This window comes from Aphelocoma coerulescens, chromosome 3, assembly GCF_041296385.1.
Source record: "Aphelocoma coerulescens isolate FSJ_1873_10779 chromosome 3, UR_Acoe_1.0, whole genome shotgun sequence".
NCBI lineage: Eukaryota > Metazoa > Chordata > Aves > Passeriformes > Corvidae > Aphelocoma > Aphelocoma coerulescens.
In genome coordinates this window covers 116,260,028-116,548,385 of record NC_091016.1, presented here as the reverse complement: position 1 = coordinate 116,548,385, position 288,358 = coordinate 116,260,028, and the positions used below count along the sequence as shown (strand labels likewise).

General features: G+C 41.3%; 3 protein-coding genes, 1 long non-coding RNA gene and 1 other non-coding gene across 7 annotated transcripts; 3 read left to right on the top strand and 2 right to left on the bottom strand.

Annotated features, from left to right (window-relative positions):
• Positions 1-89,682: 89,682 nt before the first annotated feature.
• On the top strand, positions 89,683-203,249 carry LDAH (lipid droplet associated hydrolase). Of its 2 annotated transcripts, XM_069011672.1 has the most exons (7): positions 89,686-89,793; positions 103,740-103,898; positions 122,094-122,228; positions 137,972-138,141; positions 162,979-163,219; positions 187,414-187,496; positions 200,103-203,249. In XM_069011672.1, the coding sequence occupies exons 2-7, from the start codon at positions 103,745-103,747 to the stop codon at positions 200,292-200,294; spliced, it is 975 nt and encodes a 324-aa protein (XP_068867773.1). In that variant the 5' UTR covers positions 89,686-89,793; positions 103,740-103,744; the 3' UTR covers positions 200,295-203,249. The 2 variants fall into 2 exon arrangements, with proteins under 2 accessions (XP_068867774.1, XP_068867773.1); XM_069011673.1 differs by lacking the exon at positions 122,094-122,228 and having other exon boundaries at positions 89,683-89,793.
• Positions 203,250-206,717: 3,468 nt separating this feature from the next.
• On the bottom strand, positions 206,718-218,822 carry GDF7 (growth differentiation factor 7). The gene is made up of 2 exons (XM_069011671.1): positions 218,495-218,822; positions 206,718-216,020 (listed from the first exon to the last, which is right to left on the bottom strand). The coding sequence occupies exons 1-2, from the start codon at positions 218,820-218,822 to the stop codon at positions 215,098-215,100; spliced, it is 1,251 nt and encodes a 416-aa protein (XP_068867772.1). The 3' UTR covers positions 206,718-215,097.
• Positions 218,823-237,057: 18,235 nt separating this feature from the next.
• Positions 237,058-237,139, top strand: TRNAS-AGA (transfer RNA serine (anticodon AGA)). Its single transcript has one exon. It is a non-coding gene; the product is annotated as a tRNA-Ser (tRNA).
• Positions 237,140-237,249: 110 nt separating this feature from the next.
• Positions 237,250-287,695, top strand: HS1BP3 (HCLS1 binding protein 3). Of its 2 annotated transcripts, none has more exons than XM_069011669.1 (7): positions 237,250-237,328; positions 243,194-243,359; positions 252,446-252,653; positions 254,606-254,825; positions 276,062-276,213; positions 276,715-276,850; positions 285,960-287,695. In XM_069011669.1, the coding sequence occupies exons 1-7, from the start codon at positions 237,285-237,287 to the stop codon at positions 286,186-286,188; spliced, it is 1,155 nt and encodes a 384-aa protein (XP_068867770.1). In that variant the 5' UTR covers positions 237,250-237,284; the 3' UTR covers positions 286,189-287,695. The 2 variants fall into 2 exon arrangements, with proteins under 2 accessions (XP_068867770.1, XP_068867771.1); XM_069011670.1 differs by lacking the exon at positions 237,250-237,328 and adding an exon at positions 242,444-242,891.
• Positions 238,890-240,773, bottom strand: LOC138108689 (uncharacterized). The gene is made up of 3 exons (XR_011150054.1): positions 240,524-240,773; positions 239,886-240,026; positions 238,890-239,330 (listed from the first exon to the last, which is right to left on the bottom strand). It is a non-coding gene; the product is annotated as an uncharacterized lncRNA (long non-coding RNA).
• Positions 287,696-288,358: the final 663 nt, after the last annotated feature.

The window sequence follows — 288,358 nt, the reverse complement described above, 5'->3', positions numbered from 1 at the left end:
ATGAACAGTGAGACTAAAGTGATAAAAATGCCTTACATGTGGCATGAGGAGATGAAATCTCAAATATTAAGCCTCAGGAAATTTTATATACCAAATGGTTCAGTTTGGTACATGCTGAAACTTTCTGTTAAGGTTAAGAAAAGGGTAAGAAAATCACAAATGCATTATCCAACTAATTCAGATTCTAACACAGAATTCTAGAGTTGAATTTGTTTTTATGTATAGAAGAATCTTTAGTTTTTAAAATCTTAAATAATGCTGTGAGATTTTAAAAAAATTATCCAAAGCAGTCACACACATGCTTGATTCAATGCCCGTTTCCAGCACACTTGTTGGCACAGAGGTGTGTGGGTGAAAGCAAAGAGGAGCTTGAAAGAGCACCTGTATGTATACACTTTTATCTAAGCAGGGACACAAATTTCAGCCACAAGAATGCGTTCATGCCTGGTTCAAGTTGAACAACAGAAAACAAAATGGGCCTCTTGAGACTTTATTACCATCTTAACTTTTAAAAAAAGAATATCTTTTAAATTGTAATCTACAAAGTAAATGGACTATATATATCTAGAACTGCATCTGTTTCAGAAACATGAAACAGCCCTACAGTTCAGGTTGGGAGGTAGAGAATGGGTGGCTTCCAACCAAATGAGTTACTAACTACACTTTGTTTCCTGAACGTGCACTGGCTGCTCTGCTCTGTGGATTGTTACCAGCTTCAGCATTTTTTAAATATTTCCCATTACCCTTTATTTGATATTTTATGCTTCCCCTCATAAACCCTTGAAACAGATTAATTGTGCCTGTGATGTTTGTTTGTAAGTACAGCTGCTCTTCCTTCCAGTTTGTTTTATAATTGTGATGTCTCAAAGATATCCTCATAAAACTGACGGGTGGATCTGCAAACAAGCAGAGTTTTATCAGAAAGGAAATCCAGATTAAAGTTACTGGAGAAAACATTTGAGTAATGCTCAATGTTACCAAATAAAATCACAAAAGGAAACTTAAAAAAAAAATCCATCACTTCTTCTACATGTTTATTATATGTATATAAATACTGCTAACCGTGTAGTTTATGTTGTTCGGTATGTACAAATACACAGGTACAGTAGGATGCCTTAGAACAAACAATAAATCCAAACTCAATAGTCTAAGATGTTAGACTAATTGGTTCAGGGGCTGTCATGCTGTACCTCCAACAAGTGCTATATTTCAGGATTCTTTTGTTTATTAGTTGGAAAGGATGGGTGAAGTTTCAGACCAAAGCCATTGCTAACTATAAAACCAGATCAAATAAAGGCTTCAGTTTGAAAGAGCACCTTTAAAGTCCATTTGTGAGATACACTGTTCAGCTGTTAAATGTTTTGTAAGTTTTCCAAGAACTTTGTTGAGCTTTCTTCATAAAATCTATATTATTTTCATTGAAGATTAATGATAGGCTTATTAAAAAATAAAAAACTTGGAGAGGCTTTCTGTGATTATGAGCAAAGGTCATCACACTACATTACTTTGGAATGTTTTTATAAGCTTTGTCAGTAGAAGTACACTTTAAAAAAATCTATATACCAACTTTTTCGAGTCTGTTTTTCATTTTTAAAGGATTTTTTTTTCTCTTTCAATTATGAGTACTTAAACAATACCAAACAAATACCAAAATACCACTCTCAGTTCCATCCATGCAGTGTCATTGAATCTCATTTCATTACCACTTGTAACTGAGCAACCATGGTCAAACCAACAGGGCGAGGCATGCACAAGATGGGAGGATTGTGACTGTGGACTGGCCCAGGTCTGCACACTGCAAACGAAGACAGAACAGGTACAGAGGGAAAACAGCCTCTGGCCCTCCATTTTGTGTTACCCAAAGCAGGATAAAGGGTGCAGAGTTCCATATGGCTGCCAAACAGGATTTGTGTTTCAGAATGGAAAACCTGCATAAAACAAAAAAGGAACACTCTGGGGCTACTGCAGCCTTTAAAGTTTTTCCCAGGAAGCAACTGATGTGAACCAGGGAATTGCACAGATCTGCCTGCCCCTCACCAGACCATCCAGGTGCAGGACTTTCTGCTTTCTTGTCCTGCAGAATAAGAAGCGGTACCCACTACTGTCATGTGGCAGAGCCAAAACAAACAAAGAGAAGTGTCCAGGATGAGTGGCTGGCTGGTCTGACTTCCCCTTGTCCTTGCCTCTCTGAAGGAGAGCATTGCTCTGTCTTTTACTGTTGCATCTGTCAGTTTATATGGACTCAGATATCTGAAAGTGACTTAGGTAAAAGTATAAGCCAAGTTTTTCACAATGCCCAATTTGAGATACTCCAAAAGCAGTTGAAAGCCAAGAAAGTCAGCTCCTCTAAGATGCAGTGACCTGGGCTCATCCCATACTAGGCAGCACCATCATGGACGTGATTGGTTTTGCCTTTGCCTATCCATCAGTACAGACAGGGATCTGCAGAATGTGGTTCAGGTCCTACATAGTAATTATATGGTGGAGGATATTGAATTACTCCTGGTAGTGCCTATTTCTCTGATACTTAGAGAGAACAAACTGTGGCTTTGACCCTAATTCAGGCATCTTAGTTGAATTACCCGAATCCAAGCCTCTGTGTTTAAACATTTTTCTTCGAACTTATGTAACTTAAGTAACCACCTGTATTGGTATGCACATTTTTAAACAACTTTCTAAAGTGCAGAGTCATCAGTCATTGCTAGACAGTACATTTGACAGAGAGAAAGAATATAATTTAAAATAAAGACTTCTATCACTTTTACCTGATGGTAAATTAGGACTGAAATGGTAGAAGTACACTGGATCATTTTGGGAATGATCCTATAACCAGTGGTGTCAGGATACCACCTTCTGTTGCTGAGTATCTGAACTTGAAATCAAAGAATAAGTTTAAACAACCTAAAACCTTTTTCAAAAAAAAGAAAAAAAAAATGCAGCAGTGTTGGAATTTGTTCCCTTCCTGAGAAAACTCTGTAATCATCAAGATGTCACTGCAGTCTTTCTCAGTTTGCCAGTATGAAGGAGAGAAAAGTTGTTAAATATAGAATAATAGAATATCCTGAGTTGGAAGAGACCCACAAGCATCATTAAAGTCCAGCTCCTAGCCATTCCCAGGATAATCCCAAGAATCACACCATGTGTGTATATATTCAAAAGAGGAAAACTGCAGATGTAAACTGTGGTTCTTACAAAATCTGTATTGTTTTAGAGAATGTAAAACTTTTTTTAGCTTAATAACTAACAAATAATGTATCTATTAAATTAAAATTCCTAAATATACTACCCCAGTGTTATGCCCAGCCTTATTCACAGATCTCTCTCCTCCAGTGTGACAAATTGTCTGTGCTTCTCATCCTTTACCTTTCCCTACCCATCTTGCCTTTCTTCCTCCCCACATTCCACTCTCTTCCCCAAGCCAGGCCATTTAGATGAGTGCTCCTCATTCTTCCTCTCCTCCAAACCAACCACTCTGTGATGCTCAGCTCCATCTGACCCAGGAGCCTGCATGCCCCTTCACTTGCCCCTGGAAAATTCACAGTGGAAGGTGGAAATAGAATCGTCTCCATTTTACAACTGCTTCTTCAGTCTCTTCCTACTGTTTCATAACTGTTAAGTACTTCAGAGTAAAGACAAAATTTTTAAATGCCTAGTACCTGCCTGGTTTTTACATGAAATCAGTAACATTCTGTTTATTCACACCAAGAAAATTCCTTGGAATTTTTGAATTCATTAGGTACAGCATTTACACATCAGCATATGAGCACTGGATGCATAAAAATTATATCTGCTAGAGCAGAAACACCTTGTGAATCTTGAACTTAAATTCACATACAATAATTTTCATACCAGGACTAGAGATAAGGATCAAATTTGTTGCCTTTTATGAAGCATGGCTCAAACAATTGACAAATCTTATTCAAAAAAATCTAAATGCACAAGAATCAAAAATGCCACAATTTTCACTTCAAAGAGGAAGAAAAAACCTCTCAGATAGGGTCACACAGCTTTCCTTACAATACTGAATTGAAGACTGCCTGACCATATGCCTACAACCAGAGCAGGACTGTTTGAACCGTTAGATTGTAAGGTGGTCCCTAGTATAGTTTTGGCCTGGGCCAGCTAATATTCTCCAAAATTGTTCCTAAGCACACTTTGGGCATTAACATGTGTCTGTCAGTAACTTTACTGTCTGTCAGTAACTTTACTATGATATCCTGTACTGGACAGCAAGGCTGTTGAAGAGTGTGGGTCTGAGCTCGGTCATGCAGCTGGTCATGGCGATAGGAAATGGCCACCAGCAGCCTTTGGTTTCCCAGTTAAAGGCTGGGTCACCAGGGATAGACACAGGACATGATCAAATGCAGCCCTCCATCCATCTGAAATATGCCACTACGTTCGCTTTCAAGCATTAAATCTACACTGCTACCAAAACCTCAGTGTTCTGTTGCTTCCCAAACTCAAAACACTAAACAAAAACTGAGATAAACCTCACCTTCAGCAAGTCTTCTGATTACCCACCAGTAATTATGCCACAGAGTCCTCCATCAGCATGGCTGTTGCTATGACAGTTCAGTGACATACATGTCTCCTAACACTTACATGCCAACATCCCATGATGTTCAATCTGCAGGAGTTTTTACTGTCTCCATCACTACTGGGTTAAGACAAAACTTCTGACAGGTTCCTGGAGTAGGTAATTGTACAGTTCTCTGCAAGAGGTGCTGGGGTCCTACACCTCTGCAGCCACCTTCATGGTCTTCCCTAATTCCTGCAAAAGTGCCACTAGCCTGTGGTCTTCATGCCAATTTAGTCATTATGGTGGTGGACTCTGAAGCTGGAAGGCACCAACCTGTGATTAACCCTAGACACAGTGCAGCAATCATTTTGAGTTACTACCAACCTAAGCCAGATTTGAACTGCTGACCAAGAAGTGAAAGGCTTTGTATCCTATTACCAATATCCTAAATCAACCAGCCTCCCCTGCAACTATATTTTTTGGATTATTATGTAGGAACAATAATAGAATACCCCATAAACAGGTTCCTTAGATATTCAAACATGTCAGGTTGTACTTTCTACATTTTCAGATAATTGTGGAGTAAATATTTGTTAAATGAAGTATTTTACATCTGTCTTGGACCAAAGCGATCTTTCTGTCAGTAATACCACAGAACACTTGTAAAAGTATGCCGGCCATTACAGAGTTATGCACTCTTGGCAAATACAGTCTTTGAACTCATGTTACTGTGCTGCCAATAAAAAACATGTTTTTTTTTATCAACTGGATGTCTTTCAATTATACAATCATTGTCTGACAGTAAAGCAGTTGAAATAGATTTTTAAAAATCTTTTTTTTTTTTAATTTCACACCAGTTGGCAAAAGGTTAATGTTTGTTTGCCTAACTCTCAAAGAGACATTTGGTGTAGTTCAACAGTACAGAGAAAATACTGTGTAAAGATCAAAAGGAAAAAAGCATGCACATTTTCCTGTGAAAGACAACACATGGTCCTTGCAGAAGGAAATGCTGCATTTCTTTCCCACACATCAGAGCTAGTCCTTCACCTCATCATGGTGTCCATCTGCAGTCAAAGCAAACTGTGCTGGAGCTGGAGGCCTGGGCTAACCAACATTTTCATAACCCTTTTTAATCCTATAGGACACTGAAAGCAACCAGTTACTAAAAGTAACCCTGGTGTGTTAAAATAAAATATCTGGTTCAATCTAGACAGCCATTACACAGATATTCATATATGCAGCCTAATTCAGACTACACCTAAAATTGCTAAATTATCTTTCCTATCACTGCCACCACTGAAAGGCGGTGAAATTACTTTTCAAGTGTATAACAGCACTCAAAACACCCACCACCACATAGTCAGAATTGCACATGACAGCATGGATGCACTTTGTGATCTAACAGGCTGCCACACTTTATCCATTCCAGCCCAACCTCCCACATACCCAATGTGTGCACAAATTTTGCTTCATCCATAGGTTTACAACTAACAAAATATATTTTCAATACTAAAGATGTGCCAAGGTGTCCCCATCTCTGAAACTAATACAAATCCATCTTTTTCCACAAGCAATGCTACTCCTTTTGTACTTTGAAAGTTAGTTTAACTTTCTTCCTATGAAGAAAGGATGCACTTTTAATTTTCACCTGTGTAATCACCCTCTCTTTCTACTCTTCTTTCCATGGACAATTACACTAGTGTTTGTGTAACTGATGTGTGATTGCACTGATGTGGGATGCATTTGATCACCCTTTATTTGAAGTTGTTTGTTTTTAATGAGGGAATTTCTGAGTCATTCCTCTTTGCACTGCCCAGGAGTACCAAGAAACTTTTTTCTTCTGCATATTGTCCTATTTACCTTCTGCACTGTATCAGTTGAAAATTTTCCCTTTTCACATGCAAGGTCCTACTTCATTTCTTCCTCCCAACTCTTACTACTTAGCCAATACTTTTTCATCAGCCACCTCCTGCTTCAGTGTTGTGCAGGCTCCTCTTTTCCCCTTTGCACTCTCCTCTGTACAGCTCCTGCAATTATCTTTTTAAATGATCCGATTAGTGGAAGGTGTGAAGACTCCTCAGGTCCTGCCACAAAACTGAATCCACTTGAGCTAGATGAATTTGTTAGTTAAATCAGATACCTTGCCCTTTCCAGCTTTGTTGTTGGATAGGACGTGCACTGGTAACTTTCCTGTGTGTGGTCTATTTTAACCTTATCTTTGAGCTTCTATGAGTTGTTTGTCAGCATATACAGACAGTTAAGCAGGCTGCAATGGGCTACCAGTACAGCAAATACTCATTCCAAAATACCAACCAGCTCTCTCATGTTCCTGGTGAAGAAGGAGGAAGGGAAACCTTTGTTGATTGCTAGACTGCTCTATCCTCTTGTTGACCTCCCCCAGGAAGAATTATTTAGGGATGCTGCAGTCTCCTGTGTACTGGGAAGATGATGCTGAGGTAGTGAATGTAGAAAGAAAAGTGAAAGAAAGTCTCCAGAAACCCAAACCACTTCTCTTCCTGCCTTTCCTGGGACAACTACGTGGAGATCGGTTTACCCATTGCTTTTCCTATCCCATATTGTTCCTCCCCATGTTCCCCTGGCCCTGGCCACTCCCTCGGTTCCTCCCTGTTGGTTCCTGTACCCCAACTCCGCCCATGTACCGCCCCTGAGCCCCTGAGAAAACCCCCCTGTGCCCAGACCACGAGGTCTCGCTGCCTGTGAGGGTCACGGGGATGAGATATGACTATTAAAAAGTCATCTTAAACCCTCATGGGAGACCCTTCTCACCTCCTTTGCCATCACTGGTTGTAGGGCTGATAGCTACCAGAGCAAAACCGCAGAGCCGTCCGGAATGGACTACGGGATAGCGATATGGTCACACTGCCCTAAGCAGCCCTGCTGAGCTCTCAGGAAAGCTGCTGCCTGCTAAACTAAACCTAGCACTACAACACAACTATACTTCTTTTATCACACTGTCTTTTGCTTATGTAATCATTCTCTAGAAAAAGGAATGGTTATTTGGTGCACTAAAAGTGTGGGAGAGGAACATGCTATAGCTGAAGCAAAGGTAAGTCTGAAGGTAGGATGGCTAAATGGAATAGGTGGAATATAATTGGGATTTCTAAGAGACATCAAAGCTAGGGGACTGTATGATCAAAATTATTCCACACAAAGATTTGGATTCACTGGAGCTGAAGCATATATCCTTTTTGTCTTCAGACAACTCTGGTATCAAATTTTCTAATCATGATTGAATAATTTTGTGGGTTTGACTCAACATTTGTAGACCTCTGGACCCAGGTAGCTCTGTATGAGAGAGGGATTTGAAGGTGTCACAAGCATTTTGTAACACATGTGGCACATGGCCCCTCACACAAAATCAGCATTTACAGAGAGCTATTCCAACCACCTAAGCCCCAGGTCGTCCTTTGAATATGCCTTCTGTTTCCATTGCATATAACAGAAACTGTAGGACAACTGGAAACTATAGGGCAGCTTTTGGTGACTGGGTTTCTAAATTAAACACAACAGTAAAATGCTTGTAATTAAAAAAGGTGAAGCTGGATCCTACTTAACATTGACCCAGGAAGAGCCATTAATGCCCCTTACATAAGATATCCACATTATCTCTGACTATTTCACTGTCTTGCAGAGACAAAGAGTATAGATTATTATATTTATATTGAAATACTGATTTTAAATTGTCCTGTTGACAAGAGAAATAAACTCTTTCAGAGAATGATTCACTTAACAGAGATGTCTTTTTTGGTGACTACATCCTAAAAGTTTCTGTTTCTCTCCCCTGACTGTATGAGGAGTTTTGATAATTTGCTCAGACTTGTCTGCTTTATAGCTACCTACATTTATTAATGTATTAATGCTCTTCAAGCTATCTACATCCCTTGACAGGAGGCTTGCACAATTTAAAAAGTTGGAATCACATCATTTAATTCTCCTTAAATAACAAACCAGAGCTCTACCAATAAATCCACAGCCATGAAGGGTGCCCAGCTCCAAACTCGTCCTCATTGTTACAATCTCTCTGTAACTAAAAAACTCTAATACCCTTGTCATGAATCACCAGAGATCCTACCTTTCTAGTTTCTTGTATGGCATTTGCTGTGAGGCAGCTCCTTGATAACACACCCTCCCATCTGCACAGCACAGTGATCCAAGCAGGTGCCATGGCCACCGCAGTGATCAGACCGAGCAATTCATTAAGGATTAGGCATGTTCCTTCTACAGTAACTCTTCCAAAAGATCAAGCACACTGTGAAAACCAGGAAAAGTATCAAATGTCTTCCATGGGCACTTTCCACGCTTTGCTGATTAGATGTGAAATGCCCTGATGATGGAAAGAGGAAAGATACAAATGCAAAGCATAATCCTGCCAGGTGCTGAAAGATGTTGGGCATCCAGTGAGGTTTTATAGCTAATGATAATCCCAGACATTCTGCATCTATCAAAACAGATTAACTTCCTGTGAAATGTGCTTAATCTGTGTCTGTTCAATGTGTGAACAAGTGGTTATTGGTTTCCAGAGGAATAAAATATTCTCAAGAAATTGTCTTTTCAAGAAACACAAAATAGAAATGCAACTTCAAGTCTTTAATTTCCAGCATTTTGAATTGTGAATGGACCTGAATAAATTTAATGTTAATGAGATACACAACCTGTGGAATGGGATTTTTTCTCCCTTTGTCATTGAAAAAGTTTATTATAAACTGGTTTGCAAAGTCAAGCCTCAAATAAAGGCAAAATATGCTATTTTTTGAATGAAAGTATTAATTATGTGTAGCAATTCAGGTGAATTTATTCACATATTTACCAATAAAAACAAAGGAGAGCAAAAGTCAAGTAAATGGACATTTTTAAGATTTATATACTTCTGGCTGTTCACCAACTTTAATAATCTAACCCCTATTTAAATTAAAAATATCATATCAGCTTTTAATACAAACCTTACGTGAGTTGCAAATTCACAATAGGCGTTAAGTCTAAAAAAGTCATCATCTATCATTGCACTATTTCAGCAGTGGCAGATGGGTGTTTTTAAAAGGTTCCTAGGAACAGAGTTCTCAGTTTAAATGTAATATTATGTTATATTACTCACACTTGAACTGACCTTCATAAATATCAAATCCTTAAAATTATAAGTCCTGACATTTAATACTTTCCTGCAGACAAAGCAGGACCATGTTACATTATAAGGTCACTTGTCATTGTAGCTCTTAGAGAAACATCATTTTAATGAAGACACTAACTGTAATGAAATTGTGGACAAACATTCATCTGACTGACTCAAGTGAACATATTCTCACTGCACCATGCAGTACTGAAGGACTTTAAAAATGCCTTGCTAGCTCACTGCCCATTGGTATTAAAGCAGCATATGCTTTACATTGTTACCACAGGAAATGACTTCTTGAGTGGTCCTGTGACCACTGAAGGGTTAACCCTTCCTGCTCTCCTTGGATGCAACCAACAGGCTTCCCCAAAGGGCTGGTCTTCTCTTGCTCTCATAACCATTCAGCCGAGAAACCGAGCAAAATATCAGATTGACCCCCAGCATGTTGTACCCAGAAGCCTAAATTATGCAATTTTAGGTGCTTTCCTGAGCCACTTACATCCTAGGCTCCCTCTAGAGTGAATGGCAAGTCAGAGGCATCTCTGGGCAGCAATTCAACTAGGTAAGAGTGGAACACCTTGAGTAAAGGGCTGAAAATTCTAGCAAAAGCAAAGGCAAAACATGGTTAATTTAAACTCATTGTTCCATCTTACTTTGACCCCAGCCCTGTTGCAGTGCCTATAATATTCAGGTCCAGGTGACAACAGAACAGCAGTGAAAGAAAGAGGGAATGTTTTCTTTCTTGTATGATCTGGGATTGAGTTCCTGCAGATCTTTCTCATATGAGCTCCTGTCCGGGTTTCTGATCCGGTATTTGTATTTGCTTTTGCATTTTTGGGAGAAAATAGTGCAATAGCCAGAAAAATTAAGTTTGTTAATTTATAGGCAGAAAAGAATATGGTAGAACCACAAATAGAAATAACCAACATACTAAAATTAAAAATGTTATGCCAGATTGCCTCTGGTGTTAAGGTGCCCTTTCACAGCGGATATTATAACCTTTGTGAAACTTTCTACTATTAATCTGGTTTTTATAGATCAACTTCCAAAAAAAATTAACTTCCACTCAGGAAAATTGTCTCAAAAAACCAAAATACTGACAATAAATAAATGTATGGAATGAGAAGAGAAAGAGAAATTACCTAATGAGAATAATAAAAAATCACTCTTTTTTAAACAATTTTCTTCACTTTCCAGATCTCATCTATCACCAGTAACAGAACATAAAGATGTCAGAAAATAAATTCTTCTGCATGAAAGTGATATCAGTCTTTTCACAATGACATGGCCAGTATACTAACAGAACTCCTAGGTGTGCTTAAATTGGTGACAGAAAATTTTAGATCAGTCCAGACATGGAGTCACCTCAGTGGCCAGACATGATAATTCTTTCATGTGGTGTTCAAAGTGGTAATCATTATCATTTGAATAATGTGGAGCAGCTAGTCCAGCAGATACTTTTAGGAACAGCTGGACCCATATATATCCCACTGACCTTGTGCACCTGCATGACCTCCTAAATGAGGATGCCTGTCACCCTGAGACCACTCTGAAATCAGTGGGGAGAAATTTCCTCTATGCTGCTTCTGTGCATGGAGCCAGGGCATGAACACCTGCCCTGCAGTGTGACCATGCAAGTTATTGTTCTAGTCCATGGCTGACCCAGAGCAACTGGTACTCCCCGAGACAATCTGAGAATTACCACAGGCCAATGAATTTTGCCTGGGGCAATCTCAGCACAACCATCTTCCTTTGGAAAGTAAGCGAGTGTAATAATATAGATAGTATCAAAGAGGACCAGCTGGCCTAGAGGCCAAAGAGGGAAGCTCAGCATTATTGAATTTACTGGTTAGTATACATAGCCCTGAGAAGGCAGTTCAGAAGGGATGCTTGCCGAATTTTTGCTGGAATTGTCTAACCCCTCATCAGAGAAGCCTACACTGTTCTCTATCCCAATTTAAGGGCTTTAGATAAGTAACATAAGAATGTCACTGAAAAACAATGAAAATATAATCTATAATTAGGTCTAATGCATCTGGAAGTTGTCATCTTCCAGAACTGGGACTGAAAACCCGGAGGGGTTTTGGACATGGAATCCATTTCACAGCATCATCTAACTGCAATCCTGAAACTGCCAAGAGAAATTTCTCTTTTCAAGTTTTTTTTAATTTCCTTCTTTAAAGAGATACCTTTTGTGAATCTCACTCCGAGCTGACTACTATTCATCTTTACATATTTCAGCAACTTTGGCACACACCCCAGTATTTTGAATACCAATCCTGTGTATAATTTTTAAATATCACAACACTGGACACTATAATGACTCCCTTCTATTTCTGAATCTGGTCCTGAGTATCCAACAGCAAGAAATCAAGTGACGACATTTTATTACCAAATGACATGGCTTGACCAGGAGCCCAATCAGAACAACTGACTCCTTTCTCATGACCTTCCTTTCCGAGGAATAGGAGCTAACTGAGTTGATCAGGGAGAGAGTTAGGCCCATGTTCCTACACTCATCTAAGCCTCCAAGGGGAACTACTCAGGAAAGGAAAAGGTGTCCATTGCCTTTTCTTCAGTGTGACATATGCCTGAAGACAGGGTGCACCGATTGGGAAAGCCCTGGGAGCTCATGGTTGCAGTGTTATCTCTCAACACTTCATTCTTGATGGTGTGCAAGGTATAATGCAGCCCTCAGAGTGCTGTACTGTGCTGTGTTCCAGTAATGAGGAGAGACTGCATGTTTCAAGTCCTGAAGATGATTGATACCTCTGTAAGTTTATCATGCTGCCAATAAAGCAAGCAAGTCCTGTGTATGAAACAGTTTTCATATTAATGTGTACATGGCTACTGAGTCAGGAAACCGTATTCAGAAAGGCTGGATAAGTATTAAATTCTGAATGTTTCATATTGTACATTTTAAAAAATTGTCATTCCAGGTAAAAAATGGTCTGATCTTCAAGATCTGTTTACTGCAGTAGTTGTTACAACAGCCCTAAGGTTCTCATTTTCCTCTAGGAATCAGAGTTCCCATAAATTTGAAAAGATCCACCAATGCCCCAACTCAGAATTAAAACAATCAAAATAGTTAAAAGAACTGAAGCAAGACAACTTAGGTTGGAAAAATTTACACAGTATAGGTTCTGTTGTAGATTGCTACTTTAGTTAATTCCATTTCTCACAGTCTTCCACTACTATTTATATCTGGATGTGGGAGCCTTGTGCAAAAAAAAAAAAAAAAATAAGCATTTCAAATGTTTATTGAATTAAAATCAGCTGTAATTTACCATCAGTATTTATGAGTCTCTGTGCCTTGGTCAGGCATGAAATCTGAATTGCACCCACAGGCAGGTTGAAGAAGAAGTGATAAATTCCTGGGGAAAAAAATGAACTGAGAAACCAAAGACTAGAGAAGAGGAAGCAGGATGGTTGTGATTAAAAATATAATGGTTATACAATGGATATGACCCTCATCAGGAATACTGGTCTTCCTTTTATTTTCTAACCATCAGACAAGGAAGAGCAACAATGAGCACGTAACTAAAACTTCAAATTCCTTCAGCTTTTGCATGAAAAACCCTTTAAGTCTGCTATTGCTAATAATCATTACATGAGTCATCAGACTTTGAAGATAAACAGTTTCTTCTTTTGATTCAATTCAAAAATAAATATGGGTATACCCTAATAATAGCTTCATAATAGTCCTACTTGCAATGAGATTGATTGATCAAAAAAGGTTATCCAATGTCTTACACCTTTAGGATGTCTCAAAACCATATCCATTAACAAGATTGTTTGCCTGGAAGTCATAACCCTGAGTTACTTGAAACGTCGTCGGCAGGATAACAGAATGATATTTGTTCTTAAACATAACAGTTTTTCTGGGTCATCGTGTGAAAACGTATGGAATGGACTCTGAGCATGCTTAACCCTGTGTATCCTACCCTCTTTTGTTCTATTTTTCACCTTAAGCAGTGATGTGAGATTTTGCCTTTCCGTTCACAGCGGAGGACTCCATGGAGTGCTCTGATTTGTGACCCTTATCATTGCTACACATCTTTGCTTAGGAGCATGATCGCTTTAGACAGCCTGCTGTGCCCCACACTGGGATTTACAGTAGCACAGACTAAATATTATCCATTTAAACTTATACCTAGAGATCCCAAGCAAGCAAGGCCGGAGACATTTCCTTCTCAGCTCCTAACACCAGAATAAACTAACATGAACTTAACAAGAAAAAAAAATTAAAAAGAATATATACACACTGTATTGTTGATCCCTTCTTTATGGGCTACACTGGTGGCAGTGTTTTCTGTTTCTAATCGCCATGGCCTTTATGATACTGTACTTAATGAATTATGCTCCTCAGGAGGAGGTCAGTGAAAGAATTGAGCTAAAAACCCCTAACAGTGTTGTTGGCCAAGAGCCAGCTCTTTCGGGGCTGTGTTTCTGCATGAGGTCTACCACAGCTGGAGTGAAACGACTTGCAGGTGGCTCAGTGGGCAACAGATCACACAGTACTGCTCTGTCCGCCCCTCGACAGCAAGGAGGGAGTCACCTATGCCTGCCGTTGGTGGCTGAAAATGAGCAGGAAACGTCTGACAATCTTGATTAAGAACTCCCAAGCATTGAACTTTCCATAAGGAAAAGGCACACTCAGATCTCTGGGCTTTGACATTCCAACTTCCAATTTAAATACTGTTTGAGGTCCAGGAGAAAACACTAATGCTTATCCTTATGATGTTAGGCAGTGGATGCCTTAATAAAGATGATGTGCACTCAGTTAGCACACCAAAGCCTGGGCAATGAAGTAGGTATGCTCCGTTTCTTCCCCCCCCAGTTTCATTCAGAGAGAATTTATAGGTTTTATTTTAAAAGTAGCTGAAACATACCAAGTAATTTTCTGGAGTGTTTTTAAACTATTAATTTCTAAATTACATGAACAGATGCATATGCACAGTGGAAAATAGCATCGAATATCTTGGGGAAACAGAGGAGCTCAAAGACCTGGCCAAATAAAGTTAGGTTCCACTAACAGCCCACTTGGACAACTCCTTTAACGTCCCTGGGAACCCCACCACTCGGCTGTTCAGCTTTACTTTCTTGCAGATTAATCATTTGTGGTTTTGAAAATATATAAATCTTAAAAATCTGCAGAAACAGAGCAACAGAAGGCTTTTCCACACCTCAGCTGACAAAAACTACTGTCCATTTGCTGCAGGACTCATTTGAGGCTCCTTAGCAAGAGAGACACAACCCTTATGTGGCTGCCGAGGATGCAGGGCTGGAGTGATCCTCCTTAATGCAGGCTGGGAGCCAGCGTGGCCGTCAGGAAAAGATCAGGGAGCTTGGGGATGGTGCTCAAAACAAACACAAACATCTTTCCATGAGTAGCCACTGTGAGTGTCACCACAGCAGTGACAGCTCTGCCTCTCCTAGGCCCATTGTAAGGCTCCTCATAAGCAAAAGCCAAACTGAAACACAGCACACATCAGAACTGACTGCATGGCTGCAGGGTAGGACCTCAGATATATGTGTACTCCTCAGCTCTGCTGCTGCTGCTGCTTTCAGCAACTTAGCTCCTCAGTTTTCTCAGCTACCACCAGTGAGAATTATTTGCTGTTGTAGAAATAGTGTGGCTTGGAAGCCAGACCATGAGTGACCAGCACAGCTGGTGCTTTCCTCCAGAAAATACTAAGTCAATCCTATTCTAGAAATTTCTGTGAAGGACAAGCATACTGAGTCCTTGGTGCTGGGAGTCCATAGGGGGTGGGACTACAAGGCAGACCTCTAAATTTTGGATCAGCAAAATGTTTTGCTGAGCCTCCATGACCATATTCAGTGTTGTGCTCTAGTTACAGTGACGTAGGTTGTCACTGAGGTTGTGATGCACAAAAAGGAAAGACCTTAATGGTTTCTGCCATACTTTTCTAATTCTTAAAATGGCTTCTATTCCTCCTTTATAAGTAAAAAGTGAATGGTTCAAACTGTGGCCTCCTGTTCTTTACCAGCCCTCCATACTAATTACATTTATCAAACCAGAAATGAGAAACATGTAAGTAAGGTGACCATAAAGTGATTTAAAGAAAAATTTGAAATACACGCAAGAAATGCAGAGATTACAAGTAAGTGTAAGGGTTGTTAATTAGTCACTGGATATAACTACCAAGCTAGTTAACTAAGAAATAAGTCAGTGTGCAAAGAACTGGCTAAAAGTTATAGAAAGTAACATACTTAGCCAAACTTTAATGAGCACACTCTTTTGGCTCTTGATTTACCCACTAAGTCTCACAACATTTACAACACAGTATTTTTTCTCTTTCTTTGTGGAAAGACATGCAAATTTACAGGGACCCAAACCAAAGTCCCACACCTCTTGGAATTTTATTTTTTAGACAGGCTCCCACAATCTGGGAAGAGTCACACAGAGCCAGAAGAAGCTAATGCTGTAGTTATCTTTACACTCATCTCATACTGCAGTACTTGTAGTAGGACAAGCCAGGCCATGGGATTAATGACTAGAAAGAGTCAGTGGCACAGCATGTTCAGCAAAGCACCCCCAGCTCTTCCCATCTGGTCTCTAATCCTCATTCCTGCACCCTTGATCATTAAGTCTTAATTTACTGGAGTTTAAACAAAAAAAAAAAAAAAAAGTATAATGAGTAACATACAAGCTCATGTTCCTGGTAGCGCTCATTCCCTATAAATTCCCACTACACCTAGGAAACTGTGGTTTGATTTTCTGTATTGCTAATTGGTGAGCACAGCCAAAGAAATTCCTAGCAGGTTTTCATCTCTTGAATTTATTTACCTCCATGGAAGGGGAAAGGGGCTGTTCCTCTGGGAAGGAGGGAGAAATTGGAAGGATTACATTATTTTGACCTTACATTTGAGCTGACATCTAGCACAGTACTAAATCAGTGACTTGGCACAGGAGAGGGGATTAACACGGGTGGGTTACAAGCAGTTTGCAGGAGTGCAGCTGTCCTGTGGCTACCAGTGGATGTCAGTAGAGGTTCCACTTGCAAAGGAGCCAAATGGAAAGAGACAAAGGAAAGAAAACCCTCCAGGTTCTCTTAGTATAAAGTGCACAATGCACAAGTTCTCCAAAACGGCTTGTCTCTCCCAGCTAATGATTTAGGACTACCAGCAAGCAGCAGTACATTGAAGGATGTAGCAAAGCTCACTGGGCTGCTTGCAATTCTTTATGCTTTCACCTTTCAAAAGCAACATTTTTCCAGTTAATTTTAAAACAATGAACAAAGGCAAGAGGCCCACTGTTGGAATAGTAGAGATGCTGGATGACAGATTAAAAAGAAAAAAAATGCATATCAACTGCTCCCTCTCATCCAGCCAACCAACCACTGCTTCAGGAACATTTAAATACAACAATGAAAAGTAAACCTCTCTAATTATTGCTTTGCAGGGGTTGGGCTGCTACCTGTTAGTAAAGTAAACCATGGACAAGTGAAGCACAGGGTTTTAGATAAGGTCTAGAAAATTTTATCTAGAACAAACAAACAAACAAACAATCAGCACACAAATGGAAAGGATTTCCTTTGTTAAATTATAGCCCTCTTACAAGCAAAAGCTGACCTCACTTCCCCAGTGAACATTCCTAGCCATGGAGTCACTGATAAGAGTGACTGAACTCCAAAATCAGGGACAGATTTGATGCCATGGCTTATGCTCAAAAACACAGATCTTATGGGCAATGAGGTACTACCACAGAAGAGAAGAGATATCACAGTTCAAAGAGCTTTTATCCAAAAAAGGTGGTGAAAAAAATCCCACAAGACTTTTCCTCAAAATAAATGTGGACTTTTCAGGTCTTTTTATCCTGAAGTAGTGCAAAATAAGTTTATTGATTGGATAGGAATCTGAAACTATAATGTTCTGTTAGAGGATGAAAGCTTTTATACTCCCAGCTGATTAGCAGTATCCTGTAACAAAGGATTGAGAATCTCTCTTAGTTATTCTAGCTTGGGTGGATGCTGTTTGGTTTAACATTTTCTGCTCTTCCATTCTGCCCAGTCTGTATATACAAATTATTATAGCTCATGTGGTCACTAGAGTTGGTCAAGTGTTTCAAGAAAATATTTTTTCTTCGGAAAAATGACAGTTCTAGAAACTGACATGTTTCATGGGAACATGCAAGTTTTAAAAACTTTTGTTGGGAAAATTTCTTCAGGTCCAGAATGGAATTTCTGATCAAAACCACAGAGAGAGAGGGAGACAGCTCTATCTCATAATAACAAATAACACAGTGATCATCTTTCCTCGTAAATCAGTCCTTTGAGGCTTCTAACTATTTTTCAGCCTGATTTCCTACACAAGTGAAGAAAGTTGCATGATCATAGGATCTGTCTATTTCTCAGTCCTCCATTAAAAACACTGGGAGCCATTGGCCAAATTCAGTATTTACAGAGGTTACTCTGCACTATTTGGGAGTTTTGGATGAACCAAGGGCAGAGTAGAGGAGAGAGATGTAGCTACTCTGCCCACTGTGGGAAAGTCTTCAGCATGAGAACAGACATGAATCTTGATTTCCAGCTTGTGAAAGAGTCCGGCAGATGTGAGGCGGGGAATTGGAGATGCTCCAAAGACACGGAGGCAATCACAGACACAGAGAAGGAAGAGTCTGAGATAATTGCAGTGGATGGGTGATGAGAAGAGGCACATGACTCATCCACAGGAAACTTGAATTCTCTATTAGTTTTTCCCAGAACCACCTGCACTATTTCTCTGTAGGTTGTCAGTGTTTTCTTGACAATCTTCTTTGCAGACCTGAGTAGCACAGACAAGAAAGCACAGAACTGTAAAAAGATCTGCTACTTACTTCCTTTTTGAGTGCAAAACTATTTGCTGCATCTTTCAGCACTGCTTCTTCACAGGCATCCCTGTCTGCCTGAGGCACTTTCCATTTTCCCATGTCTTTTTGCTTGATTTTATATCACTGGTATTCAAGACTCTATCTCAGATGCCCTGAAAATATTAGTTTCTGTTTTTCTTGTTCCTTCCATATGAGAAGACTCTCCAGTCTGAATTGTGTTGCTTGTCAATTATTTCCCTTTTCCCCCTCCATAGCTGCAGAAGTAGACTCACCATGGATATGAAGATACTCTGGTCATGGGTATGGCAGACTTTTAGACAGGAGAATTAGGACATGAGAGATCAGATAAGTCTCACTGGAGGGAAAAAAGGTAACAAAGTTCTGATTTACTGAAAATGAGGAAGCTTCTGTGGAAAAATACTGGAGAAGGCTATTACAAGTGAGCAGGTGTATTCCTGTGACTAAAACCCTTTTGACACTAATTTAGCCACAGTTGAGGAAGATTTGATTCATCCTCTGAGTATTTACAGGTTATGAACAGATTTTTCTATAGGAGCTGAACTTCACACACCACCAGGTACATTTCTTCATGGTCTGAACGAGCTTATTTTAAAGGGTGATTGACATGTATTGGCATCTTCACAGAAACCTAAATAAATATAAAATAGCTCTAGAGCCTACACCCAACTGGTTCATCTGAAAATATTTTATGATTGGAACAGGCTTTTTTCTTGTTGTCCCTCAGCAATAGAGTGGGTGCAATATCCCTCCTAACAAAATTTATCAAAGGGATGTGCAAACCCAAAATAACAAGAAGATAAAACCAGCATTGTTCATAATGAGTTATTTTATAGGGTGTTCCCCATCTTTAGCTTCAGTGTTCTGGTAATTTAACACATGGAATAATACCAGCTTTGTAATTTTGGCTTTGAATGATGTTATTTTATGTCTTATGAGAAGTTAATTGCATCTTAGACACAGTCAAAAAGGAAAAAAATAACCTGAGATATGGGACAGGTTTCTTTATATTGCTGCTTTCTATTCATGCATCACCAGTCTGTGCTAGACCAAGCAGAACTGAAAATGAGGAGGAAAAAAGTGGACACAGCAGGTGTAACAGAGAGCTCAGACCACAAAAGGGTGCTATCATTTTATAACATGAGCAAGCCTTCCATAGCGACCTGCAAAGAATGTGGCCTTTGAAATAGCTTCACTAGAATTAGTAGCCTTTCAGGAAATATTACTATTGTTCTGAATTCCACTTGAAAATTTAATTTGCCCCCTGTTATTTTCAGGCAAATTCCAGCAGAGCTTTATTCTATGAAATCTGTGTAGGTGCATAAGAAACATCATCTTGATTAAGGAAATTCGTCTGCCTTTGTACACAGAGTGATCTATTTATCATGTGTGTGCTTATCTGCTCAAGAGAGAGCTTGAGAGAGAGCTTGTGCAGATATAATTCACATGTAGGGGTGTGTGTTCTATACTGGAATCACATGCATTTGATAACTATATTGCATATCATGCAATGTCTAATTAACTAGGAAGTATTGAATTATTAACTAGCAAGTATTGAAACATTAACTAGTAAGTACTGAGATGTGAAAATTCACAGTCTGGGCTTAAAAACACTCATAATACTGCAGTATAGGAAAAAAACCCATGATGTGATGCAGCTTTCATACAAACAATATGCCAGAAAAGCAATGGCCTACTGTATAGAAGTCAGACTTCAATTCTGAATGCTCTTAATTTGAGGAGTGAAAATCTGGTAGCTCTGAGCTGAATCCCTGTAGGGGTACCAAAGACAAATGCAGCCAAGTGACTCACCTGTCTTCCCATCATTGTGCCAGGGAGGAGGCATGTCTAGTTGGTTCAGTCAGTGTGACAATCAGGTGTGGTTGGCCTCCAGACACCTTCTCAAGTTTATTTTAGCACATCTAGCAAGGTATCTGTGCTGATGTGACTGCAGTAGCACCAGTGGAGTGCAGGAAGCTGGGGTAGCCAGCGCCTCTGTGGGTGCTCAGTGTCCCTCCTCTGACAGTCAGGCATGTCCCTGTGAGCTGGATCTCAAAGCCAGATTGCTGTAATGGATCTAAATGCCTGGATTGCACAAGGTTTGTTAATTTTCAGTAGTTCCTTTTCCAAATGACATGGCCTTTTACAGATATTACCCAAGCTTAGAGGGAAAAAGTCCTAGCTAGATTTGTAACCCATTAGCAACCATCTCTTAAAAGTATTTATTTAACTTATGAACTTGGCCTCTTTAAATAATATGAAAAATATGAGGTGTATGATACAATTTGGGAAAGAAATTAATAAATTGTCGTATTTCTGTATTGAAGGATGTCAATGTTAGTTAAATATGTCAGTGAAACTGACAGTAATTGTCCAGCTCATCTGTGCAATTCTGAAACTTACTACTTTATAATCATTAAATTGATTTTGGATTGGATTCTGCTGAGGTCAGCTAAACAGTCAAATTTGTCATTGCAGCTAAACATGAAGGTGATCATAACTCTCATTTTTTCTGCTTTGATACAGTATATACTGCACATTTCTTTAGAGACATGTTCAGCAACACCACTTTGGCCAAAGTCATGTGTAATAAGATTACTGAATTTGTATTTTTGTGTCATGCTAACCTTACTTTTTGCTATGAAACAAACTTCAAAAAGGAAATGTGGAAGTCTCTTCCTCACAGCTGTACAATGTTTCAAGCTCTGACTGGCTCCTGGCTGTCACACTGTGTTATTTCACACTGCCATGTCTGAAAAGATGTAACAGAATATGGCAGAACACAAGACACATCAGAAATTCAGGAGCTGAAATACAATTTAAAGAAAAAAAAAAATACCCGTTCTCTGCAAAATCCAACCAAGTACAACCAAGTAGCAAATATGTGACCAAGTACCTGACAGCCAATTTGGAAAGGAACTTACACCACTTCCTCCCCTCTCTCTACAATTAGTGGGTGAGAGGGGTCTGTCAGCAGGGGAAGAAAAATGTGAAACTAAGGGCAAGAAAGACCACGAGAGCTGCCTACATGGCCTCCACTTTGGTTTGGGTTTTGGTTTTCTTTATTTTCTTTTTTCTTCTCTGGGTAGATAAATTAATAGCTCATGGCATTTTCCATTTTTTTCCTGTGGAAAATGTGGGTTCAGAGAGACCAGTCATTTTATGACTTCTAATCAATTCCAAAAAATTGTTCATTAACAGAAAAGAACTGGAAAACACCCTAGAAGTTGAAAGATTTCTGATTTCCCATTTGAAGTGACTTTAAGCTGTGAAATGGATTTCAAATGTATTTTTTTATATGTCAAAAAGTCAAATGCCTTAGGAATCAAAATAATTCAAGTGAAACAAAGCACTTTTTTACTCAAAATATTTTCAACTTTTTCTCTCTGAATAAAAATCAAAATAATTTAAATTGCCTTGACTGACAATTATTTCCCTTCCTTGTTTTCTAAACTGCCAAGCTAAAACAAAATTTAGTACTTTCACCACAATGTACTAAAATAAGCATAAATCTATCTAACTTTATGTTGGATGTCAGTCAGGAAAAGCAGGTGGAAATTCAAACTCAATCTGTACATGGGAAAAAAATGTGGTAGAGGTTAACCAATAATCTTTTATAGATAGTGTACATTAATTTTAGAAAGCATAACTTGGAAAACAGCTTTTTCTCAACAGAGCTTTCTTGAATTTTTTGCAGTGATGCTAAAAAAGAGAGCACTTGGGAGATTCCTATGATTTGATCAGAACTTAAATTAAATCACAGTAAGATAAAAAGCATCAGATATATGTATATTGTTTTAATTACACTCTAGTTTCAACTTTTACTATAAAGTTTTGCTGCATCACAAGCAAAGGGCACATTTCCAGACACCTGGGGAGCCATGCTGAGCCCTGCTCCCTCTGCCCTGTAACGAGGTCATTACTCACTCATCACTCCAATAATACTGCTATAACTGCAATAAGCTTGGAATAATCAAGGTAGATAAAGGCAAAAAGTAATTTTTAATATCTTAAATTCTATTTTCTCCCTCTTCACTGGATATAGAAGATATTTACATGTTTAGAAATGGGTTAATCTGCAACCTAAAGTGGCCTGCTTTAACCTGGCAAAACTTTGAAGAACTTTTAATAGTGGAACTGCCTGTTTCCAGTTTCTGACACTTGTGTGTCTGGTCAATTTTCATTCTGATGTATGTGGGTATGTATGGTGGGCACACATACAGCCCAATTAATAACTTTGAGGGTAAGCATTTCATTTAACAGCTCAGCTTTTAAGATCTGCTTACCACTGACTTTGGGATCCATGCTAGCCTTAGAACACATTTTCCTTGTGCAAGGCAGCACAAGGCAGAAATGTCCTGCTAGACCCAGAATCAGGACAGGGTGATAGACAAGAAGATAAGTCCTGCTTCTTCAGGGCAAAGACACACACAGCTCTAACAGGACTGACCCCGCTTCCAACGGGGCCAGGCTCTACAATGCTTTTGTGCCTGGTGGTTGGGGCTGATTCAGGGGTCTCTGGATATCACCCCAGTGCCACTGCACTTGCCCAGTGTAAGACACAACTTCTGCTCTCATGTCCAAGCTGCATCTTCCTGTAGGCTCTGTTCCTGAACCTAAAGGAGCCCCTTTTCACTCAGCTGCAGAGACAAGCAGTTAATGCCAGCCCAAAATGCTTCAGGGAGGACACACGAGCCCATTGTCAGAGGCAGCAGGGCTGTACCAGCACTGCTCCCTGTTTGAGCTACTAAAGTCTCCCTCTCCATAACATGATTTAACTCAGCTGTAGCACCAGAGTGTTGTGACAAGACTGCTTCAAATCTAACAGAAAACCATGGCAGAGGCCTTCAAACACTTTGCTGGAACAGAACCAGGGTCCAGCCCCCAGAAACATCCATTGGCACTGACCAACTTACTAGCATGGGCATAGCCATGGAATTCAACTTGCTGCAGCCTTGCCACACCGATACAGCAGATCCGACATATCTAATCCTTTAGACAAATGTGAAATCAATTTGTACATCTGCAGTGGCCATTTGCCCAGGATCTCTGAGCATAGGGCAGCTTCACTGGAGCTATTGAGCTTCTCCAACAAGCCTGCCAATTGACTGGAATTCCTAGACTAATGGCCAAAAAAGCAGCAGGACAGTAGATGATGCATAAAGGTTTGCAGCCAAATATGGTGGAGCTGGCACCTGTGACTGGCTCAGCACTGTAGTTCCCACTGTGAAGATCAGTGATTATTGCTTTAATAAGCAGTTCTTAAGTGAGGTACCTGATATCTGTTGTTGCAAGAGAAGGAGTGCCAAAGGCACAAAAGATGGGGAAGTTTTAAAAAAACATAATCCTTGAGGCTCACCATTCAATTTACCTTGATTTCATTATTCTTGAAAAAAAATTATTTATTTCACATACAAAAAAAGGTACACACAAAGAGATTTCTCAGTGTGTTACTTATTAGCTGAGATTTTGCAACCTGCTGGGAGGGCCCAGATTTCTGAGTCCCATTTTACAAGAATCTAAACTACAGTAAGTCTCAAAAAATTGATACAATAGCACAACACTTCCAAAGGAAGACATCACCATGATGTTAGTTCATAACTCACTGATGCCAGGACTCTGTAAAGTTTCTAGTTCAAAAACTTCAATTAAGGCTTGTGTTTCTTTGAACATCTGAAGTGGACACATGTTTATGTAAACATATTATAGGTAGGTCGATTCTGTTGAGCATATTTGTAGTTTCTCTAAGTTACGTTAACATTAAAATAAAAAGTGGAGGCAAGGTGATGTTCAGCAACAGGTTAATCTGTTTAATCTTTAGAATGGAAACATTAACTGTTCAGTCTGAGACTGAGAAGTAATTAATCCAGATGTAAAGAAAGAACCTTTGTCTTTGAATCTGTGTGCTGTACTTTTGAATAAGTGTACATTAGTGAGCTATTTTATGTATTACTCATAGTGTGGTAATTGGCCACATATTCTTCAGTTATTATAGATACAATTAGAACATCAAGCTTGGAGAAAAAGATAAAAGGTCAGTGTTGCAGAAATCTCTGTCCTCAAAGCCAGAGGTTAGGTCTCTGAAGATTACCCCAAATGATGCCTCTTTCTGAAGCACAGAGGATCACATTCTGTAGCCAAGTAAAATCTCAGAGCAATGTGACTTGTAGCATACATAACTATTAATCCCGGGACCTATGCACAGTTTCAGAAGGATGTTTCCACTACTGAATGGGGAGCAGCAGCTTACAAAGGTGGATCTGTCTCAGGCTTACCAGCAGATGGAGTTGGAACCAGGGTCTTGATATGCATCATCATTAACATGAATATGGTTCTTTTCTGGAATAGCAGCACATAGCTGGTGTACTAGTGACACCTCCATTTGTAATATAACAAGTGTGCAAGATGTAACTGGAGAGAGATTTTTATTCAAATCCAAGTGAAAAAGCACTGTAATCTTTGCTGCAATGTCTAATGCAATTTGGTAAAGGTAAGAAAAAGGACAAACATGGGTTTTTCCATTCACAAGCAACTGACTGGGTTATGGAAGTGACTTGTAAGGCTTTAAACTACTTCCAGAAAAAGTAAGGTTATGAATGACAAAAAAAGAACTGTGCCAAAGAATACATTGTTACAGATCCTCTTTGCATACAGCTAATTATTATAGCAAATTTCTCTATGACTTATCTGAAATAATAAATCCAATGACAGAAATGTTACTTGGACAGTCTAAGACTGAAAACTTTTAGAAGCTATTTAATGAAATCAAGAAGTTAAGAAGAGATGAAAAAAACATTACCTTTCCCCTTCTTCCTGCTCAGTTGATGTAGCAATAGATGCTTCTCACCTAAAATAATAATGGAACAAAGATGCTAATTGCTTCCACTTCCATGAAACATATGAAAAAAGGCTCACCCTCTGACTATTGTATTTTGGTATGAGGACATTCCACGAGTCTTTACATTGGAAGAAGCTGTTCTGATTGCAGACCACAAACCTCTCGTTAAAATTCTTGGAGCAGAAACTGATTATCTGGCTGATACATTACAAAAGTGGACATTAAGGCAAAGTTCTTATCATTATGATATCATAGCTAAGCTATCTGAAAAACAAAGCAAAGCTGTACTTTTCCTGTTGACTATTAGAGATGAAAAGGTTGCTGTAAAGAATCTTTCCATGTACTCCTCCTGCCTTTCTCCCGCTTTGGGAAAGTGGGACCATGTACCTTGTAATGAGTCCCTCAGCAGAAGTTCTGGTTGCCTTGCAGCTTGTGCAGGCTTTTAAACCTGGATAAAGTAGGTGAGAAGTGTTGCTGTCTGGACTGGCAGTTTTTTACATTCACTTTGTATGGGTGCAAATGGCTAGAAGGTGCTGGACAGACAGAAGGAGCAAGAACATGGAGTTCAGAAAGATTTGGGAATTTGAGTCCAAATCAGGCAGCCACCCTGCTCACCAGCAGCCCCCAGATGAACTCTGTCAGTCACTCTGTCAGGCTCCCTCCAGATGTTCTGGTAAATTGGGAGGAACAGAGTCCAGGACAAGCACAAGACAGTTAATTCTCAGTGGCCCACCTGGCTACCAGTTTTGATGTCATGGTGACTGGAACTGCTGCTATGAAAGCAAGAATTCTTTAATTTGAGCACGGGGAGGCTTAACCACACCAGAAAGGAAACTTGTGAGATCACCTAAAACTTGTCCTTAGTGTCCTCTTCCCAGATGCTTTACCTGACCATAGAGAATGCACCCAGGAACAGGTGGTCACTACGTGGAACAATGACCTCTAAGAATTAAAAAACTATAGGTCTCTTCATTGTCACTTTCTACCTCTAATCTGGTATTCCCCTTTATGGATAAAGCCTGGACTGAAAGGTCAGTTTGTCCTTTGGGACCAAACATCACCAATGCTCATGCACTCCCACAACACCTGCCCTGACCACTGAAGCCTTCTTAGCTGCTCTTTGACCCTGGCAATGCTCAGCAGGGCTCCTTCCAGTTTGCCAAGCACCCAGCTTCTTGCTCTGAGGGACAAGAATAGAGCTGACTCTGATCAAAGGTGTTTCACAAACTAGATACCACCCAGACAGATTTACCTGCAATGTTTAATCTAGGAGGAACCATGTAGCTATATGTATGGTGCTGTATATATAGCATGTTTATATATAAATATCCACATATGAAAAACACACGTGTATAGCATATATACTGTTGTGCATACATACCAGTACTGTAAGCAGCACCAGCACACTGGCATATGCAATGGCATTCAAAAAGCTGCTCTGTGAATTTATTAGGGTACATCCTGGCATATCTATAGCCCAGGTCAACTATCACTCTCATAAATTTCTGGGCAGAGTCAGGAAGTTAGCAAAAGCCAGGAAACATTCTTAAAAGGCTGTTTGTATCTGAACCCCCTGTTCAATAGGAAGACAGAGCCAGGCTGCCAGCCCCTGCACTGTTACTTTTATAGTCTGAGATGTAAACTCAGAACTCACCTACAAGACAAGAACCCAGAACAAAAGCTACAGACCAAAACCTTTCTTGAAACAGACAGAGAAGAATAACTTTTGTTCTGCTCAGTTGTTTAATGGCAGAACTAAATCTAAAGCAGGGTATGGGAAATAATCCTTGGAGGATGGGTGTCCTCACTCACCTACACTCAACTGTAGGGAATCCCTGCTCACCCAATCAAAACTCATCAAATGGTCCCTCTTAGCAACAGAAAGTGTGAGATCCTATATGCAAAGGGGCTTAAATTCAATCATGCCCACTGTAGATTTGCACAGCACCTGATTTTTTTTACATCACTTCTCAGTGGAGGAGAAAGGATTTGAATCTGTCACACCACAGCGTCCTGATCTGCTGTAGGAAGGAGGGCACCCCACACACATCCCACTTCAAGAGCAAAAAATCCTTCTAACTTATCACTAAAGCCAGACAGAGCACTATTTCACCAAAGACAACCAAATTACAGATCCTGAAGAAAGAGATTTATATTACTAATTTTAGAAACATGCAGGTGTTCAGCATTTGGCAAGCAAAGGCAGCTCAGAGTGTCACATATCCAGGTCCTCAGCCCTGAGCATCACTCTGCAGGGTGCCCAGGCACCTTTGCCAGACTCTGGAGTCCATTCAGGATCCCAGTCTCCTTCAGGTGCCTGAAGAGCAGCAGGATAGTGACAATAGTGACAATCTTCTGCGGTTCTTTGACCAAGAAGTCCAATCTTTTCTGCAAATACCTCCTAAGCTATCTTGGACACCCTGCAGCTCCACATATTTCCATAACACATGTTTTAAAAAGTGAAGGTCCTATTTCTTTTCTCATTTATGTGCATGTAAATTCAGTGCAACTTCACTGAAACCAGTGACTGAAACCGGGAAAGCAAAACAAACTGTAGGAAAAATCAGGCTCTGCATTTCTTAGTTTCAGTTCTCGTACGTGACAAATGATTCTGGGGCCCTATTTTGGAAGTATCTAACTTGAAACAGCTTTGCAAACCAGAGTACTTAATGCTGTCTAACAATCAGTCTTCTGCAGGGCACCCAAAGTGAAGTCTCAGTATTGGAAGTCACTCTTAAAAATCTTGGCCATTTTTTCAAAGGATGTGTCAGGGTCTCAAACAGATGCAAAAGCAATGACCATTCAAATAGTTTGGTGTTTACAGGTTCATCAATCAAAAAGAAACACTTTGATCACCTGACATGATTCAAACAACATACTTGATATCTGATACCGGACCGAGATCATACAGATCTAATAAACTTTTGGCTCCTGCAAATTTCTTTTAAAAAATATAAAAGAGGATCAGTTATAGAGAAGTTGATTAATATGCACTCTGTTCAAACAGTCTTGAACATCTGTGTATTAAATTCATTTATTAAATTATACCAATCTGTATTTTAATGAGTAAAAGATACTTATTCTGCCATCCATCAAAATAAACTCAGGAAATACTTAACATTATAATCATTTTTCTTGTTTGAACATGAGTTATGAAATATGAATCCCACACTAAGAATGCTGTACTTGCCATTATGATCAAATATGTTTTTACAGGTGCACCAAATATTCTGTTTTCATTTCATTCTCAAACTGTTGAAAATATAAACCATGTTTTATATTTCTTTGGTAGGTAATATTGCCTTTTTCCCCCCACATGGCACCCATTATTAGTGAGTTATTACCATGCCTTTTTTCAAACACACACTACATATCCTAAAGTTGCTTAGTAATGAAAATACAAATTTATGTAACATCTAGTATCAAATAACATTTAGGGCACACTTTGGCACTGAAAGGTTTGGGGCACTAATAACTTTCAAGTGCATGTCAATATTGCCAGATAAGGTGTATACAATCTGTTGGGTCAAGTTCAGCCTTTTGCCACTTTGCTTTTTTGGCCCAAGGAAAGTTAACTTTCAGGTACAGTAGGGTTTAATATATGCATACATAGAATTTTTGTTTCTTATTGTTCCCATAATTGTGATTTTTATTTCCATTTTCTTGTTCTTCTTTTATTAAAAAAAGAAGAGGAAAAACTCCTGGCAGACAGACAGCAAGCACAGCTGGGACAGCAGGTGAGCTAAATTGTAGATTTCTTCCCAGCATCAATTTGACACTATATCAAACACTAAGTACAGTCATTAAAAAAATTCCTTCCTTCTATTTGTACAGAGTGGATATCCTCAAAGAAAACAGTATTTGGGAGAGCACAGGGAGGAAAAGCAAGATATAACTGCAAGGCACAAAGCTGCTTAGCTGGAATTGAATCCACACACCCCTGGGCACTTCCGTGGAGCTACAATCCAATACAGAGGTTTGGCACTGGGGCTGTAATAAACAGGTAAAACTCACCAAATTAGTAATCAAGTCTACAATGCTACTTTCAGTAGAGAAGTGGAAACTTCTCCATTGATTTCAGTGGGAGTAGGTTCAAACCATGAAAGAACACATCAGCAACAGAGCCAGCACATTAGAAAAAAAGCAGTCACACTCTGGAAAGCCCCTGTAACCACACATTAATCTGGTTTTTTTTGTAAAACAAATCAAGAGAGTAGGAAATAATTTGGCATTTTATTGGCAAAGGGGGGAAACCCCTTCAAAGAAACCATCACTTCATACAGGTGCTACCACAGCAGAAGTTACCACCATGCCAAAATTACAGCTGGGGAAATGTCAACCCTTTTCACAGGTACATGGAAACCAGCTGGTACAAGGAAGTTCTATGGTGTGTGACAGGGAGTCTTAACTCTGTCATAGCTGATTATGTCCAAACATGGCACTAGGAATGGAAAAATTTACCACTTCTAACTTTAATGCAGTATTCAAAAAACTAATTTTCTTAAAAGACATTTCATCATTGTCACTGCATTTATAGTTTTTACTCCCTGTCTAATTAGTTCATCTCATAGACAACATTCTAAGTAATTTCTTGTTGAAGAACCCACCATTTTTGTCTTGTACCAACAGTTCATGTAGATTCAGAAAGTAAAGAAAAGCCACTGGTCTGAACTCTCAAAATATACAGGCCAAAATACTAATACATTGTATTCTTAACTACTGTTTGCCTTGACCTTCTCCTCCTTGAAAAGGCATTCAGCCTTGACTTAAAGACTTACAAGACTTACAAGACTTACTCACATCCTGATCTGTGTTGTTACAAATATTACTTATGGGCATTGAAGAATTTTCCACTTTATTTTTAAGCACAATTAATCTAGAATTGTATTCTGAATACTGGATTCCACTGTGAACGCTTATGCACCAGACTTCAAAGATAAGAAAAAAAGTACAATACATCTGACAGAAGAACAAAACCACCACTTGGTCTACCAGGAGCATGTGGAAATCAAGCAAGTTCCTATCTATTCCACGTATATTAAAAAAAGGGAGTAGACAATCTATCCAACTGGAAAAGCCTAAACCTTTTTTTGACTACTCTGTACTATACAAAATAAAATATGGACACATCTACATGTGTAAAAAAAACCACAAACAGCAGATTTTTAACCAGAGAAGCATTTTTCCTAACTTCTTTCGAAAAGCACCTTTCTGGATTGCATTCTATGGACAGGTTGGAAATTTTCAAAATGTCATATTTATTGTCTAGTTGGGATGATCAACACAGATTCATCATTAAATAATTTATTAATGGAATTTTCTGTCCATTTTACCATTTCTAGTCAATGCATCAAGAGGAAAAACTTTGAGTTGGTGGAATGATTTCTGCCTCCCTTCGGTCCCACATTATTCTAGGAGGAATCCCTATCAATATAGAAATTACCTTTGTCAGTGACAAACAGGACTTCAACAGTCATGATTCTTATAAATTCCTCAATAATAAACATACAAAAAACCAAATCTGCATTAAGTGACAACCCAAAACCAGTATAGACTGGGCACATATCAAAACTATGCTTATTTAAATGCTGAACAAAGTTGTTTCAGGGATATTGAGGATGCTTAAAGTTAATTACTCAAGTCATTGAATTCTTTCAGGGAATGTCTTTCACTTGCAGAACTCTCAGCATTCAGCTTCAGTTTTGACCATCTTTTTCAGGCCTGTCACACATCTGAAAATTTAGCAATTATTTTATGACAAAGCAGGAACTCACACTCTTCTATAAACTTGAAAAAGATGGAATAGTTTGGTAATTTCTCTTCCTTGGCCTCCACCCTGTTTTGTAAACCAAGCAGCATAAACAAATGTAACATTTCAGGCTAAACCAGTAAAAGAGTCGGTGAACTACTCCTGGACTATTTCTTACCTAACCCAAATCTGGAAGTTAAATTCTCTACCCTTACTAAAGAGGTTGCTCAACCTTCTGCCATCATAAGGAAACTCAAATAGTTTCCACGTGTGTGTGACTATCCTGCTCATATGAAAATTTGGCAGAAAGGGTTTTCTTTCTTTTACTCATTAGAAGGCCAAATGGCTGCAAAAGATTTGTTAATTTAACTAATTTTTAAGGGAAATAAGAGAAGGAAATAGCAGTATGTTTATCAGTGTTCCACAGAAATAGCATCTTTAATATCTGCAGGCAGAGGAATACCACCAGGGTCTAAATCCTAGTCCCAAACATTCTGACCCACTCAAGGATGCTGGTAACAGTATTCAGAACCAAAATGTGTTTTTCTACTTGTAAGCCTTTTCCTTTGCCCCTTCTAGGCCATGAAGAGTATCTATGAGACATTTTTGTATCTACTGGTCAGGAAGAAAATGTAAGTTTTGAGTAGAGAGAAAACACAAGCTAAGACCCTTAAGTGAATATTCTACCACCAAACTGTTATTGGGGGTTGAATCTTCTGATGCTCCTGATTCTTTTTTTGTCAAATAGAATTTAATTCCCCTGTACCCTAACAAATCCTTCACCAGATTTCCATTCTTAACATACCTGTTTTCTATTGTCATCTGAGGTCTTTGGAAAGCAATATATTACCCAAGCTTTCTAATCATTATATTAAACAATAGGTTTTTCAAGGCTCTCTGAATGCACATATTTAACTCAAGGATGTAGAAAATAAAATGCTAACAGATAAAAGAATATTATTTGACATGTAAAAAACCCAAACCTCTTAGAACAAATAACAGACCAGAGCAGACACACAGGTCAAATTGAAGAAGATACCTAGCAAGCAGTAATGCTGGAAAAACATTCGTGTAAGAAGCAAATGCAAATTCAGTGCACATTTACAAAATTATATGGCTTTTATAGAGGCAAATATATCTCTGAACTACATATACAGGAAAAGAAATGCTTTTCTATCTCCTGGACTTTGCCTTGGTCCTTTCTACCTCAGTGCTTGGAAGTTATTGATAAATTGGAGGGAATACAGAGAAATGTACATAAATTGTCCAAAGTTTTATAGCAGTTGATTTAAATGAATACGTGAACTTCAGAAGGATAAATATTAAGCAGAGAATATAACAACAACATATATATATTTTAAAGTTCTAAATGCTGACCTGTTTAACCATTCTGGCTGGGTAAGTTGCAACTTCTTTTGTCCACATTGGGAGATATTTATGCCTTACCATAAAAAACTTGGTTCACATGTTCAATTTCTAGATGTGTGTAAGTGTAGAGCTCCCAGACAGCAGCAAAGGTACTGCACATCTGTGAATCAGCTGAGCTGCACGTGCATTGCTTCCACATACCTGAACCGAGGATTCCTGCTGCGTTTGGAACCAGTACACTTACTGTACGTACATTACCCAGCGTAAGTTCACCCAGAAGTCTCTGGGATCTCTTAGTTGGCTGTCAAAGGTGGTGTCTGAGATGTCTTCTGCTATTAATAGTTGGACAGATGACTCCTGGTTGCCTTTCTCTTCCGAAGGCAACTTTGGGGGATACATGCTTTCAGGTACCCTCAACTACTTCGTAACCACCATCTTTCTTCAAGAAAGACTTCCAAGCTCTGATGGCAAGGAACATTCTTATTGCTGCAGTAGATCAGTGGAAATATTTATATTTGTTTGTAATGTCTATCAGATTTACATCACTCTCAGAAGCTATATCTTGTTAAATCTGTCTGCTAACGAGACTATTGTTTATTTCCTGTATGCTGTCTGGTTTTTATACCACACTGAGAAAAGCAATTGGCCAAGAGCAGATGCAGCAAAGATAATGCAACTGCTGAGAAGATAGCCATAATTAAAAGCTATTATTTACCAATTTACCATAAAAAAATATTCTAAGTGAAATATAAACTGAAATTTTCTCTTGGAGATAGCTGAAAATAGTCCCTTAAGACAAAGGAGTAAGAGATTGTTTATAAGAGCTGGTTCTCAGCAGAGGTTTTGGGAAGGAAATAAGCATTCTTCACCAGTTGCACAGTATATTGCCTTGGGCAGAGTACATTGATACTAAAACAGTTTGTCTTATTATTCATCTCTGTTCATTTCTGCAGTTGGTTTTGGTGTTGACATGAAAATAAATGAATAACAGAGTATCTAAACAAATGTTTCGTCTAATGGAGATCTTTTAAATGACATGCCAGTTACATAAAATGTCAGATTCTCTTCTGTCGCTGTGTTTTGCATCAAAACAAAGTATGTGATTTATGAGAAAAACAATTAAATACAACCAGAAGTGCATGGAAAGACTCTCTCTAAATTCCACAGAGCTTCAAAATGGGTTTTTTAAAAGAAGAAATAAAAGTTACTGACAAAAAAAAATTTAACCTCGGAAGGCTCATGGGGATATTAAGAAACACACTCTGAAAAGAAAGACCAAGTGGAAGCTCCACAAAGCACTTATAGAAGGGGATGGCAAAGCAACACATTCTAAAAAAAGACATGTAGAGTAGATTTAGATTAGATTACACTAATGCAATCCATTAATATTTTGTACACAAGACTACAGTTCCCACAAACATACAATTATAGATACAAAAAGTTTTGAAATGGCCAGTGTTTCTATCTCCTAACTTGTGTATTTCTTATGGTGTCAACAGAAGGAGAGACTACCCCAAGGAATGAGTAAAGGTACCTACCTGAGTGAAGGTTCTGCCCTGAATTCTTTAGTGGAGCCTAGAAAAGTACTGGCAGGAGCATGGATTTGTAATGCCTAGTCCCATGTATCTCTGCTCTTGGTACAGCTATGAGAGTAAGCACCTCTGACTTTTCATATAGTGGCCTAAACCTTTTGTGGAACGCTTTTCCCTTCAAATTTTCATCAGACCTGAGATGGAATGGTACAACTCCCTGCACCCTTTCTTGTTGGCTGCTCTTCCCAGGCCTTAATTTCTGACTGGTCACCAACTGCTCTTACCCACCTCTGAGTATGAGTTTTGCTGATACTCCCAGAATCTTACTCCACTGTGACTCCCATGGTGCAAGGTATCCACTGATTAATCACTGCTTCAGAGGGCATTTCTAATTCTTCCTCTCTTTTGGGGACTAACACTTGCCCAGACACTTGAATACACTGCACATGGCATGTCTCACGGAAATGTCACTAAACTTGGTACCTATAGTTAGCTGGCCTGAATTCTGACTGTGAGAACATAAAGGAAATAATTGTGTTGGACAAAACTGTGATGGTACCTCCAGATGCATTTGGTTTGTGCCACTCAAGGCAAAGCATACATTTCATTCTGATAAGCTCCTCTCAGCTTTTTTAAAGAAAGAGGACAAAGAGACCACTGGGCCAAGCCAGGGAAACATTCTAGACCAAGTCAATAAATGAGATTAATTAGCAGGATGATGATAATTCTTTTGGGGATGAATTAAAGACTGCTGATCAATACTTTTGTGGGGGCACATATCCTAAGTTCAATTGTGACTCCATTTCACATATCTGGAGTCATGGCCCTGACTGGCCTCACTTGGGGCTGCCACCTTTGCCTCCTGCCCATGCGCCGGCTCAAGTTGGATCCTCCAGCTCCTCCATGAGCCAAATCATAGGTACCTGTCTCCACCTCTGGCCCCAGATCCTGTTGTTTCAGACTCAGACCTGTGGTCTCAGTTGCTGGCTTAATCTTGGACCAGCCTGGGGATCACTGCACTGTCTCCAATTCTAGTTACCATTACCAAAGCTGACCCCAACCCTGACTCATGCTGTCTTTATCCTGGCCTCCCCTGTCACAATAGACTAGCACGATGGTCTGCACTCCTGGCCAATCCCAGCTGCCATCCCTAGGCCTGCCTTACTCCCTTGCTTGGAGGCAGTGGGATGGGGCTGGCAAGGCCCCTGCCCTGCTGGCCATGGCTCCCAGCTACTCAGCCCTTAGGGAGCAGCTGATCCTCACTTGCATCCTGATACCTGGCCTTGAAAGAGTGATCTCATCTTCCCAGCATAAGAGCTCCTCTTGGTTCAAGCTCCACTCACAGTGTTAAAAGCGAGGTGCCCTAGGTACAATTGGTCAATGGAGCTGTATCATTCTGCCCCATGGTCTACTTCCTGCTTGCCATACACAGAATTGCCTTCTGCAGGAAAAATCTATCCCCATGTTAAACTAAAGGGGGCTTGATGCCTCATCTTCTGTGTTTCAAGCTAACTCTTCTCAAGCAGATTGTTCAAAATTTCCCAAGTCAGCCTTGGAACTAAGTCATTGTACAAGAAGGGATGCAGAAGTCCCAAGACCAGAAGGTCAAAGGGGGTGAGAAGTAATCCCCTTGGAAGGGGCACATGTGGGGTACCAGACCCAGTCCCCCAGAACAAGCATTGCATAAATTGATAAAATAAATGGGAGTGGTCCAGAGGTCAGACATCATCTGTGCTCCCTCTTTGACTATTATTGTAATAACTAAATGAAGACTGCTTTTGCCTTTTTCCTTTCTTTTCCAAGACATCTGCCCTCATAATCATACAGCCCATCAGTTTCAAATTACTTCAACCCTAAGAGGTGAATTGCCTAAGAAGCATAAAACTCTGAAGGAGACTCCAGAGACTCAGGTAGAGTTTGAGTACCTCTGTTCTGGGAAGGGTTCACATGCTTGTTTTAGGAGAGATGCTCTTTAGAAACTTCAGACATGAACTGTTTAATTTATAGGTAACACGTTAATGTAATAAACTGAACAACTGGAAAAATGAGTGCAGGAAATGTCTTCCACATTCTAAATAACACTTTAAACTGTGTTTGCATTCAAAGATACATGACAAAAATTATATCACACAAATAGAAGATAATGGATCTCCACACACTGGTAGAGTCCCCTGAAACTAACTGTTCCTCAAAGGAAATGAAATCTTGAAAGTTGTGTAAGAAGGATATGTATTATAAACTAATGCATTGCCAGCTGTTTTAAAATTTTGTCAAATAAAATAAGAATTATATCAAACTGAATTTGGGTAAATTGCTGGCAGTTATACCTTCCAATGAGTTAAACTGAAGGAAAAAAATTTAAAAAGCCAAATTTAGAATATTTTTTCATCACAAAGTCAAAATATGGATTTGCTTAGCTGGGGAAATTAAGTCATATTGTACTATAATCACTCAACAATAATGATACCTATGCAGTTTTTTGAAACACAGTGGTTTTATTCTTTAGTAATTTCCAAGAACATTCATTTATTCTAGAATCATATTGACCAGAGGGCTTTAACTAAACTTTTAGTGAGCAGCTACAAAATACTGAATACCAAATAACCACACTGTATATACCAATAACTAGACCTTAGAATAACTGTGGGATTTTGTATCTAATGGGGAAAGAAATCATTCTTAGTGTGTAAGAATGTTAATTTAAACTGATTTAAGTAGTTTAAATTTCTAATGTTCCTTTGATTGAACTATTTATGGGATTATTGATAGTCCCATAAATTCTAAGCACAGTAAAGACCTGCTCACAAATGGAATAAAAATCTGGATGGAAAATGCCAGATTTCAAGTTTCTTTTTACTTCAGAATTCTATAGAATCAGTATAAATACACTGTTGAGCCCTATTATTTTATGTAATTTGATTTACTAAATGATGTGATATAAACCAAAAACAAATGATTTTTGCTTCATATTGCTTTTATGTAACTTTAAATTCTGCTTTGAATTCACAGAGTTTCAAGTTTCTTTAGTTTAGTTTCAAGTTGCAGAACAAGTAAAAATTCAATAAATTCATAAGAAACATGTTATGGATAATTACCTAATTAAAATTCCTGAAGCAGTATGGGTGTTTTTTACTGTACTTACTGTAATATTTGTCCACTGCACATGTGTACAATAATCATTTATTTGATTCTGTAGTTCCTCTCTTTTTGAGGGCTATATATTAAGGAAATAATTTTCTTAGGCTCATTTACACAATCAGAATATCCTATATTCCCATGATTTGTGCATTTCTCTTCTCTACCTTGATAAGGATTTTAAAATTATAGGCCTGCACATGGCATGGTGATTGGCGAAGAGTGTTGTATGAAAGACTGTGTGCTGGTTAGAATTGAGATTACCACTTGTTTCAAAATGTTCCAGGGAATATTGCCCACTGAGGCAACGTAAGTTAAGGAAACATCAAATGGAGTTTAACGATGAAGTTGTATCATGTATTTAAGGGAAATTCTATGTATTTAACACATTGCCCTGTGTTGCAGAGTGCAATACTAGACTCTTTAAAAAGCTTTCTTACCTATTTTTCTGACAGTACCATAAAAAAAATCAGTAACAATTCACCATTCCAAACAGTCAAGCTGAGGACTTTACAGAAGCACAAGTAATTATAAGCAAAGGATACGTTATAGAAATAATAAAATTCCAGTATAAAAGTCAAGCTATGTGAAGTATCAAGCTTTTATTAAAGAACCTCTAGTTCTGACCTAGAGATCGTCAAAATCATTATGATCATCCCTACCTCTGTTAAAATTAAACGGTTAGGTCAAGAAACGTATTTTAATATCTTCAGCATAATTTTACTGAGAATGCACTCTCAAAAGATCAGATTATAGCAGTATCATGGGGATGTTTGTTCAGAATATCAGTATTTATGAATAGCAACTGCACCCAGTCTATTATTAACTTTACTCTTCCTTGTGCTTCTGGTTCTTTACTTTCAAGAACAATTTGGGGCAATACTTAGCTTAGTCTAAAAATTAATGAAAAAATTCACTCTGGAAAAACATTTTATATACTCTTAGAGCAGATAGGAGTTCCAACTTTGTCAAATAGAATTATTACCAAACCTTGTAAAAATCACAATAACTATACTAAAGAGCACCCGTCTTAGACAGCAGGTGATAAGTTAATGAGTCCAAAAGGCATGAAATAATAATGAGAAAAGTATGGACAGCAATTGCTCAGTGACCATTCATTACTGATCTGCAAAACAGCATGTTACAAAAAATAAAAAGGGTTACAAATATGTATTTGAAAAGAACAGAAATGAAACAGTTCTCTGAGTACAAAGGACAACACACTGACAGCACACTGTGATATATTCTACATGATTTTACTGCCTTCCAAGTCAACTCCTGTGCAAAGTATTTTCAGACATTTTTCTTATTAGCTATTATTTTAACTTTGCTTGTTTCACAGTAGAAGACAAGGTGAAAATATTTGCAATATAAGCTGTAGAAAAATAAGACACTTGTCACAGGAAAGTGTCTTTCAAACATTATGGAAGATGCTGAATGAGATGGAAGCAAGAGGATAAGCGAAGAACTGTGAACTTGTACTCACATTTTTGTTAAGCTCCTGGAAAAACAATATTGTTTAGGAAGTCAGATGGATGCCAATGATGCATGCACTGATCTGTAATGGATGTGGAAAACTCAAAGGCTGGGAATTTTTGAACATTGACTAAAAGGTTCGACAGGTAATGGGAATCAATGGGAAATCCACGTCTCCTTTTCAGAACAGGATTTGAAGATCATTACTTTAAATGCACTTTTCAACTGGAAATATGAAGCATTTACATGATGGAGAATTAGTCTTTCCATGTTGTCCTGCAGACCTTTGAGGCAGAGATAAGAACATCTTTCTCTACTTTCCCCTTCTCTGAATCCATTCTTCTGTTCCATTCATAGATACTTTTTATTAGCCATAATCTCAAATTTTTTTCTATTCTTTATCCCTAGAGGAGACCCCGACACATTGCTTACTGTATTCGTTAGCAGGTGAGCATATAGAGCATATAGAGCATGCATGTGAAACAATAATATCAGAAATATTTTAAAAGTTATATGCAGAAGTGAGAGTGTGACAGAAATAAGCTTGCCCATGCAACCTCAACTGATTAATCTTGAGAATATGCATTTTGATACATGCTTTCATTACAGATCATTAACTTTTTTTCCATAGCACCCCAGCCATTTCAGTTCTCAGAGTGGATGGTGTTTACTTAATGAACAGCTGTTCAATATTTACTTCATTGTTCAGTACATGGCCCCATTGTTCAATGGATGGCCTCATGCCATCTTTGTTGCACACTATTCAATCCCTTCTCTAAGGGACATTAATTAACCTCCCCATGAGTTTTCTTTTATGATGCTAATCAGTGTAATTTTGAAAGCTTTACAAATATCAATTATATCCACAGTATCCATGTGAGTTTTATGCACATCCTACAAACAGGAGACTGAAGCAGGGAGATTACAGTTAATAATATCCATGGACTTTGTGTATCCCATCTGACACACCTGGGGTTTGATTTACAGCTCCCATTGCCCTAAGTTGCAGTTGGGAGTCTTCAGCATGTCTTCCAATATGTTTCCCCAGTCTGAATCTGGGTACCAGAAAAATGAAATACATTCTGTTAGCAGCAATCTATGCAAAATTTGTTTTAAGTTACTTCTTCAGTAACATATCCAGAGCTGAGATGGGAATTCGGTGTCTAGAATGGCATTCAGTCTCTCCCTTTCTCTAACTGAAAATCTTTTGCTCTGGCTTTACATTCCTTCCCAGTTCTACAACAAATGGGTGATGAAGACAACCTTATCTGTGGTACAAACTCCAGAAAGATAATCTCCACCCTCTCATGGGGGCAGAGATCCTAGAGATGAAAACATATGGACCTCTAACTAAAAGTTGCCATGATACATAGGCAAACCTTTAAAGCAGAATTCCCTGTTCTTTGATGTCTAGAATTTTTGATGTTCATAATGTCTCATTTCACACTACTGTTTTCCTTATTATTGATTACATGCCCAGGTAATTGACAGTGGAGAAGGACTTGGGAGTGCTGGTGGATGAGAGACTGGACAAGGCTCAGCAATGTGTGTTGGCAGCCCAGAAAGCTAAATGTGTCCTGGGCTGCGTTCCAAGAAGCACGGGCAGCAGGTGGGGGGGATTCTGCCCCTCTAATCTCTGGTGAGACTCCACCTGCAGTGCTGCACCCAGCCCTGGGGTCCCAACACAGGCAGGACATGGACATTTTGGAGCAAGTGCAGAGGAAGCCACCAAGGTGATCAGAGGGATAGAGCATCTCTCCCATGAGGAAAAGCTGAGAGAGTTGAGATTGTTCAGCCTGGAAAAGAGAAGGCTTCAGGGTGACCTAATTGTGACTTTACAGTACCTGAAGGGAACCTACAGGAAAGAAAAGACAAGGTAATGTAGTGACAGGACAAGGGGGAATGGGTTAAAATTAAAAGAGAGTAGCTTTAGATCAGATATTAGGAACAAATTCTTTTCTGTGAGGATGGTGAGGCCATAGCACAGGTTGCCCAGAGAAGCTGTGGATGCCCCATCCCTGGGAGTGTTCCAGACCAGGTTGGACAGGGCTCTGAGCAAACTGGTCTAGTTGAAAGTATCCCTGCCCCTGGCAGTGGCTTGGAACTAGATGGTCTTCAAGGCCCTATTCCAAGTCAAACCATTCCACATTTCTGTGATTCTCTGAATTTCCTCTTGTTTTCTGTTTTCCTTTAGTTTTCTTTTATATCCCTGAGTTCTTGTTTCTTTAGATATATTGTTTCAGTCCAGCCCTTTTCTTTGTCAATTTAGCTTTTGTTTCTATTGCATCTGAACACAATTCCTTCTTCATCTTTTTGTGACAGAACAAGGTTTATAGCTGAAAACAGATAATTGTCATAAGGAATATAATGTGAGATCAGTTCCCTGCTCTCATTTTAGTGACCATGTAAGTCAGAAAGTCCACCTTTGTTTCTACCACTGAGAGCTGGGGCACGATCAGTTCCTTGGTGAGGGATGGTGCCTACTGAGTAGAGAAAGGTCTATGGACAATCAGACACCTAAGGATGCTTTGGAGCTTTTAATCCATAAAACTTAAGATGTCTTACCTGCGTGTTCACTGAAGTAGGAAAATAACCACTGAAGGCAAACCTTTTTTTTACAAACTAACCCCCTGAAAATTTTAATTTTTCTTGCCCTAAGTGTAGAGGCGCTGGCCCATTTCAAAGCCCGGATTTCAAGAACTTCAGGGACACAGGCAGAAAATACATTTTTTTTCCTTGCATCATTCCTAGAAATGGCAGAACTGTTTTGGCAGGAGCTTTCCAGAAAAGTAAAGCCTGGGACAGCTACTTGGCATGGAAAACTTCAGTCAGAGCAGTTACAGTTTGGCACTATTATAAGTAGACAAAATCGAAGTTTCATAATAGGAAGTATTAGGTAATTTTAATAATAGGCAGTTCTATCACCTATAAAACCTTTAAACATAAAAAAATATTATTTGTGTAAACAAATATCAATAAAAGTCCTTTTAAAACGTGTCCTAGTGAAATGAAAAGGAGTAAAAACAAACATACAAAAATGTGAAATATCACATCCTGACTCTGAAAAATAAAGACACATATATTTCTCCACCTTAACACAGCATGTGTCTTGAGCTTTCTTCACCTCAGTCCAAAAACAGAAGAACAAAAAACATTGCTTTAATCTGGCAGAAAATAAAAAAAAAAGAAGTAAATACTAAGTTAGAATCCTTGAGCTTCCTTTCTTCCCTGTATTAAAGCATGTCTAGTCTAGGGCCTAACTTCTGACATTTTTCTGGCTCCTTTAATTTAGCATAATGAATCTCCAGATACTATATTTTCATTTTCTCTGTGTGTTGCCATCTGGGGAAGCCTCTTTTTTCATCTCTCTCTCATTTTACCATTCTGTCAGTACCCAAAATATTGAAAATAATCTATTGCCCTTGATTCCAGTCTCATGGGCCAGGACTTACTTCAAAACTTTAAAATGTCTTTCACTGACTTTTGAACAATTTTATCACAAAACACTGTCCTGTAATTAAATACACCAGTGATATTCAAGAAGTATCAATTCAGAGTGCTTAAGACAGTTGAAAATCACATTTATTCAATAGTTCCTACTTTTTAAAGTCAAAGAGGTTTTTATGACTGCCTAATCAGTCTTGCATAACATTCTATAAATCTTCCACAATAATTACCAGCTTATTCACATAATTTTTTTATTTGCTAGAGAACATGATTCAGAATCATATTCACTCTGGATGTAAAATCATAATATAACGGCAAATATACCTCATCTTTGGAACCATGGATTTAGTCATGAAAAACAGATAATCCAGCACTAGCCTTACATTGAAAGAAAATCCACAAAGTCTGTTCTGTTGTACTGAGGGCAGCAAAGGACTGACTTGACTAAAAGTGATCACAGGCTATGTGGATAGTTCAGAATTCATATCAACCAGCAGCAAATCCCCAGGATAAAAAAAAGTTATCTAAATTAAAGGGTTATATAGATATATATGACACAATATTACTAGTAAATATTGCTTCTATTGTTTACCATAATCCTAGGCAGTAAACTCACAGGACCTTGCTGGTTTAAATAAAATGCAAGAATGAACTGACTGAAGGATACATTTTAATAGCCCTCTGTCAGAGACAGTTTACACACTTGCACTTCTAACAACAGCATTTTTATTAAATCTTTATTATGTTGTATTAAAAAAATTCCCCTTAGCCCTCAGGTAGTTGGTCGATGCTGAGTTTTCAAATGAAATATTTATGAAGTTCTTTGTTTAGAAGTTTAATTGTATCTTTAAATGACTTTCATATGTTTATATGCTTTACCCTCCAATATAAATGCCATATGATGCTCTATCATACTGTCCGGAATAGTCATTATGCATTTCACCATCACAACTGTTACATAACAATAAGCAGAAAAAAAGGACAAAAGGATAACTAAGTTAAACCAGATCTTATACATACTTATTTTGTTGGTAACACAGATTGTATCTCCAGCAAAATGTGTTTCTAATCATGTAACATAGCATAGTGCTGTAATACATTCCATATTTAAACTTTTGGTCAATGTATAATATTATAAAAGATACTAAAATGGCCTCTGCACCAACCTTTCTATTTCTCTGCCATGGGCAGGGGGAAGGCAAAGACTCTTCTGAGAATGGGGGTAGAATGAGGAGACCTAAGGAGGATTCCTTAAATGAAATTCAGTTTTGCTTTTATAAGAGCTCTGAAGATCTATCACTCCTGTGGTACAATATTTAAAGGAAAAGCATAACTTAGAAGCTTTATTATCTGTCCAAGAAATTAACAACAATTTTAAAAACACTTTTTGAATTTATCAGCGAAAAGGACATTTTCTACAGTGAAAGCATGGTGGAGACCCGTGTCACTTCATATGAAAACAGTGCTGCATTAAATCTGACTCCGCTGTTTTCTACAATGCTCTTCAGGTGTCTTGTGTAGAGCAGATTTTGGACATCTGGTGCAGGCAGTCTCTATCATTAGTCTTCAAAAGATCTAGTCCAGCTAGATGACATGATGGGAGATCACAAATAAAGTTGTCCACAGCATTATCTGTAGAAAACATCCACCCATCCACTTGTGCAGCCCTTTTCTGACCCACAGCTAGGGAGCAAGATCATGAAACCAACTCAATTTATTGTGAAAAGTGACACCCTTCTCCATGCCTTGGGCAGGCTGGAGAGTCATCACAGGCTGAAAGCAAAGGAAAGAAAAAGATGTGAGACAAATTCGGAGGAATAAAAGGAAATTGTAGATTCATTACCTGGGATGCTTGCTTGTAGTTGTCAGAAAGGGTGGAGAAGGATATGATCTATCTGTGGTTTATATTAACCATACATTACTATTATGTAATCACAGGTTTTAATACAGTGTTAGCTCACAGTGCTACTTGAACACACTCTGCAGATTTCATATTTGTTGTTCAAATACTACATTAAAAGCCTTTGAGGAGAGTATCAGTTCACAGCTCATGAAAGCCAGTCATTTTGCAAAGCTGGCATAAAAACCCCCTGTTGATCGTGGGGGCTGTCAGTGGATGACTGAGTAACATGCCCTGTCTTCTAAAATAGCAAGTACTCTCTTGCTAAATTTGTCCTCTTGATGACAACATTCATTGTAACAAATGGCCCCTAAGCTCTGTCTTTTCCATATAAGGAACCTCGTCCAGTTATTATACTAACAGCCAACAAGTTCTGAGAAATAATCTCACTCATTATTTAAGGTAGAAACCAGTGTTTTCCTATATAATACATTGGAATGAACTCTATGTGAAACAGGAAAAGATCTGGAAAGTACCTATGGGGACCATTAGTTTTAGAAGCTTTTTTTAAATCTGCTGCTAGTCTACAGAAAAGACCACCTGCAAGAACTGACAATTGTGCAAGTTTTTGTATAACTGCTCCAGCAATCATGCACATAACTTTGAAGTCCTATGTGTTCACTGCACCAGCTGAAAGTTGATGGAACTTTTATCATCAAAATGCCTATCTTGAAAAGACAAAGTTATAGCAAGACATGATCAAACATGGTAACCTTTTAAGTCACATCAAAAAAACTAACTGCCAGGTTTTTCCAATATTTTATAGTGCAAACATAATTTTACGCTGTAATTTTACACCCAATTGACAATAGTATTTCACCAATTTCAGTAACTAGTTAGTTACACATATCACACATAAAAGAAATCCTTTTTTTCCTGTTTTGTTCTCCTACAAAGGCTGGATTTTATTCTAGTCTCATTGATATAATTCTATTTACTTCACAGTCATTACTTATTAACACCAATGGGAAGAGAAACAGAGCCATTAAATCAGTTTTCTCTTTTTTCCTTGATGCAACCTGATGCTTTTTGGTTTACCATGGAATGGTTGCATGGTGAGAGAGACAGATTTGCTTGTGTTTTTAATAATATGTTCTCTTCAGAGAGAGTCAATATTTGCCCTGCCCAGTTTGACTGGCTTCATTTTAAAAATTCTTATTTCTGCTTTAAAAAAAATTTAGATGGTAAAGAACACATCCATTAGGACTTGCTGTCGTGGGAATTGTGACTGAAAGGAATATCCATTTTTGTCAGATGGAATTATTCAATTTCTTTTGTGCAGTGAGCAAGTTCTGCCCTAAAGCTAAAAAAAGCCCTTTACATCCACTGGAATGTCATCCAAGAGCATGATGCTTAAAACCCTTCAACTCTGCATGTGGGACTTCAGGACCCTTTCACCTCAATTTTTTCTTGGGCCAGCACTGTCCAGTAGTTCCTTCTGTGTATTCACCCCTCTCTGATGGGTGTCACTTGACAGCAAGTGGTACCCCCTGCCTGTTTCTGCCCTGAGTAATCTTGGTACTTCCAGTACATCTCATAAGAACTTAATTCCACTTATTGTGCTGGACTTATTCTGCTTTCTGGAAAATGCTTACCAGAACAGTACATGCTATTCCAGATAAAGTCTTATCAAAGAGCTGAATCAGGACAAATAGCCTATCTTTATGGAAGAACTGTTTTGGAAGTATTTCAATTGAAATTTAATGGAAATACCATTAAGCTTTGTTTGGCTTTGTAAAAGGTGATACAAAATACTCTGAATCAGTGCAGCTGAAAAAATACAGTCCTCACTGATGCTCACTGAGAAAAAAAAAAGTCCCTTTTGAAAGGACTTGGTTAATTATTTTGCTTATTTGTGACCAAAATTGAAAAGAATAGCAAAAAGCTCTGTCATTACTCATTATGTATGTAATTTATCACAGAATACAGTTCTGTCCCTCTGCTTATTAAGCTCTTCCAGACATTCTTTTGTGTTCTGGGCTTCTGAAAAAGACTAAAGTAAAACTGATGCTACCTAACTGAATTGCTGCAGACTTCTGGAAACCTCACTGATGCTTTCCCACCAGTACATCGAGCTGATTTAGGATTTTAAATATTTCATGGCCTGTATGGAACAAAACAACTTAATCATTCATGCATCACATGAGTTACTCTCTTCTTTTTCATGAAAAAAAAAAAAAAACAGTTTGTACTTCTTGTATTTCATTATGCTCAGGCAGGAGTCTGCTGAGCCCTGCTGACCCCTCCAGTGCAACCTTCTGTTAGTGAAATGGCATGAAAGGATGAGCAAGGGTGCCACACAGAAACATGGAGGACCACTTTGACTTTGATTTCTTTCTCCTTCTCTGACTTATCTCTCCTTTGAGGAGCTCTTGTGGGCATTTGCCAGTGCAGTTGCAGTACTCTGCTGCCCCAACAGCGTGTAGGTCTGTCAAAAAGATCATGGTGGTTTGTGCTGATATCAGCTCAAGAGGTAAAGGCCAATTGTCTGGTGATCCTTGAAAAGCATTTGGAGGGAGTCAGCCTGCAAGTGTTTCTCAAAGGAGAGATCAGTCAGAGAAGGAGCCTGCAGCTATAGAGCAGGGGGGGTGCTCTGTTATTGCTCTTGCTATTTTTCTTTTTTCTTTCCTTTAAATAAAGTAGATTATTATTCCTTTAAGTAAATCAGTCTCACTCATGTTAGTCCTTGGTTGAGATCTGATTGTTAAGTTGGAGCACTGTGCTGAAAATAAGGCTGTGATTTTCAAAAAATCTTAGGACTTTGGGCAGACAGAACTCAATTAAAGCTGGGATATTTTATGTTGGCACCTTTTGAGTGACTTCCATAGTGGTGCAGATGAAACAATCCAAGTTTGCAGAGACCTACTCAATAGCTGAACCACATTCTCATTTCCCTGCACTGCTGCTTCTCCCATGAGTACAGCAGAGAACAAACAAAAGGGAGGGATCAGGCTGTGCTGTATCAGGTAATGTTCTTCACTCTCTTCCTTCTCCCTCAGTTTCTCCTGTGCCATTGCAAAAGTGAGAGGAAATGTATTCCCAACACTACATCCAGGCTGGAACAGTCACATCCCAGTTTTTGCTCATGGTATATAGGAAATGTTCAGTGATAAATCATGAGGTCACAGGCTGAGATCATGCCTGCAGACACATTCAAGCAGGTTTATGGGTTTTCCTCACCTGGACATTCCCTACCACCCCAGGGAAACTTTGCTAAACAGCTCAGCCCCACCAAGCTCCACTGCTCTGAGTAAATTCACAGACACCGAGTAGGAGTGTTGATCTGCTAGAGGGTAGGAAGACTCTGCAGTGGGATCTGAAAAGGCTGGATCTATGGGCCAAGACCAAAGGTATGAGGTTAAACAAGACCAAGTGCCAGTCCTGCACTTTGGCCACAACAACCCACAACCACCCCTGCAGCACTACAGGCTGGGGAAGGAGTGGCTGGAAGGCTGCCAGGTGGAAAAGGATCTGAGAGTGCTGATTGAAAACGGCTGTGCAGTGTGTGCCCAAGTGGCCGAGAAGGCCAATGGCATCCTGGTCTGTATCAGGAACAGAATGACCAGCAGGACCAGGGAAGTGATTGGCACTGGTGACGGGCATTTTGAGCACTGTGTCCAGTTCTGGGCCCCTGACTTCAGGAAGGATATTGAGGTGCTGGAGCGAGTCCAGAGAAGGGCAACGGAGCTGGTGAAGGGTCTGGAGCACAAATCTGATGAGGAGCAGCTGAGGGAGCTGGAGGTGTGTAGCCTGGAGAAAAGAAGGCTCAGAGGGAACTTTATTGCTCTACAACTTCCTGAAAGAAGTAGTCTGGTGGGAGTTGGACTCTTCTCCCAGGTAACCAGCAACAGGGTGAGACAACATGGTCTCAAGCTGTGCCAGGGGAGGTTTAGCTCGGACATTAGGAGGAATTTCTTCGCTGCAGTTAGACACTGGAACAGGCCGCCCAGGAAGGTGGTGGAGTCACCATCCCTGGAGGTGCTTAATGAAAGACTGGATGTGGCCCTTAGTGCCATCGTTCAGTTGTGTTGGGCCATAGGTTGGGCTTGATGATCTCAGAGGTCTTTTCCAAGCGAAGTGATTCTGTGACTCTGTGACACATCACACCCATTGGACTGTATTTCCTTAGGAAGAGTTTTGCATTAATGGATCTAGAACCAGACAGCAGTGGTATCAGATACTGGTGAACTGCTATTAGTAGAAATAAATAAAATGTAAACATAGGTAGCTTGACTTTACAGTACCTCTGCCTACTGTAAGAACTCTTCCTCAGTATAGGCACCACAGGCTCCCACATGGGAGGTAACAGCCAGCAACAGCTATTCAACTTTCAGTTTTTTAGCAAAATGGCAATGGACATTCCTAGCTAAACCTTTCCTGTCATTTTGGCAGGCCCCAAAGTCCTCTCCTGCCCCCAGAGCCTTAATCTTTTTATCTGAGGAGGAAAAAACCAAAGAAGTAGAAAGGAAAGTGTTTTTTTCTCATGGGCTTGTACAGTTAAAAATCATAAACAGTAAAGAAATCTACATGCTAAGGTTCCAACAGAAACAGAGACTTGGCTGACTTCTGTAATCTGAATTTTGCATTAATTAAGTGTTTTGAATTTGATTAGAATAAACTAGCCATCTCACTTGGTCCAGCATTTGCCCCTTTCCAGACTTTTTAAAAACCATATACAAGATGATCCAGGATTCTAACCAGAGGAATGAGAAGGGAAAGAGGAGGATGGGGAGTTGAAGGCAGAAAGATAAGCAGGAAGTAGACAGAAAAAAACCAGTTTTCATTTGCCTAGGATTTGAATTTGGATTGAATATCTGTTTTACCTTGTGAGACCCACACAGGTGACACTCCTATATTAATCCTGAATTCACATATTTTATATATGTATTTTTTTATTGGACTGTAATTATTTTCTGAAACTAAGAAACATGAAATAAACATGGTAACAATTACTGGTGCTTTGTTCCTGCTTTTGTTGGATCTTGGAGAGGCACTTGACAACCCAGACCAGGGCTACTTTGACAATGTTTGAAGAACCAGTTCAGCCATAGGTTGATGTCAGCTGCACTAATCAGAACTTTCTCAGTGGATAACTGTATTCATATGTTGCACTGCTCAGATGTGCGTGGCAAGCTCCACCCGTCACACAGGCTACTCAACATCAGCTTTCTTTTCAAGACAATTTATCTTGAAACTATTCATTCAGCTGTGGTGTCACTAATTTTTCCTTTAAATACGCCTTCACCAATTCCTGATAATATACATAGAAGCGTGATCCAGATGCCATCTGGATGCCATCCAGAGGGGCCTGACAGGCTTGAGAGGTGGCCCAGTGCAAACCTCACACTCATCAAGGCCAAGAACAAGGTCCTGCCCATGGGTAGGGGCAATCCCAAGTACAAATACAGCAGGGCTGAGAATGGATTGAAAGCAGCCCTGAGGAGAAGCTCTTTGGGGAGCTGGTGGACAACAGGCACAAATGACCCAGTGTGAGTCAGTGAGCTTGCAGCCCAGAAAGCCAAACGTGTCCTGCTGCTTTAAAAGAAGAATTCTGTGAAGTGATTCTGCCCCTCTATTCTTCATTCCCAAGACCCTACCTGCAATAATGAATCCAGTTCTGGGGCCTCCAACATAGGAAGGACATGGACCTGAGGTAGCAAATCCAGAGGAGGTGCTCAGAGGACTGGAGCATCTCTGCTGTAAAGACAGGATGAGACAGTCAGGGCTGTTCAGTCTGGGGAAGAGAAGGCTTTGGGGAAGAGAAGGACTCCTTATTGTGGCATTCCAGTACCCAAAGGGGCTACAAGAGATAGAGACGGACTTTTCACAAGCGCATGAAGCAATAGGACAAGGAGGAATGTGTTAAAATTGAAAAGAGGGTAGGTTTAGATTAGATGGTAGAAAGAAATTCATCACTAATAGGGTGGTGGACACTGGAATACATTGCCCAGAGAAGCTGTGGATTGCTCCATCCCTGGAAGTGTTCAAGGCCAGGTTGGATGAGGCTTTGAGCAACCTGGTCTAGTGGAAGGTGTCCCAGCCCATGGCCAGAGGCTGAAACTAAATGACCTTTACGGTCCATTTCAACACAAACCATTCTATGGTTCTATGCCGGCTTCACTCAGTGTGAAACTTGGAGAAGAGTTCATTGTTACACCACCACACCCTTGTAAGTAAAGCACAGGAGCAGAAGGAACAGACCTGGAGTTCAGCTCCCCATTCAGCTACAAGGAGCCTGAATCCTCAGCTCCCATTTCCCAGCACACTGAACTACAGGCGATGCACTACTCTTTGTTTGTGCAAACATGTGAGCATGTACACAGAGAGAGAAAGGGGAGAAGGTGTTGAAATCTGTTCTGTGACACAGCCAAGGATCCAAGACTCGTGGGGCCAGACAGACACTTAACCAAGTCTGATTGTGTAATCTGCTCAGCGACCCACAGTCCTGGGAAGTAGAAGCAGTAGCTGCTGCTTTGAATTCCCCATTTTGTCCCTTGACTTTGTATTTTAAGTGTAGCTGTGACTGTTATGCTCCATGTTGGATTTAACATCACCTATGCACCAGGCAGCTCAGGCGCTGTGTGTTATTTTCTTGTGTAAAACTATACAGCCTTCTGAGGACATGCTTTTAAAACATTCAGCTGCAGCAAAAGCTGCCTTAAAGCACATGCTGCAGCCAAACTGTAGACACTTTAAGCTTTTACCAGAATATTTCAGACCTTATAACAATCCTGGTTATTATTCTTGGATTTAGGTGTCTCACATCAGTTGTGTTCTGGGCAACTTTGTATTATTCTGGATCTCATCTTAGATATCCACAACATAACAGACCTTTAGCCCCTGCTGTTAACTCCTACAGCACCCCAGTGCTTTAGGTTTTTGTCTCAGTTTGGGAGAAATTGGGAAAAAACATCCTGAGATGAACATCCCTCTAATGAAAGGCAGGTTTCGGCAGCTCCTCCCCCATGGGTTCGGAAAGAACTTTCCTGGAGGAAAGTGAAAAAAAAGCTGTTTATTTAACAAGCAGGGTGCACACAGGCATGAGAGAATGAATAATATTAAATAATAAAACCTCTTGCTGTGGAGAAGACCTGGTAGATTCAGAGTCCTTTCTGTAGGTGTGGCTGTGCTCTCTCTGGAGCTGGGGTGCGGCGTGGGCCCCTCTGGGCCACGGTGTGGGGCCTCCCGGTGATGGTGTTCCAGACCAGAGCAAAGCTGAACAGTTCCAGGAAAACTTTCTTGCCTCAGCTAGCAGGCTAGCTAAAAAGCAAAGAATTTTAACTCTCTGTCTCTCTCCTGAGAGACAGCTGAAAGCTGGCTAAACAGCAGGAAGGTGCTTCCTTGGCACCTTCCTCGGCACCTTACGTCCTTGAACACAAACCGTGCTGAGGAATTCGCTCGGCTTCCCCCACCTTTCTCTCGGACCCAGCTTAAAGGACAGAAAGGCAAAGGATTCATGTCTGGAAAATAAGCAGGCCATAGGGGATCAGCGTCATAAAGTCACCCCAAGACAATTTTCTATTGAGTTGAGCAGAGACATGTCTGAACTGAGTCCAGCAGTTTCATTACTGTGTCACTTAGGATGTATGTGCTCCCGTTCAGAAATTTAAACATTGATAGAAATATTGGGTATGTTGAAATATTTTGCTGTTCTTTTGATCATCTAGAATATCTTTCCAAGTGCAATATGTTGTTTGAAGAGTACTTTTAGGCTAAAAATTGCTGCTTTTTGTTGTTTTTAATCCCAGCCTGGAACTAAGTGCCATGCAGCTGCTCTCTCACTGCCCCTGCTGTAGAGGTGAATAAGAAAAAGGTAAAACCTGTGGGTTGAGAGAAGTATAATAACTGAAATAAAATATGATTTAACAATAATAAAAACAACAAATAATAATTGTAATTAAAAGAGAGACAACAAAAAGAGGGAGAGAAATAAAACCCGCGTGATGCTCAGCGCAATTTCTCCCCACACACTGACCGATGCCCAGCCCATCCCCAAGAAGTGATCAGCAGCTCCCAACCAACTCCCCCCAATTTATGCACTAGGCATGACATTCCTTGGTATGGAATATCCCCTTGGCCAGTTCGGGACAGATGTCCTGGCCATGTTCCCTCTGACTTCTTGTGCACCTCCTCACTGGCAGAGCATGAGACGCTGAAAAGTTCTTGACTTCGGGTAAGCACTACTTAGCAACAACTACAACATCAGTGTGTTGTCAACATTATTCTCATACTAAATCCAAAAACACAGTTCTGAAAGAGCTAAGAGGAAGAAAATTAACTCTATCCCAGCCAAAAGCAGGACACCTTTTCAATGCAGAAGTGAAACAGAGAACCTGGAAACAGTTTCCATTTCAAATAAATGGTGAAAGGGTGTTGTCAAAAAATTGCCATTCAGTTGCATTAGGATCTTAGTCATGGAGTTTTATCACTTAAAGACTCATCTCACAGGAACCATAAGACCCATGTAAGCAGGAGAAATAGAGTAGGCTGAGCAGAACCTCATAATAAGATCTCTGTTGATTCACCCAGTTGCCACCTTGATCCCTTTATCCCCTACTGTGATAGTGGCAGCAGAAACAAGGTTTCTCCAAGGTTTCTGACTCAGCCGTGTCTCTTTCTCCTCTATGGAGCCTGGAACCAAAGTCCATGGTCCCAGGAATTTCAAAGAATACATGCAGGTTACCTTTTATAATTTCATTTAATAAAATACATATATTTTTATAACACTATGCCTATGACATGCCATGATCCTAACTACAGTTCTTGTCCTGGCCCAAAGCTCACATATCAGCAAAGCCATGTTTTTCTCAGTAAGCCTTATTCGGGTACATCTCACTTGGAACTTTTTGTTTGCAAGACAAAGCTCATGACCCCAGTTCTTTCCTTCTCTCTATTAAGTTACTTGTCTTGTTGCTACACAATGAGAAAAATTGGTATCAGTCAATTTTAAATGGATTGCTCTACAATTGTAACAGACCATAGAAATATTTCTGAACCCTCTATTTATAGCAACTAATAGGAGTTTTGTTTCCCCCCAGTATTTTCCATGACATCTACAAAACACTTACCGCTCGTGAGAAAGCTCAAGTTCTGAGATCACTGTTTGCCATGATGACCAAAATTACTTTACAGCTTGCCTGTGCTTCCCATTCCCCCATAACTATTTGTTTTCTCTTGGCTTATAACCAGACTGTAAATTCCTCCAGGATTCTTTTCCTTTGTTTTTTTACACTTAGCACAACAGGATCCCAAGGATCTGAAACATTTCAGTAATACTGCAACCAATAATGAAATTATTGGGATTTAGTTCAGTGTGGTTTAGTTGCAAATCTGTTAGGATAGGGATAGAAAAGAATTATTTTTGGGGTTCATCTTTTCCACTTCCTCTCAATATTGTTCACCCAGTTCCTATTACTGGTGTTGGGTTGACTGTGTGGTCAGCCCAGCAGTACAATTACTCCAGCAAAGTTCTTTGCCTGCTGTACAAAAAGCAGAGCTCAATGGGCATTGTTATCAGAAATGACATGGGATTTGGTTCTCTAGTTTTGTTTGTACATTTTTTTATTTATTTACTTAGTCAAGACTACTAACTCATAATAAATCAACTCCAAGGCACTCCCAAAGATCCTCTTCAATACCAAAAGTGTGAGATTACACCCACTGACTGAAAAGAAAGCATCCCCTAACTAGGAGCAGATTTCCACATGGAATACCAAAGAACAAGTTAAATAACTCCCTCTCTTTTACTATAATGGAAATGTATGGCTTCCAAGATTTAAAGTGGCCAATGCCTAGGAGGAGAGAATCTAGAAAAGTTCTAGTATGTAGGTTACATCTGAGAAGGAAGAAAAGGCAGGTACAGCATTTATGGAATATAACCATGCCCCTCCCACTCTCTCACTGCTCATATTAGACAGAAATATTACTGTGAAATGTGTTTGGAGGGGCTGCTGTGAAGGAAAAGGAGAAGAAAGAAGGGATTATGTAGTATTTTGGCTATTGGATAAAGAGACAGTAAGGTGTTTTGAAGTCACAATGAAGAAAGTAAAGACAATAGTCAGAAGAGAATTTTAAAAATAAGAAAAGTAACATCCATCATGTGAATATGGACACTGATGAGCAGGTGCCATTGCAGGTGCTGACAGGTGGGAAGGAAAGTGAATACTCAGGTTTTAGTTGATCCTGCTGGGATGATGAAATGTTTTGCTGAATGTGTACAAAATCAAAGTGGGTAAAAGAGAGGGAGAGGGACAGGGAAGAAGGCTCTGCAGTTCTACCTGGAGAGCCAGGAGGCAGAGCAAGGGAAAGACGTGAGGGAAGGGCAAGGGGAAGGGCAAGGGGGAGGGCAAGGAGAAAGAGGAAGAGAAGAAGAGAAGAGAAGAGAAGAGAAGAGAAGAGAAGAGAAGAGAAGAGAAGAGAAGAGAAGAGAAGAGAAGAGAAGAGAAGAGAAGAGCAAGCAGTGCACCAATCAGTAACACCAGCAGCCTAAGAAACTTGCTATTAAAAATCATTCCTGCAGATGGAAAGAACTGAAGAAAAAGCTCAAAAAGCATCTCATTTTAGGTTTGCTTCTTTCTATTTTAGATCATACTTTTTTCTTATATTTTTCCATATGCCCAAAGTGAGCTTCTTAAATTACTCTGTTTAGAAACAAACACATGGAAACAATAAACATTTAGAACATCAGCTTGCATATTTCTTTAATGCATGCATATTTCTCTCCAATTTTCCACATGAAATGAGACTAATTCACTTAAATTTCTTGGGATCCACCCTCTGTCAAAGTTTCCATGATTTCAGGGTTAGCTCAGTAGTTGGTTAATACCTTTGAGAGCATTGACTTAAAAATTTTAAGTCAGTCACTCAGCTTTTGCATAGCAGAATATTTACACCATATTCAAGTGACCTCTGTTAATTTACATAGATGAGAAATTACCTATTATTTCTTTTTCTCATTATACAAAATAAGGAGAATATTATGCATATAGAAGTCTCTTTTCTAAAGGAATACAATCAAGGTTTCTTCAAAGACTTTTCTACTTTGGGATATTTGGTGCCACATTTATTAATATATTCTTTGAAATTTAAATGTGCTGCTTTATATTCCACAGTTATTTGCAAATGTAAAATTAGTTCACAGTCTTCCCCTGGGTTAATACTGACAGAGGAACTTTTTTCAATGTGAGCATTTTTGTGGCAATCTTCAAGCAAAGAACTTGTCTTCATACCATTTAACCCTGTTGTCTCCAGCAGTGGCAAAAGGAGACAGATGTGACAGCCTTTGATCACAGTTACTTTTTGTAGCACATGCCCTTCAAAATCTCCCAAACCCCCAAGCCAACATGTGAGGGATGCCAGAGAACATACACCTGTCTGGTCCTTCACGTATCTGTTAACGGACTGCTGTCCATTAATTTGGCTAATACTGTCTTGAATATGCTGACACTGGCTCCACAACATCCCAGGGCACCACAGTGCAGATTTTCATTATTTCTTTTATAAAGAGTAATTTTTTTCCTGGTCTGTTTTCCCCTTTTTTCATTATTATATGCCTGTGACATTTCAGATTCTGTACAGGTGACTCATGCCAAAATCTCACTGACTACTGTTATGAATTATCTCCCCCAATTCATCCAAGAGATCTTAAGGACTGTTTTGCTCCTAATTTTGTAGTGGCAACATATTCCCTGGCTGGAGGGAGAGTGTCGCCCAATTTGTAGGAAGAGGTAAGAGGGAGAGTATGTAAGAACAGCAGCACACATTCAGGCACCGTGAACTAAGAGAGCAGGTCATGGGCAGCTGAGGAGATCTACTGATATATAAAAATATTCTCAAGGGCTAGTTTAATGTGCGGCTGGGGTCAGGAATAGGCAAAAAAAGCCACTCCTGAATTTGAGAGTCCTACTCCTACCACTTATACTTTCAAAGACCTCCTGATATTATCACTAAATATTTTATGCTGTTCTAACCCAGTGGTCCCCAACTTTTACCTGTTCATATGCTATAACATTGGTTAGAAACCACCTCTGTGTACAAACTCTTTTGGACTTTATGTCTGATTGATTTTAAAAGTCTTAATGTCATACAAATATGAAGAATACCAAAAGAATCCATCATCCTCCAATGCATGGTATTAAGATTTTTGTCTGGTTAATAGCACTGGCCAAATACCTTATACCAAGCATTATGGAGCACTGGAACTTGTTTACCAAGTCCCATGGTTTATTAACTGACAGCTAGAATCTATCAGTTAGAAAGATTTCCATTATGTATTTATTTTACATTATGTCAAACCCATTGCAGTCCTGACTGCACAACACTCACTGGGAGCTACATCACTGTGAAAACGAAGCTGCATACTTCTATTTTTCCCTGGTCTTCAAATTCTTTGCTATCGTATTCTTTCATTCCTTTTCTTTATTGCAATAAAGAATGCTGGAATATTAATTGTTTTGTTCTCTGTATATATGGATGTATTTTAATAAATCTGTTAATTTGTTTTATATATATCGCTGAAGTCCTTTATGCTTTATTTTTCAAGTTGTGAACCCTTCTTTTGCTTCTTAAGCTTTTTTGTTTTATAATATACAGACACAGGAAATTAACAGTATGCCAGAAGCTGCAGTATTAAATGAATAAGTTATTTGAGTGCTATAAAAGGCAGAATACTGTCCTCATTTCTGCTCACTATTTGCCAGTCTCCATGTCACTTAAGGGTGTGCAACACTGCACTTTAGTCACCCCTGGGATAGCTTAGTGCTTGTTGTTACAGATTCATCATTATGTATACATCTACTTTAGCAGTGGTTTTTATGTAGGAGATTCCCATTGATGTTTATTTTTAGGCATCCAGTTTATGTTTAAACCAGCATTTTCCTCATACAATACCTTCGTTTTCTGTGATCGACTGCCAGTGGTCCTCCCATAGAATTTTATCTCTCTACTCCAACATACCCTTAAAGGTTGTTTCATGTAAAGGCTATAAAAATGTCAACATGGATTAGCTACATTCATATTTTTAATTATCCAATCATTTGTGAAGGACCTGCTTTCAACTGAATGGCTCTGCAATTGCTTCATTCCCTTCACTCACTGCTTTTATTAAACCTGACACACTGTAGAGCCTCTTTGACAGCCACACAGGAATCACACAAACAGGAGACAAGGAGCTGACAGAGTTCCACCCAGGTGTTTTGACATCATCTCATCATATGCACCTCTCTGGAATATAGTTATGACTTTCAGGCCTACTGCAGGATAATCAAATCTGTCAGATGATGCTGTTTTTCCTACTGTTGCCTACACTCTCATAAATGAAAAAGGGGTTTGCTCTATTTGAGATTTACTAAGTGCATTTTAACTTGTGAAGATAATAGTTTTCTGTAACTGAGTTACAGCTGAACTTATGAGAATGATCCCACTATATTTTTATGAGCTTTATAACTTTTACAACTTTTATGCTATTAGATATAATTTTTAATGTCTCAAAATTCAACATTTCAAAAGTTGCCAAGTCCCAAAATCTAAAAGGAACACTTGAAACTTTTAACAAGCAAGCTCTTGTTTGACAACTTACACATAAGTATAAGCTTAAGGTAGAAAATTTAAAGTAGGAAAAAGTACATGTTTCCAAAAGTATTCAGTGGAACAAATTACACAGTGATATGATATCTGGTTTTCCTCTTAGTATCTTCACATCAAGACTCTCCTGCAACTACAGGTTAACCAACCACAAGGTATCAGAAGCAGTAATTATTTGATTTTTACCATAGATACTCTGCTTAATAAGATTATAGTGATTAATATAGCATTATTCTGGTCATGAACTCCATGAACTTTATAGGATGTACTTATTGCCATCTATGATGATAACAATTCTTTATTTTGAAATCCACATGTCATTCTGATGCAGTAAAATGTTTTAGAAAGTCAAGCCCAGGAAATCTTGATCTTCAAATTTTTGGGGAAAAATAATCCTACACAAAAAAGTTGAACTTCTTGACACAGTCCAACAATGTTCTGCCAAGACGTTAAGGTAAAAAAAAATAACCAGCTGGGCAGTGATGCATGAAATATTCACAGGAGAAAACTTGCTTTTACGACAGTAAAAGAATTAATCAGTTCCACATTTTGAACCTTCTATAAAACTAAAACTTTCCCATTTTTTTTTTTAAACTTTTGAAAACACATTCAATATAGGTTTGGTTTGCTTTGGTTTTTTCCCAATCAGATTTATTTATACGCCTATTTCCCATGCAGCATTTGTCTCTGCTCACATTGCTTGACTGCTCAAATGTTCCTCAGGGAAGCAGGAATGGGGGACCTCAGCCTTCCACATGGCCTCCAGCGAGGCAGTGGATTGATCCATGGGGTGCAGAAAGATGGTAAAGGTAGGTCTGTTTTACTGGATGGTCAGATGGAAAACAGGGCTTCTTTTACTCTCACAGCATCCATGTTTCTCCAGTTTTCAGGAATAGGTCGTGTTTCCATTCAACAGGTGTGGTAATTTGGAAATAGCAATCCCCTCCTGACTTATGAGGAAAGAAGCCTGCTCCCAACTCACATCACATTTTAAGCTCTGCAGACTGTGCAGTGTGGTTAAGAGACTCATTGCAATTGCTCCTCCTAAGAGCTTTGGTTTCTTTTACGAGATGCAGTATTTACTTTGTGGATGTCAAGAAGCTGGAGGGGATGGTTTGTTAGCAGACACACTGTAAGACACACAGCTGAGTCTCAGCTGAGGAGGAGCGAAGGCTGGAGGCAATAAGGGCTGCATTCTTACGTACATCTCAAGGGAACTGCAAACAATACTCACAAAGGTCTGATAAAAACTCAACGATCTGAGGCACAGACAATGAATGATTTTTTGCCACCTTCCTCCAAACGTAAATATGTCCCATTCCACAATCATCACCTTGAAATCAAGCCAAACCAGTGGCTGTGGAGGTACACACAAGAAGACATGGTCAGCTCCTGCTGTGTGAAAGGTGTTTGTGATGTGCCATTTCCTCCCCCTCTCAGTTCTAGCTGGATGTTTCCTTAATTGTTAGCACATCACTTCTAGTTTTGTTTCTCTTTTCACTATTTTTATTGGGAAAATATGCAGATATTTCCCCTGAAATGGAAGCTGGAAATAAACTTGAGATATGGTGAGGTGAGTCTCTTTCAGCAGTTGATTGCTCCCAGCCCTTTCACATACTCAAAGTAAATGCTGGAGTTGTAGTGGAATACTTCAGTCCCACCGGTTCAATGCAAAACAGATTTGAATCTACAGTTTGTTTTTTTGCTGGTAACACACATTAAGATACTTAATATCTTAATGAGTTACCATATTCAAAGCACTGAATCAGGAGAAATAGATTTCAGATGGAAGCTAAGCCCCCTGTAAGCATCCCAAAGCAGAATAGCTTTTCAAACTGTGTGTTTTCCCTTTCAGAGACGCACACATGCAAATGGATTGTTCAGGGCCTCCTCTGAGGCAGTACATACCTCAGGAACTTCAGCTGTACCTCTCTGCAACTTAATGGCCTCATTTACAGCAGCAATGAAAATGAGCCACAAATGATTCTCTGCCCAGCTGACGTAGCAGAGGTTTCCTCCATACAACTGAATTGTCTTGCTCCTCAAACCCGGCAGTACCTCTGAACTTTTTCTGGGAATGCACTCTGGTGTGTGCCACCCGTTGGTCTCTGTTCAGGCATCACCTGGGAGACAGGTTCTTGGCACAAGTGAAATGCACGCCCGAGACTGTGTGCTAGCAAACAATATGGACAACATGTGGCAGTGACTGGACCCGCACCAGCAGTGATTATAGTATTGGAAGAGATGGAATCAGAGTGTGTAGCTCTAATTATTTAATGTTAAAGTATTGAGAAGCCATGAGAGCCCAGCATGGGACACCCTCAGGACTGTTTTTGGGTGCCCTATACTCTATGCCTCCAAACAGAAATACGCCATGTCTAGGACGGCGCTTGTTCATCAGGATGAATGGCCAGGGAAGCTGTGCTTCCAGTAGTTTTTGTTGTTGTAAGTAAACCCAGTGGAGCTGTGTTGGTCAAACTAACAGACCATCCATCCAGTCTGCTGTAGAGAAAAGAGGCTGAGACATCTTTTGTCTCTGGCAGTAATTCTTCCATAGAAATACAATGCAGTTGAATGGGTGCTTTCCAAACACAGTCTACACTATTCTCACAAGCCTGGAGAGCTTTTATTTATCTCTGCACAATGTTTGTTTTTTAATTGGACATTATGGAAACTCTGACAGTAATGTAAAAGATGATTAGCAATAAAACAACATATAAATTAGTGGTTTCTAAATTTAATAATAGGCTAAATGTCTACATTCAGACATGGTTAATCAAAACCAGTTTGTAAACTTCATTTTATTCAGGTCAGCCAGTCAACAGTACATGCAATGCATACTATAAAACTGATTTAGGGCTTTTGGACACCCAAGCATCTACATAAACCAAGCAAGCATTAACCAGGTCTGTTTACTCATAAATTACAGCACATTGTTTTTAAGTGACCAGGATAAAAAGCAACATGCCATGAACCATCTACATCATGGTTTTTTCTCCTTTGACCAATTTCCCAGTTACTCTCTCAAATTATCACTCCAGTTTCTTCTTTGTTCATCCTTGTATTGTTTCCATATAACTGTCCAAACCCGCCTGCAAGGCAACTAATCAGAAAAGGCTGAATCACAAGAACATTGACCACTTGATAGTTTGCCCAGCTTATTAAAAATATGAGTTTGACATCCTGCAGCATGTTTAAACAATTGGTTTGCAAATTACAGAATGGCTAAATACAATTAAATTCATTCCATTGTTCACAATAACTATTTAACATATGCTGTGAATCTTGTACACAGATCAGGATGCTGCACTGTTTTCCTACAGCTGTTAGTCAAGTCTTTTTGCCTTGTACTACAGATGCACCAGTTCTTGTAACATTAACAGGCTTGGGCTGGGTCATAGCTTGGTTGCAATTTCAGCAAAACAAAACAAAACCTCAAACTCCCATTCAGATGATTTTTAGAAGCAGTGATGGCCTTCCATAAGTGAAATTATTCACTTATCTGTACTCACTGGAAATCAATATGGGTTTACTCACCTCTTTTAGAGGTGAACCTTTCCTAACTACTGGACTGGTGCCTTGCCTCTTTATCTCAAATACCAGAACACAGGCAGACCTGAAATTACTTACTGCTTATTCCAACAGTGGGTTTTGCATAAATTTATAACACTTTTCTTCCCCTTTCAGAGGTTGAACCTGCCGAGTACATATTTTATCCACTATCATACACTTGATAATATATTGGTTCACATGAGTTAACACAACATAGGATCTGTCCCACGGATATTCCATGCCACTCTGCGTGCACCAGATCTGAGAAGCACGTGATACACGACTCCCAGGGGATATGAAACACATGTGGGTCTGATTCTCTACTTTGTTATTCCAACTCTACACCCTTGCAACTCTAATGAAGTTACACCAGCGCAAAACTGTTGGACTGAAGTGGAGGATTAAACCCATATGTCTCTTTTTATGCGCCAAATTTACAGGACCAAGTTTTTCAAATACATTCAGAAACATTCAGACTTCTTCAGAGTTCTTTACCTGTTTGGTCCTTAGATGGTACTTTTCCTGCTTAAGGAAAAGCTTTACCTTAAGGACAGCAACTGTTACTTGTTAAAAGGCTGTCAGTAAGAATCTGAATTATATAAAAAAAAAAAACAAAGATTGAAAAGATTTGCAACATACAAAACATTTAAAACAAGACAGCATTTCCTCAAACTGTCAGCCATGATTAAAACCCCTTTTGCCTGCTTAGATGCATACCTCTTTGTAGAATTAAAAGCATGACCCATCATCGTTTGCAAATTCTTATGATTTCACTGTGCAACTTTTGAAGCATTTCTCCTGGCCTCTTTCCAGAGAGTACACCTGCAAATTAGTTTAGCAACGTTTTACTGTGATAGAAAATTAACTAATTCTGCATTTGATTTGTATTTTATACAATTCTACAAACTTATAAGCTATATGCTTATATACTAAGTCAGATACAGATACAGATTGGAGACATTTATTAAACAAATATTTAACTGATTCTCATAAAGTGTCATTTAGGAACAGGTGTCTGTGCTGGTGCTCTGAGGGTACATTACTAGTTTAGTTTAATGGATAAACCAAAAAATTCAGATTAGGTCTCTACATATTTCTTCAGAATATTCCACTGTATTCAAAAATTTGAAATTTCCTCCTGCTTGACAAAAAATTATTGAATCAGCCTAAAGAATTTTGAGAGTAGATTTTAATACTACACAAAAAATACTGAGGAAATCAAATAATGATGATGATAATAACAACTGAAATAATTAATAAAAATAATCTGATAAAAAAATCCTTATATATTTTAATTTCAAACAATTGTAGTTCAATTCTGACCATATGTTCTGAATTCTTTTCCTCCAGGAAGTGTCTTTGATCAAGGCAGTTATTTATTTGTTTTGCTAAGTGTTTAAAAATTATTGGATACCTCCCTACTTATACCTGTAATATGATTAGATATGGAAATCGATAAATAAATTCAATGACCAATTTATATTTAGTTATGATAGTATTACATACTAATATAGTTATTAAAATATTAACCAAGAAACAGTAGTGACTTCAGTTATTGAATACCATAAGTAATATCTCATACAAGTATTATTAATGGTGTTATGTTAAAATCAGAAGGGCATATCTAAATACTAAAAGTTCTGTGTTTAAATAATTGTGTATAGACACATTTAGGCTGTGATACCTCTCACCTAATTCTAATACTAATGAATGTTAGGAAGTTGTTTCAGTCATCTAAGTTTAGCTGTCATATACTCAGGTGAAGGGACTGAACACATAAGGGACAGTAAGGCACCCACAGAAGTGGCAGCTCTGATGGACCACCAACAGTTTTCTGGAGCAGCAGCTGGAGGTCAGTTGGGAAACAAAAGTATTCCCACTGTAATCTGAACTTCTAATTTAAGCACTACAGTCAGTGGCACTGAAATGGCAATTCAACTCACCTGGTGTACTTAGGGTAGGAGTTGGTTACTTAAACATAGGCATCTGCTACCTTTGGGAAGCATGAGAGTCCTCTGGGAGTAAAACCCATTCATCCCATCCTAACAGAGATATGTACAACAGGAAAGAGGAGGTAATCTTTCCTCTTCATTGAAAATAAAGACTGTCATAAAGCTGAATTACATGGTCAATTTTGGGATTTCCTTCATTTGCCCACATGTAGGTGTCTGGCGTCATGTTAGGTTTGTTGTGTCTGAGATGATCACACAGTGATGGATGTTCTCCAGCAGCAGCTCAGAAGAAAATGAACCAAGATCCTCTGGTGAGATCCAGGCATCAGAAGCCATCTTAGATGTCATTTTAAATATCTGAAGCTTCTGACAGGTGTTAAACAGAACCTACAGAAAAGCCACACCTTTCACCAACTGAAAGTCAGGTGAGATCTTACATATGGTGTCTCACGAATCCCATTTATGCAGTCTATCACTACTGTTCCCCCCCTTGTCTGGAATTTGATCCATAGATCACAGTTTCTACCAAAGTAGAAATTCTTGGTCTGTTGGTTGGAGTTCAGCTTTATGAGAATTTACTAAATTGACTAGTGAATCCTTTTCACTTCCTCCTTCGTCTCCTCTGTCCTCTCTCTGGGATCATTTCTCTTTCTAGCACAGTTTTCCTCCAACTTTATGGAGTATGACTGGTCACTTCATATGTACTGCTGCTTTCCTGAACATCAGTCTCATTAGATGACATTCTGCAGTATTGTCCTCTCATGGACAAGATCTTATAAGTAATGCTGCCGGAAATGCATTAATTTTGTGTAGTTTCACCTCTAAGTCCCATAAACACTGAGTCCAGGATTTGATTTTGTGGTTCTTTTCCCTACATTTCTGAGGCCTCAACATTTTTATATAAGACAATTAAGCACCATTAAAAGCCTAAAAATGTTACAGAAATGGGCAAAGATAGCAAACCTTTGGGCTTAGCCCAGAGAGGAAAAGAGAAGGAAATACTATGAGTATTTCTTCTACGTCTGAATATGTATCTAAAATCTGAATCAAAATAATTTCTACTTAAAGAAGAATTACATTACAGACACTTTTAATAATGCTGCATACAGCATCACAAAACACAAAAGCCTTCATGATGCTTTGGAAAACCAACAGGAATTTAAATGAGATACAAACCAGGCATCTTCTAATCCTTCTTCAAGTTTTGTTCCTTCTTTTCTTCTAGTTCACAACATGACTCAGAGGGGCAGATCCTACCTGATATAAAACAGTCCATCCAGCTTTATCAAAGTCAAAGAAGTTACAGTCACACCAAAGGAAAATCTGGCATGATGCATCTAAAGTCCAGATTTAACATTAACTGTGACTAATTGTGACTGTTGTAGATGTTCCTTCCTACGCAGAGTTATGTCTTTACCTGAACATCTTTCTGCTTTTTATTATTAGGCCTAAATAGGACATCAAAGGTTATTTTTTTAAAAATCTTTATGGAAAAATGTCTCTCATTTCCATGCAACTTCTCCTTCTTACTTTAATTTGCTTCTGAGGACTTCAAAACATCTTATTGTCCGCAGCAGAAGAAACATCTGTTGAAGTCATACATAGTTTATTGGCTGGAACCAGTGATAAAAGACAGCATAGAGACTCACCAAAACATTTCATTGCTATCAACGTAAAACAAAATACTACAAAAAACAAGGGGTTTTTCTTTTTTCTTTTTAATAAGAGAAACATGGGGAAAATTTTGCAAGCCAAATAGACAAGAAAACTGTGATTTTAATTCATCAAGCCTCACATGACTGGATTTTGTATCCCAGCCAGCTGAGGCCTAACCACTCTACAAAAACTGTTTTTTAATTAGCTAAGAAAGAGAAACAATTTATGAACAATGGTACTTCTCTCCACAGGTTTTCCTGTTTAGAGGAATTGCTTTCCACACTAGAATTGATTTTTGCTCTTTCTACCTACTGATCTGTTTTACCACTTGCCTAGTGCAGTCTGATATTAATTACTGCTCTTTTTTTTTTAGCATAAAACACCAACAAGGCCCCAACATCACATTTCAGATCTAAGCCAGCCTCCTAGGAGGTGAGGTGGGAAGTATATGCAATGAAATTAGAACTGCCATATTTTTTCCCTTCTTTATTAGTCTTCCCTAATTCAGCAACTCTCTGCCTTCGCCACAGAGAATTTGAGAAAGAAGACCACCTGGCAGGTTTACAGAAACCTGACTGTCCTATTGGCATGACAATACAAAGGCAGATGACTTGAATAAAGCTTCCGGGTATGAGGAGGAAGAATTGCAGGGTAGTACACTGGAAACCTCGTTCACAAAATACACTTCTTGTGTAGGAGCAAGGAAGACTTACATCATCAGAAGGAACTGATACTTAGCAAGTGTGGTCCCCTGAAGATATTTTGGCAATTTGATACACTTGCCTATTCAATTTTCAGCTACTTGCAGGTCTTCCAGCAGGTTCTAGTGCTTCTGCTCAATTATTCTTTACTCTTTTCTATTTTGCTATTCCATCTCCTTTTTAATGGTACCCTACCTACTTTTTCCTTTATGTTTTGGGTTGTTTTTTTTCTCCCTTGCACCCTAGAAAATTAAAATTTTCCCGTTTTATCAGTAAATAGTTTCATCTTTTCCTTTTACAGACTCTCTCTACTTTCCACCATCTTCCTTACCCTTGTGCATAATTCTGTGTGAATCATCTTTTCTCCCTCCTGATTCCTACTTGTCTTCCTTTCCTATTAGTGCTATCTATACCATTTCCTTTCACTTCTTTGTGTAATTTCTCTTATTTTCCATTTCCTTTTCTGTCCTTTTGTTCCCCAGGTTCTCCATTGTACCTCAGTTTCTGTTGCACACACACGCTGGCATTAGAGAGGATGAAAAAAGGCAACAAATGAAACAAAGTCAGCTGGGGAAAGCACCAGAGGTCTGGTTGTCTCTTACACATTTCTTTTCTGCGTTTCTTTTCTGCCTTTTCTGCATTTGCCTCAAGCGTGACGATCATTTTGTTCCTCAATATCCTTCACACTTTTCCAATAGCATCAGTTGTTTTTGCTTGAGGTAAGCATTGTTTATTCAACAAAATGTGTTTTTCTTCTGCATATACAATTGTGAAAAAGGCGTAACTGTTAACTATGGATGAACAGATAGGTTTTGACTTTTTGAGCCAGATTTCTTAATTCCAAGGTCCAGAGGTTTATGACTTGTTTTCTGTAGTTCCAGATCTGCGGTCAGGATGCCCTAGCACTCAGCTGGAAGCATCTATGGCTTCTTTGAATATTTTTTGTATTTCACAAAACCCTGTAACATTTATGTCAAGCATAAATATTTTTAAAAAACCCATAGTACCCATAAGGATCTTCTTTATAACCTTTTTTTCTAAAGCAAGTAAGCATTCTATCTCCTTCAAGGAAGGTGAAGACCATTAGAAGGATATTAAATATATTGGTATAAATTAATGATTCAGAGCAGAATCTTTACAAAATATATTTTACGAAGGCAAGAAGTAATATGTTATAGATACCTACAAAGTGAAAAGCAGAATGTGCAGTGAAGAGTCATTGCTACTTGTTCCTACTCAGGAAAGTTTGTTTCTGCACTTGGCTGCCTTTAGAGATGCTAGAGCTGCTTTGTTTCCATACCTGAGTTTTTAATCTCTTCCCATATTTGTGAAAAAGGAAAAAAAAGTCTTACAATATTACAGATTTAAACATAACAAGATTATATGCCTCCTCAGAGATGCACACTTTGATGGATCTTATGTTTTAAGAGGCTTATGGATATTTCTGTACTATGTAATGAGCAACACTATCAAGAGTCATGGAGTCAGATAATGTAGCTGTATTATAACCTTACAGTGATTTTTTGAAGTTACATTATTGTCTTTTCTTTTCTAAAAAAAAAAGTTTGCCAAGTAAAGGTTGGCATCCTAAGCAGTATGTCATGTTTTCCAGTTGAACTTGTTCGATTTCTGTAAATGAACTACCTACAGCTGTACTTGCTAAACTGGCTGCTACAAATTCTTCTTTCTATGACCTTAGTCTTGCATATCAGAAGTTCCTAAGAATACAGACCTACTATATTTGTGGCTTATGGTGATTATCAAGCACACAATGAGCAACAGCAAATAGATTGGGTCAGCAGTCAAAAGGTAAAATAATGCAACACACCCACTTGCTGCTGCAACACAGAGAAAGTTTTGTTGAAGAAATCAAATCCTGAGGGAACTGTATGATCATAATGTTAATGGGAGGAGTAATTATAAAAAGGAAATACATAATTAAATGTAACATTCTTTTGAAAAAGAAAAATCCCCACACGGGTTCATTTCACCAGAGCTAAGGACACCTGGGAATGTAAACTAAGTAATCTGTGGCTACTGGTTATTGCCATTGGACAGTTTCTCTATAGGCTGTGTAAAATGGAAAGGTAGTCTTAGCCACCTCCAGAGGACTGCAGGCCATAACAATTCTTTTTGTTCTAAATACTCTTTCCACAGCAAATGATTTGTCTCATCTAGCTCTATGGCAGGTGTCAATACAAAGGAGTCCCATGCCATTTCATATGTCTTATAGAACCTCCTCTGGCCTCCCAATGGGTCCATTGTACATTGTTTGCTCCAGGGAGACATCTCAGGTACCGTATGTCACAAGCATCAGGAATTTATACTTAGGCAACTGAACAGTTGCCTACATCTTCAGTAAGGGAATCTTAGACACCCAGCTCACATGCAGATGCACAAATATTGACAGTTATTTAGGCTTAGGGTCTGAATTTGAAATACATTCTGAATTTAAAGCTGAATTCTACTCCTCCAATTACAGAAGATTAATCCTACTCTTCATGTTATCCTCCAGTGTTTACACCACACAGCTGGCTGTCACAAACCAACTCCTTGATTTCCATTGCCTCAGTATAGCTCCACAACCTCGTCAGGCACAGCAGTGAGACCGACCAGCCTGTAATTCCCCGGTTTTCCTTTCTTCCCTTTTTAAAAATAGGGGTTATGTTTACCCTTTTCCTGTCAGTGGGAACTTCACCATAATGCCACAACTTCTCAAATATGATGGGTAGTGGCTTAGTGATTTCATCCACCCTCAGGACCTGTGGATGCATTTCACTGGTTCCGTGGACTTGTGCAACTTCAGGTTTCTTAGATGGTCTCAAACCTGCTTGTCTCTTACAGCAGGAGGTTCTTCATACTTTCAATCCCTGCCTTTGCTTTCTGCAACTCAGGCAGTGTGGTTGGAACACCTGTTGGTGAAGACCAAGGCAAAAAATTGTTGAGTATCTCAACCTTCTCCACATCCTGGGTGACCATCTCTCTCATTTCCTTCCAGAGAGGGTTCACATTTTTCCTAGTCTTCCTTTAATCATTGAGGTACCTACAGAAGGTTTGCTTGTTGCCCTCGATATCCCTGGGCAGGTTTAATTCTATTGGCTTTCCTAACCTGATCCCTGGTCCTCAGACAATTTCTCTGCATTCCTCACAGCCTACCTGTCCTTGCTTCCTCCCTCTTGTAGGCTTTCTTTCTTGTGTCTGAGTTTGTCCAGGAGCTCCTTGTTCATTCACACAGACCTTCTACGGCTTTTGCCTGACTTCCATTTGGTTGGAACGCATCCCTCCTGAGCTTGGGGGAGGCGAACCTTGAATACTGACCAGCTTTCTTGTGCCCTTCTTCCCTTCAGGGCTCTATCCCATGGTACACTACCAAGCAGATCCCTGATAAGGCCAAAGTCTGCTCCTTGGAAGTCCAGGGTAGTGAGTTTGCTGTGTGCCCTCCTTGCCGGCCTATAGATCTCAAAATCCTGCAGTGAGGAAGCTGAACCCCTGGCTGTGGCACCAGTCCTGTAACCATTTGTTGATCAACCAGATTTAACTGATACCTCTTCCTTGTTACTAGGAGGATTGATGAAAAAAATACTGGCTCTACAAAGTCCCTTACTGTCACTCCTAGGGCTCTGTAATCCTTCCTTATCCTCCTCAGCCTTCTCCTGGCTGTATCACTGGTGCCCACACAACACAACAGCAGCAGATAATGCTTTGTGGACTGTACAAGGCTTGGCAGTCTCTCAGTGACATCCCCGATACCAGCTCCCAGTAGGGAGTTACTGATTACTGTGACCTTTTCTTATTTGCACTGGTTTTTGTACTGGGAGCAAATTTATGTTTCATTGCATCACACAATGCTTGACCAAAGAATTAATAGTGCTGTGTTTGATCAAGAACTGGTAGCCAAAAGGAAGACTTGCTTATGTTATGCTCTTAAGCCACTCTCATGATATCTAAATTGTTTAAATTATTTAAATTGTTCAAATCATTTAAACTAAATTATTTAAATTATTCAACTATTTAAATTAATAAATCACTGACCTTGCTGGGATCAGAATTATTACCCTGTCCATGAATATTTGCTATCGGTATTTCCTTGATTACTGATGGGTGCCTGCAACAACCGAAACATCACAGGCACAGTAGTTATTTCTGCATTTAAAGAAGTTGACAATTCCAGTGCCTTATACAATACTGTGCAACTATGTTCTAATATTTGGCTTTTCAGGTAACCACTGAATTGAGGGAAGTCAGAAAATTATAGATATTCCTATTATTTTTGGCTTCTCAATGGACATGTACTTCAAGTTCCTAAAAGGGACACTAATTAAATGTTGGAGGCTTATCTGTCAAGTGTCTCAGTATTCATTAACCTCACAAATAACCACTGCAATATTCAGAGCTGAGTAAATGCAGGATACATACACAATTCACTGAGTTTACCTCTCTGCTTTTATCAGTATGGATCTGCTTTAAAGACTACCCTGAACTGATCAGCCATGTTATCAGGATTATTTGCTTTCTGGAAATGTGAAAGAGATGAGGACTGAAATCCCCTTACAGCAGGCACTGTGCCTCCTTTCCTTTAATAGCCAATCTCTGCAGCAGTGCTTCCAGACTTCAAAGGCAAGATCAGCTAACTCTTCTTGTAAAATAGGCCAAAGTCTACCCAGACAGTGCAAAAACGTGTAAAATTGGATACAAACTGACAAGGCCTTCAGATGTACTGTAGGTAGTGAAAGAACTGAAAACATGAAATACGTGACTGAGGTTGGAGCCTGTAAAATTGCTGCGGTTTTGCCAACATAACATTCTCCTACAGACTTGGAAACACATAAGAAATTTAAGCATTATAGAACAAAGATGGATTAAATGAACAAAAAACCCAGGATTTTACACACTTTATGGTGAATTATATTTTTAGGATCAAGCCAAATGATAAATTTCATAGATTGTTATTATACAATGAAAGGGTTCCTACTCAATTCAAGTACTCAATTAGCCAAGATGGTGGGTTGGCCCTGGCTGCTGCCAAACATTCACCCACTCACTCACTCAACTCCTCTCTCCCCTGGGACAGGGAGAAAGTAGAAGGAAGGTGAGAAGACTTACAGACAGAGTTGATAACAGTTTAACAGAGAAAACAAAGGTTGCATGTGCAAGAGAAACAAAGTAAGGAATGAGTTCATTAATTCCCATGGGCCAGCAGATATCCCGCCTCTTCCTGGGTCAGCAGGCTCTCTGCACACACAGTAATTACTTGGCAAGACAAATGCTGTAACTCCCCCTTCCCCTTCTTTCTGCCATTTTTTATTTCTAGGCACAATGACATACAGTATGGGATATCCCTCTGGTCAGTGGGGATCAGCTGTCCCAGATGTGCCTCCCTGTAACATTTTGCCCCACCCCAGCCTTCTCACTGGGGGTAAGCAAGGGGGGAGAAAGCCTTGATGTTGTGCAAGCACTGTTCAGCAAAAGCCAAAACACTGATGTGTTACCAACACTGTTTCAGCCACAAATCCAAAGCACAGCACCACACTGGCTGCTGTGATGAAACTTAACTCCATCCCAAGGAAATCAGAATTTGTCTGAGTGGCTGGATAGTAAATACAAAATAAAGGATAATTAAAGTGTAACTGCGTTGATGAATTGTTGGATGGAAGAAGCATGTAGAAGAGTCACAAACTACCAGCAAATAGGGACTTAAACAAGGATCCCATAGAACCATAGAAAGGCTTGTGTTCCCTAAAGATCACCCAGTTCCAGCCTCCCTGCCAGGGGCTGGGACACCTTCCACTAGACCAGGTTGCTCAGAGATCCATCCAACCTGGCCTTGAATGGAATGCAAGAGTTTCAGCAATCCCACAAGAAGGGCAGAGAGAAGAAAACAAAGTGCTTCATGAAGGTGGAGAATCCCATCCTTATGCAGTATTACAGAACCTGCAATTGCACCCTCCTGTGGGGAGCAAAGAAGGGGATGTAGTTCAAGAAGCATTAGTAGAAGTCTAAAACATTTTATTGAAAACATTGGAATGTGAACAGTACATGCAAATTCTCTCTTCTGATGAAAAGGGGTTATCAAGCCAGCAAGACAGGCAAGTTATTTCAAAGTTCTCCCAGCTTTGAGCAGTTTCCATACATCTAGACACACTCCCTGCTTTTTGCACTGTTTTATGGAAGAAAGTGGTGATTTTCTTTACATTAGCATTTCCCACAAACCCTACCACAAGTGAGCTCACTTGCCTGCTTGTGCAAATGGAAATGGGTTTTCAAACCTGGTGTTTTATACAAAAAAAAGTTTTGGAACTCTGCTTTGGTCTGGAATCCATTCAACTGTCACTGAGGACAAAAATTTTTCCAGTAAAAAGAACAGACCAAAAATCATTTTTTCTTTGACACTCTGTACCTCAGATCATTCTCTTCAAGAACTTGGCTTATCCTGTTGTCAATACACATTGTTTGGTCACTGTTTTGGATTTCTTGCTATGCACAAGAAGTTTTCTCACTATCTTTCATAAACTCTTCCAAGAATTAATCTGGCAGGGTGCTGACCATTCTGGCCTGATCCAGAAAAACACTTAAGGCTGTCTTTAAGCACCCGAATAGTTCTAACCAGACTGAGCTCATAATACTATTGTTTTACAAGATGGTGAAATATCTGTTTACTCATTAAAGTCTGAATATTAAGATTCAAGATTGCTTGTTCTATCCATTACAGATGTTTTCTCCTCATAAATGACAATCAAAATTTCATTTGTTTGATGTTTATATCTTTGTTCAGTTTTCTACTCTATTGAATAACTCTCAGTGAAAAATTCCAGGCTCTTCTCAACCAGTTTATTGTTCTTTTCTTTTTCTTCATTATTATTAATGGGAAATTCCAAACTTTGCAGATAAGATTTACATACACTTTCAAATAGGTCAGAAAAAGAGAGTATCAGAAAAGTTTAAAAAGCCTGTTTTGTAATTTATGGCTTTATTGAAAAAACCAAAACAAAAAACCAAAACAAATAAAACCCCCAAAAGCTTCAACTGATTTAAAAAGTATAAAATTGCCAAAAACCTCTGTGACTGATGCACCACAAAGGAATCTGTCTTGCAAACATTTATGTGCCTAATTAATTTTAAGCATGAGTAGCACACCACACTGTATACTTTCATTAATGACCTAAATAATAGGAGACAGAACATGACTTAAGCTTTCAGATGACACTGTGAGAGAAGAAATAACAATGTCCTGTTGCAAAAAGAGTCAGGCTTTATATTTGCTACATAATAATAGATTTACTTCAGTTTTCAAAGGGATTTTTCTTTAGTTTAACTAACTCTATTCCTTTTTTTGGTAATCACTCTTAATACAGCTAGAAAAAAACCAAAAATTCCCTTTTCCAAGCAACATATTTTGGATACTCCTGTAACTGATCACCTTCTCATCTTATTACCACGACTGTGTTCCATTTATTATTTTTCTCAAACGCATGTAACTGCATAGTGTTTCAAGCAAGTCAAGCATTTTCTTTCCTCTATGACATTTTGATTCTCCCTGCCCTGGGGATACTTACCATCTCTGTGTCAGTGGATTTTAGTGGAAATGTCCATATATTTCTTCTGCACTCATGAAGATGTTTTGCTTTGGAGAGTCCATTTACTCAAGGGGAAATTTGTTCTTTTTTTTCTTCCTGGATCTCCAGGTTTATTTTTGTCTCTGGAAAGAACTGGGGCTATTGGCTTCTGGATATAAAAGACGCAGTGACTTTGGTCATATAAACTGATAGATATCACTTCTCTTTATAGTGCATTAAAAATGCAGCTTACTTGCATGGCCTGACATTAGAGCATACAGATTAAAACACCAAGGTCTATTAATGGTGTGGTATTCTCAGTGGTACTTTTTGTTCTAGGATCCTTCATCCTTTTTTTTACTCACTTTTGAGAAAAGGTAGGACATTTTGTAAGACTGCTTAAGTTTTTTCTAAAGCTTTTGGCTGTGCCTTTTTGAAAAGATGACTGTATTTGAGCAGAACTACAATAATTTTTAATAAACTTAATATCTAAGTGTGCTGTATAGTCTACAGTACTAAAAGCTTCCTACATTTGCTGGTTCAAAGAATTCAAATGGGAAGGAATGAAAAAGATGGAGCCAGAGTCCTCACAGTGTCACCCAGTGACAGGATGAGATGCACTGAAACACAAGAAATTCCATTTCAGAAGTAGAAAAGCTTTTTTTTTTTACTGTGAACATAATTGAAATGGTCAAGAAAGCTTGTGGAGACTTCATCCTGGGAGATGTTCAAAATCCTGCTGGACACAAAACTCTGTGCAAGTGGCTATAACCGACCCTACTTTGAGCAGGTGGATTGGACTAAGGAACCTCCAGACATTTCTGACAACCTCAGCTGCACTGTGACTTGATGACTATGAAACCTGACTCTTCACTGCTGATGCCTACCCATCTAGGATGTGGAAGGCTGTCTTTCAAAAACTACAGCAGTAGAACATTTGGTCATCTTAAAAAAATGAAGCCACTCTAACAAGAAAGATTGATAAGGAAACTCAAAAGCAAAGAGAAAAGAGCACTCTGCTGGGATAAGAGATGCTGACACTGGGGTTGTTATCTTAGTCACTGGGTAATGTAAAACCAGTTTCCATATTGTTAGCAGTGAAATCTGAGTAAACTTCAAAATCAGGGTTCCTGGTGCTTCCTCTCCTTCCAGACACCATTACTTTCTCATTCGTAGATACACAATATCTTAACTTCAACAACAGAGGTAAGGTATTAACCATCTTACTGCTTTTTTTCTCTCTTCAGCTGACAGACTGTTTCATGGTTAGCAAACTTCCTTAGACTATGAGATAGCTTTTCAGTCCCAACCCCATTTTTTAGGTACATACCTTAACTGTGAATCTGTGAAACTTCTATACAAAAGACATTGCTGCTGCTCCATGGGTTGATGCATAGGGGCTTAAAATATTAAAATCTAAGTGTGTGCCAACTGAGGAAGTCTTTATTCAACCATAACTACATGTTTAATATCATAGCCAAGTGCTCTCAAGCTTTGTTCTGATAAGCAAAAAAGCTTATAAATCAGTTAAGGTTGGGGGGGGGGGGGGGGGTTAAACTATTCTTTACAAAGTGTATATAATCCAGCAAAGAAATTAAGAATTCAAACACCAGTCATAAGTAAATGAGATATAGGAGGCATGCCTATATATAATTATAGTTTGTGTCCTGTAAAGATAATCTTTCTTATGGAACAGTGAAAACAAACATAGAATCAAAACCACAAAAATTAGGAAAGAAAGGGTAGAGAGGAAAAGATAACAAGTAAGATTAATGTAATCTGCAGTATATAAGTCTGCTATCTGATACTCAACCTAAGAGTGTGCTCTGTAATGCTGAACTATGACTCAACAGATCTGATTGGAATAAAGGAGTCAGTCAGTTTGTGATGAAAAAGTGCAGGTCATATATTCAACTTATCTATACTAGGCAGGTCTTCTGTACAAAGCTTTTAAGTTCTGGTAGAAAATGTTAACATTGCATCATAAACCAGTTCTAGTAATATTAAAGGATATTATTTTGGTCATTATTTTGGTCAGCACTTAATATTATTTACAAAAAGGAAAGTAAAATAAAAAGAATATTCCATTTCCCAGTTTCTATTTTGCAGGCATCACTAGTATTCCTGTAGCATAATATTTTTCAGACAATATGTACCTTTTTTGGTTGTTAACTCTTCCTTTTTCAAGAATATTTGTCAAAACGTGTCCGGCTAAAGCCACAAGACCCTGGATATCAGTTTTCAAAAGAGCTGTGCTGTACAGGCCTGCCAGCTTGTTTGGAAACCACACAACAATCTCTAGTAGGGCACTGTATAACAATGACAAAACCCTCAACCTGAAAGTGTTCTGTCACCTTTGCAAATAGGACTAAACTCACTTGGCTGGTGCCACTAGAGCCTCTAGTGGATTTTTTTTTCCACTGCAAAACTGTAGTGCAAATAGAGAATTCTGTGGCTGATAGCCCTGTTATTCTCCTGGAGAAACAGTGGAATTTCATAGCTTCCAATATAACAGTCTAATGTCACAGTCTAAATGGTATCATCATGACATGCTCTCCTAAGGACCTCAAAAATATTTTCCTACATGCAGGACTCTTCACCACTGCCACGTGCCCAGCAGGGCAAGGAGCTCCCACAGATCCTCCATCACATCTGCATCAGAAGCAGCTGTCTGAACAGCCCAGGGCCATCTCAGGTGGCAGCGGACACTTAAGTGTGGACAACTGGATCAAGGCCATATAGTTTGTTCACTTATCTGGGTAATTCCTAGACTGTACTGTAGACAACTCAATTTTGATGCTTGCATCTGAATCTGAATCTAAATCCCAAATGGAGTTTTGACTTGGCATCTAATATTAAGTGTAAATTTCCATAACTGGAAAGAAACTATTTTCCAAACCATCATATTGACCAGAATTCTATTACAGAAAGTTTACAGGAAGTCAGGAGTAAAATCCCTAATTTTTAACTATATACATAGAACTAGACGTTTAGAAACTTTGCAAATTCCAGTGCTGCATATCTATGCACTTCACTATATTAAATAAGCATTAAATTACCTGATAGGTGAGCATTTTCAAGCACAAGACTTTAAAAAATCTTCTGCATTCTTCTGAATAAAATGAATTTTACAGTAAAGTAAACACATTGTCCACAGTTGATGGTTTTGGTGAAATACTTCAGAATTTATAAGCAAGAATACTGACATGATGATTGCACTGTACCATTACAATATTGCAATTACATGCAAAACAGGGTTTGTGGATCTCAGTCATTATATTAAATCATCACATTTATCCTTAGATTGATTTAACATGTTTTTAAAAATTTATTAACACTTTCTTATAGTACATCAAATTATCCCAGAAAAGACAAATGTTCACATTTTGAACCCTCAAATTTATTTTGAAAAATTTCTTGCATGTTTTAAGAAAAGATTTCTTTTTTTTTTTTTTTTTGTCACGTTTTAGAGAAATACACTGCAATAAGAACACTGACTTCACATTTCAATGGCTGGCCACACTTTTAGTTTTCAAAGCAGAAAAGCTCTAATTAAGAAACAACTGTGCACTTATAAATGACAGATAAAATCTTGCAGAAAAACTGAAAAGGCAGCCCACTGGGTTTCTTGGATTTTTCTTAACAGATTTCTTTGAGGATTTTTCATTCTGGAAGTTCATCACTTAATCTGTTTTTTCATCATACATACTTTAAAGAAAATCATCATGATTTTCAACAGCCTATTTATTGTGCTACACATCACAATTGGTAATTTAGAAAAATTAACAGTTTCTCTAAAACACATTATCAAAGAACATGTATAAATCTTATTTACCAGAAAGATTTTTTTTCTCCCACAAAATCCACTGATGCACATCCAAGAAACCCCTGGACAGAGCCTGCTGAAGATCTCTTGCACTTAATGTATAAGACTACTCAACTCAAATAATGTGTGCAACACTGAACCTAAGAGGCATTAATGCCAGAAACAACAACTGCACCATATCAAGCCCAGGAAAAAGTAATGGGACTAGAGAGGGAGATTTTCCAAAAATCAGAGTTTTTATTTCATCTGTTATATCGTTGATAAATGGAAACGCTACCATGCAAAATCTCAGCACTTTTTTGGCCGGAAAGGCACTCATATTAATATAATGAGTCTGGATTACAGAGGTTTGCCAAGCTTAGATCATGTATAGATTAGTAATGATGCCTTTTAATGTCTTAATGACCTCTTAATCAAATACATTTATAATGCTACAATTTGGTGAAGACTCACTAAACATTCTTCATATCAGAATATGTTCAAAGCTAAGTTCTTAATAATAATTAACACATGTATTGTGCTTTTGCTCTTCAAAGTGCTTTAAGAACATTAGTAATTAGTTAAAAAACTGTGTGCTGGATGTATGTTATCTGTTCAGGCTCGAAGAGGCCCACAACAATCAAACTGGAGCTAGCCAGTACCGTCCAAGCAGAAAATAGTCATTTCTCCTGTGTTCTGAAGAATTTTAGATCAAGGCAGGAAAGACCTGTCACAAGATAAATTAAATGCAGGTGGTGGCCACTTCATACAAATAGCATTAGACAAATAATATAAACATAGACTATACTTTAAAAAAATGTACCCAGAATACTAAAGTTTAATTAATTTTTTCTAAAAAGCAGAGAAAGAAAAGGCAACCTCTGAAACAGAAGACTCCCCCAAACCATCTGAAACCTTATTTTGCTAATTTATGTTCCCAGCATCCAAAGTGAGCAATTTTAGCATAAGCAACGGGAGGCTTATGGTGCTGATTCAAAACTTGCTCACTGTCTGTGAGCTACAACAAAACCCATGCAAATCACACCCATTTGCTCCTGCAACTGATACTTGGCAGCACAGGGGTTAACTGATCAAAGGAGGGACTGCAGATGGCTGATTTGCAGGGGCTCATCATCTGCCAGACAAGTACAGATAGGAAAAGAAATCAGAGACAGTTGTAGCCAAGCAAGACTCATCTTTAGTACCCAGAGAACATGGTCGCTTGGGAAGAGAGGCTTCCCTTCTCAGGCTCACAGGAATATGTCCCCCAAACCAGGAGAAACTTTATTCTGAGAACTTTCCTTCAGTGCTAGCAGAAAAGAATTGTTTCACACCATTGTACAGCTTTGGATGGAAAAATTAACTACTATATAACAATGTGAATTCAGAGACTTTGCTTTTTAATCTATGAATTTTATAGAATTTTGATTTTCACAAATAATTCAAATACATCTCTGAAAACTTATGCAAGAAGCCATCTATACATGAAAATCTCATTCTAGTCAGGCTAGATTTTTATAATTTTAATACCTAATGCAACTGATGCCTTTGTTTTCTGAGGACAGACAACAGCAATTCCTGCGTTCACAAGGATATTGTGAAGATAAACATATAAAAGATTCATCAGCAATGGTATTATGTGCTTAAAATAAATCTGTAACTAGATTTAGACAGTTGAAGTTGGGAAAGATTTGGCTGTCTGCTTATGATCTCAGTCTCAAGGAGAAAAAAAATGTTTATATTTAGTTGAATTTGAATTTCAGCAGTCAAAAGAAGTGTTCCTTTTTATCCTAACTTCCTTTGCCATTTTTAGCAATGTAAGATTTAAAATAAAGAGATACTCCAAGTTTATTTAATTTGAAGCACTGTGAAAAAAATTCTGATATTAAACCCAGTATGTTTTAGCAAAACATATTTTATTTGAGAAAGGAAGAAATTAGGGATAGAGTAGAATTTGGTAATTAAAAGAATGGCATGAGATATTCAAATAATAAAGAACTGATTGTAACAAAGCAAACACCTTAAGTAAAGGGCAGAAGCTGAAAGTCTGATTATTTACATATTGCACTCGGATTTCTTCCAGCCATATGCTGGAATTTCACTTTACCATATGTTAATTTTTTGGCAAATGGCAGTGTGATGCTTGTGAGGTCTTCAGAAATATGACCTAGAAAAAGCTGATAGCAAATTCTTGAACACACTTGTTCTACTTAAATTATACAGACAGCACAAGAGAAATAGAAAGGAAGGGGAGAAGGTTCAAAAATGCTATGGGATCTCAAGCTGCTGACTTCTGAGTCTGAAGAAAAAGTGACCAATTTCCATTCTTTTTCTTGGAAGGCATAGCGAGGCCAAGTTTTATGGAGCAAGCCTTGCCCTACTGTAGCCACCTCCCTCCTGCCTGCTGGAGAGTCAGTCTCCCCAGTAAAGCAATTCCAATAGACCTCTGAAATCTAAGGCAGGAAATTCCTTTCAGCACTGCTTTCAGCAATGAAAAGGACTGTCAAAACACCTTCCCAGAGGATTACAGGGCTCCTGCCCAGGAATTAGTGGAGAAAGTTCGGCACTTACATGACTACAATGCCCCCAGGTCCAGTTCGTGTGTAACAAGAGCAGCTTTAATGCACATTTATGCTGAGGCCAGTTAACACTTTAAAACTCAGGGCAAGAATGTCACCTTTGTAACATAGGCTGTTAAGAATTTCTAAAAATACATCAAATGTATTCTTCTGTAAGTGTGTGTGCTTCCTTGCTTGCAAATGGAATTGTTTTCTTAATTAAATACTCTGTCTTTTTTATTTTGTATCTGCATAATTTTATTTGTGATGCATAATTTTATTAAAGACCTTTTTATAGTCTTCCCGCTAACCCACTGCATGTGTAATCACATGCCACATGTAGAGGTATTGGTATACATACATGTTTCTTCTGCCCTCTTTCAGGCACAGTAACAATGAATGTATTGGTAAATTTGGAAATGTTGCTAATTTTAGAGGCTTTTAAAATACAATTGGTAAGGTGGTGCTGCTCACTGGAATTCACTCAGTGATGGCTGAGTGCCAGGATAGGATTCAGTTGCACAAACACCTGCAAGTCCCAGCCAAGATGTCCTAGGGGATGTCGCAGTGTCCGGAGATGTTCCGACACCAGCTGACAGACTAGAAAGTGCCTAATAGGTCCTGTCTCCCCTGTGCCAGACCCCTAGAACTGCCTTAGGTGCAGAACACATCAAATAGCACTGGATTGCTACGTGTAAGCACTGGAAACTGAATCCAGTTTCCAATGGCTTTCTGAATAGAGGGAACAGCAAAACTGGCCACAACAGCGAAACAGCCAAGCTCAGTAGCTGCAGAAATAGCCTAATCCCACCTTTGTGCTATTCAAAAATAATTGTACTGAAAATAACAACTACTTGAAATGTAAATCCTGCAAAGGAAAGCTCAAGAAACCCAAACAACCAAAACAATAGGTTCCCCTAGACTATAATGGAAAACAGCCATACAACATTACAGAGTATTTCTGAAACAGAATTGTTCGGGTTTATTATTTCAACATATCTCATAACTTAACAGGAGTTTGTTGTCAGTCATAAAATCACTGAATTCTAGAGTAGTGTGGGTTGAAAGGACCTTTAAAGGTCATCTAGTCCAGCCCCCCTGCAATGTGCAGGGACACTTTCAACTAGATCAGGTTGCTCAGAGCCCCGTCCAACCTGACCTAGAATGTTTCCAGGAATGAGGCATTCAGCACCTCTTTCAGCAACTTGTTCCAGTGTTTCACCAAGCTCATCAATAATTTTGTCCTTAAATGTAATCTACCCTCTTGGTTTTTTGTCATGTGCCAGCAAGCCACAGTCTAATATTTGTATGATTGATATATTCTTATAAACAGGTAAGTATTCCAGAGCAACAAAGACCCCAATCTCTGGCCGCCTCCTCACCCTTTCCTCAAATTATGTAGTAATTGCACCTGCCTTGGACCTGAATGATAAAACCAGTAGAAACTAGAGGGATGTGTCTGTCTATAATCCAGAAGAAAAGTCTGCCATCTTTTAGAAGCCTGCAGAGAAAAAAAGTGGAGTAATGTTAAAGAAGGAAAGATGGAGACTCTCTGCGCAGTCTGTACCCACCCAGCATTCTGGAGAGAGGCATACAGGAAAAGCTTCTCCACTACTGCCAACTGACTGAAAATATACTGAACCAGAATGAGGTTCCCTTCTTCTGTGCAGGGAAAAATGATGTCCTGTGAATTCAGAAACATAAGTAAAATGAAAAGGCAGAAGAATTTATCAAAGAATAACAGATGAGTCATTATAGGCTCTTTCACTGAAAATGTAAGAAAATCAGATGTGTTGCAAATTGGGAAACTGCCAGAAACCCTGGCAAAATATCAACAACTGCTGGGTTCAAAGGGCTGTAATCAGTGGCCCTAAGTTCAGTTGAAGGCCACTCACTAACAGCGCACCCAGGGGTCGATAGTGGGACCAGTACAATCTAATCTCTGCATTCAGGACCTGGACAACAGGGCAGACCCTCAACAAAACTGGGAGGAGTGGGGTGGAGGTGCTGCCATGTGGAGGAACCTCAGTGGTTTGCAGAGATGGGCATAGAGGAACATCACACAGTTCCACAAAGGAAAGTATGAAGCACTGTACCAGGAAAAGTAATAATCCCACACACCCAACCAGGCTGGGGACCAATTAGCTGGAAAACAGCTCTGGAGAGAAGGACCTGGGGGTCCTGGTGGACAACAGTTTTACTGTAAGCCAGCAATGAGTCCTTGCAACAAGGAAGGCCAACAGTATCCTGGGGCTGTAGCAGAAGCATTGCTAGGAGGCTGACAGCAGTGATTCTTTTCTTCCACTCAGCAGTGGTGAGGCCTCATCTGGAGTGCTGTATCCAGTCAGGGGATCCCAATGCAAGAGAGACATTGACTTACACGGGCAAGTCTAGCAAAGGGCCACAAAGATGACTGAGGGGTAGAAGCAAGAGAAGGGCTTGGAGAGCTGGGAGTGTTCAACCTGGAGAAATCTCAGGGAGCTCCCATCCATGTTTAGGGGACTAAAGATGCCTGATGTAGGGGAGTAAAGAACCTGGAGCCGGTCAGACGACAAGAGGAAGTGGGCACAAACAGAAATACAGGAAATAAAATTAAAAATTAAAATACCCCAAATCAACTTTCTTACAGTGAGACTGGTCAAACACTGAAAGAAGTTGCCCAGAAAACTTGTGGAGTCTCCATCCCTGGGGAAGATTCAAACTCAAATGGTTACAGAACTCTGAGCAACTTGCTGCAGCTGACTGTGCTTTGAGCAGGGGAATTGATCTGGAAAATCTCCAGAGTCCCTTCCTATGTTATCCTTCCTGTGAGTCTGTGAATCTGTAAGCACAGTTTAAAAGGGCAGATGAAAAAGCAGAAAAATAACATCTTGGTTTGTCTGTCCTATGTTTAACTTTAGAGTGAAATTATAACTATGTAGCTACACTTGTCCATGTACTCCATTCACCATTTGTGCTAGACTCAGAAGCAGATGGGTTGACCTCTCTTCCATTTTTTATGTCTAAACCTCGTGTTTGTTTTGGAACTACATCTCTTTCCAAAATTAAACAAGGGAATAGAAAATCAAAGTCACCTACTCCACCCTATAAAGTATGACACCAATATAATAGTGGCAGGGAAAGGAGAAAAAGAGTTCAAAAACATTAAAACTTTCTTTCATGTAACACTGACATAAATTAAATTAAAATTATCATACATCACTAAAATTCAGCCATAGATTTTACTTCACCAACAACACAGTTTTGGAGTATAAAGAATATTGCATTATTATCAAAGACACAGACAAAACACACATGACATTTTAGAGGATTTAATGTAGCTAAACTTATGCAAAAGCTGTTGTAAAAGAGAACAATTTGATGCATTTAAAATGGCTGAGCAGAAATAATTTTAATTTACTATCTGCATTGGGACTGAAACCAAAATATTACCACAGCAGGTTTTTGCTGCTTATTGACCTCAAGGGGAAAGTAGTTGGTCTCATCACTAACAAGAAGGAAAAAGTGTAGAAAGGTGTTTGGAAAGTCCAGCACTTTGTAGTGGTTTGTATTTCATTGTTTCCCTTTAACTCCACATATGGGTCTGTGTATGCTTCAAGGGAGACCATATACAAGTAATCAAAAATACCACTTCTGAATAAAATTTAATATTCTGCACAGGCTAAGCAAAAATGTGATCCATGTTGCTTAGGCAAAACTTAGGGCTAGAGCTGACTTTTTACAAGAGACTAAGTTCTGTACCTGAGATGAAGCCTGCACCCTCTGAAACACCAGAAAATCTCTGATGAAGACTCTTAGCCAAACAGTGCTGTGATTCACGACTAACAGTTTTGATGGTCAGTTTTAGATAGCAACAGGAGAAGGCAAGAGAAAAAAGAAACAACAAATTATTTGACTAGTTCTCAAATGTACTTGTAAGTGGAATTTATTTTCTTGAAATTCAATGTTTTATTTTGTATTACAGTTTGCAGCTATTAAATACGAGGCAGTTGCCGTGTGAGTTGTTCCAGTACATACAGCTGCATTAACAGCTAGCTACAAACACATTTTACACTAGCGGGTATTTTCAAGAACCAAATGTCTCTTCAGGAAGTTTTACCAGCAACTTTTTTCATGTACTTACGCAGTTTCAGCAAATTCTGTATGTTACTTTCCACATACATGCACTTTTTTTCGTTCTCTGCTGCCTTAAAACTAATTTCCACTCATCTGTGGGGCAACACTAACAAAGACACTTCCATCTGTTCCTCGACAGGATTTGCTATCCTGTAACTGTTGACATGTAAAGGGCATTTTCTATTTGGATTGGACTTTAATTGTGCTTTCTTTGGATTAAGCATTTTAAACCGAACCATGAAAATAGCCTTAAATATATAGGTCATAGCAATTATTGTGTTATTTACATTACTAAACAAGTCTGCAGCAGATGGCCTCCAGGGCTCTGGCCAGAAGAACCTATCTCCTGCAGATTTATTTGGTGCTTGGAGATACTACCAACTAATTTCTCAAACATGTTTGAATGCCATTGTGCCTCTCATTTGAGGCCAGCAAAAATATTCCAGGCTTATTTGTTTCAGCACCAATATTCCTCAAGCCCTGCCTGGTACCCAGCTATATAAAATGTTCCTACTTGGCCCTTTTCAGAAGCCCTGCCCCAGCAGTAAAATGAAGTAGCACCAGGAAGCCTTAGCCAGCCAAGGAGCATGGCCTGGCCACATCTACACTTTGTTAGTACTTGGCCCAGGTCTCCTTTTGGAGCTGGGTGGTACCACTGTGACCATTAGACAATACTGTTAAATTATGTAGGGATTTTTTCATTTGTAAGTGCCTGAAAAATACAAAGACTCTACTGCAGCCCTCCAGGGTGACTTCTCCATTTCCAAAATGTGGGCTGGATGCAGCGTGACAGTATGTGCTGGGTGAGAGGACAAAGGCTGCGAGGATGGCTCTGGAAGACCATGCAAGGTAGAGAACATCATGTTTGGTGCAAGGTTTTTCATCCTGACTACTGAGCATGGCTTCTGGTGCAAGTCCGTGCCCTGGCCTGCACCCAGAACTGTTCATCAGAGCGTTCACAGGCCCAGAACAGGGGAATGCTTGACCAATCTGAACAACCAGCGGTTCAGCACTGAAGGACACACACTGGTCCTGTTTTATAAAAACATAACCAGGGAAGTGATGCCAAATACTCATGAAAATCTGACTTATAAAGCATTACCCCAAGCTTTCATAACATAAATTTCATTTTTTCCCTATCCCTGAATTAAACGAGCCCTTAAATGTATTTATTGTACTCCATCCTGATCCAGCAAAATTTTTATGCATGTGAGCCACTTTAATATCACTGTTTTCCAGGATGTTGTTTGTTTAAGCAACCCTATGCATATCCAGAAACTCTGGGACCATTGCTCTGTTAGATAATTCACACGCTCAAAGTTTTGTGTTTGCTGTACTGTGGCTTTATATATTTTAAAATTGCATATGAGAGCAATACTATATATATGATACATAAAATATACAACCTCCAACCAACTTCCGATTCCAAAACCTTGCAGTTGGCTTTTTTAGTCTTGTAATACAGGAATACCAACTAATTGTTGCCATTTATGATAGGAACATAACTCAAAGGCACAAGGTCTGCATGTACTCACACAGCAGGGCACAATGAGACAATCAACACTATGTCAAGTTCAGTTTTTTCCAAGGAGATGTGGAATGACGATATTTTCCTATTTAAAGATTCCCTTTGCCCACAGACCAGGGCAAAGCGCCTCTTCTACAAAGTGAAAGAGTTTTTTGTGACTTCACTACAGTAACTTTACCAACTCCAGGTCATATCAAAATAAATACATGAGTTCATTATTTTAATATCACACACGAGCTAACCTGCTGCTGACAATCCAATTTTATAAGCAGTTTAATAAAATGTACTCTGATCGACAGTACATCAAGTACCTAGGTGGATCTCTTACATATTCAGTGCACATTAGACAAACTGAGTTCTGCAATAAGAAATGACCTGCAGGATTTGATGCGAATCTCAGAAAAAAGCAACGTTAGTTGCAAATAGGGACATGAAAACTGTATCAGATCAGGCCAAGAGTCCATTCTGCCTTTGACAGCATCCAACAGTTTTGCCAAGGAAAGGGCAAGCACATTGAGCTACTTCCCTGGTACACGCTCCAGCAGAGTGACAACTCTCAGAGCTTCCCAAGCCTTTAAGAAGTATTCTCATGTTTAACAGTCCCTGAGAGATTTTCTTTCCATAAATCTGCCTCATCTTTTTGCAAATTCCTGTTAAATTTTAGGAATCTGTGACATTTCCAATGAAATTTAAGACTACTTAAAATAGTTTTCATTTTGAAACTGCTGCCTATTAGCTTAATTTGTTTTCCAAAGGTTTGCATTAGAAATTACAATGAGAAATCACTGTCCATTCAACTTGATTTCACAAACCACTGTCCTCATTTTCCCAAGCTACTTTTTCATTAGCTTGTCTCCCAACTTCCATTTTATTTTCTATTAGCTATGTGGAGGAATTTCAAATCTGTGAAAAATTTTGTCACATTTTCTGTATCTTTTGTATATTTACTGTACCCTTTCTGAGAGGCAGGAACTGCTAGACCTGCAGACCCCACCTAAGCAGAGAACACATCCCCATCACACAGAGTAAGAATTATGCCATTCACTTCCCATGGCTACTAAATATTACTTGATTTTGGAAGTTCAAGCCTTTATAGTCCATCTAATACTCAGCTTTATCTCACACATCATTTTATTGCTCAATAGGAATCAAGACGTCCTTCAGCAACCTGACAATTATTCTTCTTAACCTAAATAACTCAATGTGAACAACAGATTTTACTGCTCCACTGTCCACCTCTTTTTCCAGAGTATTTATGCCCATGTTGAACAGTCCTAACCTTCATGCAAACTTCCATTCAGTCCTACCTGTTACACAATCCATTGAAAAAAATGGTAATCAATTCCTAACCTCTCTTTTCTACCCTATCTTTCCCACCAAGTATCCACCCATCTGAAGGTTGTAATCTTTATCTCATTGAGCTTGTTAACCAGTACACACCACCAACTCACACACCGAGGCAAAGTATTTCAATTTTTGTTCTGAGTTAGTGCAAGGTAGGGAGCTTGGTGCTAAGCCACAAAAGGCTGACTCCCCAAAAGTGGTATCAAAACTTTATACCATTTATATGTTTTAGCCAACAATGCCATCAGCATTACACAACTTTTTCATTAATTAGCACTCAAACCCCCTATTTTCTAGTTATAATTCTTGCTTCTCACAGTAATTAGTCCAAATGCACAGTTCTTTCCTCCACTGAAGCTGGGGGTAGGTGATCAATGAGTTGGTGGTCATGATTTCCCACTGCTGGAATTACCTTTCCCTCAGTTACTGCTCAGTTCTGCTGACTTCACTCCTGGTGGCTGTCATCCAGACAGCTCATTCATCATGGGATTGTCTTCCCTTTTCCTTAAAACAACAGATGAGCCAAGCATGCAATGTTCACAACGCAATTGCTTAATCAGAACTGCCTAGTTATAGCTACTGATTGACAACTAAAAAAAATTGCAGTTTGAGTCAAATCTTGAGGGGCTCAGCTCTTGAGTGGCTCAATAAATCATGACTGCTGAATCTTCTAAAAACCTTTACTGAGAATTCTTGCCCAAACAAGGAGGGCCAACCATGCCCTGTAGTGCACTGGGCACAGCATTTCCAGCCAGGCAAGGGAGGGGCTTGTCCAGCTCTGCTCTGAACTGCTGTAGCCTCACCTCGAGTGCTGGGGGCTGTTTTGGCTATCACATTATAAAAAGATCTACAGGTATTAGAAAGTATCCAAAGGAGAGCTACAAATACGGTGAAGCGTCTACAGGGAAAGCCATACAAGAGCGGCTGAGGTCACTTGGCTTGTTCAGCCTGGAGAAGAGACTGAGGGGAGACCTCATTGCAGTCTTCAGCATCATCACGAGGGGAAGCCAAGGGGCAGGCACCAATCTTTCTTTCTCTTGTGACCAGTGACAGAACCTGAGGGAATGGCAGGAAGCTGTGTCAGGAGAGGTTTAGGTTAGATGTTAGGAAAAGATTCTTCACACAGAGGACGGTAGGGCACTGGAACAGGCTCCCCAGGGCAGTGGTCACAGCACCAGCCTGACACATTTCAAGAAGCATTTGGACAATGCTCTCAGGCACATGCTGGGATTCTTGGGGTGTCCTGTGCAGGGCTAGGAATTGGACTTGATGACCCTGACGTGTCCCTTCCAACTCAGGATATTCTATGATTCTATGATTCTGTGTTCATTGACCTGGTTTGCCTTGGCAGATAAGGTCACTTGGCTCCTCCAAAGACTCCCACAGATTCCTGAGGCACCATGTCCCTCCACAGAAAATTATGCTCATGGTTCTCAAGTGCATCATATCTACTTCTCTTTCACTTCCTCTTGTGTTTGTTATTCTTCCCACTGATTTGATAACATGCACCCCAGCCTTAGGGACTCCTTTTGAAGCTGCTCAGGTTTTGGCTACAGGTGGCACTTGCCAGTCCTCCAAGGCCTCCTGTAGCACGTGGTTACACAGTCCAGCTGCTTCATGCCCAAATCCCTGTGTAACTCCTGAACAAACACTATGCAATCTTGCCTATTTCCTACTATTCAGTTTATTTCTTTTTACCTGCTACCATGGCTTCAGCTGGAAACAGCTCTTCCAACACTTTTACCCAAAAAGCAGCATCTTGGCATGAAAACCTCCCTCAGCTCCTCTTTGATAAGCATGGGGTTTCATTTTTTCATTACATATTCCCTGAGTCTCTTTCACACCTTACCTAGCAGGCATCCAGACCATGTGTCAGGATCCTGGTGCATAGGGAAAGGATTTACTGCTACTTTTTTTATCTTCACGGGATAACAAAATCAATTAGGTTGGACAAGACCTCTGAGATCAGAGAGTCCAACCTATGACCTAACAGCAGCATGTCAACTAGGCCATGGCACTGAGTGCCATGTCCAGTCTTTCCTTAAATGCCTCCAGGGATGGTGACTCCTGCACTGCCCTGGGCAGCCCATTCCAAAGTCTAATCACCCTTTCTGTGAAGAATTTCTTCCTAATGTCCAACCTAAACTTCCCATGCTGCAGCTTAAGAGTATGTCCTCCTGTCCTATTGCTACTTGGACAGCGTTCTTTTGCAAGTTGATCCTCAAAACCTTTTTTTTATTATTTTTTGGAGAGGGGAGGGATGTGTGTGCTTTAGTGTGTTGCTACAGTCTGAGTGCTCTGGTCCAGTTTCCTTATTTAGATACAGCTAATGGAAACATCCTTGCAGGTGCTGGTTGACAGCTGGCTCAATATGAGCCAGGAGTATGCCCAGGTGGCCAAGAAGGCCAATGGCATCTTGGGCCATATCAAGAACAGTGTTGCCAGCAGGACTAGGGAAGTGATCATTCCCCTGTACTTGGCCCTGGTGAGGCTGCACCTTAAGTATTGTGCTCAGTTTTGGGCCCCTCATTTTAAAAAGGATATTGACATGCTGGAGCGTGTTCATGAAAAGCAGCAAGGCTCATGAGAGGTCCAGAAAACATGCCCTGTGAGGAATGGCTAAGGGAGCTGGGCTTGTTTAGTCTCCAGAAGGCTCAGGGGAGACCTCATTGCTCTCTAAAACCACCTAACAGGAGGTGATAGTGAGGAGATGGGTGGTCTTTTCTACCATGCCTACAGTGAGGGGACCAGAGGAAATGGCCTTAAACAGACTGCGGAGATTCAGATTAGATACTAGGAAAAAAAAAATCACTGTGAGAGTGGTCACGCATTGGATTGGGCTGTCCAGGGAGGTGGTGGAGTCACCATCGTTGGAAGTGTTTAAGGGGCATCTGGATCTCTTGCCGGGTTGATGTGGTTTAGTGGTTTGCGGGTTGCAGCACCAGTGCTGGGCTGATGGTTGGACCAGATGATCCAACCTTGGTGATTCTACGGTTCTAGCCTTCAAACACGTTGAAGGATAAGCCTGCACTTCGCTACCCCTTTCTCTGCCATTTTTTAGGATCCCCAGCTCATCTTCCTCTTTCAAAACTACCTATTTTTTTTCTCCTTTGCCAGAATTCCCAAATAAACTGTCAGCTTTGAGAAAGCGTGAATGACAGACAGAAGGAAACCCCCAAGACGCGCGTCCCGGGGTGATCTCCGCTCTTGCTCCTGCCATTCGCAAGCGGGTGGCGGGCACCTGATACCAGGTGGGCAGCGCTGGGAAGGAAAGGCCGGGTAGGAAAGGCTGTCCCCTCCCTCCGGGGGGGGTCCCAGCCACCGCCCTCGCGGCGCCGGCGGCAGGGGGCGGGTCGGGCCCGCCCTCAGCGCGCTCCGCGGCCCCGGCGGAAGGAGCGGCCCGGCCGCTCCCGCCCCTCCTCGCCGGCTGCTTCCGCCCGGTGTCAGCAGAGACAGCGCCGGCCGCCGCCGTGCCGGGTGTCGGGGAGCCTGCGAACGGGGAAGGTACGTGCTGCAGCGGCCCGGCCCTGCCCTCCCCTGCCTCCCCTGTCCCTGTGCCGGGTCCGAGAGCCGCCCCGAGCCCGCCGGCGCTCACCCCCCGCCGCTGTGCGGGGCTGACCCGGAGCCTCGCCCAGCAGGGAGGTGCCGCCAGCCCGGCTGTGTCGGGTGTCAGGTCTATATAGAGACCTGTTCCGCCGAATGATGCTGGTGATCTGTAGGCGTGCGGTTGAGGATGGGCTAACACATCCCATGCAGAAAGAAGCTCTTCGTATGTGTTCTCATGACTTGTTTTGTCATGGAGGAGACTTCATGAAACGAGTCCTAAGTGGTGTCTCGTTTTCCAGGAAGTGACTGAAGTGATGCTATTTGTAGTGGCTTTTTCTCTGTGTTAGCGCTTGTTCCTTTGAAGCATCTCTCGGAGCTGAGTGATGCTTGTTATTTTGGAGGCATGTTATAAAACAAGAAAGGAAGGAAAAGTCTGTGACGTGAAGGGCATATAAATAAGAAAAGATGAAAATAAGGTTATACATTCTTAGAAGTTAGAAGTGATATGAGATTTTTTTATGTGGAAAAAAGCGTCTTTTAGTAGAGGAGCTACTGGTTTGGAGAAGCAGAGAGACCCGCAAGCTCACACCCTCCTTCAGGAACCCTCTGTCTGTCAGGTTTGCTCTCACTGCTGGTCCCAGGGCATCATCACTGTCAGCACCCACCTTCTAGCCTGTATTTACTACACAAGAGGAGAGATGCCTGTGCCAGACGGGGTGAGCAGCAGGTTCAGGAAGCAAGTAAATGCTAGCATGGAAATGTATGGTGAAAGAAATTAAGATAAGGGCTGTTTGAGGCATGACAGTTGTTGAGAGCTTTCTTACTGGTAAGTTTTTGTTGTGTTGCAAAAATGAAGAAGCGGCTTCTTTTTTTGCAACTTAACTATAATATTAAAGCCTTGAATGGTTTGGATTATGCAGACTTATTTTTTTAGGTGTTGTATACTCCTGGCCCTCTGGGACCTTAGAATGACCAGTTAAGGTCTGAGAGTCCATCCACGTGGGCCCATGTCAGAATCTGGAAATGAATCTGTATTCTGTGTGTCTCAGAGACTAGAAGCCTTAAATTATTAATTGGGATTATTGCAGCTTCCTATTTTCTTGTGACACTTGCTTATGATGTCAATGAGGGAAGTGGTCACACGTTTACAGACCTGGGTAAGCGACAACACTAAGACTTAATACTTTCCATCATGGAATTACTACAAGGATTGTATCAAAGCAGTCAAAGTCAGTGATTTTTTTTATGAATATTGGACAGTACCCTAAGGAGATGCCTGTGAAAAAGGCAAGCATGTATGATTCTACTTTACCTAGTTGCACTCTGTGAGTATCCACTCAGCTTGCAACAAAATGCAGTCCAGGAACTTTCTGGAACATATGTGCTGAGGTCTTAAAGATCCACTGTGGATTTCTCCATTGACTCATCCTTGCCTTTGACCCATGTGTAGCTCTAGTTTTCCAAGCATCCAGCCTCAATTGGGTCAAAAATCCACTAACTCACTAACTTCTGTTGGTTTTTGACACACTTTCTGCTACTTCTGTGTAATATTTCCTGCGTTTTAAATTAGAATAGACAGTGATGGATTATTACCTCTTTATCTGCTTCGTTTGATTCACAAGGACAATTGCAATAAATTGTGTATGGGTAATGGTAAAACAAAATTTCCGAAATGACTGCCAAGCCAAAGAACTTACCAGTAAATTTGACAAGATTTACTCTAAAGCTTCCTAATTGCACTGTTTTCAGTGCTGGATTTTTTTTTTTTTTTTTTTTTTTTTTTTTTTTTTTTTTTTTTAGTTGATAGCTTTGATTTCTTTTAAATGAAACTTTCTTTTTCCATTCTTGTTGTTTATTATAATGAGGTCACCTTGTCTGGAAAAAGGGGTGGTCCCCATTTTGGATGATGTCTAGATTATTTTTGCAGAGTATTAGAATCAGAATTTCAAGGTTTCAGCTTTAGAGCATGCTATGCATGCATTTGTACAGAAAATATGTTTGCAGGATGTGAAGAACAGATAATTTTCACTTACTTAAATCAGGCATGCTCTTATTAGCAATATAACTGTGTTTTTTCTGCTCCTGACAAACCACTGTGTACCACTGAATTCCTAGTGAAATGTTTGACAACATCGGATTCCAGCTTACATGTTGAATGATGACATTTAAGTGTCTTGTGAGGCTTGTAAACAGGTTATACTGGGGGAAGTAAATTATTCTGGTAAAAGAATATTCATAATAGGAAAAAAGACGCGCTTAAAGAACAATTAAGCATGAAACAAATCAAAGTTTTCACACTGAATGCAAGCCTGACTAGTCACTGGTGAAATGAATGAAAATGAAACTGCTTGTTTACCTCATTGGGGTTGCACAACCACCTCATGTACTATGACAGTGCCTTGTTACCATATGTTAGGTAATCCTGATCTGCCAGAACAATGTCTAACCAGCGATGCTACAACTTCAAGTTTGGCAGGGTTTCTTTCAACATTATCCTTGTTTCTTTCCTCAGTATCTTTGCTTCCTCCTGGTGCTACCGTGCTGTTTTGCTTGGTTCTTTCCTTTTTCCATCTCATCTCTGGCTTCTGTTTAGATTCTGTTCCCGTTGTCCTTTGTTTAGACCAATTCTTTACTCAAATCTCTTGTTTTAAAAAAACCCAAAACACTCGTGATAAAAACTTTTTGTAGACATCTGACTCCTCATATTTTACCTCCTGAAAGAAATTGTAACACCAGTTGGGAGTGAGTATCAGATGATAACTGGATTCTTATTTGAACCTGTGATGATCACAGGCTTTGTTCCTATATGTATTCTTTCATAGTCACGGGTTATCAGGATTTAGCAGAATTATCTTGATGGGAGGAGCTGGGCCCTTGTGCAAAATGCTGTAATAGAGTAACTTCAGGGGTTACTGGTGTGGTGAGGAACAAGCTGCAGTTTTCCCAGCATGGTGAATTGTCTTTGGATCCTCCTGTGACTAGAACTGTAAGTCTGTATGTCAGAGCACTGGCATATGCAGGCCTTCCTGCAGCACTGGTTCTTGGAGAAACCTTCTGGCTCCTGTACCACTGTGTCCAGCCTGGCTGTTCAATTCCCTGTCCTGTCCTCCTGATGAGCAGAACCAGTGCTTCTTACTGGGAAGGACTCGGACTCCAGGCCTCGTATCAGCAGTACAGACAATTACATTGCTGTAGTGACTCGGAAGGGGGTCTAATGCTACCTGGTGTTATTCATATCTCCTGTTCATTGATTCTCCTATTTGACTTTCTTTGTACTTTGCACAGAACTCCATATAGTCTGCTTCTGTTTGTTTTCATGTCTCTGCTTGGGGTGCCTTCCTAACGTGTTTAGGTGAGTGGATGAGTACAAGAATGTACTACTGCTGCAGGAAACATAAGGAGGAGTTGGTAACAGCAAGCACAGGTTGAGGGGTTGCTGGAGAGTGTAGCTGAGACTAATAGTTGGTCTACTGTGAGTAGATAGAATTTTGACTCATTCTTTTATGTCCTTGTTAGAAAGCAAGTAAACCAGCAGCAGCTGGAGAGCTAAGCTGAAGGTGGAGAAACAGTTGATGTAAGAACATATGCAAGTTTAAGTAATAAAAAAAGAAGAAGAAAGTGTTTTGAATTTGGAGCATATTTTAGGTTAAAGGAGAATAACTGACATGGAAACATGGAAGAAACAAAGAAATAAGGGATAGTTCCATAGAGAGATGTATGCTGAACAGCCCAGGAAAGGATGAGGGAAGCCAAATCAAGGGCAGTGTGGTGCTAGTTGTACTTGTGGACTTTTTTTTTTTTAATTTGATGTCTGCTTCTTGCTAGTATTCATTATGCTCTTTGAACTTTGCACTACTTGACAAGACAAAGGAAAGAATAGTACTCTCCATGAACTAGTGAATCTTATTCCAATAGGAGGTGGAAAAGGAGTTATTGAACATAAGATGAAATAGAATTGCTTTTATCCGCTTTTGCCTGTTATTATTGCTGCTGAAAGATGGATTTCTTCAAATGCTTAACTTCTGGCAGCTGTGGTTTCAGTGAATATGTAGGTTGCCATTACTTTAAATTGTTGTATTTTTATGTTTCAGTGAATGTTGGGCCGATTACCTGTATGACTTAAACAGCTGTCTAACAGAAATGTAGGACTTGCAGTTCTTTTGATGTAGGAGAAAGAGTGTAGAACATATGGTTGAAGAGCCAAATAGTTTTTTTGGCCTTTTTTTCTTTCTTTTGAAAAGTTCTCATTTTCCCTGTGGACAGTAGGAACCAAATGGTAAAGAAGCATCATCTTTGTTGAGTGAGCAGGTGGGTTTTTTTCAAACCCTTAGACCACAAGCAAACTTATTTGCATATATATGCTTTCTCTTTCACTGCTGTTTTCAGTTTCTTCTTGTGCAGGTGTCCTTGATAACCTGTCCCTTCACTGATTTGTTTTGCAATATATTTTGTTATTTCTCTCTCTCCTTTGAAGCAGTACCCTGTGAAAGGCCATGTCTTCTCCCCCGTAATTCACATAACTGTTCACTTTTGAAAATGCTCTGGTTTGTGTGGTGATTTGTGCTGAAGTTTAGAGACCATGGATGCTTCTTCTCTGTATGCAAACATAAGCATGATGGGTTCTTGTTCATGAAGTATAACATTCCCACCTCTAACTTCAGCCAAGTTTTAACCCAGTCTGTAATCATGGTGTTACTTTTCAGTTTTGCCCAGTGCCTCCCAAAATACTGATGTTCACCATAATCAAATAAACAAATTGCATACTTTGCAAACTTTACTGTATTTGTGACAATTTTCTCATGCTATCCATTCCAAACTGATTTATCTCCCTATGACTTTCTAATGCAATGGGCAGCTGGGAAAGTTTATTTACAAGATTCTCTTGACATGAAACTTGTGTGTCTTTGAAATTTGTTGGTCAAGAGACCTGGTGTATTTTTTTGGAAGAGACCTGGTGTAGTTTTTTTTTTCCCTGGAAACCTTTCTTACACTGCAGACATTGTACTTCAGCAGCAGCTTTTTATGTTCTTTCACATAGATGCTCTATCTTTATTTTATTGAGGTTTTGCTAACATTGCAGTTTAGTCTCAGAATATAAAGTATATTTATTATACCCACATGTTATTCATGCCTACCGCCTTCTGTTTATTCCTCTGTGAGATTTCAATTTTTAAAGCCCCAAGTTTTTTTTTCTGGGTCCAGTACTTTATTGCAGTATGTGGAGGGAAAGCTGTCTTTGAAAGTTACTTCATTTCACCAGTAAATTTCAGTACTGTGTGCAAATGAACTTTTTCTTCCTTTGAGGCTAAATGATTTCCCGAAATCCCACTTTCTGTTCTGAAAATGCTTCATATTACACCAAATTAAGCCATCCTATTTGCTTTCATGCAAATGAAACCATCATTACTTCCTCGAGTGGATTTGTTTCTTTAAGCAACAACTGTCTTGCTCATTTTATTTTAAGTGATGTGTGGTGATCTGTTTACCCACTGCTTTTCTGATCCTATATTGTTCCTCCCCACATTCCCCTGCCCCTAGCCCTGGCCACTCCCTCGGGTTCTCCCTATCGGTTCCTGTACCCCAATTCCGCCCATGTATTGCCCCTGAGAAAACCCCCCTGCGCCCGGACCACGAGGTCTCTCTGCCTCTGGGGATCACCGGGACAAGATGTAACCATTAAAGGTCCTCTGAAACCCTCAGGGAGGGACCCTTCTCGCCTCCTTTGCCGTCACTGGGTTGTAGAGCTGATAGCTGGCCAGAGCAAGAGTGCGGGGCCGTCCAAAAAGGACTGCGGGAGGACAGAATGGCTGCCCTGCCCTACACAGCCCCACTGAGCTCTCAGGGAAAGCTGCAGCTTGCTAAACTAAACCTAGCACTATAACAGTGATGGACATTCTTAGCTTTATCATCAGGCCTGCATATTGACTGGGAAATTGGGAATTTGCTGGGAGCATAGCTACCACTTTCTTGTAATCTGTGGGATTCCCTACCTTAATTATGCTTATGAAGTTACTTTAAGAAAAAACAAACCAAGACAAAAAACCTGAACTCTTTTGAGGTCATTTTCATGTTGGTAGCTCTTAACAGTTCACAAAGAGTTTGTGATCCTTTATCTGTTTTGAAAAAGTGGAAGTTGCCATCTCGGTGTGATTAAATAGATTGTCAGGACGTGATATGTAGGACCTCTTCCACTGTATCCTGAAATGTGTTTGATAAAACATACTCCACTTTTGGGATGTCATGTCTTTATTCTTTTGGGTACGTTTGTATTGGCTGGTATTGTGTAAAGCCTCAGGGAACCTCAGCCGCACCAGTGTAACTTTCTCAGGGTTTCCTTTACGTTTGCTCTGACTCCAGCGCTCAGTGTTTGTAACCAAGTGTTAAACTGCAACAGCAAATGGAGGAGCTTTAATCTAGCTGATAATAAAGGACATAGACTTTGCTCTTGGAGCACTGGGCAAGCATAACTGGGGTTTTGTGACATTTGTTAAACTGAGGCCTGTGATTGCCAAAGGAGAAAGAGACCAGGCATCAAACTTAGAGCGTTGTTGCCAGAACTGCAGTGAAACATCAGATCTGCCTGCTGAGTGTTGAGTACTGTAGACCAACAGTTGACGTTTTCAGAGGTGTGACTACTTTCATAAAGGTTGCCATTGTGCCTGATCCCCGTGGAAGTCTTTCATTTGCTATTTCACCCTCTTGAGAGTAGTGGGGAAGTCAAGGGCAAGAGTACTGTAGTAGTTCTATTATGATAATTAAAAGGAGTTCCTTTTTTTTTTTTTTAGTCATTAGTACATGCCAAAATTCTCAAAGCTAAAACTTGCAGTGACATATAAAGATTGGTTAAAAGTTATGGTGGGCCTTCTAATCCGTTTCCCCAGAGTTTTGATCATCCTGTCTGTTGAATAATTTTGTGCCAGACCAATGTATCATTGTGGAATCTGAAAATGTTTTCTTGATTTCTTGATTCCCTAACTCCAAAATTCCTTCAAATTATTCATTTCAGAGGAAAGCACCTTTTTAGAACAAGGTTGGTGGGGGATCTGTTACTGATTTGAGTCCTCAAATGGACCTTTCCAAACCAACAATTTTTTGATTTGTGAGTCCTGTCCTGTTTTGATGAAAAGCTATCTCAAAAATTGGTTTTAAAATGTTTGGCAGTGACAAGGACCCAGAAGTTACTTTCCCTGTGTCCCTAACACTGAGACTGTGTGCACTTTCTTGGTTGTTGCTACAAGGTTATTAATGGTAATAAAATCCAAATTTTATGGTGTTACAAAGGTCTTGCAGGTAGGTCCAGATCTTAAAACTGGGTTTCTCCCTCCTTAGGTCTTTGCACAGTCCCCTATGTGTTGTCTCTGAACAAGGTTCAGAACTGAGGAGTGATTCCAGTTTTCATTCTGCTCTTCAGCTTTTTATCGTTACTACCCTAAACATGAGTTAACTGTACCCCATTTCCATGTGTTTCACTGATATTTTTGTACAGTCATCAGTGAAATTCTCCCAGCTGTTTTACTCCTTGAGGGAGGGGCATGGAGGGAATGACACAGGAACAAAACAAATGGGAGGCATCTTATTGCTAGGTCATCAAGTGATTACTGAAAACATGGCCTCCTAATTACTTCACTGGTTTTAGAGGAAAGTAGTCTTATTTTGTATAACTGTGTTGCTTCGTTTGATGTGTCCATAGTGTTAATTTTTAGCTTTGTTCATTTTTACAAATAATGCCTAACAGTTTTTATTTATTAATTCAGAGCTAGTGTAAAAGGGACTTGTATATGACGTTGACAGAGAATTGTACTGGAAAATACAATGAAGAAATGTTTCATTTTTATGTGCTACTGGCTGCTGCTGCTTTTCTTACACAGAATTGGTCAAGATTTGTGACTGATGTCACAACAGCTTGCAAAGTCTTTGGCCTGGGTTTATTGTTTTCCCTGAGAAAATCTGGCATCCATTGTTTGTAGTTTGTCCAGATAAATCTTTGATGAGATCTGGGCATCATGTGTCATGTCGTACCTCATCTCTCACATCGTGTAATCTCCACTTCTCTTGTTCCTCTTTGCCATTTTTTTTACCAGGTCGGTCAGTCTGTCCCTTTCTAGTTCCTAGCTATGAGCATCTAAGTTCCAGTCTGCAAATTGAAGAACTCACGTCAGGTCTGGATGATTCTCCTCTGGGAATAATGTTGTAGAAGTTGTCAGAGCCTAGTGTAGAAGGCAGCTGAGAGAATCTTGCTATTTTTGCAGTTACTCTTTTGCATTGTAGTGTTGAATTCAGTCACATAAAATCATCTATTACAGCAGGATTTCTTTTTTATTTAAGCTGGTACAGCTAATTGATAAAATACATCTACTTAAGTTTCCTATATTTTTGGGGGACTGGTCTAGTTTAGATTCATTTTCTCTGACCTAAATACTTAGTTATTGTCATGTACTGTGTTCATGAAACTCTGCATTTACTAAGGTACTACAAAAATTGTTTGAGATCTTTGTTGTACCTCCTGCTTTATTTTTTTCTGCTGTTTTAGAGCCAAGGGAATTGTAAACTGTTGATTTATGGAAAACTCTGGAGAAAATTTAGTCCATCTTTCGCTTGAGATCAAAATTACTGTTTTGTCCAGCTGAGCCTTAAAAACCTCCAGGAGAGGTTCTGTTGCCTTCCTAGCGATCTTCCATTGCCTTCTTAGCAACTAATTTTTTTGTGATGCCTTTAAGTGTCAAGACACAACTTGTGGCTGTTGCCTCTTGTTTTACCATCTTCCATTGCAGATAAAGGTTTGGCTATGCTGCTTTTGCAGGTCTCTTTCAGATGGCTCTAAGGTGCTATCTGATTACAGCTTGGGAGACTGAAAAAGCACAGTTCATAAAGCTTTTCCTCTGACGTTCTAGCCTAGTTACTTGCTTGACCCTTCCAAGTTTCCTTGTGTTCTGGACCTGGTGGGGTGAACACAGCTGGGCTAAGTGTTGCAGGTATGTTTCTGATGAAAATGCTGAGTTTTATAGGCTCCAGTATTGACTCAAGATTACTTGATAGCTGGCAGACAGTAGTTGATTATCATTTAAGCTTGTTCAGTTACTTTTCAAACTGTGCAAGTCAGTTTATTCAGCCTGCATTTCCTTGGCCTAGGAAGGAGAATGCAGTGGGAGATAGTGCCAAAATTCTTAATAAGGCAGTGTGCTTTACATTTACGTACTTTCTTTTATTCTTGTAGCCAGGTATTTTATCATTGAGGGCAATTGTGTTGCTTGAACATGATTTGCTGTTGGCAGACTGGTCTCTTATTCTGTATTAATGTCTTTTCCTTACTGTGGTTAGAAGAACTTGCACAATATGTGCTTCTGTGATTTTACCTGTGGACTCAGCTGAGCCAGATCAGCCTGTAGTGCCTTGGGTGCTCTTTCTTGCCTTTTCTGATGGAAAATGGCTGTGATTTTAAATACCTTTTTTTCTTAACCATCAAGACCTCCCCTGATTTACAGTGGTTTTTGATAAACAGCATCCTTACAATTGGCACTTTATGGTGTATCTAGTTCAGTCTCATGAATTTACATACATCCAGCTTTGTAGGTTATCCCTAAGATGTAGTGCAGGTCCTTTCTCAAAAAGATCAAAGCAGGTCAGGTTGCTGAAAGCATTGTCCAGTTGGAGGTTGTCTGCCTTTCTGGGTAACTTTCATTATTTAATAGTCCTAATGGTGCATGTGGGGAAAACCTTTGTTATTGGAATTTCCTTCACTGCAAGTTTTGACTGTTTTTTCTTGTCCTTTGGACATACATCACATGCTTCAGCATACATATCTTTTAGTTGGCTTTCTCCAGTATATTGATGTCTTGCTTGTATGAGGTGTCCAAAACTGGATGGAGTAGTCTAGTCTTTCCAATGCCAAGCGGCAGAAAATAAACATGTCCAAAGACTTGCAGGCTACTCTTTGTGTAGCCTTGTACACACTCGGGCTTGATGGTTGCAGGGGCTCACTACTGACTCTTTTTCAGCTTGTTAATCATTTGTGTCTTTTTTTGGAAAGCCACTTCCTAGCTTTTGAGCCCCCAGCCTGTGTTGCTGCATTGGGTTACTGAACTTTTGGTGCAGGACTTTCCATTTGCCCTTGGGTTTCATGTAGTTCCCACCTTTCCAGCCTGTCAGGGTCCATTTGGATAGCAGCCTTGCCCTCCAGTGTTTCAGTTGGTTTGTCTTCCTCCCCCTGACATTTTGCATGAACCTGCTGAGACTGGCTCCTATCCTTTGTGCAGGTGTTCAGTGGAGACATTGAACATTATTGCCCAATACTGATCCTTGAAAGACATTGCTGGTACGTTAATGGTTGTTTCATGTTCTTGGGTACAACTGTGAGCGGGATTTTTTTTTTTTTAATAACTTTCTGTGAACTGAGATGAGTTTGACTGGCCTAGAGCTCCCTGCACACTCTAACATGGGCATGGTGGTTGCCTTTTTTTGCAGTTTGCAGACACGTTTCCCAATCATAGAATCGTTAAGGTTGGAAAAGGGCTCTAACATTATTGAGTCTGACTGTTAACCCAGCACTTCCAGGTTCATCACTAAACCGTGTCCTCAAGGGCCACACCTACACATTTTTTGAATGCTTCCAAGAACAGTGGTTCCACCACTCTCCTGGATAGCTTTTTCCAATGTCATTGTGATGTACCAGAAGGGATAGAGTGACCTCACAGTAGCCTTGTCCATGGACACCTTGGGGTGTGTCTCTTAGGATTTTGTGGAGCCTTGTATGTCAAATCTGCTGCAGTGGTCCTTTCGCCTTTATTTTGGTTTCACCACTGTTTTATGCAACTTACCTTTGCCCTTGTGGCTACCATTGCATCTTTCACTGCAGCATCATGCTTCAAATTAGGTACACCAACCTGTTTGTCCTGTCTTGGGATCGAATAGTTCATATGCCAAATATCAATTTACTTACTCTGATTACATTATGTGGTGCTAGTCTGAGTTTGTGATAATTTTCATTGAACACTCTTCTAGTACAGATCAAATTTTGTTATTTCCAGGTTATCTTTAAAGCAAAATGTCAAGTCCAAGTAATAGTGTAGGATGGAGCAGTTAAAATATACTATCAGGAAAGATGCATAAATAATTAGCACAATGTTTGCAAAGTTCACTTAGTTTTATTATCAGCATTTTACTTTGGGGTCAATTGAACCAAAGAGGAAAAAAATTGATCATGTGGCAGAGGTAATCTGCTCTTTGTGGTTAACTCTGTTTCCAGATACTCCTGTCTGAAAAAATGACTGTAGGTGGCTTCTGGATCAGTAGTGAGACACCTAAATATATATGTTGGTTTGCAGGTGCAAGTGTGTGTCTTCCTATGTTTTTACTATAGGCTCTGCCAACCAGGAGAGGATTTTTCTACTCCTGAGGTGTCAACCAAGAAGCTGATCCCATGGTTACTCCCCTAATCTGTCCATGTATTTCCACCTAAGTCTTTGTACCCTGTAATAGGAGTTTGTTTCTGGTAGACACCTACATTTAAGGATGTGTTAATCTAGAGCTAAAGCCCTGTGAATCGAAACCCATATTGCTGTATTCTAACAGAAGTTTTGATACTAGATTAAGCACTCTTGACAGAAGCTGAATTTCTTGTAATACTGTTCCTGCATATGTTTTGAGAATTTAAGTGCAGGGGTTGAAGAAAAGGAAGAAAATATTGCTTGGGATGTAATAAGGTCTGATTTCCTAGGTAGTTGCATCTCTTTGAGTTTTGTTACTTTTCTCTGTGATAACTCATGAAACTCCCACCAGTCAAATTTGTCCTTTTGTCTCCTCAACATTCTTGGAGCTGCTGTGGCACAAAATGTGCCCTCTCTGCAGGCTGACAGAGCCAGTAGGGACCTCATCTCTCGAGACCTCTACCTGTTAAATCTGTTTGGAAATTGATAGACCATCTTAAGATATTTCTAGGGGAAATGAAGTCAACTTGTGCCAAAGATAGATGCCTGTAATGGAAATACTGTTCTTCAAAGCTTCATTTAGGAAGAAGGAGATAGAGAGGTATTTTTAGCTATTACTGATTTCATCTTGAAACAGGTCTGAATAGTATTCTGGGAGTATATCCACTATCTTTTCCCTGTTTTTCTCTTCTGTCCATTTTTATTACCAAAGGCCATAAAGTCACAAATTAAAAACCTAACAATAAGTATATAAAAATCCCTCAGATATTACATAAAGCTAGTACGAAGAAGCCTTTTGGAATTGTCTCAGATGGGCAGTTTTTGAGATAACAATTTCTTCTTTAGTGTGCAGTCTTCCTTTCAGGTACTGCAACACTGTGTGTTTTTGAAATTAGAAGTTAAGTTAAAAACTGGACTAAAGCTACCACAACAGGTTTGTGTGAACCTGAAAATCCTACCACTCCAGTCCAAAATGTATTGCTGAGTTTTCTTTTCTCATTGCTTAACTTCTGACCTTAACATTGCAAATACTTCTTTTGAATGAAGAGTTGTCAGTGGGATGTCCATTTAGATTTGTTCTGTGAAATCAATTCAAAATGAAAATGAGCAACAGATTTTATTGGTTCGTCATCAGAAACTTAGTCCAAAACCTACTTTTTTGGATAAGATCTAGTTACTTTTGCTTCTGGGATTGTAAACAGCTCAGAAAAGGGGTGACATCTTAATGTTTACTGTGGTTGTTGGTGTAACTGGATTTTTTTGTTGGAACTGCTCTTGGTTTCTTTCAGCTTTTAATAATGAAGAAAATAAAAGCAGGGATAATGCATTAAAAATATATACCTCTTTATAGTTTGACAAAATTTACTTTACTTACATTTCAATCTCTGTAAATTGGATAATAACATGGCAAACAATGAAGTAGTAAAGGTGTCTCCATTATCGTTAAAAGAACTTCTTTTGGGCGGGGGGATGTGGGGGAAGTAGGGGGGTGGGGGTACAAGGTTGCATCCAGAGAATTGTGCTGTAATTGACAATATTAAAGAACACTTCTCCCTTCCCTCCAGAAGTGTTTTCCATTTGTACTATATTCAATTTTTTTCCAGGTGGTACTTGTTAGTTCAAAACAAAACATTTTCTGTCTTTTCTGCCTTGGCTGTTCTTTACCTTAAACCTTTCAAAACCCCAGATTAAAACTGGAGAAAGTAAGGAAATGTTCTTTCTTCAAGTGTACTTTTCTAATGTTGTCAAGTGTCATTACTTAAAATTTCAGTCAGATCTGTTCCTTTTAAGTTGTGTAGCACTGAGAAGTTTCCAGTGGCTATTTGTGAGGGTAGTGCCCCCCGCCTAATGGTGCTGCAGACCCTGTATATATTTTAGGCTTTGGTTTGCATGCCTGAGATTTCAAAAATTGACTAGGAAATAGAATTTATATCCTTGTACTTAAAAATGAATGGTCCTTTTTCACTAAGCAAAAGTAGTTGAAAGGCCTAATGTTATTTTTAACTTTGCTTTTAATGGTTAAGGGTCATGGTGTTATGCTACAATATCCAGTTTTATTACAAGGCACACAGAACTTGCAAAGACATTCATGCACTAATTCTGTTTGTTTGGCATTTTTTCATTTGTTTGTCTTCAAGTATGTTTCAGATGAATCTTTTCAGTGGACAGCATGAGCAAGAAATTTAAAACTATTTACCTTTAAGGTAGTATAGAGGTTATTTTCCAGTTCATCATTGTGTACTTCTATGACAGAAACTGAAAGATGCTTTCTCTCAGACAGTAGTAACAGGTATCAACTTCTGCAGCCTCTTCAGACATCAAATACTGAACTGGGCCTCAGTTTTCTGGATATGACATCTGTTTGGGGGTGGGGTGGTTTGTCTGGGTTTTTTTGCAATTATTCTATGGGAAGGTATAGTAGCAAAGAGACAACTCTGTAGGTATTGACCTGTTATAACAGTATCTTGTTCTGCTTAACAGCAAACATGAGGTCGGGGTCAGAAGAGCCAGTCCCCTTACACGAAGAATTTATCTACTGTTGTGGAGCTGCTACCCATGTCTTGAAGTGTGGGCCCTGGAAAGACCTCTCAAAAGATGAAAGTAAAAATCTACCCAGGCTCTTGTTCATGATTATTCCTGGTAAGGGTCTTTTTTTGTTTAAGTTGAGAAGTTTGTTGATTGAGAAGGGTATGTCCAGTTTCATGTTCAAAAATCTCACCATGTAAGTGGTAGATTTTGGCTCATGCATATGGCCAAAAAATCAATAATATTGCAATGGTGAAATTTCTTTGTTACATTTGGTTACTACTGCTGTCTTTATTTGTAACAGTGCCAGAAGGCAATACTGAGAAATTAGGATGTCTTACTCATCTTCTTGGGGGTGGTGGTGGTTTACTGAGAGCATTGTGAGTTTTTGTTTGTTTGTTTTCATTGCTCTTCTTCTATTTATCTCTTGCACCTTGAAGTGTTACTGCAGTGTCAGCTGTGTGCCAACTGAAAGGTGAAAGTTACAGTATGTGAGGAAAAATTCTAGATCCAGTTGTTTAAGTTGTTGGTTTTTAATAGTAAAAGTTTTTTAACTTAGATTTTTGCACATGAATTTTTATGCTGACCCTCTTGAACTGAGTACAGTTCTTCGTTATATTTAAATGTGGCTGTCTTAAAATGAGAGCTCTAAGCTTGCATTTAGCATATGTTAAAATTAAAGGAGAAGTCCTAATTTCATTGAAGTCTGCCAACAAACTGTAGGAATTCTGTCTTTAACAAAAGTAGAGCTTGAGCCTACTCAAGCACAGATATTGTGACTCTTTCACTGCCTTACAGTTTGCAGATTTCTAATGCTTTCTATAGTTTATTTGAATGTATTGGATACTATTGTTGTTTCCCCCAGAATCAGCGGTGCAGATGATGACTTTTCTGATTATCCACAACTTTGGCTCACTGTTAGTGTACCTCGTTGCTGTTTTATAGAATTATATGTGTCTTGGTCTTTACTTAGTGGTGAAAGAGAACACAGGTTCAAATTTTCAGGGGTTTTTTTACAGTGTTTTAGAAGGTCCTTGGAATATTTTATGTTAGTTTCCTTGGGCACAGTGATTTTATGCCCTTGCCTCCTGGAGTTGAATAGTAACTTTTAACCCAGTGACAGTGAAGTTTAAATTCTTTCCTTAACTGAAAAGAATAAGCCTTCAATGAGTACATCTTGTTCCTGTTTTGTGGGGAATAACCTTTTAAACCAAATACACTGTGCAATATCTCTTTAGTACCTCTCTGGAGGTACAAGCCTGATTTCATGCTTTTCAATTGCTGCTTTCTCTCAGTTAAGGCATTTGTGGAAGGTTTAATTGAACAGCTAAGTTTAGAGTTTCTTTTTCCCACAAGTTCTGGAGCTTTCACCTGTATTCAGGTTGATACCTTCTGTTTGGGTTGATAGTAGAGGCTGTAACAAGAATTAATCTGTAAAGCTAAATTATATCAGTAGAAAGATATGTAGAGGAAGAGCATGAAAGTCAAACATTTGCATCCAAGGCATGGTTACCTCTGCAAGGCACGTAAGTTATTTTGCTCAAAATGTACCAAATCACATACATTGCATGGTCTCTATATTCATGATAGGAAACTTTTAATGCGAGAAAATGTGTTGGCAGGGCTACATGGAGTTTACTTCCTGCAGAACAGTTCTGTGAAGACTCTTTAATAACATCTTAACTAGACAGGTATTCAGAAATAGACATTAGTGAAATATTCAGTGTGCTTCCTGTCATAGTCTTCAGACTTTTGCAAGCAGCTGATTTATGGTTTTGCTCTTATTTCAGAATTACGCTGGTAACAAACTAGAAGTTCTCTAACTGAGGAAACAATTTAAAACCACAGCAACCGCTATAATGCTATCCTCACTTTAGGTGCCCAAATTCAGTAGTGAATCAAGTTACCCGAGCTTCTTGCTGTGCCTCGCAGGGAGCTGAATGGGACCTGGCATAACAAAGTGCAGTTTTGCTTCCCATAAAACAAATGGTGGGTTTTTTTACTACTGTTACAGGCCTCATTTTTAGCCTTCAAGGGAAAGCTTATCTGCCAGTGTGAAAAACACAGCCTTAGGAGAGACCCAGACATGTGGGTCATCTGGAAACATGTTAGTGTACCTAAACAGTCAGGATTAGAGAGCATTCCCCTTGTGCTTTTGTAACTTCCCGAGTATGAAATGTGGAGCCTGTCTGGAGTCCAGCAATTTTCACACTTGAAAGGCATGTATCCCTGGTTGAGATTCTTTATGGAATGAGGGGCGAAAGGACAGCTTGGTACACAAGTCAAGGAAAGCAATATCCAGACAAGGACAGCTCTGGCTTAAAAAAAGAGAGTATGCACAGCCAAGCGTTGAGTGATCTGAACTGAAAGTGGTTAGTCCTGCTGCATGTGTTACTCTGTTCTGTGTATTAAACTGCTCTGGTACATACTTTTCCAGTTCTAATGAAATTCAGGCATATGATTTTGTTAATATGTAGTCAGGCCAAACAGTTGTGGGTGGGTATTGAGAAGGATGACAAAATTCTCAGCTTCTGCTGGAATCAACTTGTTGGAGGAGATTTGAGAATAAATCCTGTATATTTATTTTCATTTTGTGTTTTAATCATGTTACTTCAGAACAGGGAGGATTCTTCTCTCCAACTTAGCCTTTTCCCTCTCCCTGCTTTTTAAAAAAAGTAACTCTAAAGCATTCTTCTACTCTGAAATCAATGGCAAAATTCCCATTGACTTCTTGAAATGAGGCAGGATTCTGCCTCCTGAGAACTGATAGGTCACTGTTCTTGAAGCAGTTGGAATACAGAACATGCAGCAGAGTTTAGTCTCATATAACTGCAACAAGTGCATATTTTTTTATTGGTGGCAGTCTGTGTGAACTTATAATTTTAATAAAGCTTGCCTGTATTAGTTGAAATGTTTAATACACACTTTTTTTGTTTCATAACATTTTTTTCTTGTGTCCACAAAACCTCTGAATAGGAGTAATAATGTGTTTACTATGGTAATTACTATGTAGAAGGTCAAATTTTTCCTCAGTCCAGAATATATGCATATATTTGTTTGACTTTCTTAATATGAATTCCTTTCTATTAAAATTGATGAGATTTACTTATGAGAATAACATTAAATATGTACAGTTGAAGGATCAGGTGCATGATTTTCTTTAAATGTAGTTGTTATGGAAAGGAGAGAAATTACTGTTTTTCCTCTTGCGTCCTAAAGGACTGTTTTCCCTTTTACAGTGTTTGTTTAGTGTAAAATTAGCAGTGAAATACAAAATCTATTACAGCAATATTTAACGTTGCTTCTGTTCATTGAAAAACAGAATCCACAAAGTGTAATGGAATTTTTTTTTCTGTTTTAATAGTATCTGTCTATTTGTGCCTGTTTATTTATGAAACATTTAGCCTTGTAAATAAATACTCTACAAATCTGAAAACCACTGTGCTGTTTAGCTCATGACATTTTGCTTTTCATCAAACTTTTTCTTGCATTTCATTGCATTGGGATACCTTTGTTCCAGGCTTCCTAATTTGTGTTACCATTGCTGTAAACAAGGCAATTTTGCAATTTACAGTCTTGTACTTGGGAAGCATATATAATGTAAATAACATTTTTTTGTGATAATTATGTTACACAAGTTTCATTCATTAATATACAGAAATAATTTCAGAATCTGATCCTCTGGCCTACATGCAGAGTACTCCCTGTGCTTTGCCAAGTTTCTTGATCCACATGTTTGCAGTTGGATCACTGCTGGGTTTTTGGATCATCTTATTACTTTACCAACTCATGCTGTCACTTGGTAATGTTTAAGAGCTATGAGGATTTACACAGACACTTTTTTCAAGTATAAAGATCTTTCTTCTGAGCTAATTCTCTGAGTCAAGAATTGCTTACACACAACAGAAAGCGAGGACTTGGATTCTCGTCTCCTCCTAGGAGTAGTTACATGTACTTATATCCACTACACTGTTTCACTTGAAGACTACTGACCTGTTTTTCACCAGTGAAAACAATGCAAACAGTTTTCCTGGATTATGACAAGTATTTAGTATGTTCTCTCTTGAGATGAGACTTCCTGTTAGTTTTAAAATCTTTAAAGTTCCATTTTTGACTGTAACAGGGACTCTGAAAAGTTTTCAGTACATTATCTGGCTTTGTCTTCACCTGCTGTTTACTTAACAGTCATCACCCTCAACATTTGCATAAGAAAAGTTATAATAAGAATCACTATGTAATAATACTTTGCAATAGCACTAATTATATAGCCCTGGAGCTTAGTTCCTTTGTATTTTGTTGTTTTGACTCCCACCAAACCAGCTTTTTGAAAGTTATTAATCATTCACTCTGCTCAGCAGTTAATGGAATAAATTGTTCTTCAGAGGGTCTACTGTCACCACCGAGACCAAGGGGTAAAAGAATCTATTTCCTCATTCTGCAAACTGTAAAGCATATTTAATTCTCTTCAGTTTTGTTTTAGTTTACACAAAATTTATGTGACTAGACGCGCCTGTTGGTCTACAACAACTAAATTGGATCTAGTAAGGACCCTCAGTATCAGCAGATGAGGTTGCAGTGCGTAGCTTCTGGCAACCTTAGCCAGGATATAATCTGGAATCCTGTATGGAGTCTTGGCACCTCACATGGATGAATCAGAATTGTTTATGTGAAGCAAAATCTGATTTTGGTGCCAAGACCATTGAGTTACTCAGGGAAGGTACTTTATCTTCTCAGACACTACTTTCCAAGTCAGCAGCCAGGGTCTCTTCCCCCAGGACATAGCAGTGTTCACAATTTGCCTTTGGAATGCAACTGGAGGAAAGGGAATGTAGCTGGCAATGGACAGGTAGGTTAAGAGGAAAGATGATTTCTAACCTCCTGGGCAAGGGGACTGCTAAGTTCTGGATCATGCATGTTTTGTGCCTACAGTCACTGAATGAGCTTCAGCAACAATTCTATGAACAAAGTTAAGAACATGTTCTGTCTGAATGCATTAGACAGTTTTTTCTTCTTTCTAGTTTTGTGGTTGGTTGTTTTTTGGGGTTTTTTTTGAAAGAATAGTACCAGAGCATCATCTAGGAAAAAATGTCTGTCCTTATGTTTACCTCTGCAGTTTTGTCACTATCAGCAGGATTATGAGAGCTCTCATGAACTTTGGTTTGGTTTTGTTTCTTTGTTTGCTTTTTGCTTGGTGGTTTTTTGATTTTTTTTTTGGGGGGGGGGGGAGGGGCTTTTTTGGGGATGATCAGGCTGAATCCATGACATGACACTTGGTTCAGAAAGGGACTCTAATTAGGGCCCAATTTCACCCAACCTAATATTAAACTCCTAATTCAGATGCTGAAGGAAGGAGCACGAATTTCTCGGTAGTTCGTAGAACCAGTAGATAGGAATGGCACTGCCATGAGCATTTCTGTCTGCTGAGGGGTTAGGTTGCCCTGAGATGTAAAATCTCCAGCTGTGAAGGTAATCAGAACTTGGCTATGTGTGCAGCCTGCTGTGACTGTGTGAGCAGGGAGGAGCTGGGCTTGGAGATCTCTGATGATCCCTTCCAAATTCAGTGATCCTGCAAATGTGGCCCCATAACTGGCCACCCAGGCTCCTTGTCCATGTTTGGATTCTGGTCTTGGTTGACATTAGGATACTTTCAAAAAGTAGTAAAGATAAGTCTACGGATAATGTTAGATAAATATTTGAGAAGAATTAGTTGCCCTTTCAAAAGCTGTAGTTTGACTTCAAAGCTGTACTGAACAGTGAGAGCCTTAACAATGAAATTGGGCTTTTAAGGTGTTGGGAACCAAATAGAATTAAAAATTGGTAGGGAATGAAGCATGGTACTTAAATACAGTATAAACAGAGTATGCCAGAAGAGGGAGCTGTTCTAAAGATTAGAAAAAAATAGTGTGTTTTGGCAAGGTTATTGCTGTAATAGCCAGATAGTTATACCATGTATCTACAGGCTTCAGGCTCTCCTCTGAATGCACAAGTAAGCACTGACTATTTCACTACTATATTCTTATCAGAAAAAAAATTAGTAGTTTTATAAGACCATGTGACAGTGATTAACCAGTTACGTTAGTTGTTGAGGGTCATACAAATGCCTTTTATTTGCATTAGGAGGAGTGAGATAAAGCAAGTCACATTAGAGCAGAGAATATAAGATTTGGGAGTGATGGGGCTTCTGTTCTCACCTTTCAGTTGGGTTACTTCTCAGTAGATGGCCAGTCATCCTCACATATTGTGTCCCAAATCACCAAACAAATCTTAATTCACATTTACAGTATTTGTAATTATACAATATCCTTAATTTCTAAGCTAGCTTTCACTTACAATCAGCTAACACCAAGTAAACAAATAAACATAGAAGCAGAGCTGCAATAGAGTGAGACAATAAATACTTCCTCTCCTGGAATGTTTAAATTATTGACCAGCTCCATGGGCAGCTCCACTCTTACTCACTGTGAAAAATTCTTGTGCCAGGGCAGCTATCACCTTCCGATGTACAGCAGTAAATACCCAAAGGACATTAAGGAAAATAACTCATCACATAAAAGTACTTTAAGTCTTTTTTTTAAAGGAATTGTTCATTTAACTTTGGGTTTTGGGGAGTTGAATTAAGTAATGCTTCTACATGCAATGAGAATTTTTAGGTGAAAGTCGTAAAGTGTAACTACACTAGTACTTATGCTGAAAAAAGCTACAGAGGACCTCTGTTCGTACAGACTTACACTTCATTTTTCTTAATCCTGTATCACATAGTTCTGGTGACCTAAAGCTGAGGTTGTTTCCTATGTGGATGTTTTTCCATCATATTAACATTTTGCTTTGTGTGTGTATCTTCACATACCTCTGCTGGTATAAGATACAAGGTTTCGTGAGTCCTGTTACCTTTGGTTATTTTGACTATACTATCCCGAGGGGAGCAGTGCTGCTGTTGCCCATTCTCAGCTGAAGCAATGGAGCAGAGAAAAAGGAAATTTTAGGCGTTCAGAAGTGAAGATGTTGTTATTTAACACATCTGGTCCAGGGAATCAACTTAAAAATCTCATTTGATTGGAGTCTTGGCTCTCTTGACAAGGCGTTTGGAGGGTTATGGAGCTCAGAATGGCATCTAGTCCAGCTGGCACACTTGAGTCACATGTGGCTAATCAGCAGGAACCAAAAAAAGTCAGAATTTTGCATCTGATTTCTGTCCTGATTATGTGCTTTTCATATCCAAACAGCTGAGCAGAATTCCCTCTGTGTGTGCACAGATACTCCCTCTATTTAGGAACAATTTCTCTTTTACATTTTAGCTTAGCAGCAGCATTCATCCATTCTGTGATATTTGCAGTGCTTGGAATTAAACTTAGTTCTGCAGATACTATATTTGAGCGGAGTATTTACTATAAAACATTGTTCTGACTGCGTGGAGAGGATGGCTGTGAGTCTGCAGCCCTTTCCTGAAGAGAGGAAGAGAAATGGTGTGCTCTTTTATCATGGCCTCCCCTGCAGCATAAGGATTGAAGCAACTTCTTGATCTTTGAATATATTACTTGCCTTGCTGGGCTGCTCATCAGACTGGCTCATAGAAAGCTACCTGGTGTTCCTAAAATTTTCAAGAGTGTCTTTCCCTATTCCACCTCTCTTAAGTAATGAACCTCTCTTTGGATGTGGGCAGCCAGTGAAAAGACTGGGTAGCAGGACTGGGCCATTCATAGACCTCTTGCCTTCAGACAGCTGTTAGAACCATGAACTTAGGTATAAAGCAGATGTTCCTGAGTGTAAAGTAGTGTGGAGTTCAGAAACTGTTTGTAGAGTGTTTATTAAGACTCACCAGACAATGGAAATCCAAGAGATTAGTGCTTGGAGCACTTAAAAAACTTCCTAAGGCCATTATTTTGCAATCCAAAGTGTTTGTCAACAATACTGGCATAAGGTATTCCTTTTCCCATGACACTGTGCCATTCCACCCCTCAGTTATGCCAGAACAATACTTTGAGAAATCGTGCTGTGAATTAAATAAATACATACATTTATTTCTGGGGTCTTTTTACAGCTGGAACAGTTCCCTGTTTGGGTCCACAGCAGGGCCCCCACAGAGTTGTGCCACTGTAATTCAGGCTGGTGAGCCATGGTAGGAGGGTGGGAGTGATAGTCAAGGGGGAAGGTGGGAGTTCCTTCAGCTGGATTTGCCACAGAACTGTCTCTTGATAAATTCTGGTGTCAGTCCGCAGCACTCAGCAAATAAATACATGTGAGTTCACATACTCTGTCTGAAGGCTTCTTTGGCAGGAGCTGGTGCCCCACCAGCCGCTCCAGGTGGTAGTGATTCGCTGAGAATGCCTCTCCCTTGAGGCTTCTTCTTTTGTTTCCACCACAGCTCCAGCTGAAGCTGCCAACTCTTTGCATTTGACCCTGAGTTGTCAGATTCTGACGTGGAGAATTTGTATTTTACATTATGATGAATTTTTTTATTTTTTCTGAATAAAATTTTGGGTATCCTACTCTCCAGTAACTGGTATATGGCATGCAAAAGTAATCACAGAGAACAGACTACACTGTAGAGCTAAAAGTTTGTGCAGCATAGCAATCCAGGTAGAAGTACATAGAGGAAGATAAAATGTTTTTCCCTTTCCCTATGACGGGTCTTATGAGCAGGTAAGGAAGTAAGAGCACAATTTTCTATTTCAGTGAGGCATAAACACTTCAAAACAGTTTTTATTCCTATGCTTGTATGGGATGTGTGTCACCATATTTTGTAAATTCGCACTTCGAACAGGAGCAAAAGCATACACATAAACATAAACACACAAAACAAACCAAAGAACAGCACCCTTATTTTCCTGATATTTCCAAAGCCACTTCTCCCAGCTTTTCTAGCCATTTCTTTATCTCTAGCAGAAATATTCATGTCTTAGTTACAAGATCAGCCTTGTTTTCTCAGATGGTCATGCATGTACAGTACTGTAAGCTGGAGCTCTTAGTGACTAGTAATACTTTAATTTTCATGCACAGGTTATTTGGTCTGTTTCTTATTTATAAAATGGGAATAAATATCAAATGACCCTCCCCTTTACTTATTGAGGTAAATAGTTTGACTTCCTGAGAATATTATTTGTAACAGAAAATACAAATTTGTGTGTACCTATTGGATTTCTGTTTCCAATCCACATAAAACCTTGAATACTTTGGTGAATTTTCCCCAGGTTTTTTCTGAGACATAGTGGACTCCAAAGGATACCAAAATAAGAGTTTGGCTAGAAGACATGCATGCTGGTAGAGTACACTGTGAGGGAAAGGTGTGTGTTCTATCTCATATAATATATATTAAAAAATTCAGTTCTTAGGACACTGTTCTCCATTATTTTTGCTGCTTATGGACTACTTGTTTGTGACTAATATTTTAAAATATGCTGACAGTTGAGCTTTGTTTACTAGGTCAGCCCACGAGCTTCCATTGTCTTTAGAACAGAAAAAAAACATAGTCTTTCATTAAAAATAAAAACTTCCTCATGCAGAGAGGAGCCTGTGTGTCAGATCTAGGCTTGAAATATGCCATTTTTGTTGAATTTCCCAGTGCTCCAGAAGTACCTCTGATGGGGGCTTGGCACAGTTGAGCTTGTTAAGTTTGAGAAGGCAGAGTAATGACAGGATGGTTGAACATCCAACTGTGCTTGACAGTATTTCCCTCCACTAAATCTGGGTGGCAGATGTGACTTACTGGAGTGACTTACTGAATCCACAGTCTTCTTTTGGTGTCCTTTCCCTACTAATGAGGCGTTTTCAGCATGGATCCTTCCTGCCTGGCTATGTGAGCAGCATCAAGAGAGGAAGTGATCCCTCTCCTGCAGCATGCAGTGGCTTGAGTTGGCCAGAGTTATGGAAAAGTTGTGTTCTAGGGTATTTTGCTTGATTTGACAATTTTTAAAAGGATCTGTTTCTCTTCATGGGATGTCTGAGGCAGGAGGGAAGAAGAAATCACTTAGTGAAGGACCTACCTATGAAGGAAATCCATTGTTTCCTTGTGCATCATGTACAAATAAAGCAATTAAAGTGTTTAAAACTACAGCAGCACTGTATAATGTACTTCCTTTCTGGGAGCTGATACCAGAAATACTTGAGCTAATATGAATTTACCTTGATATTAAACATTTTGACTTAATTATGTCTGAAAATAATGAAAAATAAAAATCCTCTTTTATATTCTAGTTAACACATGGCCTCATTTCTATCCAACAGTAACTCTTATGGATCACTGAATCTATATTAGAAATAAATATGACCCATTATGTTCAATATCTGGATTATGGAAAACAGTAAAACCAGAAACTCAGTAAGTCATAACTCTTGCTCTTGTTTTCCTGTTATGGGCATGATGGAAGATTTTGATTATTGTCCTGATTTTCATTTTTGAAAACAAACCTTGATTATCCTTGTTGGATTAAAAAACTCTCATAGGAATAAGTAAATACTTAGTGTTACATAAATACTGCCTTCCACTTTCAAGTTTGAGATATTTTATATCCATTATCACAGCCTTCTCTTAAGATGCAGAAATTCTTCTCAATAGACCTTAAATGGGTGAATAAATGTTCTTGTGAAGTGACTTGTGTTTTGTGCTTTCCTCAAAAAAGTGTTTTGGTTGAAGTCTTCATGGAGCATCTACATAGGACCAGTACTAATACCCCAACTACAAGGCCTACAGTTGTGTCAATGCAAAGAGTCTTTCCCTAAACATGTGAATTGGCAAATCTTCTTGGTTTTTCCATGTTCAGAACAGTCTAATTTTTTTATCTTGCGTTTCTGAAGACTCACAGCAGATGCAAATGTGAAATTCATTTACAAAATCACCTTAGAATATTTGTTTCAAATAAAACATTCTCTTGAAGTCTTAATACACAAAAGTTGCATAAACATGTTTGCAGTCTTTTTTTCTGAAATTAACTGTCTTGATGTTCTCTGTTGCTATTTGTTTCCTGTCTCTTGCTACCTTGATAAAACAAAACAAACAATATCCAAGCCTAATAACCCCAAAGCACCCACACCTATGCTTTTTCTTTTTTTTCTTTTTTTTTTTTTTTTTTTAAATTCTTACCAGTAGTACAGCATAGGAAAATCTGATACAGATTTGAAAATATTCTTTCTGGTGCCTTTTGAGTGTATTGTTTGCTTCCTCCTTGTATATTATTCAGTGATCAAATTTTCAGAGCTGTGTATCTGCACAAAACAAGTAATTTGTGGTTATCTTGGGTTTGAATTATTTATTTTCCTGTCTTTGTCTTTTTCCTGCTGCTGTTTTCTCATCAGGATTGTGTTATTCAGATGTTTCGTAGGCTTTCTTGTGAACCCATTTGACATCAAGTCTCGTGTTCCTCTTCACAAACTTCCTTTGTTCTCTCTCTTTCTTTTAGAAGGAGGTTAGTTTTCTTCTGGTCCAATGCTGCTTCAGACCACGAAGCTGGCTGAAAAATTCCCATTGGGAGTTCTAGACCCAGCACAGAGCTCGCAGTAGCCTCTCTGCCAGCATTGGTTGTAGGATGGATTGGACCAGACCAATCACCTCTGGGATGTTAAAAGTAGTTATATCTGTCTTCATCTGCTTAAGAGACTGTGTATGTGTAGGTGTGTACTAGGAGATCTAACAAAATGTTTTAATTTTTCATTTACTGTGGGGAAAATGGAACAAAAATTATTTAATTGTACACGCTAGAAAATCCTGAGTTCTACTATTGAAAAGTGTGAAAAATTGGCTATTCCATGAGGAACTCAATTATTTCAGTTTCATGTCTCAGTCTTAACTCCCTTCCAAGAAACATTAGTTTACAGACACATTAAAAAAAATAAAAATCAAGACTTCTTTTGTATTTATGTACCTATTTTGGTTGAGATGGCAGAAGTACTTATTGAAATACATCCGTGGACTTTATAACCCTTGCAGTATTGCTTAATCACAGAGTCCAGTAGGTTTGCAGTGGATGAAATCAGCACTTTGGACTTCATATCTTATCTGCCTGGATAGATGCTGTAAATCATTCCCGTGGGAAAACTGGCATGTACTGTCACAATTTTTAGCTGGGAATTTTAATTCATAAGCTTCAGGCAAACTTGTCACTTGGGCAAAACCAGCTGTGTTAGGTTAATTCAGGTTTATCAGACTGTCTGTGGGATTTCTTTAGAGGTGAATGAACCTACATTTATCCTAAAGGTGAAACAGCATTAGAAAACAGCAGACAAGTTTATTGGCTTTGAAAATTGTGTACAAAGAATGTGTATTATAAAATCCTATATGTAAGTTTTATAGCTGTATCAAACTAATAACAGTGTATGTGTGTATATATATACAGGGACAAAATGTGAAATGTTCTTGAAAAACCTCTCTAATAAGCTGTGTTACAGACACCTGGCTGAATCCTTCTGAGATTCCCTATTTTCACAACCCAAGCAAATATATTAAGGTGCTTTCCAGCCAAATTCTTGATTCCAGAGTAAGAGAGGATCAAACAGAGTTTTCACATGTGTTCCTGTATAACGTCCTTGTTATGCTTTGCTCCTTGGCTGATGCTGCTCCCCTAGAGTAGGGACTATAAAGGGATACGGGACAAAGAATGCCGGTCCCTGAGATGGGCAAACAGGTGAAAGCTTCATTGACGTGAGTTTGTAATGGTCACTCAAATGTTATTTGGCACGTTTTAGTTGAAATCCCTTGACAATGCATGTCAGAGAGACCTGTGTGTTGCCTTTTAAGGCCTGATCACCAGCCATGGTGTCAGATTCTGCAGTTTTCTCCCAAGTGTGAGAACATCATTGTGCTTTTTGCATGCTCCATTTAAATTCTTCTGACATCTGCGTGGGCTGCTTTCCATTCATTAACATAGGGGAGTTGCATCTTCTTCCATGGTGGCTGGTCAGACGCCAAAGGCAGATTAAGTTTCCTTGAGCAAGGAACTTGTCATTGAGGCTCTTTGAGCTGGAGCTGGGAGCTTTGGAAGCTATGTGAAGAGGCAGTGAGAATCATTGCCACAAAAATGATTTTTATGTGTCCTGCTGTGCACCCCTGGATTTCAAATTTGATTTATGGCTTCTCTTTTTTTTTTCTTTTTAGAAGCTGCATTTGTTTTTTCTAGCAGAAGACTATAATGTAAATACTGCAGCATACACTTAATTCTGAAACTGTGGGTTATTTCTAAAATTATACTCATGATAATTGCTGGCATATTTTCCAGTTCCTCAAAGTTCTCTATAAACCCACTGCTGGCTGTGTATTTCCCTTCTTGTATTCATGTAGCTGCCTTTATTCTTTATGGTCCTGCTGAGGTCCCAGAGCAGGCAGAAAGCAACTGCTGGAGAAGTGCATAAAGCACCACGGCTCAGTGCCAGCTGCTGCTCCCACGGATGGTCAGGCTCCTGGAGACACATCTGGAAACACTGGGGAATGTCTCACAGGGCAGTGCATGGAACCCAAACGCTTGTTTCAAAGCAAGGTGCAAGAAGCCCTGTCACTGTTTGGGGTGACTTAGTTCCACGTCAATTTTTTAGTCACTCCCGACCACTCCTGGCTTTTACTATATACTGCTTAAATAAATCTTTCTCAATTCAGCTATCCCTTCCAGAACTTCTAAAAATTACCTAGTTTTATGTTTTAGTCTCAATTTCTTTTGAGCAAGCTTTATATATTTTTGACTGATATTTTTCTGGACAGAAGGCTTTTCTTTCATGTTTTGGTGAATATCTTCATTTTTAACCTGGAATATTTTTTGCACAAGGTTATCTAATGCTAGAGTTCTCTTAATTATAGTTTCCATTTGACATGAGTATGTTCTGTTGCTGAAGAATTCAAAATGCTTGACAATTTGTAAGCCATAAAAGCTGTCATTGCTTGTGAGGAATGGCTATGGTCTGTGGCTTTTTAAATGGGCACGATGTGTTTGTTGTTTTCCATTCATAATTAAGCCGATTGAGTTGCACTGATGGTGCACTGTATATAAGTTTAAATTTATCAAGTCTGAATAATTTCTCTGTGGAAGTGCAGCATCTCAAATATTAGTATTTCATTTTAAGACAGGCCAAGTTTGACTTTATGATGCATTGTATAGGAAAATATGTGAAATCAGGATAAAGGTTATTCTTTAGCAGTGATATCCAGGGGTAAATATTCTGTTTGTACAAATGGCTCTCTCTCCACTGCCTAAGTGTCTTATTGAGGAAGTAGATGGCATTTAAAATCTCGATTTGATGGAAAAAGCATTAACAGGAAAATGTTTGAAAGTGAAAGGTAGGCAAATGCCTGTTTAGAAGTAATGTTCATATTTCTACTTACATGGATGATTAAAGAGTCATAGTTCTAGTTCTTGGAAGCCTGTATCTGCAGTATATGGCAGTGGAGAATATTTACCTCCTAAATTAGCTCCCAGTTCCACCTCTGCACTCTCGTTTGTTCTGTACTGTTTTGTGTCAGCTGTGGGTGGAACAGATCGGAAAAGTGGATTCCCGTCTTCAAATTAAAAATGGAAAGACTTTGAGCTTAAGGTAGAATAGCTGGGTGAAATGTCATGTGTTACAGATAAAAACAGGGACTGTGGCAGGAGTCCTTTGGTTATTGCAGCTTATGGGTACATCAGGTAAAGTGATCCCACTGTTCTCATTCGCTGTATAAATTGTCCATTTGATGCACTCTTTCCATGAAATGCTTAGAAATCTTTTGCAAATTAGACAAATAATCAGTGTATTGCAGTCTTGTGTCTTTTTCTGTTATGGTCACCTTTTACAGCTATTGTTTAAAAGACTTCTGAAACAACATAAATGCTGTTGAAAATTAGGCACAGTTGAGAGTAACTGCTTAAGATGTGCTTCTTGGTTCAGATGACTGCAATTTGAGATTTGCTGGCATGCATGAATGATTCAGCTGCCCTGAGGTGTCTAAGGATTGATGTGGTATTCACATAACTGAAGTAACCTTCAAATCATGGAGGTTAACACTGCATTTACTTATGGTTTCCATTTTTTGACACTTAGTTGCTGAGTGATAGAGCATAGGCAGTTCTGGTTTACTGTATTGGGAAATCCTTAAAAAGCACAAATGAGCACTGTGTTGCCTGGGTGCCCTTGTGATTAACCTGGTAGTTCTTTTTCTATAAAATAAAATAAGTTATCTGAACACATTTCAGTTGCATAGATCAGCCTAAAACATTATTGATCACAGACTGCTGTACATATTAAGTTCCAGTTATTTTTATTAGCTGTTACTATTACTCTGTTGTATGAAAAAATCCTAATCAGTTCAGGTTTTTTTGTTTCCTTCCTGTAAAGTATTTTGACAGATAGCAGCTCAGTTAAAAACATACAAAATTACTTTGAAGAGATGTGAGATAAATATTTTTCACTCATAAGTATTGTAGATGCCGGCTTTCAAGAGCAGGGACTATTAAACTGAATTAACTTAGGTCAGTACAAATCTGGAATAACTCCACTGGAGTTGCAAGTTCAATAAAAAACAAATTTTTAGCTGCTTTACATGTGGTGATTTCTCTGTAGAAATTTTTGCTGTTAAAATTCTTGTTGATATTCATTCCCCTGTGTGCCAGTGCTTCTCATTCATACCCCTTCAAGGCATTTGGAAGTGCTAGTAGCAGTTCTAACAGCTCAGACCTCTCAGAAGATCTCTTACCATGAGCAGATGCTTACAAGGACTGGGGAAATGAGATTTCTTCTGCAGTTATGGATTTTCTCTTTCACCTGTATAAAATACACATCACATTTATCACAGGACAAAAGTCCCCTTTCCCTGAAAGAAGTATTAGAGTTTGTTAGGCTTTGTATCATATTTGATGCAAAACCTCACTGTTCTTAAACAAATCTTACCTGACTGTTCTTCAGCTGATGACCAAATCTTAGGCTTTGTATCATATTTGATGCAAAGCCTCACTGTTCTTAAACAAATCTTACCTGACTGTTCTTCAGCTGATGACCAAATCCTGAGCAGATTTTATGTGTTAGGTTCACCTGGCTGATGATGGGAAAGAGCACCAAAATGTCTAAGACAGCTGCTGTAATTTCTCCCCCGTCCTTGTTCTGCATTATTAAAAAAGAGAAAAATTTAAAGAAAAAATGCTGTGATTGAGATTAATTTTGTGATTCCTTGATCTCAAAATTGCTAATGGCATTATATTCCAGGATTAAACATAATGCAAAACATCATGATCATTTGTACTACGAAAGACACAACTGATTTTGGATTGCTGCTACTTTTATCTTCAGCCTTGCTGAAAGACAGATTTCCTCTGTGGAACATCAATCCAAGGAATTTGACAGATGATGTCTAGATTATGTTTTATTGTCTCTGGGGCCCTTTATGTTACATATTTTTGATATATGAAAGCGCAATGCAATTGTATGGATATGTGATCCTTGTGAATTTTACATTATTTTTCTGGAAATCAACTTGCAACTTGGTCATGTATTCTGGAGTTTTTACAACAGTTTATTAAACAGTTTATTAAACAACAGTTTATTTTTTTAAAGTCTCCTTTAATGTCAAGCTTAGAATCAGATGCTTAGAAATACGTAATGACTGATAGTGATGTTTTGGGTTTGGTGATTTTTTTCCCTCCACATCTGTGTAGTAAAGTAAAAACAATGCTTTTCTAAGATCAGTAGTTTTATTAAGATTTAAAACCCCCTAGAGACAGTTTTTACATGTAAGTGAGGGGTGAAGTGTGTGAGATACATTACCTAGAGGGGAAAGCTCCCCTCCTGTGCTCATGCATCATCCCAGGGTGAGCCGTGGCATCTGCTTCCATGCACATGGCTCTGCTCTGAGTGGCTGTGTGCTTCCTGTGTAACACACTTACTGTGTGCTACCTGAAGAGCAAAAGGGTGGAAGTAAAAGAAGATAAGAAAATACCCACTACAGAAAGAGAAGAAGTGGAATGACCCTTGTTTTTACCTCCAGGTACCATTTTCACAAGTACTAATTTGATTATAGGTCTAATTCTTCTTCTCTGTCACAATCAATACTTACACAGCTCAGCCTCTTTTATTACAACCAGACTGATATAGAGGAGTTGACACAATTTGAATGAAGGCTTTTTTGTTTTGTAATACATTCGTGTTATTTTGGAATATCTTTGTTTTAAAAAATGACAGCCTTTTTGCACAATACTGCTCCTGCTGCCTTTTGCTGTTGATGATATCCATATCATAAGATATGGATAAGATAAGAATTGCCTGATGTGGGAGTGGAAGACACATAACTGAATGATCCCAACCATGATGGTGAGCTTTGCTGGTATCTAAATGATAATAAGAAATCAGTGTAACCAGTCAGAAAAATCAATAAATAAATAAATGGGAATTACATGTTCTTATGTCTGTGTGGAATTTTTATGCATCATATGGAAATTAGGAAAGTTCTGCTTCAGCTTCATATGGATTTCCTCTCCAATTTACGTCACTGATGTAAATTGATGTCCAAAAGAGAAAGAGAAAAGGAGGAGCAGAGTATAGAGTTTTTTTTGGCAATCCAGAGATCCCTTCCATAGATATAGTTTTATCTTTGGAATAGTGTTCTGTTTCCACCTCAGCAGTGATGTATGACTGTTGATATTTTCCATGTTTAACAGTGGATTTTAGAGCAAGGTGGTCTGAATTCCCAGGGCAAGCCATCTCCAGTCAGACACCAGCCTTTTCTGAGAAGTCCTCGTAAGCTGCTGGGATGCCAGAAGGGAGGCCACATTCTCCCGTGGTTCTAGAGCACAAGATTTGAAAAGGAAAGAGCTTCTCCACTGGTGTAGAAAGGGACAGAGAGAAAATGAAGTTGCAAGCAGGAAAAGATTAATTTGGTCCAATGAGTTTAAAATAAGATCATCGTCTCTTTTAGGCTCAGGACAGCCCTTTGTATAGTAAGAATGCCACATACCTGTTTTGAAGTGGTAACACTGAGATATTTGGAGAGCAGACTTCTGGATCAGGTGATACATGCTGTAGTCTTTGTGATGTTTTATTTTCACATTCCTGTAACTGGATGGGATAAATAAGCAAGCTGGGTGACCTCTGATGGAAAAAGATGTTTTCACTTGTGTTGGACTTCAATTTTAGGTTTTGCAATTTCGAAGCAATTCTGTAGAATGCTTCCCATGAGTGCCGTTGGTCAGTGGAATTAAACAAGTTGAATAGCATAGCGCGTAACATTGGGGAAATAAAAACTGGAAATGTACTAGAGAAAATAAGTTAACAAATTGCTGTATAATGCTGTTTAGTTTGCTCTGAAGCACACTGCTTGCTGTCGGAAGGTTAATATTGACTGTGCTTGTATGTTTTGTTTTTTGGCAGGTAACCCTGGACTGGCAGGTTATTACAGGACCTTTATACAGGCCTTATATTGTGGACTGAACCAGCAGTATCCTGTCTGGGTTGTGAGCCATGCTGGACACTGTAAACCTCCTAGTGGGATGGAAATGATAGAAGGTACAATACTGTAACTTGTGCATACAATTGTTTGCATCCCTCTGATTTTAATGGCAAAACTTGTGCCTATTGAGAACAGATTGACATGAATTTTAAATGTCTCCGTTGTATTTCCACAGAACAGTTGTATGAGAAGTGAGCGAGTTAAAGAAGTATTTTAGATAAATTAGATTTGCCAGACAAATATGTGCTATTAAGAGAATAAGAGAGTTTGCTGTTGGCAGTTGTTAGAGACAAGTTACAGTGAAGGTCTAGAATGTGTTTCTGTTGAGAAGAGTAGATTTTAAAAGTACGTTTTTAAATTAAATGTCCAATTCAGAGACTGAGTACATTAGGAGAGATTCAATTATCTGTGCATGTAAAAATAGCTGTACTAAATCAGTGAATTTCCTGGAAGCAAGTACATCTTTCTGAGGCTGGGGTATGGGATGTTTGCAGGGGAGAGGTTGGTTGTGTATCTGTTAAGAGTCTTTTGACAAGCAGATCTCCAGCAAGAGATGGTAGCCAGCTGCAAGCATTGTTAGATGGGGGGAACCAGCAGTGAATCCTGTCCTGAAGGCTGATTAATGTTGGAAGTTCTCTGGACATGGTCAAGCTGCAGTGATGTAGCAGTAAATAAGCATTTCTGACATTTTCTTCCTATATCCCACTGTGCAAACACCCCACTTTGGAGACCACTGATTTAGTGTGCAAGCATTTAAATAGTGCACTTGACTTATGAATGATGCTGCCTGTAAAGGGGTCTAAAATGAAGAAAACTATGTGGGAATAATATGCCTGATTACATTTAGTTCAAGTAGATTTTGAAAGTCTCATAAAGACTAAAGCAAGTTTTCCAACAGCAGCCATCAATCACAGACTACTTCCTAATTGACTGGAGGGATATCCCTTAGCAATTTGCAAACTGAACAAAGCTACACTCTTCATTTCTACTTCTGTATGATATCCTTCTATTCAGAGAGTTCTTGCAAGCTCTGCTCCACAGAGACATCCACCATTAATTAAACGTTTTGTTGGTGTAATTCTGCTCCCAGCAATAAATCCACTGTGCAAAATGATTTGAAATGTAATTTTACATGGTGAATACAATACAAAAGTTATACCTCAATTTCAGTGTCCTTATCCTCCTCCTCAGTTTTTAAAAAGACATTTGTTTTGAACACTACTGGGAACATAAAACAGGCCAACATCAGTCCTTAGGTGTAGGCAAAATTACGAAAAGGAGAACAGTTTTCTAGTTCTCTCTTATTTTGTTTAAAATTAGTATAATACATATGCATAGACAGCAGGTGTACATACATAGCCATGTCTTAAAGTGGTTTAATTCTGTAGACATGTGCTGTGGCTTGATGAGAAATAAATAGAACATCTCAGATAGAAATAAGAGTAGAATCATGGAATCATTAAGGTTGGAAAAGACCACTAAGATCAAGTCCAAGTTGACCAAATACCACTATACCCACAAAATCGTATCGTGAGGTGCCACATCTACTTGTTTTTTGAACACTTCCAGGGATGGAAGTGTTCCACCAGATGTTCCACCACTTCCCTGGGCAGCCTGCTCCAATGCTTAACCTCTCAGTCAAGAAATTTTTCCTAGTGTCCAACGTGAACCTTCCTTGGCACAACTTGAGGTCGTTTTTCCTTGTTGTATCTCTTGTTACCTGGTAGAGACCAACCCCTACCTGGCTTTAGCCTCTTTTCAGGTAGTTGTAGAGAGCAATAAGGTCCTCCCTGAACTTCTTTTTCTCCAAGTTGAACGCCCTCAGCTCCCTCAGCTGCTCCTTATCAGACTTGTGCTCCAGACCCTTCCCCGGCTCCTTGCCTTTCTCTGGACATGCTCCAGCACCTCAATGTCCTTCAAGAAGATTGAAGGCTTGGTTTTGTTTGTCCTTAGGGCTGCCAATAGCAAACTACTTTTGGTAGCAAAGTAAGACTGAGAGTAAAGAAAAATGAAATCAAAATTAAATTATTTATTTGTCATAATAGTCTATGTTTGCCAAGTGCTACAGAAATATGGAATCCTGTGATTCATATCTCAATCAACTAAAGAGACACAACTGACATGTTAAAATTTCATATATCTGATCAGTAGCTAGTCAGCATTCATGACTTAATGATACAATATTTGGTCAAATGATAAATTATGTTCAAGATAAATCTCTAGAACTTTATAAACTGTACCAATGAGTATTGAGCTATACACAGTCAAATTAAAAATACTTCTTATTATTTCAGCAAGGCATGTTTTTTGTTCTGAATCGCAGGGAATTTTGAGTGGCATTCTTAATAGTCAATTTACAAAATAAATTTCTAGTTTGATCTTTTATGTTATATGGACTGTAGAAGATAATAGTGTGTCCTTAAAATCTGCTAAACTAGCCTTGGTTTATGGTTCTGGTGAAAAGAGATAGGTAATGATTGGTTTCTAGTCCATCAAGAGAGTGTTTCCATTGCTTTCTCTTTACACAGGGGGAGTAGGGCCTTCAGACCATTTTGAAACTGAGTTACATCCTAGGGAACAGTATGGGAAAAGCAGAGGTGAAGGAATAATAAATTATCTGTGAAGACATTGATTATGTGAACCAAAAATGTTAATGTGCCATCAGTGTGAAGTTCTGAACTGAAATTAAGTTGTGCATAAAAAAAAATAAATTCTAGCATTACAGAAAAATTTGGAAGTGGTGTGTAGCTTAAATTTATTTGATATATTGCTTCTTGGCTGTTGTTACAATTTATCTAAATGGAGTTTGCTTTTGCAGTTCTCTGGCTTCTAATGAAACTGCAGAATTGACTATGAATGAGAGTAATATAAGCTCAAGTAATATAAATCTAAAAAAAATGACTGAAATTGTTTGGGTAAAACTGAATTTATACTCCAGCAAGGTAATAATCTTGTTAATTGCCAGGTAGTTGTCCACCAAATGACAGATAGAAGTGTGGGCATGATTAGCAGATATGACCCGTAAGTTTTTACCGTCATGATACACTGTGCTGGCAGGAAAGAGCTTAAAATAGTAGCCTGAGCAAGACAAAGAGCATGGTGTTCTGTAAAAAGAGGGTTACGAGTTATTTAGGACAGTGATTCCCAAACTGTGGCCTGTGGGCACTGGTGGTTCCCAGGACACTTGCTTGTGGTCCAGGAAGAGCTGGCTGATCAGATGGAGTTGGCACTCTTGCCGCTTTCCACTTGCTAAGTGGAATGAATAGTAACTAAGAGTACTTTTCCAATACACTTCTGTGTAAGCATTTGCTTCAGTGCCCTTGGAGATGCTGGGCCACCATGAACGTGTGGTGCTGGCAGGGAGTGGGATTGTGGTCTGCAGTGCTGAAAACAGGAGAGGAGGAGGTCATGGAACCAAGAACTGGGTTCCTAAAAATAGGGACTCATCCTTGTTGTTGTGTATCACAGAATTATAGAATGGCCTGGGTTGGAAGAGACCTTAAAAGTCATTTAGTTCCAATGCCCCTGACACACAGACAACTTCCACTAGACCAGGTTACTCAGAGCTCCATCCAACCTGACCTTAAATTTTTCCAGGGACAGAACTTACACAGGCACAGGGATTCCAAATGCATTTGGTAGTTTTTCCTGGCTTGTGATTCATTTATTTTAAGTAGAATAGATGTTTTTAACGATTGCTGATGATGGGGAATACCTACACTGCTGAATCAGGTGGATCAGAGATACTGGCAGTCTCTGGTCTGTTCAAAACCACTTCAGAATTGATCTCTGTCATACTCAGAAGGTTTTTGACCAGCAAATCCTTATCTGTGCTTCAGCCGTGTTTGGTTGGTTATAACAGCAGATATGTGGCCACATTGAGGTATGCAGTGATAGCTGTGTTTAAAAAGCATTTTTGTCTTGCATATTTATATATACATATATACATAGGGAAAAAAGCAGTAGGAAGGCAGCTGGGCTGGCACCTCACATGCATACTTTAAGCTTATGCATATACACATTTAATTCACATTACACACATTTAATTCACATTAATTTATATTTTAAACATTATTTGCTTCCTAAGTGTATAAATTAAAATATCTGAGAATCATTGAAAGATTAAATATCTTTAATATAAGTTCCTTTGAGGCTTAGTCAGTTATATTTCTATATTACACACCCAGAGAACTCTGTAGTCATGTTTATGTCCCAGAACACATTAAAATTCTACTTAACTTTAATGCATATTTATATGTCTCCCAGTCTAGTGATACCATTCTGTCGATACATTAAAAGTTTCAAGCATGCCATCCAGGTAGAATTAACGCTGGTTTCACAACTATTTCATACCAAAGTGTAATATTTTTAATGTATAAGGGGGGAAGGTTCCTGTTCACACAGCTGGTCTTGGCGCTGATTAATCCCATGGAGCTCCCCACATGGTGTTTGTCAGCAGCGAGGGATCCTAGGTCAGGGTGTGCACAGAGGGACTGGTTGTTTGCACAGGTTGGGACAGGAACTGTCAGCTCACTGCAGTGCAGTCCTGCTGCCCCTCCTGATCCAGCAACTGCTGTTGCCCAGAAACCTTATCCCTTACTTGTCTTGGAAAAGGCAACCTAAGGAAGGAAGTGTATGTGCATATGTAAAAGTTATTATGAGGTGTTTAAATGTTGAGGTTTTTGTCTTTGCCTGGTAAGATCTGAATTTTAGTGTATAGCTTTAATGCTAAGTGTCTATTTTAAGGAAACAAATGGTCATTTCATGTTATGAACCCACTGGAATGCTTGAAATCTAAATGTGTGAAAAGTAAGCAGCCCTAGGGATGCTGCACTACTCCGTTTACTTCTTCCCTTTAAACCACATTCAGTTAATTATTCATGGGGGTCCCATAATTATGCAAATACATCCTTAGAGTGAAATCTTGGCATTTGGCATTGACTTTATCAGTCCTGCTTTATTTTAAGCATGTGTTTAAAAGTCTTGTTCCATTCAAAATCAAAACAAAGAAAAATAAAATTTTGTTGTATATGAAGTATTTCTAAGTTGTTCTGTTGTTTTCTTTTCTGGCCATCCAAAATGATAACAATTTAAAATGTTCATATTATCATACCTTAGCAGCCATGTATTTATTTGCAAAGATCATTTAAACACTATTAAGCTGTTTTGGTAGTACTTAATGCATCTCTATATTCCGTTGAGTTTGATGGAGTAGTGACTAATTTTTGTTGACATTACGAGGAATAGGACTTTGTCTTTACATTTCTTATGGCTAGATGAAAAATAGGTTCTCTGCATTCTCTGTTTCTTTCAAGGTTTTCCACTAGTCTGTTGACATATTTTCTATTGGAATACTATTAAAAAATGTCCACGAAGAACTTTCTAATCTGTTCTAGTACTTTATTCAATTAATTCATTGGTTAAAATAACTGGAATTTTTCATCCACACCTACAAATAACAGTAATATAATTCTATTTTTAAAGATGGGTTTAAAAGGAGCAACTTCTGAAACATGATACAGTCTTCTGGATCTTTATCTAGAAAACAAGATGTTAAAGAAAAAAAAGAATACATCCACTGGAGAGCACAGTGTCTTTACTGCACTCCAGGAAACTTTGGATGTAGGTTTTGAAACTGTTTATGGGTTATTTTCTGCATTTCATCCCATGTCATAGGTATGTTCTCCAACTGATACCACCATTTCTGTTTAGATGAAGGTGGCTTTTAGTGGGGGGGGGGGGGGGGAAGGTGTTCAAGAATGTGAACCTGGTGAAGAGGTAACAGTTACATAGTCTGGTGTCCTGACTTCTGAAGGCATGTCACAGTTTTCTGGGATGAGCAGTGCTGTGATGTTTGAGAGTGGCTCGTTTATCATACTGGTAAAGGGAAAGTAAAAACCTAACATAATTTAATAAACACAGTATTGAGACAATTCAGATTATTTTCCTCAGGGAGAATGCTTAGGAATCTTTTAACCCAACTCAGTTTGAAAGATATTCTTGCTAACAGAATGACAATGTCTTCTGCTAACATAATGACAATGAAGTATCCCCATAGCAGGGAATAATCCTCATGTCTGAAGGTGTAACAGGTCTGGATTTATTTTTATAGTTTATTCAGTACACAGGTTGGCTGCAGGAAGAAAGCTGATCAACAGTTTCATTTAGCAATTCCAATTTATGATAGAGACCTTTGATTTAATTTTGATTCCCACAAAACTTGCAACAAATGGTGCAGATCTTGATAGGATCAGGCCACTGTTTAAAGACATTTTTATTTTTAATTGACAGTGGTCTACAGCTGAGAGATTGAGAAGCTGTCAGTTATGCACAACATAGTTCCAGAGTCTAAAAATAATCAGGTTTGGAACATGGACCCTTTCTGGGTTTGTTTTGGTTTTAGGAGTTCCCTTTCTTTAAGCAGCAATGTAGGCATTTCAGGGAAATACAGGAAACTGTAAGGTACAGTGTGCAGAAAAAGTAACTGCAAATGGCCTCATTCTTAAATAATCAGTAATTACTGTTTGCTGGATGAAGTTTTTCTTTTTTCTAGTTTTGATACCACCTGGCACTACTCTCTTTCTTTAAGACAGACATATTCTTACCTTTGTAAAGGCTGAATTTTAGGTTTTATGGATTAATACATCTATTAAAATAATCTAATTTACTACAGTTATTGAATTACTGGTGTGGTCAGGTGACTACTTAATTGCCAAATAATTCCCCATTGGGTTAAATGTTAGAGCAGATAATTAAAATTCTCAGGGATTGCCATTGTAGTGTCAGTTTTTTCAGAACAGAACTATCATTTCAAACATATTATTGTTGAGTCTTTTCTGTCAGAGACTCCACTGACTTATGTGCTATGTTTTACATGATTTAGAGGAACAAGTTATATTTTTCAGTTAATCACAAAGAGGACAATTTCAGTGTTTCTGAATGCACTTCAGCATAAAACTCTACGTGATCATATTTGGAGCTGTTTATGTCTAGAGTGCAGGTCAAACTCAGTTGATGTCTTTTTATATAAACTATACTGTAAAGCCTCAGGCAGTTTCAAAGTGTTTGTATTGAGCTGTTGCTTCAATGTCTGCTAATGTAAATGAGTGAGGAAACCAAACTTTGTCCAACCGTGACTCTAGAACTGCTTGTGGTGAATTGATTTACTTTCCATGTAGGACCTCTCACCTTTGAAAAATGAAGACCAAAAAATCCCTTATTCATCTGTAATGACAGGTGTTAGAATGGTTTGTGTTGGAAAGGACGTTGAAGATCATCTAGTTCCAACTCCTTGCCATGGGCAGGGACACCTTCCACTAGGTAAGGCTGCTCAAAGCCCTATTCAGCCTGTTCTTGAGGGATGGGGCGTCCACAACTTCTCAAGGCAACCTGTTCCAGTATCTCACCACCCTCACAGTAAAGAATTTCTTACGTCTAATCTAAACCTGCCCTCTTCCAGTTTAAAGCCATTCCCCTTTGTCCTATCACTCCCTGCTTTTGGAGAAATTCCTCTCCAGCTTGCTTGTAACCCCTTTAAATACTCAGTTTTGTACTGGTGGCACTTCAGTCTCTATTTCAGCTATCAGGTAAAACTCCGAGTAGAATAAAGCCATCACAGTAGTACCTTGGGCATGTTGCCACAGTTGTGTTCTGGGCAGTTCAGGTGGGTGGCTAAGAAAGAAACCTTCAGCATTTTCTTCAGGAAGGGTAAAAAGGAAACCGCTATCTTGGTAACAGAAAATTAATTTTTAAACAGTATAAGAGAACACTAGAGGAGAAAAGATATAAATCAGAATTTAAAGTAGTCATTTGACAAAAATGTGTTTCCTCCCCAATGATATAAAATTTGCACTGCACAGCATATGCAAATGGTTATTTAAAGCATCAGCAACTGATAAAGGAACCTGCTACATTTATACAAATTACAAGGTGAAATTCTATTTGCTTTCCTCAGCTTTGCCACTGATTTTCATAAATTCAGACTTTTTCACATGCTGTTTTGTCCATTTCTCTTTTGCCAGTGGGAGTCAGTGCTGGGAATCACTGTTCTGTGGCTCGTTCCCTTTGCTGTCAGGTCACACTCCTTGTGTGAAGAGGAGCCCAGGCAGAGATTACAAGACTTTTCAAGGCAGGTGGCATTGGGAGTATTGACTGAGTCCTGTGAGGTAGCACTGCATTGCAGAATATTTTGCAGACGTGCTGTGCTACAGCCCTCAGTGCTGCTAGCAGGGAGTCGTGTTCTCTGCTGGCATAAACTAACGTAGCTCTTTGCAGTCAGCACTGTGACACCAGTGTACAGCAGCAGGGAATATAAGATAATAATTTGGAAGGCTTCTTATAATCCATCAGTTTTGAGGGATACAGATGAAGGATAGAAAAATGTTATGCTTGCCTAAGTGGATCATTTACTCATAAAAAGGATGCTGTTGTTACATAATTTGGATCTGGGTATTAAATTTAACCTTTCTATGGACAAATGAACATAGAAGCCTACACTTCCCTTTATACTTCTATTGAAACAGTGTCATCCAAGATGAATATACACAAGGGTGAAGAAAAAGGACTAAGTTTACTGAATGCCATCCTAATACCTTTATAGGAGCTGTGCAACAGGAGGGGCATTAGTGTTATTTTGGTATTATTCTGAAGGGTCATACTTAATTGAACATGTCAGTCTTAGTTGATATCACAGTACTGAATAAAATTTTGGGATGGATTTTCAAGAAAAATTGGGACTGGCCTGGCAAATAAAAAGTTACAGCTTGAATTCAGTAGAAGCATCAAATACTTCAGAAAATGTCACCCATCAATCTGTCCGATCCCTGTGAAGTACAGATTCTGTATTGTAACTTGGGCTGTTGTATAAGTGCCCCTCTCAGCTCCTTGCATTTTCCCTTTTCCTTCTCTTAACATCATGGTGTGTGCCTTCTCATTTTCTCTTACTTTGAAAATAATTCTTTTTATTTCCTGTCTGTGAAATAACATGGGTTGTCTTCCTTGGCCAGCTGTTTTACTCTGCTCCAAACTTTGTCTCTCCCTTGTTTGCTCTCAGTACTTCTTTCTCTATTTGTATCTGTTTAAACTTCCCAAGGTTTTGAAGTGCTGTTTTCAATAGGTGTGACTGTTGGACTTACCTACTGTGGTGCAGCACCTCATTTGTCATAACCAATGGAATCAATGCATGTGAAGTGATACTCACTGTTTTTGTTCCCTTCAATACTCACACAATTTCCACTGTCCTTTCCTTTACCATCTATACTACATCTGCTCATTCTTGGTGATGTGTAGAACATCATTATTCTGGTTTTCTTCCATTGTTAATCTGTATAAAAGAAAGTTTTGTTGAAGCGTGCAGTTTTGTTTGTGTGGGTAAGTGGGGGGCATTGACAGAGCTTTGCACTTGGCTTCAGTATGTCCAGAAAGAAGAAACATAGCATGGACAGTCACCTTCTCGTGGGCTCAGACCTCTTTGCTTTTTGCTCCTTGTGGTCATTTTATGTTGGAAATTCAGATCTGCTCCTATACAGTGATGGGTCTCTAGCCTGTACCCTGCTAAGTGTGGGTTTTTTTTGTAATTTTGTTTTACTGTTTGTTTTCTCCCTTTATAGTATGATGCTGAGAGTTCTTACAGGTTGCACTTTCTGCAGTTATTCAACTTACTGACTGCAAAATGCAGTCATTGAAATACAGAAAACTTTACCATTTACATTATGTAAAACACCCATATACCATTTGCTTTATGCTCATTAAAGTGCTTGGAATGGAGATGTTGATTGGTGTAGAACTGCATAATAAAACACTCTTTAGTGTTTGCCTTGCCAAAATTGGAGACAACCAACAAAATTCTGCTTCAAAGTTTGGACTGTTATTTCATCATTACTTGGTAATAGTTACTCTAAACAGAGGGAAGCAAGACTGCAAATGTAAAATAAAACAAGTTTCTAAGAGATAATTTAGAGAGTTCAGGGTGCTCCTGTATGCTTTTAATAAAAATCTGTGTTTTAGTGTTTGTCATGTTTATTAGTTCATTCTGTCAGACTATACTCGTACTAATTTAATTATAATACAGCTTCCTTTGAAAAACATATTAGGTGTTAAACAAGTGTCCCAGCAATAGGTGTGTAGAAAGCAAAGGAAATCAGTAGTTCAATTTGTAAAATAAGGTCTTGTTATTTTTCTGGTAAAGAAAATAATACATATGACCACTTCAGTATCTTGAGTAAATGGTAATTTATTTGTGGAGGATACCTTTACAAAAAGTAATTGCTCCAATAAACACTAATGAGTGGTGTGTTTATCTTAAAAGTTGCATGAACAGTTCCTGAGGGTGCTATGGCCAGACTAAGGTCTAAGGGTTAATCTAAAACACAATGCTTTAAGACCTGGTTCTTGGTGTCAGGAGGAGTTCTTCAGTATTTATTTAACATTCTTTCAGGGTTTCCATCCTATTTCTTTGGCATTCTATTGCTTACTGGTACAAATTATCCATGGTTCACTAATCAAATGAAAGATTGGGTGAAACATTCAAGCTTTGAGAAATATATCTTTAGGGGATGGCCATACTAGACCCACAAACCTTATGTCTCAATTTTTAAGCTTACAGTTTTATTTAAACACTTTAAAATGGCACCATTCAGTTTTAAGGAATTATTGTCTTTTGCTATAAGACAAAAAGCAATCGAATTATTTTATTTCCAGAATTAGACTTCATATTATGCACACCATTTTCACAGCTAATCTAAGTAATTCAATTGTAATTTCTGCCTGTCACTGCATAAAGGAAATGATAAAAATTTTCCAGGTGTTGCTTTGTCTAAACACAAGTTATTCAGTTGAAGCTGCTGCTCCTTCCACTAGGGTCTGTGAATGTATTTGTAGTGGAAAAAGGAGGTGGCATGTAAAGTCTAAAACACTTGGCCCAATATGTTGGTTTTACTTGGGGTATTTGGTGGGGATGCAGAGGGATAAATGTGTTCCTAAGCTACCCCCTAGTTCAGTCTCCAGACACTTACTTGTCCTTACCCTGCAAAAGGTCCAGTTCTGAAAATTCTTGACCACACAAGTTTATAGAAGTGATTCACTGAAGTTTGTCCTTAGATGTCCTGCTCCCACTTCTTAGACTCAATGGTTCATGGAAGAGGAAGATACAGTGCAGGTAGACCAGTGGTTTTTACTTCCCTTTCCTTCATGATATGTAATTGCAGGTCACTTTTTCACGTGGTTCCTTACTTGTTTGAGTCATTTGGAGGCCTTGTTTATGAGCTGATCTTGGGACAGACTTCAGAGTCATTCCATGAGAAGTGGACAAGTTTCCACATGTACTGAGCTCAAATATTCAGTTACCTGTTGTGACCAGGGCAGTTTGGAGTTTGGACATGTAAAACTGTGAAATTTGGGAAGCACAAAGGCATGCAGAAATTTGAGGGTGCTGTTAGAAAGTCAGGCCTCTGGTATCTTTTTGAATCATTCAGTAAAAAGAATTCTATGATTTAGCAGACTTTTTAATAAAAGGCTAACTTTTATAAATTGCCAGCCTGAAGTCTGCTCACATAACTGCTATGATTTTTTTTTTATTTTCTGCATAAGAATTTCCCTTGCCTACACAGCAGAAAAACAAACAAACAGATTTTCTGTTATTTCCCTGAAAACCAAAGTCCTCTTTCCTAGCAAGATTAACTTGTCAACTAATCTTAGAGCAAACACTTTATTTTAATCTATCATTGTTTTCTGCCTGTAGTTTTAGCAGGGGTCAGAAAAAGAGATTCATTAAAGTGATGGCGCATTTGTTTTTCTGAAAGCACATCAGAAAATTAATGCTTTGCCAAAGAAAATAAAGAAATACAGTATTTCTTTTAATACACCAGTTAAATAAAGTCTTAAAATCCTGTCTTGGCCCAGATGGGGTGTTTGCAGCATAAGGTACAAGTCGTATAATTTCTACTATCTGAAAACTGCTTAAATGAGCTCTCCTTCAACCATGGCATATATTCCACACCTGAGGTGAAGTCACTCTGGTCCCTTCTTTGATGTAGAGCCATTGGAGTGCTGACTGCCAGTGTGTTTGTGCAAGTCTGTTTGCTTATACAAAGAATCCATGTAAGCTTCTCCACCCAAGAAATTCATGTTGATTTTGGATAATCCCTGGGCAATTTTATTCTGTAAAATAAATAAATAAATCTTTCAAACTTGTGACGCAGCCCAGCTCTCGCACATTTTGGACTATTAGAAGTGTAGCATTTGTGTTGGGGAAACATGAAGTGACACAAGGCGTGGACAATTTTATATTTGTCCAGATGTCAAATAGGATGCATATTTCAGTACAGGGTTACGTGACGCTGGAGCTTCACCTGAGAAGCATGGGGTCAATCCATGATGAGAGTTTTGCATGGGGATTACCAGACCCCACACTGCATGCTCATTCCCCAGTGTGGCTTCTCTAGGAATAGTGCCAAGGTGATTGGATTTGGCAATAAACCAGTATTTCAGAAGAAAAGGAAAAGTTGTATTAAACAGCTGAAACAATTCTCTGGGGTCAGCCTTGGCTGTCAGGGCTCGCTTGCAGCCACAGAGAGGTTCTCTGTGTATGTAACACAGGCCAGTAGCCAAGGGAATCAGAGCATCCTTGTTCTGAGTGTGTGAGCAGGACTGTGCTGAGGGTGATTTGGCCCACAGTAGAATGAATGTCCATGATCATCATCAATCACAACTGACCCATCCAATTAAAAATCGCTTCTGCAGGCTCTGCTCTCCCTGCCTCCCTTAAGGGAACACTGGTGCACAGGCTTGAGTTGAGTGTGTTTGAGTCCTAAACTCAAGTCTGGCCAAATGCAAGGAAGAAAAAGCCATTTTCACTTTATTCTCAATCCCCGTCTGTGTCCTTCTTGAGGGTTTTGCTTTGGCAGTACAGCTGATTCTGAACAGGCACATCTCTGCTGAAGTCAGTAATAGCTATGGATATGCTGGCCAGAATGTCTACACTGCTATTTATTAGGTAAATAAACATTAAATTAGGTATGTAATGTCTTAACTAAAATAATTAACTGTATGTGTCTGACATAATTATCTAAACTTGGAAAATATTGAGATGGGCCTAGACTGTCTCTGCTGTGGTCTTTATTAATTTCATGACAGCAGTCTCCAGCAACTCTTTCAGCAGATGCTGAATTCATGTAGGGAAAAGCCATTAACCTCATGAGACTGAATAATGCAAATAAAAATTTGTCTTGTTTCCTGCTTGGTTTCTGGGATCTTGTGAACCATGAAAAGTTGTCTAGAAGATTTATACACCTACTTTGCCTCCTTTTCCTTTGCTCTAACTGGAAAATAAGCTGAAAACATGTATTTCAAGAACTGCAATGAAATGTAAAACATTAAAAGATGTGCTGATAAACTACTGAGATGTCAGTGCCTGAGTGAAACAGTATGGAAATGATAGCAAATGTTTACAAGGGACAATTGACCTGCTCAACCCAACATGCAGTAATACATATATACGCAATATAACTTACTCTTTCACTTGTTGCTGTATCCAATGGGCCATCACGTTTCTCGTAGGCTGGCATTTATTGTGTTATATATACCTGTAATTAGACTTTGGGATGTAGACAAACTATTCCTGCATGAGGCTGAGCTGCTGTGTAATTAAATGTAGGAAAGGCAGCTTTTGCTAAAAATAGAAACTTAAGTTTAAAAACAATGTGTTGGACTCAGGCATTTACTTAGGGTTTCATAAAATAGAACAAACTCTTTGTTTTCTGTTACTTGTAGAAAACCTTGTAAACAAAATATCACTTCTCATCTAATTTTGCATTTCTTGGTTGTGTTTTGGTAAACCCATTTTCATTTTGAGTAAATTACTCTGAATTATCATATGATCATCAATAGTTTTAGCAGAAATACTAGTTTAACTGAAGAACAACTTTGTTGGGACTTTGGTGGTAATAATTTAAACTCAGAAAAGAGCCATCTTGAGCAATTATTTTGCTTCTAAAGGTTATGTTTCATACAGATGCTCAAAAAGATTATGTAGTGCCAGCCCTCTTGGGCTACTAAAGAGTACTGTCACTATCAACCTCCCAATAACTTCACTACAGCAGTGTTAGTAATTTTTAGTATTTGAGGTTACCATCCAGGTGCCACCAAATTTACTGTGTACGAATTAAAGCACTGACAGCAATAATTTGATAAATGCTGTTCACAGTCATAGGCACAGGCAGTTAACTCATAGTTACCTCTTTCCTCAAGCAGGTGCAGAACAATCTGAAATAGGACTATGATTCTGACTTACAGTAGTTTTTCAATGCATTTCAGTGTTTTTAATGTATTTACCTTTACAGTGTCTTTGCCTGATGGATACTTTCTTCCACATCTATTTTTCACACAGGGAGCTGTTCCGGAGCACATCAAAAGACATCAAGTGGGAAGTTAAACACCTTGGTGGGCCAGTTAGGGCTGTGTGTGCACTCTCTGTGTTAGCTGCTCCTGAGTTGTTAGAGGTGGGTGGCTTTTGCCAGGGACCTAGGAGCCCTGTGTAGGACCATGGCTCAGTAATGAGCTGGTCCCCACTGTGTGTCTGAACCATGCTGCCAGGAGATTTAGCTTACGTCAGACTAAAACTGCATTGCAAGTTGACCTGTAATATCAGAGGTTTAATTTTGAGTATGAAATTGAAACCTGAGGTAATAGCATGAGTTAAGAGATTAAGTGATACTAGTACCACTCCATCTCATCTAGATAAGATAAAGGCATGTATTCCTTCATGCTTGCTGTCTCTTTTCTTTTATTCTTTTTTTTAGTATTTCTTCTTACAGCCATGTCAATAGAATAGTCCAGCATAAACTGGAGTGGTGTATCCTTAACATAGTGTTTAGCTTAGTGGGTAAAGAGCACTTTTCTAGCAGATGAAAGAGCTGTGAATCCCCTTAGACTCAGGAACTTCAGATACATGCCACTCTTATAATAAGCAAGAGTTAAAGATACCTGAATTGCTGTATATTCTTACAGACACCAGCTCGGTTTGTCTTGTTGACTGGCCAGGAAGCGAGGAGCCAAGTCCTCATCATGAGGGATTGCCCAAGCTCCTTTAGAAGGTCCCTGACAAAACAGGAATTAACAGTACAGTAATCTAGAACCATGAAGCTCTAACTTGATTTTCCTCTTTTCAGCTGAATTGACAATGATGAGAACCTGCATTAACAGGGATATTTTATGTAGGGGCTGGTGTTTTGTGTTGACACATAGTCATTTCCTATTTTTCCTCATTCCATGGGACATTTTTATGCATCTTTAAGACAGGAGATTTTGAGTACCTGAAGGTTGTTAGTGCATGATGACATATATGGTAGCTTGTCTTCTGCAAGGAGGGACCCATTCCTGGGCAATATTGCTCTTGTAGGTCCTGATCTTTCAATGTAAATTTGGATTGGTTTAAGCTTGATCTAATGCCCTGAGTTTGGTCTTGTTCTGAATGAAGGAGATCAAAATAGTGGATGATGTAATGTTCACATGGAGATGCTATGGAATCTCCATGTGTTTGCAAATCTTTTGCTGGCTCCCAAGCTGCACATAAGGCTTTACATCCTGTGCATGTGATTTATCAGTCTGTATTTTCCAGTGGTGGTAACTGAAAATTAAATTTTTAAGTCTGGTGGAGGTTTTTTTTGTGTTTGGTTTGTTTGGGGTTTTTACAATTAATGTATGTGTTTATTTCAGTGTTTTACAAAGAAGTGTGGGGGGAAAAAAAGATATGCCTGAAATTTCTTTCACTGAACCAAAGGACTTCTTTTCTTTTATGTTTCAGACACAGATATTAAGGAGCTGGAGGATGTTTTTGGACTTAACGGACAAGTAGAGCATAAACTGAACTTCCTCAAAAAGAATGTATCAAAAGATATAAAGCTGGTACTGATTGCTCATTCTATTGGTTGCTACATCACCCTGGAGATGATGAAACGAGCATCAGAGCTTCAGGTACATGAACCTTCTTGAATGGGAGTTACTTTATTAGCAAAGCAGTGCACATGCTTAGCCTATGGGTAATGCCATGTATTTCCTGTGGAAACTCTATTCCACTATGCACAAACAAACAAAAAAAAGGCTGATCCTAGTAACATAAAATAAAGCAAATTGGTGTAAATCTGAGTCTGAATTTGGATCTTTAATGCCCTTGGAATATAAATAATTAATAATGGTGGGAAATATATTTATGACTTCCTTGTTCTCATCTTTAAATAATTTATAATCAGATCACTAGATACTTGGCAATTGCAATATGTATCACACCAAAAATTAAGATTGGTTGTGATTTTTACAGTGGTTTCTTATCTTGAGGTGAACAGATTGCTGGTTAGACATGGAAAAATGTATGGGAATGAATAGTAATATAAGTTGTGAGGAATACTACTATGAAAGACATTGATTTTAAAATTTAATACAAATATCACTGCTTCTGCAACTCAGTCTTGGTTTGTGTAACTTAATGAGAGTGAGAGCTGTTACTGCATGTTCTGTATATCTGAACATTTTACTTTGTCACTGTGAAGCAGTAAGAAGGCTGAAGCAGGATCATGGCCTTGCCCTCTGGAAACAGCAAACTGCTCAGTAATAACTCACTCTACTAGTGGCTGATAAATGGAGAATAGGAATTTTTATTCTTAAACATTCACTCTTACTAAATCATTGCCTCTTCCTTTACTTTATGAAATCTTCAGTGGAAGGAAGTGCCATGTTAGTGGTGACATGAAGTCTGGGGTTAATATATGCGTGTGGTTAATATATGTAATGTATGTGGTTAATATATGCATATCCACTTCTTCATAACCATTTCCACTGCACACCTAACTTTTTCTTCCTTTAAAGGAAAAATGAACTAAAAAAGTGAAACATGAGGATAACCTGATATATTTCTATAGGCATATTTCACTTAGTGATTATAAACAAGAGCATTTTTTGGGAGAAATCCTAGATATTTTCAGGAAGGAGCATTCTAGAAAATACCATGTGCATTAATTTGTCCAAAAGTGCCAACTTTTTTTGGGTCAAAATCTGTAGTCTTTATTGCTCAAATTATTTTATCTGGTTTCAATTAAACTGTAAGTTTTTGAGTAACATTTTTACACCTGGCTCACCGGATGCTGGCAGCTTTCTATTCATCAGTGTTTTGAAACACAGGGATCTTTGGGACACTCTTAGACCTCATGGTGCACTGTGTGCATAAAGTTAATATAGGACAAGCTACATTTAAGATGCATTCAACAATAGAAAATATTTGTGTAAGCCAGGGTATTGTGCAACCTTCGTCCCTTTGCCAAAAATAAGTTAACTCTTAGCTTTTATAACATATGAAGTGTGATAATAAGAAACTTGTGTTTCCATCTCTCCCTTTATTTTTACTGGAATATTTGATTCCCACAAGATTTTGAGCACATACGTGTATTTTAGTAGCTAGATCATTTGATTTTATTTTTGTGTAGTTCTTGGTGATATTTTTTCATTATATGAATTTTGGGTTTGGTCTTAAAATTCTCTGCTATAAGGGCCTTTCATTGTTTACAGTTTATTCTGAGCTAGAGGTTAATTGGTTGTATTTATTGTTCAAATAATCCAGTAAACATTTATATTTGGAATGTACGTTTAGCAAATTTATTTTTAGAATCACAGTCATAGAATTGTTAAGTTTGGGAAAGATCTCTTAAGGTCCTTGAATCCAATTGTTAGCACAGCACTGCTGTGTTCAGCACTAAACCATGTCCCCACAGTGCCATAGCCACATGTTTCTTGAACACTTCCAGGGATGGTGATTCAACTACTTCTCTGTGCAGTCTGTTCCAGTGCCTGACCCCAATTCACTGAAGAAATTTCTGTTTCACAATTTAAAGCTCTTCCGTAGTTCAACCAAATACAGACTAGATTGTCCCTGCCTTAGCATGCATGAAAAGGAGAAAGTACATCCCCTTCTCTCTCCTTCTTGGTTCCTCTTCAGCTGTCAGTTTTCTCAGAATCACAGAATCATCAAGGTTGAAAGAGATCTTAAAGATCATCAAGTCCAGTCATCAATGCAGGACCACCATATTCACCTCTAAACCATATCCCCAGGTGCCTCATCCAGGTGCCTTTTTAACACTTCATAGACAGTGACTCCACCACCTCTCAGGGCAACTTATTCCAATGCCTGACCACTCATTCAGTGAAAAAAAATATTTCTAATAACTAATCTGAATCTCCCTTGGTGCAGTTTAAGGCCATTTCCTCTTATGTTTTCACTTGAGACAGGGCAGAAGAGACTGACTCCCACCTCAGTGCAGCCTCCTTTCAGTTGTAGAGGTCCCCGCTGAGTTTGCTGTTCGCCAGACTAGAAAACCCCAGCTCCCTCAGACACTTCTCATGAGATTTGTTATCTAGACCCTTTACCAGCTTTACTGCCCTTCTTTGGACCCCAATGCTGCTAGTATCTAGGGCCCTCAGGCTCTGCAAGTCAGTGGGGTACTGCATTTTTTCCTTAAACTTGTGTGAAATAATGCTTTCCTATTTCATTAAGAGAAATGAAACATGAATTGCCAGTTTCTTCCAGCATGAATTCAGTTTTGGAGCCCATCCCTATTTTCCCATTGACTCCCATTAACACAAACTTACTCCTAGGTTGATGCCTTTAACCAAGTCTGATTAGTTGAGAAGGGCAGACATGTTACTTCCATGCTTGTAACTAAGTGGGGCTATGGCACAGATTTGAGCACTGGGACAGTGATGTTTGAAACTTCTCTTGAAGTTTCTTGGTTCTCTTGAAGTGACTTTTTGGCCCAAAGCAGCCAGCAGCTCCTAGCAACAACCTTACATGGTTCTGGGCTTGGCAGAGGCCCAGGACCATTCCCAGGAGTTAGTTTGGATGCTGAAATACTGTTCAGAGGCAGGAGGAGATTCCTCCATGTGGACACCGACCATCCTGTGCCCTCCTGTTCAGTGACAAGGCCACAGAATAATTCCTGGCTGGTCTGTTTTCTGGCTCATGAGTAACCACAAACACTTTCCTGTTGTCATGATGGGCTTCAAGTCTTAACAACATTCATCTCTTCGTGGGAAGTAGAGCATCCAGATTTTGCCAGACAGCTAAAAAATTTTGGCACTGGGAAGGAAGGAAGTCAGCCTCACTTTGTGAAGATGGAAAACTGCAATAATGTACAGCTTCCTTGATACTTGCTCTTAACCTCGTAATCTTCTCCGCTCTTTATTCAGACAGCAGAACTGAAAAATGAGGCTGAGTGACAAAATTATTTTCTTAGTTGTTGGAACATGCATCTAACTCATAAATATGCTACATCCTCCAGGCATTCTCTTCTAAAATGCAAATCCTTACTTGGAGGATTTCCTTGTGCTTTACTGGCGACACTACTGAGTGTTTCCTGAAACACTATTTATCAGTAATTTAATCAAAGATTGACAAGTTTCCTTGCTAATGAAATTCAATCTCTTACAGCATTAGTCTTTCATTTGCAGTGATGCTTTTGAAATGCCAACACCTTTGTGGTAGTAAATTAACTCTTGTTAATGAGTACAATGTAAGTATTGCTCTTCCTGTAAAACTCATTGATGAGGAAGAGTTTAAAGCCTCTGAGTACGTATCAGTTTAAGCAAATTAAATTTCTATGATATGTAAATCAAACCCATGCTTTGCTACTACGTCTCAGTGGTGTGAAGGAATATTGGGTATTACTAGAACTTCTTGATTTCATAAAAGCTGAAAATACAGAACTTGGAATAGTTGTGCGTGTAACAAATTCCTAGCTTGGAAACCCTGACACATCATTTTTGTGCACATACTGATTATTTAATTTTAGTTGTTGAACACTTGACTGTGGGTTTGGAAAGCACTTTCATAATGTTAGGAAAGAGAAAACTACCATGTTTTTAAATATGGGTATTTCTACAAGAAAACAAAGTTCTTTATAGTGGAATTACTGGAAATCTACAGGATCTGAGATTGTGAGATTAAAAGAGGGAGGTTTTTTTAATAGTACAGGAACTACTAAGCATGTCTGACCTTTGAGATAATAGGGAATCAGCAGGATTAAAGGAAGAGGGAAGGAATGTATGAAAGCAGTGACATTTGTTCAGGGTTTTTTTTGCTGAGATTAGAACCTAAATATGCAATCCAACACTCTGGTGTCACCATTACAGAAAACATCTTCTGAAAGGATGGTAATGTAGCAGGTTCTGGCTATAAGTTCTAGTGCTTTTCAGAGAGAGAGAAGATGAAAATATAACCACACCTGAGATAAAAAGGAATAGAAATTTTTATTCCATTTTTGAAAGTTTCATTTGATATAATAGCATCTAATTCCAATGTTGATTACCTAAATTAGGTATCATGGTACTTAAAACAAAGTTTACATAGCTGTTGTCTAGGTAAATTAACTTCTGATGGTCTCACTGTCCATTATAAAATATGCTTAGCAAAGCGTATTTTTAACCACCTTGAATGCTCTCTTTCAAAAGTAAGCTTATCTCAGATATTTTCCAGACTACAGTGAGACTGCATAAAATAGAGAAATATTATAGAAATATATATTGAGAGAGAAAGAGGGGAGTAATAAATACATGATTTTCTTGTTGGTTTCAGGCTTAAATGAAAAAGAGCAAAAAATCACCCTAAAAATTAAAATGAATAAAAGACTTACAGTAACACAAACTCAGTGACAATATCTGTAAAATTATTATGCAGGAAAAAAAACAGATGGCTATGCTTAGCAGACCTCACAAGGGAATTGGTGCACATTTCAGATAAATGTGTATCTTCTGAGGAGAGCTATGAATTTCTAGGCCATGACATAAAAATAAACGGAGTCTGGTGTAGTTTTCTTCTTCAGTCCATCCATCCATACAAATGAAATACATATTAAAAGAACAAGCAAATGGCATTGGGCTCGTATACACCCACCTTCATCACACTTTTAAGTGTTGAGGGAGCAAGAAAAGACATGCTCTGACACAGTTTTGCACAGATTTAAACATGAATATAAGTTCAGCTGCCTTCAGTGAGAGGAGTGTGTTAATTTAACTTTATGGATGTTCTGAGTTGGTCTCTGAGTTGGATTATTTCTATTTGAGAGAGAGAGAGAGATTTGGCAGTTCTATCAGTTTTTGATACATCAAGTCTTTGTAAGCATATACAAGGAAGTCCAGGTGGTCTGAGACAGCAATTGGAGTAAAACGTGCTTAAGTTGACAGCTTATACATTACAGAGTCTGCAAAATCCACCTTGCAACTCTGGATGATGCTTCAGGCAGTATCAGTAGTTCTGGTGGAACAGGCAGTAAAGCAGCAATAGGAATGTGGGGCTTATGCAAATGTTCTGCAGCTCACTCACCTGGAAAAAGAGAGTAGTAGTGCAGATGATTTATTAAATCTAACCAAATAAAATGGGTAAGATACTGTATCTTTGAAGCATCAAAGAAGTTTCTACAAAGATTTGTAGAAAGATCTCCTTTTTTCCCCTAAAACAGAAAATATGAAATAACCTTCACATGAAAATCTAAGGCAAATATAAAATATCCTCTCTTTCAGATGGGAGGCTGCAAAGTAAAGAGATGGGTTCACGGCAAGCAAAGGTTTTTTGGGAGATACTAACTTCTGACTGAGACACTCATTAAAGGCTTGGATTTAAAATTTCAACAAACCTTGAGAACACCATCAGTGAAAGGCTGATGACTGCAGAATGGGGTTGAGAGTGTCAACTGACCCAAGAGACTGCTAGCAACCATTATTTTCACTGGCTTGATGACAGACCCTAACTCTGAGGGACCAAGTTATAGTCTCTTCTACCTTTCCCCTTCAAAAAAAAGCTTTAAAAAGTGGGAACTGTAAGAAAATTAAGCAGACAACAGGGAGACAGGCTTTTTTGTATAACCCTGAATGGACACTGCCTTTGTCAGTAGGAACAGGCACTGTCCATTGCCATGTGCTGTGTAGGTCTGCCAGAAATTAATTCACAGGCAAACAGCCCCAGTTTGTAATATACAGAACAAAAGAATGTAAAGTGCCTCAAGGATACAAAAAAATAAATTTAGGAAACTTTAAATGAAATTAGATAAATCCTGTTGAAGGTGATACAACTTCAGATGTGACATGCCTGAGGGAAGTTAAATTTTGAACAGTTTGCCATGTGTATCCATAATACATACACTGAGCAGAACTTCGTATTTTTGTCAAAGAAAGAAAAGAAACCATGAATATTTGAGGCCTGGGAGAGAACTTAAGTCCCAAATTCTTGTCAGGGTATCAGAAGAAGGGAAAAAGAGAGAGAAGGGAGTTAGGAATTCTCTCAGTCAGCTCGTTTTTCCATCCTTGCTTTGGTCTTTCCAGATTTGGTTTTTGAAGTGCGTGAAGCAGGTAGGTATCACCTGCTCAGTCCTAGATCTTCACGGGAAATACTGGATTACATATAGTTCAATACTCTTCTGAGTCAAGAATATTTGCAGTCCAAAAGTGTTGAAGATGAGATGAGATTGGTAAATGGTAGAGTGACAATTATTGCAATTAAAAGACAGTTTTGACAAAATCAGCAACACTGTATCTGTTAGCTTATAATTACCGGGCAGATGAATAATAGTTTCTGGTTTGAATATTGATCACATTTTTAGGAGTGAGGAATCAGAGTTTATAGCAATATTGTCCTAAGATTTTGTTGTTTGGATCATAAGCCTGTGATCAGAAGGCCTAAGGAAAAATTTAATTCTCAAGATTTTCTGTTAAAAATTGTATTTTGTTCATAATATTCACTGAAACTTCAGCTTCTTTCACCTTGTTTAATATAATGGTTTACTGCTCAGTTGAATATAGAAACAATATAAAAAGCGAGATTTTGATCTATGGTGAGTCAAAGAAGTAGAACTTAAGAACAGTCATTTTGATTTCAAGAGACTTGATTTTTTTTATAACATTGTGTTTATTTCACTGCTAATGAAACATCTGATTTCAAGTGTATGTAGTCAAAATCCAAATACACCTATAAAAATTATTTTTTCAAGGAAGTTAAAAGACATTAAAGTAGCCAAATGTACAAACAGAAAAGAAAGAAAAATAAACTGAAAAGTGGAATCCATGATCATTCATCAGGAATCCAAAGTAAAACATGAGAATGAGGAGGAAATGAAGGACTAAAAATAAAAAGACAGTTAAAATGGTAAATGGCAGAATAACAGGATTTATTAAGTACTGTGAATTTTTAAGGATTTGTTCATAAAATATTGTTATTTTGAATCTTCAGAAATTTAGATTCATACTGTAATAACTAAGTGAAATGATTGCATAAAAATGAGGGAATTGAAAGCAAGAAGTGAGTTTCAAAAACAATTAGGATTTATGGCATATGTTTTAAGGAGAGCTCAACACCCTTTCACAAGCCAGATTTCCCAATGAACATTTTATGCTGGGAGGTGAGATCTTTTGAAATTCTGCAGATGTGTGTGCATAGCTCTTGAAAATCAGAGACTCATCTCTTTAGAGAATTGGACAAAACGATTGGAATTCAGTATATGTTGCACATAGCTTGAAATTTTTTAATGTTTTTATACTGCAGTTAATGTGCTTTTACAGAAGGCCACAGAGCAGTTCTCATGGTGTTTTAATAGTAGGTGAAGGAGAACACAACCAGTTAGGACATTAAAGAGTTGTTCGTGAAAGGAGCAGGTGAAGGGACATTGTGGAGTTTTTGAACACAGACTTTGCAAGTGTAGTTACACTTTGAGCTCGGCTTTAACTCTAGTAATCAATATCTGTTCCTAGAAACTCTGTATTAAAGTGGAATTTCACTGCCAATCCAGAGCACTCAGCAGAGAAGTTGAGCTGCTTGTCAGCTCCTGCCTCATGTTATATGTGGTACAGTTGCTCAAGCAATGAGGAAGGATTTGGCTTGGAACTTTAAAAAAGAGGTTACTGAGGATGGGCAGAGTTGTAATTGCAACTCTGCAATATTGTTCATTTGTTCATTCCACATGGTTTATGGAGAAGTCTAGGGGTGCTTCTGCTGCATTGGTTTCTACTGAAGAGTGGTTTGTCCTGTTTGAAGAGTTCACTGCAGGAGTGAAAAGAATCAGAAAAAGACACAAACTTTATACAAAGCGGTTATCTCTGAACTTAGCTAGCACATTCACTGCATGGAGGGCATTTCTAATACCCTGTTGAATTCAGTTCAGGCAAATACTGGAGAAATTTTTTTTCCATATATTTTTAGGATTTCTTTGATTGCTGATTATTTTAGGGGAGTTTTTGCCAATACCATCATTGATCTTTTCAGATACCTGAGGATGTATTCAGTGACTATAAGCCTATGTTTAGGGAACTAAATCAAGCCTTCGATTTCTTCTTAGGAGTCACCCTCTGTACTCATATGACTGAGGTTATCTTCAAAATTAAATGTAATGGAAGTCCACTTTCTTTTCTATTTGTTTCCATGGGTAAGTATTTGAAATACTTGATTTCTGCTGTTTGGATGCAATTCTATTTCACTCTGGCATTTTGTAAAAAAAACCTTATTGGAGTTTGCTCTTTCATGTGGAATTCAGTGTTAAGTATACATTTAAGTGGAAGTCCAGAAGGGACAATGTATTTAATAAACTTATTACCTTTGGAGTCCTGTAAGGAAGTTCAATTGATGTTAATGAAAATATGCTTTTAATAACTTTGTTACAACATTTCTAGTCACTGGAAAATTTTTAAGAACATTCCTCTCCATTTCAAATTCCAAAACAAAGCATAGTTTTGTATAAGGAACAGAATTCACTGAGTCCTAATTGTTCTTGAAAACATTGAATTTCTGCTCTTCTATTTTAAACAGTAGTATGACTACTGCAAGTGTATTTTACTGAGATGGAAGGTACAAAGCCCAGGTCTCAATAAATATGATTTAAATTGCGACCTTTAATGGCAGCTGGCAGGTTCAGACTGGCACTGGCAACTGAGAGATATTCTACAAATTCTTGTTCTCAGTTGCACTAAAACCCTTACTTACCTGATGACCAGTTTTATTTGTGTGATAAATTAGATATGATAATTTTGCTCTTTTAGCAGATTCCTGCATATATTCGATTTGTTACAATAATTAAGGCTAGCAGTAGTCTGTAGTATTGCAAAGGAAGGAATTTTCTGTTTTTCCCTTACTATTTAAAATGCTTACGGTTCTGGAAAGATGAAAGCAAGGATGGAAAAACGAGCTGACTGAGAGAATTCCTGATTCCCTTCTCTCTCTTTTTCGCTTCTTCTGATACCCTGACAAGAATTTGGGACATAAGTTCTCTCCCAGACCTCAAATATTCATGGTTTCTTTTCTTTCTTTGACAAAAATACATAAGTCCTGCTCAGTGTATACTTCCTGACTCACTCATCCTATTCTTCACTGATATCACAAGGCAGAACCTTACTGTTCTTCTTTCTCCAGGGTACATCATTAAGCCACTTTAATTTATTAAAATGGTAGGGGACTAAACTCTTTCCAATATTCAATGCCAGCTTAGCTTGTCTGACTCCTAACCCTTTGAGCCGAGAAGAGCTATGGGTCTGGGTTGACTGGATGCCTTTTTGAGGGCTGACTTCAGTGAGTGGTGAAATAAATCCCTTCCAAATATCTTAAGTGGAGCACTTAAAAATAGAAGTCCAGGGATCTCAAGGCACTGATGGAAAATCATGGCCTTTCCTTTTCATCAGCAGAATGAGATTATAACTGTAAAACTGGTTTCTCATTTACCTTGTTCAGCCCCATTTCCTTAAACTGAATGGATTGTCATTGAGATTTATTGGTAGGTATGACTGTACATTGATGTCTGTGAAAGCAGTTGGTTCAAGACAACATAAAATCTGATTCTTAATGCTTTCTTTTGGTTGAGCCACCTCTCCACTTGAAGTGCACGTTGCTGGTTCATCCTAAGTGTTAAGTGTCCCAGAGCATGTGTACAAAGTCACATTTGCCAGTCCCTGTGCCATAAGGGTGCCTGCAGATGCAACATGGTGATCTCATGGGAGTGCTACACTGAAAAAACCCACCCTGTACTTCCAAAATGAAAACGGAAAGAATTTCTGCTGGAAAGTGGCAGCTGCACTCTGACATTCATGTAATGGGAGCAACTGAAAGCTTTATGGTGTGTAACTGTGACACTGCATTCCAACATAAGCTTCTCCCTGCCCTTCTTCCAACCAATAAACTATTCTTCCTCTCTTTTCACTCTCACCCCTCCTAATCTTCTTCTGTTTATATGCTTTAATCGTAATAGCAACAAATCCATCCCTGCTGGTATTATCACAGCGTTGCAAATTTTGGCCGCCTCCTTTGGAACTTCCCTTGTAGATGGAATGACATTGCCCACTTTGATGGGGCTTAATTCTCTATGTAAAATACTGCCCTGTCAATGAATATTTTCTCTATTAAACTATTTTCAGTCCAACAATAAGATACAGATTTTTTGGGAGAACAGTTTTCTCATTATTACCTTAACCCATAAAAAGCCTTTTTTTTTTTTTTTTTTTTAATTCAAACATTTTGGACAAGTTTTCAGTTACCTAAATATTTGTAGTACAGAGTAATTTGCATTTCAGCCCTGTGAGACTTGTAAATGTAATGAACAGTCTGTTTGTTTAGTATTTTTTATATTTTCTAATAATTTGCAAATAGTTCGGTATGTAGAGCTGACCTGTTGAAAAATAGTTTCAGTGTCTGTAGAGAACACTTCTGAGACTTTTGTATATTTAGCAGAATTCTGGGCTTCAGCTGGAAAAATTCTAAGAGTACTTCTTACTGGAAAATATTTCAAGTAATGTGAAACAACAGATAATTTTTTCCTGTGCCATGACCCACTTGTAAGGTGAGGTATGGAAGGTCCCTCTCCTATTGCTATTAAACAGGTTTCAGCACTGGAAGTCAAGTACACAGAACATACTGACACCTGCTGAAAGGTGTGTTTGAAAGCATATTGATTTCAAAGGGAATTGTCAAAGGTCCCAATTTACTTGTCAATCCAAGAGATTAATCTCTAACTACCATGATCAGTGTTTTATGGCAGCCATGGTTTTCATCTGTCTATCCAAGAATAGATAAGAGAGTCTTGGTTTCTAGAGCTAGGAATCTTGTGTCTTTGGTGAAATCTATATTGAGTGTAGGCTGTCACATTTAATATCTGTATTATAATAATCCTTTAATTAGAAAATAATCCTTTAATTAGAATTTATTAATGGGGCAGAATTAAGGCATATTAAATTTATGAAAATTTTGCCACTAGGTTCAAAAGGAGCAAGATCACACAGCCAGCTGTACTGTAGGTGCAATCACAGAGGACCAAAAGTACTCAAAGGGACATTGATCACAGTCTCATTAGGGCTCTTCCTTTTTGTACTGTGCTTGTGATCACTGCTGACAAAGGTGATTTCTTACTCTCAGCAGCTGGAGCTGGGTACTAACGAGATTTGCATGCCTCTCACTGGTTTATCCTCAGTTATCTTTGTCCCATTTCAGTTCTTTTGTAATTAAACTCTGCAGAGCAAGTTCTAGTATTCTTGTAATAATACAGCACAAAGTTAATACCGTAGAAGCCTGATTGTGATTCATGTTTTAACAGGACTTTTCATATGGAGGGTCCAATGAATTTGGATGCAGGACTCCAGTGTATAAGGCTCAGAACCAAATTTATGCTAAGTCAGTGGAAAGTGGCCTAAAAGTAGACATAAATGTAGTCACACCTCACCTTGTTGCAAATGACACTCAGGTCCACATACCTAAGGATGTAATCATTGTACCCAGCACTGTATTCGTCGTTACACTGGAGATCACAGTTTGAAATACAAATACATTAACAAAAATGCTGGTCCTTGAATTTTGTTTCCATCCAAGTGGAACTGCCAGGAAGCACTGGAGGCTTGGGGTCTTATAGGTGTATTTCAAATAAAATTGGATAACATATGTTAAATAAAGAAGGTGCCAGGACATGGAAAAACCATGTGATCACTGTAGAGTATTTTAAACAGATGCGAATATTGCCTGCTATATATATCATCAGGTAGAAGCTGAAAGAAAATAGTAAAAAAATAAGCCAAAGTTTTAATGCATTTGAAAAAATGTGTGGTTTATATATATTTGAAAGTAGTTGGTCAAATTCAGATGTTGAAGGAGGTGTCATATGATAATATTGGATATGTTGTAAGAAGCAGTAAGTTAAATAACTTCTAAAAATTCAGCTTGTTGTGATCCATTGTATTACATTTGACCACTTCAGAAGGAAGATACAAAAAAACTGATGGTCAGGAAATATGAATGAGCTTACACAAAAAGGAAGTTTTCCCTTAGATTTCCTTAACTGTTGCTTCATTTACATACTTGCCATTTACAAAGAGTGACTTTGTCTGATATTACTGAGGACAGCATTGCCATACAACTTTTACCATCCCTTAAAAAAAAAAAAATCCAAGTATGACCTTATGATTTGCAGCAGTTGGTACCATCAAAGAACAGTGTGAAGTTGTGAGGATTATGCACAGCTTCACAAGATGGGTCTCAGTGCGCCCTGTATATTTCATTACCCTGTATCTTCAAGGAAGTTAATGCTTTTGAAATGTTTGGAAATAACACATTTCTGAGCTTTTCAGGAAGATTTATATGCTGTTCCTCAGAGAAACCTTCCAGGAAGTATATATCTATATACCCTGTTTCCTGAAGAACTGATACAGCTGATACTTTATGCATAGGTCCAAATAGGAATAGGCAAAACCATGGGGTATGTGGTTATTTGAATTTATGTTGCCCTGAAGCCAGCCTGTTGTAGTCCCTGAAGTTCTCTCTTCTGTAATTCAGAGTGATGGAGACTTGTCTACGTTGACCAGCTCCCTTAAGGTCAGTAATAGTGATGAAGTTTTTTAGAGGTGAGAGGGGTCTACATGGGTTGTACCTGTGATGACAGAGAAACAAGAGTGGTCTCTTCCTCAGACTGAGTGTATTAGAGTATGCTATAAGTAATTTTAATGGTAAAGACATAAAGTTAGCTATGAAAAAAGCAGAGTACATCAGACACCAAGAGGCAGAGACATCCTTGACATCAAAGGCATATGGAAAACAGCACTTGGACAGGAAACGGCCCTTGTCGCACAGCCAGCCTGAGCCTAGGATGTGAGTACTTAATGGAAAGGACTGTAAAAAAAGCTAAGAGAGTACATCTGTTATGGTGACTGTAGTTTTTGCACCCTGTGAATATTGTAAATGTCATATATATATATATATATATATATATATATGTTTAGAAATTTAATTATTATTATAAAGTATGTATTATATTTTGGACCTAAGCTCCTGTTTATGGACTTTCCCATAGTTATCCAACAAATATTTTTTGTCCTGATGGGAAGTGTAGCTTCTGTGCCCTCATTTGCCTTCTTTGGAAGCGGTAAAAATTGACCACAGGTAGAGAGTATATACAGTGTTCCCCGTAACACTGTAAGCCTTGTTTACATGCTCACAGTAAAATTCATCAAATATTTGAAATCACAAACGAACTTTCCATCGGCACTGATCTCTGTGTTTTGTTTCAATAGCATTTTTTGTTGGTGGAAAAAAAATCCTTTCCTGAGCTTTTAAAAATATTTTAATTTAATGAATTCCATATCAGGAAAGGGGGCCCATGAGAGTGATAGTATTGTGAGTCTGCCATCTTCTCATCCTGTGCTGTATCATCAGTTTTTGGGGTTTAGATCTTTTTCCAAAGCATCATAAAATATGTCATTGGGTGCTGGAGGATTTCCTACAGCTTGATGTAGAGGAAATGCAGAATAGTTGTGGACTGGGTTTAATGATCAATCTTGTGCTGGAGTGTTGAAAAGTTCGTCTTATTAACAGAATTCTTTGAATTAGAAGTATTTTTTCCATGGTGTTCTCAACTTCATGGCTTTTTCTGATTCTTTTTTTTTTTTGGAGGAGGGGTAAAAGCTTTGCAAATAATGGGTAGTTGGTTTCCTCCTTCTGAAAGGGTATATTTCTTCCCTGAGCATAACCACTCTGCAAATATTCTGCCAGCTTGAAACATAAATACATTTTTCATTTTTGAATGTGTTAAAAATTTACACAAAAGAAGGAGTAGAGGGGGAAAATCCCTCACATTTTAAGTCAATGCATTTGCTTTTCATCATTCATTTAGTCAACATCTGTAATATGCAGTCCTAGGACAATGTATTGTATGGGAGAAGTTGAATATATAAGTAACATCATCAGGCCTTATGTTAACTGGTTTTTACAGCTTCCTGACTCGAAGTTCTGGTTTGGGAAGTCAAGGCTGTCTGTACATCCATGTAAGGTGGCATTTCTCTTTCTTGCACCTTGCTCCTGCTGGTAACAGTTCTACAACTGGGACACTATACCTTGGTGCAGCATGAAAATTTGTGTCAATACAGACTCCTGCTTTAGCATTTTAATTTTTCATTTCTTTCCATCACTTATTTTTGTCCCTTGTTCCACCCAGAATATTATTTCACATCCTTTGCATTTATAGCCCTTAAAAATTGGTGTAGCTATGATTCTCCTCCCATTCCTGTCTTGCTCCCATTTTGCCACGCTATCCATGTTTTTTTCTCTATATATAGCATCCTCCAGAAACTTTATCATCCAAGCCCCTTGTTAATTCTAGGCTGTATTTGTGGTTCCCTCTTGGTTGAAATCTTTCCACTTAGGATGTAAAGCACAGGATGCAATCTGCATTGTCTCCCAGAGGCAGAGCTTCCTCTGGCACTTGTGATGTGTTTCCTCACTGTGTGTAACGTGAAGTTGCAGAGCTTCTCTTGCTTGCTTTCTGCACCGTATCATATTGCAAACTTGCATATCACCATCTCCCACGTGTCTTTACCACTGTATTACTTGCCAGGATTTTTGCTACTCATTCATGCTTTAGATTATTTTTACTTGACATATTTAAAAATAGTAGTAGCTTCTGAGTTGGTTCTCCGAGCTGAATAATTGAAATACCAAATTTAACTTCACAGAACCTCATTATTATACTGCCTCTTTCCAGTTCAGGGGTGAGGTGAAGGTGGGTGTTGTTTTGGGGGTTTTGTTGGTGGGTAGGTATTTTCTACGTTGACTTAATATCATAATTACTGCATATTTTCAGTTTTTACAAAAGTAAATAATACATTCTGGTCTTTTTACATTGCCATGTTGAGGGACACCAATATGTTTACACAGTGTTTTCAGTGCTGGTGATCATACACTGCTGTGGATGGGCCTCTTTAGAGAACACTTGCTCAAATACTGCTAAATAGTAGCATTTGTTTCCCTCAAAATACTTGTTTAAAAGTGTGCCCTGCTGCTTCTCCCACAGAGGAGGGTTCTCATTTCGATCTATTTGACGAAGCTCCTAGTTAGAAGTCTTAGGTCCTTTCTAATTAGTGGGAAGCAGGTAATTCCACTAGAAAGTGATTTTAGATCACTTGGTGTTTTCTGATGATCTGTCCATGACTGACTTCCCTTGAGAGTCTGGGGGTGATGTAACTCAGGAACCTCAGTTAAGAACTATTGGTGAGCTTTGATAACACTGAACCAAAATGAACTCTGAAAAGGGCAAAGATTTATTCTCAGTTATTTTTCCACCATTTCATGGTGCAAGTTCAGCAGATACCTTTAACACCTAAGTATGTAAACACATACAGAATTAGTGACTTGCTCTTTTTCCCTTGCGGAGCATCTGATGAATGATCTCTTGAAAACAGAGGGAGGATCTGTATGTAGCTGCCAAGGATGACCCACAGTGTGTTTAGAATCTCATGTAGGCAAAATCGATTATTAAATATCACTGAACAGGTCAAGGTATCTCTGATTGAGGTTAAATATGCTAAGAGTTGTATTTAAATTCTTTATTTATATAAGACAAACCAGGGCCCACCCTGTGGCTCCTGACAGCAAGTGGCAAAATACAGCTTAGATTCCGGTCATGAAGCCTTCCTAGACCCAAATATGGTTGTTTCACAAACATCTTGTATTTAGAAGAGTCCTTGATTTACACTATTTTCTAACCTGTGCCCAGAAGTCCAGCTGGCTTTGGCCAAAATCGTGCCAGAGAACATACTAAAAGATGCTGGCCTGGAGCCTAGGCCTTACCCCTGCACTTACCAGTACTGAGGTTATGATGTAGACTGGAAAACTTGGTTGTTATCACATTCTAGATGATAAAAAATTTTGTATTAGTTTCACCTCTTTCCATTTACAGAAGACATACAAGGGGAAAAAACCCATGCAGGATAATCAATAATGAGTGCCTCTACTATGATAAAGCTCAGGTCAGTGCTGTACTGACAAAGAGAACTGTTTGTCATACTGCTGTTCTGGCACAGCTCAGCTCTGTGCATATATGCATACTTTACTGTATTTATGAATTTGCTCTTTTAGTGTAAGATGTCATTAATATTCATGTCACCAGAGTGCTGGAAGGGGATCTCTAGGTATTGCTATATTTATTCAGTGAAGAATTAGAAGCATGTACCTGGGTATGTGCACGTGTGTCTGTGCATGTGTGCATGTGTTGGACTTGGCATCTGCCCAAGGCAATGCCGAGGCCCAGTGCCTTAAAGGCACTGAAGCTGTCAAGCAAACTTCAATCCAGATTTTATGTGGTAAATGGATCTATGGACTACTTGCATGCTTTTAAGCTCAGTCCTTAAAAGTGTATTTGATTTTACATACTCATATTTTATATCTTTGGCGCTACTGTTTGGGTGCATATGTGTCTATATGAAAGGAAAACAGCATCCTGACCTTGTAAATCGTGTTCATCCTTAGGATCATTGCTCTCTGCTGTTGTCCTATTGCATTTACGCTGCTGTGCTCTCACCTACATGAACACACTGACTGGGTCATTGTATGTTTAAAGATGGTAGTTCTGCAGAACAGTCATTTCTTCAGACACTGTGAGAGAAGTTCTGCCTGTGTGAGTGTCCGTGTATCCTGCATGTGCCTTCACAGCCCTGCATGTGTTGATTCCGTTAAAGAACTCAATCCCTAGCTGGATCCTCAGTATGCCTATGGAAATTGTACCAGAAGGTCCTGTGATCAATCCTGGATCCTTCATCCAGTTTGTTCTTCAACTATGAAAATTTCAAATATCCCATAGTGAAGTTGAGCTGACAAACATGAACGTGTTGGTGGCACTCAAAAAATGTTTTTCCTAGGAAGCAAGAATTCCTTCAGCCCATCTGAGAAAATTTAAGTGTGTTCTTTAGAGTTTTACCAGCATATTCACAGAGTTGCATACACTCTGCATTTGTTTGGAAAACAAATTCAGCTCTACAGGAAGCATATTATGTTCCTCATAAGAAAAGATTTTTTGTAGAAAATTAAAAAATCTTTCCTTCTGTCACTTAGTCTCACAGGTTATGTGTAATAAAATTAGAAGTCTGGAAGGAAAGGAATAGAAAAAATTGAACGCATCTGATGCCAAAGGAAAAATTTGGGCACTAAGAAATAGGAATTGTAGAAAATTTAAAATGGAAGTTTGAAATCAAGTGCACATGCCTCTACCTTGTTCCATAGCCCCTGTATGCTGGGAGGGTTCTATAGAAGATGTTAACAGAAGATTCCCTTGAACTAAGCAGCCACTAAATGTACTATAAATTGTAACAAAAATTACAAACTTTCCTACAAAATTATTTATTTACAACTTTTTACCATTTTGTTTTACAGAAGCAGTTTGGTTACCCAGAAAAGTAAGCTTTGGTTAGAGCAGAGAATTGTGATTTACCATAACAATCGTTTAACTTATTCCTGCTTTTACAATGTATATTTTCATGTGGAGTCATCTAACTTCACAAATTTCAGTTTATTTGTCCATAAAAAGCATGCTAAGACTTCTCTGTGGGACTTAATTCTTATAAAGCACTTTGAAATTTTCAGTGATAAGATTTCCTGTTAACTGTGTTTGAGATACTTGTTTTGGTGCCTCTTTAATAAACCCAAACATTTGTTTAGAATCACAGGAGATCCATAGGGTAAAATAGGAGAAAATGCACGCAGTATGTTTTGACTTCACACCAGGAGAAAAACAATGTTTTGTCACTTGTGTCTATTCTCTTCTGCTCTTCTGCTGTCATGAAATCCTGTGGATTTGTTGATACTGACCTGTGACAGAGTTCACTGGTACAACAAACCAAATGACATCTTGATCTGCTGAAGAAGAAATTATTCAAGACTTTGAAGTCGAACTCTATATTTTACGTATTATATTATATTATATTATATTATATTATATTACGTGTAATTCATGAGTGAGCAAAGTGAACGGGCAAACCCAGCAAGTCCTGCTGTGGAGAGAGGACAACCCAAGCCAGCACTGTCTGGTTTGTCCTGTGTGTTTTCTTGGAAATCTGCTCAGCACAGCTGTGGCGATAAAGCACAGAATACTTCCCTGATCCTCGTTGTTTTGCCTGCAGGTTTCTGCATACTGTGTAGAAGAAATTATGTGATTAATGTGGTATTCCGTGTCAAGGGTGGACTGTAGATTACCATTTAAATGCATCATTATGTTATCTTTGAGAAATCTGCTAGGTTTCACCTGACAGATAATAGCTTTTTCTCTGCCAACACAGGAGAGGAATAACAAACTAATACATGGGGTGAACTAATATATATCAAAAGAAGTGCTGCTTTTGACAGAGAAGCAGATCTTGCTTTTCCTAGGGTTTTGAAGGAATTTGAAATTAAACTTCCTTGCTTGTTTTCTTTCCAGAGCTGGATGTGCAGGGGCAGGGCCATGCTTGGACACTCCATTACTGAGCACCGGTCGGTGCGATGGCTCCATTATAACACATCATGCTTGTTTCCTTGCTTCTGTCCCCTGATTTGAAGTCTGAGTTCCCTGTGGGCTCTGGAATGCGTAACTGGTGTTGGATCTGAGGCTTGTGATCTTTTTGTTGGTGGTTGTTGTATTGGCCATTTCTGCCACCCCAGTGATCAAGAGCAGGTTATGCAGCAGGAGCAAATGTTTTTCAAAAACTTCCCTGCTCAAAAGCCAGTGAGAGCCTCCAGCGACCATTTCTTCTGCCATTAAAGCAGAGTGAACCAGTGGTTTATTTCTGAGGAAGCTTCACTTTCTAGTATTTTCTTCAGTGGATCAGAGTCTTTCTATTTTATGGCTCTGATAGAGCTATCTGAGCATACCTGTGGTCTGTCATGGACATGGGTGGTCTGTCCATTGAGAGCCAAGGGACAGGACTGAGAAAGCCTGGCTGTAATTACTGAATTCATCTACTTGGAGTCTCTTCTGAAAAAATTCTTTGAAATGGCTCCTGCTGCCTTCTGTTGGTCAGTGTCTGCCTTTTCACATCCTGACTGCTCTTCTCTCCCATTTTATTTCTTCTTAGCAAAGTGTCTCTGTATTAAGGCACAGTGGCACAGTGTGACAGCCCTCTGCAGGCCCTCGGCTGTGTGAGCTCAGAAAGGCACAGACCTGGGGGCCTGAGTCTGTAACCAGCATTTCTTGTGTAATCAAAACTGGCTGATTTCAAAAGCATTGACCTCTCCTCGTTGGCATGGAAGGACTTAACTGCTCTGAAAATCGAGTGACTTCTTAGAATACTGGTTGTAAGCGGCATCCAGGTTTTAAGCGTGGTTTTGCAGCCACAGCACTGTCATTTACCAGTCCCTTAAACAAGTAATATTACCCACTCGAACTTTAAATTGTCGCTGAGAAATATATTTCAACTCATTCAGTAGAAGGCACTAGTGGAAAATATTACTGTGGGGGTGTTTTTAACTTTATCCAATTTGCATACTTGCAGTGTTTTTATAAGGAAACATTTTACAGAAATCCTTTGCTGTTGTGGTTGAGGCTATTAAATTGTGCAGTGTTACACAGCAACTTACTGTAAATTTAATTGTTTGACTTTTTGTACTCTTTTCTCATTTTAATCAAAACAACTTCCAACTGTTGCTGCAAATCCAAGCCCATGTTGACATAACCATCATGCAGTGAAGACTTGAAGGTACTCAGTTGTCACTTTGTCATTTTGCTTTGGATAGATTTAGATAAAAGTTCAATCAAAAGCCTGGATGTACAGGAATATATGTGTTCTCTATGTAGGTAGCTTGCTGGAAGCCTTTGTTTTATTCTTTAATATTTTTAGGGACCAGTTACCGTGAGAAGTGAATCATATTAATTGGGGATCCTTCCTAAACGAAGCACCTTGGGTAACGCCATGCTTTTTTAGAATGGGTATTTGATATTCTCTGCTTCGAGAGCTCACTTTTCCTATAAAATAAGTAGTTTCTCTTCCCTCTGTGTTCTAAAATTTACTGTGCAGGTCATACATTCCTGAAGTTAATGGACTGATTGCTCTAGATACCAAAACAGATAAACAGTGTCAAAAGGGAAGCTCCCGCAGTCCCCACACCTTCCTCCTGTGGTGTGTGCTGAAAGAATCAAGGGCAGAACGTTCTGGGCTGGTTTGTTCTCTGGACATGTGCTCAGGCCATGCACCATTTCATTTTCTCAGTGATATATATACACTGCTAGACGAGGGAGTAGGATCTGCCTTGGCACCCACACGAGTTATGTCAAGAGTTTGCAGGTAATGTTAGCTTTTGGTTTTCAACAAAAAGTGGAACTTCTGAGACACTGCATCAGATTGTAGGCCCTTGAACCATTCAGGGCTTGAGCTCTGTGAAATGTAAAGTTAAAAATTAAGTATGAAATAGAAGCAGCTGCCTTAGTGACTAACCCAGAGAGCATCTATGCCTTGGAACAGTGAACTTCAGTGTATGTGCCGTCCTGAGTGTTGAAATCTCGCAGTTCAATAGTATTATAAGTAAATGGTAAATAAATGGAACTACAGTTGTACAAATACTGTTTGTTGATTGTCACAACCATCAGTAGTGACAATTTCAGTACAATTTAAGAGTACATGTACTGTTTTTAGTGGGTTGACCAAAGCAGAGTCAAGGATAGGTGGTACAGGCTGCAGCTCTCAGCAACTCCTGGACACAAGGTCTGTTTGCCTTCAGTGGAGTCACTGGCCAACTTTCTGTAGTCCCCAGATCCACTCAAGTCGCTCTTTCCAGTGTCTCCAGTTGCCCAGCTCTCTGCCTTTCCATGTGCTTAACAGATAAAAATTACTGGACTTTGAAATGGGGGTAGTTTAAACTAGGTGAATCTGAATTTCACTCACTAATATTTTTAACATTTGTGCATTATATCTAAACTTACATATATGCATGGATAGATTATATTTTGTATTATATCAATAAATATTTGCAATATTTTTGTATTTTGACTGATGGTTATTACAAGAGACTTCATTAATTATGAGAAGGGTTTCCATAAATGAGGGGATCATTAACCTTTACACGTTATTTCATGGTATTTACTGTGGCATTCATAGTTGTGACAATACCTGGTGCTTATGACAGGCAATGTCCTCCATTTTCAGAATAATTGGTCTTATAATAATTACAAAAATTTTAACTTGAATATAGTTCTGTGCCATCTACCTGATTTCAGCTAGTGTAAACTGTGTATAGATAAGATCCAGGCATTTGAAAAGTAAAAAAAAAAAAAATATTAATTGATGTTGTGCATTTGAATATTATTAATTTCCTAAATTTTACGTTAATATTTCTACTTCACTTATTTCAAGACACAAATACGACATACTTTTTTGTGATTATATGCGTCATTATAACAAAGTGGGTTGAATCTGTCATATCTACAGTTCTATGGCAAAGAAGTTGAACTGCATCATGCAGCTATTCTGCAGTGAAATGCACATTTCAAGATCCTGGTTTGTGAATCTAGCAGTAAACTAAGAAATAGTTGATAAGTGTTTGAAAAATACAAGTTCTACGTTCCTCTATTATTGTCTGCAAAATATTTAAAAAAAAAAAATTAAATTATCCTCCATCTTTTAAATTTGTGGCCCATTACAAAATGCAGGAATGCACAGGACAGGGTAACAGCTTTCTTGGTTTGTCCTTCTTCTGCCAAGGTTTAGCAGCTTCCCCTGTGGTTAGTGCAGCCCTCCAAGCAACTAATCCTATATCTATAAACTGCAATGTCAAAGGATTAAAGTGTGCCTGGGAACGCAGGTCAAATCTGCTTTAGATCACAACAGTTTGGGTTCAGCTCCTAGCTGAAATATCACGAAACTACCATGTAATTTAGTAAAAGTTTTGCATTCCTATACTTCAGCTGCTGGTTGCCTTTAATAAAAAGAGGCCCAGGATTGATTTCCCTGAGAAGGTATTTTTCTTTGTCTCAAACCAAAGTAATATCAGCTGGAAAGTAGAAGGATTTCTTAAAATAGTTCTGTATTTTATATAAATAACTCTTTCAAAGTCTGCTTTTAAAATACTGTAAGAAGTACAGTTTCTGAGGATGGTTGCATGACATGGAGGGTTCCCTGCCCTCTCTCTGCCTGGCTGAACACAGTGACTTAAGGGACAGGGGGCAGTGGTGACAAGTTCCTGCCTGGCACAGCCAGGGTGTATCCTCTGGGACTGCCCCACCTCTCCAGGTGCCCTGGAATGACAGGCGTGAGGCTCTGCAAGAACAATAACCAGGACAATGGTTCACCTGGCTTGGAGGTGCTGCTGAGGTTGGCACTCTACAACCTGCTTCCATAAAAACTGCTTCCATGAAAAAAAAAGATGTGTCATTTTCATAGGAGACTCATTCTGAAGGAAACAGAAGGACCATTTCTTACAGAAGCCCGCTTCCTCCCTGGGCCCAGGTTAAAGATGTGAAGAGAAAGCCTCCCATCTTCCCACCCTGGTACAGCTCTTGGATTATTATCCATTATTGGTTCTTCAGGTAGACAGCAATGAAGTTGCAACAAGCAGCCAAAGGACAATCAAGGGAGACTTCAGGGCCTTGTGACAACTGATTAAGGGTTCAGGGGCACGGTTAGTGTTCTCTGTGCTTCCAGCTGCAGGGAGTGATGAGGGAAGAAACAGGAAGAGCCAGCAGATTAATACCTGACTCTGATCATTTGTTCTCTGGGTATCCAGACACGGACAGTAAGCAGAATGAAGCCCCCGTAATCAGAGGGGAAATGGTTCATGATCTACCACACAGCTTAGGCACACAGTTGTCAATGGCCAGCAGGACGAGGGCAGTGATTGTCACCCTGTACTGGGCACTGCTGACGCCACCCCTCAAGTGCTGCGTTCAGTTTTGGGCCCTCACAGCAAGGACACTGAGGTGCTGGAACGTGTCCAGAGATGGACAAGAGAGCTGGGAAAGGCTCTGGAGCACAGGTCTGATGAGGAGCAAGTGAGGGAGATGAGTGGCGAAAAGGAGGCTCAGTGGAACCATATTGCTCTACAATTACTTGAAAGAAGGTTGGAGCCAGGTGGGGATCAGTCTCTTCTTCCAAGGAACAAGTGATAAGAGAAAACAGCTTGAAGTTGTGCCCGGGGAGGTTTAGATTGGATACTAGGAAAAATTCCTTCACAGAAAGGGTTGTCAAGCACTTAAGAGGCTGCCAGTGGAAGTGGTTGATTCATCTGTCCCTGGAGGTATTTAAATGATGTGTAGATGTAGCACTTGGGAACATGGTTTATTCATGAGTGTGGCAGTGCTAGATTAACAGCTGGACTCCTTGATCTTAAAGACCTTCTCCAACCTAAAGGATTCTGTGATTTTATCATATTTCCTGTATGTTTGCTGTTTGCTGTGTTACAATGCCCGGATTTTGGGAGCATCTCTTGGTGGCGTGCCCTGCCTTCCATTGGAGACCTGCTGGGAGCAGCAGTGCTGCACACAGATGTAGTGGCATACATTAGCCAAGTCTTGTCCGAGAGCAAAGAAAATTATCATAAAATATATTTTACAAAAATACTAATTTGCACAACATGTAGAATGATGTGCAGTAAGCAGAGATATGTAACTACATTTATTGATACTGAGTCACCAAGAAAGCCCAGCTGTTTATGCCTTATTACCTGCCAATGCAATATCCAGATCCTCTTCTTTTTATTGATACTTCTCTAAGGTAGGGTTGTGTCTCTTTGAGGGTTATTCCTATATGAATTATTGCAATATATTTTCACTTATAGAAAAAAAAATGCAGTTATTCTTTTAGAATATTTGCTTGATCTTAGCATTGAAATATAACTCACAGTTGGTATATTAACTCAGTTTTGATTTGTGTGGGTGTGATTTTAATTAATTTCTTTGTATTTTAAGGCTATGGTGTATTATTATAAAATGAAGTAATTACCAGCTTCAGAATATGTGTGTATCATTCTAACATATAAAAAGCAATATTGTGTGCCAGTGCACACACTGAAATGAAGGGGCTGTGTGCTGCTTCTTGTTCTGACCAAGTTTACCTGTATTGAGCTGCAAATTGAAAACCCTCTGTGTTGTCAGTTTGTAAAGTTATCATCACAGCAGCTGACATTTTCTAATTTGATTAGTTGGTTTACTTAGAGAAAATAGTTTACCGGGTGAAATGAAAAGCAGCGTACTTTTCCTGACATAAAAAACCCTCTGGGACTGAGCGGAGGGCTCCTGCCTGCTGCCCTCTGCTGGGGTTACTCCTGCTGGTGCTTCCTGGCTCATATTGATTCCCAAAGGCCACTCACCTCTTGAGTTCTTCCCTGTCTTACGATAAAGCATAATTTCATAGCTGTGTACTTGTTTGCTTCATCTTTTAAAAGAATTGAACCTGGGCACGCCACGCAGCCTGAGGGGCAACGCGCCTGGAAGCCCCATTTCATTGCGATGGAGGCTCATTTAAGGATTCGGTCTGCCAGGCTGGGCTGTGGTGCTGTGGCCTTGCTGACTGTGGTTTCTCGTGGTCTGGCAGGTTCTGCGCTCCGTGCTGCTGTTCCCGACGATCGAGCGCATGGCTCAGTCCCCCCAGGGGAAGCTCATGACCCCCTTGCTGTGCAAGCTTCGCTACGCTCTGTACATGCCCGTGTACCTGCTGTCCTTCCTCCCCGAGGGAGTCAAGGCCTCCCTGGTGAGGTTTGCACTGCGAGGGATGAAGACCTGTGATGAGTCTTCAATAACGACCTCCATAAATCTCTTCAGCGTCGACTGCATTGGTGAGCACCTTTTCTGTGTTAAACCATCTTTTGTATTTTTCTCATCTAGTAAATATTGATTTAGTTTTTTAATATTAAAGAATCAGTTTTGAAGAGTAACAGGTCTGGTCTTCTCTAAAATTAAGGCCATGGGCACAGGAAAATCTCATATGAGTGAATTAAAAAAAAAATCTTACAGGCAAAAGAGCAAAATATTTTCCCAAAGAATATATATTTCTTAAGCAAACTGACCTATACTACTGACGTGATTTCTCATGTGATTAAAACACTCTTTTTACAATCTACTTTATGTGATTTATGTCTGCTTACTTTTTGCATTTCATTCATATTGGATGGTGAATGTGAAACAGTCATCAGTTTCACAAAGGGTTCTTTGCATCTGTTTTTTTAAGCTATGTTTTAGCCAGCTGTATAGACTCTGTCATCTGAATTGGAATATTGGTAAATTCAGAAAAGGACCTTCAGCCTACAAAGACACTAGAAGTTACTTTATGCACTGAATTTCAACATTTTTTTGGGTATAAAGAGAAAGATTAACGTTCTTCCAGTGCATATTGTACACATATTTTTCACATTCTAGCAAGATAAACAACTTTAAGAAGCAGAATAATTTCAGATAAATTATGTTAAGTTTAGAATGAAAACCAGAACGTGAATTGTGCTATACTCCAGGTATTTTGGTAAGTTAACAGTTTAAAACAATTTGGAATAAAATTGACGTGCTAACAGAGTAATAATAGCAAGAAGGAAGTTTTGATTGCATTAATAGTAGTAAAAACACATTCCTACATTTCCAGTTGGGCTCTGTCTTCTATCAGTTAAATTTTACTTACTAATCATCCAAACAGATGTGCCAGAGTAACTGGGATTGCAGTGAGGGGCTGTGCCTTTCATGGATCTGTGGGTGTGTTGGTCTGTGTGAGAGGCTCACTGTAGGACTGTACAGAGCCCAAAAGCAGGATGGGCAGTGGGGGTTTGTGCTGCCAGCCTGGACAGCCCCAGTTTTATTGTACAAACCGGACGTAATGACAGTCACTCCCTCGCAGTGTCCTGTGCCTGACAAAATCAGGCTCCTGGGTTGATAATACACATTTCTGATAGGAGTCCTATAATTAGTTGCTTGAGATCCTATTAATTGATGTCAGTTTCCTGGTGGCCAAGGAGAAAGCAAGCATGCAGTCATACCTACACGAGATGTTCAAGTGTCTTTGATAATTTTGTCTCAGAGGAAGGTATGTGGAGCTCTGTGGGGTCACGTTTCCACAAGCCAGGAATCCTTCTCTGGTCCCCACAGATAAACTTTTACCTCTAAAAAACAGGTTATTCATAGCCAGAGTTGTATTGGAAATGGTCCTTGGCCTGTGTTACCCTCCAATAAAGCATGGCCAGCCATTGTTTGTATGTGTTGTTTGGCCCAGGCCACAGCAGTGGGCAGAAATAATTTAACAGAACGGATTTTGTGTGCTGCTGTTGGAGACTGACCCTGCGAGCTCCTCAGCCCCCTGGTAGATGTGTGCCTGTCTGCCTCTTGTCATTTCCTATGTGCACCAGTGTCTGACCTGTGTTCAAGCTGTAAGGTAAATTGAGGCAAGAAACCAGGCAGAGGGCTCTTCACTCATAGGATGTGACTGACTGAACTAATTCTACCAGAATGAAAACCCCTGGGAGCCAGTGTCTTGTAAAACTTGCATAAATAGGCCTTATTGATGCAACTAGTTCCTTTGGGTTTGTGATAGCATCTCTCTCAAGCAGAATTCCACTTTGGTTTGCATCTTTGGAAACTGATGATGTTTTACAGCCCAGTGACTCAGGACCACATGCGTGGATTAATAATCTTTGAGCGTCCGGATATTGCCTGTTAACCTTCTCTTTTATTGTTTGAGGACAATAGAAAATGTTACCATTCAGCAAAAATTTGCTAAATCTAGCACAACAACTGAGTCTGTCTTATGATACTGCTCATCTGTGAGTTGCTGAAGCCTCTGAATTTGTGGTAGATGCTTTTCTGAACATTTTCTGGTCCCTTAATAAATTGCTAGATATGGTTCAGAAATGTTCAGCAAATGAAGTTGTTTCTCCTCTCCAGGAAGGTTGCATGTCAACTCATTAAAAATATACATATTGCCTTTGGCATGTACTTCTGTTGCATTACTATAATTGTAATAAAAGCTATGATTAAGGGCAGAAAAGGTGGTAAAAGTTTCCTTAAATCTAATACGTCCGTTAAAACAAACCAATCTGCCAGGGATTTGTTACCACATCCAAAGCTTAGTCACAACAATGTTTTCTCTCCTCTGAAAGGAAATGAGATTTGAAACCTAATTAGAGCAGAATTCTTAGACCGAGTGCTTCTCCTGTTGACACTGACAGTGAAAAACTCCATTCAGTTGCTGCAGGATCGGGCCCTTGGCCGAAAGAGTCAGTGAAGGAAGAATTACATTACCTATCTGTCCCAGTGTTCCAAATCATGTTTGTTCCTGCTTCTTATCCAAACACATATTTCAGTTGTCCTAACTTGATAGTTGATGATATGTAGAAGCTCCAGTTACACAGCAAGAGGAATTGTGATGACAGTGTCCAGAAAGGGAACATAATAGAATGTCTTGTCCCAAAGGGGAAACAGTACAGAAGGAGAAGAGACAACAGGGACTGTAAAGAAAATGGATTGTAAGGAAGGGTGGGAACATACAGTGTATAAATAACAAAGGACCCATCAGAAATAAGCAAAAGGGGCTGAAGGGACTATCCTTACCTGGTTTACCTTCTAGCAAAGGTATCTTAGGGCAGAAGAAGCAGAACAAACAAGCTTTTGGGTACTTGTATTTATGAACTTAGGAGATGAATAGACAGAAATATTGAACATTAGTGACCCTGACTTATCTGAAACATTGTCACTCTGTTTATTCAGGCTAGCAAAACAAGGCTACCCCTATCTGGCACAGTAGTGGTGGTTCTACAAATCATGTACAGTCCTGCAGTGCTGGAATACTTTGGCACTCCAGTGCCCTGAAATTTATAAACATTTCTTCGGTGACAGATGCCAGTAGCAGACTTACAGTGACAGTAAACCATTCTATCTACACGGGACAGGATTTATTGTCCAGCCCTTTGACTGGCAAACTTCCTCCATTTGTTTCTGTAAAATTTCCACAAAAGCACAGACATTACATAATGGGTAAACACTGCACGGCTTTTTTGAGAGGCGGGCTCCCAGGTCAGAGGTTAATGTCTGGATGACAGAGAAGATACAGATAAGCACAATAGCAAAAAAAACCTCCAACTGGCCCAAATGAGGTGGGTCCTTTGTGATCTTGAACCTGTGACTTCCCTGGAGGAATCTCCCTGTTTGTTTAACCTGGTCGGGGAGCACTGTGGCCTGGGGCAGGGGGAGGTCTGCTTTGTGCTGTTGGGGCAGGTTGGGAAGGAGGGAACTCAGAAGCCTGAAACAAGGCTTTCAGATTAGTTTAGGCTGTTGCATGAGTGAAAACTGGAAACAGGAGATGCCTAGTTAATTAAAGCCTCCAACTGAAGTTGTAAGACAAAGAATTAAGATAAAACTCCAGAGCTGTGATTCAAATTTTATCTTGTTCTAAGTATGGAGACATTCAGATTTCATGTGGAGTGTTTACATTGCCCTTGTTTTACAGAGTAAAAAAAGAGCTAAGGCAGTTTCAGGCACTCCACTCTTATGCCCACAGGACTGTATAGGAAGTGAGTCCCAGATGAGGTATCGAGGCTTGTCTCCCAGCAGTAGCAGCTTCTCCCTATTGGATGTACAGGAAGACAAAATTACATCCCTGAGGTGCCAGAGTGAAACATTTTATTGATGGATAAATTTTACACAACTATCAAATAGCATCTGGGAGATAAATTTACGTCAAAAGCCAGTTAAATGTAGGCTTCCAGTTGCTATGAAAATGGAACAGAAGCTTTTACATTGACTTAAGTTATTTAAGTTTATCTCCAGGAAGCCAACTGGGAGGCTGCATTCTGGGTTTGAATTATTCCAGCCTCACGAGTTTTCATGGCTTGAGATCTGTTTCTAGTCCAGTTCTTTTTATTTATCAGAGAGATTTTAAATGCAACATTATGGGTGGTCTTCATCCGATCACTATGGACATCATGCTGTCTGAATAGCTGGCGTTAAAGCAGGAAAGGCGAATCACACCCTGCAGATGACTGATGCATTTTACTGATGACAGAGGGACTCTCTCTACTAGAAACCACAAATGCCAGTCAGTATCTACCGACTGTTCATTTTGCTTCAGAAAACAATGTGTTTCAAATTGTCCATGCAGCTTTTACCCTTGCTGCCAGGACAGTCAGATATCTCATATTTTGGCTGCATTAGAATTTACAGCTGCTGATTTCTAGTGAGAGTGTTGTTTGTTTCCTGCCTTCTTTGAAAACTCATTTTACATTTCCACCTCAATTTCCTGACAAGTTGAGATGGGAAATTTTTGGAGTTCTTTTTCTGGGACTGTGGAAGTGCTGTGGAAATACCCATCTAACCAAAATACTTGGCTACGGACAGTACACAGTGTTGTGTTCATGGAACTCAGTAGCACCTCCACCTATTCTGCTTCTACTTTTCAGAGGTAAAAACCAGTGCTTAAGGAATTAGGTGATCACTTGATAAAAAACTTCACATGAAATGGTGAAATAAGAGGTTTTGCCCCTGAAAAATTATTTATAAAAGCAGTATAATTGCACAGCTAAAATTTAGTTTTCTTTCTTGCTTTGCTTTTTAAATTAAAATACAACAGAAGTTATGATAAGCACATCTAAATCCAGCACAGAAGATGACATAGTACTTTTGGTTTTTATTTTCTTTTATGGAACAAAATCAAAAGAGCTCTGCCTTCCATGCTGAAAGGAACAAAACCTGTCCATTGAGGCATGCACAGCTAAGGGAGATATGCACATTATATTCTCATCTACATTTTACTATTTCAAATGCTGTATCAGCATGTTTAAAAAAGAACCCAGTGTTCGAGACAAGGGATGAGCTATTGCCCAGCATCACATAGCTGGTCAGCAGCAGAACTGTACATAGACCTGCAACCCAGGGCAGCAGTTGATCTACTGAACCTGCCTAGCCATTAGTTTAACCTTATAAATGTGTATGTATGTTTGTCATGAGCAGCTTCTCCAAACCACACTGGCCAGACAGTGCATGCAGTGCACTTTAAAATAGAGACAGAAACTGATACTACAAAGGATTTCAGGTAGCACCTTGCAATCTCACACCTACATCTTTCATAGTGGGCAGGAGAATAAAATCTTTCCCTACCCCCTGGGCACTGGGCAACTGTACAGATCTTTGAATGCAGACCAGGAGATTTTCAAGTTGGTATTCCAAGCTGATTGAAATCCAAGCCCTGGTAATAAAGAGTGATTGCTTTGTTTCTACTGATGAATGTACGTTTTAGATAACTTCTGGCTACAATGTAGAAACCATTTCAAGGATGTTTTATATTTAAATCTATATAGAATTTCAGACATGATGGATAGCCAGACAAAATTTCATGGCGAACAGAAATTACTGACACGGTACATAAATTCCATCTACATAAACTAAACCGTGTTTCATCTGTGCAGTGTAGCACAGTATATCACAGGTGGGCAAAAACAGTGGAGCTCAGCAGGTCTCCTCTCTTCCTGTGTGCATTCTTTGATGCTCAGTGGGACAGAAAGATGTCAAAAATGATACAGCAGATAATGTCTCTCCCTCTCACTAACATCTGATTAATTAGGATTCAGGAGAAGTCTATGCTGAAATCAGGTAACTGTATGCCTGTCTCCTGCAAGACGTTTTTTGCCTCTCTGAATTTGCTGCTGCCAGAAGGCTGCTTTAGGTAGCCCAGCAACCAGGCCCAGTGTGCTAAATCTTCTGCTCCTGCAGCGTTTCTCGGCAGCCTCCTGTGCGCTGTCACAGTTGAGTCCTATCCACTTCTGACATTTTAAGTGATGATCGTAATATGTATTTCTGCAAAGTGTTTAAGAGCGTGTTTCCTTACCTGTGGAAACACAGTAATATTTTATCACCTGCTTCGCAGGAAAAGGGGCCAAAGAATAACAGCCTTTAATATTTTCATGTTTCCTTTGCTACTGTTTATTTTCCTGTGTGATGCCTGACTAAAATGTTTGTTTAATGTAGTCGGACAACTCACCTTACCAAGGCAGCACTTAAGCTGACGGAAAAACCTCACATCTGCTCTATTCTTTCTGTGAGTGAATAAACTTTTCCTTATTTCAGAGTAGGATGCTCATATTAAATTACTGGAGGAAAGCAATGACTTTTATGTATTTATAGTCCTATTTATTTTTTAAAGTCAATCTGCTTCATAATTTACCCCATTTCCAAAAGAAAGAAAGATGTTTAATGAGGACTTTTATTACTTGCAAAAGCTTTTACTTTCCTGTGAAAGCCTTATGAAAATAAGGGTAATAATGTGGAAATTTCTCATTTGGTCTATTTCTGTTAATTATTCCTCTTTTTTTCTTGGGGGGAAAACCCAACATAAAAAACTCCCATCATAAATATTACTCATAAGGCGTGAATGTTTTGATAGTGGAACTGCTGATCATTTCCATGAAATGTGAGGCACAGTTGGGATTTGGTTGGGGAAGGGGAGATTGTTTATTCACCCCTGGTGAGGTTTCATCCCCAGGGATAAAATTTACGCCCACAAATTTGCAGTGAGTCTAATGATGTGTTGCAAATGGCATGGAAAAGGAAGAGGTAACATCAACAAAGCAGAAAGGATGTTGAATATAAGTATATGCCAGTTAAGTGCTACCAGCTACAGTTGCTTTGTGTTAAACTATGCCAGTTAGTCATCTGCAAATTGGCACTTGATTTTCCCTGGGCCCAATACAAAGCCCTCTGAATTCATGGGAAGGACTCCCTTCTGCAGTAGCTCATGCCTTTTGAATCAAAGCTGTCTGTCTAAACTCCCCCAAGGAATATCTGAAGTAGAACTCCTGGCTCTGTCATAACTTGTGTTTATTGGTTAGAAATTTAGCTTGATTCATTGAACTCCATCATGCAGTACCAGCAAAGCACTTAAACACATGCTAAATCCATACCCATGGGTAAACTCTAGACATTTGTGTATTGGAATAAGGGGTTTTTTTGAAAATGACATTTACAAAGCTGGTAATTAATGCATTACCTGTTATTCCATGTGACTGAAGAGGACACTGGTTTGGACGTAATTCCTATGATCAGCTAAAACAGTATGGCAATCCACTTTGCTGCTGCTCCTTACCATGAAGATGTCTGCCAGCACTCACTAATTCTTTAATGTGACAATATTGACAAGGAGAAAATTCCTACAGAATCTTCATGGATCTGGGAAGGAAATGCTGGCTTATTTTAAGCAAACCCAGTGGCACAAGAGATTGCTTGCTGGTTAGTGCAAATGTCAGGTCTATTTAAAATGAGCTTTAAAAATAGTGGATTACACTTATGAAGTATAAAGTGGTATAAAGTCCACCTTTCTTACTAATCAAAGCCACTCCAGTTGAGAGAAAGTTCACCTTTTTCAAAGGATGAGTGTTCCAGTTGCTTCCTCAAGAAAGCATGAGCACCAGGTCCTGGTCCAGAAGGGCACTTAAACTGACCTCCATGTAGCTACTCACAGGCATAAACCCTTGTCTAGCAGAGCAGAGTAATCCCGTAGAGCTCAGGCAGGAACCAGAGTGTGGACATGCTGAATTGCTGCAGGCAGTGTCCATCCTGGCTATTCCCTGTGGACTGAGCACCACCTAAAGAAGGCCCTTCTGTGCCCCTCTTGCAGGGTAAGAGGAGTCACTTTCCATGACCAAAATCTGGACCCTGGCAGAAATCCCAGCATCACAGCCATCTGCCATGGTATGTGAGAGCTTAATCTGGAGATGAATTTTTCTACCTAAGGGATAGTTCTGTCATTTGAAGATGGTGGGAGTTGTTCCAAAGTAACTTTGGGCAGGATTAAGCCCGTGGACACTTCAGTTTCCATCACACACCCCACTTCATCTGCACATGCTTCATCACACAAAGCAAATGAGTGTTTTTCGCACTCCCCAACAAAGCATCTATTGTTTGTAAAGCACCTGGGTATAATTGTTGAATAACTTTTTATTTTTGGCTTTAGCCTCTGCTGTGCTTTCTCAAGCACAGCTGACTGATTTTCTTGTATAGCTCTGATCTTCCTGCAACTGCAGTACCAAGCAGGTTGGAGAAGCCCGTCCGTAGCAATTGCAGCTGGTTTTGCCTATTCATGTCCATCATGGTTGTACATTAACTGCTATGTTTTCATTCTAAATTCAAGTGTAAACTTAAGCAGACCTCAAAGTCAATGTTTATATCTTGTAAACCTCTAAACATCAACATTTTATCTAATGTGTGTGTGCATGTGTGGAAGCACATGTTCCTGCATTAGTCATCCTTGATACAAAGCAGTTCCTTCTGTTTGATGTTTTAAACAATAAGTTATACGATATTTCCAAGATTGCTGTTGGCAATAATTACTGGTAGAAAATATGTTTTCCCCATAGGAAATTACAGTGCTGTTTGGTATTATTAGTTCTTACCACTATTTTCTGACTCCTTCAGAGGAATGACAGAGATTGCTTCCTCAGGAGCAAAGGATAAACTGGAAAGGAAACTAATGTTACACTTCACTGAAGAACCTTACAGTAAGACAGGCAACTTACCAGGGAAAAATGTGACCAGATAGTATATTTCTTGAGGGAAACTTACTTTCAAAAATTCAGTGAACTTTTTGCAGGGCAGTTTGATACAAATGTAGCATTTATTCTTCACTTTGCAATTTAAGCAACTTTGCTTTAGAGGACTTTTGAAAGAGTTGTATTGCAGCCTGTCAAAATACAGATGAGCTCTGCAGTACATGAAAATCACAGACTCACAGAGCAGTTTGTTTTGGAAAGGACCTTAAAGATCATCCAGTTCCAATCGCCCTGCCATGGGCAGGGACAACTTCCACTAGAAAAGGCTCCTCAAAGCCCCATCTAACCTGTCCTTGAACACTTCCAGGGATGGGGCACCCACAGCTTTCCTGGGCAACCCATTCCAGTGTCTCACCACCCTCACAGTAAAGAATTTCTTTCTAGTATCTAGTCTAAACTTCCCTCTGCCAATTTAAAGCCATTCTGTCTTGTCCTACCACTCCATGCCCTTGTAAAAGTCCCTCTCAGCTCTCTTATAGCCCCATTAGATACTGGAAGGTGCTGTAAGGTCTCCCAGAGCCTTTTCTTCTCGGTCTCAACAGTCCCAACTCTCTCAGCCTGTCTTCAGAGGAGAGTCTTTGGCAATAATCGTACCATTGAAGTCAAATTGTTTTATTCTTGTACCCTCTGCTTGTAATCCCTCAGAAGGACAAGCAAAACTCTGTGTGCGTATCTGCAACTCGATGTTCAGCAATAATGCATTTAGAAATAAACTGTAAATCTGTTGAGCAGAAATGTTACTTTTCCTGATAGCCTAAGTAGCCTCTGAGACACTGAAGCCAACTTGACTGGGACCTTTAGCACTCCATGCAGTATAACTCTTTCTTAGATGCAAAAAAAAAGATCCAGTCAGGCACTCAGGAGTCTCCTTTGGCTTCAAATACCCACAATTTATCAATTTAATTGTATATTGTCCAATTTATCTTTACAGAGGCCAGGACTGGGAATTTAAAGTTGTCATTTTGCATATTTAAAAATATGTCTAAAGCATTTTGTGATAACAGATTATTGTGAAATTATCCTGCTGCCTGGCAGATATACTAAGGGGGCATCAGTGAAATGTTTGGAAGAAAGAGACTAAGAATTTGAGGAGGTTCTGTGGGAGTCTCTTGTGTGACAGAAGAAAGCATCACTTCAGGCTTTTCCATGTCAGTTCTGCCAGTACCTGACAAAAGATGTCCCCAGTCTCTGCTGTGGTCCTTAGCCAACACAAACAAGAGTCTAAAGTAAGAGCAGTAATAGCAATTAAATGGCAGGTGGTGAAATAGCAGATTCATTCTGTGAAAAAATTGACAGTAAATTAGAGTTTTGTAAGGAAGAGCATCAGAACTGTCCTGGGAAGCTGCAGTGTCAATATGAGAAAGAAAGATGTATGGAAACAAACTATAGAGAGTGAGAGACTAATGACAGGGTAATGAGGTTGCTTGTTTTCCACCCGGCATAAGACTTGGCTATTAAAACCACTGTGCTTCCTCAAAAGGATATTTTCAGGTATGCACAGAGGTTGGAGCACTTTCAATCTGACAAGTGTCATGGGAGCTTTGGCTTCCTTAGCTATGAAAAAGTGATTAACATTGGAACATTTAGTTAAGGAGGCTTGATGATGAGTTCAAGGAAAAAGATAAAAAAAAGCTCTGTATCACTATGAGGAAATTTGTGCTCATGAATGATCTGAAATTATGCTGAAAAAAGAAAATCATAAGGGACAAAAGGATTACTGGAAGATGGTAGGTGAAACAGGTGGTGTGCAGGTAATGTACATTTCTAAAGCATGGAAAATAAAATAGCATTGCAAACGTTTACAAATCATCAAAATTATTAGTTAATTGCTTTAACACACATGGGTGGGAGAACTGACAGAGCTGGAATATCGATATGAAGCGACATAACACACTTCGGCAAGAACAGGGATAGAGGAGGAGGATGGATGGGCTTGTCTTTGCATCCACATATTAAAGACTTCTTGAATATTATGTCTATCAGTTCATGACAGATGGATTCAAGGCACTTCTGAGAAAATTCGGAGCTATCCAAAGTGCCATATGTAAAGTGCTTGACAGTTGTAGAGGGAGGAATCCAGCAACACAGACTGTTTGGCTAGTTTTCATAGTACATTGCTTTACACACACACACACAAACATATATATATATATATATATATATATATATATATCAGAGAAAGCAATCAGCAGAGAATATATGGCAGTTTGATATGGGTAATTTGAAGACAAGAGGCAGATTTGCTGCATATTTTCACAAAAGGGTAACACCTGTGCTAGAACAGAAATACTTAACATGTTTACAACATAAAGCTCTATTCATTCACTAATCCCCTTAAAATCCTGCCATAGTCAGTGGAGAAATAGGTAACACTTGTCTAATCTATCTAGGTCAGTACTTAAGGATGAGATGAACTGTGTACTTTCCTCTGACTGTGAAGAAAGAAAAATTAAGCTTTAGATATCCATGTTTAATCAGGTGAATCCTATGGCAGGTATAAAATAGAGTTGTTTAGACTGAACAAGGGACAACTGAAGGACATAGTAAGAATTTTCAAGTAAAGGGCAGTAATTTAACGTATATGTCCATGGTAGATGAGCTAATATATAATGGAGTATATTGCAACAAAAGTGATTGAGATTAGATTTTAGTTAATGATATTAATGGAACTCTAGATGGGATTTTCTATGAAGATAATGAAACTTTCATCATGTGGGCTTCCTAATGACAGGATGCATAAGTATCTGCTGAAAATAACATAACATCGATTCTTCTTAAGAAGAGACCAATGGAGATCCCTTCCAGCCCTGTAATGTCATACACTAATTAAATGTACAAGAGTAGCATCGAGAATTTCAGAACCCTTAATGAGAGGCACTTTACTGTAGAAGAACCAAGAAAAACAGATGAACAGATACAACACAGAATGATCGAGGATACACAAATACAGGCAAAACATGCCTAATGTCAGACATTAGTTAAAAGCAAATCTGAAAGTTCAGAAAATGTGGTCTGATTGAATGTCTGAATGAATCTGCATTCTAAGGAGTGAATGCAGGATACAGAATTGTTATAAAAAGACCTGCAGAGGTAGATACGTTACCTCTACAAATCAGCTGAATATAGGAGTCATGGTAGCACTGGAGTATTATCATACATACTGCTAAATTATTAATGATGAATTCTGGTATGGTTTTAGCCTTCTCCAGTTAGCATTCTCCTAGCATTCCAGCACAGGTCAGGAGTTAGCGCTGCCATGCATCTTCCCCATAAGCAGTTTGGGTAGAGGAAGAATCTAATTCTGTGGAAACAAACCATTCTATTCCACTTGGCCTCAGGGCCTCAGAATAGATCCTGGCTCCATTTCATACAGGGGTTCAGATCTAGTCTATATTTGTACCTGCAAAAGCAACAACAGTTCAATTGTTGGAGAGCAGTTGTGAGAAAACAGACTGTGGAAGTTTGACTTTGCAGTTGTCAAAGCAGAAGCTGAGAAGTTGCATTTTGTGTTGGCAGAAGGGTAAGATAGAGCAGGAAAGGCTTTTTACAATGCTGTTGATCAGTGACGAGACAAAGGGCTATCAAAAGCAAGCCAGTGTGGAAATACATGCTTTACAGCCTGGCATTTATGGAACAATTGAGTAGATTTTTCTATAACAAGTGAGTACTTGATGAAAGTACAATGAAGTGCACTATCATTTCCCAAACCATCAAGCCATGTCTGAGAGAACTATACTATGCACTGGGTTTAAGAGCAAACCTGTACTTTAAGACTCTAATGTCAGAGAAGGACAAACTAATAAAGAGCTTTGCTCAGACTTTTATGTAAGAAATGTGGAGTAAGTAAGTTGTAGTCACTCTTCAATTTTTTATATTGAGTCTAGTAGAACTGATGTTCAGTACTTGTAATAATACAGTACTAAATGAGAACTTGTTTTCTTAAAGGATAGTGACAAATATTCCTGAAAAATTAGTTCAAATTTGGATGAGTATAAACATTATCATACTGAGATATACTATTGACTTACAAAGGAAATAATAGCTGGAAATGAGGTCCCAAGTCCATCTTGCATGGTCTCTCATTTCCAGAAATAATCAGAACAAAATGATTCCAAGAAATGGGCAAAAACTCTTCAGTAGAAAAGTCTGCCAGTTAGTAAAGGCATCATTCTTTGAGGTAAAGGCTTAAAGATCTGAGGCTTTTGTAGTTACAAAGAGTAACTATGTAGCTCTAAATTTCGGTGATAGTTTGTGAAGAGAACTCTAAATATTTCTTGACTTCCAGTGTCTTTGTCCTCTCTTGCTAATTTCTTGGCCCTGAGAAGTTCTTATGGTAATGGGTTGTGTCCTATGTGGTGTAAAATGGCTTTCCTTTCACATGTTGTTCTACTTCTTAATATTCCTTTATATTACAAATTATTTGCAAAAGATTTTTTAGTAACTAAGGAGTTCTCTTCTGGGCCTGGTTGTGCTTCAGGTTGGTGGCTTTTAATCAATAGTGAGCTGTCTTTCATTAAAGGCCTCAAACACAAGGGAGGACAGAGACCAGCTGGAAACTGTTGTTTTACTGAAAAGTAAATGAATTAACTGACTGACATTCAGCCTGGAAAAATAAAGCTAATGGAATACATAAGAAATTTTTTAAGTGTGTAAAGCATGGGTTCCCTGTAGGTGGGGAACAGAATCAAGGGAGCCAGCAGTAGTGGGTGGGTGGGGGCAGATGGGAAGGGTGATAAAACTTTTTGTGCTGCAGAGTCTCAGAATACTCTACAGAAGTATTGAGAATACCTGCAGCCTGCACTACAGTCACAAGGGGATCACTGATCTCTTACAAACCCCTCCAGTTCTAGCTGAAGAAAGTTTATTAATTTCTTAGTGAAAAAAGACAATGTCTTAGTATGTGTGACCTTCACAAGACAGTGTGAGGTGTCTCTCCAGTCTTTGTATTCATCTCCTTGAGGGGTTGGTGGACCTGAGTAGAGGCGCCAGGTTTGCATTTGGGAGGCATCGTGAAGGCAGGGCCGTGCTCTTCTTTTCCTCTGAGTTTGTCCACTCTAGAAACTCTTACAGTATTTTCTTCCAAGGTTGATACTGCTGAATCTGTATTATCTGGACCTTGAAGTAAAAATGTGGCTTCGTGTTTCTCCCTGTATCCATTCCAGAGCATAGCTCCTACTAACTTATATAACAATATTTTGATGTGTGGGACTTAATAAATTTACACCTACAACCACAATCTTGTTGATAGAGTCAACATAATCTAAAGCCAGCAGCAGTAGGGAAATGAAGTGAGTTTGGGTAGCCCTTTGTAGTCTTATGTTTATTTTTGTCTGATGAACAAGCTATTAAAGAATGTGCATGCATCCATTAAATTGTCTAGATTGGGGCTATCTTCACAACCACTCATTTTTGTTGGAAATCTGATGATTTCCTGAAAATCACTAGCCAATGAAGTTGAAAAGGATTTGTTTTCCTTTGTTATTGTCCCTTGTTTCATTAGTATGGCATCTTTCTGTCTATTCTTTCCATCACAGTAAATTCATTTCCTTAGCCCAGCAAAGAACACAGTATCATTTTTATGTAATTAAGATACAGACTACGGAGCAAACCACACAGAATGAGCTCTAGTCATGGCACTACAGCACAGAGCTGTTTTTAAGTTAATCAAGGGCATGCATATCTCTGAAAGTTTATCAGGGTTAAGACAGAAATACATAACCTTTTATGTTTTATGAGTATGTGTGCCATGTGTAAGTCATTTTTTTCAAGACTTCTCTCCATAAAGACATAGTTCCAAATCATCTTGAATTTCCACAGACAACATAGTGTGACCTGACAGTTTTTTCGTGTGAGTTTGTGATTAATTTAGCCCTAGTCTAATCTTTCCTTGGAAGTAAGCAGGCAAATCTTCTTTGGATATTCAATAATCAAGCAAGAAGTTTAAAGACTTGAGGAAAAATACATATTTCAATCCAAGTACGGGAAATCTCTGTATTGCTTCAAGAACCAAGTATAAAGTTTATCTGTCCTGAGTTAGAAATGTGTTTCTTCCCTGAAATTTGCACAACTTCCCAAGTTCTAGCATAGATCTGTTGATACCCATAGAGTCAATGGACAAGAAGTTGGTTTAGAATGCAGTTCTAAAATCTTCATAAAATAATAATTATAATGTTAGACATGCATTTCTTAAAAATTGGGAAATTTTCTATTTCACACATTGTTTGCTTGGCTGCACTGTGGCTGTATCAATGTGTTTGAAGTTCAGCTCAAAAGATACAGGTATTCATCTAACAACTGGCTGCTTGAATTGGTGATTAAATAACCCGAAGCACTGAAAAGCTTGATTGATTTCAGTCATTATTGTTCGTGAAAACTAATAATTTAGCTGAAGGATATTAAGTCCTTGCTGTGACACTTTGGGTTAAAGAGCTACCAATGATATAAAGCACTCTTTTCTTTTCTGGATCCTTGATTTGAGCCCAATCAGGGTTCCTCTATCACAAAACCCCCACAAATAAATCAGACACATTTTGGCACAGTTTGTCGTCTCTGCTTAGCAAATGTATGAGACTGAATTGACACTGATCCTTAATCACCTTTAATCCATGGAGGGGGAATGATCCTACAAGGGCAGGAAAAAGGTCATTGGCAGGATCATGGGGAGAAGCTAAGTTGGCAGTAAATTTCATAAGCCTGACCTGGGAATAAATGAGGGGCTTCCATTTTCAAGGTAATCTGTATAAAAGATTATAAAAGATCTGCATATAAAAAGTTACAGCATTTTAAGAAGGTATTTTTGTGTTATAAACACAATAAACATGGTAATTTGTCTGTTTAAACTTTAATTTCACTTTTAAGCTCTAAGACCTAATTGTTTATGATAGTTAATTAACACTAGCTTTTTCTTGTTATTAAAAATGACCTGGGTATGAATTACAAGGGGTATTGGCAACCTGAGATGAAATAGAACATAATAAAAACTCTTTGGGGTTCTACAGCTGTCACCATGTACCTTGGCCAGTTTCTGTAGGTTTACAACCACATTTTTTTGTTTGTTTTGTGAGAAACGCACATGAAGGAATATTTACAAAGGCCATGATACTGGAAAAATTCATGTTATAAACTTCACTTTCTGTGCTTTGGAGTATCCCACTGACTGAGGCTGACTCATCATGCATCAGTCCAGTATATGCAAAAGTACAGATTTGAAGGAATGGGATTATACCATGAAAATTAAGAACAAAGCCCATTCAAATTTGCTTTAGACTGTTAAACCAAATAAGCAAATTGAATAAGCAAAAATATGTTTACAGGGAAAGCTAAAGAGTTTCTATATGTTCTTTTGCTAGAAATCCTTGACTGGTTCAAAACCAAATCTTTACGAGCCTGTTTCCTAGATAGGAATTGAAAGTGCAGGGGTACTGGGCTTTTGCCTTGCAAGCAAAGGATGAGAAAAAGTAGTTTTTGTTCCTTTCTTCCAAAGTCTTTTCAGGAGAGAACTGCAGTTCGTATATCCTCAGTGGGTAGAGAGATGGCTTCATAAGTCACATCCCTGCAAGACAGGATTTAGGATTTAACTCCAGCATTGATACTGCAAACCATCCTTGCCCAGTAAAGAGCTTTTAAGCCACTGTGTGTGTCTGTGACTGGAGTTGTGGAGCACACACAGCCACGTCCGTGAGAACTCCCTCCTCATTTCAGGGTCTGAATATCCAAGTTACCAAAATGTAAGTGGTGTTCATCTCATTTACACATCCCACCATAGCTGTGCTGTGGTGGGGTTCTTCAGACACTAAATGTTCTCATGGTTTATCAGTGGTGAAGTCCCTCCTTCAGCAGGGTAGAACTGGCTTGCTTTTGGGAGGAAGCTCTACAAGTGCACAACTTTTCATAAAGCTCAGGCAACCACTGTTTGGACCTTGATTTTATGGCAGGATCAGCTTATTTCAGTTGAACTATCAGTTAGGGACTGATGGAAGACATGCCAGTTTCAGACTACAGGACAGTTCTCATCCTTCAAATATTTAACACTGTCACTTCAGGCATTCCTGCTGAAAGCCAAGAGGATGGACATCATATGCAGAAACGTGGGTACAATATTAGATCCTCCAAGCCTTTTGTGTTGGCTTCACTAAGCCAGTTCAGAGAAGGATTTTAAGTTCAACAAGCAGTTTTCTCACAGAGGCACGTCTTTACTTTAGGTGCTTACAGGCTAACCTTCGGCTCTGTTTTTGAGGTTTTCTTCATTGGATAGCTGTGAAGATTTTGTTACTTGATCACTGTAAAATGGAACGTTCAAGGTAGTGGTGGGCAGTTCTAAGGGAACATGATGAATTTGGCTCTAAATTTCATTATTGATAAATATGTTTTCAAGGACTAATTAATAGACATTTTTACACAACGTTTTTCACTCGCAAGTATTTTTAAGACAGTCTACAAACATTCTTCATTGTCATAGTAGCCTGAAGCATCTTTTTAAAATGAGAAAACTGAGACATAGAGATTTTGTAATTTGCACAGGGTCTCAGAGGATTTCAGTGATAGTTCAGAAAAATTCCAGGCCTCCTGACCTTTCGTCCCACAGTCTTATCTTTCACATATAATGATTTTTCAGAACACTAATTTCAGTTTTCTTTTACCTTTACTGAACCCTGGATATTTCTTTCTTCAGTGAGTATGGGAGACTAGTGGTGAATGCCGAACAGATTGAAGCTACACACTCACCCTAATCCAGCATGGACACTGAGGTCACAACTCCAGCAGATCTGCCACACAGCCCATTATGTGCATTCCCTGTGTTTGCATTTTGAGCCACAGTCCTGCAGGTTTCTAGATGTGCTTTATTTTGTGCAGTGATTGGTTCTGCAGGCTTGGGTGAAACAGCTTCATCACGCAGGGAGTTCGTCATATGGGCTCTACATCGCATTTTATATTCTGCTTGAAATCATGACAAACCAAATAAATATTTTTTCCAGGACTCTTGGTAATGATTCTGGGAATCTCAAGAGATTTCCTGCTAAAGCAAGCATTGGCACAGGTTGGAAATCTTTCCAGAGACTGTAACACCATGTAGAAAACACTGAGAAGGTGATCTCACAGGACAGCCTTCCTCTTAAAAGCCTAGTGAAAGATTTCAGAGGCCATTCATTTTGTGTCAGCTTCTGGTTGTGCCCAGTTCACAACCTGATTTTCAGAGCTGCTGAAAAGCTCAAAGTAACAGTCCTTGAGAGCCTTTTGCGATGACTTTCTAATTGCACACAAAAGAAGAAAGTTCTGAGTTATTTGCTTAGAAAAAGCAGCTTGGTATTCATGAAATAAGGAAACAGAACAAGTTTTTTTGAAAAGGAAAGAACTAAATATTTAAAAAATGCCAAGGTTAGCAGAGTATAGCATTAGGAAATAGCAGAGAGATTTCTCCCTGAACTTGTGACTTAGCTTTTGAGAAAAATAGCTTTTCTGAAGAAGCCCAGACTGACATTCCACAGCAGCAAGAGAGAATGTTTCTGTTCCTGCTTTATAATGGTATATCTTTAAATATAGCTTTTCACTGACATTAAACATCTTACAGTAATGTGGATTAGAGGGAAGTAGTGGATTTAGGATATTTTGACCTTAATACAAATTTTTACAGTGCCTCCCGTTATGTTCTTTTAACAAAGTTTGAGAAATACGACATACCTGAAACACCTACTAGAAAGACGTATGACTGTTTGGAAAATGGGGTTCAGGAAGATTTTTGAAACTGGAAAGATGTGTGTAGTAGGGTTTTGTAACAGTCTTATCTTCATTCCTTTAGTATTCAGTAGCTGTGTTAGGGATGTGAGTGGCGGAATACAGTGTGTGTGTTTGCTGAGGTTACAGATAGCACCTTGCTGGAATATGCTGCAGATATGCTGGAGAGGGACAGGATCAAAGTGACCTTCACAAGCTAAGAGAAGTGCTGGGGGGGCAAGGAGGAGGAGAATGCTGTCATTCCTTAAAGAGCCAAGTTGTTCTGTACATAAATTTCTTACAAAGATGGTAAATTACTGGTTAAGCAATAGTTCCACAAGAAAAAATCATGGGAATATTGTGGGTCACAAGTTCATGTGGGTTAATGTGTTGTAAAGTGAGGCATGATTCTCATACGTACTGAGAGGTACAAGGGCTGAAAGAGGTGCAGATCTGCTGTTGAAGAGGGAGAGACACACTGGCATGAGCTGAAAGCCTGCATTAGTAAAATTCAAGAGAGGTGAGCCACTGGACTTATCCACAGGAAACCAAGAAAAAATAGCAGCAGACATAGAGAATGGTACCTAAAAGGGGAGGTTGATGTACGTATAAGTTACCTGTCCTTTGTAGAGATTTGCCCTAAGATTGATTGTATTAACTGTGTTTGCTGTTAGAGGAGCTCAGGGCAACACACTTGAAGTGAATGCGTCAAATATGTGTGTGGGTCAGTTTCCTGGGGCAGCAAGGTTCATAATTAATTGCATATGACATTAAAAAGTACTTCCTTTTATTGTTTTGTATTTAAATATATTGTGCTGTAAGAGAGGGAAAACCAGTGTGTCATGAAGTATCACGAACATGATGGCAACAGATCTTTAATTGTACTTCTTTGATTGTTTTCCCCACCATTCTGTTTTGCAGTGTCCCTCAGGGAATGTGGCTGTCAGCATACACAGTCCTTCAGGTGTGGTCACACAGTGTGATTTCTGTAGCTGTACTGCAGAATTCTCTATCATCCTCCTCCTCCTATTTATGAAACTTAGTACATGGTCTGATTGGACTTCTGAGTTAATGTGGATAGTGAACACCAGTCATCTTGGGTGGAATCATTCTGATACCATTATTTGCATTGATTTATAAGCTTGTAATGGAAAAAAATACTCTGCTTTTTTTTCTGTATGTATCTTGATTTCTTTAATTTGAACTTCATTAGTGCATTGATTCTTTTTCTCTCTTCTCGTTGGATTTCTCACATTCTCACTGCCTGTTCCTCACAAACTATCATCATGTCCTGTGCAAATGCTGTGAATAAAGTATGTATCCATTTACCAGATCATTAAGAAATAAGGTACCCATTGTTTTGATATCGAGGTGGACTAGAATCTTAGGCCAGGATTCATTCCACCTCAATTCAGGTTAAGGTCTAAAGGTTTTATCGCTGAAAATAGAGTCATCTTGAGAAATGATTTAATCCATCCCAGAAATGATCAATTTGCCAGGTGTGTTCAATGATTATTTAGAGATTTTAAAACAAAATTTCAAATTGTATTCTTTTACTATTATTTATTTAAATTTTATTATTATAAATTTATTATTTTTAAAATTGTGATGGATCTAGACCTTCTTTGTTGTTATGAAGACCAGATTATTTAAGCCTAGTTTTTTTATTTGCTTCCAAGCTCCTTATCATATTACAATCTTTCATTTACAGATGTTTAATTCCAGCCAAAATTTGTTGTGTGGTATGTGAGAGAGTTTTTAAACAACCTGTAATTTTTGTCATCTGGTTATGCATACTGAAGAATTTACAGATCAGTAAAATGCTATTTTCCTTTGTAAAATTAGTAGCAATTGGATAGTATTTTCTACTCCCAGAGCCATAGGACAGGGTGATTCTTGTGTAGCAAGATTGTTACTAACTTAGCAATTCTCTATTTAGAGTTCTTTCAAACTCTTAAATTTGCCTTCTAGCCCTGATATATTCTGTATTCTCCACTGTTGCTACTTCTTGATATCTCACTACTCAAAGACAAGTTGTTAATGCCGGAAAAAGAATATATAGAGCAGAAACCTCCTGAATGTATTGAACAAGAAAGTTGAATGCCATAAAGGAAAGTCATTTATCTTCCAAGCAGTGTTATTATCTTCTTTAGCTGCTCCCTTAGCCTGTACAAATTCTGTTGTAGGCCTCTTGTTTCTGGTATACCTAAGGAATATTTTATTGTTTATTTTTAAATCCTTTAATGTTTGTTCTTGGAAACCTACTTTTGCTCTTTGCAATTTCCTCTTACTTAACGCCTGCTGAAGTTTAAGTTCCTGTTTATTGGTTTCCCTAGGATCATGTTTCCAAAATTTGAAGGATTCCTGTTTGGTTGAAATAGACTCTTGAACCTTGCTGTTCATCCGGTTTAGCTTAATCCTGCCTTCCTGGTTCCCTTTCTTGCACATTACCCAAACCTTCAGAGACATTTCCTTTTGAAGTACTGCTCTTACTGCCTTTGCTGTCTTACGGTTTTACTTTTAGGATCTCTATGACTAATCTCAGTTTACTAAGTGTGTGAATTCCACTTCAGTTCTTATTATTTACTGAAAAAAACACACAAGCCACCCAGAACTATGAGCAGACTGCATGGAGAACAGGAGATAGGACAGAGGAACCAGGAAGATGAGAGAAGGGGAGCAGGGCAGTACTTACTGTTCCCACTGTATGACTGAACTGGGGATGGAGAGCTGCCTACAGAGTCCCAGTGGTGTTGAATCTGTTGGGTTCTGCACTGGTGGTCACTGGTGTTGTCATCCCTGCCCTCCATCCACTGCAGGTACTGCAAGGTAATGCAGAAGCTCTGACTGCAGGTGTGCTATCTGTTGTGGCCTGATAACAAGGACCTCATCATGGGCTGGAAAGTCTTGACATACCAAGATCCTCATGTAGTGCATTTGGTACAAGCCCTGTTGCCACAGATATCCTGCCAAATCCATGTTCTTGCACTTAGTGCTTTGTGAAGTCTTGTTAATCCATAGTGAGCCACCTTGGTTAGCTGAAGGACCAGCACTTAGAGTAGCAAGGGCTGCACTCCACATCCTGCCTTCTGACACAGAGCAGGGCTTTTGACTGACAGATACCTTCAGTTATAGGTAGGAGTTCTGAGCACTAAAGTCATAGTTACCACATTAGAAACAGGACTCAATATGAAATGAATTACCTACCTTAAGGAATTCCTCATTATAGACTCATAGAATGGTTTGGGTTGGAAAGGACCTTAAAGATCATCCAGTTCTAACTCCCCTGCCGTGGGCAGGGTCACCTTTCACTAAACCAGGTTGCACAAAGCCCCATCCAACCTGGCCTTGAACACTTCCAGGGATGGGGCATCCACAGCTTCTCTGGGCAACCCATGCCAGTGCCTCACCACCCACACAGTAAAGAACTTCTTCCTAATATCCAATCTAAACCTGCCCTCTTTGAGCTTAAGGCCATTCCCCCTTGTCCTGTCACTCCATGCCCTTGTGAGAATTCCCTCTCCATCTCTCTTGCTGCCCCTTTGGATACTGGAAAGTGCTATAAAGTCTCCCCAAATCCTTCTCTCATCCAGGCTAAACAGCCTCAACTCTCTCATTCTGTCTTCACAGGAGAGGTGCTCCAGCCCTGTGATCAGTTTAGTGACTCTCCTCTGGACTAGTTCCAATTGTCTTTCCTATCTCTTATTTAAGTTTTTCCTAGATGATTTTTGAAGATGCATTCAAAGATGCATGTCCTTCTAAAAACAAGGTGTGTAATTCATCTGGAGCTGAATTGAGAAGACAATGACCAATGTCAGAATATGAACTCAACAATGCTGTAGATGCACAGACTTTTGCCAGCTGCACCACAGGATTAAATGACTGGGTTACTAGACATGAAACTGCACAGAGACCCCTTTGCCCAGCAAAGTAGGATGGGACCAGCAAATTTGCTGGACTGTCTATGACAACCTTTTCATCTTGTCTAGGTGAAGAAGGCAGAGCTCTGCAGGCATAAAACAGAATTGCATCATTTTGGCTGGCTCAGAAGTAGATGCTACTTTCTAGGATTTTTTTTTTTTTTCATTTGAGAGCATTGGCTTTGTCTTTTAACATTTGATCTCCAGTGCCATCACTCATCTCTCTGGTGGCATTCTGTTTCCTTAGAGCACTGCTGGAATTCAGCCAATTCCATGTTTTGGTCACCACCAAAGACCTATGTGATTGCCATTTCCTCCCCTATATCACAGTGTGAGAATGGTTTACTCCTGTCTCAAAGCAGTATCAGATCCAACACTGTCATTAACTACTTGTGCACTAAGCTTCATTGGTCCAGATTTTTAAAAATTGTCAGAATCTTTCCTTTCTCCTGTTTTCCAGGAGAGGATTTAGTATCTTAAAATACTTTCAGTCATTCAAAGACCTAGAAATTGAAATGCTTTTAGATAATTTAGCTATATTGGTTTTGTAAACTGGTGAGAAAGTAGAATATTGTCCTTTATTACCACTTATAGGTTATGAATGTCTCTGTGATCAGAGGTCAGGAGAGGCTTGGACATCTTACTAGCCCAGTAAGCTGACTGGTCCAAAAGAGAGATAAAAGAAGTACTAATTCTTTGGCTAGTTTCACATTTCTTCAGTACAGCACTGATGACAGAAATGGATAGCCCTTATTAAAACACCCTTTGAAGGTCCTCTCATATTCTGGAAACATAATGCATGGAGCAACTCCTGATTCTGCAGTTGAATACATGAGGTTTGTTGGAGCAGTGGAACTCATTATCTACAGTGCTAGTTCAAAGCCAGCTTTTGGACTGTACATTGAGCTTCTGTAGGTTCTGTTGTAACAAAAGTCAGGCCACGTAGACACAGTGCAATCCTTCTGTGTCAGAGTGTTTAAATTGGTGAATATTTAGGTACACAGACAGACCAGCCCACTTTTCAGAAGTGTGTCATTTCCATTGCTGTCTAACATACATCAGATACGTATATTATGAACTCAAGACTTCATAAAATTAATTAGGTGTCCAAACATTAGACTCAGTCATTTATGTCTCCGAGACAGTATCTTGCAGATCAACTCAAAATAAGTTGCACTGAGCCATTTTTAATACTTTACATTCCAGAAAGGTAAGGCTTAGACATTTGGTGTCCAGTCCAGTCCTGACTGGGAAGGTACCATCTGTTTTATGCAGGACAACCACGTATTTGTAGTTGCCATTGTTTTTACTATTTGTTGTGTTGAATATTTTAATGACTTGCATATTGAGATGTCAATAATTTAATCATCTACTGATTAATAACGCCTCGTAATGTATGTTGTGTATTTAAAGCCCAGTCTTGAAAACCCTTTGTGGGTGATACATCATACTTAACCTTTACCTTTCTAAAAGTCTGTAGTGAAAGCTGGTCATTAGAGTTCTTTCTCTGGTCAGGGGAGAGTGAGTCATCACCATGGGTTGATCTAGAAGTCTGTAGGATCAATGGATAGAGTTATGATCCAAAGATCCTTTCCATTCATTATGGATTTGATTAATAGGAGGTGACTTAATTCAGTCTGTATGCCATTTAATCATTTGGTTAGGTGAGATAAAACTGCTCTTTCTGTCAGTGGCACTCCTTTCCCTGGGATTGTTGAGATGATGACTGCTCTAGTTGCCCTGCTTTTTTGCAGAGTTGTGTCTGTATTATTTTTTTCTAAAAGTTTTGCTGTGTATTTACATTATTGCCTTTTTCTCTTTCTGCAGCCAACATCTTGTACATGGCAAGTCAAGAAATGATGAAGGTGGTGGAGAGAGACAGTACAACCATAAAGCAAAATTTAAAGAAGGTAACTATTTAATCCTCAGTTTTCAAAGGAAGCCCACATGCATGAGGAGATGTTATACCCATTATATTTGCACAAAACCAGAATTTCAGCAGGCTCGATTGTACTTTTTTTTTGAGTGTCATTCCATTAACTTTGGAGAAGCCACTAAAGGGGTCACTGATCCTTAAAATGTGTTGATCCACACCTTTGTAGATGTAGTATTCACTGCTATCAGATATACCAACCCAGCTGGTTTGTTTTCCTTGCTGGAAGAGCAGTCTGTGTTCGGGCTGAGCATGAGGTGTGGTTCCCAGTGGGGCCTGTAGTTACCTGGGCTCTGATCACACAGACAGGTGGCCAGGCTGGAAATGAGGGGCTGATGGGCCAAATCCTCTGACTTTGCTGTTGGACAGGTCAAGAAGAACGTGTATCCTCTGTTCTGGGGCGTGTCAGTTATTACCATGGGATTCTGCAGGCTCAGTCTTTCCATGGCTTCAGAATGTAACGGAGAGGAGTCAGCAACGTTATGGCTCCACTGTTTTAGCCATTGGACAGTAGTGTAAGAGAAGTTCCTGAGGCTGGAGCTGCTGCTCTACAGGTGAATTAATTCATTTCAGGGGACCTTTCTCACACTGAGCTTTCTTGGATTTATTGTTGAAAGAGATTCTGTGAAGTTCTTATCTGGACTAATTGCATTTTCCCAGTCATGGTTCAGGGGTTGGCCCAGGCCAGGAACTGGAGTTCTGATGTGGTCACCCTGTGGTCACCATGTTTTGGAGGCTGAGATAATTTAATAGTGTGACCATGGTCAGACAATTCCAGATGGCTTATGAGCCAGAAAACTGTCACATTTAATAAACTTCCATTGAGATAGCCTTTGTGTGAGTAGATAATCAGTATAACATATTATTCTACTGTGTCCCCTTCCTTCCCTTAATTTTTTTGTATCATCCCTGTCTTTTTGCTGGAAGAATGATTCCAGCACTTTGCACTGGAAGAGATTTTCCTCAGAGAATGGGGTTTTCTAGAACAGAGGTCCTAGATCTCTGCAAAATTACTCTGTGCCTTTTAAATAGAAATGGTACAAAGTTCATTTCATAAAACAGTCTTTCTTTTTGTGTCTGAAAATAGATTTATTTTTTATTTAGCCCATTTGCCTTCTCTGCACTTTGAAAGGTATGTTCATATTTTAAAGGAGTTGAAGTAGCACACATGAACAGGGATCCCTGTAGCTGGCATGCCTGGGCTTTCTCATTTTTGTTGCACAGCACTCGAAGGTCTCCTGCAATTTGTGGGGAATCTCAGTGAGACTGAAGGGCTCATCTTGCAGACTGCAAATACTCCTGTTGTCTTAAATGAAACTTTCCATGGGTCAATCCAAACCCCAGTGAATTCAAGGAAAATGGTTGATTTTATTGACTGAATCACCCCTCCAAGTGTCAGGGAGCTGGAGGGCCTTCCTGTTCTCTGGACATGAGCCAAGGCTGACCCCACTCAGGGAGTGCCCTCTCCAAGCAGGATGCAGTCCCACAGCACCGGAGCAGAGCACAGAACAGGGTCTGTTGACTGTCCCAGACAACGCAAAACAATGAACCAGGTCCAGCATCCCTCCAGAGAATCCAGTCAGGAGCAAAAGGGGACAGAGGCAGGAGTGGCGACAAGGCTACAACGTGGGTCCAAAATCTACCCAGGAGGGATTGCCAGAGACACGGTGGAAGGGAATCTGCAAGGTGGGAGCCATCCAGGTGACAAGCTGTGTACAGTGTAGGTCTGATGTCAGTCTGGGACACAGGGCCAGGGCTGGAGTCACTCTACAGTGTAGCTTGGGAGGCTGAGACCAAAGGCGAAGGAGGGAGCTGGAGACCCTGGAGCCCTGTGCAGGGAGCGTGGGCTGGGGGCTAGGTAAGGCTGGGGAGGGCTGTCAGTGCCCTGAAGGGTGGGACTGCAGGTCCCTGTGTTGGCCAGGGTACAAACTGAAGAGTGCAGGAGTCCAGGTGCTTGTGGAAATGTTAATCACAAGCACACGTGCCTGAAGTTAAGCATAAGTGCTGTGTTGGATGGGACAGTGGTGGTGACAATCAGCTGCAGCTCTGGTGACTTCAGGTGGTCTATCAGATGCTTCACATTACAAAAAATCTGATTTCTTGTACTGAATGAAGGCCCATAGCCAACAGTAAGAGTTTGCAGGTGTACTAGTCTGCTCCATCTGTGCTTTTGTTGACTCTGTCAATCTAAGCATAGCTTTGGCAGGCAGGAGCTGTTTTAAACCTGTGTTAACTTTGTTTTATTGATTCTTCTATGTCCTCATGCATGTGTGGCAAACATACTCAACAAAAAGTTGAAGCAAGCCTACAAGAATTGGCAAACTGAAGAAAAAACTGGTCTAAAAACGAAGCTAAATGCTTCTCTTTTTTCATCTTCTAGTAATTTCTGGGAATGTAAGAATTAAGGGAAAAATTTTCAGTTTGGCATCATGTTAAATTTGAAGAGTATTGACAATAAAAATGAGCTTAACTTATAAAGGTTGGAAGTTTATAAAAACAGGAACTATAGTCCAAGTTGCTATAGAGCTGGCAAGCTGTTGCTTCAAAAAATTTATACTGTTTAGTAGTTGCTGTGATCATATGGTAAAAGCCAATCTTAACACCTGACTTTGCCAGCTGCTGTGGAATAGAAAAGTTATTTCTGGATGTTATTTGCATTCTGTGATCTGAATGAAGAGACGCAAAATTATTCCAATCTTTCCATGTCCAGATTTAACTATAACTAATACTAGCTAGGGACTAGGAGAAATTTTATCACCGGACTTCAGATTCTTAGTCTAACAAAGTTAGTTGCTTGGATTTGTGTTGAAAGAATGGGATCTGGAATATTGTTTGGATAATTAAGTGAGGTTTTTCACTTAAACTCTTTTAAAGTCAGAAGTTGTGCACATTAAATAGCAGTGGAACTTTATGAGGAGGATGGAGACCTGTCTTCTAACAAAGTAATATAAGTAATATATGATAGAGCTTTTGAAACATTGTGTAAAACTATTTGTCCAGATCAAGCAGTACATGAATGTACAGGAATTTGAGCTTCTTTCGGCAATGACATGGGAGGTTGTGATAAACCAGAAACACCAAACAAATAAGGTAAGGGATACTGATAAAAGATTTCCTCAGCTCTGGAGGTTAATTATTAGCTGATCATGTCTAAGGCAGCTGAGCTACCTATGTTCTTTCACTCTCGTAACACCAACTCCCTTTCCTAACAGAAGCTGGAGGCAGAGATGAACTACTGAACTAGAGGAAGTTTATTGTAATTCCTGCACAAAAGGAAGTGGGTGTAATTCCATGTTCTTAAAAGATGGATCAGCACTGAGCATCATGGAGCTTTTACAAATAGAATAAGAAAAAATTTAAAAGGCAAAGGAAAATGGATGTTGGGCATTCACTAGCATGCCTGGAATGGACAGTGGTATTTCCTTATAGAGATTCTCTACAGCACTTAACTTTTTAAGTTTGTGTCATGACCCATTCACTGTTCTCTTTTAAGACTTAGCCTTATTGACTCCTGTTCTGTCAAGTAAGCTTATAAACCTGTTAAAATAAATATAACCTTATATAAATCAAGGAGATAATTGCACGAAAGGGTAGAACTAGGGTGCTTACAGAGGAAGTTCTCTTTTTAAATAATCACCCCTCTGATTTTATATTTATTGAGAAATACATCTGGTTCATTACTCCATGTGTAATACACAGTAGTCCTATTTTGAAATGTAGGATCTGCTCCAAAGCCCTTTTAAATCCATTGAAGAGCTTCCACAGGCTTCAGGAATTCTTGAATCAGTGAATTTTCTGTAGTGGTTTGTAATTTGTTAAGATCATAAACCATCTCCTCCAACTGCAAATCGGGATTCTTTTGGTTAGCATGTTAAACCAAAAAACATTGATATGCTCCTTGAGTTTTTTGCCAGTGGTCTGGTGTAGCAGTTGCATTGATTGCATAAGGAAAAAGACAGGAAACATCTGAAGAAGAGATACAAAGATGAAAAAGCTAACCTGTTGTCTGAGAAAAAAGGTATAAACTGGAAGTTTATGGATGTATTAACCTATTTTCACTCAAACTGTGGAAGTCTGTGTTGTAGGTGGCTTATAACCACTCATTTTGTAGATGTGTAGGTGGGGAAGAAATTCAGTTTTGAAAAAATTAAATTAATGAAGTGAATGTTTACTACTTCTTGCATTTAGAATTTAAAGCAGTGCGAGTTTGTATCACACCAATGATACCATAATGTGTTCTCCAAGAGTAACAATTAAATACTGGCATGCAGAGATTTAGAATACAAGCTGAAGAATGAAGTATTTCCTTTCCACAGAGAAGTGCTAGGTTTTTCTTTTGCAAAATTGTCCTTGCTACAGAAATTTTTTAAAACTAAGCAACCAAGAACTATTTTGACCCCTGAAGCAGCTGTTTTCATGTTGCCCAGTGTTTTTGTTTGAGTCTCTGTAGACATCCATGGGGGTTTGTAATTATTCCCAGTGAGAGGAGCATGATCTGAAGATACGTGCTTAAAAGAATTCTACAAATATTTTGCCTGCCCACAGCCTGAGTTAGGTGCTTGCCTACATTTGTGAAAAACCTTCCAAGCACTCTTTCTGAATAGGTGCAAAGTGTTCTCTTGAGCCAAGAACACCTCTTTTTTTGGCTGGTCTCACATCCTTTTTGGCCTACATTCCCTGGAGGTGCAGAGTTGAAGCCAGGGAAGTTGCACATGTGCTTGGGGATTTTGGTGCTGTGTCATTTAACCACAAGAACAACCTTCTCTTTGAAGTGCCCAGAATGCCTAATCAGGGATCAGCAGCTTCTCTCCTGGGTGGAAAAGGATCCCAGTGAGCATTTTAAAAAGCCAGTTAGCACAATATCCTTACCTGTGATGTTTCACTTACTCTGTAACTGAGTGCCTGTTACCATCATTTGTGCTGTGTGGTATTCTAGTGTGGTATTCTAGTGTGGTATTCTTGATGACAAGAATTTCCAAAATGTTTGGGGTGGGTATAAGGTGTGTGCTGCACACAATGAGCAAAGACAGCAATATTTCCCCAGCCTTCTGAAGAATATTTAAAAGTTACCACTGACCCCTTACTACCCCTTTATTTCTTACCTCCTACTGTGCACACCACTGGGGAAAATTGCCATTTACAGCCACATGCTGATCCTGCTGTTGCAAGAGCAATTTGACTGACTTACCTTAGTTAACGTCCCACTGAGATAGATAGTGTCAGGCTGATACTCAGAGGGAAAAACTATTTGCAGTAAATATGGTTGGAAGAATCTGTCCCAGCACTTCTATTGCTTAAATAGTGGTTTCAGGTCTGTTTGTTTTTATTTTGGTATTTATACAGACTTGACTTCTGAAATATTCATGTTCCTGACACATCTAAATATATACCCTTGAAATGCTTTTAAGTCTTTAAAAGTAACATAGATAATCTAAATAAGTTAATCACTCTGATTTGTTGATAAATCCTGTGCGTCCTTTTAAAAAGCACAGTTTTACTTTGCATTGAGTTTGACCCATCATTATCTGTGAGAAAGTGGAAATAAAAGTGGCCTCTCTTGATCTCATGGGTCTTTGTGCAGAGCAGTCGGTGGCACTGCTAACACACTGCAGCAGAGTTAAAGAGAAGCCCTTTTCCCTTTGTCGATTTACCAAGTTTCAGCACCAATAAAGGCATGAAAACTGTGTAGATTACTTACTGGACACTGGGGAGAGCAGTAACACACCTGGAATCATATGCCAAGTTAGCCACTACATCAGGCCCTGTGTAAGGGTTTGCATCCTAGTTTCTTTGATAGTAAAATGTTTCTCCACCTCCTTTCCAGCCAGGGAAGCTGGTTTTGTTTTTTATTTATACTGGTTTAACAGAAGTGGCCACCATCTTTGTGTTAAATAAACTCTCCACAAGCTCTTGAACTACCCATTACAGCATAGCTACAAGTCCTACAGGTCAGTATTTCAAAAGAGCATCGTGTACCCCAGATTGTCAACTGCCTCTTCTCAAAACACTCCAACTGGAAACCTTTGGCTTCACACTGCCCTTGCACAGTTGAGAAAACCCAGTTCTGGTAAAACAAGCTGAGAAACAAGTTCCCAGGACCTTACCATCAAACTGGCTGATCTCAACCACGGCAGGAACATGAGGGAGAGAGATGGTATCTCGGAGAACCATATCCCATAGCATTTAGGGCTTCCTAGGGCAATGCCAGCTCTTCAAATTCCCAGAAGCTAAAGTACAACTGAAGCAAATTAAAAAAAAGTATGTCCCAAATCAGTCTGTTCCCATGTCATTTATCCTATTCTTTTGGCAGGGTAAGGTGGAGACACTTTCATAATTCCAGAGAAGCTAAGTCATTTTCTATAAACCTTGGTTGAAACTAAAATTAATTCTGGGATAATGCCTTTTAAACTAGTTTTCATCCAAGAACAAATGAAACTACTCACTGGTTACTGCCGAGAGATGTCAACCAGAGAGAAGCTGCTGTGGCAGCCAGTGAATTCCTGTGGGAGTAATACTGATAAAATGCGAGTGTATCAGAGACAAGGATTTCAGCAAGGACACTGTTTATTGCATGTGTGCTGCTCCTTTATATCCACAGAGATCAGTCCTTCACTCTTGGCCATCACTGGAGTGGTGCCTGCCCATGTAGTAAGATCCTAAAGTTTTTATAACATGTACCAAATTCCAGAGAGATAGAAAAAACTCAGTTAATATATTTTAACTTTTTAAATTTGCTTTTCAATGCTGGCTAATGACAATTACAGAAGAGGAAGAAAAGAAATCTCTCTGTAATTTTTACTTCTGTAAACTGTCATACATGCTGTAACAAGTGCCAATGGAGTCAACTGCAGGAAATCTTTATTATTTTCTTAGAAACTCTTTAAAATGTAAACATCCTGTTGATACAAATCTCAGATTCTTCTGATGTTTACTTAGCAGCTGCCATCATTGTGCAGTGTCAGAGTACACATACCATATTACAGGGTATGAAGCTGACAGAGCCCTATTTGCACTTGTGTTTTATTTTACAGAAGCTAAGGCTGAAAATACTCCTGAGCCATTTAATGGTAAATCATCTTCTAAGAATACTGCCGTTATTTTAAAGCTATTTGAAATTTAGAAGTTGCATAAGTATTTCAAATGCAGCATTGAAATGGCTGGTAAAGACAGCCCACGTCCCCTTCACTCTGCCCTCAACATCAGATCCTGAAAGAGGACATGTTTTAGTCACTCATAGCAAGCAGGATATTGCATCAGGAATCATAAAGTCCTTGTCATGTCCAGTGGTAGCTGCCATTTCCCTTCTGAGTCAGGAATACCTGGCAGTCTCACCGTTCAATATTGCAAAAGAATAAGAGATAATCCTCTCACCCTCATGGCAGAAAAGTTTAAAAAAGTGCAAATATTGGAAAGTTTAAGCCCAGAGGAAAATTAGAAAGAACTTCCTATTTATTGTTTTGCAAATCTATTTATTTTTAGCTAGTCTAATTATTTTGGGGGCCTGACTCATCATTTCTGAATGCTTAGATTGGCAGCAGCTTTCCATTGCTGGGGCAGTGGTTGTGCTGACTCAGGATGTCTTTGCAGCCATCCACCATCCACAGGAAAATATGCACTTTACAGATCCATGCAAGCCATTCAGTGCATGCCAGTGTTCCCTGCATTAATGGAGATCCCATGTGCCTCTGGCTACACATGGTAATAATTTGTTAATTATTCCTGCCTGCCTGCTGCAACAGTAAAGCTCCTGATGTTAAAATGAAGATGAGGAGATGGATTCTGGGAACTTTGCCTTAAATATATCTAAAATTATTTTGTTTAAATACATTAGGAAAGAGGGTGACATTTTAAAGTCATTTATTTTGTGTCTGTGTGTGACACAGGCAAAGAGCAGAGACATTTTGTCATTCAGAAGGAGATCCTCAATTTCACAAATGACAGTCAAGTAGCTGTCTGTTTTCCTAGGCCCTGTACCAGCATCTGGATCACTGAAAATTTACACCTTCATTGCAGTCTTGCTCTTTCTCATAATCCAGTAATAAGGAAGCATTTTGAAAACAATTCTGCAGTTAAGAAACACTTCTGTTAAAGTTTTGGATGTGCAAGCATGGGCACCTGGACAGAATGCACACACACCAGCACATGCACAGGAAATAAGCAGACAAAATAACTGCAGCATCAAGCTCCCCAAGTCTCCTGTTTAAAAACTGTTCTTAGTTGGTTATAACAGACCCAAACCTTAGTTGCATATATGACACAAGTGCCTGTCCTACCTTGAATGGGTTTATTTCAATCCAAAGGGTTCTACAATGTCTACAGATAAAGCTCAGGGGAAAATGCATTGTTTTCTCATGGTAACAATTCCTAGCTTGGAGAAGGAAGCTTCTGATTCCAGTGTAGAGGAGACACATGCAGAGCTAGTAAAGAGGGGAACTAGTGAGGGAGCAGTAAACAGAGAGTAGGAGGAGGCAGGAAGAACCAAAGGCTCTGTTTGTTTGGCCAAAGGAAGGCTTCTGGTGCTGTGTGAGGTGGTGGATTGGAGGTAACCAAGCAAGGCCATCTTTCCTGAATGTGTGATGGAAATTGGGATGCCTGGTACATATGTAAACACCACGATACAGTGACCTGTACTTAGATGTTTTTCTGCTGGACTGAACTCAACCCTGATGCTAGGAACAACTGATAGTCTGAGAGGCGCTTGAGGAGCAGCACTGGGAGTAGAGGCTCTAGAAAAAACAACTAGGGTTGGAATTGGGACACAGAATGAGATGGAGGACCCAGCAGACTAAAATTTGGACTATGCAGGGCAAGAATGTGGGACTAGAAGTAGTAGAAGTTGGAATTGATGAGGTAGAGAGAAAAGAGCTGAAATAAAGAACCAAAGGGGGTGTAGAGCAGTCTTGAGACCAGAAAGGGACAAGACAAAAGAAGTCATACCTGTAAAGAGTGGACAAGTAACTGGACAAGTAGTTCGTAAATGTCCTGCCCTTTTCTCCTTGGAATGGAACCTGAGTTTCAAAAATCTTACTGTTCCTGTTGTCAGCAGGTACCAGTGACTATGTTTACCTTAAGAACAGAAGCAGGACAATAGAAGAGAATTTGTAGACATGGATAGTAAGTGGTGAGGACCTGGTGTTCCCAGTTGAGGCACCTGAGAGGGTTATTACTTTAGCCAACAGTTGTCTGGTCCCATGGACTGAATGTCCATTGGTGACTGGAGCTTGTTAAGTGTGATCCTGAAGGGCATCTTTGCTTTAGTTTCAGTTGGAAGAGCTCCATGTGGTCCAAAGTATGGGAACCAAAGTATGTGAACCAAAGTATGTTAAATATGGACAATCTGGACATTTGCTTCAAAAACAGGCCATAGATTCAAAATAAATCATTAATTTCTGTGCTGGATGCCTCCAATGTGACACCAGCAGAAAGGTGTCTCATGTTCCTCTGGCCAGAAGCTGACAGTGCTGCTTCTTTCAATTATGCCATGACCTTAAGGAACAGAGGCCTAAGCAGCAAATCTAGAGGTGTTGACACTGTTGGCAGTACATGTAGGTGCTACATGTGAAATACCTGGGGTTTGGTTGACCTCCTCAAAGCCCAGCAGACTGTACACACAAGTTCTGCTAAAACCAGTTGATGTTGCATTACCAAACATTTCACAGTTGGGGAGGAATGACCTCAATTCAGACACCTTTTGTGTAAGCATTCAGCACTGATCTTTCATTAAAACATCCCTTTTCCTTTTTCTTCTTTCACTAACCAAAAGACCTGTGTAATGAAGGAGACAGCAGGATGCAGAACTCCTACCTCACCTCTGACAGAAGGGGTAAAATGCCTATTGAAAAATGAGTAAATAAGTTCATGGTAAAGGCACCTAAACTTTAAAGAGAATGGTGTCTTGATGAAGTCATCATTATTTTTCATATGTGGTTACAGTTCTCACTTTTCTGAATATCTCATTTAAGACCTTGAAATGTATAATACAGATAGATAAACAGGGTTTCAGAACACCTGCAAGTGCGGTCCAGGAGTGCTGTCCTTTGAGTATAGTCAATACTGTGTAATGCTGCACACGCTGGAAAACCAGCTTGAGGCATTTCACTCTACACTGCATGCTTTCAAATTAATAAATGTAGTTTGACATTAATTTCTGTGCTTCCCACCTGCAAAATGAAGATAAAAATGGCCACTAAGGTGTTGCAAAACTAAATTAATAAATGTGAGCATGCGAATCCTGTAGTGGTGCATGCCAGAGGAATGCAGAGCATAAAGAAAATAAATCCTGTCTGTAAACCGTGAAGTATGTAGTAAATAAATCCTCAGACCGCACACAGAATTTAAAACGAGAAATACTATCAAATAGCAGCTCATCAGCTGAATGTCATCCTGTCAGTGGATTGAGAGAGTCAAGGATCCTTTGGATCATGCAGTGAAAGATTAAACTGTAATGCAAATAGACCAGGGGCCAGCTAAGAATGCACATAAATCTTCTGTTTAGGCATTTTCAAATCTGTGAGTTCTCAAGTTTACAACCCTACCTGGAGAACAGCCCATTTCACAGTCCATGCAGACTAAGCCAAGTATTTTATCCACCTTTGTAAGTGTAAATGGCTTTTCATCTTTTTCTAAATGATCATGTGATGAGACTCTAAGACTTGCCTTTCAAAAAATCCAACCATTTCAAGGACTACTCCATTAAACTGCAGTTGCTCCATTGCTTTTTTTCCCCCTCCATTTCATAATCTTTATTTCTGTATCTGTTGGTAATGGAGCCCAGGGTTAAACATAATTTGGTCAGATGTTTCGCTTCCAAAAGGCCTGAATGCATCTGGACATTTTACATTGGCTTTTCTGAAGAACTTTTGCTAGTATGACATCTTGTGATTGATGAATTGAAGGCAAGATCAAAAGAAATTTTCTGCTAGAGCAAACAACACACCTTGTTTTCAGCAAGTAGTGAGTGACAAAGGAAACCAATAATGTCTGTTAACATGGGATGGTTTATATTCTATGTTTTGCACATAAATAGAAGTATAGCTGGGGTTGGTGTCTGTGCAACTGAGATACTGTATTTTGGATACAGCCAATAGTCAATAATGTACAAGATGTGGGCAAATTTCAGCAAGAGAAAAGTGAGTTAGACAAAACCTTGTAATAGTTTGTGAAATGTAGTCTGGGCTCTTAGCCCACCTCTACCTCAGTGGGTCCATTTATTTATATTCCACATGGCTACAAAAATGATGGAATTGAAGATATTTTTGATGAAAGGAAAACTTCTTGTCCCCTAATTTATGTTAGCATTGCTCAGTTATTCACTGAAGTACAGAAATGAAATATGAAACAAATGCGAATAATGGAATGGGGCCAAGCTGTGTGTGTGATGTGTTGAGCAATCAGCATCGTTCTGGTACCTGCATTCAAACATTTTAGTATGAAGAGTGCTCATCATTAATCTTGTTCTTGTTCAGTCTGAAATCCATAGGTTTTTACTCTCTCCCAGACAAGTCCTTTCCCCTCATACACTTAACAGAAATTGAAAAGCATAGCTATAGCATGCAAAGTCAAGATGAAAATGGGGAGAAATGATGACTTGGGGAAACATGACCTTCACTGTTTCTAACAGAGAGAAAAGACACTTCCCTGAATATGATATTGGCCTAGAATTTACGACTTTTGTGTTTAGGTGGGCTCTACAGCAGGTAGCACCTGCTTCATGTATGTCATCAGCCAAGGTTATATTGGGCAAGATCAAATCAAAATGGACTTCTGCAGAATTTTAGTTCCATGTTACAACCCAGAAGAAAGTTCATTGATCTCTGGGAGGCCCCTGCGCTCCACACAGGCAGAACTTCACAAGGATAAGGTAGAGAGTTGGGGCTGTTCAGCCTGGAGAAGGGAAGGCTCCAGGGAGACCTTACAGCACCTTCCAGTACCTAAAGGGGGCCTGTAAGAAAAATGGGACAAAATTTTTAACAAGGCCTGTTGCAATAGGACAAGGGGCAATGGTTTTAAACTGAAAGAGGATCAATTCAGACTAGCTATAAGGAGGAAGTGTTTTTACAATGAGGGTGGTGAGACACTGGCACAGGTTGCCCAGCGAGGTGGTGGATGTCCCATCCCTGAAAACATTTAAGGTCAGGTTGGATGGGGCTTTGAGCAACCTGATACAGGTGAAGATGTCCCTGGTCACTGCTTTTTTCAAATAGCTGGAAAGCTAACACAAAAAACTTGCAACAGTTATGGAAAACAGCTGGACTGCTTAGGGGTAGACTCCATGGACAACTTGATTATTTGAGCCATAGTAAGAAATTTCTTAAGACAGCCAGGCTTTCATCAGCAGATCTCTGTTTTCAGAGTTAAGCCTGTATTGTGTTCCACAGTTTTGCAGTTGAGGAAACTGAGTCACAGGGCATTTAATTACAGGTCTTCATCATACCTGCAGACCTGGAAACAACCAAGAAGTACCAATCTGCTCTTCCTCACAGTATATGTCAGGACCTGATGCATTGCTTATTTCCAAATGATTATATTGGTTACTCCCTCAGTAACTTTCCACACTGATTATTTGATATGCTTTGCTTTCTAGCTGATTTTTTACTATGGAACTGGAGACAGCTGGTGTCCACAGCACTACTACGATGAGATCAAAATGGATTTTCCAGACGGGGACATTCGGCTCTGTGAGAAAGGGCTCCGCCATGCCTTCGTGCTCGATGCCAGCAAGGAGATGGCTGCCATGATCACAGACTGGCTACAGGACGATCTGACCAAATTATAAACACTAATTCAGTGATTAACAAGAAAATGATGTAATTATTTTGTGAACGTGTAATTATTTTGTGAGAGAGTCTGTCTTATTTTTTTTCTGTTTACTATAGATTATGGCTTGTTTTCTATTGAGATGTTTTGGCAAAAGTTAAAGAGAGACTGGCTGGTCCAAAGTATAGTTTTATTGACTCAGTGCTTACGTAGTTTCATCCTGAGTTTTCAGGACTCTGTAAGACTTGGCAAAGGGTGGAATATTTATTGTCTGCTGGCGCTGTAGACAATGCTGATAGAACTGTACCTGAGCTACTACCACCTTACTCACTGCTGGAGAAGTGTCGGGATGCGGGTGGATCCTGGCCACGGATCCTGGAATGCTGTGAAAGGCCTGGCCCTCTCCTCGTGTCTCACCCATCTGTGTAAGCCAGGTGCATGGCAGCCAGAACAGCCCAAGGCCCTGGACATCCCTGATGTTGTCTCCTCTGGGTCAGAGGGGGTTGGTCAGGCTGAGTTCAGGATGAGTTCAGGATGAATTCTGGGGAGATGTGTAGATCAGGTGTGTAGTTTCTCCAAGTCTCACCAGGGGTTTGGGGCACTGCCAGGACTCCACAGGGTATTCGAAATGCTGTAAGGTATCTGTGGCTGCTCAGCAAGGGAATACATAAGGATCTCTTGCCTGGAACATGGCCAAGTGTTTCATTTTTCAATTGACTGTAGAGAAGGGAAAGTACACTGGTCAAAAATGCCAGTATTTAAAGGTTAAAATGGATTGTAGAATCCATGTATAACAACTTCTAGGTGGCCTAGCTCTGCTAATGAAGTCCATGAGAACAGTGCTTGCTCAGCAACCTTAAAGAATTAAACCACTTTTGATGCATGTCTAAATTTCAGTTCTTTGCTCTAAGGACTGAAGTATGAAATTTTTTGCCAAGCCACAAATTAGGTAAGTTCACCATCAGAAAACATCTGTTACTGTGCCATGGCTGCACCCATGACATGGCATGAACGTTACTGTTGAGAACCAGACCCTTGCATGGTGCTGACAAGTTCACTGTTCCTCACATTTGGTGAACCCTCTCCTTTACAGATGGAACAAAGTAGAAAAAAGCATCCTACCAGTTGTGATAACAAAAGAAGTTACAGGGAATAGCTAGAAATGAAAATATTGCAAGTAAGGGGAACAAAGCCAAGTGTAATCAGGAAAAGCTTTCTAGCCATGAACCTGTGAAATAGTCTCCCTGTGGAGTTCAGAGAGACATTTATAAATAAGCAAAACACTACAGAGTATAGTCAGGGGAGGTCCTGCCCTTGCAAACAGATGAATTTAGATGATGCATTGAGTATCTAACTTACATGATTTATTACCAGTTTTGATACGGGTGAGAATGGTATTGGAGAATGTTCTCTGTGATGCAGGAAGATCAATTAATTGCTTCATTTTCTTACACTATTATACACACCCCTTCCACTGCTCTCTAAACCCCCCTTGAACCTTTCACTAATATTTAGAGCAACTTGTAATAGAGTTCAGTTCCTGGATATTTTGGACTAGTTTTCAAACCTGCAGACTGATAGTGGATTTAAGTGGCCTTTGTATCAGAAACTGGTTCAGCTTTTGAGACTAGCCAGTGGATTTTCCAATTACACTGCCACGTAATGAAATGGTACTGATGAATGGGGCAGGAATGTTGGGAACACAGTTTCAGCAGCGTGGGGAGGAACCAGACACGTTCAAAGTGAGGGCTGCCCATGCAACTGATTCTGCTCATTGGAGAGTCACAGGACTTTCCTTCTTTCTACAGGTCCATTTTCAGTCATGATCAAAACAATCCTTGAGCTCACTTTAGAAGTCCATAGTTGTGTGTGTCTGTGTGTGCTTGAATAGCCCCCAGATGCTGGCATCATCCCAGCAGGGTGGCCTTGTGGCAGATGCTCCCTGCATCCGTAGGCTGAGGTGCTCCCTGGGGCAGAGACGGGGAGGACATGCACATACATGGAGATACATTAGTGTACACATATCTGTACATGTGCACCTGTTTGTGTGTCAGCAGCATAAAAAACTGCAGTTCACTTGGTTGTTTTGGTTTGCACATTGATCTGGTTGAACAAAGCATTTGTTCTTCAAAGTATGTGGAATCAGGGAATCGGCAAAGACTCAGTTTGTGGGAGTTCAGCTGTTGTAGTGGATCTCCTGAGACCTGAAGAAATCTTGCATTAACCAAAGATGAAAAGCAATTACTACAGCCTGGAAACTGAAGCACCTATGAGAAGCAGTTGTTTACAGTGCATTATTCGTATACTTTGTATGAGAAATTAATTTAGCAATACTTGTACTTGACTTGTGTATGCCTTTTATACAAATGTTAATCCATTATACTAAATCCTAACTGCATTAAGACCTAAACTGAGATTAGGTCTGGTCAGTGATGACCAGATCTACTGCAGAAGAATGCCTTACAATTTTCTTAAAAATAATTTTCTCTAGAATTACCAAAACCATATTGATTCAATTGCTACCTTCCTCCTAGAAGCTGTTACTGTAAGGCTAAGATCTGAAAATTTGCTACTCTATTCATTGCTAAAACACACGGGCCTAGTTTCCACAGCTGTATTTCCTGAGAGGAGCAGATCCCACACAGTGAGAATCCAGCTCCTCAGAAGCCCATGGTGTTCATTGTCACCCCAGGCAAAGAGTGTCAGAAGTGCTTGTGGTCCAAATGTGCCAATTTACCATGAAAACACAGTGTGGTCTTGCCTATTTTAGACTATTTAAGAATTCTTGGAAAACCTATCACAAATATATGGACTGTATGCTGTAGCACCTACTCACTGTCATTCACATCTGTGCTTGATTCTCACCACACGAGTAACCCTGCTAGTGCAGTGACTTTGACTCATGTGCCAGTGTTTTGCTAGATCGATACCTTTTATTAAAAGTACACAACTCCAGTAACAAAAATAAATAAATTTATGGTAAAATGTAACTTGATTCTTTGTTTTGGTAACTTGTTTAGTCCTAGTTCACCTCCTTTATTACTTCATGCATACAAAATTTACAAAAATACTTGCCAAACCCCAAATTTCACATGCAATGCAGACATCTGCCAAGTGCACAGAAAATCCGTGGGTGGTAGGCACCTGACTCGCTTAAGCATTTTTATCCAGAGCCCCTCCAAAATAATCAATCAGTTTCCCCTTGCTGCCTCCAGCTCCGTGTTTGCTGCTCTGAATGAGCTATGGAGTGTGTGGATCAGTGAGGTTTGTCCCTTCAGGAAGCTGGATGAGTGCTTGCCCAGTGTTTATGGTGAAGAATTTGGAGTTGGACTCCAAGCTAAACACCAGATTCTTGACTCACGGAGACAGATTGCATACATGAGCCACGGCAGATAATCTCTTCTCTGCAGCTGAGGTCATTTATGTATTTATTTTACAAAAAATGGGTTTATACATCCATCCACTCCCCATCCCTTTCTTTGGTCTAGCTAATTGCCAGCAAAGACTTTAAACAAGATGTTCAATGTTATCATTTTAAAGTCACTCAAACTATTACTGGGTTTGGATAAACTCACTAGACCCAAGAGACTTGTTTTACTCTGTGTCACAGGTCATGCTCAGACTCCCAACTACAATAAGTTTCTGAGGCTCTTCACTTGCAGGCAAATGTTCTTTCCTGGCACATTTACAAAATAGGAATCCAGAGAGCGTCTGTGAGTGACCAGGAACTATTAAAACAGCATATATTTCTGGAACAGCTGATGGGGGTTGAGCACAAGCAGCAGATCCAGCAGTAACAGCACAAGCAGCTGCCAGGAGCGATCGCTGCTCTCAGTAGCATCACGCAGAAGTTATGGAACAGGCTAACATTCGTTCTCAGATGGGACAGGCAGGGAGGGATTTAATTAAAAACTCTTTCAGAGTGCTTGAGCTGATAGTCAACAGCCTCAGTTTTGCCTGTTGCAGGAATGTGCTTGCAGGAAAATAGTTGTGTTGCAGAAAGTTGTTTGCAGCAGCTAATAAAATACAGGGTGTTCTTTAAAACATCTGCCTGACTGTACCTGACTGCAGGGTTTGCCAGTCAGACACTCAAAGATCTTCTGCCGTCCTGTTTGAAGCAATTCACACTGAAGGAGGAAGTGGGGAGTGCTTCCCACTCTCCCCCTTTGTGAACATCTTCAGCAAAGCCCCCAGACTCTGAAATACTATGTTTCGTACATTGAGAGGAATCCATGAAGATGAGATGACTTGGAATTAGGAAAAACAGGCTTTTGCAATGTCAAGACTCATCTACTCCTCTTTCCTGACAGGCACCCCTAAAATTTGATAAGGATTCAGCTGTTCCAATCTGTCCTTGTAGGATACAGGAATACCATTTACAGAATATAAATGTTTTGAAGTGCTCTCCTCATGCAGGGAGTACTGCAGCTCACTGGTGTTTATAGGAAAGTGGAAAGGGAGGAAAAGTGAAGACAACCCTTCCCCTTCACCTCAAAGCTACGCTGCTTTAAAAAGGCCAGGAGGCGTTCTTAGCAATAAAAGAAGGCGGACTTGTGGAGGACTGGGAGCCCTTGGCACAGGAGCTCTCTGCTCTCCCTTGAAGAAGAGCGGCCTGAGGGCAAGATGATCTTCCCCGGAGATAGGCAACCTTCCTCTGGTCATGGTGAGGAAGTGAACCATGCCCAGCATGCCTTGTTTCTGTATGGTAATACCCAGCGCCCAGTTGGCTGATTGGTTTCTACCCCACCCCCTGCCTGCCCCATATAAGCTCTGCCCCCCAGCCCTGGTGCAGGGAGTGTTGTCTCTGGGCAGCCCTTCACAGGGACTGCTGGCCAATGAAGGACCTCTGTGGAACTGCCAAACGAGGCTCCTGTCTCTCTGTCCCCGAGTTCACCATGGGTGATTTCACAAAGAGCTGGAATCACAAGAGCTGGAATCACTTGTAGATGAGAAATCGCTACACTTGCTGAAATCACTTGTTGCCCAGGGAAGTCTGCCACCGGCCCTGGAAGAGCTGTTCCTTGCAGGACACTCTTTCGAGGAAGGTTGTGGCACACCGGGTTGCCCTTCCTCCGGCTCCGTTTGGAAGTAACAGGAAAGAACTTGTATTTTCACCCACAAAATAATCCCACAGGTTTTTAAGCATCCAGAGTGATCCAGTCCCAATTCAGACTATGTCCTCTTTTACTAATGCTCTGCATTTTGTTCCGTTGTATTCATGTGTGACCTTGGACATCTCCTCTGTCCTTGCTGTGCCTTTGATTTCTCTTCAGTTATAAACTGACTAGCATATGTTGTCAATTACACGAGTAGTCTGAAGTGCTGTGGAGTAAAAACCCGTGTCCACTGAACATAAACCCCACCACTCCCACTGGTTTCAGTGGAGACGTGGTGGGATGTCTGTGAATAACCATTTGCTCTCACCCTTCAATGTCCTGTTGAAAACAGTTTGTTAAGATGGCACATTCCTGTAAAGCTGCTCACAGAGTGGGCCAGGGGGCAAGGGAGCAAATGCCATCCTGCCTCCCTCCCCAGAGAACGTTTACCAAGAGATCCCCTCAGCCAGTGTGACCATAAAATGGGCATGTGGGGATGCAGGACACTGACCAAAAAGTGGGTCCTGCTTGGTCTGTCGCTCCATGTGCCACTGGGAATAGAAATGACTGTGCCTTACTCCAGCTGAGCCATGTGTTTCCGTGTGTGCTTAAGAGGAAGGGACAGCCTAGAAAATACAAGGATTTTAATAATTAATTTTTAAGTCCTTCAAGGAAACCTCTCTTTTCAGTTCTCCACATTTCTTCTGAGTCTTGAAAGCTGAATTTGCTCTGCTATGTCTAAAACACATACCTGATTGTCTTGAGGACTTCCTCCATGCCTCCAAATGTGCCTTACTTCACACCTGCATGTTCACAGTACTGTGTGCTTAGGGATACAGCAGAGAGAATCATAATCCTTATTACCTTCACTCTGCCTTCAAGGCACATGGGTGATGTCCATTGCAGGAGCACATGCTAAAGCACCTCACTCTCCGTCCAATCTGTCCTTGAACACTTCAGAGATGGGGCACCCACAGCTTCTCTGGGAAACCTGTGCCAGAGCCTCACCACCCTGACAGGAAAGTATTTCCTCATAATATCCAATCTAAATCTCTCCTCTTTTAGTTTAAAACTGTTCCCCCTTGTCCTGTCACTATCTGCCTGTGCAAAAAGTCACTCTTCCTCTTTTCCATAAGCCCCCCTTTAAGCACTGAAGGCCATACTGAGGTCTCCATGGACCCTTCTGTTGTCCAGGCTGATGGAGTCAACGGAGAGAATCCTGTTCGGCTGGCTGGAGCTGGGTAGCTACTCATCACAGCAGGTGAACACTAGTCAGAAACACAGGGAAGAAAAAGTATGTACATTTTGATGATAAATACATAACAAACACTCACTGTTGTGTGAATTTATTTATTGGAAAATACCTGTGGCTGCCCTGGAAGGCAGTTTAAAATGAATGGGTATTTCATTTTTGGTTTAACACCTTAGGTAGCCCAGGGAATAAAGGTGGTTTACAAAGGCTGCTCTGACATCTGGTTTCAGGACACAGGCACAAGTCATCAAAAGAAAATCTTGCAGAGGTCTATTTGTCAATAAAATATTTAATAAACTTATCTGTACAAAATATTAAAAAGGTTATTGAAGAGTATACAAGAATATTTATTTAACAAATATATACTGCTATATAATATATTCAAGAAAATATAGATTGCTGTTTACAGTTCATTTACAATCCCATATGTACAATCTATTTAAACTTTAGATACATACAAACAATGCATTTACACCATCACATACAGAGCTATCTTCTTTAGAGATATTTCACACACCCAGACCTGAAAAAGCTGAACAAATACATGGATAGTTCAGAGGCACACACAGGGATACGAGTATTGCTTCAAAAATTGTAGCTACTACAGATACAGTTCTTGGAAACTTTCTCATTTTCTGACATTTTCCTTTCTAATCAAAGAAAAGAACATATAAATAAAACCATGACTGACCAGCAGAGAGGCTCATTTTGTCAAGGGGACTCCAGAAAGTGTTGAGGCTCTGGAAACAGCGCGCAATGATGGGATACGAAGGGACTGAGCAAACTGGATCAACATTGCTCCCTGCTTCATCCGAGACAGGGAGCACCAGGAGCAGAGCAGGTCTGTGCTGCACAGGTAGGTGTCCATTTCCTTTGAGCAGCATCTCCACCAGCTTTTCCAGTGGGAACTACAGAGCAAGACAGGACTCGTGACTCCAGGTGGGCACAGCCCGAGTCCTCCAGCTGTGAGAGCTCCATTTGCAAAGGCACTGCACAAATGTGGCTTCAGCTGAAGCGTGTGGGAGCTCTGGACATTCAGCACCTCAGGAACTCAGACCCTTCTTTAAAAGGTTAATCACAGCAGGTGGGATGAGTGTAAACAGGATGATCACCCCCTCCCTGGGCAAAGAGAGGATGAGCTGCTCCTACAAAATGCCCCATCCCCAGCTGATCACTTCCTACACACCCACTTAACTCTGGCGCCTTCAAGGACCAAAGCCTGGCCCCTCTCTGTGTGACCATCCCTTTTCCTGGGCCCTCCATGTGTGACCATCCCTTCTCCTGGCCTGTGGGTGCTATTTCACACTGCTGCTGCTGGCTGAGCTCCCGTGAGCCCCTTGGTGCTCAGCAGTTCCTGACACACAGCTCCCTGGGATGACCAGCTTGGGAGCAAAGCAGCCCTAAATTTTGCCTCCTGTTTATTCCCTACTGTTCTCCTTCCCTGTCTTCACCAAGGCAGGATGGAGGAAATAAATGAAACACCACAGAGAAGGCTACCATCTCCCCAAAAACTGGGACCAAGGCAAATGCCACAGCTCCCAGGGAGGCCAGGCTTGGCCCAGCCTCTGGGTCTCATTCCTCCAATGATGGACACCAGGGTGGCACCAGCACAGATTGACACTGTGGCAAAGAGAAGGGGAGAGGATACCCAGGCACTCCCACCTTCCATCAGAGAATCACTTGAGTGTGTGACCCATCGTGAGCAGGTCCCCTCCTCCCACCAGCTTCAATCCTGCCAGACCTGTCCCCTCAACATCCCCTGCCCAAAGGCACTGCACCACATCCTCCTGCTGCTGAGGCTCAGCCATCCCTTCCTCACCCTCCTCCCCCCACCAAACACCACAGCAAGTCTCCCGTCCTGAAAACCCAAAGCATGAGCACAAGTATCAAAGCAGAAAAATGAGCTCGCAAAATGTTTGACTGAACAATTAAGTGGTGATGACAGAAAAATGGAGAGTAAAACCTGCTGAAAAATCATTGAAAACGTGTGGAGTTATGGTTTCATCCATGGAATGGATGGGAATGGATCAAGCTTTGGTTTAAGATTTTTCAATATCAGCTCTGTGAAAATGCTGCACAGCCCAAGCTTCCTACCCTAGCCCATCCATTCAGCAAGAGTCAAACCCAGTGCATCTGTCAGCCTGCCAGCACTCCTTCCCACCACCACATACATCAGGCTCCTCTCCAACATGGAAAATTCAGGGGTTGTTTGGGTACTGCTGCCAGTAAAAGGGAAAAGCAGCCATAGGGCTATTTGTGTCTCGAGGTGCAAAGATGCAAAACATCCTTTAAGATGTAGGATGGGCTCCTTGGTCAGTGGGTTACACCAGCACAAATTCCAAATTTTTGTCATTTTCTGAAGGCCCAGATCACTGGCTGATAGGATCTAAGTGATTTTCAGAGACATCTTTGCACCTCTATGTACCTCACAACATGTACTGGGAACAAAGAGCTTTAAAGGACTGAATGCAGCTGGTTTTACCTTGGAAGACATAACCCAGCTATGACAAAATCAAAGGTGTCACACACACCAGCCTGGTGGAACATCTCACTCTTTTACCAGCCATAAATTGATAGATAGAAAAGACAGAAAAACTCTCCCCCTACCACACAAAGTCACAGGTTCCTGTGACACACCCAACCCACAGAACGGGTACTCCCCAACTCCTTTCCTCATTGTGTTTTCATGGAGGACACACTCCCACAGTGGGGACACCACTATACTCTAGAGGCTCCTGCTACCCAGCATCTCCATTCTGGCCCCACCATAAGTGATCCCTGATGCCAAGGGAGCTTCTCTGAGGCCAGTGGAACACACATGATCTGCTGGTCGTGAGGACTTAAAAAAAGAATCACACTGCTCTCAAAGACCTTGCTTTTTCCCACACGGGTTTTCCCATCCACTCACCTCCACAGAGTATGATGGGAAGAGAGAAAAACTCACACCACAACTCCAGCTGCACCCAGGACAGGGGACACAGCAAGTGATTTGATGGAGCTGCCCAGCCAGGGTCCAAGTGATAGCCCTTTGTTCTGATCGTCTTTCAAACACAGTGGCTCACAGCCCCATTTCAGGTGACAGCCTCTGTGCAATACCCAGGCTCTTGTTGCCATTGCCCCACGGAGTTTTTTTCTCCCTGGCACATGGCCCTGCTGCCCCAGCACAGACAAAAGAGAAGGCACTTGGATTTCACAACTCACTCCATGCTCAGCAGGAAACCATGACGTTTCCCACCACTTTTCATCCAACACAAGTATGAGCTGGGCTGGTATTTATGATGTATCTGCCACATTAAATGGGTCCTGTGGGTTTTGATGTAACTGTAAATGCTGCTATTGATACAATCATGACAAGAAGCTCACCACAAAACTCCTGTTCAGCCACGGCATCCCATCAGCATCCAAGATGCTCTGCTCCGTTTGCCCAGCTGAAGCCCCTGAAACCTGCATTCCCAGAGGGTCCGAAGTGATGCCCCAGCCTCCCTTGTCTCTTCCCTGCCAACAGCAGGGTGAGTGTATGTGTCTGCTGTTCCCTGGGGGCCAGCACAGGTGACTGTCCCTAAATACCTCTTTCAGGTGTGTGGGATAAGGGCTTAAAACTGTAAAAGGAGCTGCTTGCTTTGCAAGGGGAGTATGAGGGATAAATCACTGCAGCGCTGCCCGGCGAGAGCTGCGCAGCCGAGGACTGAGTTGAAACCCACAGGGTGCAAACACTCACAGGAGTCACTGGCCCTCAAACCTGAGCAGAAGGCTCAAGGCTTGGGGTTTGCTTTTAATCAGAATTGGTGCCTTTGCAGCCTTTTCCTTACAAATATGCCAACCATCAGTCAACAGGCAAAGAGGATGTGGCTCCATCTGCCAGTGCTGATCAGCAGTGAAGCCACTGGGAGCAATGCAGCTGTGCCAGGATGAAGCTACATCAGCCCTTTTCCACATGAACCCTTCTCTCTGCCAGAGAGATTTCCCTCCTATCACTGGATTTGAAGTATGATGTAAAAAAATAAAAAAAAAAGGGGGGGGGGGCACACATGGTTAGACAAGCCCTCTATTTTAAAAGAATTAAAAAGCAATTATTGCTTAAAAAAAAAAAAAAATCTGTGATTCTTGGGAAATATTTCTAGGCCAGAAGCACCCCTGGTCACTAGGGTTAAACAGGACATAAAGTCATTTTGCTTCTGACTGTTCCTGCAGGCACCGGCTTCGGCACCAGCTCAAGGAGCCCCCAGACAAGGCACACACACCAGTCCTTGTCACAACTGGGCAGGCTTCCCCAAATCCCAGCCCCAGTGCTTCCAAGTCAAATGGGATCACTTTGCAAGTTTCCCTACTCCTGTGCAATTACATTCCCATGTCAGAGAGCAGGGAGCCAGTTAAGTAGGGATACATAGTTCGTTTAAAATGCCTTATATTTCTAGTTTCACTGTAATTATATCCTGCAGATAAAAATGGTGCTCAAGGTCAAACAAATCCTCCAGGATACTATGCACTGCATGGAAACTGTTTGGGTTTTTTTTAACTGGAAAGGTTGTATAAATACTGCAGATTGAGAACCTATAATTATCCATTAAAATCACTCTGAGTCTGCTGAATTAATATTTGTCCATGTTCAGCCTCTAGTCTCTTATTTATAAAGTTTACATGTGCCCAAAAATCAGCTCAGGCAAGAGGCAACTGATCAGAAATACATTTTTTCTGTACCTTTCCTTTGGCATTAGAGGGTGATGCTCTGCGAAGGGGCAGCTCCAGGGATGGGGGCTGGGCTGGGCTACCAGCATCCTGCAGCCAGTGCCCCACCAACCCTTCTGCAAAGGCAGGACTCACTGCTCCATGCCCTCTACAGACACATCCCTGTGTTGTCCCCCAGCAGTGCAGGGCTGCAACAACTCAGCTGAAGGAACCTCCCTGCCCCAGAAAGGCTTTCACACCCACCACTTCCACTTAGAACCGTGTAATCATTAAGGTTGGAAAAGATCGAGTCCTGGCATCAACCCTGTACCACCACCATGTTCACCATTAAACTATCTCCTCAAGGGCCATATCCACACGGTTTTTGAACACTTCCAGGGATGGTGACTCCACCCCTTCCCTGGCCACAGCTTTACAACTCTTTCTGTGACTTTTCTTCCCCCAGTATTTAATCTAAACCTCTACACATTTGCAGCAGCTCTGACGGTTGTTGCCTAAGTCTAATCCCACTGTTTGGGTGCAATCTCCAAATCTGCCTGGGGATGGAGAGGCAGCCCTTGCAGTTGTCATGCAGGGATTCATAAAGGGGGCGGTGGTGGCTTTTGCTCTGGAAATACTCCTCTGGGAGCAATGAGCAATGTGACAGCCAAGCCCTGCAGCTGATACACTCGCCCAAGGGGAGCAGCACAGTTACTCACCAAAGCCCCAGCTCCACTCTCCTCCAGCCTTGCCCTGCTCATACACATCCCTCTGGAGCAGCCCCAGGCAGGGAGCTGCCTCCCCTGACTCCTTAGAGGAGGAGAAAGAGGCTTCCACTCCATCCTTTGCCCTCCTGTTGTCCTCCAGGGGTTGTTTTCCCAGGAAAGGAACAGGTGGCACCTGGCACAGGCCCCAGCACCGCTGGGCTCCCCTCAAGGGGATGAAGTTTGCTCCCCCACCAAACCCCCCTGTTCAGGTTCCCTGCAGGCAGGTGAGCCAGGTCTGGCTCCCACATGGGTGAAACCACGGACAGCATCGCTGCCAGCAGCAGCCTCTGCGTCTCCCCAAATCCTCCCCTCTCGTTATATAATGATCCAGGCTACAGAACTGCAGAAACTGAGCCACTGCTTTTGTCCCCAGGACCAGCAAAGCCATCGTGAGGTTCAGGACATGAACCCCAGCAATGGACACTGCCCCAGAACCGGGGTGAAGCATTGCAAGACCCAACCTGTCACCCTGCTCTGCATTGGCCACCTCCGGACCTGAGGAGGGTGACATCTGTCTGTTCCTTGCAACTGTGGCTGAACAAAAAACACAAGAACTGGGAGTCACACACACCGGAGTCATGTCCCCTTGGACACAGTCTCACAGGAGCAGATCTCAGGATACCTTTTTGGTGGAGGCTCATAAGAGCCACCAGCCAGCAGGGGCTGCCAGGAGCTATATATATCTTGCCTGGATTTGAACTGCCCGTGAACCTTCACCACAAATATTTGGAGGAAGGGGAGGGGGTAAAAGAAACAAAAACATTTTAAAAAATTGTCTCAGCAGTGAGAAAAACTATCAAACAACCAAAGGCAATTGAAAAATTAGGTATTTCCAAAGCTTGATAACTTTATAACTGATGTGGAATCCGGCAGCTTGAGCACTGCTGTGCCAACCTCCTTCCTCAACCAGCTGTGCTAAAGCCAAGGGGCAGAGGAAATCCACAAATCCTCATGCTGACTCCTCCTCCCCCACTCAGGAACCTTGGCCTCCCCAAATGCTGACAGTGAGAAAACACATGGCATGGACCTCAACCTTCCTCTCCCCTCTCAACCTCCATCTCTGAGCATCTCCCTGGGGACAGGTACATCATTAGCATATATTTACATTTGTGCTGAGGCTGGGAGATAGGTTTTCCTTTTGGATACATGGATGTAACAAGCCAGAGGAGCTCTGCAGGTGTCAAGGGGGTACATGAGACTTAAGAGCAACATACTCGCTCCTCTGAGCTGCCACCAGCCACAGCCTGAGGAAGCAGAGCAGGCTCTGTGGGCGAGGATGGAGGGAGGTTGGGGGTGTCATCTCAGTGGATCTGTCCCTGTTATCAACGGGCATGGTTTACTTCCCACAGATGCACTTGGGGGGAAGGTGCTGTTGGAGCTCACCAAGGCTTTTCTGACCATTGAAATCATTTGGATCCCAGTAGAGCTCTTTGAGGTGACGCACTCTCTGCCCTGGCCAGGCTCAGCCTCCCAGCAGAACACCCCTGCCATGGAGGATAACTGGATTAATGTAGGAAAAATCCCATGTTTTCCAGCAGGGATTTATCTCCTCCAAAAGCAAACTACCATCACCAATAAGCACTGATGTTTACACACCAACACCCTGCCCACAAGAAAAAAACAAACCATCAAACACAAAATCTGTGCAAATACATCTCTGGTCTAAGCCAACCCACCCATGAAGCCAAAGTTTGGTACCAAAAGCCACTGAGGTGCACCAGAAATGCTTCCCAGCATCCAAAGCACACCCTGGCATGGATGAAGGGCTTCTCTGGCTTAAAGGTGTAATTTATACTCAGCTCCTGAGTTACTAAAATCCTGCAGCCCTTTCAGCACACGTCAAAGCACCCCGCTTCATGTAGCCGGCCCTGAGGGTAGCACTCAGCCCTCTGCATGGGAAAGGTCTGTTCCTGGAGGATCCAGCTCCCTTAATGGAGCAGGGAGCAGCCAGCACTCCAGGGAGGGATGCAGTTCCCTGGGAAATTGATGCCAAAGGAAGATAGGGTGGAGCCTAGTGCTTTTATAGAGATTATTTGGAAAGAGAAGAACCCGAGCAAAATGGCTCTTCCCTAGGGAACTCGGGACCTTTGTTTCTCTCCAGACATGCTCAGAATGGCTGTGTGACTTGTGGGCCTGATGCCGGGTTCCCAGTATGTCTTGGAAATGGAGTTTTGTGCAGGAAAGGGAGGGGACCCACCAACTGGTACCTCCTGAAGGACATAGACAACAGGGCCAGTGCCACGTGGAGTGGAGGCATCTCCAGCTAACCCCTCCCAGGGCCACTCCCATCTTTTTGAGAGCACAAGCTCTGCTTCAGACCTGACTCTTTTAGCATCCAGTTCTCCTTCTTTCCTGTCTCTGCCAGCAGACTCACAAACCTCTCCCCACTGCAAACAGGCCTGGACCAAGTGATTACAGCCCACTCCAGCCACAAGTTCTCCACTTGCTGCCTTCCCCCAGGGATTCCTTATTTTTCCACCAGGAAACTCAGGGCAGAGATTTGAAGGCAGCCAGGAAAACTCCTTTAACTCAAAGGAAAGAGCATTCCTACCTCACCTCCATCCCACCGCCACAGCCAGAGGGCGATGCTGACCTGATCCCTCTGCTGCAGACACCACTCAACCTCCCCAGGTCATCACTCCCAATGAGAAAATTTTGGCTAGACATTTTCCAAAACCTTTGGGAAAGATGTTGTCAGCGCCACTTTGGCAAACCGAGTGTATCAGGCAAAACTCAGAGGTTGAGGACACATTCCCTTGGGGCTCTGCCAGGCTGTGTGTCCCCCTTTCGGGGGGGAACAGGCAAGGCACAGAGATAGTGGCAGCCTCACAGTCTCAGAGGGGCCCACTCTTGGGGTCATGGCCAGGGTGGCCCAAGGAAGACAGGGAACACCTCCTCTGAGCTCGGCTTTTGGAAAGGCACACACCAAAATGTGTATGTGTGTATATATATATTTTATATATATATATTTATATTTATATATATAAAATGGGCAGGGCTGCTGAGCAAGGCCAGGAGGGGTAGGGAGAGCTGCAGAAATTGCTACCTGCAGCCACATGTCTCCACGACCATGTCCTCGTACTGTTTGTAAACCACATTGTTCCCGGAGTCTATATAGAGGATGCTGATGGGGCTGAGCTTGGAGGGCACGCAGCAGCTCGGGGGGGTGGACTCCGGGTCCATGGAGTTCATCAGGGTCTGGATAATGGCGTGGTTGGTGGGCTCCAGGTGGGAGCGCAGGGGGAAGTCGCAGACCCCCTCGCAGTGATACGCCTCGTAATCCAGGGGGGCGATTATCCAGTCATCCCAGCCCAGCTCCTTGAAGTTCACGTGCAGGGGCTTCCTGCTGCAGCGGGTCTTCGCCTTCTTCCCATGGCCTCTGCCCCCAGACCGGGCGGCAATGGTGGTCCTCCTCTTCCTCCTCTTGGGATACACCTCCTGGCCAGGATCGGGGGGCTCCAGGAAGCGGGGGCTGCCCAGGGCCTTGATCTTATCCCGAATCTCCTTGAAGAGGTTCTCTTTCCTCTGGGTGCGGGAGAAGGCCACGAGCAGGGCTCGTTCATGGGGCTGTGGCTGGGGTTTGCCGAACCCCAGCTGCCAGGGGGGCAGGAGCTGCCCCGACTGATCCAAGACAATCCTCAGCAGGAAGCACAGCAGTTTTCCCGAGAGCGATCTCTGCCTGTGATCTCGCAAGGCCTCCCAGACATCAAACACCTCCCATCTGGAGGAGCCCGTGTCCAAAATGTCTGCAGCCCTGGAGTCCAGCAGCCGGGGCTCCTCGCCGTCCCGGCTGGGGCAGGTGGCCAGGAGGAGGTGGTGGAAGGTGCCTTCGGGGGACAGGGCCAAGCTCCGGTTTTCAGGGAGGGAGCGCAGAATCCGCAGCTCTGCGCCCGTCACCTCCTCTGCCTCAGGCAGGCTGGAGATGTCAAAGAGGTATCGCTGCTCAAAGGCAGATGGGGAGGCATCTGGAAGAGATAACACAGAAGAAAAAGAAAGGAAAAAAAAATTAAAATATCAGCAAGCCAAAGCCAAGCTCTCATTATGGTGAAGTGCAAGGGATGCAGAGCTAATGGGAGAGATCTCACTGTGCAGCACAGCTCCCTGAGCATCCCAACGGGACACAGTCTTCGTGTCCTGCATCCATGAGCATCACTCTGGCTGGGAGCACCAAAATGAGGAGGAGAAGGTACAGAGGGAGGGAGGAATCAATTCAAACAAGTGGCTTCTCATCAGCACTCTTCCCCACATTCTGAGGAGGCTTCTCTGCCTCCTCCCAGGTATTCCAGTGACCCCAGATGCACTGCTATTCTGTTTTGGCACAGAAGCCACACCTGAACCTGTGCAGCCCATTACCATCCCCAATCAGCAGGTTGTCACCGATTTCTTCTGCCCCAAGTGTCACACACATACACATGCTGTTAAAAATCCCATTTCCCCCTTGCAGATAGGCACAGGCACACAGGTCTGATAGAGGTACCCCCAGAGGATGAAAGTGAGCCCAGCCTCAGTTTGTCACTATTTTTGGTGGATCCAAAGACCTGACACAGACTTGTGCAGTTTCTGACACTGAATAAATATAGTCAATGTGAATTTAAAAAAAAAAAAAAAAACACTGAAGGAGGTGGAGCTGGGAAGAAGAGATGAATTCAGTTCTGGGAGAGTCGTTTTTTGTCTTCTCCCTCGTTAACGAAAAACCTGACCTGGGGCTGCTGCAAACATCTCTGCTGTGCCCGGAGCACCTCGACCCGCTGCCGGCAGAGCCCTGCTCGACACCCCCGCCCCCGCCCACCCCCCGCGGCAGCGCCGCTGGGTGCAGCCTGCACCGCCCGCCGGGAGGGAAACTGTTTTCTCCCCGTCATTTGCTGCTGCTGCTGCTATTATTATCATTAATAGTAGTATAATTATTCATTATAGCTATTATAATTTCTATTTGAAAAGCAGATCTAAAATTCCTGCGAGGAGCAGATAAGAGCAGATAAGGAGATCCCTTTGAAGAGTTCATCTGGTTTCGTTTTGTGCTGAAACTTCCCAGGACCTGTGCTCAGTTTTCGCCCAGCTCTCCCAAGCCGAGCACTGCCCACCCTCCCACCGGAGCATGCTCCCCCCGGTCCCGCCTCGCCCCTTCGACGTTTCCCCTTCGGCTTCCAGTAAACCCCCTCCCGCAAAGGCTGCCGGCAGGATACGGCCCCTTCTGGGTGTGGGAATGGGGTTTGGGGATGGCGCTTGGGGGACTCCCCCACCCCGGGGCAGCCGGCGACGAGGGGCGGCTGGTGCTGCTTTTGAGTTTGCATTTTCATTTTATGCGATCGGGAATGTATTATTTTTTTCCCCCAGCCAAACGAACTCGGCCGGCAGGGAGCGAAGTGCATATACACAGGTATTTGTTGGAAGTATACCGTTAGGTGCCTATATGCATTTGATTACCATTATTAGATCCGCGGATATGAAGAGGGCAAAAGAGGACGAAGAGGGAGAAGGGGACCGCAATGCCGAGCTCAGCCGGCAGCGTTAGCGGGAGCCGCTCCGGAGCGCCGGGGCCGCCGGCGGCCGAGCACCCCCGGGGCACCGCGGCTGCGCTCCCTCCCCGGCCCGGCCCATCGCGGTGCCTCGCGGAGTTTTTCGGGCTGCAAAAGCTCTGGCGGGACGGGGATGCCGTGCGGAGAAGCTGCTCTTAAACTGCGCCGCAGCCCCCGGCGCCGCATCAGGTGGCGGGAGGTCCCGAGAGCCGCCCGCACCGCCGCCCGCCCCGTCCTGCCTGGCTGCACCTCGCACCCCGTCCCGAACCGCACGCCCAACACCAAGCGTCATCCTTGATCCCGACTGCCTGTGCAACCCCATCACCACCCCCGACCCCCGCTCAGCACCACGTTCATGTCCGTCGGCAAGTAGTGCCAGGCACAAACCTTTTGCTGTCCCCATCGTCACCCTCCTAAACATATGCTCACGCGCAACCCCACTCCCAGCCCTGTACTCGCCCGCACTCCCACGGTCATATTCGCGCACGGCTTCATTCCCGTTAAAAAACCGGGATGCGCAGCCCCTATCCCGTGAAGCTCCATCCACTGCAACCATCCCGTGCGGAAACCAACGCACAGCCCCATTCCCCAACCAACACACAGCCCTATCCCAGGCACGGCACCGTGCTCGGATCAACGCGTGAGCATCCACTCCGCGTGCCACCACGTCCCCAAACTCACGCTCAAAGTGATGCACAACCCCGTGTGTCCATCCCCACATCCACATAGGAGCACGATCCCCACATCCATGCACAATTCCATCCCCAAGCCCCATCCTCATCCCGAAGCCCATTCCCAAGCCCAAGCATCGACTCCTCTCCCGCCCGACGGCGGGGTCCCGGCGGGGCGGCCGGTCCGCGCTCCCCTGCCCGGCCGCGGGCGCTGCGCTGAGCGGCGCGGGGGGACGCGCTTCCCGCACTCACCGCTGCGCGCCCGCTCCGCGAAGCCCGTCACGGTGTCGGCGCGGCGGCCGGGGGCGCGGCGGGCGGCCAGGCGCTGGTACAGGGCCACCATGTAGTGATGCGGCACCACCGTGCCGTTGCGGAGAGCCCCGTCCCTCCGCGGCGGGGAGGAGAAGGGGGAGGCGGCGGCGGCGGAGGAGGAGGAGGCGGAGGAAGGCGCGGCTGCCGAGGGTCGCTGGGGAGCGGCCGCTGACGGGCCGCGCACGGCGGCGGCCTCCAGCCCGCGGCGGAGGCGGCAGGCGCCCAGCAGGCAGAGGCAGAGGGCGGCGGCGGCGGCGCGGAGGCGCATGGCGGCGGCCCGGGGCTCGGCGCGGAGCTGCTGCCGCCGCCGCTCCCCGCCCGCTTTTGAACATCGTCTTCGCCCGCCGCCGCCGCCGCCGCCGCCACCGCCGCCGCGGCCGCCCGCGCCCGGGGGCGCCCCCTGCCGGCCGCTCGCCCCACCCCGCCCGCGCGCCGCCCGCGCCCCGCGCCCGCCCCGGCAGGTGAGAGACCCCCGGATGCCCCCCGGAGCCCGCTCCGCCCGTCCCGGCAGGTGAAAGACCCCCGGATGTCCCCCGGATCCCGCTCCGCCCGCCCCGGCAGGTGAGAGACCCCCGGATGTCCCCCGGAGCCCGCTCCGCCCGCCCCGGCAGGTGAGAGACCCCCGGATGCCCCCCGGAGCCCGCTCCGCCTGTCTCGGCAGGTGAGAGACCCCCGGATGCCCCCCGGAGCCCGCTCCGCCCGCCCCGGCAGGTGAGAGACCCCCGGATGTCCCTCGGAGCCCGCTCCGCCCGCCCCGGCAGGTGAGAGACCCCCGGATGTCCCTCGGAGCCCGCTCCGCCCGCCCCGGCAGGTGAGAGACCCCCGGATGTCCCTCGGAGCCCGCTCCGCCCGCCCCGGCAGGTGAGAGACCCCCGGATGCCCCCCGGAGCCCGCTCCGCCCGTCCCGGCAGGTGAGAGACCCCCGGATGCCCCCCGGAGCCCGCTCCGCCCGTCCCGGCAGGTGAGAGACCCCCGGATGCCCCCCGGAGCCCGCTCCGCCCGTCCCGGCAGGTGAGAGACCCCCGGATGTCCCCCGGAGCCCGCTCCGCCCGCCCCGGCAGGTGAGAGACCCCCGGATGTCCCCCGGAGCCCGCTCCGCCCGCCCCGGCAGGTGAGAGACCCCCGGATGTCCCCCGGAGCCGGCTCCGCCCGCCCCGGCAGGTGAGAGACCCCCCCAGATACCCCTCGGGCTCTGCCCCGCCCGCCCCAGCAGGTGACAGACCCCCGGGCTCCCCCTCGGACCTCGCCCCGGCTCTCCCGGCAAGAGAGAGAACCTTCCAGGCTCCGGCCCCCCACCCGGTGGGGACAACCCACACCCCTCATTTGGCGGGGAGAGCTGCGTCCCACAGCCCCGTGCCACGGCGTCACCCCAGCCTAACTGTGGGGTGGGATGGAGTTGTGTCCGACTTTGGAAGGCGGCCCCAGTTCGGGATGGCGAGAAGTTGGGGGGCACCGCCACCTCTGTGTGCAGGGGTCATTTTTCGGAGCGGGGAGCCCCCCACCGATGACTGGACCGAGAAACTTCACCCCTTATTGGAGGGTGTCACCCACCACCCCGTACTGGGGCGGGGGTCCCGGTCCCACACTGGAGATGAGGCAGCCCCGGCTCTATTTCGAACGGAGGAACCACGTTTCGGGCAGACCGCTTTCCCCGACACTGGCCCGCGGGGGTGATGCTGCCGGCGGGGCCGGGGCCGGGAGCGGCCGGGGGAGCCGGAGCGACCCGCTGTGGGGCGGCCCCGGGGCCCCGGGCTCTCCTGCACCGCTCCGAGATGCCCCGGGCTGCCCCGAGCCTCCATCGGCCCCGGTAATTCCGCCTCGGAAGTCCGACACCGGAGCAAAACAAAGCCCCGGCCGGGCTGCGGGCTGATGTTTTCCCTCGCACGGAGGGTTTCCTTGGTAAAATTCAGATGTTTCCTTGGGTGTCGATTAAAATAACAAAGTGGGGTATTTACTAGGATGTTATTTCAAGTCTCTTAAGTCCCTGGTTATGTCTGTTGCGATTTCTCCGCAAATACAAAAACAAGCGCTGCGATGATTTATTTGAAGGAATGTAGGTGTTTCGCCAAAACAAACACGGCTTTTTTTTCCCTTCTCCCCCCCGAAACAATTGCTTCTCACAAGCATTTGTCACTGCAGCCTCTTGGATTTCTTTCTGCTGTAATTTTACAGGTGTTTTGTCACAGTATCGCGAGCGGGTTTCTAATGCCAACCAGTGGCTTTGCTCGGTATGTACACACACACTGTGCGGAGACACAGACGCTGCTCCCAGGACACCATCCCAAGAAATCCCTGTCCCATGCAGTGCTGGATGGCCAGGCCTGAAGCCATTTGCACACCTTGCACAGCACTTGCAGAGTTTGCACAGCCTTTGCACAGGGCTTGCACAGCCTGTACATGGAGTGTACATGGCTTGCATGGCATTTGCACACCCAGCGTGTTCACACAGAGCCTTGCACACACTAGCCCCCCAGCAGTCAGTGACCCCCGGGAGCCCTAACCCAGCTGGGGCAGGAGGCAGAGGAAGGGCCAGCAAGAGGAAGGCTTCAAAAACTGTTATTCTTTTGTCAGTCCGTTATTCAATACAACCTGATGCTCTTCAGATAGTAAAAGTCATTTTTAAAAACTGTCTGACAAGGCCTTACAGCCCCTGAGGCCTCACTCCCCCCAGGCCAGGGTGCTGAGACTCCACTTGGGAGCCCCCACAAAACCAGAACATGGCAATAGGGCTGAGTGCTCCAGGGCATCTCTTCCCAAAGATGGGAACGCTGAAAAGTACTGTCTGGTCCTGTTCCACTCAACCCCACCTCGAAGAGCAGCCCCAGGCTCCAAGTTGATGCTCCTGCTGATGCTCCTGATGCTTCTGCTGCAGCGCATGGCAGCACTCCCTTCCCAGTGCTGCCCAAGGAAGGGACCAAAAGGGTCAGCAAAAGGGTGGAAAGATGATGGGATGGGAAGGACTGTCAAATCGGCAGACAAGTGTATCCATAAACCTCTGGGCTTCTTGCAATGTTTTCTGGAGCATCCTGCCTGGAATCATTTCACACAGTCAGTTTTATGGGAAACAGTGCAAGGTACAAAAATGGTGAGTGTAGGCCTAGCCTCGAGCCCCCAAGACTGTACATCCTCCTGCAGGTTGGGGTGCATGTACCTGCCACATGTGGAACCCCAAGCTTCACCCTGGAACTGTCACTGCCACTGCATTTTTCATGTGTATCTTTCAAAAATTAAAGTTACATTGATACAACAGACAGCTGTGCCTCCTGTTTATCCTTCCCTCACCACTTCTTTTGCCCACAGACCAGTCCTCTTCTCAGCCCCCAGTGTGGCACCTGCACCAAATCCCTGCCTGCTGCGAGCTGGCTGAGCTGAATAATGGGTTCCTCTGCACCAGTTTGCACCACACCATCCTTGTCCCTGTGCACAGCTGTCCCCATGACAGAGCATTGTGCTGCTGGGTGACAAGAGCCAGATCCCTGTCCTCACAGTCTGTATGGAGACCCAGACACAGGCACACACATACCCACACAACCCCAGTGACATGGACACACGTCTGTGAGCCAGACACACACCAGGCACACATGCCCACACCAGAAGGCACATGAATGAACATGCACACATGCACAGGTACACCAACACAAGCAGCAAATCAGCAAATCCTGCCTGGCCGTGCTGGAGGGTAGATGTGAAATGCCACAGCCCATCCTCTCAACCACACAGTGTCTAGCGAGACACGCGAGCACTGACTTTCCCATCTGTTCTCCATTGCAGCCTCATTTAAACCCTTTTGGGCTTTCTTGAATTTCCATCAGCCCAGCCCAGCCCAGCTGCAAGACCTTCCCAAGCCTCCCAAGCTCTGCACAGCGGCACAGCAGCTCCTGCCCCCAGTCCTTCCCTGTGCCGGGGACAGGCTCCCCTCTCTCCCACTGCAAAACTTTTGCGCATAATTTCACGCTGGCAAAAAGCCACCTTCTACCAGCCCCCTTCCAAACCCAAATTAGCACGCTGCTGCAGCAGCAGAAATTGGAGAGGAAAGGCTGAAGTTTTATTTTACAACTCAATTAGCAAGTTTATACAGAAAAAAACACCCACATAACTGAGGGAGATTTTATGTCCATTCGGCTTCACCAGCAAACAGACTTGTTTCTCCTGAGGGCACTCCCCACTGCTGTGGGCACAGTGATGTGCTCCTGCGCTTGGGGCCCCTCAGCCAATGTGGTGATCCTGGATCTAGCCCTGCTCACTTGCTCCATCTTTCTTTGCTCTTACACTTACAGATCCTCTGGGTATCTCCATCACAAGCTGAAAAACACAGATTTTAGACTGTCCTGACACCCTGTTCACTGAGTATTAAATCAGAAGTGAGACAAAACATAAGAAGAAGGGCCACATTTGCCTCTAATTTTTCCCTACAAACCAGTCCCAAATAACATGAAGCCAATGGCTGTATGCCCAGGAGGGATCCTGACTCCTGAAACAGCTTGCACCATGTCCCACTACAGTTTCTCCCTTCCTTGACTAATAGACCCTTCTCGTCAGGCTTTTGGAAAGAAGGGGACAGTCCTCTCACTAAGCCAGTTTTCTCACTGGGAAAAATTTTTCCCAGATGCTGATTGCTTCAGGATCAGGAAGGAATCATTCCTGTCTGGCTGACACTTGGGCTTGTCCCCTCTGTTGCAGTCCCCCTTCCTCCGCTCCCTATTTTTGTGCCCAGCACCGCCCTGCTTGCCCTTCTGCATTGTCCATGGCAGATGGGGACCTTTGTGTGTGGAGCACTGAATCATTTCCATGCACAGGGGTTCAGTTCTGGTCAGGGTGAATCACCTAACCATGGCTACATCCTCTTGTGCAGCTATGGGCAAGGTCTCAGCCTGGCAGAGGGGCTGCCCTACTGATGCTCTTCAGCACAGCAATGAATTTGATTTAACTAGAACCCCACCAGGCATAGAAGACCACTTGTCAAATGAGGAAACTGAGGCAGAAGGGAAATCCTCAAGGAATATCCATATGCCTCATTTCTCAGCCCATTCACAGAGCTCTGCACCTCCACCTCACCTTTCCTGTCCCCAGCCCTTTCTGATGGAACAGTAATAAGCTACAGTGACAAAACACCTCCATGCTTCAAAACTGGAGGTGTTTGTGGCTGTTTCTGTTAGCTGAGCCAGTAGGGCTCCACCAACTTTTCAAGTCTTGAGAAAGTTCAGAGTGATAAGAATACTGATGCCAGTGCCTATTTGGAAGAGTATGTTTTCATGTAGTGACCACACAAGAAGCCTCTTGGGGCTTCTCTTAACAAATGTCTTCTAGCGAGATGGCTACAAGTGATGGCAGGGCCAGCTCAGCAAGTAGCTAAGCAACAGCATCTTTTTCTTTCCAAATCTTCCAGCAACTCCTTCCAAAACTTACTTAAACTGAAGCCAAACTGAATTCTTTCTGATTGTCTGCACAGGGACAGACAAGGAAGACAAGAAAAATCAAGGTACAAACTCCATGCATGAAACATCAGATGGATTCAAGGACCCCGTAGGCTGCTTTGCTTCAGGCTCAGAGACCTGACGTCAGCTTAGCCTGGCTGCCTAAAGCTGTGGTTGTCTCTCATCACTTTCTATTTGAGCACTGTGCTCTAGCTAGGGGACAGGAGACTTATGGAAATGCTTTGCTGAGAGTTCAATCTTTCTGGAAACAAAAAAGCTTCTTGAAAAAGGCTTTCCTCAGGGAAAATTGTTCTATTCAGCATCTGGTCGACAGGGTCTGGCATAAGCCACCTGAAAATAGTGAGTCAAAACACAGTTGAGCACTCAGTCAATTAAAAAAAAAAAAGCCCATTTGTTTTTTGAAAAGTGCAGAGTCAGCAAGTAATTTGTCAATGCACCAAGTACAGATGCTGGGTCATGGTGATGACTCACCCCAAGTGTCCCCATGGTGGTAGTCTAGGCCAGCATCTAGTTGGAAGGGGTGGGATTCACTTCCCTGCTTTCTGGCTTCCTTCTCAGCCTAACTAATCACCTTCTTCCCATTACTAGTTCCTGGAGGGAGAGCAATACCTCCAGAAAGCAGTTCCTACAGCATTAACACAGAGCCCAGCTGAGACAGCTGTTGCAGAGGTGAAGAAAGCCCTCAGCTGCCTCCTCCCCACCCCTGGATGAACATGTGAGATGTCACCAGGGGAAGCACTGTCCTACAGCTCTTCTCAAGCTCTGCTCCATGATTCCTTATCTTTACATATTAAATCCTTAGATCTCCACTCAGTCTTTTTTTCTCTTATCAGTTTTCCACATCACTGTGCTCCTCCCCAGCTTCTTGTCCTCCAGCTCCCAGTCCTTTTGTGAAGGCTCCTGAGATTTGGAGGTATCAGGGAGGAGAAGGGGAGACCTGGCTGGGAGAGTATTTGCCAGCGGACACCCAAGGGAACGCCAGAAAAGGAACAGAGTACCTCACCCTGATCTTTCTAGTTCCTAAGTGTTCCTAGGAGATTCCTTCTCTGCCCTCTCCCCATCCCTCCCCAGCCAGTGCTGCTCATGGCTGTTGTGTCAGGCTCACTTCTCTTCCACTTGAGACAGAATTACTCCATACAAAAACCACATCCTTTGCTTTCTATCACAATGCAAAGTCTTACCAATAACTGAAGTTATTGGTAATAACTCCAATAATAACTGGTTATCTCACTCATAACTTTCTGGATGCAGCTGTTCACCACTATGAACATGGAAGGAAGATGTTTGGGGTGTTTTTTCCCTTTAAGTTATCTTCGATCCCTGTGGTATTGTTGCTACTTTTTCTCTCTCATTCACTTCAATGCTTGAATCCCATGATTTTATTTTCCACCATAGACCTGACAAATTGAACTAAATTCTGGCAAATTAGGTTTCCTGGACAGTTACTCCGGGGATACCAACAAGCCCTGGGGGTCAGCTGAGCTGTGTGGAGGGCCAGAGAAGACCTGCCACCCCTCAGCTCCAGCCCAGCATTCCTCCCTTCACTCCTCCGTTCCTGCTGCTGTGCTGGGCTGTGAGAGGAGAAGAATTGATGGAGGAAGGTGGGTGTGTGGGTGGGGGAAAAGATGTGGTGCAAAGTTCCGTGTGCTTGCAACTTTGCATGGTCTGCATCACTTTTGTCAAAGTTTGTCCCTGATTTCCCTGCCAGGGCAGCATGTCCTTTCATGACAGACGTGGGTGGCTTGGGCCCAGAGGAGAGATGACTCTCACCTGAAAGGCCCCACAGAAACCAGCACAGACCATGGGGCAAACTGAGCAGTACACAAACTAATTCTTACCACTGGTTCCTTCTGGTCTCCTATACAGTTCTGCATTTTAACCCCATAGTTTCTGCTTTCCTTTTCCATCTTGCCTTTTCCAACTTTTTGTTTTGTAAACATTTAGTGCCGTGGGCCTCTTTCTACTTCAACTGCTGAGCAGCACGAGAAGCTCAGAGAAGAACCCATCCCACAGGGTCACCCCGTCCCAGTTCAGCAAAGGGACCGAGTGGCTGCGGTGGGACCGAGCATCTTCAGGAAGCGTGCGGACACGGCTCTCCCAGGGCAGGAGCACCATCTCCTGGAGACGGGATTTATAGCACTGAGGATCCATACAGGTGTTTCCCGCGGCACAGATGGAATGTGGAAGGCACTAGCAGTTTGGAAGGCACCCACTCTGGTTTCTCTCCCTGTAGGCTGTGAAGCACACGAAAAGCAACCCAGTACAAGTGTGTGCTGTGTACAGAGGAGGGAGATGGAAAACTGGCTGAAAATGGGAATACATTTTGTGGGGACATCCCTTTTTCTCTGTGTTGTGCATTAAACAGACTTGAGCGTGAGTTGCAGGATCAGGTGTTAAAATTTTACTACGGGTGTATCAGGTGAAGTTCCATCTTATTTCACATTTGAGACTCTGTCTCAAAGAGTCATCGAGTTAACACAAAGAGCAAATCATATCTTGCTTAAGGACGGGTCCTTTGCATAGTTTTGAGGTGTAACTCTGAACAAGCTTTCTGCCTGTATATCTTTCCATTGGTAAATGCAATAGAAGGAGAAATATGCAATGTATTACATCCTGCAGCACCTGCATATTTATTTAGTTCTCCCACTAAAGTTAAAGGCATGCCTCTGGGCAGGGACAGCTGCATGGATGGAGCCACTGACACATTCCAGTGTGGGATGTCAAGCACCCTATTAGGGACAACCTTGATTTCCTAACACATCATAGTGGTGTGTGTTCACAACTGCCTATCTCAGTTCTTTGAAGACAAGCTGGTGTGGGCTGTACAGACACCGGTATTTAGGTAGCATCTGTTTCTGCCTCAGCAAGAAAGGCACAGATCTGTTATTTAGAGAAGGACACAAAGATGATCACAAGGGTGGAGCACCTCTCCTATGAAGACAGGCTGAGAGAGCTGGGGCTGTTCGGCCTGGAGAAGAGAAGGATCCAGGGAGACCTCACTGCAGCCTCACCGTACTTAAAGGGGGCTTATAGAAAAGAGGCAGAACAATTTTCTTTACACAGGTAGATAGTGATAGGACAAGGGGGAATGGTTTTAAACGAAAAGATGAGAGATTTAGATTGGATATTAGGAAGAAATTCTTCACTGTGAGGGTGGTGAGGCACTGGAACAGGTTACCCAGAGAAGCTGTGGATATCCTGTCCCTGAAAGTGTACAAGGGCAGGTTGGATGGGGCTTGAACAACCTGATCTAGGGAAAGGTGCCCCTGCCCATGACAGGGAGGGGAAGGGGGGCGGGGGGGAAGGTGGGGCAGAACAAGATGATATTTAAGGTTCCTTCCAACCCAGGCGTTTTTATGGTTCTATGATTTATATTTAATGCAGGCAACATGCTCGCTTTGCCTTGCCCACTTGTCTGTCCTTACACACCAGAACACTTGTGTAGGTTCAGGCACCTGAGACAGTATCAGATTCCTTAATGGGAATATATGGTGCCACCTGAGACATCCAGACCTCCAGCTGCTGCCTCAGAAAAGAGGGGGGCATTCTAACCTACCTCATTGACCAGCACCATGTCTATAGATCTTTTCCTAAATGATCCAACCTAAATGATTCTGTGAGTCAACAGGGGTGTCCTGGGTATCCTGCAGCCCGCAGAGAAACCCCAGGTACCTATTTTAGCACCTGAGCACGACTTTATGAGAAGATCATCAGAATTTAGTTGGAAAAAAATAAATAAGATGCGACTTTCTGATACTGAAGAAATCCTTGAAGAGCACAGCACTGTGTGTGGGTCACTTCAGCAGCGTACAGGCGGCTCTGCCTGTTTCTACAGTTCACACATTGATCTCACCAGGTCAGTAAGTCAAAATATGCCATTTTGGGCTCCTTCATCTGTGTCCAGAAGAAAAGTGCAGCTCAAAATGATGTAATATGACTGGGTCCTGTATGAAATGAAATGAAATGAAATGAAATGAAATGAAATGAAATGACATTAAATGATTGTTGGGAGGGCAGCTGCTGATTTGCTAATCAGCACTTCACACTTGGAACAAGGAAGTATTAAATTCTGCCGCTGTCCTTTCTGTAGGGCCTCACCCTGCACGCAGACTCAGTCTGGGCTGACAGTTTTATTTTATAAGAGTCAAAGGCACAGGGACAGTCAAAGGCTGTCCTGGCCTTGACGAATAAGCCGTGTGGAAACTGCAAATGAAGCCAAATCTGAATCTTCTCCATACCTTTTTTTCTCTGAATCTTCTCCATAGCTTCTTCCTTTATACAGTAATGGCTTGTAGATACAGTATTTATAAGCTAGGTTGTGAATGTAAAGACTCACGAGCTCTTCAGGTGGACGTAATTGTGTAAGTAGAGGCAGCCACTTGGGCTACATCTATACTAAATTAAATGTTTGTAGGAACACTCATTGGTACCAAGGTCAGGTGCTGTGGATCAGCCCATGTCCACATGGATAAACTCCCATCATCTCCAGAGCTGGTGGTCATGCACAGCTGTCAGCTGAGAAAGGTCTCTGGCCTGTGTTAGCAACTGAACTGCCCCAGGAACGATTCATCAGGGTCTGAGTCCAAAAACACACCAGAGACCTTCTTAACTCTGTGAAAATGCTGACTTGGTTCCCTGGCGCTATTTAATTTACTTGTGTAAATGAAACGCTGGAGACCCTGGAGATCAGGGCGGGGTACCCAATGGGCTTGTGTGTAGAAAACCTAGGTCATTGTCAGGATTGTCTGTGGCCTTGCCTTCATTCCTCCAAAAGCTTATTCCAGGATGGCTGGGCTGGACCTTTGCCAGCCAAGAAACAGTGGCTTTTCTTGTTGGAAGAGAGGTGATTAAAAAAAATTAGTTAAAAACCATTAATTTAAATAGCCATGCCCATGAACTGGTAAAACCCAGAATCTGTCAGCCACTTTCTAGGTAAGAGTCAGAGCATCCGACTTAAAATGCTTGTTATAAAATATCTGTGAGCTAAATTCAGCTCCTGGAAGAAAAGTCTGGGCCTTTGGTATTTGGTGGGCAGCTGAGAAGTTGGCAGCAAGATCAATGAAGAACACTGCCCTGGGGAGAGACCTCAGCCAGTGCTGGCTGGGACCTGGGACAGCCACTCTCCTTAACATCTTAGTTTTTCCATCTCTGTAGTAGCAGGTCCCTGTTGGGGGCTGCTCTTGTGGGCAGCTTGGGAAAAGGATTAAGGAAATATTAAAGGTGTATTTACAACCTTGCACGGGGTTGATATGGATGTTCCTGCTGGAGAGTCAGGAAGGAAGAGTATCTTCCATGCAACCAGTTTTTCCTGAATTCCTGCATTTCCCTTTTTTACTCCCCAACGCAGCACAGCCCAAACCACTTCCCCTGACTGTGTAATGCTTGGGTAGCAATTACCATTCTGTTTTTTTAATTGTAGCTTTGAACATCCCAGTGACTGATTCCAGCTTAGGCTCCAGTCATATGAAGTGGGAATGGATACAGCTGGTTGTAGGACCAGCTTGAACAATGGGGTCTCCCAAGGAGACTTCATTTCCGTTCTCCTAGGCTGATTGTTTCTCTCACCAGGTGGTGGTTGCTTCTTCTAGCACTACAGAAAGCTGAAAACTTGACTCATGAGAAAAATATCCAAAATGCTTGCTACACCATTGTACCATAAATAGCTACATATCTCTCTGAGGATGTTTTTTCCTCTGTCTTTCTGAAGAACAATCACCCATTTCTCTAAAATCTCCAGCACCCATACAGTGCCACTTTAATATTTACTGTTTTGGAGGAGTGTGATGAAGAAGCATTTAGGGTAGATTCATTTCACTTGACCTACAACATGAGATTTGTTGGACACATATCAGCTGTGCCACTCTTTGGGCCAGAATTTTTCCTTTTGTCCACTGACTACAAAGCAAGTCTACCAGATCAGCACAGAGCAAGATGCTGAGCAGGTCAAAATCTAATTTTAAGCAAGAATAATCTCACTGTGTGAAACTGGATAGTCATGTTGTTACTGCTTCATAACACCTTTTACAATTGCAACCACAAATATCTTCATTAAATAACCTGAATTTAAATACCCATGTCCATGACCTGGTGAAACCCAGAATCTCTCGGCCACTTTTTAGGTAAGAGTCTGAGCATCTGACTTAAAATACTTGTTGTAAAACATCTGTGAGCTAAACTCAGCTCCTGGAAGAAACACCATTGACCTGGAAGGATGTTCACCTTCTGACCACAGCTGTGTATGAATGACTGGTTGATGAGATGGGTTGTACTGGCTGTGCTATGAGACAGAGGCATCTTGCAGATCTCCTTGGACAACTGGGTCACTCTATCCTGGCTTGCTGTCACCTAGAAAAGGTTGGGCCATTGAAATCTCTTTCATGGCATCTGCCAAATTAGTTATCTTGGATTGAAAAGAGTGCAGCAGAACCAGTGCGACTCAGTTTACCAAAAAACCTGCACTGTACTTCCATTTTATTTCCATCACACACTGGAGGTACATGAGAGGTGACTGAGCCAAATCAAACAAGTATCTGCTGAGTTTATGCCTCAGCCTTTCCCTTAGAGGGACACAAATCCTGGCCTCTCACCTATCGAGCTGCCAGGTTTTTACAATAGTTGGAGGAGCTAAAAGCTGTCCAGTCATTTCCTCCTCTGTTGTGTTTGGTTAAAATGGGTCATTGGGTTACTGCAGAGTTTTTCAGTGGGGAGCAGACAGTGAGACTGGCAGATATATGGAGCAACTGCACACATCTTTTTAGGAAGAGGTGCTGAAGAATAGCATACTAACACCCCCTCACCTCCCAGCCTTTCTTTTCCATGCTAATTCCGAAAGTTCAAATTTTTCCTTTTGGGAGAATTTTAGTCAGGTCCAGGATCATTCATAAAATAGAGGAATTGTTCCAACAATGACCCTGAAAGGTTTCCTAATTTTAAAAGGAAATCCAGGAACAAAACCTGGCCAGCTCTAACCTGAATGGTTCACACTGTGCTCTGGTGGGTAGTTCAGCAGAGAAGCCTGGGTCTCCATGAATCTCAGCCTTTACTCTTGCAGTCAGGAATCTTCATAAAGGGAGTTTTCACATTTCACTCAGGTAATGAGCAACCAGGAGCCAGCACTCAAACCAAGCAGACCTTAGGCTCTTGCTCATCTCTTACCAAATAACTTAGCACAAACATAAACACCTCCAGAACCTATTTGGTGGCAGTGAGGGAAATAAAAGTAAAATCCTTGAGCACCAGCTTCAGTCAGGTGTGTGGTGAAGATGGACTTGAAAAACTTGGCAAACATATTTAGGAGCCTACCTGGAAACTTGTACAGTTATTGACTGTTCCTTCACCTTTCCTTGACTGGGGAAATACTTTTCATTGCTGCTATGTAAAGATTCAACTACCCAAAAAACTATTGTTTCTTTGGGGAAAGAAAAAAAATTTACTGTATCTGTCTACTGCAGATGTGATTTTTTGAATAATGTAGACAATTTTCTGTATTTTAGGGCACAGCTTTATTAAACTGGGGCAAACCAGGAAATCTCATATTTTCTTCCTCACTGGCTACCATGAAACTTATCCATGATAGGACCCTCAAACTTAAGAGAGGTGGAATTAAGAGAGGCTGCAGCAGGTCAAGAGCCAGGCTTATTTTTCAGCAGGGATTACCTATGGTTTCTACTAGATTATTCCTGACATGTGGCTCATCATATTACAGGTTAAATGTTTAAAGCAGGGAGAAAAGCATGAGACATAATGAATAACAGCTCTATAACTCTGCTGCCTTCTCTCCAGAATAAATCTATACTGAGTTTAGGAAGTGTGTAGAGTAAAAGACTGCCATGACAGGCTATCAACAACCTTATCCCATCATATAACAAGAGTGAACTTTAAACCTACCATTTTGGCTACTTTTGAAACTCACTGAGAAGCCCAGCCCTAATATAAAATCTCCTAGTGGTTCACATCTGGGTTTTGTAATTGTCATCTGAAAACAGTGTTAGGAGTGATAAGTGAGTGATCATCTCACTGGAATCTTAGCACAGCCTTTTCCAGTAATGAAATTATATTTCATTTCTCCCAAATCAAGGCTGAAAAAAAGTTTTATGTTCAGCTTTTAAACTGTGTTTCCACAGCCAATTTATTTTGTTTTTAACTATGTTCCTCTGCCCTTGCTTTTTTCCCCATTTTATATACTATACCCTAAGCAGGGCTCTGATTTCCCCTCATCCTACCATGATTACAGCTAGAGTCCTCTGCCAGGGATTCAAAACTTGGTGGACAATTCCCTCTGGGCTTATAAACTCACTGTTGTTCTCCTGCTGCTCTGGGGGAGATGAAAAGCAAATCCATGAGCTGCCAAGAATCACACCCAGGCAGGGATGCGGTGCTGCGAGAGCTGGTCCCTGCTCAGTGTACAGGAGACAGACATGACCCTAGGATGAGTTCAAGGGGTCACACCTTGACCCTCATAGAGACCCTTCATCTCCCTGTGCCCCTGTGAAGAACAGAGAGGGATTAAACTGTAGGGCTGCAGTCCGTTTGCATTGAACAGAGGGAACAGACCCCAGCCACAAATCACTCAATATTTGAACAGTCTCTGAGAGGTTTTTCTTCCTTGCTTTAACCCTTTGTGGCACCTCAGTGCCTGCAGGAGATGGCTCGTGAGCAGTCCTTAAGCATAGGTGGTGATTCTTCCCCTTTTTCATACCACTCGGTCCCCTCCATGCATGCTGAGGCAGGTGGCTGAGAAAACTCCTCTGGGCTATGTGTCAGTGAAAGTTTAGCTATAGGGAGTAAAATTTGTATCAAAAGCAAACACAAACATCAGTCCTAACTGCAAACACATCACTGGCTGACTTCAGCTCTATAGAAAATCCCAGTGTAACTGGCCCCAGAGTCAGGTTTTGAGCACGAGCTGAGGGTTACACTGGAGCTGGCAGGATTGTGTGTGCGAGTGAATGGTGCCAGACAGGAGCTGGGCACTCGGCTCCCAGAGGGTAAGTGTCATGGTTTACCAGATACTATGAAGAAAATTAACTCTACTGCAGGCAAAACCAGCACAATGAGACACAGCTGGGGATTGCAGTCAGCACCAGTGGCCCATCCCGGGTCTATAGGTGGTATTTGAGTGCTCTCTAGTGGACAGAAAAACTACTCCAGAACAAAGCTGATGCGCAGTCCCTGAGCCTAAGTCACCCTCAGCTGAGTGTCTGAGGCATTGGGTCTGTAATATCCACACACCATGGGCCTGTGCTGAGCCTCTGGGAGCAGGATTTGGGAGGAAGGCTCAAAGCTGGGTCTTCCTGATATGTGACACTGCAGGGCAGAGGTTTGATGAGAGAGCAGTGCAGGGTGGCAGGGGATGCCCACCTCACCTGGTAAGAGCTGACTTCCAAGCACAAGTACCACCTCAACCCCTTTACACTATTTTGCAGTGCTTTTCCTTGTGTTGAAGAAAACATCTGCAGTTCCTGCTCCTGTGTGTAGTCAGTGAGTAGGAGAGCAGAGAGGTACTGTGGAAGGAGAGTAGAAACATTGGTCATGGAAGGGAAGAAAGAAGTGGGGAAAAATTACGAGTTCATTTACCAGCTGCTGCTGAGCCTCCAGGAGCCCTCTGCTCTCAAAGCCTTGCCTGTGCTGGACATAGTAGCTCTGAGGGAAAATATTCTTGTTTCATAGCACAAAGTGATAAACCACTGGGTAAAGTGGAAACCCAGACTATGTCAGTGTAAAAACAAGGTTATTACGGAAGTCAGCTCAGGACACAGTTATGTAGTAGGTAATCTCAGATCAGCAGAACCATATTACTGAACCCAAATGTTGAAAAGGTGTCCCAGAATCATGAAATTTATAAGGATATTGTATTGCAGTTGGGATTTACTTATAGTAGGTATCTGAGTTTTGAGTTCTGAGAATAACTAATCTCATTTTCCTTTTATGTCTGTGAAATGACAGCTAAAAGATTTTTTATGATGGTGATAGTAAAACCAGAAACAGCCACTTGACTCATGAAACAGCTACACCTCTAGTTATAGAGGTTATATGCATCTCTCCATAAACTCTGTTTAAAACCTGGCTTCTCCATTACCTCTATGCTGGGAGATCTATTGTCTTAGGCTTCCTGGACGATACCATTTTCCAGCATGAGTTCCTCTTACACAGACACTTCCCAATGCTCAGACATCTTGAACACAAATAAAACTCCTTCAACCTCCTACTGAACTTAATTACTTGTCTCCCACTCATTCTTTTCCTTCATTTTCTAGAGACTTTTGATTGAAATCAGACTGACCTCCTTTTTTTTGAGTATCTTCTCCTACTTGGAGCAGTCATCTTTGGCCTTGCCTCATCTATGCAGAAACCACTGAGGCTCTAATGCAGTACCACACATACCTGCAGTAAAAGAACATTGGTTTGCATTTAGGCAGTTATTCTATGCAAATTAATTAATAGCTTTATTACAGAAGCTATGCATAAATTAGGCTAGTAAACACTGACTGCATGAATATGCTGATTCAGTTTGCTGAGGGTACAGAAAGAAAGGAAAAAAAAACAGAAAAAGAATGGGTAACAATAAGTCAAGAAACCTACCATACCAGTCAGTACTGCAGAGCTAAGAGGTAGGGAAAAAAGCCAGAAATCCCAAAGAAAATAGCCCTAAAACTTCAGAGTTACCTTTTCTTTCCTTCGATCACAGACAATTGAACGGAGGCAAGGGAGACCATGGAGGAGAGAGGAACAGCTGAGGGTAACCCAAGTAGTAGCTAGGAAAACATAAGTTTATAAGTGATGATTACTACTGGTATTGGTTCTCAGATTCTTTGCACATTCTCCCACAGGCTTTCCCCTGCAGGTTTCCAGTGGATAATTGAGTCAAAAAATGGGTTCAGTGGAAAAATTTTCTGTGTAGCATCCAAAGCAACATGGGAACCAAACTCCAAGTATTTTAGGTGGTTGCTTCTGAAAGAGGCAAGTTGATGCTCAGCTCCTGCAGACAGCTCTCTTGGCATATTAGTTTTCTCCTAATAGGTTTGATTTGTGTGCACCTTTTATGCAGAGGTTCACTCTTCACAGTCACCATCTGATGAAGGACCCTGACCTAACCTCGTGGAAAAATCACCCAATTATTTCCACAACTTCAGAAGTTAGCACCACTGAGGCACTTGTTTTATTCATTTGTTATGATGATGCAGGCTGTGGAGTTATAAAAATGCCATATATGATAAGACTTGTTAGGAAATCAGATAAACAGGCAGTGCTTGGACTTCTTCATGAGCACACAGACATAGTACACACAAGCTCTCCAGGACAAAGAGGGGCAGCTTACTGGGGCCAAGCAGACTCTTCTCTTTGGGGAAAAAATCCCCAGATGTTGAAGTACCTTCACAGGCACTTGGCAACATCTGGATGGGCACTGCTCAGCGAGCATGACAAGCTTCAGTGGGAACTCATGGCTCAGGTCCTGCTCTATTTTTGCTGTCTCAGACAGCAAACTGCCAGCTGCTTACTCCTTGTTACTATCTGAATAAACTGGACTATCCAGGAAGCCAAATGGTGATAAAAATGCCATGAGAGAAGCAATTCGTTATGCTTTCAGGAACTCCAGCCCAGGGCCTTTTAACCCTTCAGAGTCCACATGAGAATGATTCATGTTCCAAAAGCACTTGCCAGTGGCTTGCAGCACTCCTGGCAACTGCAACTCCTGTGCCAGAAAGACTGCAGCTGGGTGGTGGTGTTTACACTCTGCTTAACAAAAGGTTTTTAGTGGCAAGGAGAGAAAACAATGGGGATTTAGGAAGGAACCCCACCTATGAAGTCTCCCTTTTTTTGTTTTGACTCATGGGTTTCATGCTCCACATTTCTTGTTTCACCACAAGCATCAAAAGACTGTTCTGTGTCTGCCACTTTGGGCCTCTCTTGATTTTGACAGATTTCCATCACATCCCAAACTCCTCCAGCTGTTCCTTTCTGGGGTGAAAAGTCCTAATCTGTTCACTAGGTCCTCTTTGAGGGGCTGCTCCTCTCTGGGGACGCTGCTGCGCACCCACTTGGGGTGCTGAGCCTGTTTGGGGACTGGCTGCATTGATACAGTGTCAGCATCTGGTTTTTGTCACGTTTATAATATTCCCTGGCATCTCCTGCGGTTTCCGTCTGTCCAGAGGAGTACAACAGAGCTGGTGAGAAGGTTCTGGAGCACAAATATAATGAGGAGCAGCTGAGAGAGCTGGGAGTGTTTAACCTGGAGAAAAGGAGGCTCGGGACACCTTATCGCTCCCTACAACCACCTGAAAGGAGGGCGCAGCCAGGTGGGGGTTGGTCTCTTCTCCCAAATAACAAGTGACAGATGAAGAAATAGCCTCGAGATGTACCAAAAGAGGTTTAAATTGGATATCAGGAAAAATTTCTTCATTGAAAGGGTGTTCAGGCATTGGGACAGGCAGCTCAGGGAAGTGGTGGAATTTGCTGTCCCTGGAAGTGTTAAAAAAACCCGTGGATGTAGCACTAAGAGTTATGGTTTAGTGGTGAGCATGGTGGATGTGTTAACGATTGGATCCCATGATCTTCGAGGTCTTTTACAACAATAACGACCCTGTAATCCTGTGATTCCACAAATCTGTGCCCGGTGCGAAGCTTTTTCCTAAGTGCTTCCCTGCAGGAGCCCTGCACACCAACGCAGAGAAGCCCTGGGATAATCAAGAGCCCAGATGAGCCCAGCAGCCTGCAAACAAACCAGGGCTGCCCGGCCCGGCCGCGGGTGCCTGAGGGGCAGCAGAGGGACCAGCTGCTTCCCTCTTCTTTCCTCATAAAAACTTCAGAGCACAAAGCCGCTCCGAGGTGTGTGGCCAGGGCTGTGGGGTGGCCGTGCATCGCTGGCGCTGCCTCGACACGGGGTTGGTAAGCAGCGCCGTGCCCATTGTTTTAAGGCAGGAAGATGTGTGCGAGCTGTTTCCAGCGAGGAGGAGGAAGAGAAGAGCCCCGGGATGCACCGAAGGTCGGGGGAAGTTTCGGTCCCGGGAGGAAGAGGAAGCGCGGGGATGAATTAGTGGGGTTCCCATGGAAAGGACCTTGCTCGTCGGTGTAGTCGTGGCCGAGTGGTTAAGGCGATGGACTAGAAATCCATTGGGGTCTTCCCGCGCAGGTTCGAATCCTGCCGACTACGAACCACCGGTTTTTTTTTTTTTTCCTTCCTCCCCGTGTCGGACGTTTTCTTCCCCTCCCTCATTTTGCAGCGGAGCCGCCGCCTGACATCCGGCAGGGCGGCCGGTCCAGCCCCGGGAAGGGAGGCGGGACCTCCTCCCGCGGCCATGGAGCAGCGCGGCCCGGCGCCCGCAGTGCTGGTCACCACCAGGTACCGGGGACGGGCCGGGGGAGCGGCCGCGCTCCCGCATCAGCCCCGACGGGGCAGCCCGGGAAAGGGAGCGGGGGAAGGGGAGGAAGGGAAAGGAAAGGAAGGAGCGCGGGGCCGCGGAGGCTGAGGAAGCGGCGGAGAGGAGGGGAAGCCGGGTGCTGCTGCGTGGGCTTGCCCCGGGACACTTCACATCTTGTCTAGTTTTCCCGCATTTCACAGCCGGGGGATATCCCGGGCCCGTCCTGTGCGCCCTTTCCTCTTGTGATAACTTCGGATCGTTTCCCGTCCACACTGGCGCAGCATGTGCTCTCGCCCTCCAGGCACATCTTTTCCTTGTCGGTGTTTCGAGGTGGGTCGGAAAAAATTAGGATTTATCCTGGGGCGTGCAGCGGCCTCTTCGAGGCGCGGTGTCACCAGTGCTTTGGCTGGTGCCCATTCCTGCTGCCGTGCCCTGCATCCCGGTCCTCGTGCCCACTCTGGCTGGTAGCACAGGGACGGGCAAAATGAATTTATTCTTCTGTCCTGCTGTCTTGAAGTCTGTGCCGTCTTCTGTTGCATTAAATGTTCAAATCCTGTCTTTTCCGAGATGTGGTAAAGGAACCCTCATGAGAAATGCCTCGAGAAGAAAATGCTTTTGGCAGTCTTTTATAGGGAAATTGATAGATTTCTCTCTTTTTTTTTTTCTTTCAATCTACAAGGTATTTGAGACCACAGGAAAGCAGTTTCCTATCAGATGAGACATGAGAAGCAAAATTGTTGGTTCAGCAAGCTCCTTACCTCCTAGGACATTAATAATGACTATTTCAGTCACTTTAACTTCAAAGCCATTATTTTAATCCTTAAATATTCGGCTATATCAGGGCCAGGCTTCCGTTGGAGCAGTGGTCTTGAACCTTCAAATGTATCTGATGTGACTAAGATGTTTTGTAGACTTTATATTAAGTTTAGCCTTGGAAATGGAAATCCAGACACCTGGATTTATTTTACAGTTGTTAGACTGTAAAAAGACCCACTTGCAAATTGTCCCACTGAAACTGGAATGCTTTCAGTGATAAAATTGGGTGGGTATATATGTGTGGGATTCAGGTTTTAGCAAGTGAACATATTTTCTAGCTTGTGAGGTAAAACAGGTGTATAGTTGTGACCTTTTCCACTCTTTATACATACTTGTTTTGGGAATAGGATTCCTAGTTGCTGTGATAATATATATTGTAAAATCATAGAATGTGCTGAGTTGGAAGAGACCCATCAGGATCATTGAGTCCAACTCCTGGCCCTGCTCAGGACAGCCCTAGGAACTCACCATGTTCCTTGAGAGCATTGTCTAAACAATTCTTGAACTCTGCCAGGCTTGGTGCTGTGACCACTGCTCTGGAGAGCCTGTAAAACCTGTATGCTTACAGTTAGACTATACAGAGAAATAAATTGTTTGGTAAGTACTTTGCCTTCACTTAATAAATAAAACTAGTTGTATAATTTTCTTTCTCCTTCTGTTATGACCGGGGATGTCACAGTTTGTTCTCCTGTGGACCGAGGTTGTTGGAGCTGGGTGCTGTTGGCAGGGCTGACTTTATCAAGGCAGGAAGCACAGAGCCTGCTCTCCTGGCCACACAGACACTGGAATAAATGTTTCTCTGGTCGCAGTACTTCCATCTCTAACTTTACTTTCTTGCTTGAGGTGGCTATTCCCCCCCCTCCTCCAACCCCCCCATGTTGGCGTTTCAGTACAGAAAGCAGAATAATTAAAATACAATTTAATTACTATATGCAAATAAAAAAAAACAGGAATGAAAAACTGGCTCTTCCGTGAACTGTGGAAGCTGCTCTGTTCAGCCGACCTTTATTGTCTCCACTTCCTCTGTCCTGAGCCAATCCTGCATGATCTGATTGTGCAATGATCTGATTCACACCAGTGTTACTGGTATGAACGGTCTCCTTGTATTTGGGTGAAGTGATTCCTGTTAGGGAGGTTAACCATGTGCCCAGGTCTCTGGTGAACTGTCTGTATGGTAGACAAAAGTGTAAACTGGAGATAAGCTAGATTCAAATAAAGAGTAGAAGCAGTAAACCTGTGTGTCCCATTTAAACAACCAGTTTTCTCCTTTGCTGCACTTTTTTAAACCTACAAGTGTAAAAATAATTTTGTTTGATGTGAAAAATGCAGTGAAACTATACTCTGTCTTGGGATTTGCAGATGCTGGTTCTGTTAGAATAACAATAACTATATTTAATTAATTAAACACTAAGGCTTCTTATTTTGAAGGCATTAGAAGAAGTAGGGAGCACTTTGGATAGCACGCTCTGTCTGCCTCAGCCTCCCGGCTGATTTCTGTTCATTTAGATTCAGTTTTATATTTAAAAAGAAATCCTGTTGCTATGGAAGAGATAATAGGGGTAGGTTTCCTGTAGGAGATAATGATGAAAGTGATCATAAGGCCTAAAGCAAACAAACAAAAATGTAGCTATTCCCCCTCCCTCTAATCGTTTTCCATGACATTTCAGTGCAGACTTCTAACAACTTTAAAAGAAAACCCCTGGTTATAGATAAGGTACTTACTAACTTCATGACATTTTTAGAACTCTCTAATGCAGCAGCTCTTCCAGGGAAGTTTTCATTGTGTCATCTCACAACGTCTGTACATGGTTGGTCTTTTCAGCTGAACAAGGCCACTTGAGGATGGTTCACTGGTCATTACTCCTTTTATTTATATTAGAGGTAAAAAGCAGGTTAATTAGTCATTTATACACTATGTTAACAGAAGTAGAATCACAGACTCATTTGAGATAGAAAAGACCTTGAAGATCATCAAGTCCAAGCATTAAGCCAGCACTGCCACGTCCACCACTAAACCCTGTTCCCAGGTGCCACATCTACACATCCTTTCAAGGACTGGTAACTCACACTTCCCTCGTTTAGTAAGTACGAGTGCTGAGTACAAGTGACAGACCTTTTAGCTGCCTTAGCTACAGTCACAACTTCTGAGTGATTGCACATCTGGAGAGCTGTTAAGATCCAATTATTGTGATTATTAGACAGAGATGTTTCTACCCGAATTAACGTGCAAATGAGACCCTATGCCAAAATCAATAATATGGATTTAACAGTAAAATGTGAGAGAGAGAGAGACAAAGACACAGAAAAGAGGGTGGGGGGAGAAGCAGAGAGAACAATTAAGTAGAAAGATAATCACTCACCTTGTGGATCCAGCAGTGTTCTGTTGGTCCTTCACCCTTTTAGGTGGTAGGGGTCCCACAAAACATAGAGTTTAATGAGTTAATATACATTTAGGAATATGTGGGAATGCCCAAGCACCTCCCCTGCAGGGGGAAGTTTTGCACTGTCTTTTGCTACACTTTGAATCACGTATGGTCCTCTGGTGGAAGGCCCCAGAAGTAAATCTGGGATGCTTTGGGTGTCTTTGATGGTTTATGACCTTTTAAGACATGACAGCTGCCTCTAGTTGAGCTTGTTATGCCCCATCAGAAGTGATAAATACCTTCAGGCCTACGTGTGAGTGTGCTGTGCTCAGTATGTCTCTTCTTCTGAGGCAGTGGATTATGGTCTCCTCCAGTCAGAGCTGACCTTTAGCACAGCTGCTGAGCTGGCCTTCCCCGTGGACTCCCTGCAGTGATACGCTCTTCTCCCCTGGCCTTGTTTACCTCTCCTTAGGCTTGAGATAATTTGATCAATAGTGCCACCTTTATCTTATCTCAAGTCCCCATCACGTGGCTTAGTTTACTGTCCATATTTTCAGGAATTCACAGGGGCAAATTTGGGGTGGTCGAAGATGTGGGGTTGCTTCTTTATGCAGTCTGCCATAATGGGCAAAGTCCTTTGGTGATCTTAGCAGTGTTTAAGGCAATTGTGATCTATAAGTCTCTTATAAGAGCATATCCTCTGCTGCAGGTATATTCTAAAAACTCCAGATCCAGCTGCTTTTACTGGCAGGTGCCCTTTGAGTCAGCATTTTGGCTGCCACTGAAGGAGGCAGCACTCCAGATGATTGTAGTTGCAGGTACCACAGGCTGCTGTGTGAAAGCCAGGCACCTGTGTATTCACACATAGGCGCTATTGGTCCTGTGTGAGAACCAACCATGTGTAACTGAGAACAACATTTTGTCTGGATGTGTAAAGTGAAGTTCTTGACTGGCAGAACATGAGAACAGAATGGGAGCAGACAGAGTAGCATCATCAAAATACTGGAGATGGTAGAGCTGTTGTTAAAGCCCTAATGTTTTAAACATGGCTTGCAAAGAGGATTGGGTACAAAACTGGGTCTGTGCGCTTGTTTATTGTTGTCCTATTTATCAAGAACTCCCAAGATACTCTCTTTAAAAGGCTTTTTATTCAAACTTTGCATTAGAGATTCAGAGGTTGCCTTCTTGGGGAAGCTCAGGTTTCATAAGAACTGATTGAGTTTTGACATGATGGGAGGAGTCTTTTGAAACTTCGTTTGAAACTAGATTGTTTGAGCCTCTTGAAGTGTATATTAAGTTCTATGCATCATGTATCCTTTGGTGAAAAGGCACCTGTGTTAATGAATCTAAACTTCCTAAAGGAGGAGGTAATAATTCCTCAAGACACCTCTGCAATCCACAGCAAATCCAGGGTAGATGGGACTTGATAATCCTCATGGTTAAGGTTTAAAAAGGCAGAAAAAATCTTTAGTGATCTTAGTTTGGTCTTCTTTTAATCACTCCCTTCTGACTTCAGTAAAAAACATTCACTCACACATAGGGAGGATGTATTCAGAGATTTGTTCAGAGGGTATTCAATCCTCTGGATGATAAACTTATAATTCTGGCAGAATATTTGGTTCCAGTGATAGCAAGTGTGCTGTGGCTTGGCATAGGATAACTTTCGGGAAGGGATGGATCTCTGATGAGTTTTGTTTTTCAGGCTATTGAAACAGACTGTTTAGTTCATTAAACATACTGTTTAATGCTCCAACAGCAGCTGCTTGGTCTTCTATTGATGTGTGAGTACTCTAACGTGATCCTGGCATTCCTCTTGCAAAAACATCATAAATATTTCCTTGGGTGGCAATCCAGGGGGAGGGTGACACCACAGTTCTGTAGATCTGAAGCTGGCAGGAGAAAAAAAATGCATTGAGTAAACTGCAGCAGCAGGTCCCCTGTTGCATTCTCCTTCAAGAGGAGCTGTGGGTGGTTTTGACTGCTGGCAACTCTCAGAGGTTAATGCTGTGATGGTCTTCTTTAACTGGGTATGAAAGGACAGGTAGTTCTGTTTCCAGTATGATTTTCTGTGGGAAAGCCAAGATGTTTTGGCTAGTGTGCCATTTAGACTGTTTGACAACAATACTGGTTGACCACAAGTTCCCTGGTTGGCTCTTCACAAAGGTGTTGACCTCAAGTTGTCCCTGTGCTCCAGGGAGCTGCTTCTTCCTTTCATGGCCCCTTTCAGCTATTGTCTCTGTCATTCCTGGGAATGTCCTTAGATAAAGGAGAGGTGGATAAGGCTTGGCATGAGTCACAATGAACAGACCTTTTTCTCAAAATAAACCTGATGAGAGATCATGGGATTTTCTCCCTGCCATGCTGGGTAAGAACACTTTCAATTCTTGTGAGTAAAGTCCTGTTCTGAATGAATCCACATCTCTTCACAGAAATGCTGTGTTCCTGGCATGTTGCCTGGAGTGGCTTGTGGCAGGTGCTTTGTCATGGAATACAGGCCATGTCCAAATTTGTCATATTGTAGAGTAGGAACAGTATTGGGTCTGCCTGATGTGCTGTTCCAATGAGAACCTTTGCACTGATTTTCTTGGGCTTTTAACCGGATCCTGGGAGAGGGACAGTTAAAAGTCTTTGTGCCAATGCCTGAACTCTGTGTATTTTCTTCCCTAGGCAAATTCAGAATACACACACAGGGCTGGATTTGTCAGTGCCAGAATACCAGGAAATCCATGGGAAGATGATGTCTGGCCATGTCGAGTATCACATTGTCGTTGTTACCCGGCTGGCTGCCTTCAAATCAGCAAAGCACAAGCCTGAAGATGTGGTTCAATTTATGGTAAATATTTAATCAGAGCTGTGTTAGTGATCACTTTCTTAATCAGCTTTGATTATTTCTGTCGTGATGTAGCAGATGCTTTGTCATCAATCACAGCCTCTCTGGGTCAAGGTCCTTGGTAGGACAACACAGTCTGTACCATTTCTCCAATTCCTATTCCATTATGTATATTCCATTATCCATACAGTAATTGTACTTTTTATTCCAGGAGCTAAAAGTGACAATGACTGTTGTTGCCTTTAATGCATTTTTCAGTATGGATCAACAAATAGAAACCAATTAAGCTTTTTGTAAGTTCTGCTACTAATTACTAATTAGTTTCTCTAATGTATGTATCAATACTAGACTTGGTCCATAAGCATGAAATAAATATATAACAGCTTATTTGAAAGGACCCGTTACCTTGACACGGCTTTTAAAATCCGTGGTAAGAGAGTTTTACAAGGAAGTGTCCATATAGAATATTATTGAGCTGGATTGTCTTTTCCATTATACCTGCAGAGTAAAGGTTTGAGAACACGGCGCATGACTTAAAACAGGTGAAATTAATGTCATCTATGGCATGTGCACATCCACTTTAAGCTGTTTCACCTGGGACTGTCTATCAACCTGATGGGAAAAGATGCTTTTAGGGTATTTTATTTGATCTTCTTTCAGCCGCCTGCTGAACCACTCCCAAGAAGTGCATTTCTCTGTCCATTGACTGTAAAAGGACACACCCTCTTGCATCCTGTGAACATCTGCTCTTTTCAGATGTCTTGGTGATAACTGTAATGTCAGAGTGATGTGAGTGTGTGGTTACCTGGTAGACCATGACCTGTAGTGTAACTCACACTCCATGGAAGATGATTGATAAAAGCCTATTTAAACTTAGGTCTGATTTGCAGATAAACATCTGTCAGTGTTGTAAAGAGATGCTTGATGAGATCTCCTGCATTTATCCCACACCTTATGCTATATATAAAGCAGCAGTGATGACATAGGAGTCTCCCTCCTCATCCCTGGCTGCTTGTTCTCGCTCCCACAGTGTTTCCCTTTGTGTGCCAGTGTCATGTGGCTATTCCATAATGTCAGCTGAGGAATTGCTCCTGGCTAAAAATGGGCATTTTGGGGGTTGTTATTCAGTACTGATTTACACCTGTTCCTTGAGCCTGTGAGTTGCACAGCCTCATTAAAATTTGTTTTAGGACAAGGAAGGGCCAGACATGGGCAGATAGGAGAAGGGGATGTGCAGTTGTTTTTTTTTCATGCAGCAATGCCTGCTTATATTATGTAATATTCCCACACAGTTATGTGGAAGATAGAATCTGACTACACCTGAGGTGTTAAACTGGGCTGTTGTCATCTAACTTCATTTTGTGTCATTTAAGAATAAGTTGATAAAATCAGATTGTCCATAAAAGAGGAGAAACAGACTTAGTACTGAGTTCCCCCTGCTTGCTGGGGTTGTGTGTTCCCATGTCTCCTCTCTCTGGGAGGATTTTCAGCATTCAGTTGCTCTTCTCAAGTGAAATGAACCTTCCTGATTTCTCCTCTGATGAGGCCTCCTGACATTTCATTCTTCACGAAGAAGAAAACTGTTGGAGCCTGACAAGAATAACATTTATCTCATCAGTTACATTTTTTTCAGCTGACTAAATATGATATATTATATAGTTTGTTGTGTGAGAGTAATTTAAAACCATGAGCTGGGAGGTTGAGGATGGATGTTTTCCATCAATTCATTCCGATGAGTCCTGTCTGTATGTATTACTGGAAGGAACAGAGGGATTCACCTGTCCTAACTTATCTCTCTGTAAGTTGGATATTTTAATCTGAGTTGTCCCTGCTTGTATGGTCAGTGGGGAGAAGGGGAATGATGTGACTCATCCTCTGGAAGTGTCTCTCTTCTTTGACCATAGAGGGAAAGCATCTGCATTTTAGACAGCTGCGGTGGGGGGTTTCAAATACAGGCTAAAATGCTTGAGGGTCAATAGAGTTGCACACAAGTCACTGTGTGCACTTGGCGGTGCCCTGGGATTTTTCACTTGGCCTTCAGAAGGTTGTGGGTCTCCCACAGATTTTTGTGTGGTATTTTCCTGCCCCACACAAGCTTGTTGGATACCCCAAAGCCTCTCAGATGGCATGGGATGCCTGTTTCTGGGCAGAACAATCTGCTCTCTATGATCAGTGTCTGCATTTGCTTTTCTAAACTCCCATCCCAGTCAGTGCAGAAAAGGATGTAGCTGAGCATCTGTGGAGTGGGGGAGCTCACTTTGCATAACATAAATGTGTGGTACCATTTGAGAAACCCTAAATTACAGAAGGTGTGTGCACAGGGCTGGCAGGTGTGACAGAGGACAGGAAGGCATTGGCACTGCCCTGAAACAGTGAGAATACAGTACAGCATCCAAGGTACCACTGGCTACCTATGTTCGGGTGAGTTGAGCTTCAGTCACATTTTACCAAAAGATTCTGACAGTCGTGGGAGCTGAGACAGACAACTTAACCTGGAGAGAAGTCCCAATCCTGTGGCTGCCAGGGAATGTTGGTTGCACCTGGACTGTCTGTGCAGTGCCCTGTTCTGCTGGATGCTGGAGCAGCACAAACAAGAGCTGTGACCCTTCCCCACCTACCTGGGGAGCAGCAGAGAATGATGAGGTTACACTGGGCAGCAGCTCTAACACATCAGATCTGTATCACAAAGCAGAGTGAGATGAGACATCTGAAGCAAGAAGAAGAAACTACTATGTGCCTGTTCTGAGCAGAATGGGAGAGGGGACATCTTTTTTGCTTTTGTTGAAACTGTCACGTTGGAGGAGGGAGCCAATGTCACAGCGCTGAGGTGACGGGTAGGTTAGAGAAGGCAGGCAAGCATGGTAGGGTTTTCATTGTCTTTGGATACGGATTTTCGGATTGTCTCTGTTTTGGCCACCTGGGGAGGAGCCAGGTGCGTGTGTTGTGGCTCCTCCTTGCCCGGTCGCGGCCCCTGAGGCCTCGGAGGCGCCGCCGCTCCCGCCCTGCCCTCAGGGCCTGCCCGGCGGGCGCTGGGCGGCAGCGGCGTGTGCGGCTCCAGCGGCTCCTCCCTGGAAAATGATGGTGAGCAAGGCAAAAAAAGCATCCTCTAAGCTAGCTGTGATCTCTGGGATGCCATGTAGACCACACTGGGTCGAATCACAGGATCATTTGGGTGGGAAATGGCCTTTAAGATCATTGATCCAGCCTTTGACCGATCACCACCTTGTCAACTAAACCAGGCACCAAATGCCATGTCCTGACATTTCTTGACTCCACCACCTCGCTGGGTAGTCCATTCCAATGTTTAACAACTTGTTCCAAGAAGAAATTCCTTCTGATGTCCAACCTGAACCTGCCCTGGCGCAGTGTGAGGCTCTGTCCTCCCATCATGTCAAGATTGAGATGTGTGTTAAAGCCCTTTGTCAAAAAACAGATGAACATGAAAAGGAGATTCCAGATCTGACCTGTGGAGCCTTCACTGTGGGTCTAAGCAATCCAGAGTGCCCTATTCCCCAGCCTTAACAGGACTATGCAAAATCAGCATCACGGCAGGCATCTCTAATTAAAATGTTTGTGAAGCATTAACAGAAGAAGAAATTCACTTCTGTGATGACATTCAGATCTAAATTCTTAGAAACTGGAGGGATTCTTTAATTTTAAAAAATGCTAAATTTAAAATAGGGTTGTAGAACTGCTTAACCTTAAGGTTATATTTGGTAATTAAAGGAAAAGTCAGCTGCATTTCTTTCAAAGGTCAGAATACTCTTGTAGTATCGAAAGAGGGAAATTGGTTTTCTCTTTGGTACTGCTGCCAAGGTGATACTTAATTATTGCCTGTAGAATTGCCATTTTCTGTGATAAAAAGAAAAGGCTTACTTTTCTTAGAGGCATTTCTTTCAGCCACACCTCAGCTTTTTTAGCAATTAACTTCTCCTTTCCCAGCCTTATTAAAAATCCACCCAGCCTTTAGTGCCTTCTCTTTGTGTCTGCATCCAGTTTGATTCTTCTGTACAAGTTATTTGTTAGTCAAGTTTTTTCTTTTTCAAAGCTGAACAAATAACTACTGGTGTTTGACAGGCATAGCACAATTGAGGGAGGCATTTACTATAGAACTGTCTTCCTCTCATAAAATGTGGGGATGTATGAGTACGTGGGTGTATATTCATTTATGTTTTTATCATTGCCTTTTTGCATATGTTGGCCTTCTCTTTTTGGGCCTCAATCTGTGCATCGGAGTTGCTTTTTCCTGACCATGCAGGTGTGTTGTGAAGATAAATTCCTCCACTTTATGACTTCTGTGATGGGGGGGGGGGGGGGGGGAGAAATCTATGCTCAGTGTAGCAATAGGTTCAGGAGCCACTAAGGATTCATGTTGATTAAAAAGAAATATTAGGGTTTTTGCTCTTCTGCTAGGCAAAACAGATGGGGAGAACAGCATGTGGTCATGTAATTAAAATCTACCATAATGCATACCCACGGGGTCACCGGGCAACATTAATTCTGGTACGGCTTGAATTGGGAGTTTCCAAGCGAAATCTTGCGTTGTGCTGCCTGGAAGAAGGGATGCTTTTGATTCCTGTACCCAAAGCTAGTTCTTTTAAAGGACAGAGCTGCTGGATCTCCATTTTCTGACAGTGTTAAGAAGTGGGCTTTGTAAGAAGAAAGTCACAGTAGCCCTGTTTTTCATGAAATACTGTAAAATCAAGAGTGCTCTTTGCTGGTGTGCACTGGCTGGCAAAGGGTTTGAGTTAGCTCTAAGACCTCCATTTTGTTGAAATCTGCAGTAGATACAAAGCATATGATGACAAGTTTGAGGTCAGAAATGGGGCAGTAAAAGGAGCTTTAAAGGGAGAGGAGGCATTAAGTCACGTTAATACTGAGTGGGATCAAATTCTGCGCACAGCTACGAGTCCCAGGCTCGTATCCTACAGCCATTCCGGTGTGTACTTTGATGCGTGAGGCCCTTGGGAAGAGGGGGGCAAGGCACATGCATGAGATTTGAGGGATTAGCAGCAAACTTCACACTTTCACTTTGAACTTGCCATTGGTTTTCTTGACCTTCTAGCTATACTTGATCACATTCAACTTATTTATTTGTTCCTAGTGAAAAAAAAATACCCAACCCATCTCTGTCTCTCTTTTAAGTTCTGTGTTGGATGTTAATTGTTACAGGCAAATAGGGTCTTGACCTGGCAAATTGTGCACATGCTTTGCTGTATTTGCATGATTAACTCTTTTGAAGTGAAACAGATTGAGCCTTTGATATTGTGACTTGACAGAGCTCCTTGAAGCGTGTGCACTCAGGCTGACTTACAGGTGGTGTTCACAGAGTTCAGTTAGAGGCATGGAGGGGGAGAGGATAGCTGCAGGATCAAGACCTGGAGGAATTACAGGCAGCAGAAGAAAAATATTTGAATTTTAATCAAATGGAACTTTGTTTACTTAATAGGATTGATAAAATGGGGTTTAGAGTAGCGTTTAGTTGTCATCCTGACATTTTGGGCCATAGGATCCATCAAGGATTTTCAAAGGGCCGTAAGTGATAACCAGGAAAAGCAAGGTTTAATTTTGTTCCATGCTGGTACCTGGAAAATTGACAGAGGATGTCAAATTGAAAAGGTCCAGAATTGTCACGGCAGAGCAGTGCTTTCTGACTGGAAAGGTGTGAGAATGCTTTGTGTGATGTCTGGGATTTGACCTGAGAAAATACACTCTCTGGAACCTGCCTGGAAGTTGTGTAAGGCCCCTGTGCTGCTGCATCCAGCTCTGGGGTCCCAAGTACAGGAAAGACATGGCCCTGTTGGAGCAGATCCAGAGGAAGGGTACAAAGGTAGTCATAGAGCTGGGACACCTCTCCTGTGAGGAGTCTGAGAGAGCTGGGGCTGTGCAGCCTGGAGAAGAGAAGGCTCCAGGCTGACCTTAGAGCCCCTTCCAGTACCTAAAGGGGCTGAAAGAAAGAAGGAGAGGGACTGGTTACAAGGGCCTGGAATTAACAAGGGGGAATGACCATAAACTGAAGAAGGGAAGGTTTAGATTAGATGTAAGGAAAATATTCTTTCCTGTGAGGGTGGTGAGATACAGGAACAGGTTGCCCAGAGAAGTTGTGACTGCTCCATCCCTGGAAGTGTTCAAGGCCAAGTGTATGGGGCTTTGGGCAGCCCGGTCTAGTGGAAAGTGTCCCTCCCATATTGAACTGGATGATCTTTAAGGTTCCTTCCAACCCAAACCATTCTGTGGATCTCAGTGCACCAGTCTGTGCTCAGCCAGCCTTACCACAGCATTCCCAGCACCAAACCCAAGGTATATCTGGCAGCAGAGCTGAGCAAGGGTGTCAAGGAGCCTGTGGCTGCCTGGGCTTGAGGCACAGGGACAGTGGGTGAGAAGCCCCCAGCTGGCAGGGGCTTGCAGGGGCCCCCTCTGAGCTTAGGTAAGCTTAGGGGAATGGTTTTGGCTGTGGGTCTGACCTCACTGCTGCAGCGGGGTGTTCCAGCAGAGGGCATCGCAGCACTGCTGGATATCGGCCTGCACGGTGTGCTGCAGGCTTTGGGAAGCACATTAGTATGCTTTGGAGACAGTGCTGTCACACTTGGTATTCCATGTTGCGTGTGCATTCCCGGCGTTGTTCAAAGCCCACGCAGATCCACAAAGGCGCAATTAGTGATGGGATGCGAGGGTGTGCATTTGCTTTAGGTTCAGTGGTGTAATTAGACATAAATTGAGATTTATGAATAATTTACAGACTTTGATAGAGGAGGAATGAAAATTAAGTGGGGAAAGAAATAAGTTTATGTATCTCAGTTCAGTGTTAGAGTATTTTAAAAAACTGTTTTGGCATAACCTTGATTGGCTGCTGTCTTGTAATGCTTTCAGAAATTAATTTGGTAGTTATTATTGAAATTAATTCGATGTTAAATGTTTTTCACAAATCAGACTTTTTTTTTTTTTTTCCTGGGTGGAGGGTAGTGGTGTTTATTCTTTTGAAAGAGCACCAGTGAATTCCCACTGCCCTTACATTTGACCTTACACAGTATTGTTGGGAGGTGCTCAGGCATCATACCCTGTTCAGAGTGCTACTGGGACCTATCAAACTAGAAATGTACAGCATTTTAGAAACTCTGGAATTACTTTCCCCTCTTTTTTTTGAGTGTCTTTCAATGGGAAGATTACGATATTCTGGGACATCTCTATTGCCCTTACTTTAATACTTGGTTGCTGAATGGCATTTCAGATCCCACATGTGGAGCACAGTGTTGCTCACACTTAACCTTCGTTGCTTTCACAAGTCTAAAATTCTTGTTTTTCATTCCCCTGTCTTCTCAGGTTGGGTGTTGTGTTTCAGATGTTTGTTACAGAGCTGCTTGCCTTTTGTGACTGGACACTGAACCCACAGTGAACATTGTACAGCTGAAATGCAAATGCTTTTCCAAATCATCTGGCTAGGTTGATAATTGCTGCAAAAGGCAGGGAAGCGTGAAAGCTGAGGTGGTTATTGCTGTTTGTGCCCGCATCTGAATCAGTGAACTGGTCAAGGTGTGCCTGTTATTGTTAGGGCCTGTTCCCTGGCCTGGAGAGCAGCTCGCACGGTCTGGCTGCATGCGCAGGATTAAACTTTCTTACCATCTGCAGTGTGCATCAGTACTCAAACTGGCTGCTGAGAGGTCTCTCCACTGGGCATGATCTTGGGCTGAAGAGTTACCTGGGTGCATGATAGCTGCCCTGAGTGTAGGAACTGTGCCAGACATTGTCAGGTTCTAGTAGACATTGTAAATGAGGTTTCTAGTAGATGCTCTCAGGTTCCAGTGCCTGGGAATGTGCCTGATGCTGTTTAGTTTGCTTGTATAGGTGCAGTGTAGGGATTCTGCTTTAATCTGTAGCTCATCTCCCTTCTGTGCATTTTGTTAGGTTGACTTTCTTTTATCACTGTGTTGGTGGGAAAACTCTGCATTTCTGCATTCCAAGATGTGGTGCTTGTGTGTCTCCATCTTTTTTATCCATCTCAGTGTGTGCAATACTGCACATACTGCAGTGTTAATCAGGATTCACTCCACTAGAGTTCAGAAACATGTGTTATAGGAGGATAAGAGCTGGACCCTAAAAGAATATCTGTGTCCTATGCACTCCACTAGCACTATTTCTTGGGTTGTTTTTTTAATGTCTGTATTAATTGAAACACATTAGTAGATTATGAGGCCATGTGGGGCCTTGGCAAATATATTATCTGTATAATACTGCAGAACATGACAGTCACCCTCATTGCATCTGTAATATCATGTAGAGATAGTGTTTTGCGTGCGGGTTTTGTGTATTGGTTTAAGCTACTGAATTCAGTACTTAATGTGGCATAGAAGCCACACCTTTTCTAACCAACATTCCCATAGCTGTTGCTTTTCTTGTAATATCTTGAGCCTTATTTCTCCTGTCTTTGTCTGCAGAAGGAGTTACTCCATTCACTGTTGGCATCTTCTCCCTGTATAAGAACCTTTTAGGCCATGGCCAAGTTGCTGATTTTTATTTTCTCATGGATGAACTGAATAGATAGGGGTCAGCTGAGGTCTTTGCCCTTAGGTTTTTGTGTTATGTGCTCTGCAGGGCAGCAAACATGACAGTTTTTTAGGCCTAAGCAGCCAAAGGGCACTGAAGCCACCAGGAGTGAGGAATGGGACAATAGTGCAAAGACATAGGCAGCCTTCTCCAATATATACCTACCAGGCAGGGCTTTTCTTCTCTCCTGTCTCAGGACTGGGCATCACTTCTAGTGGACAAGGATTCCTGCTGTCAGAAAAGTATCTGGAGCAGTGACCTTCCCAGTATTTCATTAGCTGATGAGTCAGACAAATGGATTCTGGCGATGAACTTTAATTTCATTAAGCAGTGGATTTTAATAACACAATTAGAAGACCAGCAACAATGCTTGAGGATTCACTGGGTACATAACAGGCTTTTGCTAGGCCATATATAAAGCTCCTTGCTAATGCATGGTTTTCCACTTCAGTTTCCACAGTTAATGTTTCACAGCACTTAAACTGCTTCTTTTCTGCTCCTGTCTCTCCTGCAAAGAAATTAACCCAGGCAACACATTTTCATTGCAGGTTTCTAAGAAGTACAGTGAGATCGAAGAACTCTACCAGAGACTGGCAGCACGGTATCCACAGGTTTCTCTTCCACTCCTGCCTAGAAAAGTTCTCTTTGTGGGGGAATCTGACATCTCTGAACGAAGAGCTATGTTCAATGATATAATGAAATTCATCTCCAAGGATGAGGATCTAGCAATGAGTCCGGAGTTACTGGAATTTTTAGGTAACTAAGAGATGTGAGTGTCCCGTCTCACATGAATGTGCTTTATGGAAGTGTTAAGTTCCATAGGTAGCCAAAAACTATAGAATGCCAGAATAAAGGCTGTCACTGAAAATATCCTCATGTGCATTTACAGTGCTGCACAGTCATGTTTGCTAGTGTTTTTCCCTCCTCTCAGTGGACACACGCCTCATTCAGAGCTGTTGATAGATACCTCCAAAGCAAGCAATGTGCTGTCCTGTCTCTGATGTCCTGCTGTGCTTCAGAACATATAAGTTTAGAAAGCTAAATAGTCATATGTTGTCAGTGGGGAGGTGGACCCTAAAGGGACAGTGCAGGGTCTCCCTTAGTGAGCGACTCTTCCGTGTTTTGTCTGGTTTTCTTGCAAATTATTGACTCTGAGAAAGATGTAAATAGGAGACAGATTCTTTATTAGTTAAATGCATTCTCTGGTTAGCTTTTTTTCTTTTTAATTTTTTTAAATTTTTTTTCTTAGTTTTCCTTAGCCTTATGTCCAGCTCTTGTTTTTTCTAGTGATTTGTATAGCTCCGTTCTTACGTCCCTTGGGCGTAGTAGGGAGTTACCAAATGAATGGAACATATGAGTTCTCTGCTTTTAATTCAGCTGAGAGCTGCCAAGCAGGGAATACTCCAGCCTGGTGCTGTGCAGGATTCTTAGTGGAGGGTTAGTTTTAAGTAAGTGAAGTTGCAAGATGCTAACAAGTGTGAACAGCCCATTTTGCAGAAGCATCAAGTGTGGCCAGACTAGTTCTGTGAAATTGGCAGCTTCCTAAAGTCAAAGGGGGCAAAGCTGCTTAATGCCTGGAAAGATCCAGGTAGTAAGGTTTTCAAGTGGTTTTTGTTTGGTTTTCAGTTTGGGGTTTTTTCACTCTGGCAGTGTTCTCTTGAAAGCAGACCCCTTGCACTGAGAATTCCAAGTTCATGTTGATTGATCTTTGCCTGCTGGTTAACCCAACCATGGTGCACATCTGCAGGTAAACTAGGCTGGGCTGCATTCTGTGGGCAGACTGGGTGCAAGTAATGCGACCTGTTCATCAGAATTTGCCCTAGAATAATGTAAGTCTCGCCCTGATTTGGCAGATGCAGACATGAAAAGCTGGGTGAGATGAGTCTCCCGTGCCATGTTACTTCAGTAGTCAAAATGGTGTAACCATAAATTTTATCCACAACAGTTTTCAGTAGCCCTTTTTTTAGCTAGTCTCATTATTTTAAATTGCTTCCAGACATCTGGACATCCAGAAACTCGACAGCAAGGAACCATTCTCTCCTCATTCTGCTGGCCTTTGCATGTAACAAGTATGGTGAGAAGACTTAGTTTTATGTTTCAGTTGGCTGAATTTGCTGAGTTGGATGCATCTTGCATAGTGAAGGGTGTTAGAACTCCAGGCTTCATTTTTCAGCGTAAACTGAAGAGCTGTTCTAGAAACATGCTGTCCAGTGCTCTAATTTTAGCCCAAGTTAATTAAATAGTATCAAATAGTGGATTTTATCCCAACTAGCTATGTGAAAGTTAGCTACCTACATCTAAGCAGAGTTTTTACAGTCTCTCTGTAGCCACTGGAGAGAAAAAGTCACTTCAGAGAGAAACTTGTCACACGACTTTATTTGGATGGGATGAATCACCCTGTGGAAATTCTGTTGTTTCTGTTGACTGTAGAAGAAACATAAATAATAATGAATGTGCTGCTGTGTCTCAGATAAAGTTAATTTCCTCTATCTTTCTCTACTTAACTACTTTAAACCAGTAAACAGATCAGACACATAATGACACATAGTGCATAAAGGGAACAGTGGGAGTGCTTTGAAAGAGTTTCACAGAAGCTGATCATGTTCTTCATTCCTCAGAACAAAACCACCAGGAACAGGCAAGGTATAGAAAAACCTGTAGTTGTTATACCATGTACTCAGTTTTGCCTCTATTACTGTGTTTTGCAGGAACAAAATCTTCCAGTGCCTTCGACTTCAAGGGTAAAAACATGCTTGATGACAGGGAGAAAGAAGATGAAGAAAATGAGGCATTGGATTTTTTCAAAGAAGAGAAGACACCTGACTTAATTTCACAGCTTTTATCAGTGGAAAATGTCAAAAAAGAGGAGAAAAAAGAAGAGGGAGATGAGGAAGAAGAGGAAATTTTAGACCCTCTTGGTGTAATCAGGTATGGCTAAAATGTTATAAATTAGGTATTTAAATTTTAGCCTTTCTGATAAAGCTGTTGTATGTCACTGTCCCCTTATCTGGGCCTTTTATTACATTGACCATTTTTTAGGTAAATTTCACAGAGGAGGAGGAGACTCTGCATTTCATGAACGAGGTGCCTTGGTAGAGGGAAGAAACATTGTAGTGCCTTTTCAGTGCATTCCTCAGGACATCCAAGTGACAGGGACATCGTGAATGCCTTGATAACAGTCCCAGCTACAGAAGGTTCTTTGCTGGGTACTACAGGGTTCTACCACAAAGCATCAACCCTCCAGCATCCACTGGATGTGCTGTTCTGGAGTACACTGGACTCTGTTTACACTGTCTGGAGCCACTTTTGAGCACTTTTCTTTCCTTTTTCCTTTGTCTGAAGGTGTCACATGCTAAATGACATTTAAGGCATAAGCAGTAACAGCTCGAGAAACAGTAATTGAATCAGAGCTTCCTGGTATCAGTATCTGGGTTTGTTTACCTGTCCAGTAATTTTCAGACAGTTTTCTTCACTTTTTAGAGTGTCTCAGGCTTTAGATGTCCAAGTAGAGAAGGTGTGGCTGTTCTTGATCTTCAGTAAGCACTGACTGACCCAACTGGGTTCTTTCAGCCACCCAGAGTCATCAGCCACTACAGAATGTTTTGTCTTGGCTCAAGCCTGTGCTTTCAAAATGCTTCTGCATAGCAATAGGCAGTAACTGATAGTAACAAGCCAGACCACTCTTAGGTGCTTCCCAGTGACATTAAATAATTTCCAGGGGATCACTCACTCTTGGTTCTAAGCTGGAGTCCCCTACACTAAGTTTGGTCAAATAGGATGATTAATACTGGAAGCACTGTTTGGACTTTGCTCCTGCCATTATAATAATATTCAACTGTAGATGTCCAGATATTGTCCCTTTATACTTGAAATAGTTAATCCTTTAAATATCACCAGAAAACATTGGATATTACTCTTTTGAAAAAACATGCTGAATTACCCAGCATCAAAGTTATTCTTACGTTAAAGAAGAGTTTGAAAATTTAAATAGCTATTCACAATGAGGAGTTAGATAAAGCAATACTTTCCACAAAATGGTCCTTAGTTTGTATGTTTACAAAAGCAGCTGTCCATTTTTGGATAGGAAAATGATCTATTGGGTTAGCAAATGCAATGTTATATTTTCCAACTTACAACAAATAGAAGCTGTAAAGAGCTTGCTATGCCAAAAAAAGCAAGAAGTTTGCTTTTCTGCTCTGCACGGTCTGACATAGCATTTGAAAGTCTTGATTATTTTGGTCTTCTAATGCATTGAAGAATGACAAAATCTGGTATTTAATCCTCATTTAGTTTATTGCTTCCATTCCTTATGAGTACAGAATTCTTACTGAATCAAAATAACTTCATTTATATAAGAAGTATGGTCTTCACTGGGACAGAGCTGCAGCATGACATGTTATGCAGTCAGATGTTTTTCACTCTGAAGGAGTGGCTGGCTATCTATAAAAGAAACTTCCATATCTATTTATTATTATTTTTTGACTCTCACATGTACAGTGTTGGGGCAGAAACATGAAAGTGGAAATGAGAATCCTGGGTTGGATTTTACATTGTTTCTGTTCTCTTGTAACTCATCCTGCTTCCATGGAAGGTATTTTCAGCTCACATCAATGGAGAACAGATTGGACATCAGCACTGTATCCCAGCTCTGTGCCATCTATTAAGAAGTGTCTGGGTGAAAGGCCAAAGGCAGGAGCTTAGTGGTCAGTGGATGGGCAGCTCTCAGGGGACCATTTTAGGGTGTCTTCTATGCTTCTATGTTAAAATGTTTGGTGTTTACATGCTTTGAAGAGGTAGCTGCAGCCTCACAGCTTTAGTGCTTCAGATGTGCTTGAAGTTACTTTGGCATGGGAATGAATAAACAGGAGATGATGCAGATAGAGAAATGTGTTTAGTAGTAAATTGTCCCCTAGTGCCTAGTAAATTCAGGTTAAAAATGAAAAAAAAAGAAAAAAAAACATGTTCCTTTCCTCTCTGAAAAACCATTGAAAAGATGTAGAATCAGCACTGAAACAAGCCAGTGCATTTCATACAGTAGTGGTGGCCAGAGTGCTTTGAGCAGCTGAGCTCCGACCTAAATTGAATCATGTGTTTGGCATAATCTTACAGGTTTTTTGCTTTCTGGATGAGGATGAAACTGCTCCAGTAGCACAGGCCTCCATATGCTGTCAGCACGCTTCATTTGGTAACTTCTCCTCCTGGGCCAGAAGGCTGTGAATTGGATTTGGCCCAGCACTGCTGCTGTGCTGCTGAACCACCCAATATCCAGTTAAATATCTGGCCTTAGGGGTAAGATGCTAAACTAGGGCCTTTTTTTTTCTAGTTTTGTATTGCTGGTGATCATCGAGGTGGAAGCTCATAATGGTCTGGTTCCTTTTGCCTGGAAGAGACATCCCAGTGTTGTTGATTCTCTGCCTCGCACTCAAGGCTGTGTCTGAGTTGTTCTGATGGCAGGTGGGCAAACTCACTTGCCAATTCAGCTCTTCATCTTTTGTCGGTATTAATGATGATCTACAAGCTTCGTGTTTCTCTGTTTGATGGTTCTTATGCCTCACAGCTTTCTCTCTGTGTTAGCAGGGTGGTTCTGGGATTCTTAACCACAGAAAGACAGGGGTTTTTGCTGTCCAAATCAGGAACATGTCAAAAACAATACATATTTCTGATCAAATTTTCATCATTTAACACTCCTCCTCCCTTTTTTTTTTCTTTTTTGCCCCAGAATCCTGGTCCTTCCTAGAATAAAAGGTGCTCAAAATTAAATTACATTTGTGGGATGCAGTGTTGAAATTCATTGAAATATGTTTTCTTCTCTTCATCCTCTGCCTTTCTTGATAGTTTGGAATATTGGTATTCCAGTGTATTGTCACCAATTACTCTACAAGTTTTCCTGGACATTTGCAGAAATCTTTTCAGCTTCAGATAGAATCTGCATGTCCTGTAAGAAAAATCACTCCTAATACAGAGTAAGATGATCCCTTGATATCAGCTGTGCATAAGAGAATGAATTACAGTATACTCACTTTTGTAGCAGTGGCACACTTTTAGCTCTACTTCACTTTTCTTAGCACTGTAAGTATACAGTGACTTGTAAGTCACTGTAAGGGTCTCATAGCCTTCTTTTAAAGTTAGCATCTCTTGGATTTGGGTCTTTTTAAGTTTTTTTTCTCAAGCCACAATCATTATAATTTTCCTTTGTTAAAATGTTTTAATTCCCTTATAAGTAGGAAATCAGATACATATTTAACTCCCCATTGTAGGGGCAATATTAGGTATATTGACTTAGCTTTGTCACTGCTCTTTTATCACTCTTCTTTAAATCCATAGAGCTCAACATTTGCAGATACATATTTTTAAAACCTTAGTAGGCTACCATGGTGCTTTGGTATCTGGGTTTTTAGAGCTTGCAAGTATCTTTTAACAGTGTTTTAAAGGATTTTCCTCGTAAATTGCAAAATAGTACTGTGTGGCTAGTCTCAGTTGCAGGGAGTTCACCAACTGGAATGCCTTTAGGAATGAAAGGAACAAGAGTGATGGATCTGAAAGAGGCTAATCCTCTGAAGGGCAAGGCATGGAAGAGAGACACAAGTTGGATTAGCTATTCACCTGAACTTGATGGTACTGTTGAAAATTCTGCAATGGAAAAAGGTGTGATTTGCCAGTGGTTTGAGGGAGGTTGGCATGGAGAGAGGGGAGCTGTGTGAAGCAGGGATTGAGAGTAGCAGCAGTGCTCAGCCAGCTCGGCCGTGCCAGGGTGCCTTGGCCAGGGCTGACTGAGCAGTGTCTGGCCGTGGCTGTACCATGACATTCTCCTGTCCTCTCAGTGAGGTTGGCTGTGTCCAGAATGCCCACTGGAAGTGGCTGCTGGCCTGTGCTGCCTCCTGGGCTGTGGTTGGGATGGTTTGGCAGAAGGCAGGTTGTCTCACGCCACGGGGGGTACCAGGGACTGATCTAACAGCTTGAATTGTTGAACTGAGCTCCTGTGCTCAGGCCCAGGCTGTGAAGGCATTACTAAAAAAGCCAGTATGGCCCTATGTTCCTCTACCCACAGAGCTTTCTGCCTGCTGCCATCTTTGCTCCACTCTGCCCTCAAGGTTCCCTAGGGCTTGGCTTTCTGTAGGGAATTCAGGCATCCAGTTGTGGATTTTTTACTTAATTCAGGCAAGATCAAGTTCACATTTCTAGGTCTTAATCTTAAAGCAAGTTAAAAACCACATCACAGTAACTGAATTGGGTTTTTCTTCTTCCTCTGTGGGTAAAATACAGAGTTTTACTGTTTGTATGTTGAAGCCAAGAGCTTTAGCATCCCTCTCCTCCCACTTTGGAGTTAACAACAACTGAATTTAATACTTGTATTCAGTTCATTCCAAAAAACATCAGACAGCAGCTGATTAAAATGACTGCAAACCATCTCCTCTGAACAAAGTAGCAGCAACTCTGGAAAAGGAGTGTGGCTGCCTCATGGGTTAAAAGATGCAGCAGCCCTTTCAGTGCATGCATTTTTTCAGCTGCAGTTAACTTCTGAGATAATATTTGTTCACCACTTTGGGAGAACCCACCTTTTCCTGAGCTTTCTTTTCCTGTCTTCATCAGCTCTCTGCAGCCCTCGCAGGAGGCTCTCCTCCACACACAGTTCCTCCCTTCCGTCCTTTTTCCTTTGCCTCCCTAAATCTTTCTGTGTCAGTATATATTTCCTCAGGCATAGGTTTTTCCTGGCAAACTGCACAGAGGTGAGTATTCCCTAGGCAAGAGTTCTTCTATCTCCTCGTGAGCCCTGGAGCGTTTCTATCTCGACTCTGTGCCTTTACTGTTGTTTACAGGATTTCCCCTGGTGGCTTCTCCTCATCCAGATTTGTGCCTCTCCTGAAGAATACAGACACGTGGGTAGGTGGAAGCTTTGCATCTGTTGTGTTTAAACACAGATACAGCTAAGTCCTGACAATAGTTAGGAAGGGATGGGGCTGGTGAGGGCTGACCTTTTGGGTGTCTTCTGCCAGAGGTTTTTTTAATCTGTGTAGCTCTTTATTGCTGGGGTCAAGCTCAAGCACCTCCAGTGCTAGAGGTTTGCTGTTGCTGGGTTTAGCTGGTGAGGAGATTATTAAAGCACTCAGTGCTTTTCCTGGCTGCAGATGAAATGGGTGATGGCTTGGAGCAGCAGATTGGCAGGGAATGAGCAGCCAGGAGCCAGCCCTGGCCTTGCCAGAGCCTGCAGAGCCAGGCAGGCTGCAGGAGGAGATAGCTTGGTACACAAGCCAGCAGTTGTTTCTGGGTTGCATCCTACACCTTCGTGTTTCCCAGCCCCTTAATGGCAGCCAGGCTAGAGTTTGACTCCTGAGTTGCTGATCCCAGTGCTCCCTTTCCTTTGCTCTTCCCTGTTGTGGTAGAAGACCCTGGAACGGCCTCAGCCTTTTGTCTTCAGGGATGAAATGAGTGGCAACATTTGATCTCACTTCCTCTGCCAGAAACCTTGGGCAGCTGAGAGTGCCTGTTGAAGAGGCAGAAGTCAGCTTAAGGGGAATCCTGCATTTAGCATCTTTCCAAGTGGTTTTATTGGTGGAGTGCCCAGAGCTGTAATAGGTGAGGGCAGTGTACTTGCTTATGGATTTTCCCCTCCAAGGAAGAAAATTTCTGCATGCTGGAATGGTGTCGTAGCACAGCTGCTGTCTGCTGGACAGATGGTCTGGAGCAAACTCGTCAAAATTTGTGTTCAGCTGCTGTGCCTTCTGGTCCTTGGCTGGCAGGGTTGTATTCCTGCCACTCCTCAGGCATCCTACTCCTCAGCCACTTGCAAATTCACAACTGCCTTTTGGTCCAGCCAGGTACGTGTTTGCCTTCCCCTCTGAATTCAGTAGGATTTATACACAGCATTAAAACAACTTGTCTTTTTGTCCCGGTCAGCTAAGAGGGAGTGAAGGTGTCAAAACATCAAAGAAGAGAGAAGATACTGGTTATTTTTTCTTTAATAAAATTCAGATAGTCAAAACAATGAACAAGAAAATAGAGCTTTGTTTTCCTAGCAGTGTGTGTATTCATGCTCACAGCTGTGAAGCCTTCGGAGATTTAAACAGGCAAATCTTTATTTTCTGTCAGTTGTTGAGTCACAAGCTTAGGTTGCAAGGCATGTTTGACCATCACTTTGCCAAGTGACACAAGTATTTGTCACAATTCCAATCCAGCTGCTGTCAGATTGGCAATTCACAACATCCCAGTAAACAACCCCATTGGTCTTCTACTGACAGATGAAATTTTTCTGCAAACCAAGGATAATAGTCTGGTATAGTGTTCTTCTCCATCAAAGAGAGGAGAAAGAAGAAAAGGGAGCAAAAATTCTGTAATACCTACCCAGTTAAAGGAAAAGCCTCACTTTTCATAAATTGTCTGGTCTCAACCTTTTTTAGGGGCAACTTTGTAGCCTCTCCTTGGGGTTGTTTTTAAGTGAATGACTAGGGAGTAAAGCAGGTCGGCAGGAATTCAGTCCCTCCAGTTTGTCTCTCCTGGACCTTTTTGTTTTGATAGATGCTTTGTGAGTGGTATTTTCCCATGCAGTGGGCTTTCCTTTCTCTTCTGCCGCCAATCCCATCTCCTGAGAACAGCTTCCAGTGTGTTTGTTTAATGCAAATCTTGCTGTCCCCCCACAAATGGAAGGTTGAGGGTGATTGAAAGAAAACGATGGAAAATTAAGCCATGTTTAGCTGCTTGATCTCACAGAATCATCCATATTAATCCTGTGTTACATCTTTTGAGTGGGAGAAACCTGATCTCTTGGCATAACTCTACCAAGGCTTGTGTGGCTCCAGGCGGTGGACCTGAGACCCTTTCCTAGCTGTACTTTCCAGCCAGGGGAGTTGAGTTGGACATGTGAAGGTCTTGGCCCTCTTCTCTCATGGCTTTTCTTTGGGAGGGCAGGCTGAATGGAATTATGCTCAGGAAGACAGGTCTTTGGGTACTCCCAGGCTTGTAGCTGACATATGTTCTGTGCATAAGCGCTCTATATTGCACAGATGATTGCTGCTATGTCTGCTCCTGGCAATCAGAAAGAACTGTACCTTGGGATCAGAGCTAGGGAACTCTCACTGTTGGTTGGGTTTGGAGTGGACACACAACTCACAGCTCTAAAGTTGGCTGCTCTGTGTTTTCTTTTATTTTGGAAATAGTCATTTCCCTGACCTAAGGAAAACTTGTGAGAGTCCTCCCTGTGCCAGCATTGTCCTTATCTGCATTCATATTTCCCTGTCTAGTGTTGGATTTTTGGTCCCATGAGATTATGCAGTCATTATTTCCGCAGGTTTTTAAGCAATTGCCTGGCTTAGAGTTCAGTGGTGAGTTTCTGTCATGACTGGCTTGAGTGATTCCAGTGCATACATAGGTGGAACATGAGGATCCTTTGGGAAAGAGTTTAAGTAATTATTTTAATGTGCTTCATTTTCTTGCTGATTAGAACACAGAATATACTTTAATGGGTTTTATAAATAGTTAATTTGTGTTTATGCCATCATCCTAAGCCCAAAGGGCTGAAAATAGCTCTCTTGTCTGTGTAGTGTTGCAGCTGTGTGTACCATCCCGGTGGTGTTTTCAAGCGGAACACAAATGTAACTACACCTGGGGTAAAATGCAGCAAGGACTTAATTTCTTCATGCAGCACTTCATTGCAGCATCAGGCCATAAGTGAAGAACACTTAATTCAACTGGAAATGCAGAGGGAATTGCTCCTATGTAAATGCAAATACCCAGCTTGGAATTTGACCAGATTGCTAAAGCAGATTGTCTGCTTTTAAGAAAGATTTCATAGGATTTGTAACAGACCTGGTTCATTGTTTACAATGTACTAAAGGGATAAAACTTAAGATGGACTTTTCTGTATACAGAAGGACTGTAGAGCCAAGTAATACCAGGGAACTGGAATAAAATGCCATTGCCACTAGCTGGCACCAGCTTTCAAATAATTTCCATAGTCCTCTGAGTGAACTCTTGGCTTTTGGTTTCCCCCTCCCGTATGGCAGCGACACACAGGCATTTGCAGCAGAGCTGGGCAGCACTGAAGGTGTGCAGGAGCTACTGTGAGCCGCTCTGCAGGTGTATCCAGCATTACTTAACTGAGATAGGAGGAGTAGTAGGCAGGAAATCCTTTAGAGAGGCTACAGGATAAATTTATAACTACACAGAATCAAAAGTTCTTTTTTTTTTACTTCTCCTTTGGAAGAGGATTGAACATGATGTAATTGGGCAGATTTAAACATGTTTTGTTTCATGGACTTTACAATAATAGGATGACTCAAGTCCTTAATTAGAATAAAAAAGCATTACCTCATCGATGAGCCTGCTCCTTTCACCAAGGCAGGACAAATCTTTAATCGACAGATGCAGGGAACTGCTCATAGATGAGACAGACTGCTAATGAGGATGGATTCAGAGCTGCCCTATTGCTTTACTGTTCACTGAGTAAAACAGAATTTCTGGCCATAGAAGCTGTGGGGTGAATGTGTGCTCAGTTTAAGTCGAGATGGGAGACTGGCTTTTCCTTTTATCTAATGCTGTCAGGTTCCTAATTCAGCAGACTTAATAAAACCATTGTTCCATTTTCCCCCTCGACCTGCTGCAGACATTTCTGTCTTCATTTCAAAGGATCAAAGAATCAGCTTTTGGAATACCATTTTTGAAAGCAATCTGTAAAACTTTGCCAAAAATGCATGATTTAGCTATATAACTATAGGCTGGTACTAATTAACACACCTGGGGGATCACATCTCTTACTACTTGCCCCTTGCAGCATTTGGCCAGGTCTGGAATCATCTGAAGTGTCAATTAAAAAGGAACAGCCCTAAGGACAGATGCATCTGGGACTCAGCAGCTCTTCATTCTGCACTTGAATTTCTTGGGTCATATCACACTACTTAAAAGTTAGATTTCTCCATTATCCCTTTAGTAAAAGGAATAAAACTGATTTTATAGATCTGCCTGGGGAAAAATTTCCCTTTGCACAGAAATGTGGCATTCAGATAGTTCTTAATGACTATTGTCATTGAAGCAAAAGAAATGCTTTCCATTACCTTCTGTACATTTTGGGTAAGAGTCCAACCCTTTCTTTCCATATTGCCTGAGATGCCCAGTCATATCCAGATCATAGGGGGAGTAAAATTACAACAGTGAAATACACAGCTCTGGTAGGTGGTTTGACTGTGGCTAAACTAGTAAATAAAAGCAGAGAGGAACTGTAGCGTTGCTTTTGCCAACTAGAATAAAGTAGCTTCTGTCCAACAGCTAAATCCTTCTGCTCCCCAGAGCAAGCTGGCTGTGTCCAAAACAGGAAGGGCCCTAAGCTTGTACTGATCCCTAAACTTTGTCCAGGCATCATTTGGGAAAGCAATTAGCCTGGGCCTAATTCATACCGGGGAGCATGCTAAAAACTCACAATGCATTTACTGTGCCCCATTATCCCAGCTCAAGCACTCACCACATTTATTTGCTGTTGACCTTTTGTTGCCCTCAGGGCAGCCTGAGGAAGGTGCATTTTCAGGAGTTAGGATTGGAGCAGTTGGGGCCCTGTAACGAGGTGCAGGCAGTGCTGAGTGTATGCCTCGCAGCTGAGGATGCTCCATGGCCATAAACCCCCAGGGGCATTTTGCAGCAAGGATGGTCTGGCTGCTGTGGCTCTTCTCAACTGGCACTCTGTTGGGTGGTGGCATAGCTCAGGAGCAACCCTGGGGCTGGAGAGGTGCAGCCTGCCTCTTTTGGGCTGTAACAGAGTTCACCCATGTGGGTGTGAGCTGTGGTGTATCAGGTGGCTTGGAAAAGATCTTGACTTCGATTTTCACTAGTATAGATTATTTTCTGAAGTCTGCTCTATGAACCACGATTTTCTGTAGTAACTGCTCTTTGTCACGATACACAAATGGATTGGAGTGGCATGAATGGAAGACTTCTAAGCTTCTCTCTTCCTTGCTTTATTGGTTTTTCTCTGTAATAGCACCTGAGGCATACTTGATGGCATCATTAAACACAGAACATGGTGTCATGCCCTCAAAACTATCTGATAACATTACCTAGACCTGTTTGCAACAGACATCTCATTTTTCATCTGTGTGATGGCTTATCTGCCAGCATAGGCTGTTGTTGTGTGTAACAGTCTTGTCCTGGAACTTGTTCCTGAATCATCCATCTTTCTCCTCTTGGCTATGAGTTACAGAACCATGGTCCCAACTGTTCCTGTAATATGAAAAAAAGCAAATGTGTTCTCAAGAGGCTCCTGAGGGGTAACCCTCACTTCCTCCCTTAGGGGCTGTTAACACCAAACCCTGACCTCATTGGAGTTGTTTTTATTTGTTCAGTGGTGCTGCCAAGAGACAAGGGCAGTGCCACACAATGCAGGATGCTGGAACAGGAAGGAGAAGCACATGGTCCAGAACTGTGTGCCAAAGTCTTGGGAGAATTCGTTTCAATTCTTCATTTCAAAGACATCCTGTTTAGGCTGCAGATAGCTCACTTCTGGTTTTCAGGACCACATTTTGTTCCTGACCTGTAAAGGAACAGTGGTGGCATGCTCTGACATTCAGAGGTGCTGTGAGAGTGAATTCTGAAAGGTTGTGAGGTGTTTTGGGGCTATCCAAACATTGTGGTTTGTTGACAGTAAGCATTGGTTTAATTGGAGGTGGAGCCTGTTGTATCCCTTACTCTCATGGAAGAACTGGTCTGCCAGTCCTTTTGCAGCTGTTGGCAGCACAGCACCATTGCTCATAGGAGGGATGCCGTCATGGTGCCATTGTGTGCTGCTGGTGGATTTTATGAAAGATGCCAAGGTGTCCTTAATCCCTTCCTACAGGCAAATGGACAAGATGGCAAAGGACAGCAGTCTCCTTTCTGTGCTCTGCTTATCACTTCTTCCTGGAAGGGGCTGGTATCCAGGACCCCTCACAAGGACCATTTCTAGAAGGTGACATGGACATCAAGCTTCCCTCCATATACAGTCTTCTGGCAGTATCACACCAGTCTTTGTTCCTTCAAACACCCCCACTTTGTTCTGTGCCCAGAGCATGTCATTAGCACCAGTTCAAGCTATGACTTTGCAGAGCTCTAGCACAACCCTCATGTTATTTCAAGCACTTTGAACTTAAAAACAGATGCAGAATAAACATTCAATCCAGGACACCACACAGAACAAGGGAAGACCGAGGCCAAGTGTTTTAAAGGATGGATACAGTCCTGCACCAGCCCTCTTGTTTAGCAGGGTAGGTGTGTGTGCTGCCTCCTGTGCTCATGGCACCTTTGCTGTGGAATTCACTGGCAAAATCTTTCCCTTCTTCAGAGACCACCAGTGGCCCACCAAAGCCACTCTGTCAACTGCCCTCCTCAGCTGGGCATGGGAGAGAAACTATGACAGACTCATGGGTTGAGATAAGGACAGAGGGAGATCATTCACCAGTGACCGTCACAGGCAAAACAGGCTCCGCTTCGGGAAATTAACTGAATTTATTACCAGTCAAATCAGACTAGGATAATGAGAAATAAAATTGAATTATAAAATACCTTCCCACAACCCCTCCCTTCTTCCTGCACTCAACTTCACTCCTGATTTTCTCTACCTCCCCTCCAGCAGTGCAGGGGGATGGGGAATGGGGGATGGGGTCATTCATCACATGTGGTCTCTGCTGCTCCTTGTCCTCCGGGAGAGGACTCCTCACACTCTTCCCCCATGGGGTCACAAGTCCCACCAGCAAACCTGTTCCAGTGTGGGCTTGTCTCTTCATGGGCCACAGGGCTTGCCAGGAGCCTGCTCCAGTGTAGGACCTCCACAGGTCATAGCCTCCTTCAGCCATCTACCTGCTCCACACTGGGATACTCCACAGGCTGAAGGTGGATCTCTGCTCCGCCATGGGCCTCCAGGGGCTGCTGGGGCACAGCTGCCCCACCATGGGCTGCACCATGGGCTGCAGGGGACTCTGCTCTGGCACCTGGAGCATCTTCTCTGCCTTCTTCGCTGCCATGGGCATCTGCAGGACCCTTTCACATTCTCATTCTCTCCTGGCTGCAGTTGCAGAATAGTTTTTCCCCCTTACCTATGCGATCATAGAGGCACTACCACCGTGGCTGGTGGGCTCTGCCTTGGCCAGTGAGGAGTCCCTCTTGGAGCTGGCTGGCATTGACTGTCAGACATGGGGAAGCTTCTAGCAGTTTCTCACAGAAGCCACCCCTGTAGCCCCTGCCCGCTACCAAAACCTTGTCATGCAAACCCAGTACAGCAGGTACCAGTGTCCCCTCTTGGAAGAGCAAAGGAAGATGAAGTGAGACAGGAGTGAGGCCAGAAGCTGGGTGGGCAGCATGAAGGGGCTCAGCTACAGGAACAAGTCAGCCCTATGAATCAGCATTTTGACCATGTTTGATGTACTGTATGTTTACAACCACACTGACTCTCTGGTGTTTGTTCTCTGTCCTGGCCGCATGGTGTGTGAAAGGTCTCCTGTAGTATTTCTGCCTATGGATCCAAATCCTGAAATGCCCTGGGTCTGTGTTTTCTGTCTGAAATCATCATTCTTCCTCCAACATTGCCATAGCCACTGTAACACCAGGGAATAAAAGCTGAAAACATTGTGCAGTTACTTGTAATTGCTACTCCCCTGCATCATTTCAGCACTTTTCCACCAGTCCCTCTTACTGACACAGATCAGTGATACAATTTCTGTTCTGTGTATTCAACCAAAGATTTTCCTTACCAAACCTCAGGTAATTTTTCACGTCTCCAACTTATTAAATGGTACAAGATTCTTCACAGTGTAGAGCTTTAATGTTCTTTGAATGCATTTAGGATTTGTGAGTCAGCAAACTGACCCCAAGGATCAGGCTCACACTGTGAGTGACCAGTAGCTAAGCCTGAAAAAGGCTCTCCTTGGCTGATGGAGCACTACGTTTGTTGCTTTTTGTCCCCACACAAGCCTGAGGTCTCACATCATCTGGGGTATGAGAGCCTGAGATGTTTACCAGTATTTCTACCCACAGTCTGTGTTCCCTGATCCATTTTCCTTGCAGCACAGGAACCTTCAGTGTTTAATGCAGCCATCCCAAGGGGCTGGCAGGCAGGCGCAGATCATTGGGTGGCTGAGCAGGAGAGCAAGGAGTGGGCTCTGAAAGGAGTTGTGTGGATCTGCAGGCTCATGTTGCTTGTGTCAAGTCATAATCCTCAGAGATGCTAGCTGGAGGCCTGAGATCATCTATCTGCCAGCTCTGAAGGATGCTGTGGGAATAGTGTGTCACTGTGGCTGGGCTGAGCTCAGAGATTTTTTGCCAGTAGGAGGGGAGTTTTGTTATGATTTTGGAATATTGTCATGGCTGCCAAATGACACCAGCAGTGAGTTGGATCATGTGCATAAGCCAGAACACTTGTGAAGGCTACTCATTCTGTTTTCTTTCAGGCACGTGTTGTGGCTTGCTGGCACTTAGCAGGTTCCAGTGATTCAGTGCCCAGCCCCCCTGTGCTCCCCAAGGGGCTTATGGTGCTTCCCCACTGGACCCCCCTCCAGCCTGACAGCCAGGTGCTGGCACACCAAGCTCAGTGCCCAGCTCCTGGAATTACTGACCTTGCAAAAGCTTCTCTGCTAAGAGCTCAGGCTACTTAGCAATAAAATCATAAATAGGAATCCAATTTAAAAAATGCAGAATTATGTCAGGCATTTTTCTGCTTACAGCAGACAGCAGCCCCATGGCAGCTGCCACTGCAGAGCCTCAGTGTTTTGCCTAGGAGGGAGAGTTTGCATCTGGGGTGTTCCCTGGTGTGACTGTTCCTACAGTCTGACCTCCAGCAGTGTCTGCAACATCACAAGTGGAATTGCTTTGTGCAATAGGTATATCCATGGCCTAGGGAATATTTCACCCAGAGCAATTTTATCTTACCTCTGTTAAAAAAAAATCATCGCAAGAAACCTGTAGGCAGGAAAGCTGTGTTCTCTTTTCATGGAAGATGTTTTGATCTCATGGTCAGCAGGAGAGGCAGCAGCCGGAGCACGGCGTTGTGTCTGCAACAGCGGTGTCATTTAGCTCTGACAATGTCTCACTGTGTCCTCCTCTCTTGTAGTTCCTATGGAGCCATCTCTGGGTTGTGGTGAGAGGTCTGTTTTACCCATGGCACAGCCAAGAGGAGAAAGTGACCTCTGTGAACAGTAAGATGGGAGGCAGGCAAGGCAGTGGGGAACCAGGCTCAGCCCCATCATCCCTCCTCCAGTCAATGCAAATCCTGCTTGGCTACTGCTGGAATCTGCTCACTGCCTTGGTAACTGGCCCTTCTCGAGCTTTTCTTAAGCTCTTTAGATGTGGTGTGACACATATGTCAGACAAAATTTAAGACTGGAACGTCATGTGCAGGTTGCTAGAGGTTTTCTGTAGGCTGGGGGTTGGTCTATGCAGGTACCAGGCAAAGAGAAGGAAAGGTACCCTTCAGACTGAGTTTTATGTGGAGCGTCAGGGATTAGAGAGGCCAGACATTTTTTATGCAAACATCCTCTATCCTATTTGAAGCTTTTCTGTTGACAGACAGAGAAAAAATAGAGTTAGGTCTGCAGTCTGGGCTCTTGTACCCATTTTGCTTTAGGAGGTGAGGAGGCAATTCAGGTGAGGCAGCAGCAGAGTGGAAATGGTCTCCTCTTGAGGAGCACAGTGTGAGGCCAGGGGGCTGGCAGCATTCTGTTGTGAGGAGTGAAAGATTAAATAACCTAAAATTAAAACTTATTAAGTAGAGGTAGCAGTTACAGTCAGGCTGCTTGTCCTTGGAAGGAGGCACCAGACAGTTGCAGATCCTGCTGATTTGACCTTGCCAAGGCCTGTAGTGAGACAACACCTTAAAACTTTTAGTTTTAAGCTGAAAAAGGGTAGGTTTAGATGAGATATAAGTACAATAAAGGTGGTGAGACACTGGCCTAGAGAAGCAGTGGATGATGCCCCACCCCTGGAAGTGTTCAAGGCCAGGTTGGACAGGGCTCTGAGTAACCTAATGACAGGTGTCCCTGTACCCAGCAGGGGGGGTTGGAATAGGTGATCTTTGATGTCCCTTCCAACCCAAACCATTTTCTGATGATACTGTTGCATGAGGTGTGAGTGCCCAACACATCTGAAAATGAGTGTGTGAATGTGTGAAGATGAGGTATCAACTGTTCACATGTTCAGTGCTTTTTCAGGAAATAGCTCTAACAAGAAGCTACAGTAGTGTGTTTGTGTGGGGAGGGGAGGGGGTTTCAGCACTGAAGAAACCAATCACTTCGCCAAAATGGTTGCTATTTGCATTCATCACTTCTAGTTGCTACTTTTAAGAAGTCTCAGCATGACATTGCATACGTTCAGTACCTTTAATTTCCTCTTTGTGAGGCCTTCTTTTTAAGTGTTTGCTCCCAGATTTGTTGAGAGTGTGGCAGAAAACATGCTCACTAGCAAGTTTTTTTCACACACTGTTTCAGCTTGGGTGACTTGGATTGTGAGGCTGCTCAGGATGTTTTGTGAAGAATGTCTCATAAAGGGATGATGTTGGCAGGTTGATTTAATTACAGTGGTCAAATTTAAATTCCTGTGGCACATTTTATTGCTGAGTTTTACTCCATATAGGCATCACTTTACAGGCATGCAACACAGTCCTCAGTCAAGAATTTGTTCGTTTTGGAGCACAGATCTGTAACAATCATTAATTAATGTAAGAGAATGAATTTTTTTCTTAGCGTGTAATTGTTATAGGGTTAAAAAGAGTTTCCTGAGAAGTGATTCCTGAAATGTAACTATTCCTGAAAGTAATTCCTTTAGCTTGAGCAATGACTTCAAAGGAAATAAACCAATGAATAATGTCTTTCAGAATTTGTTAAGTCCAAACTGTTCTCCCTCAGCAAGTCTTACACTCTGGTTTAGTCTAGAAAATCTGAGGAAAATGATAAAGAAATCTCCTTTATGTTAATTTTCTTTCTTTGCAGTCTACTCTGTAACCTTAATTCCCTTGCAACGCTTATGAGTGCCTGAGTTCTTTATTAGCTATTTAGTTGAAAACATTTTAGGAAATGTTTCTGTATTATGATTATTGCTAATGATCTGTGTAGTAAACAAAAGTTGTCCATCTGTGGCCTTCTCATCTGCTTTCAAATTACATTGGAAAAGGATATAATCAGAAAACTTGGGGACAGGTTATGAACACAGCTTGCCTTTGTTTAGGAAGAACAGGTACTCTCGAATTTTGAACCCTTGAGAAAAATCTGTTCCTTCAGGCTCTCTTTCCATCTGCTGCTCTGCTAGAACAATAATCCAAGGCTTACCTAATCCGGGAGCTGCAGCAGACAAACTTTGCAACTGAATGCTCTTGTTCCAGATGATTTCTAATTGGAGATTTATTTCATCAATTACACATGATCTTATTTTGAGACATGCCAAAGCCATTTAAAATACTGTAAATTAGCGTGTTGTCCACAAGGAAAATATTTCTGTGTGAAGTAAAGTATCCCTGCAGCCAGCACTTGTCGTGGTGGCTTAATGCTTAGGAGTGAGGCTGTGTGAGTGATGGGCTTTGAATTCCTGTTGGGCATCCCTTGGCCAAAGCAGATCAGAATGACTCCTTTTGTCCTGTCTGTTGTTATCAGGCAGCTCTGGAAAATGGGCACTGTTGAGTGAAAAGAAAGCAGCAGATGACATTTTGTTTTCTGCACAAACTAGTGTATAGGATCTTTGTTTTTCAGACATGGTTTTCAAGATGTGCTAATATTGCTGCTATTTTAGCTGTAGCTGTTTTGTTCAAGCCTGAATGTAGATTTGTGGGAGTTGGGACGTCCATTTATATTAGTGAGCTCTTCCCTTGTAATAGTCCATGGATACCTAATATATGAGTATGTATATTCTGAATAAGTATTTTTTAATATTACTGTAACACTCCTTTTCTGGAGCATAATCTTATTTCTATAAAAAAGAGATGGTCATATTTTCAGAATAATAACATCTGAAAACTTGTGCCTGTGTGCTGAGATTACACGTGCTCTTGATAACAACACTCATTGTTATAACCCAGCAGTGAGCATGGGGCAGGGACTCCTCTCTGTATGGAGCACAGTAGACATGCTCTGTGATTTAAAGCAGTGTTACCCAGCTTTGGATCTGGAGTTCCAATGTTTCACAAACAGCTATCACACACACAGGTCTGGAAATCTTCTGACTTTGGAGTCTCTTAGCCATCCTCATTGCCGTTTTCCACAGAAAGCTTTTGTGCATTGTGGCTGTGCCAGTGAGACCTGGAGGCTGCCAAATGAGTGACCTACATTGTGTCAGTAAACAGTAACAGGAGAACTGTGCTCAAAAAGTGAGTGAGGTTTGAAACTGTCTGCATACAGGGTTTTGTTGACTTTTCATGGGTGATTTGAGCATCATTTGGGAGCCAGGAGTCTCAGCTGGACTTTAAAGTGTTCCAGCAGCCTGCCTAGGTGGATTCGTATACTCTAATTTCTGATCATCCAGTTTTGGTCCATGTCAGTTAGGAAGCCAGTCTTTATGTACAGTCACTGAGGCAGTTTGGCTCCTTTTTAGTCAGAGCAGGAGACAGGAGTGTTATTTGAGGTATTCTCATAGTGCTTCCTGTGTAGACATCTGTCGCTATCTCGGGCACTGTGGGCTCTGCAGTTTCTGTGCTGGAGCGCGAGGTGCAGCGATCTCTCCAAAGCATCTCCAAAGCGAAGCCGCTCAGCAGGACAGGCCACACACTCACCCAGGCGTGCACGCACAAACACATGGACAGCTTCAGTAATATGGTCGGTGGCAAAGAGGCAGGAAGGGTCTTTGCACAGAGTTCCACAGGAGCAGTTTATTGCTTCCACACTGTGAAGGATCCCAGAGGCAAAGACGAGAGCAATGGAAAGCTCAGGTTTAAGTACAGGAGTGGGGCAAGCACCAGGGACCAATGGTGAAGCTCTGGGGGAGTGGTGAGGGGCAAAGGCCAGTGGGGAGAACCTGGAGTGGAGAACTTTCTGGGATATGAAATATATAAGGAGCAAGGGGGTGGAGGGGCCACGGGCCAACCAGGGAAGCAGAACAGGGGTAGATTAACATAACAGAACAATGCACCCTGGGAGAAGCTTTTCTGGTCACCCTAACCTGAGGAGAATCTTTCAGTATTAGGGACTTGTCCCACCAGCAGACTCTCTTTATCCCTTGTAACGTAGGCTCACCGGCCACCACAGACGTCAGTAAAGCTCAACTGGGTAAATAGTTTCTGCTGAACAAAGGATACGTCATCTTTAGGGCTGGTTTGGTTTTTGTTAAGGTTTTAAAAGTCACTAGAGTGATGTTCCCAAAGTTCACTTGTTTCATAAATGAAGAAATAGCAATAACATGGGTCATCTTCTGCCAGCTGGATGCTGATAGTTTCAAAATGTCAGATGCCAAGGTTGTGAGCATGATGTATGAAGAAGGTGCTAATGAAGTGCAGGGTTTGAGTACAGTAATACTTTGGAAGACTCAATGTTCCTTCATTTCTGTCTTCCCCAAAGACTCTGCATTCCTACACAAGTTTACTGCACCCTGGTACATCATTGTCATCGAATTACCTGTCCTTGCAGCTTCTTCTCTGCCTGGCTGCCAGCTTGAGATTTCACGATCGGCCCAGCTCCAGCTGAGTCCCTGGGCCCTGCCCATAGGGAGGTAGCACCAATATACAGAGAGAGGATGGGTGGGCAGGCAAGATGCACACTCAGGCCAGCTATAGAACCTCAGACAGGCTCTGAAACTTCTCACACCCCCCCCTTCTCATCCATTAACCTCTGCTCAGCAGTACAGTCTGGACTGGCACAGCTAAATACAGAACCGTGGGAATCCTGTTTCCCACTTAGGGACTGACCTCAACAGAGTCCCTGTGTGGATATGCTGGAATTACTTGGCAGTCCAACAGCGGCTTCCTTAGAAGAGTAGTCAGGAGAAACAACTTGAAGGCAGAAAAACAACTTCCTCCTGTTCCTACCAGTACCAGACAGGCCCAGCAGGTCTGGCCCTGTGCCCTGTAGCTGCCAGTGTAGTCCCCTGGCCAAACAGAAAGTGAGCCCGTGTCAGTGGGCTGGTTTGGTGGCCAGACTACACAGAGGGTTGTTAGCAGGACCTTTCAGTTCCATTATTTTTGTTTTACATGCTGTTCTTTATGATGCTATTTATGATTCTCTTCCCTTTCTTTGGTATTTCCCACCATTCTGGTATTGTTTACTGCAAATACTTGAGCTAACTAATAGTAAACTCCTTGTTAACTTCACTGGGGTGGAGACCTGTTGCTTGGCAATGTACTGGCTCCTGTATATAATTACCTGTGCCATGAAGGGCTCTTATGCATCAGGAGTGCTGTTGTAACTCTCTGAATGGACAACGAGTCTTGTCAAAGACTTTTGGCATTCTGTAGGTTGGCAAATCCTCACCTATATTGTCATTCACATCTCAAAGACTACTTTGTGAGGCATGAATTATGCAAATAAATGTTGCTTCTTCCCTAGTAGATCAGATTTATTTGTATTTACTAATTATTCTTTTTAATCAGTTTGTCAGCTCTGAAAGACTCAGTCCTACTGTTCTTCTGGTTTTGTTGTTGTTTGTTTTACCTTTTCCTTTAATACTTAGGTTCATTTGAATGATAGATCCCTTACTACAGTTAATAAAGCAATGAATTTGAGTTTGTGTAGAAATCTTGGGTGAAAGCTGCCTGTACATATTATAACTTCAGATTTTGGCAGGTTTTGAAAGAAGGGTCTTTCACAAATGTTTCAGTTTGAAGCAGTTCCTTGGAGCTGAGCTTTCAAAGCTCAAAAGAGTAGCTCAAATTCAGAAGTTACTCAAGGCATATCCCTGAGGAATATGAATGCAAAAAAAGGGAAATTCATTAAAGTTTCTCCTGCTTTAAAATGAAGGTTTTTGTCATAAATTGTTCAGCAAACTAGTTGCTGACACCTTCATATACCTTTAGTGTATCACATAGGGTATATTTCCAAATAAAGCAATACTTAATTCTGCATGGGGCTTGCTCTTAGGCTGCATTTGCTGCAAAGTGGTGGTAGCAAGGTAATATCATCCATGAGTTCCAGTTTGTTGATAATAAACTTGTGAAAATAACTGGAAGTAACTGGACTCCACTTTCGTGTGCAGCTGTAACTGGAAGAGGATTTTACAAGACCCTTCAATGTAGTTGGACTGTGTGTGTAATCTTTTGACCTTGTTCTTACTTTTTGATGACTGTGGCATGTTAAGTGCTGATAACTGGGTTTGTTCGAGGCTGAAACCTGACCTGCTCTCTGCAAAGGAGAAGATCAGATCTTCTATTGGAAGAGGCACTCAAAGGGGCTATGTTAGAAATTGCAGGGCCAGGACTGCTGAGAGTAAAGATCTCTGAAATATGGCAATTACTTTGGAAGGACATGCTGTCGTAGGGACTGCTTCTCTTTCAGCCCAGTTTGGATTGGACTTTTCACCCAAAGATTTTTGTCCTCTAAATTTTCTTTTCTGTGCCATCTGGTTTGCCTCATAACTCAAGCTGCCTTTTTGTGAGAGCTGCCTTGTAGCTTCAGCTGCTGGAATGTGAGTCCTGGGTATGAGAGCAAGAGGCAGGTGCTTTTCACTCTGCTCTTGGGAGTCAACACTCCTTGTTTAAACCATGTGGAAATGAGGGGATTGTCTAATACCTTCATGAAAAAGAGTATGCAGCAATCGTAAGCAGCAGCAGGAGCTGGGAAGGAAATGGAGCCAAAGGGATTTTTGAATACCCGTCCAAAGGGATCAGTGCAATGGACCAACTTGCACTTTGTATTTCAATCCATCCCTTTCTGTCAGTCTCGAACAGTGTTGCTGGAACTGATCTTCTTTCTTATTTTAAGCTTTCTGTGTGGGAGGAGTAAAACTGCTTCAGTGTTTCTGAGTGGCAGTTTGCACAGTACAGCATTGTTAGCTCTGCTTTTCCCATTCCCGTTGGGCTCCTTGACAGATATTAAGAATATACAACATGGTTATAGGTAGAGAAGGTCAGAACAACAGTCCCTCCAGCTCAGTATCCCATTCCTGCCAGCAATTAACAGATGCCTGTGTACCTTTGTCTAAACCTTTCCTAGCCTCCCACCATGTATTTTCAGCTTATGAGACTTTCTAGCCATAAATCTTGCTTGTTAAATGAAGAGTTGCAGCTGACTTTCTTTTCTCTTACGTTTTAGAACTAAAAAAGCAAAGAAAGCACCTGCTCCTCCAGCCAAGGAAGAGAAGCCCAAATTAACCATTTTTGAAGAGGAGGTGGATCCAGATGAAGGACTCTTTGGCCCAGAAAAGGATTTCTCATCAGTTGGTCCCAGAAGAAAGATGAAAGAGAGTAAATTTGTTCTGTATTTGTATATGCACAGATTATTTTATCTAAATCATGTATACAACTGAGCCTTTAAATTACAGTGATGCATAGTATACAGGCTAAATAATGACTTGGAAATGTTGAGGCAAATCTTCAACTCAGCAGAATCATGTAGAATCATTCAGAAAGAACAAATGAAACCTGTAGCTCCCATAGCTGTTCTCTGTAAACATTTTGAACTGGGATATTAAGGTCAGTGGGAGCTGGCTGTCCCACAGTCACTCATGCCACACTAGCAAGAGTGATGTGACCTATTTTTGAGTGCAAAGAAAAAGCAGATTGATCAAGTCCCTAGAGTGCAGAATATTACTGCACTTTGTGGGCTGGAAGTCTTTGGAAAAAAAAGAATTGTCTACATGATCTGTTTTTTCAACCCAACCAGCCAGATTTACTAGTTAGTGTTAGTGCAGGCATTGTGTTACATAGCATGATTTAACTACAGCAGCTTTTGATTCCCCTTTCTAGATCTGAAGTTATTTGAAGACCCAGACCTCGGTGGGGTGGTGAGACTGGGTGACTCACTCCTGCTGCCAGCTGCCTGTGAGCACAGCAATTATGTGCTGAGCAGGGCTCCTGAGGAGGATACTGAGGAACTGCTGAGGTACTCATCTCAAATCTGTCATGTGGCATGAAGGTGGTCTGAGATGTTACTTAGATCTTGAAAGAGATGAATTCAGAAGCAAAGCTTAAATACTCAGAATGCAAACTGTGAATCAATACTTGTATTGACAAGTAAAATGTAAGATGTGTGCCATGGAGCTTGGAGACAAACACATTAAAAAGGAAATTAGGAAGACCCTTTGGGAAAGGTAGGGTGCAAGGTATTATTCTGTGACTCCAAAGGAAGGGTCTTGAAGGCCCAAGGTGTGCTATCTTGCTTGTTTTCTACATGACACTTCTGCTTTCTGCAAATGACCCACAGGGAACCTGACCTCCATTGTGAAAAGTGAGGGACAAAGCCCAGAGATAAAGAGCAGTTCAGCTTCAGGGACGTGAAATCAGGAGCTCTTGCCATAAGAGGAATGATTTTCATGCTGATGGCTCACAGACTTCCGTGCATGCTTCCAGGAGGGATCCTGTGCATACCTCCACAGCAGTAAAGATCTCTTTATCACCCTGCATTTAATTTTTATTCTAGTGGAAAGGAGGGCTAGAGCTCAAAGTTGTAGGAGGGTATAATTTATTGCTTCTCCCTTGATAGTGTAGCACTGGAACACATCAGCACATAATGCATTTATCCCTGACATCTCTCTCACAGGGCTGGTTCGCCTGCACTGATAATCCTCAAGAGATCAAGCAGGGAACCAATGCTTGGAGAGATACAGGGAATCTGTGCTGCAGTAATGAGTCAAATTCATTCCTTCTGGGTCTCAAGCTGGCATCTGAATGATGAGGCCAGCCTGCTTCCAGTGCTAATTTGTGTCAACCAGTTCCTGTTAGGATGTATGATTTCCATAGTAAGTACTAAACCCTGGAGAGACTCTGTGTGTGGTTTCAAAGCTCTCCTGAAGCAGATAATTTTGCAGCTGTTGCTTTCTATGCATGGAAGAGTGCTGGCTATCTGAGCAGTAATACCTGACTTACTTTAAACAAAGGTTAAGTTGGGCTGGGTGCCATCTTGCATTACATCCTGACAGCTCACCTGATATTTACAGAAGCTGATGGAGCAGGACATGACCTGATTTTATGCTGTGGTATATTAGGAGCAAATACATGTGTGCTTGCAGTATTTTCTTCTCTGCTAGTGATCTCAGCATAGAGCACTTCATCCAGAGTGTTCATATGACTACAGGAGAAGGGCCTGTTCCAGTGCAGTCCTTGCATTTTTATCCACCAGAGAGAATTTCTCCATCTGTCGTGTTAATCTCTTTTGGATTATATATGTTCAGAGAAAGGTCTCTGAAGTCTGCTCTGAGACCAACAGATCATGCTTTCAGATCGGTTTGAGATCATCAACAGCAGCAGCACACCCAGATGGTTATGGGAACCCCTGAGAAAATATTTCATTTCTTTTAAATTCCAGTAGTTTTCATTTATTCCTGATTTGTCCCAGTGCTTTCAATAGCTGATAAGTCATCAAGATCCAGTTGGAAATTAATACATGTAATGAAGCAGAAAATCATGCCAGTGGTCCAATGGGAAAGTTGCTATGGGAATCCAGAGGCAACTCCTGGCTGTGCAAGAGGTATAGGCAGATAGGTCAGGATCTGTTGACATGTTCAGTTCCCTAACACCCTCTGAAATTCCCCTGGTAAACCCAGTTCATGGTGTTATCTGCACATCATGGAGGGCTGATGAACTGAATGCAAGGCAGCTGAGGGTAAAGGAGAAGCTGCTGGCAAAGAGGGGAAGAGGAGTGGCAGTGCTGTTTTAACCTAATGCAACACTTCACCTCCCCTCTATGCAAATTCACTGCAATCCCCTGAAATCCCATAGCGGAGTTTTCTCCAGTGGTTGTGCAAAATGCACTTCATTTTCTGTGCAGCTGGAAGCCTCAGCAGAACAATCAGGTCTCATTAATATAGAGGCAGCATTTGAATCATCATCTCCCACCTTCCATTACCACCAAACTGGTGTTGAATGTTCTTGCAGGGCAGTGCCACAGTCTTTTCCAGGCAGTGACCCTTTGTGGTGAGAAAATGTTCAACATAAGCTGAACTCTGCAATCTCCTGGCATGGGAGCTTATTTTGAGGCTTAAGAATATGTCCTGCCTTTGCCCTGTACATGTTGACAAGTACTTTCCTTTCCCAAAAAGGACTGAAGAAATCTCTCCCCTGCCCTCAGATCAGAGTAGGAGCTGTGGCAACCTGTTCCTTTAGTGGGCTAGAGCTGGATATGCTATGAGAGGGAAATGGAAACATCTTGGTCTCTTGGACATAGTCATACCAGTTGTATCATACCAAAAGTTTACCTGGGCACATTTTGCTAAGATCTTGGACTGTCCTGAGGTATGATGCACCAGCAGGTCTGTGGTAGGTCCAGAAACCTGGACATGTTCACTGCACTCCAATGGAGCAGCTGAATAATGCAGATGTGGGAGCCCTTCACTGGTGTACTGAACATTCACAGGTACCTCAGGGTCTGCTCACATGTGTGTGGTAGATCTGAGAAGTGTCTGACTCACTGTGAATCATGGGCAGAACAGGAGGGAGCTGCCTAAGGCAGAGGAGGGCAGAACCTTCTTCCAAAGGGGGATGGGAGGAACATAATGTTCAGAGCAGAACACAGGAGCAACTGAATCCTTTGTGATCTTTATGGTGCCTGAGTGGTCGTAGCAGCAGCAGCACCACAGCAGTGTCAGCACAGCAGTGAATCCTCAGCAGTGACTGTAACTCATGAGGCAGAGGCTGTTAAGGAGGCAAATGAGTCTGCAAAATGTGCATGGCCTGTGCTTGTCACAACATGAGGAAGAAGAGAATCTGATAAATGTTCTCATTGCAAACTGAAGACTGTGCTCACTGTGGATACCTGCTCATATGAAATGAGAATTACTGTTTTAAATAGAATCACCAACTTTACATTAACAAGTGTTGAGCGTTGAGAAAAACCAATTGCTTTGTAAGTGCAATGGGAGATTTCATGGGCTTTATCCCATGGGACTCTACAAAGCAGATCCCTGAAGAGGCCAAAGTCTGCTCTCCTGAAATCCAGGGCAGTGACTTTGCTGAGCATCCACTTCACTGTCCTGAGAGATTCAAACGCCACCATTTCATGGTCACTGCAGCCCAGCTGCTCTTGAGCTTCACATTCCCCTCCTCGTTGGTGAGAACGAGGTCAAGCCTAGTACCTCTCCTTGTTGGCTCCTTTGTCACTTGGAGAAGTAAATTGGCCTCAATGCATTCCAGGAACCTCCTGGATTGCTTAAGCCCTGCTGGTTGTCCTTCCAACAGATATTGGGGTGGTTGAAGTCCTCCATGAGGACCAAGGTTTGTGAATGTGAAGCTGCTTCTGTCTGTAGAGTACCTTATGCCCTCACTCTTCCTGGTCAGGTGGCCTGTAGCAGACCCCCACTACAGTGTCTCCTGTCCCTGCCTTCCCTTTAATCCTGACCCTTGAGTTCTTGGCTGGCTCCTCATCTGAAGCTCCTGACTGAGCTCTGTGCACTCCAACTGGTCATTGGCATAGGGGGTGAGAGTCCCTCCTCACGTCCCCTGCCTGTCCTTCGTAAGGAGCCTGTATCCTTCCATTCCAGCGCTCCAGTCCCAGGAGCCATCCCACCACGTCTCCATGATGCCAGTGAGATCATAGCCCTGCAGGCATGCACATTTCTGCCTCATTAATCTCAATCCATGCCTGCCTGGTGTAATGGATCAGGTTTTTGTGGAAAACTAATGCTGGAATTGATCCTGTGAATGTTGCAGCAGCTCTGTGGGCCCACAGAATTATATAAATTATCACACATCCTAGCCTGAAATAATTATCACAGCTGTCTGAGCAGCCTTTTAGGAGAGATTTAATTAGCTTCACCTTTGGTAATGAATAGGGAGCTGAGATGGAAGGAAGCAGCTGTCAGCACAACATTTGTCTTTTTCCAGTGCTGAAAAAAAGTGTCAGCAGCAGGATCCCAGTTCTGCTGCCCTGTGATGGCAGATCTGATGTGTTCCTTCATAGGATTACACTGATAATCCTTTCAGGAGCATTACATTTTTTAAGACTGAGGTTGTTTGTGAAACTGCACCCCAAACACTGTTCAGTCCATAGAGCTTCTTGAGCAGGTTTGTCAGCTTCTGGTTTCCAAGGAACTGTTGCCACTCTTGAAGCACAAAAAGTTTGTGTTCTTCTTTCAGCAAGCATTAGCAGATGCTGAATTCAGAGAGTAACACCTCTTCAACCTATGCAGGAGTCGTGTGGGGCACCGTCTCCAGCACCAATGCTCACTGTCCTGAGAATATGAGAACACTATAGTTGGGAAAAAAGCTTTGAGAAACTCCAGAGGGTTTAAACGTAGATTCCTTGCAGAGAGGGTTATTTAGGCAATGTACAGGTGGAAGAGAAGGTTGCAATAACTGAGTCAGAAATTTTCTGACCACTCCAGGGCAGTTTCTCTTGCTTGCTGTGACCAAACTGTGGGGAAAGGTCCTTGATTTGGCTGCAGTAGGTTATAGAAAAACAAATTTTTCTGCGATGGTTTTCAAGCATTTATTTTTTCATTCCTGTGATGTGTTGGGATGCTACTTAAAAGCATTAGAAAAGCTATGAAGTAAACTTGCCAACAAAACAAAAAGTTTTTTGCTAGACTGGAAACATTAATCCTTGCCCCACTCCTAGGAACATGTACAGGTTGTGTAGAATAATGTAGAGAGGCAACATGGAGTCCTAGTGTAGCAAGAGGTGCTTTTGCTGGGCTTGAGACCCACCAAATTTCAACCATCTCGCCTCAGGTTGTTTGCATTTTTGACAGACATCATCAGCTCAAGGAGCAAAAGCTGCCTGCTCTCCCCTGCCCCAGCTGTACCTTTGGCTGGGGATTGGGGAACTTTCTAGAGAGGCAGGAGAGAGGTTTGAACTTTTTCAGACTGGAAAAATGGACTTGTCTGATTTCCTAGGTGAGCAATGTAAACAACAGGCTGATTTCCTTAGAGGGCTTCATGTGAGACTGACCTGCACTACTGAGCCTGTTCTCTGGCACTCGGCTGGGCAGCACCACCGGGCTGCATCCATGCTGTTGGACTCTCTGCAGCTGCAGAACAAGGGGACTGTGTGCAGCTGCCTCTGGGGACTGGTCCCTGTCCCACACCAGCTTCCAGTTGTGCTGGAGAGTATTTTGGAGGAGGGCTAATCTCTCCCAGACCAAAACCATGCCAGTGGTTCCAATACAGACTGTCACATTCCAGTGTCCAGAAGTATTTCCTGGCCCTGGTTGAAATACACTGTGAATTTACCTGTAATGGATTGTAGGGGAAAGCTGAAGTAGGAGAGATACCTCCTTCACAGCCCCAGTGCTTGGCATTCCTGGGGTTAACTCCAGCCTATATCTGTCCATGGGCCTTGATGGACATCACACTGTCTCTCCTGACCACAGCAGATGTGATAGGCAACAACAGATACTTTGAAGTCTCCTGCCTATTTTTGGGCACACGTCTTTTCCTAAATTGTAGATGTGATAAAACAACATTCCCCAAGGCTTCGCTAAGGTATCTCTCGTACTTGGAATTAACACCAGACAAAATAAAGATAATAAGATGAGAAGTCTGTTCTGCAAGAACTGCAGTTAGTTGCACAACTGAGCTTCTAGCATGAGCATTTTGGATACTTTAGCAAATTATGGGAGTCTTTGTCTCTTTCATTACAGATTCTCATCACTAAAGCATTCCCAGCAAGCAGAGGTCACTGTCCCCATCACGTTGTACATACAGTCATTCCTGTCCCAAAGATCTGGTCCAGAGAGATGGGACAAAGTTCAGAGAAGTGGCATCTAAAATGTTGATGTTCTTGTGGCAGCTGCATCTGCCTCCAAGTCAGAACTCGTTTACTGTCTGGAAGTCCACATGCCAGCAGTCATGAAAGGCTTTGTGACAGCCTTTCTTCAGGAAGGGCTTTGATTGCTTTCTGTGTCAGAGAGAATTTCCACCAATAGTCTGTGAATCAGCACAACAATATGGCAGGAATTTTAAACAGTGTGGTGCTGCTTTTCTTTTACAGAAAAAGAAAGACTAATTAAAGAATGATTAATTACATGGATTCTCTGCCTGATTGTCTATAAAAAAGATGGGGTGGGAAGGTTCTTCCTTTAATCTTGTTTCAGAATAGTTGCTTGATTTTTTCTTTTTCCTCCTGGCCTGGAGTTAAATATGGTGGTAGTTATGCACTGTAACAATTCGTTTGCTTTCAAGAAATAGAAGTCCTTGTTTCTATCTCTGCCTGAGGCATTTTGCATTTTACCTCTTTAGTTTTGCAAAGACAGTTGTGTGTCACATGATCAAACAGCAGTGGATCAAACAGCTTGCCTAGCACTGCAGCCCTGAAAAGCAGGTTTTGAGACAAAGACCACATACTATCTGCTATGTTCTCTCTAAGAGACTTCTGTCTAACCAAGGTCTTGAAAAAATCCAGACAGAAAAAGGAAATTACATCATCAGCTTCCAGACTTTCTCCTGCAGAATCTTTGGCTTAAAAGCAGAATACCAAACCCCCATCCCCTAAAGACCCCCACAACCTACTGCACTGGATCTTTTGGGGGTATTTTTTTGGCTGTGCTGAGTGGTTTTCTTGCTGTGATTAGCACAGAAGCTGGAGTAGAGAATTTGGGAAGTTGTACCATCATACCAGGTTAGTGAGCTGGATTTACTGCTCCCCTTTCTGGGGCACCTAGTTCAAAATCCTGCTTCCTCCATATGGTCTCTGTGTATATTGTGTATTGTTCCTCTGGTTATTATGTTTTCTGTTATTTAAGACCAAAACTTTATGACATGGACACTGATTCATTCACTGTTTGTTTATGCCAAGAAGGGAGGCTTCAGAAATACCAGCCCTAACAAGTTTTGTTTATTACACAGCAAAGAGAACAAGAACATGTCTTGGCAGTGTGATCACAGGTGTGATATCTCTTGGATATCAGAGTTCGCAACAAACAGGAAGGCCCGGGCTTAAATGAAATTAATTCTTTGTAGATGAGGAATTCAGAAATATATTGAGTGTGTTTTGTAAGTTAAGTAGGATATGTCACCCACAAGGAATCATGGAAAATAAAAGACATCAGAAATCTTATTTAAATAAAAGAGGATATAATCTCCAGAGTTACTTAGAGGATGAAATCTGAGGCGCTGCCTGCTGGAATACCACAGGTAGAGTTCAAGGTGCAGAACTCCGGGAATGGCTCTGCCCATCAGTTGGTCTGTTCAGGTGTTCCCTTGTTTTAGATACCAGTGTTCATGCTATTGATTTTACAAAAGTAGCCTTGGTTAAAAGTGATTCTTTTTAGATTCCCTTTGGGAGTCACAAGAAGATCTGTCTGACTTCAGGAATGGTTTTACCTTAAAGGGTTCCGACTGCCTGTACACCAGAAAATTTAGGCTAATCCTTACTGACTTCACGGCCGGTTCATGGTGGGTGTAGTTTGTCTCAGCTTGGGCAGTACAGTAGTGAGTTCCTCATAGCTTTTAATGAGGGTGAACACAAAAAAGAAACCCTTGAAATCATGCAATTTATCTTAGTAATAGTGAGATCCTTAGTTTGAGGGGGCTGTAACTCTTGAAGTACCTATGGTTTTAACATTCAAACAATATTCACTATGGATGGAGGAGTAAAGTGTCTCAGAGAGGTTGGTTCTTCAGTTGATCGTGTTCCCTGTGGTCCGGGACAGTTGCCTTACCAGTTGCTTCCCAAATTACAGAAAAGCTCAGCTTTACTTTTAACTGTCTGCAGAAAGCCCCACCAGTTGTACTGCTGTGTGGTAGAGGCATTTACAGTATCTCTCCTATGGCTACTGGTACTGGTGAACAAAGAGAAAGGGAGGAATCACTGTCTCATTTAGGAAACAGATTATCCCAGTGGTTTCACAGGAGTCTGGGTAATCCCCCAAGATGCCTCATTGCCTGGCAGTGAGGAAGTTATAAACTGGATATTAGGAAAAGGTTTTTCACCCAGAGGGTGGTTGGGCACTGTACAGGCCCCCAGGGCAGTGGTGACAGCACCAAGCCTGATGGAGCTCAAGAAGCTTTTGAACAATGCTCTCAGTCACATGGTGTGACTCTTGGGATGTCCTGTACAGGGCCAGGAGTTGGACTTGATGATCCTGATGGATCCCCTCCAGCTCAGGATATTCTATGATCCCATGATTCTAACTGCAAGAGGCAAATGAGTGGAAGAACCAAAAAATACATGACATGAAATGATTCATTCATGCTCCAGGGATGGCCTGCCTACAGGTCACGGAGAAGGAGGAACTAAAAAGGCATCTTCCTTAGACTCCTGTACCTTATGCTGTTCCAGTGAGTGGAGCCACTGGAGAGGATCCTTCTTTTTCTTTCCTCCACATTTTGACTTTCCAAAGGCACACAGCTCTTGGAGTCACAAGATAATCTATGATAAGGGCTCTCTTAAAAGATTTTAACAGCTCATGTGGGAACAGATTTGGGCATACACAGCGTCCTACATCTCTGATAAGGTCAAACAAGGCAAGTGGAAAATACCTGAACTGTTTGAGGTGTCCTGGGTTATTTCAGTAGGAATCAGAGGGAAATTATCACCAAAAAGAGTTGTTCTGTATGGTCACAGATGGCAAAACTTCTTCAGTTTCCCAGAACCAAATGTGAACATAGAATTTTAAAATCCATTAGTGTTTCCAGGTTTTCATGATTGAGCATGGGGATGTTTAATCTCAGTTTTGGGTGATGGGGATGAAGAAGAAACAGAGCTGAATGTGGAAAATTTTACTTTCCCATGAAAATTTATGGAGAAGCAAACTATCCTGTCACAAATAAAAAACACTTGTTTCCCAAACTAAAATAAAGTTTGGTGCTTTTAGTAATTGCAATTTGCCTTTATTTTAGACATTTGAAAACATGCTGTAAAATTAACTTGTATAGTAAATTGAAAAGCCACATTATAAAAAAGATGGTTCTTACAGAAACTTCCACAGAGAGAGAAATTCATCAGAGTAGATCCTTTTCCTACAGAAGGTTTTGTTTTGAAAGATTGCATTTTCTTACAAAACAAAAAGCAATTCACAAATTCCCAGGATGTTACTGATGTTTTCTTTCCATTCCAGAGTTGAAGATAGTTTTGAGAAACTCTTAGAGGTTACCTCCAAACCAAAACCTAAGGTCCCACCAAAACCACCACTGCCTCAGAAGCCAGCAGTTGCCCCCAGGAGCACTAATTCACCTTCACTGGCAAAGCAAAAGGAAAACAGGATTCAGATGATGAATGAAGTGGACATTCTCCAGTATATCCAGGAAAATGAATCTATCAACAACCAGGATACCAGGCTTTTTTGAACATACGTATTTTTAAAATGTGATGATGCCTTCTTGGCCCCAACTCCCAGTGAGCTCAAGTGACGGCAGCAAGAACTGACCAGGTGTTCCTACTGTCACAGTGCCCATTTGTGTACCAGGATAGAGAGAGCAGCAAGCCTGAGTAGCAGAACCTCTGTTTGACGTTGACAGTGCAGCTGTGATAATAATGTTCCCTTAGATTTTCAGGGTTTTACAGGGAACGTGGATAAGGATGTAGCACTACAGATTGTCTAGTGCTATTTTAGTATCAACATAGTACAGTTTTGGCCAGTTGATTGAAAGCGGTGAGGATGTTGTACACATGGCAACTCTGAATGATGTCCAACAAATAGTCTGAGGCAGGATAGGATGCTGTTCTTGTCATTTTTAGATAGTGTATCTCAGCTCAATGGAAAGGCCATTTTCCTTTCATCCAGTGTATTTTTGTAACAGCCTTTTCCTCCCTGACTGGTATTTTGGTAATTTTTAACAGGAACTGCTAAATATAATTTAACAGTTCCTCTGTCTTTCAGTGGAACACTGAAATCCCAGCTAAGCCTGACAATCTGCTGCCTTAATTGTTGTGCCTCAACTGCACAAATGCCAACTTGTAGGAGAACTTCAGGCCTGCAGAGACCACACTGTGCATCTCTGACTCCTGGGGAGAATAGCAGATGACTGAGGGTGGCTAAGAACACTCTCCAGACATAGATGGAGGTTGCAGTGCGTAGGAGGTTTGGATGCTTTAGGACTCCTGTGAACCCCAGATCCACAAGACCGGATTTTTTCTAGCTAAGTCTTCCTGGGCTTCTGCTGTAATTAGTAGAGAGAGAGAGATTTCTTCAGGAGGTGATTCAGTGCAGGTGTGTTAATGGAGGAACTCTGAATTGCTCTCTGGAGTCACTCTTTCTCTCCTATTCCTTCACTTCTCCGAGAATTTTAAGAACCAGCCATCGTGATTAGTTCCACTAAGCTAAAATGAGTTTGTGTGGTAAGAGAGTGGTCTGTTCTTTACCATGCAATGGCTAAAACAAGGGAGGTCAAACTTGGCATTATCTAGAGGAAAAAAATAGGAAAAAAAATATACTGGAGAAATTTTAATATGCGGGAAAAGAAAAACATGATAAAATAGGCATCCAAGACACTCTGATTGAAGATACTGAATTTACACCTAATGTGAGTTGATACCTGCTGTCATGCAGAAAGAGATTCCTGAATTCATTCCATGTGTGGTCTAGCCAGAGATGAAGAAGACAAGCTCCCCAGAGGGAAAATTTTAATATATTTCAGCCATATCATCATCCCAATATTTGCCTGTCTAACATAGAACAAAATAAATAGAAAGCATTATATATATTTTAATAATGAAATTATTTCTATTAGCATTTCCTTTTTAAGCCAATGGAAAATATTATAAAGGTATCTTGCTTTGATGGGACAGATAAAATACAATCATTGGTTCTCCTCTCTGTATGGTATGTTTTACTATAATAAAACATTTTGCTAACCCACAGGTGTTACTGTTATTACTGTTGTTCTCTAGGTTGTACATTGGCAGCAAAGAATGAGGAGTGTTACATGGTGTTAAAATGTAAATAAGTATGAAACCAAAAATGTAGCTGTGCTCACATTTCCTTTGAGAGCAGCTAAAGGGAGAACCAGAGGTAGTACCTGGTCCTGTCCCCACAGTGTCCTGGTGCAATTAGGAGTCTTGTTTATCCCATCCTGCAAAAGGGGAATAAGCAGTGAGGAGATAAATGCCTTGCCCAAGAGCAGGCAGGGAATAGAGGCAGGAGAAATTAAGTCAGGGCAGCCTTCCTGTTGCACTCCCTGCTGTCATGAACAACTGCTGTATATTTAACTGAGGGCTTAGGGAGCAGCATCTCCGTTTTACTCAGCCCTGTTTGGAGACACTGCTTGCATTTCTCTATTTTTGGACTACAGCCCATCACACAGCCTGAACACTGCTAAAACTTCCAAACTGCAGCCATGGATTTAATGATCAGTAGACCGAGTGCAGTTCTTCACCTGCCTGCAATGGCCAAGGAATATTTTGCCCCCTAGCTCTCCCTAAAATTGTCAAATTACCTAAGCACAGGGAAGGAAGTGCTGTTAATTGTTTCTGTGCTAGATTTTTGAGATTATTTTGAGGTCAGTATTTTACTTCAGA

Coding starts and splice junctions, on each gene's coding strand:
- LDAH (XM_069011672.1), top strand. CDS start 103,745: ATGAGGTCGGGGTCAGAAGAGCCAGTCCCCTTACACGAAGAATTTATC. Junction 138,142..162,978: donor AACGAGCATCAGAGCTTCAG/GTACATGAACCT, acceptor GTGGTCTGGCAG/GTTCTGCGCTCCGTGCTGCT. Junction 163,220..187,413: donor CTTCAGCGTCGACTGCATTG/GTGAGCACCTTT, acceptor CTCTTTCTGCAG/CCAACATCTTGTACATGGCA.
- GDF7 (XM_069011671.1), bottom strand. CDS start 218,822: ATGCGCCTCCGCGCCGCCGCCGCCGCCCTCTGCCTCTGCCTGCTGGGC. Junction 216,021..218,494: donor CGCGGAGCGGGCGCGCAGCG/GTGAGTGCGGGA, acceptor TATCTCTTCCAG/ATGCCTCCCCATCTGCCTTT.
- HS1BP3 (XM_069011669.1), top strand. CDS start 237,285: ATGGAGCAGCGCGGCCCGGCGCCCGCAGTGCTGGTCACCACCAG. Junction 276,214..276,714: donor CAGAAGAAAGATGAAAGAGA/GTAAATTTGTTC, acceptor TCCCCTTTCTAG/ATCTGAAGTTATTTGAAGAC. Junction 276,851..285,959: donor GATACTGAGGAACTGCTGAG/GTACTCATCTCA, acceptor TTTCCATTCCAG/AGTTGAAGATAGTTTTGAGA.